Raw genomic sequence first — 236,002 nt, 5'->3', positions numbered from 1 at the left:
CGACCGAAGAAGACATGGATGGAGTGTGTGAATCACGATATGAGAGAGAGAGAGAGGAGTGAGTGTTGACATGACGGCTGATTGAAGAGAATGGAATAGAAAAATTCGCTGTGCTGACCCCACCTAGTGGGATAAGGTGAAGAAAAATAAGAAGAAGAATAGTTTATTTTATTTTATTGCTGGGCTGGCTATATTAGCCGGAGAACCGATAACCGTTGAGGTAAGCGTGTTCTTGAGTGGAGACCGCGAATTCGCAAACGTAGTGCAGACACCTTCAGACCCGGTGGAGTGATGATCTTTTTTTTATTGCTTAGATGGGTGGACGAGCTCACAGCCCACCTGGTGTTAAGTGGTTACTGGAGCACATAGACATGTACAACGTAAATGCGCTACCCACCTTGAGATATAAGTTCTTAGGTCTCAAGTATAATTACAACGGCTCCCCACCCTTCAAACCGAAACGCATTACTGCTTCACGGCAGAAATAGACAGGGCGGTGGTACCTACCCGTGCGAACTCCCAGGAGGCCCTACCACCAGTAAATATCTGCAGGCTGGCGAGTGCTCTCATCCACCAGAAGCCGAGAATTGTGCTCAGTTGCGTGCAATTGAAGAGGCCTATCTCCAACAGTGGACTGCTATACGAGGGTGGCACTGAAAATTTCGGGAATTAACGAAGTGACACAACATTACTATTTAAAAATGTATTTATTGCTTTTCGAAGTATTCTCCGCGAAATTTGACACATTTTTGTGTGAGAACTCGCATTGTCGTGATGGAGGATGATGCGGCGGTTGCAGTTCTCTTTACGGAGTTCAGAAACGACCTGTGGCAAACAAATGCTAGCATACCATTCTGCATTAACCGTTCTTTGTCTCTCAAGAGGAATAGTCGTAACATGGCCGGTTTTGGAGACAAACGTGGCCACCTTTTTTTTTGCAACACTCCGTGAACGAACAATTTTTGTTGGCTTTAACTCATTTTCGAACACCCAAACTCGTGACTGGTTTTTTGTTTCGGGTTCGTACGCGTATATACAGGATTCGTCACCTGATACAATGTTGTATACAGCATTTGAGGATCCTGCGTGGAATCTGTCGAGAGTTCTGACGCACCAAGTAACGCGAGCCGCTTTTTGCTCTTCACAGAGCGAATGCGGTATCCATCGGGAAAACAACTTTTTTACACCTAATTGTTCATGCAAGATTATTTGTATTTGACTCATGCCAATGTCTAAAGTTGCCTGAATTTCGCGGTATGTCACATGTCGATCTTCCTCAATCAGCTTACGCACAGCATCAACGTTTTCTTGGGTGACTGCAGTTTTTGGACGACCTTGACGGGGATCATCACTGAGCTTGACACATCCACGTTGAAACTCAGCAAACCAGCGATAAATTGTGGTTTTGGATGGGGCTTCATCACCAAATGCAGAAATCATCCGGTCAACACACTGTTTTTGTGTTAAACCACTTCGAAAGTCGTAATAAATCATCGCTCTTGAATTTTCTCGAGTCAATTCCATTTTCTCAACGACTAAACAAGTTTGACAAAACCTCGTGACAAGACCGAGAATCTTTTTTTAAATAAATAAATGGTACTTATTCGATTTTTAAAACCAAGGAGTTTTCAATTAAAAAGATTTTAATATGACAGGAACAGTGGAAATATTCCATTCCCGATACTTTTAGTGCAGCCTAGTAGGCTGATGATAATGATATTATTGCTGTGACGGACGCACGTGCTTACGACCCACCCGAAGTAGTTACCGAAATTCGTGGAACGCTACATGAAGGTCTTAACACTTGAAGTCTATGTGTCAGTTTTATAATAATTCCTGTAGTAAAATTTTTGCATGTTTGACTTTTATTACACTATGTTATACCTTCATCGCGGAAGACGTTTCTGAACAAGAGCTAAATACGCATTTCATTACAAAAATTGGTACCTGCCGGCGGGATTCGAACACTGGCACTGTTGCATCGCTCGATACGCGTACACCGGGCGGCGTCTTATCCACGACTCTACTTCATTTAACTTGTCAATTAGGCTATTCATAAATAAAGCCTTACGCATTTAGCATTAACAGTCAGTTTCGAATACAATCGTAAAATAGCTGTACGATTCATACTAAGATTGTTATCAGACCAATAGTTCAAAGTTTCTAGCGCAAAAACACTTTTCCTTATCACACGAAGTGTCACTGTGATACTACGTAACATCTTCCGCGACACGTAAATACATTTATAACAAATCAATTAATGTTTAAATAATCTGTTCAAAGAGCAAACTAATTATATTAAAACTACGTAATCAAAAGTCGTTATTGCTTGACCTAAATCAACTGTGAGCCGAGAATAGGGCCGTTCTAAGACGGAGACGCTTAATGATATTGACAATAAATGTATTTGTGATAATTACATTTGCTTATTGGGGTAAACTGCAGTAAGTAAATTAAAGGAAATTTTAAGGGCTTTTGCTTGTTGTGGGTAGCCGCTGGGCTGTGCCCCTAGCCTTACTGATGTCCATGAGCAGCAGCAATTACTCACCATCAGGTGGACCAGTGGCTCGTTTGCTTATAAAAGCAATCAAAACCTCATATTTCTGTTGACCTAATAAAATTTTATGTCAGGAAATTCTTACCCAAACTCCCGGCTCGACAGTGACAGCTTGGTGCGGTGAAGTTGGTCCTTAACGATAATATACCCTAAATTCCCATCTATTATTAATAGATGCTCTACCGGTGGTAGGACCTCTTGTGAGTCTGCAAGGATAGGTACCACCGCCCTGCCTATTTCTGCCGTGAAGCAGTAATGCGTTTCGGTTTGAAGGGTGGGGCAGCCGTTGTAACTATGCTGAGACCTTAGAACTTATATCTCAAAGTGGGTGGCGCAGTTACTTTATAGGTGTCTATGGGCTCCAGTAACCGCTTAACACCAGGTGGGCCATGAGCTCGTTCACACAGCTAAGCAATAAAAAAATAAAAAACATATCAACAAATACTAAGTTTTTGATTTAAATGATTTTTGATGTTCCTGTCTTAGAACTCTCTTTTCTCTCTGTGTTTTTCATTCAGAGACCTATAACCTCATCTGAGTGGACGGTTCGAAGGAATTTCAGTTATTTATTTATTTTTTATTGTTTAGATGGGCGGACGAGCAGCCCACCCGGTATTAAGTAGTTACTGAAGCTCATAGACATCTACAACGTAAATGCGCCACTCAACCTTGAGATATAAGTTCTAAGGCCTCAAGTATAGTTACAAAGGCTGCCCCGCCCTTCAAACCGAAGCGCATTACCGGCAGAAATAGGCAGGATGGTGGTACCTACCCGTGCGGACTCACAAGACGTCCTACCACCTTTTTGTATATCGTTCCCTCAGTGTTGAGGATCGCCACCACATATGACGTTCTTCCACTGTGTTCGATCATGGGTGGCATGGACCGCATGGTACAGACTACCACCAAGTGCTTCTCTTACTAGATCTGACCATCTGACTGTTGTTCTGCCCACGGCGCGCTTTCCCTTTATGCGACCCGCAATTATGAGCTTCTCTAATTCATGTCTGGGAGACCGCATGATGTGTTCGAAGAAGCTCATAACACGTCCCCGGCAGATGGAAGAGAGCCTTTTTCGGATATTCAGCTCCCTTAGAATGGACTTGTTTGTTCTCTACCACCAGTAAATCTGAATTTTAGTTTTAAAACGCAATGCATACATCGTTTATACCGATGTAATGTATAGATCAATTGAAAGCGAGGTAACAATGCGTTGCTATTAAGCGATATATTGTAGGTAGGTCTGGGGCTCTTGTGAGTCACAATCGCATTTATTGACAGAGCTCCGACATCTGGCTCCCGTCGGATCAGTCCAATTAAGTATACGGACTGGCGCGGATTCTGTAGCGGACTTTGGGGCATAAAAAAATCGGTAACGTCTAAACTTGTGCTGAACTTGTACCCGGTTTTTTTTAATGAGGACTTCAAAATAATAGACAATTATGATGTTCAATAATCTCTTAAATGAAGTGAATTATCATATACATAGTTATATTGTTACGCGCTGGGGTACGGGATAAATAAAATTTCACCAAAGCACAACTAAAAACTGTATTCAACACTTAGAACACTTAAACACTCAACAAACACTTTAAAACTCTAATTCGCTTGTTCCGCTTCGCTTCAGGTGATCCGTTCGATGTTCCGATTACTGAATGACTGCGTGCCATTTTTACAACGCTTATAAAGTCGATACATCATCCCTAGAATTATCGAGAATATTTCACACACCTCTAGTAGTAGTTTCCGCTATCTGTCAATAGATGACGTTTGATTCTCGAGCATTCTGGATCCTTCTATATTCGTTCGACTATTCGACGATAGATGGCGTTACTCTTACCGGCGTAACTCAAATCATCAATTATGTACCACGAGAACGATGAATGGTATGAGGTTCTACCTTGGGTACTTCTTGAAATACGTTCGGGATGGAAGGAAGATATTGGTTCGTCATCTGCAGAGTTGGTGTATGGAGAGCCCCTTCGATTACCGGGTACATTTTTCAACACCTCGCCCACAGAAGTCGTAGTCCACAATGATATTCACGATATTATGTAATTTGCATATATTTTGGTGGGAACAAGTAGTATCTAGGCATTATACTATAAGCTATCTTTATGTGTTGTACAAAATAATATTAAAAAAAAAACCAACAATAGACGAATTTAATAAATACAAATAAAAATAACTATTTTTTTAATTTAAATTCAGAATATTAAGCGAGGCCTACGAGCTGACATTTCAAAAAGCGAACACGAAGCACATAAACGCAACGTGAACTCTAAATATTAATTAGAGACGGCCCATTAAACTTCATCTAAATACGCCTCTGTATCATTTACAATTTTATCCCGAAAGATAATCAATCGAAAATCAACTTTATCTTCCGGGATTATGGGATACATCCACAGCAAACATTAGGAATTATACGGTCCGCTCTCGTCCCTCATTTCGATGCCAATTTGCAATATGAAAATGTTACTGTAACTATTTTGTTTGTCTCCGTGAATTAAAATGTATGAAATGCCTGTTTGTTATTGTTCTTCGATACGATTTTGGTTTCCATCCGATTCACTGACACTGTCATTAGACACCTGGAGCTCTAGCATTAGGAGCAAGCATAGGGAACCTGATAACTGTACTCCCTTATAGCGGAGGCTTAAGCTGTGGTTTTTTTTGGCGTCAGAAAGATAGCTAGTCTAAATATTCTTGATGCCCAACAGGCCACGTCCAAGACTCGGATGCGCGTCCAAGACGAAGGTACATGTTTCACCTTGAGTGCATATCTTCATACCCCTTCAATTCATAGAACCGACAATTCTCGGCCACACCACCACCGGATCCTTCGTTCGGGGAGCTAACCTGCTTAGACGGTGCTGCTAACTTGAATCCTGACATACTCCCTTAGCGTAGAGCCTGTGAAAGTCGAAAGGTGCGGTCGCTTGACGCCCGGCATAAGCAAAGGTTAGATTACTTCCCATTGTTACCAACCCTTACTTTCTTTGACTCTTAATGCTGCATTGATGGGCGAACGAGCTGATAGCCCTGAAAGTAGTCTTAAATTGTTATTTAAGACCACAAACAAAGCAAATATGCCCCATAAAAATAAAGTTTCGATGTCTTCTTAGATTCATCAGACAAAATACATTTCAATAACGCGATCTGGGATATGGACGCGATTGTTGAACTTCGAGTTTTATCATTCAAACGTCAGAGGTCACTAAAGCGCGTCGTGCCATTCATTGATGATAAAGTACGCGGAATTTTGAATCATAAATCATCGTAGTTATTGTAAACATATTACAACTCAAAGATTGTAGGGCGTACCGTACCTGCCAGCTTTAGCATCGACCTATTTCTGCCGCGAGCATTCGTTCCGGTTCGCTGTTTAGGTCAACCTTTGTGCCATTGTGACTTACATAATATCACAATTACGAATTTTTTAACGTTCTCGATAGCGTAAAAGTTAATCCAATTTTGTATGCAGTTGGAACAGCGCCTCTAGCGGCAAACGATCCCATTCCATACAGCTATGAGCTAACTTTTACGCTATCGAAAACGTTAAAACACTCGCACTAAGCACACTGATCTTGTTTGTCCACTTACAGCAAATATAGTATATATTTTCTTCGATTTTCGTGAATCACGTACATTATAATAAAACTGGTTTTTACTTGTTCTTACTTATTATTATTTCTGAGGACTATAAAAAGAAGAAATTATACAAAAAAAAATTTTGAAACATAGAGGGTAGTTTGCAAATTATACAAACGTTGACGAATAAAAGTCGTCCACGACCACGAAAACTGTAAACTAATCGAAACTTCGGAAGCAATTTCAATACAGGACGCAGTATATACCTTAATGTCGTGCCTCATTTACAATTAGAATACAAGCCCATGATATTTTCATTTGCGATATTCATATGCACTTCTAATTTAAAGCACAATCTCTCCTCCTCCTCGCGTCGTTTTCCTCAATACTGAGGGTCGTGACTCCCCCGCTGCATCAATTTCTCCCGTACGATTTCCCTCCATCTGCTGCGATCCTTAGCTTCATGAAGGGCATTGTAAACAGCGGCTTGGCTCTGCCCCTGGCATTGCTGAAGTCCATGGGTGACGGTAACCACTCACCATCAGGTGGGCCGTATGCTCTTCTGCCTACAAGGGCAATAAAAAAAAAGTTGATGTTTAGAGAAGATCGTGTTTGGTCCGACCATCTCATGGGACTGCGTCCTCTGGGACGTTGGCCATCTACCTTTCCTGTCACCATCAGCTGTTCTGGATTGTGACCCTCTTTACGAGCAATATGTCCGAAGAATTCCAGCACCCTACGAAGGCGTATAGTGGAAAGTCTAGTTTTGATATGAAGCTCTCTCAGAATGGACACGTTTTACGACAGTTTTCGCTGAAATAAAAACGGTATTTGATTCTCCATGGTCTGTTCCCGCTTAAATTCTTTAATTTTTTGGACAAACGTGAAACTGCATGACGCGGCTCATAAAAATTCACTCCCCTATATCCATATGTCCGTACCGACAATCGGAACGTAATCAGAACCCAGAAGCGATTTCCGCTGACTACACCACATCTGGCGGTTCACATACGTGATCCCATGTCTAATATTGGTCCAATGTCATCCAATCTCAACGAACGATAATTGGTGTTTGATATTGTAACAATGAAAGATTTACTGATACTCTTTGTTGAAGATTACATTACTTAGGATATCTATATAGATAAAAATGAATTGCTGTTCGTTAGTCTCGCTAAAACTCGAGAACGGCTGAATCGATTTGGCTAATTTTGGTCTTGAATTATTTGTGGAAGTCCAGAGAAAAGGTTTAAATTAAATAAAAATAACAATTTTATTTTCCCATTGATGTCCCCCCCGTCGGACGGATTCCTTTTGTTTGTTTTAAGTTTATTTTGATACAAAAGTTTAGGTCTTTTCTTTCTCGATTAAGGCACTACGAAGTCTGCCGGGTCAGCTAGTTAAGGAATAAAAAATAATAAATGAGAAAGAAATAAGTAAACAATATGAATATTCGCATTTACACGTATGACATTTAATTTATGAATCTACAGGTTACAATTAAACAGTTTTTAGGGATTGAGCCTGCATTTATTTTCATTGTCACGGACGACTAAAGTTTTATCGTCGATTGAATTTTTAAATTTTTCTCCTTTTTTTACGTTCAGCATTTACTGTTAATAAAACGTCATATTCAAATCTGAATTCAATTTACTAACTACGAATATGGATATAAGTGTTTTAACATTTGCAAAAAAAATTATAATAGTACATGGTTTTTTCTTTGTCTGTCTTTTGTGCTGGTTTCCAATAAACTGAAACAGCCCACCGATTTTGACAAAACCTTCAATAGCAGGTAGAGAATTTCTCAAATTATAGTCCCAGCTATTTTGCATCCTGAAATATTAATGATATTATTTTGTTTTGTTTAATTATTAAATATACTATAAATTGCGAATTGCAGATTTTCATTTGGTTGGCGGCCAGATTTTTTTTCAAAGAACTTTATTTAACGTTTATCTCCAATATACACGGCTACCTGATTCTCATTTTTAAAACGCTTTTATTAGCTTCAGACGTATGTATCTTAGTATGTAACGGAATCTTTGAACATGATTTTGACCCCCTTCAAAACGTCAGATTAACTCGAAATTTGGTATACTTATTAAGGACCGATGACAATTAAATATTTAAAAAAAATTTAAAAAATAGAAATTCAAAAATAAAAAATGAAAAATAAATAATGGTTTAAAAAAACAAAACAATACGCTTTTATAGAAAATCTAACTACAAAATTGAAAAAAAATAAAAAAAATAAAAATTCCTCGCTTTTTTTCCAATAAAATCATTTTTTCTTACACTACTTTTCAAATTCAATTAATTCAAATTTATTAAAAGTATTTTTTTATTTTTAACTTGGATTTTCTGTAAAAGCTTATTCTTTTTTGTTTTTTAAACCGTTATTTATTTATTATATTTTTGTTTTATTAACGCACGGCACATCTAGTTACAAATAAATCCAACTAAACGCCAATTTCATCTATTAAGTTTTAACAGATAATATTTAATCAATTCTGTAATGACGTACACAAACAGCCAGCAGCGCTATTATCATTAACGATTCCTAACAATTACTACGTAGTCTATAGGTTCGAGAGTTCCGTCAGATAATTAGTTGATAAAATTATTTACTTTGACCCCTCTCTGCGACCCCACGATAAATACTTATGTTATTCGACGTTCAGTGGGCGAAACGTTTGGACATGGATATGATTGTGTGATAGAAGTGACGATAATGTATTCGTGTGTGATTATCTGGTGTCTGTGCTACATTGGAGTCGTCTATGGTTCAGCAAGTATGTTTATTTTATTTTATTGCGACCTTTGTCATGGCTCCTGTTGTCTTTTTCTTGCTTAAGCCTTTCCTGTAAGTAAGCAGCTCACATAGTAAATGGACGTCTTATTGTCGTTGACTTGTATCAGTTGTATGACAGTAAAGAATATCGCTTCCTTAAGCAAGCGCTTGATTGCTTCCGGCAAGAATGTGGAACCGGGCACATGTATATACAAAATTTAGCAGTACAATATTTAAATATGTTTTCAATGGCTTTCGCGAGTCATAAACATAATTTAAAACAAATTTTACGGTTTGATCACGCGTTTTTTAAAAATTATCATTACATTATTTTCAATGTTTCGAATATTTAACAGTTTTCGTGGTCACACGTGGTATCTTCTTCTTAGTCGAATACTTCATTGCTGAAGGTCGTGTCCTTGAAAGCCCTTCGTGGCTCTTTGTACCCTCAGCTTCCATTTGCTTCGGTTTTCGGCTTCTCTCAGGGCGCTCGCAACAGAGAGTCCAGTGAGCGCAGTTATCAGATCCGACCAACGGTTTGGTGGGCGGCCGGCGGCGGCGGGTCTTTTCCCTTCTACCTTGCCCACCACAATCAATCTTTCAAGGTTGTCCTGTGGCCGCCGAGCAATAAGACCAAAGTAACCAAGAACCTTCTGGTAGCAAAACGTCGACAGTCTCATTTCTATACGAAGTTGCTCGAGGACAGATTTGTGTGTAGCACAAATTTAATTTGTACACGTGGTATACAATCTTTAAAAAAAACCATTGTCGTTTCAATGAATTAACGGCCCTCTGGTGTAGTGGTAAGTGACATGGTCACTACACAAGGGGGTCGCGGGTTCGAATCCCGCCAAGGGAAGGTATTTGTATGATAAATACAAATGTCTTTTCCAGGGTTATGGATGTATTTTAAATATATGTATGTGTATAATAAAAATCTTACATTTATTTCCGTTATCTGGTACCTGTAACACAAGTTCTTTACGAACTTATCACGGGACCAGTCAACGTGGTGTGATTGTTAGTAAATATTTATTTATTATTTATTTATTTATTAATGAAATATGTTTAATGTGTATATATATCAAAGTTTGTATTGCTTTTCGTTAATTTGACTAAAACCTGTTAAATGAACTCAGCGGAAAACAAATGAAATTCCAATTAAAGATTTAAGACATTCTAAAAGCAAATGTGACATTATTGACAACGGTAGGCAGCGGCTTGGCTCTGCCCCTGGCATTGCTGACGTCCATGAGCGACGGTAACCACTCACCATCAGGTGGGCCGTAAGCTCATCTGCCTATACGGCAATAAAAAAAGAAAAAAAAAATTTACATTCTTATATATTTTTATTAAAAAAAACGTCAAATTATTGCAAACACTGAAATTCGGTGACCCTTAACGTCTTTAACATGATCCAGTTCATTATGCTCAGTCCTTTTAGACCAATCAATGTATCTTCCATAAAAATACAAATTAAAAAAAAACTATGTAAACCTTATTAAGTAATATAGACAAAATAAAGCGATGGTAAAAATTGTTGGAAACCCAACAAAATTGGTATAAAACCTTTTTTATTGTTGTGATTGTGGTTTCTGACATTACATTTGAATTTTGATTTTTGGAATGTCTTAGGTTTTGTAATTCTCTTTTCATCCGTGCTATTGTACGCGATTTATAAAATTTCTAAAATATAAAAATTTTATACGTGCAATCCTCGCGAGTTTATTTATCAAGTTCCTTGCCCATCCTAATCATACAGTCCACTACAAGAATTACTGTTACACCCTAAAATGAGATAAAGAAAGTTGTTTTTTTAATCTAATGCCATAAATACCATAAACGGGTGGAGACCCTTTTTATTGTCTATAAAAAGGAATTTACGGGCCGTCTGATGGTGAGATATCACGGTCGCATACATATCCTCAATGGGAGATGCAAAGCCATACAATGGCCTAGCCTTTTGCTTTGCAAGATTTTCCAGTGTAGTGGACTATGTAGATCGTTCTGTATCAGCAGTATTTAAGGGTTAAGTCAGTCAAGGTCCGCCGCCATGTTTTCTACTAACAAGATTTTCGGCGTCGCTACCTTAGAATTTCCAAACATAATAATGTCGATTTTGGAAATCAAAAAATATTTAATTCAAAATATCAAATATTCAATATCCAATATATCATGGGGTATAGTCGACCAAGTAGGAACGCAGCTCGGCCGCGTATTGGCTTAATGTGGGGCCGAAATGTCATCCCCCTGTCGAGAGTCACGCCTAAGTACTTAACCTTCGAAGCCCACTGTATGGGCTGATCAAAGATTTTTATGGCGAGCATGAAGCTACCGCGTCTAATTAGTGACGAGACACTAACTGCTAGTGTCTCGTCACTAGTGTCGGGAGAGCGACCCCTTAAAGGAAGGAGCATGGCTGAGCTTTCCGTGGGGTTGATGTCATTTTTTTATAGCACAGCTATTTGACGGTATTGAGATATAATCCGAGGAGGGTTGACGTTAGACAGGTGACAGGTCCTAAAATTAAACTCCTGCCCAATCCCTGTGCAGCATGATACTAGGACATGCTGCTCCGATACCATTAAATACCGGATAAGGACAAGACGAAGAAGGGTATCGCATTGACGGCTTATTCCCCAAAACGCGCATCGCTCATCGGATGGCAAATTATTACCACTCCGAGGAATTAGCAATGGCCGGAACACAGCTTAGCTGCTGAATACTTTTCCGAGTCTCATTGAAAGGACAAGCTCATTGCGCTCGAGGAACATCGTGAAGGGTATTTCATTTCATAAACAGCACGTTGCAAAATTGCTGGTATAAGCTCGAAAGGCGGATTGTGTGATGATCAAAACGTAATCGTCTCAAACAATTCATCAAACAGATCTAGCTCCCCTATTTGCCTACCGTCCTTCCATAATAATAGTACCATTTCCTAGTTAAATTCCAAATGGTGAGCCCTCTAATTCCTATTTTAAGTACTGGAATGATTTTAGATCGTGTTGCGGTTGTAGGTATGCTAACAACGTTCCTATTTCAACCGACCAAGATTTTTGGTTTTCAAGGCAAAAATAAGATGCTTTGCTATTGTATTTAAGAGTTTATGTAGCTTAGAGGACAGAAATGAAGCTTAAGAGCACGTTCGATCAATCTTCTGCTAATTGAGGCCGTCAGCGCAAAAGTGGCATAACCCACAATTTTTCATAATCATGCTTATATATTATGTATATTTCAATTTATTTAAAATATAATAAATTTTGGGGCAAAACCGGCCTATCCATAGTTTCACCCATAGATTACAGATGGCTTTGTTAACATTGGGTACTTTTGTGCGTATTGATTTTTTAAAATTCAAATTCATGAAAACTTAAACCTCATTGCTCCATAATAACTATGGTAAGATTAGGCCACTTTTGCGCTGACAGCCTCAATTATCGTATTAAAAGAAGATAAAGATGCTTACCAAACAACCAGGACAGCATGAACCTAGGCTAAATTGTAATTTAAAAATGACCTTTGAGAAAATTAGTCGAATCATGGAACGGTTTCCTCTTAAAATAAAGTAGGTACCTACTTCATTAACTTATTATATCTAATTAATCATAACCACTTAAAAACAAGTACTTAATCTTAATGTAGGTATAAGACACAACAGCATTTCGCTCGTGTAACTTTGACCTATCAAGCTTAGTATAGATTGATAAGATTCGAAATATTTGCATCATTTCGTATGAATCATACGACTATGGATAAACAACGTAATGATATTACGGTGTAAACAGAGCAATGATTTAAAAAAAAAGAGGAAACATTACAATAATTCAATTTGTTATGTTGAGTTTCCTCACTAATAATAGACAACCGGATAACAATAACATATTTAATATTAACAGTAGTTCTAGTTAAAAAACTAAATTAATCACTTTTTAAAACGAGTTTTGTTAAAGTTTTTAAATTAAATAAAACTAATTTTACGGATCGTCCAAGACCAAGAAAACTTTAAAGCATTCGAAACATAGGAAATAATAATTATAATGACAATAAAACACCAAGTAAATTATGGCGCATTAATAAATCGTCACGGTCGTACAGTCACCGAGATTTAGTGCAAAATTACTACAAATTGAGAACGATTTACATATTATTGTCTCGTTTACAACATTAAATTTATTTTCTTGACAAACTCAACGTCACGTCGAAGCTGTACAAGTCTTACCAATCAGGATATGCCAGAAAAAACTATCTATCACCGGCATAACGGGAAGCCTGTTATAACTTTAATGCCCCTAATGTTTAACGGTAAGCAGCGGCTTGGCTCTGCCCCTGGTATTACTGAAGTCCATGGGCGACAGTAACCACTCACCATCAGATCAGATCAGGTGGGCCGTATACTCGTCTGCCTACAGGGGCAATAAAAAAAAACTTGATTTATCATAAAATTAAGATGAGTGCCGCTACACACTTTGTCGTGGATTGAGCGTCTTAGCCCACGAGTTTCTCGCCGGATCTTCTCAGTGAATTGCGATTCCGATCCGATAGTAAATTTTGAAAAGCACTGCTCTTGTTAGGGTGTTGTGTTAGCAAATTCTCTCAGGTTGAGCCCGTGAGCTCACCTAACTGTAGCGTAGTGGAATAGCCCTCTAATCTACCAACGAATAGGTAGGGAAAAATTCAGTCTCAACATTATTGCAATAACAGCTGTCTTTATCTTTGAGCCCGAACCAATGGTAGTGTTATGGCATAACGCGCGGCTTGAGGTCGAAAACCCATGGAACTTGATATACCCAGATTTACTTCGCTGAAATGACATCTAATATAATCATAAATCTTTTTTTTTTTAATATTAGATTTTTTTTTTTTTAATATTCATTTTTACAATAAGTATTATATCGTAACAATTATTACAATATTTAAATGCCCGGAGCGAGCAACTCATTCCCACTTTGTGCAATATTCTAGATAATCATTGACTTTATAGTAAGCTTTATTGCACAGATGTTCTTTAATAGTTTTCTTATACCTATGTATATGTAGGTTCTGATCTTGTCTGTCTGTCTTCCGTTATCTTGTGGGATTTTGTTCTACAGGCGCACAGACAAACACCCGAATGAATTTCGTATCTTATGTAACCTACTCATCGGCACAACAAGCTTGTGTTTGTTCCTAGTATTTCTATTATGTATGTCCGACTTTTTAAGAAACTCCTCAATATGTTTACGAACATACATCAAATTTTCAAAAATGTACTGGGATGGCATAGTGAGAACTTTAATTTCTTTAAATTTTTCCCTCAGGGATTCCCTTGAGTGCATGTTATAAATAGCATGTATAGCTCTTTTCTGCAGAATAAATATCATTTCTACATCGGCCGCATTGCCCCATAGCAAAATGCCATAGGACATGACACTGTGGGAGTAACTAAAGTAAGCTAAGCGAGCCGTGTCCGCGTTTGTTAACATTCTAATTTTTTTACTGCGTATGCTGTAGAGCTGAGCTTACTCGCCAATTTATGAATATGAGGTCCCCACTGCAGTTTGGAGTCCACTGTTATACCAAGAAATACGGTTGACTCAACAAGCTCCAATGATTCCTCAGAAACAATTACATTACTTACAAAGATCTAAATAATGGTAAATGAACATAATTTAATTAATAAAAGAATTGAATTCATCAGCAGCATTCACGTACAGGTCTTCTTAGGTCAATGGTTGGCAACCTTATCTTTCAAAAGAGCCAAATATAGATAATACACAATTTGAAGTTTATTCAAGGAGCTTTTTTTTTACATATACCTAGTCAGGTCATAAATTCTGTCACATGTTTAATGTAAAATAATTGAAACAAGTTTATTCATTATGTAACCATTCATATACCAAAATGAACTTAACAAAACATAGATTCTTATGACATTAAAGTTTATTCAAAATGACCTCCGTGATTTTGAATACAAGCCTTCAATCTGCGCGGCCAGTCGTCTATCGCAGCACGAACGAGGTCCATGTCAATATCGGCGGCTGCCTTAATCAAGGATGTCTTGAGTGACTCCAAATTGGGATGAGGCTTTGAGCACGCCTTTTCCTCCAAGTGTTGCCATATCTTGTAATCTAACGGATTCAAATCTGGACTGGAGGAGGGCCAGTCTTCGTGCCGGATGAAGTCGATTTCACGCGCCGCCAGCCAGTCTTGTGTGCTCTTCGCTCTATGAGCTGGCGCCAAATCTTGTTGGAATACCCAGTGCCTGTTATTGAACATGGTATGAGAAACAGGTTCCACAAGGTTCGTCAGGACTGTATTTTGATACACAACTGCATTCGTTTTTACACCTTTCTCACAAAAATGTACCTCTGTTAAACCCCAATAAGAAACTCCCAACCATACCATGAGCGAGGATGGAAAATGACCTCGTTGGACACGCGGAATACGGTTGCTCGCTTCTTTACTACTGTGTGCGTACACCTTATCATTTGGTTTGTTGTAGCTCTTTTCTACGGTAAAAAATTTTTCATCCGAAAAAAGAATTTCCCGATATTTTTTTCCCGCGTACTGCTTCAACAAAGCGCGGCATCTCTTCAGTCTCAGCTCCATTAGACGAGCATTCAAACGATGTCCTGTTTTTCTTCGATATGCCCGAAGCCCTAAGTCTTCATTTAACACCCTTTTCACCGTGGTTCTGCTTAATCCTATCTGAAGGGCCAACAGTTTCCGCTTACGTTTGGGATTTCTTTGAATTCGCGCCTTCACAGCTTTTATCACTGCTGGAGTCCTAACAGACCGAGGGCGACCACTTCTTGACCTGTCATCTACACTAGAGTCTTCATTGTATCGTTTGATGGTACGATAAACGAATCTTTTAGTAATATTCAAATTTTTCAGTATGTTTAAAATTTGAATTGGCGCGTAACCGCAACGATACAACGCAATAACTGCAACACGGTCTTCTTTAAGCATCCACTCCATATTTAAAAATGAGTAAAATTCTAAAAGTATACATTTTTATTTTCATGAACAATTCGAAATTCGAATTCAACAAACTTTTTTGTGGCCAGCATTGTAAAAGAAAAGTTTTTACTGTGTGACAATACATATGACCTGACTAGGTATATAACTTTATAGCCTTGTGTTTCAAAAACGTTTACACGTCTCTTACAAGGCAAAAATAAGCAAACTAGCCCATGCCTGAACTAAACATTTCGCGGTAAAGCCAAAGGAGTCAAAGAGCCGCATACACCTCCCGAGCCGTGGTCTTCCGACTCCTGTCTTGTACAATGGAACGTATCTGTCAAGTTTCAATGTCATGTGTTTGCTTGTAAACAAAGTCCTAAAACTGAAATAGATGAAGGTTTTCGAATAGTGTTGCGAATATACTAATATTGACAATTATTTTCAGATTCACTAAAAGATCCGTACATTTGTGGACCACCATCATGTGCACGTAAGTAATAAATACAATATCATGTAAACTACACTACAGTACCGCTTCATTTCAATGCAAAACATTGTAGTGAATTACCTTAAAGTTGGAACCAGTATATAATTTAGTTTTAATTATTGAGCCGTCTTAAAAAATGTCGTTTACGATTAATTAGTTATAAATATATTTTAAGCTACATCTTCTGTAATTAATCTTTTTGTTACTGAGCCCGAACAAACTACACAAACAATTAAATTACAATGATACTGATTATCTATCTATAAAATTGCTACAGTAAGTATTTGTAGTAAGTAGTAGCATCTTAAGTATTACAGTAAGTACATAATTATGTTCTTATGTTGTACATAATTATGTTCTTACTGTAATACTTAAGATGCATATAAATTAAGTATGCAATTACTACTGTACTTACTACAAATACTTACTGTAGCAATTTTATAGATAGATAATTTTTTCAATTTTGTAATGACTATTAAATTTAATAGTAACTAAGTACATAAGTACATAATTATGTACTTACTGTAATACTTAAGATGCATATTAATTAAGTATGCAATTACTACTGTAGTTACTACAATTTTATAGATAGATAACTTTTTCAATTTTGTAACGACTATTAAATTTAATAGTCATTACAAAATTGCTAAGATTTAACTAATGATGACCATTTTGCTGGAAGAGTCCCAGGCAAATTATTTTTAGTAGCTTTTTTGTATGGAATGATTTTGAAAGAAATAAAGGTTTAACTAAAGAAAGTTTTTGTAAATAATATGTATAATATTGATGAAACATATAGCTATTGAGTAGTATCTGGCATGTCAATACTGCTAGAAAATGGTTAATGAGACTAAAGCTTTGGTTTGTAGGAAAAGAACATGAGACTAAGAATAAAGTAATAACGAAAATTATTTATGTCCTCCAAAATTATACATTTTGAAAATTTAACTAAACAAGGCAAATATAAATTTGCTCAAAGGACTTTAATTTTTTATTTGTCTATGATTGAAAGTTAATTTTAATCTGTTATTGAAATTTGTCAAATATGTTTTTATTATATATGGCTAATATGTTGTCCGTTCCCTTATTTCATCATCCTTAGTGGCCTTTCTAATTACGTAATTACACATGTATTTTAAATATTATTAATAGGATAATAATTCTATTTACAGAATCCGAGAAATTCAAATACCTGCCTGATATTGTTTATAACTATGAATACAGAGTTAATGTTGAAACATTATTTGCTGGCTCGAGCAACAACAGGTCTACACTTGATATTAAAGCACAGGTAAACATAGCTAAATACTTTCATAAATCTCTATTAATAATTGCATCTACTTTCGCCATTTAATCTTGTGTTTATTATTGCTATAATATTGTTTCTGATATTTTAAATACTTTACAGCTTTCATGGTCATGGACCCTCAGTTTCAAAAATAATTAACATACTCGCGGTATCACTAATAAACATTTGTGACATATTTAAAGTCCACAAAATATCTTTACAGACCTCAATACTTTTTATAACACCATGCGAAGGATTGCTTCAGCTCAAAGACGTAACTCTGATTGATCAAGACGAGTATTACCCTGTCGATCGTGCGGAAAAATTCATAGGCGCCGTCTCCTCGTATGACCTAAGGTAATTCGCATTTGAACTAAACTAACTTAACAGACTACTTTCAGACATTTTGCGGGATCGTGGTACTAAATCGTGTTCATTTTGAGATTTTGTGTTTGTTCAGGTTTAAACGTCTAATAATGTTGCTTTATTATTTAATAATATTATTTATGATTTTTATAATATTACTAGCTTTTGCCCACGACTTCGTCCGCGTGGAATAGTTCACAAATAAATATGCAAAATTAAATGTATATTTTTCAATATTTCTGAGAGATTTTCTTAATATTTGTTTCCGTAAGAACCTTGTACAGAGTATTAGAAAACTACAAAAAAAAATAAGCCAAATCGGTCAAGCCGTTTTCATGTTATGTCGTGACAACGGAAAACGGGTTTCATTTTTATATATATAGATTTAATAAAGCACTGCTATTAGACGTTTAAACCTTCTTTTTAATATTTAATTTTAATAATCAATAATATTTAATAATTTTCTAATATTTATTCAGCATCTGTAAAAATGCACAAATATGGAAAAATGAAAGAAAGCCGCTGAACGGAAATTCTCGGACTGACCATAAAGTTTCAGTAAAATGATATTTACTGAGACCTTATCTTATTTCACCTCACCTCGTTTCATTTAATTTCATTCCGATTGATTAAAGCTTCAAATTAAGACTTAAACTACATATCTCAAGGTGGCATACACATATTGATCATCATTCTGGAAATCACAACACAAGATGGGAGTTCACCGATGAACATTTGAAATTTTTGTAATAAAATACGTACTTAAGAAATATTCACAATTGACTTCCACGGTGAAGGAATAACATCAAATAATAAAAATAAAATCCGCAAAATTATAATTTGGGTAATTACTGGTGTAGGACCTCTTATGAATCCGCATGGGTAGTTACCACCATCTACCTATTTCTGCCGTGAAGCAGTAATGCGTTTCGGTTTGAAGGGTGGGGCAGCCGTTGTACTGTTAAAAGTGAAAACTCATATCTCAAGATGGGTGGCGGCATTTATGTTTTTGATGTCTATGGGCTCCAGTAACCACTTAACACCAGGTGGGCTGTGAGCTCGTCCACCAATCTATGCAATAAATAAATAAAACCATTTGATTGTTAATTTCAGGTTTGCCTTCCACGATGGTCTTATCACGGAGATTTGTCCGGACGAAAAGGAAGAAGACTGGGTGCTCAACTTCAAGAGAGCCATATTGGCGTTGCTACAAAACACCATGAAGAGGTTCGATATCGACTTCAAGGGCGTCGAGGTAAATTGCAGTCGGTCAAATTGTAAATGATCACTTGATTTAAGTCTACTAAGCAAAGAAGAATCTTTTGACTGGTACTTTGTTAGCGCGCTCTTCTTTCATTTATTATCGTACCCCATCCCAGCTTAGCTTAATTACCTTTTTTTTTCTTCCTACCTAAGCTGAGGGCCTTGAGAGGCTATATCAGCGTAACCTTAACTGGTAGGTGAGCTCACGGGGCTCAAACCTGACGACGTTGCTAACACGAACCCTAGCAAGAGCTTCGCGGATCTACCACCGGATCGGAAACGCGACCCACTGAGAAGATCTGGCGAGAAACTCAGTGGGCTGTGTCTGAGGGTTAATTTACTCGTCGAGCCCTTCGTCGCAAGCGACGGGTTCGACGAGAACGGTGACCAGTGCTCTTAATTACTCTCACTCGGTCCATTCAATTACCTTACTCTATTAGTTTGAGGTCTCTTCTACTGGTGAAGTTGGAAAGGCCTTCCTTCAGAACAAAGAAAGTGATCTATGCTGTGCCCAATCCATTTGCACAATTCGGTCAGCAAACCCTACCCCTGCTTTTGTCCGTTGGGTGATATCCCTTGAAACTTTCGAGGTTTCATAGCAACGGTCAGCATGTAATAATGCCTGCTGGGTCACTTCCTTACGGATCCCTCAGATCTAATAACCTTTGCCTTAGACGCATTCAGCTCTAACACTAGGAGCAGGCTTGGGGACCCCGGTAACCGTGCTCGTCGAACTCGACAAAGAGTTCGACGTGCAACCTAACCAATGCAACAGCCCGCAGAGTTTCTCGCCGGATCTTCTCAGCGGGTCGCGATTTCGATCCGGTAGTAGATTCATTCGCGAAGTAGCTGTTCTTGAGTTAATAGGTCTCCTTCGGAGGCGCTCGGGCAGCTGTTAGCTAATCCCACCCCTCCTGGCAGAGCCTTTACTCGCCCATCTGTCCTAGTGAAACTGGAAAGGGCTCCGGGCCACCAGTAATCCTTCAATCCTAAAAAAAAAAGAAAAAATACTGCCTGCTGCGAATATGTGTTGTGTATTATTTCAATTTACGGATTAGTTTCGATAGATTTGTAAATATATTTACCTACACAGCCATAGTATTACTTGTGTTGCGTTAACACCTCTGAATGTTCACAGCGCTTATTCTTCTTTAGCCAATAGACTGACTATTAATCTTGAATAGTTTGCACGTATACCAATGGAAGCAAAACTAAAACTTTAATCTGACACCTGCGCAATTCGTTGTTTATTTTTATTGCCAAGCAGGCAGACGAACATGCGGCCCATCTGATGGTAAACGGTTACCGTCGCTCATGGACTTCAGCAATGCCAGGGGCAGAGCCAAGCCGCTGTCTGCCAGCAGTTTTGTTAATTTTGTTTCACGATTGAAGTGAATTGAAGTTTCACGGTTTGAAGGGTGGGGCAGCCGTTGTAACTATACTGATACCTTAGAACTTATATCTCAAGGTGGGTGGCGCATTTACGTCGTAGATGACTATGGGCTCCAATAACCACTTAACACCAGGTGGGCTGTGAGCTCGTCCACCAATCTAAGCCAAAAAAAAAACGATATCCAGTGCCTATTTCATGGCCTATTTGACGCCGACTGTGCCCTATCAGCTACGATAGTGGATTCGATAACGGAACCATTGTTCACAGCAAGACATACACGGAACTTGCAACGTCGACTACTCCGTCCGGGGCCAAGAAGACACCAGCCTCATTCTGGTGAAGAGACGGGATCTATCAGAGTGCACGAACCGATATAAATACATGTCAATACTGCAGACAGTCAGATACGACTTTCAGAGCGTAAGTTTTTATCGTAAGGCTTCGTTGAAGATGTCAGGATAAACTTGTTTATAAATACCTAGCGTTTTGCACTATTACTAGTGTTCCAATAAGTTTCTTTAGTAGCAAATTATAAAATACGATGTATTAGTAGATTTTTTAATCCTTTACTAAGGGATAAGTCTAAAGTATGTTCTAACTTCGGAAACTTTAGAAACTACACGTATGGGGTCGACTTTAAGGCAAGACCATATAAGGTTCAAATTCACAACTCCAAATATATTTGACATTAGTCAAAGGCGAGCCTTGAAGTGATTTAAAAAAAATCCTTGCTAATACGAGGAGTTTGTTAACACTTGTTGTGTTAATTACAAAAGCTCAACGTTTATATATAACACAAAATCTAAGTTTCTTTAAGTGCTTCCGTGCCCACTAGATGGGTCGTGAGCTCTTTCAGCAATAGACACACACGCACATGCACACGCACACGCACACGCACGCACGCAAGCACGCACAACCACACGAAATTCCAAATCAATCGAATCAAAGATGCACGAAGACAGACCATCAAAACACACAAAAACATTCATTTTGGTAAGTATAATGCGTTTCGTGATGTTATTTCATGTGATGCCATCCCAATTTTAGCGCAAACATTAACACACTACCTAGAACCGCCGAGTTCGATCACAGAGCGTTTTCAGAGATCTCATTTGCAACATACCAGCCGGCTTTGAAATGAGCTTTTTTTCACTGTGCTTCCTGAACGTACCACAAGTCCTTCAAAGGAGAGTTGCAAACCGTACTCAACTGTAGACCACCACTTGGCTGTGCCTCACTGACATCCTTGAGCGACAGTAACGACTCAACATCAAGTGGGCCACATGCTCATCTTCCTATTGGATAAATATATACAATAAAGATACAATAAAGAAATCAGTCCTTGAAATACCTACAATCGACACATAACAAACGGGTCTTTGTCACGATTTTGTTCCAGAAATTTCAAACATGGCCCGTTTTGAAATCTGAAAGCAAATGTCGCATATCGATCGACCATCACGTTTACAAAGCGGTGAATTGTCGGGAGAGGCACCTCTTCGAACCGTTCTCGGGCAAGAACTCGGGAGCTATGACCACAGTGATACAGGACTTGGTGCTTATTAGTGAGATAAATAAGAGCGACTTCCAAATAATCGCTGCTGAGCCTAAGAGTGAGTGTTTTTTTTGTTTTATATGTAGTAGATGTGGGTCATCATCATCAGCCTGTATCTCTCCACTGCTGGATGTAGGCCTCTCCCATAGTCCGCCACAATGAATATATAATAGATGTGGATATTATAAGCCGCGCCAATAAAGAAACGAATCGAAAATGGCGTCTATGTACCTGCACTGACAGATGGTAGAGTCAACAAATAAAAAGAAAGTTTGTTTATTGTAAAAAAATATAAAAAAACAAATGAGAATGTACTTTACTTTACTTTATGCCCCGGCAGAAGGGGAGGTGTCTCATCTGGGACGCAACTTGCGTAGACACTTTTGCTGCCAATCATCTAAGTCGCATAACTCAAAAGTGAAAAAACTCGAACTCAACAACAAAGTCAGAACTGATATTTTTTCGCATGCAGTACGCGCCGTGTGCGACTAAAGACAGCAATAGTTTAGAGAGAGAACGCATGATCGCCGCCGCCATTTTAGATTCGTTTCTTTATTGGCGCGGCTTATACCTTTAAATCACCTAATTTTACTTTTGGACTATGTTGTAAAGAAAATTAGAAGCTACTTTGCTAGCTACGATGTTATTTGAAAATAAATAAAAATTACGGTTAATTGGTTGATGCTTAGAAGAGCATTTCACGCCCCTCACTGGTTGATAAATGAATTTTCAATAACATTTCTTGTTCAATAAATGATTTTTCCATGCCTAGAGTGCAATAAAGTTTTTTTTGTTTGTTATTAAAACATCACCCTGTGTTTATTTATAGCTTGGGACGAGATACAGAAGCGTTCTAATTTGCTACACCACCACACTACGTATATAGGAGACGACAGCATAGGTCTAAGGAATGCCAGGGAATTACTGAAGCTATTATGCTTGTGAGTATAGATAAAATAATTCGATTTAATAATAATCAAATATTTAGGCTTCATTCAGAAAAATGTAAGTTTAATTTAAAATATTTATTTTATCGACAATATGCGTATATTTAGATTAGCATGAAAAAAATTACGACTTTATTTAGGGTCCTATAAATTGTCGACAATCAATCACAACCCTATTCCAAGACTAACTACAGAAGTATGGAGGGTAGAGGTAAGGAGAAGCTTCTCATGGGAGAAACTTGAAAAAGTATCTCACTTTCAGCACTAAATAATAGTTCAAAAATCCTCCAGAATGGCGCTAGCATAGGCACAGGGTATGATATGAATTGAGCAGTTGTTAACTGAAGTATGCTGAGTTCGAAAATTTAATATATTTAATGACTAGGGTAGTTAGCGACAGTGTAATATACAAGACCTCACATGTTTACGTAGCCCAAACTAATTTCGTCAATATAACCTAAAATTATTGTTGCGGTAAAACGTGGAGACATCGACTGCATTTTTTTATCAGCTTTAAATAACATACTTTTTGTGATTTTGTAGTGCTTACAGTTCTTTCGTCCTTTTTTATTTCTCTATCTTATTCCAATAACTTTCAGCGCCTTTTTTTAAATTTACCCGGTTGCTACTGTAGCGCCACCATTATTTAGCAGATTTTAACGGACACTTTTTCACACACAGATACGGTTCTCCTTACCTCTACCTTCCATACACAGAAAACACTAAAGTTTTTTTTTTTAAAGTTTACATGTTTAAGTATCCTTTTTTAATTCGTATAGAGTGAAAGAGACGGGCGACGAGAACTCGCAGCCGAGCGTGGATGTGAACATGGACAGCAGCTCGACTGTGGGGCTGTGGGGTCGGTTCGTGCGCGCCGCCCGACCTTTGGACTTCCCCTCGCTCTCGCAGCTGCTGGCTCGAGCTCCCACCATGTGTGAGATAGCAACGTACGTATCACCATACCCTTCTCCCAGTCACCTGGGGTCGGCACAATATGTTTTCTCCTTCCATACTCCTCTATCATATACAATTTCTTCGCTCACTCCCCTCTTACACATAAAATAATAAGAAAATATGTGTGGTGTCGTGGGACACCGGATAAGAACGAAGTTCCTTATTATAAAAATATTAATTTTAAGTTCTATTCGAGGTATAAAGAAAATAATTATTCAGTTGTGGCGGGTAGCCATCATACAACGCAAGATAATTGACAGATGCCTGAATCTCGCTTACGACATTTTCAAGATAAAGCGCATATATACAAGTTCCGAACAACAACATTCGGACCGTCGGTCTACCGAGCAATGTCACCGCTCGGTGGAAGATCTTCCCTTTGTCGTATATATCTCCCCAAACAGTTATACATTTTTTATTATGATTTTTTTTTTGATAAAAAAAAAAGTACATTACAAAGTTATCAACTTTATTTTATTTACAATGATTTATAAAAAATATATAATAATAATATACAAAGAAACAGCTATTTATATGAATAATAATAATAACCGTCATCACGTAGACTATACATTAGACACTGTATAGCCATCATACTAAGACTATACATTAAAAATAATGCTTTCATAGATTAGTAATATATTTATTTGAGACCATAGAGTATTAAGCGGTAGGCAGCGGCTTGGCTCTGCCCCTGGCATTGCTGAAGTCCATGGGCGACGGTAACCACTCACCATCAGGTGGGCCGTATGCTCGTCTGCCTACAAAGGCAATAAAAAAAAAAAGATGACAGATCAAACACAGGGTGTAAATAGACTATTATCAGAACGGCAATTCGCTGAGCTCAGATATTGTCTTTTCAACGCGGAGACACAGCTCTTGATTCACAGAAGGACTTATTTCTGTCCCACGAAGAGTGCTCTAAAACCTGGCAAACCTGGAACCGCTGGTCATTCAGGCGGCGTCTATAGATACCATGTCTCCACAGGGCTCCCCGAGGGAACGGATAACACCCTGTATAAATCAATTGTCAGGCGGGTACCAATTTTTCTAATGAAATACGTACTCAACAAATGTTCACGATTGACTTCCACCGTGAAGGAAATAACATTGTGTAATAAAAATGAAACTCGCAAAATTATAATTTGCGTAATTACTGGTGGTAGGACCCCTTGTGAGTCCGCGCAGGTAAGTACCACCGCCCTGCCTATTTCTGCCGTGAAGCAGTAATGCGTTTCGGTTTGAAAGGTGGGGCAGCCGTTGTAACTATATTGAGACCTTAGAACTTATATCTCAAGGTGGGTGGCGCATTTACCTTGTAGATGTCTATGGGCTCCAGTAACCACTAAACACCAGGTGGGCTGTGAGCTCGTCCACCCATCTAAGCAATAAATTAAAAAAAATCTAAGATTTACTTCCGTATCCTTTTACAGAAAACACATGCTGGACGCCCTTCCGTACATCGCCAGCACCGGCTCAGTGGAGCTCATCAAGAACATGATAACAGAAGCCGCTATCGACACCGAGACCAGACACGAGTGGCTAATGTCCATGGCAATGATACCGAGGTACGTTGTGATAAACAGATTATGTTCTTACTAATATTATGTGTATTGGAGTGATGTAGTCATGACGTCTTACGTAGCATGGGTGAATAAACTCCTCAGCATTGGACTCCAACTGACTCCTAGCTGCCCACCTCGGACCCGTACAATTTATCTCCCGGCGCCCTGCATATCCTCTCATCATAAGGGTGGAGCATTCTCCCAGCTCCCGGCAGCAACACCCTTTTTCTGTCTTCTTCTATTCTCATCGCTTCATCCAAATCAATCTTCTGTGAGGGTTTTTTTTTTCATCTTCTGTAATGATTTGAAAATCTTCTTTTCTCTTATTTCTCGTCTTCACAAACTTCTATTCTTCATAATTGTATTTCTTCATAATTGATTCAGCTACTCTCGTATTTTACGTAATTTGCAAAATTTTAACTGCTCTCTAAGGGTCGCCATGTATTGGAGTGATGTAGGTCATGACGTCTTATATGAATATGATAGTATATCTGTTAGGTTGTCACGGAAAAATCCCTAAATCAATGTTAACGAAATTCAGTATGGAAATAGATTGAGATATGGTCAGAATATAGGCTACTTTTCATTTCGCTTCGGACCGCGATTCTTCGATCACGACATAGTAGTACGGCCAGGTAACTAATACCACGAAATTTTATTGGCCTGGCCATTAGATTTATAATTGGTCGTGTAATGTATAAATACACAAAGGCACATATTATGATGTTTCGTCGAATAATACACCGTATGATTTTGACTAGAGGCAAATTACTGGTGTTAGGACCTCTTGTGATTCCGCACGGGTAGGCACCACCACCCTGCCCATATCTGCCGTGAAGCAGTACTGCGTTTCGGTTTGAAGGTTAGGGCAGCCGTTGTAACTATACTGAGACCTTAGAACTTATATTTCAAGGTGAGTGTCGCATTTACGTTGTAGATGTCTATGGGCTCCAGTAACCACTTAACACCAGATGGGCTGTGAGCTCGTCCACCCACTAAGCAATAAAAAAAAATAATGCCAGATGCGGTCGTCAATTCGAATCGGATATAACGTAGTACAGATTGATGCCAATGGTCTCTAAAGTACACCCTTCATTTCTTTCTTTGCCGTATAACTCTTGGCAGAGCGGTCGTGGTCTTCAGTCAGTATCATTGCTGATAGCAGATGTTATGTGCCTCACGAGCAATCACCACTTTCCCGGTTTTGCCGACTTGACTTTATCGGTCCATCGCATGGGCAACTTTCTACGTAGTCTGGTGTCTTCTACCTTGCTGTGAACGTATACCCTTTATAGACGCTTTCAATTTTTATTTTTTATTGCTTAGCTGGGTGGTCAGCTCACAGCCCACCTGGTGTTAAATGGTTACCGGAGCCCATAGACATCTAAAACGTAAATGCCGTCACTTACCTTAATTTCTAAGGTCTCAGTATAGTTACAACGGCTGCCTCAGCCTTCAAACTGAAACGCATTACTGCTTCAAGGCAGAAATAGGCAGGGTGGTGGTACCCACCCGTGCGGACTCACAAGAGGTCCCAGCACCAGTAATTACGCAAATTATAATTTTGCGGGTTTTTACTACACGATATTATTCCTTCACCGTGGAAATCAATCCTGAACATTTGTTAAGTACGTATTTCATTAGAAAAATGAGTACTTGCCAGCGGGATTCGAACACCGGTGCATCGCTATACACGAATGCACCGGACGTCTTATCCTTTAGGCCACAACGATAAAGCTGTAGTCACCCACCAATATACAAAGCTTTTTAAGTAAATACGTATTTATTTAACGGGGCTACGTTTTTTTGAAAATGAGAACTTCTTTTTCAGACCGAAGCTATCGATGTTGGAGAGTATGTTGGAATTGATCAAAACATACAAGAATGATAAGGTGGTCAGTTTCACGGTCTCATCTATGGTCCACTCCTACTGCAAGCACAGCGGAAAGTCGTGTGAGTTTCCCATCCTCATACCAAGCATAAGCTTTTTTTTATTGCTCTTGTAGGCAGACGAGCATACGGCCCACCTGATATTGAGTGGTTACCGTCGCCTGTGGACTTCAGCAATGCCAGGGGCAAAGCCAAGCTGCTGCCTACCGCTTAATACTCTCCGCAAGCCTCGCTTGAAGAAGGACATGTCATAGCGCTCGGGAAACACCGTGGAGGGGAGCTCATTCCATAGCCGGATGGTGCGTGGCATAAAACCTATGGTGAATTTAACTCAAATTTGTATCGGTATTTGGAACAGCGCCCCTAGCGGCAAACGTAGGGACGCTGTTTCAACTCCAATTCAAATTTGAGTTAACTCTTACGCGATCGAGAAGTTAAAAAACTCGCATTAAGCACACTGCATATCTGATATGCGACAAAATACATATCAGTTAGTGCTCGAGTGAATTGGTAATTGTAATATATTTCTTTCAGACTGGTTCATATTCTATTATTTACCTAACATGAATTCGCTGTGAATGAATGAATATACTTCACTATTCAGTCCAGATTTATAAAAAGTAGGAATTATTATCGATAACATGAATAATAATATAATAGAGATGTACCAACCATATAATAACAAGGAAATTGCATCTTATAAAAAAAAATTCTTTGATTTGGGTAATTATTGGTCATAATTGGTGTTCTGGGACCACAAAGGTTGTTAACGCTATTTCGACTACGACCTCATGTCTCAAGGTGGGTGGTGGAATTCACGCGATATGTATGTGCCTGGCAACTATATAACAGCAAACCTTGGATGAGGAACATTACGACTTACTACTCCCATACAAAAGGTCTAAAATAATTTGTGATCTTTGAGAATGCTACACACAAGCTACCCACAGACAGCCCACTGAGTTTCTCGCCGGATCTTCTCAGTGGGTCGCGTTTTCGTTCCGGCGGTAGATTCTGCGAAGCACTGCTCTTGATGTGACTAGTATTAGCAACACACCCGGTTTGAGCCCCGCCTACACGTTAGGGCGAAGCTAATGTAACCTCTCAAGGCTATCTATCAGCATAGGTAGGGGAAAAAAACAAGTATCTCCGTCTGTAAAGGCAATAGGAAAGCTTAACCTAAATAAATTTACAGTGCGCGAATGCTGCGAGGAGGAAACGCCGAATAAGATTCTAGAAATATTCCAAAATATAGTGAAGGAGATATCTAAAAAAGGTGCGATCAAGACCCGACAAGATAGGGATAATGTAAGTATAATATATTGAACGAACAATGTATTGGGTCGTAAAAGATTACCGCCTCTCTCAGTTGGTGACTCTGTGGACACGGCGTGACTAAGGTTACCGCCTCTCTCTGTTGGTAACTCTGTGGACACGGCCTGACTAAGGTTACCGCCTCTCTCTGTTGGTGACTCTGTGGATACAGCGTCTCTAAGGTTACCGCCTCTCTCTGTTGGTGACTCTGTGGGCACGGCGTGACTAAGGTTACCGCCTCTCTCTGTTGGTGACTCTGTGGATACAGCGTCTCTAAGGTTACCGCCTCTCTCTGTTGGTGACTCTGTGGACACGGCGTGACTAAGGTTACCGCCTCTCTCTGTTGGTGACTCTGTGGATACAGCGTCTCTAAGGTTACCGCCTCTCTCTGTTGGTGACTCTGTGGATACTGGTGGTATATATTCACTGGTGGTAGGACCTCTTGTGAGTCCGCACGGGTAGGTACCACCACCCCACCTATTTCCGCCGTGAAGCAGTAATGCGTTTCGGTTTGAAGGGTGGGGTAGCCGTTGTAACTATACTGAGACCTTAGAACTTTATATCTCGAGGTGGGTGGCGCATTTACGTTGTAGATGTCTATGGGCTCCAGTAACCACTTAACACCAGGTGGGCTGTGAGCTCGTCCATCCATCTAAGCAATAAAAAAAAAATAAAAAAAAATACAGCGTGTCTAAGGTTACCGCCTCTCTCTGTTGGTGACTCTGTGGATACAGCGTGTCTAAGGTTACCGCCTCTCTCTGTTGGTGACTCTGTGAATACAGCGTGTCTAAGGTGACCGCCTCTCTCAGTTGGTGACTCTGTGGACATGGCGTGACTAAGGTTACCGCCTCTCTCTGTTGGTGACTCTGTGGACACGGCGTGACTAAGGTTACCGCCTCTCTCTGTTGGTGACTCTGTGGATACAACGTGTCTAAGGTTACCGCCTCTCTCTGTTAGTGACTCTGTGGATACAGCGTGTCTAAGGTTACCGCCTCTCTCAGTTGGTGACTCTGTGGACATGGCGTGACTAAGGTTACCGCCTCTCTCTGTTGGTGACTCTGTGGATACAGCGTGTCTAAGGTTACCGCTTCCCTCAGTTGGTGACTCTGCGGACACGGCGTGTCTATAGTTACCGCCTCTCTCAGTTGGTGACTCTGTGGACATGACGTGACTAAGGTTACCGCCTCTCTCTGTTAGTGACTCTGTGGACACGGCGTGACTAAGGTTACCGCCTCTCTCTGTTGGTGACTCTGTGGATACAACGTGTCTAAGGTTACCGCCTCTCTCTGTTGGTGACTCTGTGGATACAGCGTGTCTAAGGTTACCGCCTCTCTCAGTTGGTGACTCTGTGGACATGGCGTGACTAAGGTTACCGCCTCTCTCTGTTGGTGACTCTGTGGATACAGCGTGTCTAAGGTTACCGCTTCCCTCAGTTGGTGACTCTGCGGACACGGCGTGTCTATAGTTACCGCCTCTCTCAGTTGGTGACTCTGTGGACATGACGTGACTAAGGTTACCGCCTCTCTCTGTTAGTGACTCTGTGGACACGGCGTGACTAAGGTTACCGCCTCTCTCTGTTGGTGATTCTGTGGACACGGCGTGACTAAGGTTACCGCCTCTCTCTGTTGGTGACTGTGGATACAGCGTGTCTAAGGATTTCTTTTTTCTATAGCATTAGGGTGTATTTGAGGCCGTCAGCGCAAAAGTGGCCTAACCCACAATTCATATTCATGCTTATGCATTGCAATTTATTTAAAACATAATAAATTTTGATGCAAAATCGGCCTATCCCTAGTTTCAATCCATAGACAACAGATGACTTTGTAAACATCATTTTAGCGCGTATTTTTTTGCTTACGAAGTATTGTAAAGGTAAATTCCTACCTCATTATCTCCATACTAACTATGGTAAGCTTAGACCACTTTTTCGTTGACGGCCTCAAATACACCCTAATGCTATAGAAAAAGAAAATAGAATGACATAACATGAATAATATATTTTTATACGTCTTGAACGTGTTATAAATTGATGAACACGGGCTGCACGCACGAAAAAGTGTCACGTTCCGCCTTAGCCTGAACGCGCAAACGAGACCGCAGAACAAACGATGGAGAGGCAAAATCGGCCCAAGAATTAATTTATCGAAAAAATTTTTAATTTTCATTCATTTTAATTAACTCCTTCTTTGCCATTAACTTCCGCAGATCGTGATAGCAATAAAGGCTCTCGGTAACATCGGTGGTTTCAAACTAGAATTCGCCGATGTATTGATGAGTATCATTGGCGACTCCTATCTGCCTGTACCCATACGATTGACGGCCATTGACGCGTTCAGGAGGACGCCTTGTGCGGAAACACGGTAATGTACATGAAAGTCATTAAAAATATTGTCTTTATCATTAATATTACTAGGCCGGGGTTTGTGGGTTCGATTCCCATATCGGTAAAACCATTCGTGTGATTAACAGGTTTCTTTGCTTTTATTTGGATGGTTAATATCTATATATGGGTGTATATAAAGTATATGTATTGTTTTCCGGTTCCCATAGTAGTGGGAATCTTCATTTGGGGTCGGATGACCGTGCGTCACTTGTTCACGGTCTTTATTATTGTTACGCCGGTAAGCGTAACGCCATCTATCGCCGAATAGTCTAACGAATATCGAAGGATCAAGTAGCATCTAGAACGCTCGCGAAGTACAACGCCATCTATTGTCATAGCGGAAACACACATTACTAGACGTTTGTGGAATATTCTCGACGATTCTAGGGATTTCGTCTCGACTATAAAAGCATTGCAGAGACGGCACGCAGTCAGTTAGTAATCGGAACTATTCGAAGCAAAACAGCGAACGAAACCTGATATCTGAAGCGAAGCGGAACAAGTGAATTGAGAGTTTTAAAGTGTTTGTGCAGTATTTTAAGTGCTCTAAGTGCTAAAGTGGAATTTTATTTATCCCGAACCCCAGCGCGTAACATTGTCGCGTAAAATTTAATAAAATAAAATAAAAACTGTACAACTATTCCATTAAAAAAACTGTACAACTTTACTGTTCCCTTCTAAATTTTATGTATACTATATTATTTGTTATTACCTTACAAAATTAATTCGTTTTTAATACGCTTTTACGCGTATTAGCTTCAGACGTATGTATGTATGTAACGGAATCTTTGAACATGATTTTGACCCCCTTCAAAACATCGGATTACCTCAAAATTCGGTATACTTATTAAGGACCGATGACAATTCAATATTTAAAAAATTGAAATTCAACTAAAAAATGAAAAATAAATAATAGTTTAAAAAAAAAACTAACAAAATACGCTTTTATAGAAAATCCAATTAATAAATTTTATAGCATGCACATCCCTATTTTGTTCTACTCGTGGGTCTTGGAGGGGTATGCATGCGGGCGGGGCGGCAGAGACGTCGCCTGCCAACCACACGAAGCTTCGGAAAACGAGTCACTGTCAGTCGATATAGCACCAACGAACCATACCTCACATCGATATCATTAAAATTATACACCTTAAACTGGGATAGTTTTAATAATTCGTTATAATTTTAATTGAAAATAGTGTAAGAAAAAACGATTTTATTTTTTTGTTTGTTTGTCACAGCGAATATTTCTTGGAGACGTACCGCGAGGACTTCGTGAACATCGAGGTCCGTATAGCTTCTTACATCCAGGTGATGCGCTGCCCGGACCTGACCACCGTGAGGACGATATTCCACGCGCTACGCCACGAGCCGGTTAACCAGGGTATGCGAAACGAATTTGTTCATCTAGAACAGGGGTCCGCAATTAAAATCAAACCCGCAAAATTATATTTTGCGTAATTACTGGTGGTAGGACCTCTTGTGAGTCCGCGCGGGTAGGTAGAACCATACCACCTATTTCTGCCGTGAAGCAGTAATGCGTTTCGGTTTGAAGGGCGGGGCAGCCGTTGTAACTGTACTGAGACCTTAGAACTTATATTTCAAGGTGGGTGGCATTTACGTTGTAGATGTCTATGGGCTCCAGTAACCACTTAACACCAGGTGGGCTGTGAGCTCGTCCACCCATCTAAACAATAAAAAAAAAATCTTTGAATCCACTAAACTTCAATAATCCTAAAGGCGTGATAATACGCACACAAACGAATGCTATTACTACATAATTAACGATTGAAAGTTTCCCTCCAGCGGCCACATTCGTGTGGAGTCACCTGAAGAACCTGGGCCAGTCGTCACTCCCGTCCAGGGTGGAGATCCAGGGTCTGCTGTCCGGGAACACCATGCCGCAGCTGGAGGACAGCCCCGACTTCAGAATGTTCTCGAAGAACTACGAGCAGAGCGTTTTCTTCGACCAATACAACGCTGGTAAGTCCAGGCTGCTATATCAATCTGCTCCATAGATTTCCTCAGAGTTCGAAAGACTACCTACCACCAATAACATGAATCCTGTCGAGACTAAATTATCTGTACTAATAATATTATAAAGAGGAAAGATTTGTTTGTTTGTATTGAATAGGCTCCGAAACTACTGAACCGATTTGAAAAATTATTTCACTGTTTGGAAGCTACACTATTCCCGAGTGACAAAGGCAATAATTTTTTTTTAAAAAAATTAGGGATCCTTACTAAAACTCCAATAATGTAACCAAAGGTGTAAAAAAATTACCTAAAATATTCTTAACATCGCGTACCCTGCGAAAACTATTGATGATAAAATAAAACAATGTACTACGATTTTGTAGAACACATTATTATTTACAAAAAGTGTCGCGACAACATATGTGTAACTGTTATAGTTACGTCGCAATAAGTGTTATTTTATTTAAAAAAAATGAAACAACGTCAAATATCGTTGAAATTTTTGTTAAAGACCCGAGCGAGCCGGAGCGGGCCGCTAGTGTATAATAATCATCATCATCTTACTTGTTTGAAAGCAGCGAAGCAGTTATGATCATTGAGACTACGACCTCATGTCTCAAGGTCGTAGGCGCTATTCACATTCTAATTATGCTTAAGCTCAAGTGGCTCCATCGTATAACTTCCAATTTATAATTGAAAACGCTGACAACCAAACTAAAGGAACAACAATAATTGTAACTATAGAGACCTTAGAACTTATATCTCAAGGTGGGTGGCGCATTTACGTTGTACATGTCAATGGGCTCCAGTAACTACTTAACACCAGGTGGGCTGTGAGCTCGTCCACCCATCGATGCAATAAAAAAAGAAAAAAAAACTTATCAAACGTGCCAACGTTGCAGATATAAGAGCGAATAGACACGGCACGAGCTCGAAATCTAACTATCTAAATAATTTGCTCCATTCAGGTGGAAACTACGAAGCCAATGTGGTGTTCTCACCGGACTCTTACATCCCAAGGTCGCTGTCGCTCAATCTGACTGTGGATATGTTTGGCGAGTCGATCAACGTTCTCGAGGTGAGTTATAAGCTTGCATCAAAATGTGACATGCCCTTCGACTAACTTTACCTATTGGTGAAAAGTGTGTTCTTAAAGACACTTTTTATGCGAGCAAGATCGGTCTCAGTCGGACCCGGTGAGATTTTGCCGTGGGCAGCGGCTTGGCTCTGCCCCTGGCATTGCTGAGGCCCGTGGGCGACAATAACCACTCACCATCAGGCCGTATGATCGTCTGCCTACAAGGGCAATAAAAAAAAATTGCTAACATCTGCCCGAGCGCCTTCAAAGGAGACAGCTAGAAGGCAGCTGCTTCGCGAATGAATCTACTACCGGATCGGAATCGCGATCCGCTGAGAAGATCCGTCGAGAAACTCAAAGGGCTTTTAAAAACCATTCTCGTGTGTACGGTGACCAAATATATGAAAAATTATTTGAATACTTACAACTTTGTTGTTAAAAGTGACAACCCTTGAGCTCATGTTTCAAGGTGGGGGCGGCATTTACTTTGTAGATACCTTTGGGCTCCGGTAACCACTTAACACCAGGTGGGCTATGAGTTCGTCCACCTATAAAATCAATAAAAAACCATAAATCTTCGAGCGTATCTCGAAGATTTATGGTTTTTATTTATTCAGTGACTTCAAATTTAGGATTACTATGTTATTATCGGGTATTTCAATTAACTGTTGAAATCAAAATCCTTAATGAAAAGTAAAATATGATATAAAAGGCCATGTTATTCCATCCCTCAGCCACAAAGTGATTTTTGTATTACTATTCATATGACCGGTGAGAACAATGACGTCACTGTACAATACGCTATGTTTGAATCGATCTGAACGCATCGAAATTTTTCTAGATGAAGGCCCGCGCCGAAGGCTTCGAATCGTACTTCGAGAACTACTTCAGCCGAAACGGACCGTTCAGCAAGAGCAATATCATGGAAAAGATCAACAGCATGCGTTTCGCGCGTTCGCTAAACGACACTGAGGACGTGAGAAGCAAGATCGACGACTTGGGCTACGAGAACGAAGCTCTCAAACACAGGCTCCCCCTGGCGGAGCTCGGGATCAAGGTCTTCGGTAATGAGATATCGTACTGGAGCGCCGAGGGCGACGACGAGATACGCAAGTCTCTGGCCAGGCTGAACCCGGAGTTGAGGATCATGGAGATCTTGTCTGGAAAGGTAACTTGGTGTGATCTGTTTTTTTTTACCTATATTGATAGCCTTGAGCTAAAAATCGCAGCAGATGGAGGGAAATCGTACGGGAGAAACTGATGCAGCGGGAGAGTCACGACCCTCAGTATTGAGGAAAACGACGCGAGGAGGAGGATAGCCTTGAGAGACTATTTCAGCTTCGCCCTAACGCTTAGGTGAACTCACGGGAGGCAACAAGAGCAACAAAAAAGTGTCATGTTCCGCCTGAGCTTGCAAGCGAGAGCGCAGAACAAGCGATGGAAAGGCACGATCGGCCCAAGCGTTGACTTGTGACACATTCATCTCTCTTCTCACGTGACGTCAGAGCTAGCAATACGAATAGTTCTGCTACTGAGGCTATCAAGTAAAACTATTGTCTGTAAACCGACCTTACAGACCAATTTTTTTTTGTTTTTTGTTTTTAGTAACTACTGAGGAGCTTTAGTGTTATCAATACACAATCAAAAGACAAAATGTGATTTAATTAAATGAATATAAGCCTTTTAGTGTCAGGCATTACGGTCGAATTTCGTTTGCTGATCGTTCGTACACTCATATACGAAATCGATTGTTATCTTTCAGGAAATTTCGTACAACAAAGCGTCGTTGTTCTTAGACACGACCTACTCGGTGCCGACCGGGTGCGGTCTGCCTCTGAACATGAATTTAATGGGAACGAGCTACGTCAATACCAGGATGTCGGGTACAGTCGAGTACAAAAATTCGCGATCCGGTAACTTGGACTTCGAGGGGAAACTGAGGCCGAGGTAAGTTAACGCTTTTGTGATTGATAGTACTATGAGCACGCAAGGGTTGGTATCTCCGTTAACTGCCACAGCGTACTAATATATTTGTTTTCAATGACTAGATTAGATCTGTTGAGGCGTCTTATTGCTTATGTGGGTGGACGAGCTCACGGCCCAACTGGTGTTAAGTGGTTACTTGGTGCTGGTCGTTCTCTTTACAGATAAACATCTCTGAGGAACTGTTGGAGATGATACCATCATCTCGTTTTTACCATCGCACCGCCCAACACAGAAGTAGAGTTCATACTATCTGGAGCCACTGTGTTCATCCACAGTGCGTTTCCAGAGATCTTTTTTGCCACGTACCATCCGGCTTTGGAATGAGCTCCCCTCCACGGTGTTTCCTGAGCGCTATGATATGTCCTTCTTCAAACGAGGCTTGTGGAGAGTACTTAACGATAGGCAGCGGCTTGGCTCTGCCCCTGGCATTGCTGACGTCCATGAGCGACAGTAACCACTCACCATCAGGTGGGCCGTATGCTCGTTTACCTACAAGGGCAAGAAAAAAAAAACATACCAATTTTATTGCCCATGGACATCTACAACGTAAATGCGCCACCCACCTTGAGATATAAGTTCTAAGATCTCAGTATAGTTACAACGGCTGCCCCACCCTTCAAACCGAAACGCATTACTGCTTCACGGCAGAAATAGGCAGGGTGGTGGTACCCACCCGTGCGGACTCACAAGAGGTCGCACCACCAGTAATTACGCAAATTATAATTTTGCAGGTTTCATTTTTATTACACGATGCTATTCCTTCACCGTGGAAGTCAATCGTGAACATTTTAACAATTCATTAGAAAAATTAGTACCCACCTGAGATTCAAACACCGATTCATCGCTCAACACGAATGCACCGGACGTCTTATCCTTTAGGCCACGACGACTTCAATTTAATAAAAGCGTGTTAAAAAACAGTATACGATTCTAACAGTGTGGCGGTAAACGTGGCTGCCACCATGAGCGTCGTGGCTGGAGGGCTCAGCTCGAGCGGGATCCGCGTCAACTGGCGCCTGTACACCGCCACCGCGGTCGAGGCACGGCTCTCCGTGCGCGGCCTGGGGCTGCTCAGACTGCACCTCTCCCTGCCTATCGACAAGCAAGAGATCTTTGCTGCCAAGTGAGTATAAGTGGGAATGGGAGTAAACGAAATGCGGTAGGCCGCGGCTTGACTCTGCCCCTAGCATTGCTGAAGTCCATGGGCGACGGTAACCACTCACCATCACGTGGGCCGTATGCTCGTCTGCCTAGAGGCAAGCAAGGGCAATAAAAAGAAAAAAACGACAAAAGAAAAATCTTCCAATGAGTCAGTGAAGCTCTCTCCGATTTATTTTTTTAAAAATAGGGTGATCGTCTTGAGGGACCATTTCAGCGTAACCTTAACAAGTAGGTGAGCTTACGGGGCTCAAACCTGCCGTTGTTAGCCCGAATGTTGTTATTTGGAACTTGTTTATATTATATGCAAGCTTCTCGTGAAAATTTCAAACGTCTTTTTGTTTTATCATGACTATAACCACACATTTTTTTATACTAAGTGTGATTTTGTATGCCTCATTTGGTGCAGTAATCTGGGCATAAATTGAATATCAAAGTTCACAATCGACGGATATGTTGGGATTAATAATATTACCACACAACACGTTAAATGATTTTACCATTGTACCGTACACATAATTAAAATAATTTACAGTCAACTAAGACTCTTCTCTTAATGGTCAGTAGCCACGAAAACTCTTAAAGTATTCAAAACGTCCTAAATAATAAAAAAAATAAGATAAAAGATATATGATAATAAGAAACGCGAAATTAAGCTGTAAAAGTAGTTTTGATTACATACAGAATTCCACCCGAAACAGAAAGTAACTAAATACGTTTGTATTTCATTACATAGACAATGGAAACGTCGCCCATACAGCCAAATCTTATAAATAACATTTCCACAGATAATCTTGTAATGTTTTCAATTTATTGATTGACACAAGATAGAATATAGCCTGTGTATGCAAAAATCAAGATACATATGGAATCTAAAGAACAAAATTTGCTAAATTAGAGATGTATAATTGATATAAATGCTTACTAACCATCACGCCACGTTAACTGGTGCCGTGCTAAGTTCGTAAAGAACTTGTATTACGGGTACCAGATAACGGAAATAAATGTAAGATTTTTATTATACACATACATATATTTAATATACATCCATAACCCTGGAAAAGACATTTATATTTATCATACAAATATCTTCCCTTGGCGGGATTCGAACCCGCGACCCCCTTGTGTAGTGACTCATGTCACTTACCACTACACCAGACGGCCGTTATATATTCGAAATCGATCCTTAAACCTTTGTAATACAGGTCGGAATTGATCATACTACACGGCGACAAAGAAATACAGCAAGGCGGATTGAACAAGAACAGAATAGAACAGAACACTTGCAGTTGGTCAACTTTTGACAACGCTGTAGGGATCAAAGTATGCGCATCCTATCAGGTATGTTTTTTTTTCTTCAATATAAAAATATTGTCTTTAGATTTTCAGCAAATATATTAATAAAACGTGTACTAAAAACAATAATAGATGTCGGCTCGCATGGCTATGAGATATATTTGTCGCGAGTTTATTGATATTCAACATTAATCACACGCTACTTGAACGGTGACGTCATTGTGCAAAAGAATGCTATCTCTGTCTACAATAAAATTAAAACGCTTATAAATTATTGATTTCCGATTAGCGATGAGCTTTTTATGTGATTTAAAAAATTCATAAAAATATGTATATAGACCGTCATATATGAGGAATTTTAACATATAACTACACTGATAATAATTAATACTTTAGCGAAATGATAGCGAAACTTAATACGCCTAAGTTCAAGAGTCATCACTATCAAGATAGACAAAGTTCATCGTCATCACCATCGACCAGGGTCGTCGACTTACCCTTCCCTAATTTATGCCACTAATCAGGTCATCCTAAGTTAAAAGTTATTTAAATATGTCCGGTCGTAATAACATACCGATCCAATAGTATCCAATACGTTAATTGTTACATAATAGTAATTATATCTTGTTATTTGTATGAAGTATATTTTGCTTTAATTGACAAGGTTACTTTACAAATATATTGGCAACATTAACAATCGAACTAAAATTATAAAGTCAATTTTTATTACGTTTTTTTTATTTTATCAAATGAAATACTATACAAATACTAATAAAAAAATAGTAAACGTGTGCTTCAAAAAAATCAGACGAAATCTAATGATGTTTTGCAAACTATGGGATATTCTAATAGTTTTTTTTTTACAGTTCCCAAACATGACAAATTTAAGAGACGCACCATACTTCCTAATGAGTGGACCGGCCAAATACATTCTGTCCTTAGAAAAAGCCGATCCGTCAGCTAAAACATACGCCCTTGAGTACAAGTGGGATAGGAATAGTACAAATGACGTCATAAGTTTCTCATTCGATACTCCCGATAGTCAAGTAAGTTACAATTTTGATTTATTTTATTTAAAAGAAACTGCCTAAAAAAATAAAAGATAATATTTGCGTTAACAATTATACTTAATATAATAGTTATTAATAATAGTTTTATTTTTTAGTCTGCGAAATGAATGTTTTGGTTAAACGCTTCCTTCAAAACTATTCAATTTTTTCATATTCTTGTCTAAATTTGCATCCGTATACCTACTAAACGAAAAAAATTATTGCAAAAAAGTTTTCCGAACATTCTTGGGACACGTGCAATAAAACATCTATACTAATATATAAATCTACAGTGGTTTTTATGGATGTTCCGTTATAACTACTGAACCGTGCATCCGATTGACTTGAAACTTGGTATCCATGTAGAAAATACATGTACTTAATGGATAGGCTAATATTTATATGAGTGTTGGACTCCCTATACCAGAAAATCTTTGTGAGGGTGAGAATTAACAATGTTAATTTTAAATGCCCAGCGAAGCGGATGGGTACAGCCAGTATTCAATAATTATTTAATTTCAACAGGAAAAACGAATGATTAATGCAGCTTTAAGCTTATCGAACACGTCGAGTACGGCGGTGCTGTCGTTCCAGTCGGCCAAAAGCACATTAAAAGCTCAGGCCCTGTACAGGAACCAGCAATACGATAAGTCGTTGGAGGCGAGCTTAGACGTGGACGGACGGAAACAGTTCGACACTAAAATGTCGGTGAAGCGTTACAACATCAAGAACGGCTACGTTTGGATACCGAACGCGTACTGGGTCGTCGACAACGATCGCGTCGCTGAACTTTCTGGTAATATATATATATTAATACGTGAAGCAAAAACTTTGTACCCCTTTTTACGGAAATTGCGCGGACGGAGGAGTATGAAATTTTCCACACTTATAGAGAATATAGAGAAGAAGTGCACAATGCTAATATTTTTTTTTAAATAATGCATAAAAGATACATTAAATCAATAAAGAAAACATTACACACACTACATACCATGTATTTGACGCACACACGCATGCATACTATTTATTGTCAAACTTTTGTTCTTGACGTCTGTTGTCAAATTGAGAATAGATTAAATATTGTTTGTCTTTGTTAATGTTTTTTATAGTGTAGTCTTGACGAAATTTGTGATTATAGAAGTATAAAATACAATCATAATAGTGTACAAACTTACAATTCCAATTAATTATAGTCAAATTTCGACTACTGCGGGACCTTTAGTATATATTATTAAACTAGCTGACCCGGCAGACTTTTGCCTCAATCGATAAATAAAAGACTTTAGTATAAAATAAATTTAAAAAAACAAAAGGAATACCATATATATATATATATATATATATATATATATAGATTAAACGACCAGAAAACTTAAGACTCACCTCTTCAGAATCAATCAAAGACAACGTACCTTGTATTGAACGTAACAAAAATAAAAAAAAAGATTTATTGCAAACCAATCAAATCATCGTGGCCTAAAGGTACCACCACCCTGCCTATTTCTGCCGTGAAGCAGTAATGCCTTTCGGTTTAAAATGCGGGGCAGTCGTTGTACTATACTAAGACCTTAGAACTCATATCTCAAGGTAGGTATTGGCATTTACGTTGTAGATGTCTATGGGCTCCAGTAATCACTTAACGCTTGGTGGGTCGTAAACTCGTCCAACCACCAAAGCAATAAAATAAAAAAAGTAATTTGAACAGGATTGACAGCAAATTAAACATATAAATAAATTAGTAACATAATAATAAATATATCAGTGTTCTTAGTGCGAGTTTTTTAACGTTCTCCATAGCGTAAAAGTTAACTCTAACTAACTAAGTGTGTTAAGTATGGTGTTGGAACATTTCGCCTCGACGACCCGTCGGTCGGGCGTCCTCGGGGTGGCGCCGCGTGTCTGGTTGTAGTGTTGACCGCGGGAACCCCCCTACTCTGACCGGGTTTTGACCCCGGACGGAGATCGGACGTCGGGTGTAAGAGTGCAGGGGAGTCGTTTAGTGCGGTAGGACCCTAAAATTCTCTGGGCCCGCGGTCTGCTCCCAATACCTTGCAGATCGTCAAGTCCCACATACCCCGCGCGCCTGCTGGGCATGGACCTCGTAGGAGGTTCGGCCCCTGGCCCTACAAAAAAAAAAGGTGCGTGTACTTATGTACCCACTAAGAAGTTATACTTTATTTTTATTAAATTTATTTCTTTTTTTTATTTCAATTTTAATAAATTGGAAAAAAAAATTGATTAAACAACATCCTCAAACACGCATATTGGATATCCCTTTTCTTGACATCGTATAAATTCGGCAATTCTCGGTACGGTTCGGAAAGTTCACCTGCGGCTATATTCAGACTCGCCAAGTTACGTCGGTCGTATTGTAATGAGCGATTTAGTGGGCAACTTCATTCTGTTAATTTTGTGTCACGGTGCGCGCGCATCGTATAATTTCACTCTCATCAATTTTTCATAACGCGCCTAAAGAAGTATAACTTCAAAAAGGTGTCGGAAAGTTTGCCTACGTTTGCCGCCAGGGGCGCTGTTCCAACTGCATACAAATTTTAATTAACTTTCACGCTATCGAGAAAGTAAAAAAACTCGCACTACGGCCACTATTGTTGTCACGTAACACGGGTATTTCCTTATAGGCGTCTTCAAAGTCAAATCTAAAGGCGGCGTGTCCCAGTGCGACATAACAGTTGACTTCCAAACGAAACAGCTGGCCAGTCGCCTCACGGGCTACTACATACTGAACGGCCCCACGCACGGCGCCAACCTCAGACTTGACTACCGGTTCAACAAGAACTCGAACCAGACCATCAAAATGGAGGGCCTCTTCACGGAAAAAGCGGCCGGTTACAGACACGACATTTACGCGGAAGTCGAAATGCAATTCACCGCCTATCCCGTATACAATTTTTATTCGGTGTTCAAGAACGTTGTAAGTACATATTTAATACGCTTCTTTTTTTATTAGCTTCAGACGTATGTATGTAACGGAATCTTTGAACGTGATTTTGACCCCCTTCAAAACGTCGGATTAACTCGAAATTTAGTATACTTATTAAGGACCGACGACAATTCGAGATTTAAAAAAAAATGAAAAAATTGAAATTCAACTAAAAAATTAAAAATAAATAATAGTTTAAAAAAACTAACAAAATACACTTTTATAGAAAATGTAACTAAAAAATATAATATTTTTTTAATAAATTTGAATTAAAAATAGTGCAAGAAAAATTTATTTTATTGTAAAAAAGAGTAACCTAAATAACCCTTCTACTCATATCTGTTAAAAAAAATGTAATAGGTAATAAATAAATAAACAATTGAACTTTTAGAAGTTTATATTGTACCTGTCTAATTATATTGTCATTAATAGTAAAATAAACTAAAAACAAATTAAGTACATATATGAAATTATTCTGACTTATTTTAATAATATAAGAAATTATGTAATTAATAATATACTTATATGAAATTACTCTGACATATCCTCTGAATCATTTGATTCAGAACTCTCTGAACTGGATTCAGCATCATTTTGTAAGTTTATAATAATTTCGCCCATCATTGTATTAAATCTCATATCAGTAATGAGAGCAAGCGTCCCCGCCCCTCCGTCCCCCCGCTCATAAACCTAAGGCGCGGCCAACTAGTTCTGCGCGCACAATAATCTAACAACGATTTGCGAAGATTTGATCGAAACAAAATGATCTTTAAGTTTAACAGCATAAGATTTATTTTAGCTCGTTTTGTATTTCGAAAAAAAAAATCGTTTCAGAAAACTCAAAGTCACGTCGACATTGGCTTCAACGTGAGCTCGTCGAAGAAAGAGAAGGAAGATCCATCCTTCGTACTGAAGTTCATTCGAGTGGATAAGCCCAATGGGGTTAAAATCGACACTGGACTCAATTTACGCCGACCGAAGACTATCGATGTTAAATTTCAATTCGAAGGGGTAAGACAGTGATGCCATGTTTGGCAGGACCTCTTGTGAGTCCGTACGGGTAGGTACCACCGCCCTGCCTATTTCTGCCGGGAAGCAGTAATGCGTTTCGGCTTGAAGGGTGGGGCAGCCGTTGTAACTATACTTGAGACCTTAGAACTTATCTCAAGGTGGGCGGCGCATTTACGTACATGTAGATGTCTATGTGCTCCAGTAACCACTTAGCACCAGGTGGGCCGTGAGCTCGTCCACCCATCTAAGCAATAAAAAAAGCTCTTCTCCTTGTTTCAGTGTCAGCTTCTTTAAATGTCATTATTGCCAGAGTTGAGCTTTTAATAAACTTCAATCTTTATTTACACACGTGTTCTGTTAATTGCATTACAAAACGGAATGAGATAATATTGTTTTGTTTCGAATATCAATCTATTGATTATGTTGTAATTAAAGTCTATAAGTCAAAACGAACGTATTTAAAAAAAAAAACACGGAAGACAATACATTGTTACTTAAAAACTTAGAAACTAATTTTACGAAAAACGAGGCTGTAAGGACTCAGTCCATTGCCTGCTTGCAAGAGCAACAAAACATTAAAAAAAAAAAACATTAAAAATCAAATTAAAACCAGATGAGATTTAATTAAATAATGTCCTACTAATATAGTAAAAAGTTGCTGAGACTTCAGTTACATATTTTGGGAGAACCCGAGAAGCTACGAATCCTTATCTAAATTGGGCTACTTTCAACAGATCGGGCCAAAGTATACGACTTTAGCGCTTTTGAACTTCAATCCCAAATCAAGAGAGATACTCGTATCGGGATACCTGTTCCTACCCCCCGGGGCTCAACTGTATTTGGACTCTGAATTGAACATGACCCTGCCCACATTGCATCCTTGCAACATCAAAACGAAAGTTCACGAGAAACAACCTAATGAATACCAGGTAAGGTCCGTTTTTCTCTGGCGATCCTTAAGTCGGTAGATCCCGAATTTTAACAGTATATTTGTGGGCTCTTTAACATAATACTACCCTATATTTAAGGCAAATAAGGTCAATTTTACTCTAACAACTATTTAGCGTTTGTTCGACTTTTGACATAAACCATATGACGCTACATGAAGACAATTACTTTTTACGTTTACTGGTGGTAGGACGTCTTGTGAGTCCGCACGGGTAGGTACCACCACCCTGCCTAATGCGTCTCGGTTTGAAGGGTGGGGCAGCCGTTTTACTGTTAAAAAGTGAGACCTTACAACTCATGTCTCAAGGTGGATGGCGGCATTTACTTAGTAGATATCTATGGGCTCCGATAATCACTTAAAGCAATAAAAAAAAAACTGTTTGTACCAGGTGAATTCTGTTGGCATATGGTTCACGGGCGTGGACTTCAACGTAGACGCCTTGTACCAGGACCAGTCCAAGACCAACATGGCGTCGCATCGTCTGAAAGCGATGATAAACAGCAACCACTTCAAGAACATAGCCGTCGACGGGCGATTCACTCAGGACAACCGACAAGTCACTTTTATAGGAGTGGTGAGTACTCCAATCTTACCGACAGAGGGCGGCCGTGGAGCACGCACGCGCTCCGGCCGGTCATTGACCCTTAAGGGGGGCACTACACGGGGAAGTACCGCCGGTTTCTGCGGATTGTCAAAATACAGTAGATTGGGGGAATAGAGACTAGAGTTAGAATAGGAACAAATCTGGGATGTTTAGTCCTTAGATTTAACTTTGTTGAACTGAAAATGACTTTTATTTAGTGTATGAGAATATAAAAAAAAAAATTAATTTAGTCATCAAAGTTTTGTAACTCATTAAAGATATTAAAAAGTTATTACCTAATGTTAGATACCTACCTAACAACTAAATAGTGCCAGCCCTATCGAAAAACTCTATTGTCCCCATGCGCAGATTCACCCCAAAAGCCAACGTGAATCGGGTCAAGCCAGTTTTTATCAGTTTTATGTATATTTTGTAATGAACTACGCATCGTATATAAAAGTGTAAGACTCCAGAACCATTTTAATCTCAATTTTATTGGTATTACCCTAAGAAAACCATTGATAATTTGTGTTAGTTTTGGAAAGGGTCCCGATTCCCCCCAATCGACGGTACAAAGAAAATATTAAAAAAAAAGAAAACGTGACAGGTACGATAGGAATATAGGAATGTGACTTCGATCTTTTGTCTCGATATTGGTAGCGACAACTTTAATTTCAATAACAACTTAAAGACAAGTCACTGAAATAGCTGTGGCCTAATTTATTAAGATCGCGTTGATGTTGGCCAGGACCACTTAGTTAGGTCAATTATCTGAGGTAAAAAAATAAATATAAACAAACATGTAAACTATTAAAATTTCCATAGGGTGAATACAACGGGGACATCTACAGAACCCTAATACGTCACGTCGTGCTGTCGGAACAGAATTTCACGACGTACGCCGAATTGGACGTTAATGAGAAGGCATACAGTTTCGATTTGAATGCGGATTTGAACAACAACACAAGCGTCAATCTGGACATACACATCGACGAGTGAGTGTTTTGAATTGAACTAACGGAACATATATTTATTAATTATGGGACGATGTGGAGGGGTACCCTAACCGGGAAAAAACGTCCGTAACGTAAGATTTTTATTAGTAATGCACACAGTGTACGATTTAACTTTGTAATAACGTACAAAATAACATATTTTTTTATCATTCATTGACCACGATCTCAGAGCGTTCGTTTGCGCAATACACTAACTCTTAAGCAAACAACCGTGAACGAAGTGTACCACAATAAGTTCGCACGTTACCGAATGACCGTGGGTTGTTGCGAAGCCTCCAGTTTTATTTGCTTTATACCTCGAATAAAACTTAAAATTAATGTTTTTATAATAAGGAACTTCGTTCCTATCCGGTGTCCCACGACACCACATATCTTTTTTTATACAACGGCTCTACTAGTCTCTGTATAAAAATGAACGTAAGTGTACACGCGTACTTTTTGTCGAAAAATATAATTTTTAACCGACTTCAAAAAGGAAGTTTTCAATTCGACCGGTTTTTTTTGGTGATTGAACCAATTTTGATGATTTTTTATTATTGGAAAACCAATGCGATTCGTGTTACATTTAAATCTTATCAAAATCTGACGAATATTTTTTAATTATGTCTTATAAATGCATATTTAAGTGAATTCGAAGACATCGATCATATTCTCAATTTATTTTGTTTAAGTCGATTTTTTATTTTGTAAAATGTTTGGTTCTATATCTGATTAACTTGTAACTTTGTACAATTTGTTGATCCTTGAGAGGCAGTGGACAGCACCAGCAATGTGGGACAGATGGCTCTCAAGCAGTTGTAACAGCTCTCCTCAGGACATACTCGATTAGAACCATGCACAAAAACCGTAAACTAACTAAGATTTTGCGCTGGTCCCTGGTCTCTACGTTGGTCCGATCAAATTAAGTTGACATTGGATTCCAGCATCAATGTTGCTATCCCCTGCGCAGAGGACACGAATGAATGGAGTAACAGAGTCCAAATAAAAGTGCTCCGTAATGGTCGCGACCTTCAGCACTGAGGACCACGACGCAAATATTACTGGTGGTAAGACCTCTTGTGAGTCTGCGCGGGTAGGTACCACCACCCTGCCAGTTTCTGCCGTGAAGCAGTAATGTGTTTCGGTCTGAAGGGTGGGGCAGCCGCTGTAACTATACTGAGATCTTAGAACTTATATCTCAAGGTGGGTGGGGCATTTACGTTGTAGATGTCTATGGGCTACCATAACCAACCTAAGCAATAAAAAAAAAAAAAAACGCACGGAAGAGGAACTAAGATTTGAATTATTGTAGTTTAAGGGACGTCCAGATCTCATACCACCGCTGGCTGTACGATCACCAGAAGCGACTGAGCGTGGCTGTGAACTGGGACGCGAACCGGAACCCGTCCCAGAAGGTCAGCATCGACGTGCAGCTCGACAACAAGGGACCGTGGCACCACGCCGCCCACCTGTCCTTGTACTACCCGGGCAGGATGGTCACCGGCGAACTCGAGGTCCTGCTCAGAGGTTGGTTTGAGTTGCTTCAGAAGTTCAACTTCTCTAATGCTAGGGCGCTTTCTAGGCACGCACAAACAATCGCCACCATTTCAGTCTATTTCTGCTGTGAACCTGTAGCGCGTTCGGGTTTACCGGGTAGAGCAGTCGTAGGATGGTCACCGGCGAACTCGAAGTCCTGCTCAGAGGTCGGTTTGAGTACTAGTTGTTTCAGAAGTTAAACTTCTCTAATGATAGAGCGTTTTGTGGGCACGCACAAACAATCACCACCATCCTATTTCTGCTAAAAAGCCCTGATGTGTTCCGATATACAGGGTGGGGCAGCCGCTGTACCATAGAACTAAGATTTAGATCTCATGTCGCAAGATGAGTAGTGGTATTGCTGGGGTCTATGCCGCTGTCCAGTGGTAGCCATTTAAGCACAGGGGGACTAAGCAAAATAAGTTAAAGTCCTTGATGGTCCCAGGTCAAAATATCGAGGAGAGAAAAATTATTTGATTTAAGTGGCATTTCAGTTAATACTTGACATTTATGTTCATAATTAAAGCTGCTTTTTATTTGGTATTAGCATCAACAGTTCGATGTTTTCAATTGAACTTCAATTATGTTTACCATGTTCAAATAGCTAAAGTTTTTTCTCGTGATATTTTTTCCAACTTTACATTTTAAATGGCTCGCCTGTAATGTCGCAGGAATGTCGCTTAAACCAAACACCCTTTCACCCCTCCATATTATGTTTTTAATAATCCCAAAGACACCACCGCTCCAAACATTGTATCACGTCTTTACGGATCCATCAGATCCAATAACTCTTGCATTAGACGCCTTCAGCTCTAACGCTAAGAGCAGGCTTCGGGATCCCGGTAACCGTGCTCGTAGAACTCGACAAACAGTTCGACGTGCAACCTAACCTAAGCATCAGCCCGCTGAGTTTCTCGCCGGATCTTTTCAGCGGGTCGCGACTCCGAACCTGTAGTAGATTCGTTCGTGAAGCTCTTGAATTGTTGGATCTTCTTCGGAGGCGGTCGGATAGCTGTTAGCAAATCCCACCCCTCTTGACTGAGCCTTTGCTCGCCCACTTATCCTGGTGAAACTGAAAAGGCCGTCAGGAATAAAAAAAGACATTATGTTTAACCATTAGATTGGTTCTGTCAATGGCACGTCCGCATGGGCTGGGCTCACGACGCCAACATCCTGTGGAGGGTGAAGATGTACTCCGAAGCGAAGAATGAGACTGTCTACGCGCTGCTGTCCAGCCTGAGCACGCCCTTCAACGGCTGGAGGGACACCAGCTTCAACGTTATGTAAGCACCAGTACTCGCCAGTGACCGACTTAATTACATAATTACATTTAGTACAACCATTCGTCCCACTTCGATAAAGCGGCACGACACGAGAACCTTCTCATCTCGGCCGCCGGTAACTACATTCCCGATCCTGCGGACAGAATGGAAAGCAGTCGACGTCGCCCAAAACACGTCTTTTCGGATCCTCCCGAGCGACTAACGGTGCTTTTAGGTACCTCAAGCACCGGTCACCGTTCTCGTCGAACCCGTCGCTAGCGACGAAGAACCGGCGTCTAAATTAACCCTCAGACACAGCCCACTGAGTTTCTCGCCGGATCTTCTCAGTGGGTCGCGTTTCCGATCCGGTGGTAGATTCTGTGAAGCGCGGCTCTTGCTAGGGTTCGTATTAACAACGTCGCCAGGTTTGAGCCCCGTGAGCTCACCTACTAGTTAAGGTTACGCTGAAATAGCCTCTCAAGGCTCTCAGCTTAAGAAGGAAAAAAAAGGGATTCATACAACATAATTAAAACTACCCTCACAAGTCATAATCCCGCGTTTTCCATTAAGTCATTACTATTTATATGGATGGACGAGTTTACGATAAAGTGGCTACCGTAGTCCATAGACGACGACAACGTAAATGCCACCACCCACCTGGAGATATCAGTTCTAAAGGTCTCAAGTATAGTTACAACGGCTGCCCCACCCTTCAAACCGAAACGCATTACTGCTTCACGGCAGAAATAGGCAGGGCGGTGGTACCTACCCGCGCGGACTCACAAGAGGTCCTACCACCAGTAAGCTTCACGGCTTTGGACCTCTGAAGGTCTCTCGTATCCAAGTCGTGAGCGAGAACCGAACTGCGGCCCCTGGATCTTCCGTGCTCTGCCGACAGGTGGCGCTACCACGACAACCTCCAGGCCATCAACGGTAGCATGAACTGGCAGGAAGATTACCTATCCTTCAACCTGCTGGCCGACTATCTGTTCAAAACGAACGAATTTTACGGGGAAATAAACGCGGTCGTGAACTCGACTATACCGACCCTACCCAAAGCGGCCGCCATCGCCAAGCACAGAGTTATCTGGAAGAAGAGTGCCGACACGTTGTTAAGTTTTCAGGTTAGTTCACACCTGCTTAACACCTCCTGCTTCTTGTATTAAAGTGATTTTATAAAAGACAATTAACCTTCCTGAAAAAGAAGAAAACCTTCAAGAAAAAGATTAAAATAAACTTGAATGCGAATCTGTAAAAGGCATATTAGCAAAAGACTACATTCATGAGTTATGTCTTTGCGATACGATAAATAATCTGTTATTTAATAAATATTAATCAACACATTGCTTTACAACGCCCACATTTCCCCTCTGCATACACTTGTGGCTACACCATCACAAAACACAAGATCTTTGACAGATGCCTGAATCTCGCTTACATTTTCAAGATAAGCTTACATATACTACAAGTTCCGAACAATAACATTCTCCGATCCGGTGGTAGATTCTGTGAAGCACTGCTCTTGCAAGCGACGTCCTCAGGATAGAGCCCCGTGAGCTCATCTACTCGCCCGATGAATCTAGTATGACTAACGTGACCATTTATTTTTCGTATCAAAGCGGGACGCCTACGGAATTTCGTATATAAATAAATACATATATAGGGTACGTCGGGGTAAGATGTAATATTCTAGTGCAAAATAAGAAATATGGTTTAAAAATGACTTGAAATAATTTATTTTGGTATCTTACCCTCACCAACATTTTAATTCTTACACCAACTCGCCCTTAAAATAATATTTATAAATAATTTCGTAACCAAAAACTACTTTTCTACAGCAAAATTAGAGTCACTTTAGTATATATTTCGTATTACAATAAGGATTTGGGATAAGTAAGCTACAGCAAAATTAGAGTCACTTTAGTATATATTTCGTATTACAATAAGGATTTGGGATAAGTAAGCTACAGCAAAATTAGAGTCACTTTAGTATATATTTCGTATTACAATAAGGATTTGGGATAAGTAAGCTACAGCAAAATTAGAGTCACTTTAGTATATATTTTGTAATACAATAAGGATTTGGGATAAGTAAGTATGCGGTAAGTTTCTAATAAACACATGCACAACAGATAAATGAAAGCGGGACATTTTTGTTGTCGTTCGGGACAGCGGGACGGACAGCCTGAAAACGGGACAATCCCGCCCAAAGCGGGACGTATGGTCACGTTAAGTATGACCCCTCGAGGTCCCTAGAATGGGTAGGAAAAAAAAGCAACATTCGGAGCATGGATCTAGCGAGCAATTTCACCCGCTCGGTGGAAGATCTTCCGTTTGTCGTAAAATCTCCCAAATGCGCAAACCTGCGGCAAAAATTCCATTCATAGTGCAATTTCATTTTCAGTATAACGAAGAAGGTAAACTTATGATCAATTCGTCGTGGACCTTGGACAAGGGAGAGAAGCAGACCAACGTCACCGGTCGGGTCACACTGCTCACGCCCTTCCAAGTGAGTGTAACTATTCATTACAAATTTGTTCAGTACTTCTATTTTCTTTGTTGATTCTAACATAAATAGGCTTAGAGGAAATACTGAAGGCCCATTTTCGTTTGTTTTTTTTTTCTGCTATAGACATTGAGGAGCGTTAGTGTTATCAAATATACAGGGTGTCTTGAAACTCAACGTTAAGCGAATCCGAGGTTACGGGCTAACTAGTACTAGTTCAGAGAAAGATAAAAACAAAATTCCATTTCACTCGGCTAAGTGATAATATGTCATTGTATATTTAGAAAAATGTCAAAAATTAACGCCCTATGTCACATTTAGACACTGTGATCATAAATTTCATATTTTTTCAGAAATATATATTTTATTGTTACCCAATAATTAATTTAGTACAAAAATTAAAAAGTTTTATAAATATATAATATGGCGAAGAGGCTGTTTCCATGGTGTTCTTAAAATAATGACGACAGCGGCCATTCTTTTCATCATTATCAATGCCTTCCACAGTGCCAGTAATTGACTCACTTTTCCAATGAATTCCATTTATTGCATTTCAAGTGTACAGCGATAAAAACAGAGAGCTCCGCCTCGGTCGGCTGCTCAAGTCGGAATGTGTTGCGATGTGTATTATCTATGGTGTTGTGCGACAAAAGTAATTCGTATTTATAGTAGAATAGTGGGTTAGTTTGTTAATTAATTTTCCTGAATACCGTGATAGACAATTGCTTAATTGAGGAAACAGTTAACTCTAACTTGGTCAATAAATTGCGTTTTCCGAAACAGGGCTACACAAAGGGCTTCCTCCGCACCGAATTCCTAATTGGACACAAACGCGATATCCACGGAATCACGTACCTGGACTTAGAGGAGAAAGTCCTGAAAATATACGTAAACGGTCACATGAGGAGGATCACGAACTGCATGCTGGTGGTCAACGTGACCAGCCCCACCACGGAGCTGTCCCAGACGACGGCCAGGTTCGGCTTTGTTGAGGCGGACAGGCATTTGGTCGCTATCGTGGTCACACCGAATAGTACCACCGGTGAGGATTCTATCAAATACTCACACAAGTTCACCTAGCCCCCCGAACTGGGTTTCCCTCTATTGTGGGAACCGGAGAATCATATACATTACAAATACATAATATACATTTGAAATATACACATAGATTTTAAGTAACTTAATTACTTTAAACCTTAAGTTATGAGCTCTAAGGCTTAAAGTATTAAAATCGAACCTGAACAATTACAATTCAATTCAATAATATTTCTTGCGTTTACCAAAAAACAAGAATTTCGGATTAAGCCACTTCAATTCTAAAGGTTCGATATAACGTTAGTAAAAAATCATCGCCATTGAAATTTGATGTTTCTGTACGGTAGACAGACTTACTGTTGAGAACATTGTGTGACTATAAGATTAATTAAAGTTATCGTTAGTATTTTGTGGGGGATGGTAATGGACATTGCGCGTCCTCACGTGTGGCATCGTTGTACCCATCAATGCCGCAAGTGGACAGCACAATACGTTAATAATGCCTCAACCAAGTCAACATTGAGTTGTACCTACCCGCACGGTGTAATAAATAAATTCAATCGAGACATTTATTGATTTATTAAACAGGTATCGAAGTTTTCTTGAAACTCCTGTCGCTGCAAGATTTCCACGTGTTTGGGCACGTCGCACTCCCTATACAGTACTTAAACAGAGCCATGATCACCGCAAAGAGAGCCCCGCAAGAGGTAAGTGCAGTCTTTTAACAACATTTCTATTTTCATATATAATAAAATCATACCAAGATTTGCATCGTGTAATAAAAATCAAACCCGCAAAATTAAAATTTGCGTGATTACTGGTGGTAGGACCACGTAATACGTTTCGGTTTGAAGGGTGGGGCAGCCGTTGTAACTATACTGAGACCTTAGAACTTATCTAGAAGAAAAAAATACAAACACACACACACACACACACACACACACACACACTCACACACACACTCACACTCACACGCTCACACATTAACACTCACACACTAACACACTAACACGCTCACACATTAACACACTCACACGCTCACACACTCAGACACCCACTCGCTCACACACTAACACACTCACACACTAACACACTCACACACTAACACACTCACACACTAACACACTCACACACTAACACACTCACACACTAACACACTCACACACTAACACACTCACACACTCACACACTCAAACACAAACACACTCACACCCTCACACACTCACACTTACACTTACACTTAAAATTACAATTACACTTATACACTTTCAGTTATAAACTTACATACAGCTTCAGTATTTGGCTAAAGTGCTATGTCAACAGTGCATTTGATACCAATAATTGGTTTTATTCACACAGGTCGATTTCAGAGTGGGATGGAACAAGATGGACTTTGGTTTCACGGCAATATGGCACTGGAGGGCGATCGTCGATTTTGTATATCTGTACAAACTTTACACACCGTTGGAGGGTTTCGAAGAGAACGGATTGGTATTCAAGAACATATACGGCAACGGACTGGATACAGAACTATCGATTCGTCTGTCGAAACACAAGGTACCAAAAGTATCGAATTTTTTTGAAGTTATACTTCTTTAGGCGCGTTATGAAAAATTGATGAGAGTGAAATTTTACGATGCGCGCGCACCGTGATAGAAAATTAACGAAGTGGCCCACTAAATCGCTCATTACAATACGACCGACGTAACTTGGCGAGTCTGAATATAGCCGTAGGCGAACTTTCCGAACCGTACCGAGAATTACCGAATTTATACGATGTCAAGAAAAGGGATGTCCAATATGCGTGTTTGAGGATGTTGCTTAATCGATTTATTTTTCAAATTGATTAAAATTTAAATAAAAAAGAAAAAAAAAATATAAAAATAAAGTATAACTTCTTACGCGCGTACATAAGTACACGCACCCTTTGTTTATTAATAGCTTCTCCTGTTTCCTTTTCAGTTCGGCATAGCGATCCTGCTGAAGGACAACGGCAAGGGCTTAGTGGACGTCCTAAAGGACAAGATTCAAAACAAATTCGACATGAACTCCGACGTGTTCTTGGAAGACTTCGACACGACCGCTAGGGTGGTGGTCGACACTCTGTACTATCCAACGATAACATTCCACTCGCACATCACTAAGGTATAATAGTTATATTTTTTCAACTGGAGAGACATATTTTTTGTACCGTATGTCTCTGAGGAATTGTTTGAGATGATCCCCTCATCTCCTTTTTGTCATCGCACCTCCCGCCATTGGAGCACAGTTCATCCATATCATCTGGAACCGCTGCGTTCATCGACAATGCGTTTCCAGAGATCTTTTTTGCCACGTACCATCCGGCTATGGAATGAGCTCCCCTCCACGGTGTTTCCCGAGCGCTATGACATGTCTTTCTTTAAAAGATGCTTGTGGAGAGTATTAAGCGGTAGGCAGCGGCTTGGCTCTGCCACTGGCATTGCTGAAGTCCATGGGCGACGGTAACCACGTTGTGATTTCAAACTCGATGAAACGAAAAAATTAGTCCATAGAGACACAAACACATCTCGGTCTCCCCTTTGTGCGACTCTTCGTAGCATCCCCACTATCGTCTACTAAACATTGTCCATATGTATGTTCCTGTGTAGTGCGATAGTCAGTATATCTATATCTTATTTATAAGTTCCACTTCTACCGTGTGTGACTTGCACACACACACACACACTTTTTTTTTAAATATTCATTTTTACAATAGGTGTTTTACCGTAATAATTATTGCAATATCGAAATGCCTGGAGCGAGCAACTCATCACCACTTATGTTTGGTCCGCAGTTTGTGGGGCCGGAGGAGGAGGAGATCGTCCAGGCAAACGCCACGCTTCATCTACCGGATAAACCGCCCATCGTCTTAACCGACGTATTCGTACTAGAGGTCAGTTGTTCCATTACGATATTTATTTCAAGAACATTAAGATTCAAAATAAAAATAAAAAATGTTAATAATAGTAAATCGAATTAACGATAAATAGGAATTCATTAGCTAAAAACTATTTTCGAATACTTTTAAAGTGTTCGTGACTTGTGTGTTATTTTATCTATCGACATTTATATTTCGTGATAAATTCTATCAATTTTTTTAAGAATATTTACTAAAGTCAGTAAAGTTAAAACGGCAAGCGTGAAGCCCGAGATTTAACTGCGTACAAACAGTAGGTACGAGTGTTTCTTGAATAATTAGAGATCGATAAAAGAAATCCGATTTGCTCTTGTTTTTTTTAACGGCCCGCTAACGAGACCTTTAAGCCATTTGCTCCTGTCAAGAATAACAAAAAAAAATTCATGCACGTGAATGAAGTGACACTTCTTTTTCGATGTGTAGTATTGTGGTTTTCTTCATTTTTCATCCTTAAATCAGATTGCTCTTGTAATAGGGAATGCTGTGTATAAGAGATGCGACATTTTCAACATTTATATTATATATATTTTAGATAGAAAAATATATATATATTTTTTAAATACTTCCTTAAAATATTGGAGCTACTCGTTGCTAACGCTCGCGCTGGCCCGTAACAGGTAGACTACGCGCGTGCGTTCGAGTAGCACGCATTCACTCTCGATCTGTCTCTTTCTAATATGGTAGCGTTAAACGTTTAACGCAACCTTGTTGGAAGTCGCATTAGAAGTTTCACTTCGAAAAACAATTAAATATTAAACATCCTTCGCAGACGTACACGACAATGAGGAATACGCTCAACCTGATAACTCCGTTCGAGGCCGTCAGAGAACTGAAGTCTCTGTACACGGTGGACATCATCCTGGGCGAGAGGTTCAACGTCACTTGCCTGGTCCTGCTCTACAACGGAACATACTGGCACGAGGTAAGGGCCCGGGGACAGCAGCACGGACAACCGACTAAGATCGAAACCTCTTTACAAAGCAACGTACCAATTTAATAATGCACGAAGAGGACGCCTAATCCAAACAGAACAGTCTCCTTTCAATTTATTAGTGTTATTTTGTTCGCAGACAATCATACTATTTTTGTTTTGAAATCTTCAATTGTTGATATACTTTTTTGTGACATCACACATCAGGGTGTTTTCTCGATCATAAATTGAAAGACAAAATAATACTTACGTTATACATATGTTTGGATAAAAGCAAGCTCTATGTTGATTGCCTATTCATCGTAACTTTCCCGCGGCCTCGCATACGTGATATTATTATTATCTTTTATCGCTTAGATTGGGTGGACGAGCTCACAGCCCACCTGGTGCTAAGTAGTTACTGAAGCCCATAGATATCTAGAACGTAAATGCGCCACCCACCTTGAGATATAAGTTCTAAGGTCTCAGTATAGTTACAACGGCTGCGCCGCCCTTCAAACCGAAATGCATGTTTCACGGCAGAAATAGGCAGGGTGGTGGTACTTACCCGAGGGGACTCACAAGAGGTCCTACTACCAGTAATTACGCAAATTATAATTTTTTTTATTACACGATGTTATTCCTTCACCGTGTAGGTCAATCGTGAACATTTGTTGAGTACGTATTTCATTTGAAAAATTGGTACCCGCCTGCGGGATTCGAACACCGGTGCATCGCTCAACACGAATGCACTTAAGGTCACGACGACTACTAACTACTACTACTACTACTACTACCCGCGCGGACTCACAAGAGATCCTACCACCAGTAAACCTTTTCCATCCGTGTTTCAGATATCATACAAGATATATTACGAGTTCGAGGAAGGCGAGGACGCGACGTACCGCTCGTACGTGGCGTCGGTCGGTATAGCGACGCCGCTAGCCGTGCTGCCGGCGCTCGAGAGCCGCGTGTCTGCCAGGCTCGAGGACGCGCTGTGGAAGATGTCCGCGGACATATCCATGCCCTCGTTCACCATCAACGCGCTGGCGAACCTTGAGGTATCATCCGCACACATTGCATCTGTGCAGACCAATTTCCACCTTAACGCATGAACGTTATAGCATTAATTAGAGCATTAACGCATTAAAATTTGGGGCAAATTTAAAATTTGCACCTCCTTCACCATCAACGCGCCGGCGAACCTTGAGGTATCATCCGCTGCCTAAACACATTGCATCCGTGCAAACCAATTTCCACTTTAAGGCATTAACATTAGAGCTTAAATTTGCATATCGGAATTTATTAACTCTGAGCTCTGTGAAGAACTTAGATAATTCTAGCATTAATATTTATTTAAACTAGTGGTCGCTCAGTAGTGGAAATTCGACTATAATTAATTTCAATTATAAGTTATAACATTATTAAGAGTCTATTGTGAAAGACTATCATAGACATCTATCTATATATTAATACGTGAAGCAAAAACTTTGTATCCCTTTTTACGAAAATCGCACGGACGGAGGAGTATGAAATTTTTCACACTTAAAGAGAATATAGAGAAGAAGTGCACAATGCTAATATTTTTTTAAAATAATGCATAAAAGTTACATTAGATCAATAAAGAAAACATTACACACACTACATACCATGTATTTGACGCACACACGCATGTATACTATTCATTGTCAAACTTTTGTTATTGACGTCTATTGTCAAATTGAGAATAGATTAAATATTGTTTGTCTTTGTTAATATTTTTTATAGTGTAGTCTTGGCGAAATTTGTGATTATAGAAGTATAAAATACAATCATAATAGTGTACAAACTTACAATTCCAATTAACTATAGTCGAATTTCGACTACTGCTGGACCTCTAGTAATAACAAATTTCGTCTATAGGTAAATAATATTAATTAAAGACAAACAATATTAATCTATTCTCAATTTGACCACAAACTTTAACAATAAACAAAAGAGTATATGTGCGTGTGTATATCAAACACATGGTAGTGTGTGTCATATTTTTTATAATTGATTTTATGTATTTTTACACATTATACATATAAAAAAATTAACATTCTGGACTCCTTCTCTAATATTCTCTATAAGTGTGGGAAATTTCATACTGCTCCGTCCGTTTTGTAAAAAGTGATACAAAGTTTTTGCTTCACGTATTAATATATAGATAATACTGTGTCCGGTTACCGTGTGCTCGGCCCGGTAACCGGTTCGACTATCACCGTATAGCTCTGTATACGCTTTCAGCTGGACGACCCCTTCGTGGAGACTTCGGGAAGTTTGAATTTAACATCCGTCTACTTAGAGGACTACTTCATCAAAATGGAATTCAAGAAGGATTTGTCTGACGTCGAGAACATGATCGCTGGTGGGATACAGATCCAGCAGGGCGATCAGAATAATTACGTGAGTCCTGTTTTATATCGTTTAATTGTCTCAATAGGCAGGCTGGTGGTAAGACCTCTTGTGAGTCCGCACGGGTAGGTACCACCGCGCTGCCTATTTCTGCCGTGAAGCAGTAATGCGTTTCGGTTTGAATGGTGCGGCAGCCGCTGTAACTATACTGAGATCTTAGAATTTGTATCTCAAGATGGGTGGCGCATTTACGTTGTAGATGTATATGGGCTCCGGTAACCACATAACACCAGGTGGGCTGTGAGCTCGTCTACCCTTCTAAACTGGTCTTAAGTGGTTATTGAAGCCCATATACATCTACAACGTAAATGCGCCACCCACCTTGAGATATAAGTTCTAAGATCTCAGTATAGTCACAACAGCTGCCCCACCCTTCAAACCGAAACGCATTACTGCTTCACGGCGGAAATAGGCGGGTTGGTGGTACCTACCCGTGCGGACTCACAAGAGGTCCTACCACCAGTTGTAACCAGATGATGACTCAAAACGCATTGCCCCTCAGCTATTCGCAGACGCGATATGGGGTCCGCCCCCCCAACGTCACGTCCGCTTCAAGTCCCGTTTCGCGCTGCCCCCGGTGCTGGCGCCGTCCGAGCTGAGCTTCCTGTACGGCGAGGCGCAGACCGGCCGCTCGCTGACCGTGGACTTCAGCATCGAGAATGCCACGTACTCGCTGAAGGGAGACCAGCGCCCCACGTCCTTGAGCGTGGCGATGAGCACGCCTCACAGAGGCTTCAGGTATACACAACAACTTTTTATTTTTGTGTTGCCTAGTCTAGTCTAGTTAGTCTAATCTAGTCTAGTATAATCTAGTCTAGTATAATCTAGTCTGATCTAGTCTAGTCTAGACTTTTTATTGACCTTGTGATCAGACGAGAATACGGCCCAGGTGATGGTGAGTGGTTACCGTCGCCCATGGACCTCAGTAGTGCCAGCGGCAGAGCCAAGCCGCTGCCTACCACTTAATACTCTCCACAAGCCTCTTTTAAAGAAGGACATGTCATAGCGCTTATCTTCTATTAACCTAACCTAATCTATCTTAAAAAGGAAGGAGCCTGGAGATCAGTAATACAGGTCTTTGAACCTAGTACAGATTTCAGCTCTTCCGAAGGCTTAAAACGTAAATTATAAGGTTAATTTCCATTTGTATTTAAGGGAGAAATAAATAAATTATTATTATAAAAAAAATATTGTGAACCGATGTTGATGATTCTATTTTTGTTTGAAATTCTGTCAATCTGAATTCTTGGTGCTTTTAAAGTTAATCAAGATCTGACTTGTTATCCTGAATAATACATATTTATGTGATTAAAAACTATACATTTAATACCTATTCTCATTTCATATTTTAGAAGTCTGTTTTTTTTAAACTCGGTGTTTTATATTATTGTTATTACGCCGATACGAATATCAAATAAACTCGTTACTTCGAGAAAAATCGACAAGTACAACGCCATCTATTGTCAGATAACGGAAACACACATTGAAGCTACTCGACTTGCCCAGAATGTTCTCGATAAATCTAGGGATGTCGTCTCGACTATAAAAGCGTTGCAGAGATGGCACGAAGTCAGCTAGTAATCGAAATTACTCGAAGCGAAACAGCGAACGAATCACCTGAAGCGAAGCGGAAGAAGTGAATTCAGAATTTTAAAATTTTCGATAAGTGTTTTAAGTGTTAGAACAGGTCTAATTAATACTTCGGTAGAATTTTTATTTATCCCGAACCCCACTGCGTAACGTTATTACCAGTTTACGTTATGTACCTTATGTTTTAAATGATAAAACGTAATATCGTATGACAATTTTTCAGGGCCATGAAAGTGATAGGAGAGTTCCAGGACGATGACGTAGTTGGCTCAATTGTGACCGACGCCAAGGAATACAGCATCACAGGGAAAGTGCTGAGTCGAAATCCTTTAGATGTGAGTACGAATGAATAGCATCCCTAAGTTAAGGATCTCGTCATGACAGACGAGGCATCGGTAAAATGCAACTGTTGTCAATAGCATTGTTAACTTTCATTTATGTTGAATAAAACTTATTTGATTTGATTTGATTTGATATAACAAACTACCCACACTTTTTACTGGTGGTAGAACCTCTTGTGAGTTCGCACGGGTAGGTACCACCACCCTGCCTATTTCTGCCGTTTAGCAGTAATGCGTTTCGGTTTGAAGGGCGGGGCAGCCGTTGTCGCTATACTGAGACCTTAGAACTTATATCTCAAAGTGGGTGTCGCATTTACGTTGTAGGCGTCTGTGGGCTCCTGTAACCACTTAACACCAGGTGGGCTATGAGCTCGTTCACCCACCTAAGCAATAAAAAAAACAGAATACTTTTAAAGAAAATAGATAAAGAATGTAGCAGAGAACACGTTAATATATTTCGTTTTAATTAAAAATACATGTCTGACAAATACTAGTGTAGTATTTTGTTCAGTTACCGCGTGTCGGACGCACAGTTATACCTATAATAAAAATTACCTAATTTAAGAGTTTGATTTCGCAGTTTTTTTTTCCTATTACCTAGTCAGTTCATAAGTTCTGTCACATGTTTAATGTAAAATAATTGAAACAAGTTTATTCATTATGTAACCATTCATATACCAAAATGAACTTAACAATACATAGATTCTTATGACACTAAAGTTTATTCAAAATGACCTCCGTGATTTTGAATACAGGCATTCAATCTGCGCGGCCAGTCGTCTATCGCAGCACGAACGAGGTCCATGTCAATATCGGCGGCTGCCTTAATCAAGGATGTCTTGAGTGACTCCAAATTGGGATGAGGCTTTGAGCACGCCTTTTCCTCCAAGTGTTGCCATATCTTGTAATCTAACGGATTCAAATCTGGACTGGAGGAGGGCCAGTCTTCGTGCCGGATGAAGTCGATTTCACGCGCCGCCAGCCAGTCTTGTGTGCTCTTCGCTCTATGAGCTGGCGCCGAATCTTGTTGGAATACCCAGTGCCTTTTATTGAACATGGTATGAGAAACAGGTTCCACAAGGTTCGTCAGGACTGTATTTTGATACACAACTGCATTCGTTTTTACACCTTTCTCACAAAAATGTACCTCTGTTAAGCCCCAATAAGAAACTCCCAACCATACCATGAGCGAGGATGGAAAATGACCTCGTTGGACACGCGGAATACGGTTGCTCGCTTCTTCACTACTGTGTGCGTACACCTTATCATTTTGTTTGTTGTAGCTCTCTTCTACGGTAAAAATTTTTTCATACGAAAAAAGAATTTCCCGATATTTTTTTCCCGCGTACCGCATCAACAAAGTGCGGCATCTCTTCAGTCTCAGGTCCATTAGACGATCATTCAAACGATGTCCTGTTTTTCCTCGATATGCCCGAAGCCCTAAGTCTTCATTTAACACCCTTTTCACCGTGGTTCTGCTTAACCCCATCTGAAGGGCCAACAGTTTCTGCTTACGTTTGGGATTTCCTTGAATTCGCGCCTTCACAGCTTTTATCACTGCTGGAGTCCTAACAGACCGAGCGCGATCACTTCTTGACCTGTCATCTACACTAGAGTCTTCATTGTATCGTTTGATGGTACGATAAACGAATCTTTTGGTTATATTAAAATTTTTCAGTATGTTAAAAATTTGAATTGGCGCGTAACCGCAACGATGCAACGCAATAACTGCAACACGGTCTTCTTTAAGCGCCCACTCCATATTTAAAAATGAGTAAAATTCTAAAAGTATACATTTTTATTTTCATGAACAATTCGAAATTCGAATTCAATAAACTTTTTTGTGGCCAGCATTCTAAAAGAAAAGTTTTTACTGTGTGACAATACTTATGACCTGACTAGTTATATCCGACGTTTCAAAGTTTTTGTGGTCAGTCGTCTATGTCTACCATGAAAGCTGTAAAATATAAACAAAACAATTAAAAAAAGAATTAAAAAAAAATCTTTGCGAAACGGTACACTTGGATCTCGTACGTGTTGAATAGATACAAGAGTTCAGTTTATAATCGCTTTTTCTTAACGAAACAAACTAACCCCTAACATCCAAGCAACAAAGCTAATTTTCCCGACTCACTCTTTTTTAATTTTTAGCTATCTTTGTCACTCGTGCCGAAAGGACAAGGCGACAAGATCAATGCCCGTATCAAATTGGAATCCACAAACACGGCTCGGACTATAACGGCGCATATCAACGGTCCTGTAGTCTGCACGGTGTTCGCCAGAGCTGAAATAGTGGACGCTTACAGCGATATCAACTTTAAGGTAAGCACGCTTAAGGTTCAAATTTAAATAAAACTTGTTGCGTTTCTGATTTGTGTTGTACTTCTCGTATTAGCGGGTAACTTTCCTCGGAACGAATTAGTCAAACACATAAATGCTTATAATGTTTTGGATGTGTACAATTTTATAATATTACCAAAAAGGAGAAAACGACACAAGGCACTAGACCGGTGTTTCCTAACGTGGGCCCCACGCCCCATAAGGGGCAATTTGATAATATTAAGGGGGGTAATCGCACTAAATTAGTATAGAAAATCTGTATTAAAATTATTTTGCGACGAAAGGCTTGGCGAGTAAATTAACCCACAGACACAGCTCACTGAGTTTCTCGTCGGATGTTCTCAATGGGTCTCTGCTCTTGCCAGGGTTAGTGTTAGCAGCGTCGTCAGTCTTGAGCCCCGTGAGCTCACCTACTTGTTAGGTTACGCTGACATAGCCTCTCAAGGCTATGAGCATAGTTAGGAAAAAAATTCCACGAAGGTAAGACCCCAATAGATCGTGGGACCCATCACCAATAATATTAGGATCGTATGGCGTTGGGCCTATTTCCAAGTGTAGGCTGATTGATGATGGTTGGAACACGCTCGTAGTTAACTTATACTTGTCACAGGTCAGCCTCCCAAAAAATAAGAACAAAGAGATATACTTCAAGTCCCGGGTGGATCACTACCCTGGATTGCGGAAGGTGGTAAGCGTGCAGGCGGCTACGCCCCTCGAGAAACTCAGTTTTCTGAAGGCAGACACGGATTTCGTGTAAGTATCATTCATTATTGTAGTTTTTACGTCGCCTTAAACATAATTAAAATAACTTTTACGATTTTTAATTGTCACTTGGATATTGATACTACTGACCCGGCCGACTTCGTAATGCCTCAATCGATAAATAAAAGACCTAAATTTTTTGTATAAAATAAACTTAAAACAAACAAAAGGAATTCGTCCGACACATCAAAGGGAAAACAAAATTGTAATTTTTATTTAATTCCGAGCATTTTCATATTTATCTACCTTTTAAACCTTCTCTGGACTTCCACAAATAATTCAAGACCAAAATTAGCCAAATCGGTCCATCCGTTCTCGAGTTTCAGCGAGACTAACGAACAGCAATTAATTTTTATATATATAGATAGATTATGATTTAGTGATATTGTTCACGGTATTCTAATGTCGATGAATAACCAACACCCTAGTCGTCTATGTTACCACGAAAACTGTAAAGTATTCCAAACGTCGGTAATAATGTAAAGATAAATTAAAAAAACTCGAGGGAATATCGTAAAACTTGTTTTAATGGTAAAAAAAATTTGTGCTGATTGTGATTGACGCCAGAGCTAAACATCAATATTTAGTATAAGTATTAGTGTAATTTTCCGCGACATTTAGATGTTTTTTTTCTGTTTTAAATGCCTGTGTCACTCTCCTGACAATGTTACCAGTCATCGTCCTCGTCGAATTCGTCGATTCAAAAAGCGAACTAACCCACAGACACAGCCCACTGAGTTTCTCGCCGGATCTCCTCAGTGGATCGCAATTCCGATCCGGTGGTAGAATCTGCGAAGCACTGCTCTTGCTAGGGCTAATCTTAACAATTATTTCAAGTTGAGCCCCGTGAGCTCATCTACCAGACACAGCGTAGGTGTAGACCCTTAGCCTACCAAAAAATAGGTAGAGAAAAAATAAGTGTAATTTATTTTATTTATTGGGTACCAACATGTTATAAATTAGCAAAAAACATTACAGGTATCATATACATTGATTTCACACTAAATTCTAACACAATTACTGGTACCGACTGCATGCATTGATAGAAAAACCGGCTCGTTGTATAAAAAAAAACTATATATAACATTACATGAAAACCTTACATTATTACACATTTACTACCATATACGCTATTACTTAATTGAAAAAGCTCATTGAACAAGTTTGTAGACTTCTCGTCTAAAACTGTCAACAGTGCCGGCAAAAAAGTCCAGAGAATACTTGCGAGGCAATTTGATTAATTCCCCAACTAGTCTGCTGAGAGGCCCGTTCTTACCGAGTTTGGTGACTACACCAAACTAATTTGGGAACCCAGATACTAATCTGGGAACCCTGAACACCATCAACTTAAAAATATCATGTCAACCCGTTGCTTTGTTTCTACGTGAAAGAGCGACAAAAAACAAACAAATTTACTTTCACATTAAAAATAATACTATGGATATTTCTCTGCTAATTAAGACCATCACGTTTTCAACAGTTTTGGCCCTAAAACTGGATACTTGATTTGTAAGTTCGACTTCCCCGACATGAAGGGCGCGGGAGACTTGAAATGGAGCTTCCTACTAAACGATTTGTTTATCAAGGTACCGTAAAAGAACTTTTATATTTAACCAACAAACTTCTATAGTGAATTTGCTCTTTCACGAATATAGCTGCATTTTTGTTGAAGGCCTACCTTTGTGCGTGACGCGATTTTCTTAATCTTCTCTATAGCGTAAAAGTTAACTCAAATTTGTATGGAATTGGAACAGTGCCCCTAGCGGCAAATGTAGGCAAACATTCCAACTCCATACAAATTTGAGTAAACTAACTAATACTGACTCAACTGAGTAAACTAAACTAATGGCACGTGATCGCCGCGGCCTTCTGACATGAGGTTGAAGTCTCAATGATACTGTCTCAATGATAAAATTACGCTACAGCTGTAGTCTTCAAACTGAAAGGCACAGCTTCCTCGCAGTAGTAATAATCAGAAAAGTGGTTATACGAATACTTTAATTTCCTTGGGCCAGATAGAATTACAAACATTAGGCTTTTTATAACGATTTCCTCAAATGAATTTCGTCGCTCGCGTCTTCGACCTCTTGGACTATAATATTTTAAATTCGAATATTTATGGAAAGGCTAACCCTTAAACCGGCCGAGTGCAAATCTATCCAGTATGATTTTTTTATTGCTTAAATGGGTGGACGAGCCACGGCCCACCTGCTGTTAAGTGTTTATTGAACCCATAGACAACTATAAAGTAAATGCCGCCGTCCACCTCGAGACATGACTTGTAAGGTCTCAGTTTTAACAGTAAAACGGCTGCTCTACCCTTAAAACCGAAACGCATTACTGCTTCACGGCAGAAATAGGCAGCGCGGTGATACCTACCCGTGCGGACTCACAAGACGTCCTACCGCCAGTAAACGTTCGAAACCAATCCAGAAATAATATCTGTGAACAGAAAGTAGAGAATGTTACAAACGTATGCACTTTTCCCAGGGGCTAGGACATCAGAACGTACAGGATATACAGAAGAGCGTTGACCTGGATATCTACTACGGCAACCGGACCGGTGCCGATCACCTGCCCAGAACCGACGCTGGCTTCAGAATGGACCTGGATCACATATGGCAGTAAGTCTGATCTATACTGAGTCCTTAGAACTCATATCTCAAGGTGGGTGGCGGCATTTACGTTGTACATGTCTATGGGTTCCGGTAACCACTTAATACTAGATGGGCTGTGAGCTCGTACACCATCTCAGCAAATTAAATAAAACAAGCACCCAGTACTCTTAGCTCTGCGGTATTTATTGCCTTAGAATATCATGATGTCATATTTGTCTAATTGTTGTTAATCGGTCATTTGTTGTTCTCTAAATGACATCACACGGTTGAAAGAAGAGGGCCTTTTATGAAGGAAGGATTACTGGTGGCTTCGAAGCCGTTCTAGTTTCACCAGGACAGGTGGGCGAGCAAAGGCTCAGCCAGGAGGGGTGGGACTTGGTAACAACTGCCCGAGCGCCTCCGAAGGAGACCTAACTACTTAAGAGCAGCAGAAGAAATAGTGTCGCCCATATTATCATATATTTTTTTATTACTTAGATGGGTGGACGAGCTCACGGCCCACCTAGAGTTAAACGGTTACTGGATCCCATAGACCTTTATAATTTAAATGCCATCCACCTTGAGATATCAGCTCTAAGATCTCAATATAGTACAACGGCTGCCGCACACTTCAGATCGAAACGCATTACTGCTTCACGGCAAAAATAGGCAGGGTGGTGGTACCCACCCGTGCGGACTCACAAGAGGTCCTACCACTAGTAAACTAAAAAAGTAATTGTGTTCATGTAGCGTCGTATGGTTTATGTCAAAAGTCGAACAAACGCTAAATAGTTGTTAGAGTAAAATTGACCTTATTTACCTTTAATATAGGGCAGTATTATGTTCGATAAAGAATCCTTAGATATACTGTACTTGTAACATAAGTTCTTTACGAACTTAGCACGGGACCAGTTAACGTGGCGTGATTGTTAGTAAATATTTATATTTATATTATATTTATATTTATATTATATATACTGTTAAAATTCCGGATCTACCGACTTAAGGATCGGTGCTTTTAGGTACCTCAAGCACCGGTCATCGTTCTTGTCGAACCCGTCCCTTGCGACGAAGGGCTCGACGAGTAAATTACCCTTCAGACACAGTCCACTGAGTTTCTCGCCGGGTCTTCTCAGTGGGTCGCGTTTCCGATCCGGTGGTAGATTCTGCGAAGCACGGCTCTTGCTAGGGTTCGTGTTAGCAACATCATCAGGTTTGAGCCCTGTGAGCTCACCTACTAGTTAAGACGACGCTGATATAGCCTCTCAAGGCTATCAGTTTAGGTAGGAGAAAAAAAATAATCTTAAGGATCGTCAGAGAAAAACGGACCTTACCTGGTATTCATTAGGTTACAGATCGCTTTGACGGTTACGTTTTCAGAATCGGCGCTAACGCGTCCGTCGGCTTCGTGATGAACAAACGCATCAGCGTGGTGCTGAACGTCATACTTCCGAAGCCGAACGTGGATGTGCACACGCTGTGTGTCGACGGCGACCTGGGCGGCGACCAGAGCCCGATCAAGACTATAGACGCCAAGTACAAGACTGACGTCACCAAGATCCTGACCGCCATAAAAGGAAACGTGAGTTGCCAGCTCTACCGTTGTCTTAACAGTATTGAACGAATGCTTCTCTTTCTACCTATTCTAGTGACCTCGAAGGGTCATGCTAGATTCACCGGGCGAGTAGATGAGCTCACGGGGCTCTAACTTGAGGACGTTTCTAACATTCGCCCTAGAAAAGCTTCTATATGAGTTCTATGGTCTCAGTGTATAGTTACAACGGCTGCCCCACTCTTCAAACCAAAACGCATTACTGTTTCACGGCAGAAATAGGCAAGGCAGTGGTACCTACCCGTACGGACTCACAAGAGGTCTTACGACCATTAAAAATTCTGGCGAGAAACTCTGTCTGTGGGGTCTCTGTCTCTGTCTGTGGGTTAATTGACTCGCTGAGCCCTTCGTCGCAAGCGACGGGTTCGGCGAAGACGGTGACCGGTGCTTGAAATACCTAAAAGCACCGTTAGTGGACAGAGAAGATCCGAAATGTTGTATGAACGAATGCAGCTTTTTATATTGCTTATATACATAGGCGGACAAGCACGGTCTACCTGGTGTTGAATGGTTATAGGAGCCTATGGACATCAACAAAACAAATACAGTCCCCCATTTTGAGATACGAGTTCTAAGTCTCAGTGAAGTCAACTCAACAGAAAGCTGAAGTTTATTTTAGAATGGACACTACATTCTTTGATTGTTAAGACTAGCGTACTTCTTCTTCTTTGTCGTTTCCTCATTACTGAGAGTCGTGACCACCTTGGTACAGTTTTTGCACCAACTTCCACCAATGTTGCCTGCATTCGCCCTGCTTAATGGCGTACTAAGATCGGCATTTGGTTGTGCTATAGCTGTTTTGTGGGTTTGAACGAGTAAACTTCTTCTAGTTTGAAGGTCGACAGAGGGACTTCCATCCCACGTCTCCAGATGGATAGTGGTGGGATCTTTATGTGCTGCGATAATTGAGTCTTAAGATCAGCGTACTGAGATAGGCCGCGATAACGACCCAGCACTGTATCGTTAGCTCGTACAACGAACAAAAGCATTATTTTTATCAACACGCAATGTATGTTAAATTCAAATAAACGAATGTGAGGGTATTTTTATAATACGCGATTCCAGCTCATACAACTACCGGAAAGCTTCGAATCGAATTCGACTGTGACTTGGACGTCGGGCGCCGAGTACAAGAACATAGAAAACTACATAGACCACAAGTGGGACATTAACGGTTCCCACTTCATAGACTACACTCTAGTGACGCCGCTCTACGAGAACGACTCTACGTTCAAGGTCAAGGGATCCTATCAGAGGGATTTGGTGCACAAATTGGAGATTGTCAAGTGAGTTTTACTAAATTCTGAACTTTATACGCAATATAAATTGTATACTAACATTCGTATTGTCGGAAAGAGATAGAGCTAGATAGAAAATAAGCTAAATCGTTTTGCGGAATCACTGACAATAATACATTTTAGTCTCGTTTTACGTAAGCACACATTTGATATTGGAGCATTAAGCGAATATGTTGATTTAAAATTATTTGTGAAGTGAAACTTCTGTGGGCGCGTTGAGAGTAAAATTTAACTCGCGACAGATTCGTTACGGTTAAGGAGAAAAGATACAATTTAGTAAGAACGATAGCGAGAAAATAGACAGCGCGTCTCGCGAACCGCTCGAGCCTGGAGAGAGTTTGGCTACCTTGGCTACCTTTAGCCACTGCGGTCATCCACAGTGCGTTTCCAGAGGTCTTTTTTGCCACGTACCATCCGGCTTTGGAATAAGCTCCCCTCCACGGTTCTTCCCGAGCACAATTACATATTCTTCTTCAAACGAGGCTTGTGGAGAGTATTAAGCGGTAGGCAGCGGCTTGGCTCTGCCCCTGGCATTGCTGAAGTCCATGGGCGACGGTAACCACTCACCATTAGGTGGGCCATCTGACTACAAGGCAATAAAAAGAAGAAAAAAAAGCTTCTCTTATATACAGCATTCCCTGTTACAAGAGAAATTTAATTTAAGGATGGAAAATAAAGAAAACTACAATACTACCTCAAAAGAAGTTTCACTTCTTTCACGTTCGCGCACCGTTTTTTTATTTTTATTTTCAGAGGCCACATGCACAAACCTGGTGCATCCCAGATCGGCGAGGTGGACGTGCGTTATGGCGGCGTGAAACACACGGACGGTTACTTCAACTTCACGACGCCCTTCCAGAAACTGAAATGGCTCAAATCTATATTTGACGTAAGGCTTTTTTTTAAGTCGTCGTGGCCTAACGGATAAGACGTCCGGTGCATTCGTGTTGAGCGATGTGTGTTCGAATCTCTGGCGGGTACCAATTTATCTAATGAAATACGTACTCAACAAATGTTCACGATTGACTTCCACGGTGAAGGAATAACATCGTGTAATAAAAATGAAACCCGCAAAATTATAATTTGCGTAATTACTGGTGGTAGGACCTCTTGTGAGTCCGCGCGGGTAGGTACCACCACTCTGCCTATTTCTGCCGTGAAGCAGTACTGCGTTTCGGTTTGAAGGGCGGGGCAGCCGTTGTAACTATACTTGAGACCTTAGAAGCACACGGTCTTTGTCGAAGGATAGAACGACATTGGATCCCCCACGCTGAGACTACAGTAGCGTTCCATTAATACCCTTTTATTATTGCTAAAATGGGTACACGAACTTACAACCTTGAGATATGGGTTCTAAGTCTCCGTTTTAACTTTACATCCTCCAAACGCATTACTGCTTCACGGAAGAACAACAACACGCCCCAATCTTCTAACCTCGCAACATCAATTGCAACAATTTCGTTCACAGATCAACAATATAGAGGAACATTCGGACAACAAAGTGAACTTGTATTGGCCGAACAAGACAGCGTCCGTGAACACGACCCACCAGTACTCCAAGGACGCGGGCGGGTTCAAGCAGACCGGACAAATAGCTCTGTCTGTTCCGCTCAGCACCCAGCACTTGGTCAACACCGAGTATTATTATCTGCAAGGTACGTACGGACTTGAAACGCCTCAAAGTCAATGATAAATGTATCCATTTCGTGTCTCCTTATAGATTACAGATCTTATACTATTGCATTGTATTGTTTACAGTTCTCGTACCCTAAATCATAAGAATTATTTTTTTACGAAAATTAGTTCTTTTTGTTCTTTTCTTACATAACTGTGCGTTTTTAAGTCTCTACTTTTAAGGCAGTGTCTTATCATTTTCTTGGCTTAGTACACCAATAGAATGTTAGATGATAGTTACATTTGATAGTATTACATTAATTGTGTGTTCAGGTTCGACATATATTATAACAGACTAGTCTGTACAATGACGCGGAGTTAATCTGTACTTAATAAAATATTTCAAATCGAATTGACTTTTTGGCGGGAACGCGAGGAGTGAAGTTTTGTGATTTGTTTTATTTTGTCTATTTAGTGTTTCTTGTGTTATTTGTAATAACGGTGGTTTATTAACTGTTTAATATCTGTGAAAGTGCACAAATTAGGGAAAATGAAACAAAGCCGCTGGACGTAACTTGCCGGGATCCTCCAAAAAGTCCACTGAAAAAATCTCAATAAATGACGATCATTTTACTGAAATTATATTTCATCCCATATCATTTCATTTCATCCCAGTTGATTAATGTCTCAAATTAATCATCTTCATTTCATTTTATTTCACTTCATATTATAATTTTTCATAAAAATAAGAATATAGATTAAGATTAAGATAAGACATGACTTAAAGGTCTTAGTTACCAGGTCATAAAATCCTTTAAAAAAATCAAATCACATTATTGCCAGGTTCTTAGTACATTAATGAATATTTACAGGAGACAAGTCTAGTAACGGTAACGCGACCGTCGATCTGGACGGGGATCGGTTCGTGAAGGGCTCCTTCAAACAAATCCTCAGTAAAAGCGAAAGGAATTTGGACCTTGCCACAACGGACATAGAGGTCGAAAACGTACACACGCCGGTCGGCGTTAAGTACATACACGAATACGACGAAACCGGGAAAGTTGTAAGCTATTTATAATTATTACAAAGCTGTTAAACTCGTGCTTCTTGGTATTGTATTTAGTTTAAAGGCAAAAAAATAAATAAATAATATATATATATGTCTCAAACGAATCCTAGAGTATTTGGGACGCCTGCAAAGAAAGACCGAACGAACAACCTTGAAGAAATTGACTGGTAGGTTCACAGGCTCACAGCCCACCTGGTGTTAAGTGGTTACTGGAACCCATAGACATCTACAACGTAAATGCGCCACCCACCCGTGGTGCGTGGTGGTACCTACCCGCGTGGACTCACAAGAGGCCCTATCACCCGAGCTACGATGTATTCCAGTAACTCCTTAACATCAGATGGACCGTGAGCTCGTCCACCTATCTTAGCAATAAAAAATAAATAAAATAAAAAAGCACAGCCGAATCTCTCTCCTAAACTTAACTGCCGAAGCTACCATAACTCAACTTAACCCGCAGGACGTGAAGCAAGCGACCGTGTTCCACCTGCACAACGCGACCAAGTTCAACGTGACCGGGAAGCTGGACGTGCTCACGTACGACACTGGCAAGGACCTGAGGCTCACCGCTGTCCACGGCGCCCGCACCTGGACCTTCGACAACCACTACGAGGCCTTCGACAAGGAGCTCAAGCAGGGCAGCAAGATTAAATGGATCGAAGACTACTGGATCAACTATGACATCCACGTCACTAATATGACGACGGTACGTGACGTTTTCATTTATCCGTATAATAATACGTGAAGGAAAAACTTTGTATCCCTTTTTACGAAAATTGCGCGGACGGAGGAGTATGAACTTTTCCACACTTATAGAGAATTTAGAGAAGGAGTGCAGAATGTTAATATTTTTTTAAAATTATGCCTAAAAAATACATTAAATCAATAAAAAAACATTACATACACTACATACCATGTTTTTGACACACACCAGCATGAATACTATTTATTTATTGCCAAACTTTTGTTCTTGACGTCTGTAGTCAAATTGAGAATAGATTAAATATTGTTTAACTTTATGAATATTTTTCTATAATGTAGTCTTGGCGAAATTTGTGATTATAGAAGTATAATATTCTTTGTACATTGAATCATAATAATGTACAAATTTACAATTTCAATTAATTATAGTCGAATTTCGACTACTGGGGGACCACTAACTAGTCCGTATAATAATGCCTATAGAAGTTTCAGCTGTCAACGGTACTTCATGGGTAAAAATTTCATAGTACTTTCAAACTCCGATAGATGGCGCTAGTGGTTTTGTCAAATAGATTATTTTCTTATTTAGCGATAGATTAATGAGTAGTTAAGGTTAGCCGAAATGGAACGAACCTTTACACTAGATATTGTTATATCAGAATCTTTTTTTATTTTTTTTTATTGCTTTAGATGGGTGGAGGAGCTCACAGCCAACCTGGTGTTAAGTGGTTATATGAGCCGATAGACATCTACGACGTAAATACGCCACCCACCTTGACAACAGCTGCTCCGCCCTTCAAACCGAAACGCATTACTGCTTCACGGCAGAAATAGGTAGCACCTACCCGTGCGGACTCACAAGAGGTCCTACCTACTACCTACCTATGGCGAAAGTTTGTCACGTGTAATGAACTCATGACATAGAAGTAAATAGTATTAGAGTCGTCCTAGCCTAAAGGATAAGATGCCCGGTGAAATCTTATCGTACGATGCGACGATACCGGCGTTCGAACCCTGCATACAGGTAATAGCTGTAAAAATTAAAACTGCAATAAATATATTTGTGTAATGACTGGTGGTAGGGCATCTTAGACCCCACAAGGGTGGATACCACCAGCCTTTTTATTTATCAATAGCATAACTGCTTCACCATGGAAGGCATTTGTAAACATTCGTTAAGTACGTATTTCATTACAAAAATCGGTATCTGTCTGCGGGATTCGAACTCCGGCGCAGTTGCGTTGTTCCACACGAATGCACCAGACGTCTTATCCTTTAGTAGACTAGTCAACAAGCCAATTGGACCAACTTTTTTCAATTGCCAATTGCCAATATCTCAAAAAGTAATAAAGATTTTTCAAATTTGAAAAAAAATTCAAAAAGAGGAGGAAATTTCCTAAAAAAGTCTTTATTCCCGAAACTGTAAGCTCAATATTTACAATTTTCCCAGAGGGATGAAAATACGGCCGAAAACGGGTACTCTGGCTTGGACAAGCCACGCCCACTTTGGGCACTTTAATAATAAAAAAATGTTAAACATACATAATATAAAAGCGCAAGTGAATTTCAACAAAGCGCAGCAATTCGTAGTGAAATTTATTTGCTCCAACAACAACCATTAATATTATTACCTCATCGAAACACCAAAGAGAAGAGGCCACAAAAAAAAACATGTGTGCAATTCACACGTGGTAGAAGTGAAACCTTCAAAAATTTTGGCTTCAAGATAATGAGACGAATGTAAAATTTCGTGAAAAGGATAATTGAGTCGACTATTATCAAAGCCGGCAATGTGACTTTTGGACAATTATTGGTAAATCAGAAAAACGAATTATTGACTTTGTATTCCATTGGCAGTCACAAAACTCTTCTGAACGACATCTTAGATAAATAACAGGTTAAGTATTAACCTTCATTTAATGCAGGTTTTGAACCGTATTCTTTGAAGGAGACGATTATATTCAAATCAATCTGTATTGATATATCAATAACATTTTTTTGTCCAAATGCACAGATTGCCACCTTTGATAATAGACGACTCAATTGTAGCTTTTAGTAATGATCATAGTGATACAAAGTTTGTTAATTATTTTACATTTTATTCGTATATATTAAATAGATTTATTCAGAATGTATTAAGTACGAATCTTAGGTACGAAGCAGAACACAAAGAGAGCCACGAATATAAGAAACACTGTACAATGCTTCCTATCTCATTTTCTCCCACGTTAAATCTTATGTCTGTCTCTTTTTACTGTCGCTTTTTCGTTTCATCATTATAAGGCTAAATAAGTTTTTACTTCAACAATATTTCAATTACAAATTTTGTTTGATTTTTTAGGCGGACACCGAATCGCAACAACTCGTGATGAATGTTTACTATCCATTGCGGACCTTCAATCTGGTGGCGGTATACAACTTACAAGACACCCTGCTCGATGGTAAAGCACAACTGAACTGGGACGTGAAAGCCGAGAACAAAACAGCCGAATTGAGAGGCAGGTGGGAGAACCCCCCCATAAAAGAGGGGAACATGCATAACATCGATTTGATACTGTCGCATCCTTCGTTCAGGAAGGTAAGCTCTTCTCTTTCATTTATTTATTATTTATTTGGAAAACCAAACATATAATGAATTTAAAAAAAACGGTGCGCGTGCAACTTGGTGCAGGTGAATGAAGTGAAACTTCTTTTTCGATGTGTAGTATTGTGGTTTTCTTAATTTTTCATTCTTAAATCAGATTGCTCTTGTAGTAGAGATGACATTCATATTGTATATATTTTAAATTATAGATAGAAAAACAAATAAACATATTTTTTAAAACACTTCATTTAGATATTGGAGCTACTCGTTGCTAACGCTCGCGCTGGCCTGTAGCAGGTAGACTACGCGCGTGCGTTCGAGTGCGACGCATTCACTCTCGCTCTGTCTCTTTCTAGTATGGTAGCGTTAAACGTTTAACGCAACCTTGTTGGAAGTCGCATTAGAAGTTTCACTTCCAAAAATCAAAAAAGTTTCCACCATCAAAATCACATATAAGTAGAAAGTGAACAAAAAAAATTAAAATTTATCAATTTAAGTTTACAAAAACAAAAAAAAGGATGGTATTTTATATTCTAGCAGTACCATCTATTCCAGTCACGAAACAGACCTACGTTATTTCATAACGTTTATTGGCTCTATCACACCGATTACAAACAAATAGTATAAATGAGCTTTTTTCTTCCACAGGACGTGAACTTGAAAGCTCAGTACTCGAGCACGCCGGCGGTGATGTCGAACGTGTCGCTAGAGCTGCAATACTCGGACATAGAGAGCGAATATCTAAAATTAAAATCGATTCTAACCGATAACTCGAATGGTCCGATACGCGATTACTCATTCGCGCTGACCTGCACGCACCCCTCCACGTACCTAGACCTGGACATGAAGTCCGACGTGAACATACACAGCAAGTGGTATTACTTCTACAACTACTACAGGTTCCAGAAGTCGCTGTATTACGAGAAGATAAGGCAGAGCAAGCTCGTGGTGGACACCACGAAGAGCTTCGTCAATTGGGAGGTTCGTAAAGTATTTCTGGAGATTGGAGGCGCTCGGCCGCGGCTCAGGCGTTGCTGATGTCTATGAGCATCAATGAGGTGCTATCTGAGTCGTATACCCTTTAACGCATTAAAAAGGGGCGGGCAGCTCTTATTCGAGTCTCAAATCATAAACAAATATTCAAATCACAGCGATAAATTATAATTAATTCAACTAGCTCTATTTGTCTACATAAAGGTAGGTTCACATAACACATATATCGTATATAGAATATTAGGATATTATTAGGAAATTATGTCTTGTTATTGAGAAAACTATTTTAGTTTGATTGATTCCAAACTGAACAATGAATAACAGTCCAACTAAAGTATCTGATTTAATTCTCATTTAGACTGCGAAGTTGTTATAAAGACTAACGTAGGTGCTGAAAAATAATGGATTTTTATATTAATCGTTTATTTTTTGTTATAATCGATTTTCATAATCTATCCTCTAAATATTAAAAATCGATTTGTAATAAATTGCTTATATTAGTTATTCTTTTTTTAGGTGTTCCTTAAACTTCAAGGAAGTTTTCTGTTTTTTTAGTTATGAGACTAATAGGTAGTCATGTCGTTCTTAACATTTTGATAAAATGTGTAATAATACTAAAATTAGTAGAAAAAGTTAGTTAGAAATGTCGATTTTTGTTTGTTAATCAATTTTTTACAAATCTATTTATTTTAAACATCGAAAAATCGATTGTTTAATAATCGATTTTTTCCCTTCGAAGTCACAACCCTAAGATAAACGATATTTAACTTTATTGCAGCGTACCAACGAGACGTACTTCTACAGAGTGAACGGCACTTGGGACCTCACGTATCCGGACTACACGATAAAGTCATTCATACATCGCACCACCGGCAATGACACCGGTCTGGCCGTGCTCTCAATGAAAGACAAGTCCTTGGTCGCCCATCTGAATAGTACTGACGGTAAGATTACAGGCCTATGTTTTTTTTTATGGCTTAGATGGGTGGACGAGCTCACAGCCCACCCATAGTGTTAAGTGGTTGCCGGAGCCCATAGACATCTACCTAAATCTGCAACCCACCCTGAGATATGAGTTCTCAGGTCTCAGTATAGTTACAACGGCTGCCCCAACCTTCAAACCGAAACGCATTACTGCTTCACGGCAGAAATAAGCAGGGTGGTGATACCTGCCCGTGCAGACTCACAAGAAATCCAACCACCAATAAAATGTCTATGTCATTGACAATGTCCAAACAAAGAAGCAGCTATCAAACCTATTAATGTCTAACCAAAAAAAAGTTCAATTTTGTCCTACCTACTTATGACGTCACGACGATGGTGCGTCTTGCGATCTCGTCTCAAAATTGCGACTTCGGAATATGGGGCACAGATTATATCAGAAACATATCACGCTGATAATCCGTCCAAAATGATTTCATCTATATATATAAAAATGAATTGCTGTTCGTTAGTCTCGCTAAAACTCGAGAAAGGCTGGACCGATTTGACTAATTTTGGTCTTGAATTATTTGTGAAAGTCCAGAGAAGGTTTAAAAGGTAGATAAATATGAAAATCCTCTGAATTAATTAAAAATAACAGTTTTGTTTTCCCTTTGATTTGTCCCCCGTCGGACGGATTCCTTTTGTTTATTTTATACAAAAGCTTAGGTCTTTTATTTCTCGATTGAGGCACTACGGAGTCTGTCGGGTCAGCTAGTTAATAATAAAATTAAATTTTTGTTAAATATTAAATGTGTTCTCAATATAAAATCGTAAAGATACTATAAATTTTAAAGTACAGTAGCAAGTGATAAAAATCAACCTGTGGAAAGAGCACGGTGCGCTAACAGTCCGACCGCACGCTGTCACACTTGAACGTAACATCGGCAGTGTGCGACAGAGACAGCGCTCTACGAAGCCGATATTAACCGATCGCCTCTACTCAAATATCGATGTGCAATATTTATTGCCGGGCACTGTAGCAAATGTTGAAAATAGGCCGATTGTCTCACCGGAGCCCATAGACATCTAGAACGTAAATGCGCCACCCACCTTGAGATATGAGTTCTAAGGTCTCAGTATAGTTACGAGGGCTGCTCCACTCTTCAAACTGAAACGCATTACTGCTTTACAGCAGAAACAGGCAGGGTGGTGGTATCTACCCGTGCAGACTCAGATGAGGTTCTACCACCAGTAGCTACGCAAATTATAAGTTTGCGGGTTTTATTTTTATTACACGATGCTATTCCTTCACCGTGGAAGTCAATCCACATTTGTTGAGTACGTATTTCATTATAAAAATTGGCACCCGCCTACGCGATTCGAACATCATTGCATCGCCACATACGAATGCACCAGACGTCTTATCCTTTAGGCCACGACGACTTCAATGACAAATGAACTTCATTTAAAAATATCTTTTCCAGACATATCGTACCATCTAGTTGGTAACATTGTTAACACGAGATCAGCGAAACTAGACGCGTGGCGCGACTTCGATGACGTCACAACCGTAGACCTGGCTTCGTACATCCGCCTCAACCACTCCCGCCTACTGACCAGCTCGCTGGTGTGGCGGCCGCAGATCTTCAGCGAAGTCAAAGCTCAAGCGGTCTCCACGCTGAAGCTTTTATACGGCCAAATAAATGACAGTCTGGTCATACTGAAAGAAGCGCCCATGGAAGCTCACTTGGCGCTCAAAGCGATATGGGCAGACGCTAGACCTAGGATCGGTGATTTCTTGCACGACTTAGACGACCTGCAAGTGATCAAAGACGATTTAGACGACTTTGAAACATTCTTAAACGAATCCTATAGTAAAAATGATTTTTACGTGAAAGACATAGTCGAGTTTACTTACTACGTGCTAGACGAAATGGCCATAAGGAATCATTTGGAGAGTCTGCCCGGCATAGTTAACGACATGTGGGGGATGATGGGCAACACCAGTCAGTCCATCAAGCAGAGTCTGACATACGTGGTCGACACTATAAAACACGCCTACGCGAATTTCTTGGAGTCCGTGAACAAGGCTCTGGAGGCAGATTTTATGGAACTGGTGTCGGAGCGCCTCGAAGCCATGATATTACAGTACGATAACTTCATCAGGGACCTCCACATGAAATTGTTGGAGTATTGGGAGGAGACTTGGGTGAACGCGACCAATCGTTTGACCAAATATTGGCACGAGCTACTCAAGTCTATTGAGCCGCTGTTCTTCAAGATCCTGCATTACAGCGAGTCGTTCGTTTTCACGGTGTGGAAGAGTTTGATGGACTTCTTTTACAATCGCACCCAGGAGTTGACGGATTCGCCGTATTTCAACTACGTTTCGACGTTTGGTCATGAAATGGACAAGTAAGTTATACTAATTTTTTTTAAAGAGATTTTATGACCTGGTAACTAGGACCTTTAAGTCATGTCTTTTTTTTTATTTACGCGCAAATATAATTTTTACAACAAGCAATTAATTTTGCACGTTTATTGCCATTAATTAATTTTATTATAGTTGTATATATATATTTTTTTTAATCTATTCTCATATTTAATTTTATAATATAACAAATCAAAATAATTTAACATAAATCAATTAATTTTTAACTTTTTTTAATTTATATTCTTTTTTTTAATGAAAAATGTAAATATGGAGTGAAATGAAATGAAGATGATTTGATTAATTTGAAATATTAATCAACCGGGATGTAATTAAATGAGATGAGATGATATGGGATGGAATATAATCTCAGTAAAATGGTAATTTGCTGAGATTTTTTCAGTGGACTTTTTGGAGGATCCCGAGAAGTTACGCGCTAGTTAAGTAGTTAAGTAAATGCGCCCTGCTGAAAGTCTGGTCAAAGAGTTAGTTGCACTGTTGGCAATCTATGAATATGCATAAACATGGTCGTGGACGACAACTTCTTATAAGACTTCTATTTTTGCAAGCTTGACTTCCAAATAGAATATTATGCTGTTTCACAAAACTCCACCTGGATGAACAAGTCAGTGGATCACCCCATGTTAACTGGTTATCGCCTTGAAGCCTTGGTCTCAATTGTATAACAACTCTACAAACCTTCAAACTGGAACGTAAGGCTGCGTAGTGGCATAACAATCAGTGTCGTGGCACTCACCCGAGCGGGCTCAAAATGCTTTCCAACAACAGTAAAATACGCTAATATCATCTTTCAGAATCTACAAGGACCTGGTGAATAACGACTTGATAACTAACATAAAGAAGTACAGCAAGAAACTGTGGGATGCTGTCTGGACCAAGATAGAGAAATACATCCCGTTCAAAGACGAGATAGTGCAGCTTTACAACGAATTCAAGGACAGCTGGCAGGACTTCCTCAAGACTCCGCAGGTCGTCTACGTCAGGGAGAAGGTGAGCCCGATCAATATCGAACTTTTAAAAGCTCAGCTGTTGTGAAGCGACTTTTTGACCAAACTCGACGTACATTTCGCCTTTTGTTCTTGTTTTGTTTATTAATACATAAATAAAATAAAAATAAAATAATATTTCATACAAATTACCTATAAAAACAAAATTAAATCTTTGTGATTAGTGAACTAACAAATATGTTTGCTGACTAATATCAGGTATTGTTTCCACTTGCAAGAACCCTTCCTCGCGTAAAAGCATTCTCTAAGGATTCTCTATATTAGGCAATTCTAACCCAATTGATAGTTACTTCTTTCTTTCTTGCTTGCTTGCTTGTGTTAGCGCGCAATGAATGCGTACAAAATTTATGGTTCGTAAACTAGTTGGCTGATTTTTTATTATGTACCATTGCATTATGTTAAGTACTATGAGCATTCAGAACTTATTGCATAAACCTATGAACTAGCTCACGGCCCACCAATTGGTTAGCGGGGCCTTTAGACATCACGTGAAATCCACCGTCGATCTTGAAACGTTAAGTCTAAATCTCAATTGTATACTAATAACCACTGCCTCACCCTTCCAACTGACGCCACCTTCGTACCAGTAACGACCTACCCGGGCATTCTCATTAAACACCGCTTTAACTTTTATCAAACGATGCTAATCTTTCATCGTCCTACTGGTGGTAGGACCTCTTGCGAGTCTGCGCGGGCAGGTACCACCACCCTGCATATTTCTGCCGTGAAGCAGTAATGCGTTTCGGTTTGAAGGCAGCCGTTGTAACTATACCTGAGACCTTAGAACTTATATCTCAAGGTGGGTGGCGCATTTACGTTGTAGATGTATATGGGTTCCAGTAACCACTTAACACCAGGTGGGCTGTGAGGTCGTCCACCCATCTATTAGATGATGATGATGAAACAACGTGGAAATCAATCGTGAATCAGTAATCAGTACTAGTTTCTTTAGAGATTTCGGTACCTGCCTTCTGGATTCGAGCACCGACCCATTCGCGTCACTGGTCGACCTATATTTTCATATTTGTGGGACTTTTGGGCGAGAACGCGAGGAGTCAAGTTGTGGGATTTGTTTTCTTTGGTCTATTTAGTATTTCTTCAGGTTTAAATGTGTAATAACGGTGGTTTATTAAATGTAGTATCCATGAAAGTGCACAAATGTGGGAAAATGAAACAAAACCGTTGAACGTAACTTCTCGGGATCCTCCAAATTCATTTCATTTCATGTCATATTTCATATTCATTAACTTCATAATATCATTTTTCATATAAAAAAGTTTTCATTTAAATTAAAATAAGATTTGACCTAAAGGTCTTAGTTACCACGTCATATAACGCCTTTAAAAATATATATATTTGTACATATTCTTGTACAGTACCAAGAAGCCTACGTCCGTCTGAAGTGGTGGTACGACTACTTCCTGATCGGCGAGGCCTTGAACACAATCGGCGAAATCATCTACGTGAAGCTCACGGACTTGGCGAAGACTGCACTGCAGTACGAAGAACTGTGAGTACATCAGTATATACAATTAAAAATAGCTGCTATATCGTCACTATTAAAGTCTAGTACGTGGTGTTCATATGTCTTATAGACAGACAGACAATGTGATGAAAGAAATTGAACCGCGCTTCGCCGTGATGCTTTAGTTTCATTAGGTCTGTATCAGCTTTGACTATCTATGACACTATGATACTAGACAAAGGCAGACTGATATGCTACAACATCTTGAAGATGGAAGTCACGATCCTCACACATGAGAACACTATTAGGGAAGAAGGACTGAGGATAGGCAGGCGGGTATACCGTCCCACCAGATAATGAGTGGTTACCGCCGCTTATGAATGTCGATCATGTGTCCATGTTCATGCATAGATTGTGGCAAACGTCCCACATGATTACCATCAATTGTCTTTTTTTTTTTTCTTACCTAAGCTGAGAGCCTTGAGAGGCTATTTCAGCGTAACCTTAACTAGTAGGTGAGCTCACGGGGCTCAAACCTGACGACGTTGCTAACACGAACCCTAGCAAGAGTCGTACTTTGCAGAATCTACCACCACTGAGAAGATTCGTCGAGAAACTCAGTGGGCTGGGTTAATTTACTCGTCGAGACCTTCGTCGCAAGCGACGGGTTCGACGAGAACGATGACCGGTGCTTGAGGTACCTAAAAGCACCTTTAGTGGATCGGGAGGATCCGAAATGACGTATTTGGGGCGACGTCGACTGTTTACCATTCGGTCCGCAGGATCGGGAACGTAGTTACCGGCGGCCATGATGAGAGGGTTCTCGTGTCGTGCCGCTTTATCGAACTGGCGCATCGACGTCGACTGTAGATATTTACTACTCTAAGTCCAGGTCGTCATGGAGGTCGACGTTCCTCAATCTTTACCGTCGATCATATGTTCACGCACACAACATTCGTTACAGGCACCGCACGCCTAAAACAAACTTCATATTCGATCCCCGAGTGGGGGAGATCGTCCTCGAGCAGAAGCTGCCGATGTCCTGGCACGCCTTCAACAGCTCGCCGGACTTCACCGAGATATCCGAGTACAAGACCGTCCGCGACTTCTTCGACGAGTGGCTCACCACCAACAAGAGCATCTGGTCCTACTACTACGAGATAAGGCCGTACATGGACCTCAACAACTTGATGCCGCCTTTCCCTGGTCAGTGTGGAGTTTTTTTTTTTATTCGGCCCACCTGATGATGTGTGGTTACCGTCGCCCATGGACTTCAGCAATGTCAGGGCCAGAGTTAAGCCGCTGCCTACCGCTTAATACTCTCCACAAGGCTCGTTTGAAGAAGGACATGTCATAGCGCTCGGGAACACCGTGGAGGGGAACTCATTCCACAGCCGGATGGTACGTGGTAAGAAAGACCTCTGGAAACACACTGTGGATGAACGCAGCGATTCCAGATGATATGGATGAACTCACAGCCCACCTGGTGTTAAGTGGTTACTGGAGCCCATAGACATCCACAACGTTAATGCGCCACCCACCTTGTTAGTAATATAAGTTCTAAGGTCTCAGTATAGTTAGAACGGCTGCCCCACCCTTCAAGTGGTTCTACCACCAGTAATAATTGCCCGAGCGCTATGTCATGTCCTTCTTCAAACGAGGCTTGTAGAGAGCACTTAACGGTAGGCAGCGGCGTGGCTCTACCCCTGACATTGCTGAAGTCCACTGGCGGCGGTAAGCACTCACCATCAGGTGGGCCGTATGCTCGTCTGCCTACATATATACCTAAATAACTAGCCGTACTCACCCGCTTCGCTGGGCATTTATAAGTAACATTATTATTTATTGTCATTATTATTAGGGAGTCCAACACTCATATAAATATTAGCCTATCCATTAAGTACATGTATTTTCTGCATGGATACCAAGTTTCAAGTCAATCGGATGCACGGTTCAGTAGTTATAACGGAACATCCATAAAAACCACTGTAGATTTATATGTTAGTATAGATATAAATAAACACCCAGATAAAGCGCAAATAAATCTGTTCATCACAAAAATGTTTCCCCGATGCGGGAATGGAACCCGCGACCCTCAGTGCAACAGTCAAAGCCGCTAACTACTGCACTAGCGAATCAATTTATCTCTTTCATTTTGTAATTATTATTTTTTCTTGCAAATATGTAAAAGCGGTTGTTGACAAACATTTAAATATTAGTTGCCACTTAGTACCTGGGTAAAGTTTAATAATTACTAGTAATCACTGTTTGCCGCAAACGTCTACACTACTTTTTTACTGATATTTATCAAAACAACATTTTATCATTTAAAATAATAATCAAATCAATTTTTTAATATTATTTAAGTCATTATCGACGCCAACTACTTATGTTTTATGTCAGACCATTTTGAACGCAGGCATAGCTATGATGACGGAACAAGGCGCCCTGGTCACTTACGACAAGCAAGTGTTCACGGTGTCCGAGCGCGGCGTGTTCCTGCTCACGAAGGACTACAGGCGCGACAACTTCACCGTGCTCATGGCTTCCAACGACAGAGGCACATACGACCTCGTGCTCGTTACCAGAACGAAACTGGTCTACATTGATCTTTCTAAAGAGGTAGAAGAAGCCACGTTTTGTAATTTATACGAACATCGAAACAATAATACATGGTGCACCACGCGGGATGAGATGTCCTAGTTTTCTCCCGCGGTGCACATACTATTTTTTCTCCTACCAGGCTGAAAGTTCGTGGAGTACCGAGCCGGGGTCCAGGGGCGAAGCCCTGGCAGGGAGTAGGGGGGGCGGATCCTCCCATTCTCATAAAAAAACAATTTAACTGTTTTTTAATTTTTGAATAAACTACTACTAATTGAATAAGAACTGTCTGATGAACTCATCTTTGTTTAATACTTCACTATTAAATTTTATTGTCTTTGTTTATTTCACTTTTAAACTAAACACAATATTGCAAATTACCCGAGCACAACAATGGCGGAGAATTTTAGATGTGTGAGAGCAGACGTAGACACTAACGCGCATGCGCACCTGTCAGTACCCAGGGAGGAAAAGTTACACTTTCTTCCCTGTACAGGGAGGGAGGGAAACCGAACTTTCGGCGTAGGTAGGAGAAAAACAGTATTTTCGATTGATTTATTAAAAGCAAGGTCACTTTCACGTTTTAATGTCCGAGCTCAGGTAACGGAGCAACAAAAAAAAACATATTTTTTCCTTCCACTAACATTACAGAATTATTCGAAATACCCTCTGTTTTATTAAAAACGTAATTTCTCTTTTTTTTTTTGGGTTTTTATGACCTGGTAACTAAGACTTTTAGGTCAAGTCTTATTTTAATTTTAATGAAAACTTTTTTATATGAAAAATGATATTATCAATTGAAATGAAGTTGATTAATATGAAACATCGCATTAAATGATATGAGATGAGATGATATGGGATGAAATATAATCTCAGTAAAATGGTGGTCATTTCCTGAAAAATTTTCAGTGGGCTTTTTGGAGTATCCCGAGAAGTTACGTTCAGTGGCTTTGTTTCATTTTCCCACATTTGTGCGCTTTCACAGATACTAAACAGTTAATAAATCACCGTTATTACACATTTAACCCTGAAGAAACGCGAGAAAATCACACGACTTCACTCCTCGCGCGTTCCCGCCAAAAAGTCCTCGTATTTTCCACTGTCCACAATCGGCACTGTACTTTGTTTCCCCTGCAGCAAGTGTCGGTGAGCGACACGGTTCTGAGTCTGCCGGCCTCCGTCGAGGGTCTAGTGATAGACCGGCAGATGGAGACCTTGAGTGTGCGCGGAGACAGCGGCCTCGACGTGCAGTGCAACCTGCGCTTCAAGTCCTGCAAGCTGGGTGTCGAAGGTGGGTTGTGTGAGCGCACCAGTCAGCTGGCTACAAATGATTATTCAAATGTCCAAATAAGTATTCAAATGTATAAATGAGTATTCTAATGTACAAATAAAATGTCTTATGTATAAATTAGTGCTCTTATGTCTAAATGAGCTATGTACTACCACAGGTTGGTTCTACGCGACCCTGGGCGGGTTGCTGGGAACGTACAACAACGAGCAGTACGACGACCTGCAACTGCCAAACAACAGCTTCGCGACCAGTATCGGCGCGCTGGCGACGGCGTGGCGCCTCGGGCCCGCGCCCTCCGCCCCCGCGCCGCTCCCCGCACCCCCCACCCCGCACAACGAAACGCAGTGCGAGAAGTTCTTCCAGAATAAAGTTTCGCCTTTCCATCCCTGTTTCTCGGTGGTGAGCTAATTACTAGATCTAATTACTAGCTAATTATAGATAATGACTAGATTAATATTAAATCACAGCATAAATAAAAAAAAACATTTTTTTATTTCTAAGAAATAATAAAAAAAATTATGGTGATATTTTCATAAGTACCGTCGTGGTGTTGTGGTCGCTTTTTCGACGATGAGACGGCTATACATTATTATAGGTTTCAAGGTCGCGTCTCGAGGGGCGTGCCCGCATTCACGATTCGGCTGGTCTGTGGATTGAACCCAGAAAAAAATGCCTTATGTACGCACTTGAGAAGTTGTACTTCTTTGGCATGTAGGAATAATCTATTAACTAAACAATCACGAAATGCTCGGGATACCGCACCTTGAAGATGTCGTAGCCTAAGGGATAAGACGTACATTCGTATCGAGCGATGCAACTGTGCCAGTACTCGAATACCACAGACAAGTACCGAAATACGTACTTAACCCACGTTGACGAATCACTTTACCATGATTAAGGAACAACCTCATATAATCAAAGTCAAACACGCGAAAAAAATTGTATAGGCATTTTTATTAAATAATTGAGTCATAGACCTCAATGTATACAAGTTGCGATGTCTATGCGCTCCGGTAACCGCTTTCCACAATGCGGCTCGTAATATCATTCACTTGGTACCGCTATTAATACGAAAGAAGTATAACTTCAGGAATGATTTTACGAAAGAAGTATGACTTCAGGAATGTTTTGTAAGGGTCGTTTTGACGCATGTGTTGGCAGATCAAAGCGGCGCCGTTCTACTCGGAGTGCCAGGCGGGCGTGGAGGCGTGCGCGCTCGCCAGTGCGTACCTGGAACTGTGCACGCAGCAACACGTGCCCACGCACATGCCGGACCACTGCAACCAGTACGTACAATGTGCAGCATCATCGGCCCACAGAGGTCGGCTCCCCTCCTTTGTCGGCCATTTTTTTTCATGCTTAGATGGGTGGACGAGCTCACAACCCACCTAGTGTTAAGTGGTTACTGGAGCCCATAGACATCTACAGCGTAAATCTGCCACCCCCCTTGAGATATAAGTTCTAAGGTCTCTCAGTATAATTACAACTTCTGCCACACCCTTCGAACCAAAGGCATTACTGCTTCAGGGCAGAGACAGGCAGGGCGGTGGTACCTACCCGCGCTGACTCCCAAGAGGTCCTACCACCAGTAATTACGCAGATTATGATTTTGTTGTTGAATTCGAGATCATTGATATCCGACTTTACGTCTCGCAAACGCAACGACTCATGACGTCACAACTTTGCGCTTCGAAGGTGCACGACCCCGCACGGTGACGTCATAGACGAAGGGTCCTTCTACACGCTGGAAAACGTGCCGGAATCGACGGACGTGGTGTTCATAATCGAAGCGCAGGTCTGCAACAAGAACGTTAGGAAAACGAAGAATCTGGATCTCTTCCTGGAGACCTTCGACATACAACTGCAGGCCGGCGGCCTCACTGACAACCGGTGAGCGATCAAACGTCAAACTCCTTTTTCTTTTCTTACCTAACCTGACGGTCTAGAGCAGGCCTGGGCAAATGGCGGCCCGCGGTTGAATTTTGTCTGGCCCGTGAAGCATTGCATATATTATTATTAATAACACAAATATTAGTTTTTGTCTAACATAAATGCCGGTGAGAGCAAAAATTTTCTTCCGTATAACCGCTCTTTTCAGCGCCTCCTATTCGAAAACATAATTATGATAATTGAACAATTACAGTATGTATAATAGTCGCACAATTTTATTAATTATTATCTATATATTAATACGTGAAGCAAAAACTTTGTATCCCTTTTTACGAAAACTGCGCGGACGGAGGAGTATAAAATTTTCCACACTTATAGAGAATATAGAGAAGAAGTGCACAATGCTAATATTTTTTTAAAATAATGCATAAAAGATACATTAAATCAATAAAGAAAACATTACACACACTACATACCATGTATTTGACGCACACACGCATGCATACTATTTACTGTCAAACTTTTGTTCTTGACGTCTGTTGTCAAATTGAGAATAGATTAAATATTGTTTGTCTTTGTTAATATTTTTTATAGTGTAGTCTTGGCGAAATTTGTGATTATAGAAGTATAAAATACAATCATAATAGTGTACAAACTTACAATTCCAATTAATTATAGTCGAATTTCGACTACTGCGGGACCTCTAGTACTTATTATATCACACTATTGCATGAATAAACAAAATCGCAGTAGAACGCAAGTTATTTTATATTAATTTTAATTTGGAGAAATATCTTTCCGCAATAAGTTCGCGGAAAATTAAACGAAATAAAAGCAGATATAGATATACCGAGGGTGCATGCATCTTAAAACACTAAATAAATAATGAAACCGAAACTGATGTATTTGCTTAACATACTTTTCAATTCGAAGAGTCTGAACTGATTTTCTCAAAATTTATAAAAAAAATCAGTAATTGACATCCTTAGCAAAAACTATACTTAAAATTAGAAAAAAATGGTTTGGCCCGAGGCCACCGAGGAGAGGTCAAATTTTCATTTGCAATGTGGCCCGACTATCAAAATATTTGCCCACCCCTGGCCTAGAGAGACCATATCAGCGTAACCTTAACTAGTAGGTGAGCTCACGGGGCTTAAACCTGACGATTTTGCTAACACGAACTCTAGCAAGAGCTTCGCAGAATCTACCACCGGATCGGAAACGCGACCCACTGAGAAGATCCGCCTAGAAACTCAGTGGGCTGTGTCTGGGTTAATTTTTCTCGTCGAGCCCTTTGACGCAAGCGACAGGTTCGACGAGGACGGTGACCAGTGCTTGGAGTACAAAGATAAATGTTGATATCTCATGTCTATTATTGATATCTCAGGGGATACCGGAGTCATTTAATCAGCTGTTTTATGTAATAATTACAATTGCAGGTACGCGGTGGTCGGGTTCGGCGGGCGCGGCGTGTACAGACAGCCGAGGGCGGTGTACGTCAACAACAAAGTGTTTACTGACCCAATAGAAATATCGTCGCACTTCGACACTTTCCAAATCGGTGAGCCTGCACTGGTTTTTTGAAGTTCTACTTCGAAGACGTTCTTCAAATTATTTATCACATTTTTTTTGGCTATGTACGTTAGGTTAAGTTAGGTCAGGAGTCAAATTTTCATTACTGGAGGTAGGAACATCTAAGCAATAAAAATAAAAACGGCTGCCTCGCCCGTCAAACCGAAGCGCATTACTCTTCAAACAAAGCATTGGTTGGCGTTACGCCATTTGGTGACCCCAATTTTTTTAGGGCCGCGCTCACAGCCCACCTGGGGTTAAGTGGTTACTGGAGCCCATAGACATCCACAACGTATATGCGCCACACACCTTGAGATATAAGTTGTAAGGTCTCAGTATAGTTACAACGGCTGCCCCACCCTTCAAACCGAAACGCATTACTGCTTCACGGCAGAAATAGGCAGACCCACCCGCGCGGACTCACAAGAGGTCCTACCACCAGTAATTACGCAAATTATAGTTTTACGGGTTTGATTTTTATTACACGATGTTATTCCTTCACCGTGGAAGTCAATCGTGAACATTTGTTGAGTACGTATTTCATTAGAAAAATTGGTACCCGCCTGAGATTCGAACACCGGTGCGTCGCTCAACACGAATGCACCGGACGTCTTATCCGATAGGCCACGACGACTTACAAACTGACTTGTAACTATACTGATACCTTAGATCTTATATCTCAAAGTGGGTGGCGCATTCACGTTGTAGATTACTATAGGCTCCACTTAACACTAGGTGGGCTGTTAGCTCTTCCGCCCATCTATGCAATAAATAAATAAAATATCGTTTTCGTTAATCTCTCGTGTACAGATAAGTTAGATTTGGCGCGCCCGAACAAGACCGTCAAGGCGGATATGTTCAGCGCCTTGAACTTCGCAACGAAGCTGCCGTTCCGGCCCGGCGTTCCCCGCACCTTCCTGTTGATGCCCTGCACCAGATGTGACTCGCAGTTCATGAGGGTAAGCAGAAAAAATGTTTGAAGTGGAACTTCTAATGTGACTTCAACGTTGCGTTAAACGTTTAACGCTACCATACTAGAAAGAGACAGAGCGAGAGTGAATGCGTCGCACTCGAACGCACGCGCGCAGTATACCTGTTACTAGCTAGCGCGAGCGTTAGCAACGAGTAGCTCCAATATTCTAATTAAGTATTTAAATTTATTTATTTATTTTTCTATCTATAATTTAAAATATATAAAACTGCAGTGGTTTTTACGGATGTTCCGTTATAACTACTGAACCATGCACCCGATTGACTTGAAACTTGGTATCCATGTGGAAAATACATGTACTTAATGGATAGGCTAATATTTATATGAGTGTTGGACTCCCTATACCAGTTGCGAGGGCGTTAATGATGAGAATCTTTGTGGGGGTGAGAAATAATAATGTTAATTTTAAATGCCCAGCGAAGCGGGCGAGTATAATATAAATGTTGAAGATGTCGCATCTCTTATACACAGCATTCCCTATTACAAGAGCAATTTGATTAAAGAATTAAAAATGAAGAAAACCACAATGCTACACATCGAAAAAGAAGTTTCACTTCATTCACGTGCACCACGTTGCACGCGCACTTTTAGTTTACTATCGCGTATATAATTACGTCCCCGTAAAGCTTAAGCCTAAATGAAGTTACATGATGATCAAAAGGACACTGTTCCAACTCCATACAAGTTTGAATTAACTTTTACGCGATCGAGAAGTTAAAACACTCACACTAGTCTTATCCGGTCCGGTTTTCTAATACAATCAGGGCTTATAGCTGTCCGGTTCCCACATTCGAAGCAACAGTTAGTCGTATTAGATTATTAATAGACAATTAAATTGCGATAAACAAATATACGTATATACTTTTTATAATACACAAACTGTAATTAGTGTTGCCACTCTCTCTCTCTCTCTTAAAAAAAATAACATGTTATTGATAGGCCGTTATCTTTCTCAAAGCTATTCTGAAATTTTGTATTATTTTCAGTTGGACTACTCATCGATGTATCAAAGTTTGATGGAGAATTCAGTGACGCTTCATATTTTAATGGATGACGACTTCACACTATCGAAGAAAAGGGCATCCAAATATTTGTTCGGTGAGTTTAGTCGATTCGATCGATAATATATATGGCAAAACAACGTTTGTCGGGTCAGCTAGTTTGCTAATAATAACTTAATAATAATTTGCTAATAATAACAAAAAAATCAAATGGAATTCCTATAAATAGAGGGAAAATTTTTTTTGGGTGCACCTCCCTTCACATTTAAGGGTATGAAAAACAGATGTTTACCGATTCTCTGACCTACCCGATGTGCACACAAAATTTCATTAGAACCGGTTGAGCCGTTTCGGAGCAATTTGGCAACAAACACCGCGACACGATAATTATATATATATTAGATTTTATTTTAAAGTTTGTTTATCGTATACATACCTATATATATATATTAATATTTTTATTTACATCACATTGTAACATGTTTCCTTACAATTAATATTTTAAATACCAATTAGATTAAGTTAAATTATTATATTGTTTATTCATATCAGAAATAAATGTGTCTATGATTAGTTGAATAGCGATTATAGACGGTATTTTAATATTGTCGGATGACATTGAGTAGGAGAAGGGGTTCATTCCGGAGACAGATAATAAATTTCAAAAAACTATTTGTCGAGGTTTTGATATTTATGTGTATATTTGTGTATACCAGGTGTGGACAGCACGCTGGCTTATACGAACAAGGACTACGAGAGGCTGGTCGGAGACGCGGCTCTCAGGAAACAAGTCAAATTGCCGAAAGATAAACTGGGACTGTGCATCTCCCTTGCCATGGAAACGAATGGTGAGACTAAAATGTTTTTTTAAGTGATTGCTTTATTATGGGCGTGTAACCGTTACGTGACGTGTTACGGCGCCAGTTTGTCCGACTTCTCTTTCTCTCAGGCATAAGGCAACGGTACTAAGAACGTATGTAACTCCTAACTATCGATGTCGTCGTGGCCTAAAGGCTAAGACGTACGGTGCATTCGTATGTAGCGATGCAGCGGTGTTCGAATCCCGCTGGCGGGTACCAATTTTTCTAATGAAATACGTACCAGATGTTCACAATTGACTTCCACGGTGAAAGAATAACATCGTGTAATAAAAATCAAACCCGTAAAACTATATTTTGTGTAATTACTGGTGGCAGGACCTCTTGTGAGTGCGCGCGGGTGGGTACCACCACCCCGTCTATTTCTGCCGTGAAGCAGTAATGCGTTTCAGTTTGATGGGTGGGGCAGCCGTTGTAACTATATTGAGACCTTAGAACTTATATCTCAAGGTGGGTGGCGCATTTACAACGTAAATGTCTATGGGCTCCAGTAACCACTTAACACCAGGTGGGCTGTGAGCTCGTCCACCCATCTAAGCAATAAAAAAAACCTTTTAAACACTCTCCTGTAAAATTAGTAAGTTTTGAGATTATACCGTTTTAATGCGAAAAGACGATATATACATAGATGTTTTATGTAATTCGTGATTTGCAGGTACGATCCTGGCGGGCACGAAGCTGAGCGCGGAGCGTCGCTCGGCGCGCCGGTTCTCGTCCGTGGCGGGAGCGCGGGCGGCGCGCGGGGCGGCGCGGTGCGCGCGCACACGCTGCGAGTGCCGCGCCGGCGCCACGCACTGCCGCCCCTGCGCCGACACGCTCAGAATGGTATAGTAGCTTGCTTCTATATTTTAAAGCTATTGCATAGCTTGTAGGCATTAGTAGGCAGCGGCTTGGCTCTGCCCCTGGCATTGCTGACGTCCATGAGCGACGGTAACCACTCACCATCAGGTGGGCCGTATGATCGTCTGCCTATACGGCAATAAAAAAAAAAAAACTTATTGCGGCGACCGAATCAAGAAATTCCGTAACGAAAATAAAAACTTTTTTTTTTTTACTTATTACTGAACCAGTTTAGTATGTGATAAAGTAGATTTCTGAAATTGGTATCAACTTCAATTGTATATGTTTCAAAGGTATTATATTTTAAGTATGTTTTATATGTAAATTGCTTATTCTTAATTATGTGTAAAGAACCATTTTTTTAATAATTATTATTATATTACATTGTGTATTAATTGTATGTATATTTACGGATATATGTGTGTATGTATGTATGTGTATATGTGTGTGTACATATATGTAGATATATGTATGTATGTGTATATATACATATTTCACTGGATTGGTACACCGCGCGTAGTTAGTTTCCAAATGATTATTGTCCACCTGTTGGTTGTCTGTCTGGAAGATATCGCTCTTAGCGATAAGATCGCCAATTGTACTTTTTTGTATTTAATGTATCTCACTGTTTATTTGTTTTTTGGTGTACAATAAAGAATACTCTCTCTCTCAAAACCTAACACCCCCACTCCGCCTGCTATGTAGCTCGCGTTCAACACATTCACACGTTGGGCTTGTGTAGTGTTTGTGAATAAGCGCGCGACATGACGTCGCACTGCATGCGCATCATGAAAAGTCTGCCCATCTCTCTCTTTCTCGCGTGGTCTAGCTTATGAGTGTGAAGGGGATAGATAATGTTTTGCTTTTGTCAATGTTTACAAATATAGCGTGGTCTTATTTTATGATTGTTTTAGATAGAGAGAAACAACCAATATAAATATAACAATTTTATTTTCAGTGGGAATTAGCATTCTTCAGCACAGACGACATTGACGACTTAATTGACATGGCGATGGAGCCCCCCACCATACCGTCGCTTAGTTGATAATTTTTATATTAATTTTGTGTAAATATACATAATATATACCATTGTGTAAAATAGCTTTGTGTAGTTGATAAATGTTTTTAGTGATTTTGATTTTTATTGTTTTTTTTAATTGGTATTAAAACGGTACCAGACAACAAAAATGCATCAACTTGAAACATGAGATTGAAGCCTCATTTTTATTATCTAATGGCTACCCTACCCTTTAAAAGGGAACGCATGTACGCACCTACTCGTGTGGATCATTTAAATGCGGGTTCGTGATCACAATATGCCGATATGATACTCTGAGAATGTTTCTGCCTATAAATATGCCTATATTTATACGAGACGAGATATGAAGAGTTGTTTTGGCAGGCCGGTATCTTTCTGCGGTGTACGCATAGGTTTTTGTTTACGTAAAAATAATAAACTAGAGGTCCCGCAGTAGTCGATATTCGACTATAATTAATTGGAATTGTAAGTTTGTACATTATTATGATTGTATTTTATACTTCTATAATCACAAATTTCGCCAAGACCACACTATAGAAAAATATTAATAAAGACAAACAATATTTAATCTATTCTTAATTTGACCACAGACGTCAAGAACAAAAGTTTGACAATAAATAGTATGCATGCGTGTGTGGGTCAAATACATGGTATGTAGTGTGTGTAATGTTTTCTTTATTGATTTAATGTATCTTGTATGCATTATTTAAAAAAAATATTAGCATTGTGCACTTCTTCTCTATATTCTCTATAAGTGTGCAAAATTTCATACTCCTCCGTCCGCGCAATTTTCGTAAAAAGGGATACAAAGTTTTTGCTTCACTTATTATAATAATAAATTAATTAAATGGTGCACGTGAAAGAAGTGAAACTTCTTTTGTGGTGTGTACTATTGTGGTTTTATTCATTTCTCATTCTTAAATCAAATTTCTCTTGTAATTCGGAATGTTGTGTATAAGAAAAGCGGCCTAGCTAGCGGAAAATTTAACTCAAATTTGTATGGAGTTGGAACGTTTGCCGCTAGGGGCGCTGTTTCAGGTACATACAAATTTGAATCAAATTTTACGCTATCGAGACAAGAGAGATCTGTGACAAGTATAAAGCCTTCGTCAAACAGAACGCGTACTTAGCGCCGCGTACTTAACGTCGCACTTTTCAAATTGACTAGATTACGCTCCTTGACGCAACGCATTTATGGTGCCTTTCGATAGCAGTGTGAAAGTTTAAAAGTATTTAGAAATCGAGTGATTCAGATGTGGCATTGTATAAGCATGGGTATTTTCTAACTATTTATATCATTTTTTCGGGCATTATCTAGTATTTTAATACACATAAACTCGGACACTAAAATAAAATTTGTAAAAAATTACAACGCCTGACGTCAAAGCGTCCTAACGCCGCGACAGAGCGCTGCGTACTTATAGCGCTGGGGCTCTGTTTGACGGTATGTTACCATAGTAGTACAACACATCCCGGCGTCATAGCGCGGCGTCAGTTTAGCGCTCTGACAGTCGCTAATTACGCGTTCTGTTTGACGAAGGCTTTAGTTAACTACGAGCGTATCCCAACTAGCATCAGTCAGCAATTGCCTACACTTGGAGGTAGACCCCAAGCGTTATGATCCTATTATTATTGGTGATGGGTCACACGATCTATTGGGGTCTCACCTCCGTGTAATTTTAAAAAATTTTATGCTCATAGCTTTGAGAGGCTATGTCAGCGTAACCTAACAAGTAGGTGAGCTCACGGGGCTCAAACCGGAGTGATGCTAACACTATCCCTAGCAAGAGCAATGCTTCGCAGAATGTTACGCCGGATCGGAAACGCGACCCACTGAGAAGATCCGGCGAGAACTCAGTGGGTTGTGTCTGTGAGTTACACTGTTAAGCAACGCAAGGCATTCTACGAGTATAATAACTTCGACACTCTGGCGATCGTTCAGTTCATGCAGCACTCACATATGAAGTTTTGTTACCTTGCCAACTAGACGCAAGTGGACCGATATTGTTATGATGAGTAACGCCACTATCGCCATGAATGGGGTTATTTTTGTTTAATTAAAATTTCCATCTTTTTTTATGATTGAAGGATTACTGGTGGCCCGGAGGCCTTTCCAGTTTCACCAGGACAGGTGGGCGAGCAAAGGCTCAGCCAAGAGGGGTGGGATTTGCTAACAGCTACCCGAGCGCCTCCGAAGGAGACCTAACAGCTCAAGAGTAGCTGCTTCGCGATTGAATCTACTACCGGATCGGAATCGCGACCCGCCGAGAAGATCCGGCGAGAAACTCGGCGAGCTGATTCATGGGTTAGGTTGCGCGGCGAACTCTTTGTCGAGTTCGACGAGTACGGTTACCGAGGTCCCTAAGCCTGCTCCTAGTGTTAGAGCTGAAGGCATCTAATGCAAAGCTTATTGGATCTGATGGATCCGTAAGGACGTGATTTCCATCTCTGATGCCTTCAAACCTATAACGAGTTGTGCATTCATTTATAGTGTTCAAAAAAAAAACAATAATAATGATGTGTACGTAACACATCATTATTATTGTTTTTTTTTTATTGCTTAGATGTGTGGACGAGCTTACAGCCCACCTGGTCTTAAGTGGTTACTGGAGCTCATAGACATCTACAACGTAAATGCGCCACACACCTTGAGATATAGTTCTAAGGTCTCAGTATTGTCACAACGGCTGCCCCACCCTTCAAACCGAAACGCATTACTGCTTCACGGCAGAAATAGGCGGGGCGGTGGTACCTACCCGTGCGGACTCTCAAGAGGTCCTACCACCAGTAAGAAAGAACTGAAGTGAGTCATCTGTGTACTCGTATTTTATCGTGTCCATATTGATGAAAGAGATACTAATGTAGTAAAAACAATTCACTAATCAATAAACAAATGACACGATTTGAAAATAAAATACATTTTTCAAATAAAATTTGAATTTTTATTTGACTGCTGGCCATCTATAAATTACAGGTGGCAGAAAGCCTTGTGAGTCCGCATGGGTGGGTACCACCGCCCTGCCTATTTCTGCCGTGAAGCAGTAGTGCGTTTCGGTCTGAAGAGTAGTGCAGCGGTCGTACTGTTACAAATGAGACTTTCGAACTCTTGTCTCAAGGTAGATGCCGACATTTATCTGTAGATGTCAATGGGCCCCGGTAATCACTTAACACGTGGTAAGCCGTGAGCTCGTCCATCCATCTAAAGAATGAAAATTTAAAAATAAATGAGGTTTCAAAAGGCATTGTCAAATGACAACCTCATAGGTAAAGAAAAATAATCTATCATAGTAATATATCACAGGATAAGCATTGGGCATTAATTAAATTACACCATTAAAAAAAGGATAAAATATAATTCAATTATAAATCAGTCTCTTCTAACTATAATCAAACAGTGTTCATTTTCACTTAAAAACAAAACTTATAAAACTATCTACATTATATAAGCACAGAAGTAAATTCAACCAGTCCAATAATAAATCGATGTAACCATACTTTAAAAAAAAATCGAATTATGCATATTTGAATTATAGTAGAATTATTTTGTCCGTGCAGTTCGGGTCATAAAACACAGCCCGGCTAGGGCGGTGAGCATGTTGCGCGGGCGCAACGTCATTATCGATAAAAACAAATGAGTCATCGAAGGCAGGTACACGGCGGCGGGGCGGTATACGAAGGGTGGTGAGACATTGTTATGTTACGAGTCTTTTGTTGTACCTACCTGCAAATTATAGTACATATGTCGAAGAGAAATGTGATTTTGTGCATTCGCTATCTGAATTTCTTTAGTGTCACAATGGCTACTCCTTTGTTTTGTACCAAAACGGCAGAATTTATTCAAATACTTTGCTTGTTGGCAAAAATATACCAGCACAAGCACGTGTTAAAAATTTTCACTGAAATGAGAATAGATCCCGAAAAGTTAAAAAGTGTTAATTTCTGCCGTTCTCGTTAACTTGCTGCGGCGATATGTGGTGTAAGTGTTCGATTACTGATTTCTTCTTTCATTTTTATCACTAACCCACAAAATGACGAAACTAAATACACTATCGATAACGCTTATCGACAAAAATAATGCGCATCACTATGCCGGTCCATAAGGCTCGTGAGTGGAAGAGAGAGCGAAATACTCGCTTCACCGCTCCGATTTTTTATGACCCAAACTGCACGGACAAAATAATTCTACTATAGTCAACATAACAGTAGTTTATTTTTGACAAGTTAATCTTTCGAAACACATCAAAATTAATTACAATTTAATCAGGAATCTGTATGTTTTGTTACTCACAACCTGTCAAATGTGTAAAGCAAGTGATAATTACATCTTTGTCATATCATATTAAGAACAACAAGTAAGTAAGCTCAAGTGATACTTTAAAATATTACAAATAAAATATTTTCAAAACCAACTTCATAGCTGAAATTATCCTCTGTGTAACTTATATGCAAACAATAAACTTGCAACAACAAAAACTACAGCTGAGGCTTTGCACAACAAGCCATATAGAACCTTATTCTGTCCCTCAACAGAATTCACTATCAGATTGTTCATAATGAACACCTGATTGCTCTCCTCTATGAATGTCGCTTGCTCCTCTGAAGACATTGTCGTCGCTATTTGGTTCATTGCTTCACGGAACTCATTTTTCAATTTATTTATGTCTACAGCAGCAAAATCAGTTACTTTGTCTACATATGTGTTTGGTTGTTCGTTTTCTGAAAATATAATGGTGACATTAATAGGTGTATCATATTACATTGAGAGGTGAACCTTGAGTTCTACAGTTGATATAATATTTTCTCCATCTTTCGCAAATCATAGACATAATTAAAAGTAATTGAAATGTAAAAGTTCTAATATTGATTTTAATACAAGCACTGTTATTTCTATACCTAGATTCAACACAACCAGTTTGATGTGAAATCTATGATATAATTCAGGAGAGACAAGATAGGGATAGATTGTAGTTCACCCAATATTGCAGCAAGAATACGAACTGTGTACTCATTTTAGTACACTACATGATATGTAACCCCACATATTGCCTCCCCCAAGGTTTCAATGCCCACAATTTGTAAAAGTTGTCACAATATATCCCAATATCCCATGCATTAACTCTACACTTACTTTCACCAAATACCCTCCTCTTCTTGGATAAAATCTGTCCACCGCTCAGGAGTCCTAAATACAAATGATAGACATAGGCCATTAAGAGCTTGGGATTGTCTCTTTCCAGGTCTTGTAGATGTTGTAGATAGTTCTCTAGAGCTAAGGATTTAGGTATTGACCTCCAGTTGTCACCAAGGTAGTGTTGCAGATCTTGCTCAAATGCCTTCTTTCTGAAAAAGTATTCATTTTACACATTATACATATATGGTATTTGTTAAGCAGCTCGTGTCGTGATGATTAGTGATTTTTATCCAAAAATAGAGTTAACATATAACAGCTACAACAGACATCCCAACTTTTTGTTGGATTTGTAAGCAGCAGCAGTCAACCCACATGATGGTAAGTAATCACCTTCACACATGGACACGAGCCATGCAAGGAGAACAGTAAAACTACCTTCTATACTAAGCCCTCGTAACCTTAATTTTTAGTGAGTGGACCAACTCAATTAACTGCCACGATGACTTCCTTTTTTTTTGAGGGTCAACATGCCAAATACATGTTGATTTTTAGTTAAACAATGCAATTATTAAATTGCATGTGTAATGTGAAATATCAATCTATTATACAACACTGTACAATTTAGATATTTAATGGTTTCATTGTACATGTTTTAGTTTTGGTGAGATTTCTGTTTTTTGACCACAGACTATAAATCTGTAATTCGTCACATATTGTTTTAAATCAAGTCTTAATCAAACATTTCTATAATCTTTACTACACAATCTCATTATCAAACACTTATTACACAAATAAAAGTACGATGGTAACTTAAAATGTACCAAAAACTCTATACAATGTGTCTAAATCGTACCTGTAAAGAATTTCATGCACAAACAGCTTATTAAATTCTGACATATTTAATCTCTCTTTTGCATCTTCAAGATATGCAAAAATATGGTAGAAGACAAACAGGCCTCCACCCCATACTGTATGGTCTCTCAACGCTGTAATAAAATATTTTAATTCAATAGCAGAAATAACTTTTTCGCAAAAAATTCAAATTCAAAGAGATTTATTCTCATAAACTCGTATGAGAATGAAAGGTAATTTCCAAATTTTTCCTACTACTTTTTAGTTGTTGATTATAATCTGCGCAATGAATTGTTTAATAGTATTATTTGCTCACATATCGCAAATTTCGCATTGACCAAGGCATCGCTGACAGAATGTATTTTCCGAGTCGCTTTTCTCATGCGTGTCGTAAATAGATCTTGTTCAGACATTTTCTTTTAGGATGAACAATTTAATCTTATATTCAACACAACAACAAACAAAGAAATACAGAATACAGATATTAAGTACTTTACTAAATATATTAAGTGTATAATCTATGATTCAGACAATAACAATCTAATGAAAGGGGATGGCCCATTTTCGGCCCAAAGCGGACAATAGATTATAGAAAAAATACTTAGTGCATTAATTTTGTCATAAATAAATATGCATTTACTTTCTTGCAAATAAGCGCCACTATAGTTTACAATAAGTAGTTTAAAAAAAGTAACTCTATTGAAAAAACAAGGATTTTTATTTTTGCGGGAAAAATATTGCCAGCTTCAAATCCTTTTACGTATGAAGTAAATATTTTGAGTATATAAATAAAACATATAAATAAATCATTTTAAGTATTATCATTAATCAAACGATTTTAATGGATTTTATGCACATAAAATAACATCGAAGACATACCCATTGGACTTTAACTTGTAACTATACTTGAGACCTTAGAACTTATATCTCAAGGTGGGTGGCGCATTTACGTTGTAGATATATGTGGGCTCGAGTAACCACTTAGCAACACCAGGGTGGCTGTGAGCTCGCCCACCCATCTAAGCAATAAAAAAAACTTTACTAGTATTGTTATTTAAATATGTACAACTAAAACAAAAACATAAAAAATAATGTGTACTCGTAAAAAAAAGATTAAGATATAAATCAATTATCGGTTATTTAAAAAAATAATCGATATATGAATTTCATGTAATTATTTTTCTTTATACTGACAACACTGAATTTAATCTGACTGACTGACACTTCGCTTGCTGCTTGTGGAAGTGTATAATCTATGGCTTGTGGTGTTGTGCTTGCGTACAAAATGGATGTGATTTGATTTTTCTTCGATTTATTTTACTTTTATCAATAACGTTTCATACTACGACTAAAAAACATTGTGTGAATTGTGGTTTTACCCTGACCGAGATTTAAAACCGTGTATATGCTCTCCTTTGCTATTTTTAGATGATACTAATTGTGTATGAAGATGAAGAAAATATAGATATTTAAAGAATTAAGTGTGTTTTTAAACCCTATTGGAGAAAAATAAATTAGGAACATCTTAAACATTAAGAAAAGAAAAGTTCTTGAAGTATCTCACAATCCGACACTTATTTATATAGAAAATTAACCTCAAAACGAGTTTTTATTTTTATTATATTTTTTATAATAGTGGCGTCAATTTCAATATATTTTTTAGATATCCAATACATTTAAGAATTTGAATCAGTACATTTTTATAGTAATATTTGATGTCCATCTTGGGCCTAGCACACTATGGAGAGTGGGCAATCCCCTTTCATAATATCATTCTGATTTGTCATTTACCAGCTGATTTATTTTTTATTTTTTAAGTGATTTTATGACCTGGTAACTAAGACCATTAAGTCATGTCTTATTTTAATTTATATTCTTATTTTTATGAAAAATGATAATATGGAGTGAAATGAAATGAAGAGGATTAATTTGATACATTAATCAACTGGAATCAAATGAAATGAAATGAAATGATATGGGATGAAATATAATCTCAGCAAAATGGTAGTCATTTACTGAAATTTTTTCAGTTGACTTTTTGGAGGAACCCGAGAAGTTACGTCCAGCGGCTTTGTTTCATTTTCCCCTATTTGTGCACTATCACAGATATTAAACAGTTAATAAGCCACCGTTATTAATATACATAATACTCAGCAGTAAGAACCCACAGTAAGCTAGTGTTGTAATCTTTCTGACCAGCAAGACAATAAGTACAGCGGGCTTGTGAAATAGTGTACTGAACTACTGAGTAGTAGCAGTGTATCGACCGTTATGAAAATCTGTAATTTGCTCGAAAAGAAATATTCCAATTTGTTGTACTCACTATTATGGATGCACGGCTGTTCGAAAAACGTTTGTCCAAATATAATGTATCGATTGAACAGAACGAGTTTTAACATTTGAAATTATAACAGGTTCTTACGAAAAATCCGTTCAAGTTTCAGCAAAATCAATCAATACATATAATAAAATCGTAACTGGTCGCTGTCTGTACATGGAAAATATCTCAGGAAAACTGTTACAGGGGGCTTTATGAACGCAATAGAACCCAAAAAAATGATTTTTAGAATTTTTGTCTGTTTATCTGTTTGTCTGTTTGTCTGTGCCTTTGTGCACGCTAATCTCAGAAACAGCTCTGCCGATGCTTAATTATGGTTAAATGTGGTTAATAATTAAAAAACTGTAAACTGTATAATAATCTGTAAGTATTTATAATTTAATTTTATGATAAGTACGTGTTTACCAAACAACGTTGTGTTAGTAGGTACTACTTATTGTAGGAATACCTCGAAAATGATCCAACCTCTCCCAGTGTATCAGCAATGCTAAAAGGATGAAATTAGTTCGATCGCAGGAATCTGAAGCAGGTCATGAGGCAATACTCATTACATCTCAGGAACGTCAGGCGAGGTTTCGTGTTAGAGAAACTTCGGCTCAGCGAGAATCTCGATTGAGTTCGCATTGTTCTCAAAAAAATACCACTCGAATTAGGGTGAACAGGGAACAGCGTGACGCTAGTTTGTCCATCGATCGTGAATCTTATACACAATCGCGTGAGTCTGAGACTTTCACTGATAGGGGATCCCGCCTGAGCTCTCAGAGGGTTCGGACAGCAAATGCCCAGTCTCAGGAGAGACTTGCAGAATGAGAAGCACGTCTCACTGCCGATCGCGAGGCCCATGCACTATCGCTTAAGTCTGAGACCTTTAATAGGGAAATACGTCTGAGCTCTCAGAGGGTTCGGACTGCAAAAGCTCGCCCAGCTTCGGGAGACACTAATACAATAAGAAACACAACTTACTACCGATCGCGTTTCCAGCAAGCCTATGCTTCGTGATGATAATTTATAAAGCCCAAGGTCAGACGCTAAAAGTTGTGGGTGTAGATATAAGTGTTAACTGCTTTTCACACAGTCAACTCGGTCACACGGTTAATGTAGCTCTGTCACATGTTAGCAATCCTAGCAACTTGTATGCTTTGATCCCCGATGGCTATACGTCTATGTTGTGTATAGAGAAGCATTACTTTAAATTAGATTTTTCTAAATACCCAAATGACGGTGCTTATGAACCAAAAGATATGTCCTAAAACTGCTGCCCAAAGTCGCTATTCCACGCGGACGGAGTCGCGGGCACAGTTAGTCCTACTATATAGCTTATAAATAGTTTCGTTTTACTTTATTCAATTTCAACCCATACTATATCAACTACACCCGCACTGTCTTACTTTTCAGTTATCATAATATACAGACAATTTTTTTTGCTAAAGGACTAGAATCTAAGCCAATAAATATTAGTAAAAAAATATAAACTTCCGGTCAGTTCCCGATTCTCACAATTCGAGGCAAAGAGTTTGACTTTAATTAATCTGAAGTTCCGGTGCTTAATTAGATAAATTATAAAAGTAAACACATAATATAAGCTGTTACTTATTTAACTGAAATAGGAAACGTCTTGTATCGGTGTGTATAGTGTTGAACAGTTCTGTCGATATGGGCGATGTAAGAAAAATAAAGGTAAAAAACTAAATTATTATGTTTTTAAAAGCTAATTTCAATTACTATACATGTTATAAGTCTGTGTCATATAAACATTTTCAATCCAAATTCTTCTTTAGTTATATTTGTAATTACTACAAAATAATGTTGGTCTTATTTCATTTATTTTATGAAAAGAGTAGGTGTACTGCTTTGTTTATAAACTGATAAAGCTTATCTATTTGACATTTCATGTGTTACCTAACCCTAACCTTTCAAGTTAAGGTCTCGTGAAATCGTTTAAATAATAAATCAAAATGGCTTATGACTTAAAAAAAGAAGATGAAGTTAAAGATTATATAGAAAACATTGGAATAGAGTATCGCTTCGGTTGTTATAAGGAGCAAAAACCGGAAGTTTGTCATCTGCTAGCCGATTATCTAGAAGCTATCAAAAAAGACTTCGAAAAGGCCGCTAAAGTGTACAAAAGTAATTGTTTAGAATATAAATTCGGAAAGTCATGCCTGAAAATAGGAAACTATACATTAATAGGGAGGGGAAGGGAAAAGGGTGACCCGGCCGAAGCTCTAATTTATTTCGAAAAAGGTTGCGAATTAAATGACCCTGGTGCTTGTCTACATGCCGGGATGCTGCTAACGGCTACTGGACCGGGCGTTAACATACAAAGAGATGTCCCTAAAGGTAAATCAATATTAATTATTCATGATATTACTGTAATGTTTTCATAAGCACGGATAACAATTTTAATTTAGGAATAAATGTCTTAACGTTAACTCAGGTTTTTTTTAATGTATTGCTTATATGAATGGACGAGCTCACAGCCCATCTGGTGTTAAGTGGTTACTGGAGCCCATCGACATCTACAACGTAAATGCCCACCCACCTCGAGATACAAGTTCTAAGGTCTCAAGTATAGTTACCTACCCGCGTGGACTCCCAAGAGGTCCTACCATCAGTGATTACGCAAATTATAATTATGTACGTATCATGCTTCTAATGTATATAGCTGCTACTTCAGAGTCTTATTTTCATGTTAGGTTCGTGGCATGTCACCATCCATGAGAGAATTAGACATATTATGTTGAAATATTGTGATGGTTGTGTTGATTCTGCTGTATGTACCTTATTACTAATACCAACCTTGACAAGTTTTTGTATATAGCCATACTATGTACTTTACTAGGACCAATTTATTATTATGAACAGGCCTATTGTTGGTAATAAATCTGATATTAGGATTATAGATTCGTCTGTGCGTCGAGTAGTATTGGTTAATATCAACATTCCCCACAACGAGAACCTCATGAAGGCAAAAAAGGATAAATTAGTACAGGTTTCTCCCATATGACATGTTAATTCAAGAGTCATTGATCCAATAGTTGTGTTAATGGACATAGTGACAGCAATAGCACTGAAGCTCTAAACTGCTGGCTTGTGTTATAAAAACTGCCATCAACGCCAATTTATTTTTCTATACTGTTATTTTATTTGTGTTTTTTGTCCTGGGAAAATAGTTAGAGTTAAGATTTTCCAAAAATATATTTAAAAAAATATGGTATTTTTGTCAACAATAATACAACACTGTTCATTAATAGAATCATTCCATTTCAGGATACAACTGCCTCAAGAAGAGCTGCGATCAAAATGATGATATGGCGTGCCACTACCTCTCCGGAATGTATCTGACTGGTGTACCTAAAAACGTTCAGGATTTCAACCCCCATAATCCTGAAAAAAATAAAAACATAGATTATCTAATAAAACCAGACAAAAAAGAGGCGTTCCGTTTTGCGAAAAGAGCTTGTGAGTTAGGTAATATGTTTGCTTGTGCCAATGTCAGTTTAATGTACAAAAAAGGTGACGGAGTTGAGAAAAACCAGGATGAATCGAAACGATTCTTTGAAATTGCACAGAGCTTGCAAAAGGCGCATGAAACTACGAAAGAGATTAAATTTCAACAAGGCTTAGATGGAAAATAGTATTATATACTTATTAAAAATCAAATAGAATATTCGTTTGTGTATTGTTTAAAAATAAATTATTATAAAGATTTTGTTGTTTTATTTAATATGAACATTTTGTCGTAATTATCTGAACACATTTGAATTCGAATGTATCTAATTGGTTGAAGAGGTCTTGGAATGTTTCCGTTATATTTACGTTATGTTTTCGTTATTATTTTTAAGTGTCTTCTAGATTTTGCATGCATCCTAATTTTTTTTCCTACTTAAGCTGATAGCCTTGAGAGACTATTTCAGCGTAACCTTAACTAGTAGGTGAGCTCACGGGGCTCAAACCGGAGTGATGCTAACACTGACCCTAGCAAGAGCAGTGCTTCGCAGAATCTACCACCGGATCGGAAACGCGGCTCACTGAGAAGATCCGGCGGGAAACTCAGTGGGCTGTGTCTGTTAATTTACTTGCCGAACCCTTGACCGATGGCGGATCGACGAGAACGATGACCGGATAGTTTGTTTTTATTTGATGACTGGCATCTTGTTAGCGTTTTTTATATCTGTCCTTAACATTATTCTTGTTGTTTCTAATTAAATCATACGGTGAACGATACTCACCTCTCGAGTGCAAAGGGTTAACACCATATTTTGATACCTATAAGCGCATTGCAGGATTTGCAGCTTAAGTGTTTTTCTTTTTCGTTTTCTCAAACAGATCGGAATTATCGGAGGTTCGGGCTTCGATGATCCGACGCTTTTCGAGAATCAAATCGAAAAGGAGGTGGTCACACCGTTTGGGAGACCCTCGGACGTACTGATAGAGGGTCAAATCAAACGGGTCCAATGCGTTCTGCTGGCACGACACGGCAGAAAACATCAACTTCAACCTAGGTTGGTTATAAACTTTAGTTAATATATCGCGATTTCATTGGCGCTGAGCATACATACTCTCGCCTCGTCTTATTTCAATTGTCGGAGTATAATATATTATAGCACGAGCAATCAATATTTTTCAATTACCAACCGTTAATAATTAAATTACAATTTGTAGAATTACGCATATTATGTACATCTCTAAAAATTTTAACCCACCTAAACGTAATCTAAACGTAATACTGGTGGTAGGACCTCTTATGATTCTGCGCGAGTAGGTACCACCACCCTACCTATTTCAGCCATGAAGCAGTAATGCGTTTCGGTTTGAAGGGTGGGGCAGCCGTTGTAACTATACTTGAAGCCTTAGAACTTATATCTCAAGGTGGGTGGCGCATTTACGCTGTAGAAGTCTATGGGCTCCAGTAACCACTTAACACCAGGTGGGCTGTGAGCTCGTCCACCCATCTAAGCAATAAAAAAAATCGAATATAGGTACAATATAATACTATCGTCGATATCCACAATTCGTATAGATACGTGATTAAAACTAATTTTGTGGTACCAGTCGTCCGACATCACTGACGAAATAATAAATAAATGATATAATATTATAATGACACTAAAAATAACTAGATTAAACCATAAAATTTGTTTTAATTTTAATCTATATACTATAATATCTCTAAATACTTTTAATTTTAGCGATGTTAACTATCGAGCTAATATTTGGGCACTGAAGCAAGTCGGATGCACTCACATCCTCGCCACGACCGCCACTGGGTCTCTAGTTGAAGAATACAGGCCTGGGGATCTGGTCATATTGGACGATTTCATTGATAGGTTTGTTTATACCTTTTTTTTTATTGCCCTTGTAGGCAGACGAGCACACCGCCCACCTGATGGTGAGTGGTTACCGTCGCCTATGGACTTCAGCAATGCCAGGGGCAGAGCCAAGCCGTTGCCTAGCTTATCTGTCTTTGACCTGTTACATGCAAGTTCAAAAGAAGGCAGTGTGTGGTTTGTGTAGGCTTAGAATAGCATCCCCCATATCTACTCCTGGGTATCATAGAGGGCGTCTAAGGGATAAACTAGAGAATGGACATGAGCCCTGTTCAGCATAGTACGTTCGCGAACCAGAATTTACCGGTGGACAAGCCGATCACATCTACCCGCGATCCTCTATTCAAATTTGAACACTGACGCTAATCCTTATGGCTTTTAATTGAGCAAGTAAACCGTTTGCGATAATCTACACGAGTTTAAAAAAAATTAATAGTGCTTAGTGCGAGTTTTTTAACGTTCTCGATAGCGTAAAAGTTAACTCAAATTTGTATGCAGTTGGAAGAGCGCTCCTAGCGACAAACTTAGGCGAACGTTCCAACTCCATAGAAATTTGAGTTAACGTTTACACTATCGAGAACCTTAAAAGCTAGTTTTTTTTTACTAGCCTTGAGAGGATATATCAACGTAATCTAACAAGTAGGTAAGCTCACGTGGCCCTAACCGGGAGTCTTGCTAACACTGGCCCTAGCAAGAGCATTGCTTCGCAGAATCTACCACCGGATCGGAAACGCGATCCACTGAGAAGATCCGTCGAAAAACTCAGTGGGCTGTGTCTGAGCGTTAAGCTGTCGCACTAAGCACAACTGCATACAAAATTGGGTTAACTTTTACGCTATCGAGAACGTTAAGAAACTCGCACTAAGCACACCGGTTTCGGTATTTTCCATTGTGAAACTATTTCAAGGACTTGGGGTCGGAAGTGCACGTTTTACGACAACACGGAGGGGGGTCCGCGCGGCGTGTGCCACTTGCCCATGCGGCCGGCGTATTGTGAGAGGGCGCGCGCCGCACTGTACAGCGCGGCCAAGTCCAGAGGGTACTCGTGCCATGAAACCGGCACTGCGGTTGTCATACAGGGACCCAGGTGATTATATATCATTCATTTACACATACTGTTACGCGCTGGGGTTCGGGATATATAAAATTTCACCAAAGTACAACTAAAAACTGTATTCAACACTAAGAACACTTAAACACTCAACAAACACTTTAAAACTCTCAATGACGTAGATATATTTTGGAAAAATAAACACTTAACTATCAATATTTATAAAACTTTAGTATTTGTAAGTGATTCGAATGTTTTTTTTAAAAAGTCGATTGAAAAATGGAACAATTGGCTAAAATATCGAGCAACTAATGGCCGTAATCGGTAAGAGAGATGAATTAAAATAAAATCCTAGTAAAATTATGGGAATTCAGTATTATTTCGATGGATTTTTTGGAAGTACGCGAGAAGCCATGCCCTGGCTGGATGTGGCCTTTTTTCTTACGTATCGTTGGTAGATTAAGAGGCTATTCCAACTTCACGTGGACCGGTAGGTGAGATCACGGGCTCAACCGGAGAGAATTTGCTAACACTAGCTCTGGCGAGAGCAGTAGGTACTTCCCAGAATCAATTAAATAAGTGGAATCGCGACCCACTGAAAAGATCCGGCGTAAAACTCAGTGAGTTGCGTCTATGAGCTAATTCACACGTCGAACTCTTCGTCGGAGTAGACTTTCTTTCATTTACGCATACCGATGCACATTCACAGATTGTTATACGGTTAATAAGCCATAATTATTACGAGTTAAAACTTAAAGAAACCCTTTAAGTATGAACAAAACAAATGAGTGACTTTTTATTTAACTGTATATTAACTATGCTCTTCATTTTGTTCTGAATTTAGATTCTCAAGTCGCGCCGAAAGCTTGGTCCATAGACAATGGGGTGGCCATCTTGTAAACATGACAACTGTCCCTGAGGTAAGTATTGACGTATTTAAACTTTTTAAGCTTAAACTTGCGTAGATTATTTTCTATTTATGATTTCCTGTATTTCGAATATTTCACAGTTTTCGTGGCCACAAACGACTAAGAACTTCGGTAATCTACCAATAATTGTACTTGTCTTCTTAAAAACCAAGCAAAACTCAATAATATTCATTTTTAAAATTCGAATTACCATTTCGATACCTAGCTATCATTAATGAAAAAATACAGGACACACTCTTGATGACGTCACAGCTAATCTAATCGCTTTGAATATTCGTGAGCTCCTCACATATGATAATTATATTAAAACCTTTTAAAAAAAAAGGCTGCGTGTACTTACGTTCGCGCGTAAGAAGTTATAATTTATTTTTATTAATTTTTTTTATTTATTTTTTTATTTAAATTTTAATAAATTTTAAAAAAGTCGATTAAACAACATCCTCAAACACGCATATTGGACATCCCTTTTCTTGACATCGTATAAATTCGGTAATTCTCGGTACGGTTCGGAAAGTTCACCTGCGGCTATATTCCGAATTTTTCCTAACGCACCTAAAGAAGTATAACTTCAAAACCTTCCACTTGTTATTGTCGCGCTACCTTAATTTGCTCACTTTTAGCGGACACTTTTAGTACACTGAGATGGTGCTCCTTACCCGCCATGGTTCTGTGTTGTATTCACTTTCATTTTGACATTGACAGGTTGTGTTAGCTAAAGAAGCCGGCTTGAGTTACGCTGCCGTGGCACTAGTCACAGATTACGATTGTTGGAGGGAAAATGAAAAATCCGTAAGTATAGCTTTAAAAAATATACAAAAATATAACTCTGAATCGACGTTTACATTCATCGTAAAATTAATAAGTACACTGACTATCAAGATTTATTCGTACCCCTAATTACCAGTGAACTTAGAAATTTACAATTTGCAACCCAATAAGTACTCTTCGGGAACCCTAAATTCTAATTCTCGAAATTTCTAATTTTTCTATGTCTGGTATGCTTGTGTGTGACGCACGCAACCTACAATCAACCTATTAACCAGTGATGTTTTGAAATTCCACGTCTAAAAAAGTATGTAAACTTTACAACAGTGTGCTTAGTGCGAGTTTTTTAACGTTCTCGATAGCGTAAAAGTTAGCTCATATTCGTATGGAATAGGATCGTTTGCCTACGTTTGCCGCTAGGGGCGCTGTTCCAACTGCATACCTACAAAATTGGCTTAACTTTTACGCTATCGAGAACGTTAAAAAACTCGCACTAAGCACACAGATACATTAACAGTGCAAGTTTTTGGAGTTTACTCCTTTAGAATCGATTTACATATATAGGCCCGGGGTATGAAAATTATGGGGACCAAAATCGTACTAGCATGTCACACGAAATGCGTTATGCGCCTAGCATGTCACACGAAATGCTTTATGCGCCTGATTGGCTCCTGATTGCGTGATGCGTGCGCGCGCCAATCAGGAGCCAACGCGCGGCCGCGTTATCGCAGGTGACGCCGGGCTGCTGCGCCGGCAGTCCGCCACAAAGCCTCGTACTGATCGCACGTTTCTCTCATTATTGTATTTTCATATATTTGTTAGTCGTTTGTTTTGTGTCTCGTTAATTTGTTAATAATCTGTTGTGTATCGTGTTGTCGTAATATAGAACTATTTCTCGTATTGTTTCGTTTAATTTTTTATATCCAGTAAACTCCAGTCGTGCGTCGGAGCGGACACACACACTTTTTTTTTATTGCGTCGTAACACAGGTCTCGGTGAGCGAAGTTCTGGCAACATTCTCGAAGAACGTTAAGAAGGCTGCGGATGTTATCGTAGACGCAGTTCAGATATTAGGAGCCGATACCGACCTTCAATACCTGGACGATCACCAGGTACATAGTATATATTTGTTCTACATAAATATATAGGTAAATAGTCGTAATTGAAGTCGTCGTGGCCTAAAGGATAAGACGTCCGGTACATTCGTGTTGAGCGATGCACCGGTGTTCGAATCCCAGGCGGGTGCCGATTTATCTCATGAAATACGTACTTAAGAAACTTTCACGATGGACTTCCACGGTGAAGGAATATCGTGTAATAAAAATCAAACCCGCAAAATTATAATTTGCGTAATTACTGGTGGTAGGACCTCTTGTGGGTCCGCGCGGGTAGGTATCACCACCCTACCTATTTCTGCCGTGAAGTAGTAATGCGTTTCGATTTGAAGGGTGGACAGCCGTTGTAACTATACTAAGACCTTAGAACTCATATCTCAAGCTGGGTGGCGCATTTACGCTGTAGATGTCTATGGTCTCCGATAACCATTTAACACCAGGTGGGCCATGAGCTCGTCCACCTATCTTAGCAATAAATATCTATTTAAAATATATACTATATACCATTCTTGTCAAAGTATGGATGCTTCTCAAATTGTTTTTAACTAAAATCTATAAAACTAATTACCTTTTCAGGAACTCGTCAAATCGGCCATAATGCTCAAGGACTGACGGACCGCCCGCACCACCTTTTTATACGTATACATAAAAATAAAACGCATTTAATTTTCACAAATCTCTTTTATTTACCTAATACTAAATAAAAATCATACAAAAATCATTTCTCGACTTTCACGCGTACGGACAAACGAACAGTGCTGTTTACGTTAGTGGTACGTCGGACCGGGCGCGGTGAGCTCGCAGCGCGATCGATAATAAGCTGTTACCTCACTAATCTTATATCTTTAAACGAACAATTCTTGTATATAAATATATATAATCTGGATCTCGGAAACGGCTCCAACGATTTTCATAAAATTTAGTATACAGGGGATTTCGGGAGCGATAAGTCGGATCTAGCTACGATCTATTTTCAGGAAATGTTTTTCGTGTGAAATGAAAATTATTCGTGTTTTCAATAATCAACTTTATCGATAATCAACTTTATGACTCTTCCCGACATCTATTGGCGAATAATAATACTATTTTTCTTAATTGAGAGCAACTAACTGCTTTAAAGACACAATAACACTAAAGCTACTTCAGCAGATGGCGTTGTTAAGCCACCCGAAGCCAATGAGTGTTTGTTTTAAGGTTGAGAGGTTGGTAAGATGTTCACTTAAAAATGCCTAAACGATCTTGGAATATTTCATCATTTTATCAATATGTAATTCGTATTTAAATATAATTTCTAAAAAAACACAATTTATAAAAAAAAAAAACCGGGCAATTCATCATCTAGTATTATAATTACCGAAATCAAGTTTCCCCGTTTTCGCTAAAATTAAACATTTCTACTATAGAGCACACGTGCGATAATTCACAGTACACCCGATGCTAAGTGTCCATCGGAAAGTGACATCGGCTTTATGTTCAATTAGCTGAATCCCGCGATGTTAACCGCGGTTATTATCGAACCGCGTGTGACACCGCGGTACGAAGCTAGTCTAAAAAGCAGTAGCCTAAGTTACTCCTTATATCATCAGCTACCTATCAGTGAAAGTCCCGTAAAAATCGGTCCAGCCGTTCCAGAGATTAGCCGGAACAAACAGACAAAATTAAAATAAATGTTATTTTGATGGTTTTATAAAAAAAAATCGAATATTAATTTTAATAATTTTTTGTCTACGAATTAGCTGCGAGCTCACTTTCTACCGGATATTAAATGGTCACCGGTCCATGGACATCACAACGTGAATACCGTCACCCGCCTTGAGGTCCGAAGTCATGACTAATATGCAAGGGTAGCCCTGCCCTACAAGTGTAAAGTGTTTCGCTGCATGATCCGTATCCTTGTTGAAGAGCTTGAATGTAAAATATTTTTTGAAATGTTTAAAAAGAAAAACATTACGCACCTTTACAATTGATGTGGCTTATCCAAAAAAAATATTTTTTTGGTAAACACCAAAAATAATTAAAGTTTTATTTTTTTTTATTTTAGTTTTTCAATTATAATACTTTGGTAAGCGCTTCATTTAATGCGTCTTAGCGTTCTTTTCTAAACTAAAAGAGGCTGTTTGATTTTAATAAACTCATAGACATGTTTAACGGCCATTCAAAGTATAAAACTCATTTTCTTAAAAATTTTAGTTAAGCCACTTTCATTCTAGAGGTGCAATTATAGAATCAACGGTTACATTGTAAACGAATCTGTCCAAATTCACAAACACTCATGGATTACATATCGATAATGTTTAAAACATCGATTTTTTTTCGAACAGAACATAAACATCGATATAATATCGATTTTTTTTTTCAACACTCCTCTTTATTAATAAATACGTACAGCGTATTTATTTTCCAAACCCAAATGATTTTCATGAGTAAAGATGAAAGCTCTCAATTAGGGCTGACGCGTCTTAGTTCATTTTTTTTTAATACAGCACTGTCAACCGATAACTTATCTAAGCATTACTTACGTATTTAATTGTTTTTATTCTTATTTTGTGCAAAACATTGATTAGAAAAACATTCGAAAATTCTTCGTCTTAACCTAAGAGTTATCTTAAAATTAAGATATATATTTTATATTGTTAAAATGCATCCGCTTTTTGACTCCGATGAACTGAAAAGAACAAAGTTTAGAATGAGAGACATGATTGTAACTACTATTATTCGATGCCTCCAATGAATACTACGCTAACTCCAAATTCGTAGCTTTACAGGAGGAGCGTTTAAACGGAAAAAGTTGATAAAATCTTTATTATTGCAGATATATTTATGGTTTTTTTTTTGTAACTAGCTGATTTACTTTTGCTCCGAACCCCATCAATAATGATTAATTATAATACTTTTAACATAATGAAGCGATTTGCGTGAGAAATGAAAATTTCAAAATTTTGAGTTAAGAGTAGTGTTCATTGGAGGCATCGATTTATTCACGGCTCATCTAGTATTAAGTGGCTAGCGCATTCCAGAGAAATCGTTAAGTGAATTTGCCGATGATCTTGAGACATGAGTTTCAATAATTTGAAATATAAAATTTGTTGATTTTTCTTTATTGGTTAGACGGGTGGATCAGCTCACGGTCCACCTGGTGTTAAACGGTTACCGGATCTACAACGTAAATGCCGCCAACTTCTAGACAAAAGTTTTAAGGTTTTATTTATAACAGAACAACGGCTGCCCAGCTCTTCAAACCGAAACGCATTACTGCTTCACGGCATAAATAGGCGGGGTGGTGGTACCTACCCGCGCGGACCCAGAAGACGTCCTACCACCAGTAATCAACTTCCAAACTGCTACATGACAGAAAGAGGAAGGTTGGTGGCACCTACTCGTGTGGGCTTATAATTCGACGCCAATAACCGGTCTATAGTGGTTTTTACTAAAAAAAATCGGTCACCGTCCTCGCAAATAACCTCGTAAATTAACCCTCAGACACAACCCACTGAGTTTCTCGCCGGATCTTCTCAGTGTGTCGCATTTCCGATCCGGTGGTAGATTCTGCGAAGTACTGCTCTTGTTAGGGTCAGTGTTAGCGATACTTCCGGTTTGAGCTCCGTGAGCTCACCTACACTCTAGGGTAATGCTGATTAGGTAGGAAAAAATGTTTACATGGGTGGAGAGAAGTTTATTGAATAGGCAGAATGGGGTCAGAATGTTACTGGTGTTAGGACGTGTTGCGAGTCCGTTGTGAGTGCCTATTTCTGCCGTGAAGCAGTAATGCGTTTCGGTTGAAGAGTGGGGCAGCCGTTGTACTGTTACAACTGATACCTTAGAACTTATATCTCAAGGTGGGTGGCGCATTTACGTTGTAGATGTCTATGGGCTCCAGTAACCACTTAACACCAGGTGGGCTGTGAGCTCGTCCACCGATCTAGGCAATAAAGAAAAATTAAAGAAAAACATGTCTCTACATTTGTACTATATAGTCATGTATAGTACAGGGCACGCGCGCATTCACATCAGCACTTTTACATCGCTTTACTCAAACCGTAGTATAAAGCGTCAGTACACATTCAACACTCATATACAGCGGTACTCGCCATATCAACATACATAGGTAGGCAGCGGCTTGGCTCTGCCCCTGGCATTGCTGAAGTCCATGGGCGACGGTAACCACTCACCTTCAGGTGGGCCGTATGCTCGTCTGCCTACAGAGGCAATAAAAAAATAAAAAAAATCTTGTTAGCGAAGTATATAACAAACGGATATCCTTTGACTATCGATGATTTCTCCCTATATAAATCTCAAGTTGTGTACGCTACACTCAGCAGCGCATACAAGGCCTCGTTGAGAGCGTCGGTCTACCGAGCAACTCTTAGTTAATTTGCAAAACTGTACAGCATTAATACTTTCAGCGGTAGGCAGCGGCTTGGCTCTGCCCCTGGCATTGCTGATGTCCATGGGCGACGGTGACCACTCACCATCAGGTGGGCCGTTTGCTGCAGGTAGTTTTTTTTTTGCATGGGTGGAGAAAGGTTTAGGCAGAATAGGGTCAGGAGCACCTATCGATTCATTGGACATGTGAGAGGGAGGTCGTGTTCTCGTGCATCAGCTGCTCCGTTACCGTTCAGTTCTTGGTCCAGGGGTTGCGCGCGTGCTGTCCCGGGATCAGGTCGAGCAGGTACTGGCGCTGCGCCTCGGCCACGCGCTGCATCTCGGCGGCCATGGCGGCGTTACTGCCGCCCGACGAGCTGCCCTTGCCCGCTGCAACAAACAAACAAACACTCCGTACATACGATATATTACATTTAAAAAAAAAAACACGTTCGTTAAACTACACCACTGAGAAATAAATACTTTTTAATACGCTTTTATTAGCTTCAGACGTGTATGTATGTAACGGAATTTATGAACATGATTATGACTCCCTTCAAAACGTCGGATTAACTCGAAATTTGGCATACTTATTAAGGACCGATGACAAATCAATATTTAAAAAAAATAAAAAAAAATTGTAATTCAACTAAAAAGTTGAAAATAAAGTTGAATTAAAAATAGTGTAAGAAAAAATTATTTTATTGTATTACTAGCTGACCCGGCAGACTGCGTAGTGGCTCAATCGATAAATAAAAGACGTAAAAGGAATCCGTCCGACGGGGGACACATCAAAGGGAAAACAAAATTGTTATTTTCATTTAATTCCGAGCATTTTTATATTTATTTACCTTTTAAACCTTCTCTGGACTTCCACAAATAATTCAAGACCAAAATTAGCCAAATCGGTCCAGCCGTTCTCGAGTTTTAAGGTTTAAAGGGTTAAGACTGGTAGTGATCACCGGCTGGTACGCGGCCCCCTAAATATCGACATTAAGCTGGAGAGATCGCGTATGGTAAAGTCTGGCTTGCGACCAACTAGGCAACAAATCTCGGAGCCCCCAGAAAACTTCCAATTGGAAGTCAAAAACAGGTTTGACATGTTGGAAACTGACTGCCATGTGGAGATAGCGTACTAACGAAATGGTGAAAATTTTAAGAGAAGTGGGCATTAGTGGGCAATAAATACTTTCAGCGTAGCAGAAAAGGCCAAGACACTAAACTCTCCAACGAGACCCTGCTATTGATGAAACAGCGAAGGGAAACTGCAGATGCTGCTCCGTCAGATGGAAAAACTATAAACACTAAAATCAGAAAGCTGATTAGGCGTGACCTTCGCCTATTCAACACAACAAAGATAAAAGAGGCAATAGAACAAAACAAAGGCACCAAAGTGTTTATACGGCAGCAACAACTAGGCCGAAGCTCAAAACTGCCGATGGAAGAATTGTTGACTCAAGATCAGAAGTCCTCACTGAAGTGGAGAGCTACTACCGTAGTATCTATGCCTCACATGCTCCCAAACCCTTTGCCCGCCCAGAGAATGATCACCGAGCCGTTTTAGTCCGCCACTATACGGAAGACTTGCCCGACGTCAGTATAGAGGAGATAAGGGCTGCTTTGGAACAGCTTAGAAAATATAACAGAGCTACAGGGGATGACGGAATCAGTACAGAATTGTTGAAAGCAAGTGGTACACCAGTTCTCAACCAATTATGCACAACGTTCAACACCGTCATCCAAAAAACTACTACACCGGAAGAATGGAGCAAGGGTATTGTCATTATTTTCTTTAAGAAGGGAGACCGTGCTCTGCTCAAGAACTACAGGCCTATTTCACTTCTTAGCCATATTTATAAGCTGTTCTCGAGAGTCCTTACAAATCGCTTGGCCTCTAGACTTGACGAGTTCCAACCTCCGGAGCAGGCTGGGTTTCGCAAAGGCTACAGTACGGTAGACCACATCCACACGCTGAGACAGGTTATTCAGAAGACAAGAATACAATCGTCCTGTGTCTCTCGTTTGTGTACTACGAAAAAGCCTTCGACTCCGTCGGAACTTGGGCTGTTATCCTTACAGCGATGCCTAGTCGATTATCGGTACGTTGAGGTGTTGAAGAGTTTATATAAAGCCGCCAAAATGACAGTTCAGATCCAAAACCAGCAGACAAACCCGATTGAGCTTCACAGAGGGGTGCGACAGGGTGACGTTATATCGCCGAAGCTGTTCACTGCTGCTCTCGAGGATGTCTTCAAGACTCTGGACTGGAGTAAGCTGGGCATCAATGTCAATGGCGAGTATCTTTCACACCTCCGATTTGCGTACGATATCGTTATAATGGCAGAGTCGCTAGAGGATCTCAGCTGTATGCTAGGTGAGCTCAATGCCGCGTCACGACGTGTTGGTCTGGGAATGAATCTGGACAAAATTAAGGTCATGTTCAACGACCATATCATTCCTGGACCGGTAATAGTCGAATCTGCGGTACTCGAAGTTGTGTCTGAATACACCTATCTAGGCCAAATTATTCAGCTGGGCAGGGCCAACTTTGAGAAGGAAGCTGATAGGCGCATACGGTTGGGCTGGGCTGCGTATGGAAAACTCCGTCACGTCTTGAACTCAGCAATCCCGCAATGCTTAAAGACAAAAGTTTTCAACACTTGCGTGCTGCCGGTCATGACATATGGCGCTGAAACGTGGACATTGCCGTAGGTTTGGTCCGTAAGCTCAAAGTCGCTCAGCGTGCTATGGAAAGGTGCTATGGAAAGGCTATGCTCGGAGTTTCTTTGATGGATCGAGTCAGAAATGATGAAATTTGTCAAAGAACCAAAGTAGCCGACATAGCCCTAAAGATTAGCAAGCTGAAGTGGCAATGGGCCGGACATACGTGTCGCAGAACCGATCGCCGATGGAGCAGACGTATTCTGTAGGCTTAGTGCGAGTTTCAAAAATCGAATCGAATGACTCGCATCGAGTGTACGCTCTTCACGGTGAAACGTGCGGAGGTCTGAGTGCGAGTTATTCGATTTGTAGGACGTTTATTCATCTTGAGAAGCGATAATTGTTTCTCTTCTTATATTGGTAGCACGCAAGGTTTTCTTTAAGGCGTTTAATTGAAATGCCAAGCTTTCTAACGATATTTATAGTTAGTCGGGTAATGGGTAATGTACCTGTGCTTAGTTCGAGTTTTTTTAATTACTCAGTCGATGTTAATGTTATGTTTAATTTGTGTGAGGTTGTATCAGTGCCACCTAGTGGTAAACTTATGAATCCCATTTTGTGGGATAGAGAAGGTTTGTTTATGTTGCTGTCTCATGTATCGAATAGCTTTACTGAAGTTAGCCTCTCAATTATTGTATGTGCGAGTGCGAGTTACAAATTAATTGATTTTGTGAGTATTTCTTCACTTTCAAGCAAATTACGTAGTCACTAAAAATTTTGCCGTGAAACCAATACAATATCAAGATTTTTTCTTTCGTTTTTAATAATAATATTGTTTTTTAAGCTTTTATCTATTCTAATGGTTTATACCTACACATATATTTTTTCGGTTAGAAAATTTTATCGACGTCTAGCTAGTTGTAAATATTAATCATTGCTTTTTTTTAAAGAGTTGTTTGATGAGAGAAGGAGTGGGATAGAGTATTCTTTATTGTACACAAAATGAATAAATATTGCGAAACAATATTAACAACAAAAAAAAGAGTACAAATCTTGGTCTTATTGCTAACAGCGATCTCTTCCAGACAACCATTAGAGAATTAGATTAGAGATGGGCAAGAATAATTTCGAAATGAATTGCACACGGTGTACCTATCTACTGAAATATATACACACACATGTACATACCTATATATATTATGTACATACACATATAGACATGCTTATACATATTTACACATACATACATACATACCCAAATAACATACATACAGATATATATTTATAAATAACTAGCGACCCGCCCTCGCTTCGCTTCGGAAACATTAAATTTTATTATTGACCAGGTGAGCTGTGAGTTCGAACACACATGAAACCAAAAAAAATAAAAAAATAAAAAAAAAGTAGCCTATGTTCATCAGGGACAATGTCGGCTTCTAATGGAAAAAGAATTTTTCAAATCGGTCCAGTAGTTTCGGAGCCTATTCGAAACAAACAAACAAACAAAACTTTCCTCTTTATAATATTAAGTATAGATATAGATATAGAAATTTGAACAATGTAAAATTTTATAATTTTGCTTCTTTAATTAAGGTTGGATGCTCGTAATAATTTTAGTATATTTGGACCACCTAATGAAGATCATCAACACTATTACCGTAAATACAATCATTTTATAAACGTTTAACGGGTAAATGATTAAACCTATTTCTCTTTATAAAACATAATTTCTTTCATTAAAAAAAAGCTGAAATAATTACCTATTTCAAGGTTAATTATGTTAAGTATGTCTAAATATGTCATTACAATTAAATTAAATTTTATAATAAATCTCTAATTCTAATACTTATATTAAAGTTACTAAAAAATCAAATTTATGCTGGGCAGTTTTCGTGTATTTTAAATGTTACGCCATTACGGCAAAGTTTGTTTACGAAATAGCAGAACCTTAGAATTAAAGTGGTATAACTAAAACAATTAAGATAATTAGTTTTATATTTTAAAACACTTATGTATTATTATTAAGAAACTATATTTTAAGTAATACGTGAAGCAAAAATTTTGTACCCCTTTTTACGAAAATTGCGCTGACGGTGAAGTATGAAATTTACCAGACTTAGAGTGGATTCGACCAAACTTAAATTTATACTCGAGTACGAGGAATAACCTATTCCATGATTTTAATCTCGAGTAAATCCATAGTCGTTTTTCCACGTAAACGATAGTATACTTGCGCTAGGAATAGCAATACGCGAATAGCAGAGTGAATGGTGAACGAAAATAAAATCCAGCAAATAAATGTTGTTATACAACGGCATAGTGTAAGAGCATACAAGGAGTCAACTCGATTTTACCGTATTTTAGTGTGAAAAAGTAACTGTAGTGTAAGATATCTAGCTGTCAAACGTGTTATTTATAATCATAGACCTATATAGTAGGGACACGACACATTGTTCTATACGTACAATTGCTTATATAAATAGCACCCATTTTGAAGGCACACACATAAACATATATCTATCTCGTTCTTACTCAGCACTTTAACTCGCAGGAAAACAATATAACAGTATTTCAGTGCGTACATAAAATGAAACATGAATATACGTAAATGTCTCCGTCTCCGTCTAATGAGGCCGAAAATCCGCCATGTTTAGCGCGCCAAATGTCATTGTCACGTCAGTTCGGCCGTCTGTTTTGGGTTGTACATTATTTATTGACTTTGATATCGATTTAATATGATTGCTTATATAAAATTTCTAATTTTATCATGCTTAAAACATACAAAAATAATAATTAAAACATATTTTATAGGATCTCAAGAAAGTCGATGCCCCAAAACTATTATCTATATATATTTAAATTCATTATGGAGCCCTCATCCGAAACATAGATTATACACTTAATATATTTGAATCCGAAATATCGGACACCATTTATCGGTCGGAATCTATTCATCATGACACTAATCATAAATACCTCTTTAAAATATGTCATCAAAACATATTTAGACATTCTGTTTAGATATTTCGGGAAAAAGGCTACCGACAAAATCTCTTCGGAACTATTTAAATAAAATAGTTTTATTCCGCAATGAGTAAAACACTATTGTAAATTCGTTAAATATTTATTAATTAAGTGATTTTAGAGAAGAAGTCACAAGGAATGACGTTTGTAATTTCATTAACGAATAAATGTTCTGTAGGTGTTTTTTTTTTATCAGGCGGTCCCTTGATAAGTTTAAAATTTGCATGTGGTGCGGTAGTGCGGTGCGCCTTCCTTGAGGTGCGCTGCGGTAGTGTGTTATGGACTTAAGAGTCAGCAAAACAATTAAAATAGATTGTAATAGTCTAAGAAAAACACGTACTCAAAATACGATAACATTCAGCATGCTAGAAATGGGCTGATGGCACTGTACTATGCCATATCTTTATGTTTTGCGGCAAACGACAACTTTATAAAATCAGTGTAGCAAATTTTAAAAATCGTCATATCGTTTACTTGGAAAATTTGAAACACGAACTCGTCTTAGATTTCACATAATATCTAAATCACATCATCTTTGCACATAACAATATACTTACTTCCTATTAAAGTATAAATTCTACAAATACATTCATACCTCCTCAACAATATTTAAAATAAAATGAGCCAAGAACGTTTATCGATAAAACCTACTAACATTAAAATTTTCTGGGCAGCACTAAAACCGCCATGTTTTGTGGCCAGATGACGTCACAGTGGCACGAATTTTTTGTTGACGTTTCATTTCCATATGTTTCCTACTTCAGTGTTTATAATTGTTGTTTGTTTGAGGGAATTGTCAAGTTTTGTCGTGTGGTTTTATCTTTTTTCGTTAGCAATTGAAAATGAGTGAGGATAAGCGTAAACGCAGTCCTAATTGGCTATCGTCTGAAAAGGAACTTCTGTTGAGCCTAGTTGAATTTAATTTTAATTTTATAGAAAATAAAAAGACTGATAGAGTTACTGTAAAATCAAAATTAGCTCAGTGGCAAATTATTGCAGACCAATACAATAGTAGAACAAGCCACTGCTTTCGCACAGCAGGAAACCTAAAAGCCCAGTGGGAGAGTATGAAAAAGGTAGCTAGAAAAGATGCAGCAAATAATAGGAGACATATGATTCAAACAGGTTAGTATAATATTATAGGTACCTATTATCCAAAAATATGTGTAAAATAGTAGGCAACTTATAGGTTAAATGTGTAATTTTTTTTATCATTTCAGGAGGTGGATCCCCTATACCTCCTAAAAAGGAAGATCCCTTTCTTCAGCGGATCTTATGCCTAATATCCACCAGTGCTGTTGGGTTATTTAACCCTTATGATAGTGATTATAGTATTCCTGCAGTGCAAGATCAAACTGCAATACCTTCTCTAGAGACTGAGGATCTCCCAGAACCACCCCCAGCACAATATAAAGGTTAGCATAACCTTTTTTGCAGTAGGTCATCATAGTATACAGTTGTCATCATAGTATACGAGGGCGGCACTGAAAATTTCGGGAATTAACGAAGTGACACAACATTACTATTTAAAAATGTATTTATCACTTTTCGAAGTATTCTCCGCGAAATTTGACATTTTTCCATAGGATGGAACCAATCATTTAAGCAACCATTCCATTCGGAAGTTGGGGTCTCCAAAATGGCCGTTTTGTAGGCGTCCACAGCTTCTTCAGGTGATGAAAATCTCTGTCCACGCAATTTATTCTTTATTTTAGGGAAAGTATAGAAATCATTAGGGCTTAGGTCGGGGCTGTACTGAAGAAGGGGAGAAGAGAAGGGGAGGTGAAGGACCTCGGCCCTTCTCTTCTCCCCTTCTTCCTCTCAGGAGGCGCCGGAGTCCGACATAACCCGGTCCGTTACCCCCCTCGACCGGGTATCCGTAAATGGATTCCCCAGCGTTAAAAAAAAAAAGGTCGGGTCTGTACGGCGGATGGTCTAATAATTCTATGTTTTCTTGTTCTAAAAACTCTTTTGTTCTGTGCGCGGTGTGAGAACTCGCATTGTCGTAATCGAGGATGATGCGGCGGTTGCAGTTCTCTTTACGGAGTTCAGAAACGACCTGTGGCAAATAAATGCTAGCATACCATTCTGCATTAACCGTTCTTTGTATCTCAAGAGGAATAGTCGTAACATGGCCGGTTTTGGAGACAAACGTGGCCACAATTTTTTTTTGCAACACTCCGTGAACGAACAATTTTTGTTGGCTTTAACTCATTTTCGAACACGCAAACTCGTGACTGGTTTTTTGTTTCGGGTTCGTACGCGTATATCCAGGATTCGTCACCTGATACAATGTTGTATACAGCATTTGAGGATCCTGCGTGGAATCTTTCGAAAGTTCTGACGCACCAAGTAACGCGAGCCGCTTTTTGCTCTTCACAGAGCGAATGCGGTATCCATCGGGAAAACAACTTTTTTACACCTAATTGTTCATGCAAGATTATTTGTATTTGACTCATGCCAATGTCTAAAGTTGCCTGAATTTCGCGGTATGTCACATGTCGATTTTCCTCAATCAGCTTACGCACAGCATCAACGTTTTCTTGGGTGACTGCAGTTTTTGGACGACCTTGACGGGGATCATCACTGAGCTTGACACGTCCACGTTGAAACTCAGCAAACCAGCGATAAATTGTGGTTTTGGATGGGGCTTCCGAATGCAGAAATCATCCGGTCAACACACTGTTTTTGTGTTAAACCACTTCGAAAGTCATAATAAATCATCGCTCTTGAATTTTCTAGAGTCAATTCCATTTTCTCAACGACTAAACAAGTTTGACAAAACCTCGTGACAAGACCGAGAATATTTTTTTAAATAAATAAATGGTATTCGATTTTTAAAACCAAGGAGTTTTCAATTAAAAAGATTTTAATATGACAGGAACAGTGGAAATATTCCATTCCCGATACTTTTAGTGCAGCCTATGTACAGGTATATTACACAAATGAATTACAAGTAATCCCAGGCTTCTTCTTTTATATCCATCATCATGTTGACAATGATTGTGCCAGCATCAAGGTATCAAAGAAAAAACAGAATCTTTTACTTTTATTTTAAGCCTATATACATATCGTCGGCTTATTGCAAGAAGTCATTATGTGACATATTCAATATTTTGGGAAAACGGCATTTTAGTTGGAATTAGTTAGTGGTTATGTTGATTAGCCCATATTATCCTTCATACATAATTACTGTGAGAAAAATTGAATGTTTTGGATTGCTTAATATGTATATTAATTAAAACAAGTGAGAGTCGGTAGTTATATAACATTATATATTATTTATAAACTAAAACTAAAAGTTAATGACTTCTTGCTACTGTAAGTCAGTTTGATATGTGAATTAATTATTTCTTAAATTAAAATAAAACAACAAAATACTTATCAAACCTTATTGAAATAAACAAAAACGAATAATAACATAATAATCAAAAACATTTTTTTCATAACAGTTGACGTAAGAACTTGCAATAGCTAATATTGCCAAGTACTCACGACAACTTCGCAGTCTCAAAAGTTTTACATAATATTATTTTTATTTTATTGCTCAGATGGGTGTACGAGTTCACAGCCCACCTGGTGTTAAGTGGTCACTGGAGCCCATAGACATCTACAACGTAAATGCGCCACCCACCTTGAGATATAAGTTCTAAGGTATCAGTATGGTCACAACGGCTGCCCCACCCTTGAAGCCGAAACGTATTACTGCTTCTCGGCCGAAATAGGCGGGGTTGTGGTACCCACCCGTACGGACTCACTAGAGATGTTACCACCAGTAATTACGCAAATTATAATTATGCGAGTTTGATTTTTATTACACGATATTATTCCTTCACCGTGGAAGTAGATCGTAAACATATTTTGTTAAGTACGTATTTCATCAGAAAAATTGGTACCCGCCTGCTGGATTCGAACACCGATGCATCGCTAGATACGAATGCATCGGACGTCTTATCTTTTAGGCCAGGACGACTTCAATAATAAACTAAAAATTATTTTCTTCTCCCTGTTAGTCAATCACTCATGTATTCATTCAACCATGTATTTTTTTATGAAAATTAGGAACTGAGCTTAAACACCATACAAAAACATAAAACAAATAAAAAAAGAGTTAGGTTAAAAAAACTGTATCAGAGGTTTCTTCTTCATTAAGATAATTTGGACCTTCTTTATCAGGTATATTATTATACCAATGCTGTAGCTCTGCAGGCTAGGTCCTTAAAATTGGAAACGTAGTCATACCTATATTGAACAATGTTAGGCCGGTTTGATTTATTATACATTAATTTGTTTCTCAACTCTTTTAGGTTCAAGATATCAGAGCGGCTCATAGGTTCATACGGCTTCTTTGCTGTTTTTTTCTTGTTTAGCTTTCTGTTCGATCTAGTCAATCTTAAAACATTACAGAGGTCTATCATAGAAAAAATTGGCATAAGACGCATTTGATTCTCGATAGAACTATGCATATTATCGACCTCCATATTATTATTTGTGTATGGCCCAATTCTAAATACTTATGTTCAATCACCTCAAGGTGGGTAACTTGAACTAAGTATAGCATTAAGCATAACAGAAACTGATTACGTTTTTGCATCAGCTCGCTGAGTTTCTCGCCGGATCTTCTCAGCGGGTCGCGATTCCGATCCGGTAGTAGATTCATTCGCGAAGCAGCTGTTCTTGAGTTGTTAGGTCTTTTTCGGAGGCGCACGGACAGTTGTTAGCAAATCCCACCCCTCTTGGCTGGGCCTTTGATAGCCCACATGTCCTGGTGAATCTGGAAAAGCCTCCGGGCCACCAGTAATCCTTCAATCCTAAAAAAATATAAAAAAGCCTGTCTGGTGTTACAGTGATGACTGCAGCTCATAGAGATCTCAACGTGAATGCCACCACCCATATTGAGACCCGAAATCTAAATCTAAATTGTTCCGTATGCTGTTTCGCTTCGATGGTGGTACCAACTTGTACGGGCTTTCCATACGCCATACCAACCATCCTATCAGTAAATACAAGTTGGCAATCGTAGTCCACTGGTATGATTCTCAGATAACGATGTTGCCCGTTCTCCAGTGTATCATTTAACGTCTTCTACACTCGTGGAAAGAATGATGCTATTGTAGGTCAGGTGTTTGCTTGCTAGGTTTTTTAATCATTGCTTAGATGTGTGGATGGCCTTGCAGCCCACCTGGTGTTAAGTGGTTACTGGAGCCCATAGACATCTACAACATAAATGCGCCACACACCTTGAGATACAAGTTCTAAGGTCTCAGTATAGTCACAACGGCTGCCCCACCCTTCAAACCGAAACGCATTACTGCTTCACGGCAGAAATAGGCGGGGCGGTGGTACCTACCCGTGCGGACTCACAAGAGGTCCTACCACCAGTAATAGGTTGTTCGGAACTTCAATTGCTCCAACATCTTGCTTCCTCGTCCTTGTTTGAAACATTTATTTCGTTGCATTTTGTCAGAAATCATTAACTTCTATAACAGGTGTGGTAATCAACGTATCTCGCCGCAAACTGAGCGAGCGAAGCAGTACTCTTTCGTCCTGCGCAAACCCACCCTCACCCGCGTTCGTCGGGTTCGTCTTATGCCCCGTGTTCCCTAGACAAGCTGTTTTGTCGCATTTCACCAAACCCTAAATTATAACTCACTAAACTACAACCGAGGCACCACGTAGCCTGCAAGAAGTTACTATGTTCTTTTAATCGATGTTAACTTATTAAAATCATGCCATCAACAAAATGGAAAAAATAATGAAAAAGAATAAATGATTTTATGGAAATCTTAATATTATGATTTATGTTATATTAATATCGATAAAAATCATTAAGATTACTTATTGTGCATTTCTGATGAAATGATTCATTACAGAAACTAACTAAATGTAAATAATGAATTTTATCGAAATACAATTTTAAGTTATATTATACTACATTGTTTTGATAAAATTAATTAGATGCTGAAAATGAGTTCTGTAATGTAATGTATGCTGTTTTCAAATAATTATCCATTTAATAAAAATAACTAGTGCTGCTTAGTGAATCTTTGTAAATGCCTGACTTCCAAAGTTGCAATTATCAATTTTCTACCAAAGACGTAACGGCTAAAATTGGCCAGCTAGAAATTAGCGTGTTTTTGCATTTTGTAGAATATGCAAAAATGAGCCCATTATAGATAAAAACGCATTTAGTGATTTTTTGCAGTTAATGAGTTCTTGCAATAAGCCGACGATATTTATAAAATTATAAACAATAATGTGCTATTTACTGCTACCAGGTTAAGTTATTAATCATATATTTTTTTTGCATATATCTCTTACTGCCTCCAACTCTGGTGATTGTAGACGACCAGACAAGTGAAACAACAGTACAAAATAAGAATAAAGATTTTGTGACAAAGGTAATAATTATTGATATCTACATAAACTGTCTTAATAAAATGTAGTCTACTTTTAAAATATTTGTTAAAAATCATTATGAACATCAATATTATTTAAACTATTTATTAATTGAAACATTTTTGTATTAGGATTGGGGAAATTACCCACCGCAATTGTTGAGGACTCCGGTGTCACAGGCACTCAAAATTGATGGTGCAGTGGAAAAAAATACTCCTGTGACTGACCATATAGAGAACATGATTGAGAAGCAGAAACCAAATCGCGGGACCTGGATTTCTAGGAGGAGGCCAATCCATACAAATATGTCTTCTTTAGAACGGTTACATAAAAAGAAGATAGAAGCCATAGAGCTACAAAAAAAACTTGCGATGGAGGAAATGGAGAGAACAAAGATTTTACATGACCTTGATATTCAAATTAAAAAACAAATATTAAGACAAGAGAAAATAAAAACAAATTTGTTACTGATCAAGCGAAGAAGATTATTAGCTTGCAGAAAAACTACAAAATAACTTCTCAAAATAAATATATTAATTAATTTACAATTTTTATTTCTGTAAGCAAAAGTAGATTCTGTAAGTAAAAGTAAGTGAATATCACTTGTGACAAAGTTACCTTCTTTTTCTTGAAGTTCAAGCAGGTTCATAAGTGCAGTTCTACCTTAGAAAGACAGGCAGTTACTTTCGCATTTATGATAGACGTGTGATTATGTAGCAGTGTAGAGTAGAAATATGATGTGAGTGATGTGTCGTTTAAAGAATCTTTGATCTACAATAACTATCATAAAAGACTATAATATGTACCAACAAAACTTATTTATTCAACAAACTTTGGTAATAATTGGCAATAAGAGCATCACGAGCTCTATGAAGTCGGCCAGGTATTCGCTCACTTTCAGTGCTTTGACTTTGAGGTATTTGACCATCACTTAAAATTTGCTCCCATGGAGCCGGTAAATGCAGTTCTGGGTCATCTGGAGGTAATGTTTCTTCTCTACGGCGTAAAATATTGTGTAAAACTGCTGTGGCCACTATAATTATCAATGCTTTTTTCTAATTTGACACGTATCCCAAATACCAACACAGGAAATCGTCTTTTCCATACACCGTAACTCCTTTCAATGGGATTTCTGGTTCTTATTTGTGACTCATTATAGAGTTGGTCTGCCTGTGTTCTCGGGCTTTCTAATGGAGGCATCATGTAACACGTTGAGGCATATCCACCATCAACTACTAATAGTGCATCGCCGTAACATCCATCTTCAAACTTTACCTTAATTATGCTATTGTTGAATATTGTGCTGTCATGACATGACCCTGGCCATCTTGCCACGATGTCAGTGATTTCTAGGTTGGAGTTGCATATGGTCTGCACATTTATAGAAAAATAACCCTTTCTGTTTCGGTATAATTCTGCTTGTTCACCTCCTACTTGAGATCGGAGAGGGACAAAAGATAACTTAATGTGCGTGCAGTCCATAGCACCAATTACCCTTGGAAATCGAGCAATGTGATAAAAATTGTCTTGTTCTGTCCTTATTTCTAGTTGAGTACTGGGGAACTTTATGTATTCACGATGTAGTGCAGCAATAATTGACACTGACTCTGTGTATTATTTTATTTGTAGTAGGAGTGCTCCAACCACAGGTGTCGCCAATGGTCATTTGAGTCGAATTGGTTGCTTAAAATCGTAAGTTCCTAGCAACTGATTTATAGGTGAAAATGGAGAAGTTGCTGAAATAGAACAAAATTATCATTAAATTAATTAATTTGGCATAGCTACTAGAAAATGTACTTAGGTAGCTACATGTTATTATAAGAATAATAATGTTAAATAATCTATCTTATCTTTATTTTAACTTTTACCTAGTCATATACTCGACAGACAGGTAATAGCCTATCTACGTAGGCAGGTAAATACAGTAACATCGGCACTATCTACGGTCAGAGTGCACTTAAAAGGGTGCAAAAAAAACTACGCAGGTATAAAGAATGTACACTTACCGGTCGGAAATATATTCCAAGTTACGTTCAATTTTCGATAGCAGAAACAAAGTGGCTTCTTTGCTCAAACGAAACCTCATCGAAAAATCATGGTCATCATAATATTCAAATAAGTCTTTTCTTTCTTTTAACCATCTTGGACGTCTAATAATTTCCTCGTCACTATCACTATCGTCAATCAAATTGTTTAAACGTTGCATATAATTTAGTGCGTTGCGTTGACTTGAAATTAACACACAGAAAAAATAATTATGAAATGACAGAAATCAGATGATTGGACTAACTGACGCCATTACTTTATTCTACGAATAGCTCCGTTATTCCGTGCGAAACGGCGGTATAGTAACAATTCCCGAATAGGCCCACTATTCTTAGAATTGTAGATGGTAAAACGTAAAATTGATTTACTCTCGATTAACTGACGAGTTATTCTAGGAATAAGATTTACTCTTGTTTGGTCGAATCGACCCTTATAGAGAATATAAAGAAGTAGTGCAGATTGATATTTTTTATTATTATGAATAAACAATAAAAATAAACTAAATCAATAAAAAAATCTTACACAATTACCATGTATTTGACACACACACACACACACACACACACACACATGCATTTATACTTTTTTTGTTTATTGATTTATCAATCTGTGGTCAAATTGAGAATTGATTAATATTTTTTGTTTTTAATATTATTTGTCTATAATGTAGCCTTGGCGACATCTGTAATTATAAAGCAATGATTATTATAGAAATGATGATAATAGAAAGGTGACAATAGAGCTATAATAATGTTCAAACTTAAAATTTAAATAAACTATGGTCGAAATTCGACCACTGGACTACCATTAGTAGATAATAATAAAATCATTTATTGCCTTTCACACAGATTTAGATTATTACAGGCAGCCTACAAGGAAACAACAAAAACACAAAGCACTATTATATCATTTCTGGCAAGCAGCTCAACATTCGCGCTTGTATATTATTAATAGGAATTTTATTAAGAATATTGACAAATTATGAGGATTTTGACAAGTACGGATTAATATAGTAATGTAAATTAAATTAGTTTTATAAGTGCAATAAAAAATAATTTAAATGATAAAATGATAAAGCCATACCTTTTTCCAATGTGACGATTAGAGGGTATCCTATTATTCTTTTCTATATTATTTTATCAGCTTATAAAATTAAACAGTATCTTTTAGTCTAGAAAAGGACAAAGTACTCTTTCTGTCTTTTTCAAATAAAATTCATGCCTTAAAGTGTTTAAAGCGAAAAACTAAAAAAATACAATTATTGTATTACAATATTGAAGTTTACCAGAAAATAATAATTTTGGGTTGAGCCACTTTAATTCTAAAGGTACAAAATAGTATTGAACACGTGACATTACCTGAATAATTTTGAAAGTAGTATGTTCCCATTAAAATACTGTTAAAATCCGTTGTATTTCATTTAGACGGTCTAATGCCAAAACACCACGTGCTACCAATATACGAGAAATCATATTATTGCTGCTCTCGGTGAATAAACGACACTCACAATTCTTCATTTTTCACCGTATAGAACGTAAACTCGATTTGATTTTGATTTATTCATTTACAATTGAACAACTATTTGTTTTATTTTGTCTATTTAATGTTTCTTAGTTAATGCGTAGTTAATATTTCTTCGGGTATAAGTGTAATTTTGAGATCATCCTGGCCTAAAAGTTAAGGCGTCCGGTGTATTCGTATCTTGCGATGCACCGGCGTCCTAATCCCGCCGGCGGGTATCAATTTTTCTAATGAAATACGTACCTACTTATCAAATGTTTACGATTGAATTTCACTGTAAAGGAATAGCATCGTGTAATAAAAATCAAACCCGCAAAATTAATTTGCGTAATTACTGGTGGTAGGACGTCTTGTGAGTCCACACGGGTAGGTATCACCACCCTGCCTATTTTTGCCGTGAAGCAGTAATGCTTTTCGGTTTGAAGGGTGGGACAACCGTTGTAACTATACTGAGATCTTAGAACTAATATCTCAAGGTGGGAGGCGGCATTTGCGTTGTATATGTCTATGGGCTCCGGTAACCACTTAACATTAGGTGGGCCGGGAGCTCGTCCACCCATCTATGCAAAAAAAAAACGTTGGTTTATTAACTGTTTAGTATCTGTGAAAGTGCAAAAATGTAAAAAAATGAAACCAAACCGCTGGACGTAACTTCTCGAAGTCTTCGAAAAAGTCCACTGAAAAAATCTCAGTAAAGAATCACTATTTTACTGAGGATTATATTTTATCCCATATTATCTGAACTCATTTCATTTCATTCCATGCCAATTGATTAATGTTTCAAATTAATCAAATCCATTTCACTCCATATTATCATTTTTCATAAAAAAAGATTAGGCTCTATGGCGTGATACTTTTGCCTCTCTAGTTGGAAAAATAGAACTACAAAAGAAATACTCGATCGAAACGTTAAAATCCACTAATTTGTAACACGCACTCGCACAAATGTCATTCGTGGTACTCATTTCGGTAAAATTACTCGGTTACGAGATCACAACGTTAATATGAACTCGCACTCACAAAATAACACCGGGTACGTTTGCCGCTAGGGGCGCTGTTCCAATTGCATACAAATTTGAGCAAACTGGCTCGCTATCGAGAACGTTACAAAACTCGCACTAAGCACACTGGACTAGAGACCGCGTACCGGTAAGCGCAGCGTTGGGCGTCCCCCTGCCCGTTGGACCGATGACTTGCGGCGATATGCTGGGAGAGATTGGATGCGAAAGGCGGAGGATCGTTCATTGTGGCGGACTATGGGAGAGGCCTACATCCAGCAGTGGAGAGATACAGGCTGATGATGATGAAGTCAAGTATGCGCTTTGGTGAAGGGCAAGAGTAGTAGTTTGGATTTTTAAAGACATCAAACGTTTTATCCCAATGAAATGTTTAATTAATAAGAAGTATTTCAGGTATTATCTTGAAAAATCTTGAAAATGTCGTAGTCAAGATTTTTTTTTATTGCTTATATGGGTGGATGAGCTCACAGCCTACCTGGTGTTAAGTGGTCACTGGCGCCCGTAGACATCCACAACGTAGATGCGCCACCCACCTTGAGATATAAGTTCTAAGATCTCAATTATAGTTACAACGGCTGCCACACCCTTCAAACCGAAACGCATTACTGCTTCACGGCAGAAATAGGCAGGGTGGTGGTACCCACCCGCGCGGACTCACAAGAGATTCTACCACCAGTAAAAAGCATTCAAGCATCTGTCAAATATCATGCGTTGTATGATGGCTACCCGCCACAGTATTACCTCCAAAGGCACCTACGACAGGTGCAATTCGGCATAGAATTAATCAGTCTCGCTATGTAATTCTGAGGTGTAATCTTAATCAGTCTCGCTATGTAATTCTGAGGTATAATCTCCCATTCCTCTCCCATGGCAGTTTTCAGCTCTTGCATCGTTTGTGCAAATAATATCGAAAGCAGTCGACGTCGCCCAAAACACGTCATCTCGGATCCTCCCGATCCACTAACGGTGCTTTTAGGTACTTCAAGCACCGGTCACCGTTCTCGTCGAACCCGTCGGTTACGACGAAGGGCTCGACGAGTAAATTAACTCTCAGACACAGCCCACTGAGTTTCTCGCCGGATCTTCTCAGTGGGTCGCGTTTCTGATCCGGTGGTAGATTCTGCGAAGCACGGCTCTTGCTAGGGTTCGTGTTAGCAACGTCATCAGGTTTGAGCCCCGTGAGCTCACCTACTAAAGTTAGGGTTACGCTGACATAGCCCCTAGGGCTATCAGCTTAGGTAGGAACAAAAAAATAAAAGCAAATAGCTGACGAGCCCAAACACGCATCTTTAGCTCGTCCCATAGCGTCTTTTTGCATTAAAAGTGCACAATTTCCAAAAATATTCGAAATTGAGTAAATAGGCGGAATCATTTGGTATCACCTGAATTTTTGTAATAAACACTGTCAAAAGGGCGTAGTTTAGTTTTTGATTTTTTTTGGAACGAAGTTCCTTATGGGACGATGCGGAGGGGTACCCTAATCGGGAAAAAACGTCCGTAACGTAAGATTTTTATTAGTAATGCACACAGAGTACGACTTAACTTTGTAATAACGTACAAAAAAAAACATATTTGTTTATTGACCACGATCTCAGAGCGTTCGTTTGCGCAATACTTACTCTTTTGCAAACAACCGTGAATGAAGTGTACCACAATAAGTTCGCACGTTACCGAATGGCCGTGGGTTGTTGCGAAACCTCCAGTTTTATTTTCCTTATACCTCGAATAGAACTTAAATTTAATATTTTTATACTAAGGAACTTCTCCGGTGTCCCGCGACACCACACATTAGGAGTGGGTAATATCGGTTTTGCCGCGTATCGAATCGTATCTATATATCGAGGATCAATATCGGATATTGAATCTATATATTTTCTGAATCTATATATTGATGGATGCTAGTAGATTTTCTCGATTCATGATATTTGAGATTTGAAACGATACGCTGATATAATATCGTAGTAGATATAGATTTAAGTCAACGTTATACGGTTGGTTTTCTGATATCAATTTATAATATGATCTTAAAGTAATAAAAAGAACATGAAAATAAAAATATCAAAAAAACTTTCCTTCATGCTTTTACCAGGCTTAGGACTGGCTACATTATTTTCAGTTTTTAGTATTTTGTGTCTTAATTTAAAATTACAAAATATACCAAAAGAGTGTAGATTTCAAAAGTTTAATACAAACACAAGAAATAAACTCAATTATTTGGATTCAACTAAAAATAGAAAAATGTGTACTTTAAAAATCAAACACAAAAAACTTTTAAGTATTTATAAACACTTGTCCAAAAATTCTAGTTCAAGGTCAAAGCGCGTGAAATTAAATTCAACGATGCAAATAGGCTATACTGCATTCAAGTTAGGGTCGAAAGTTGAAACTTCTTTCCTTAATTGTATCCTGCTGATACGCTAAGAATAATCTACAGACATATGGACTTAAATATAAGGTTTACAATTGTATGGATAATGCCTGTTTCTGTTTCATTCATCACATGATATCCCTATCGTGCGCTCACTCACTCTGGCCGATTCGATACGAACCAAACGAATATTGCTGATATTAACGAATCGGTACGATATGCCGATGCGCATCATATCGAGCAATATCGTGTATCGGCTGATATCGAAATATAGATTTCGATTCACGAATCGGTCCGATATGGCGATGCGCATCACATCGAGCAATATCGTGTATCGGCTGATATCGAAATATAGATTTCGATTCACGAATCGGTCCGATATGGCGATGCGCATCACATCGAGCAATATCGTGTATCGGCTGATATCGATATATAGATTTCGATTCACGAATCGGTCCGATATGGCGATGCGCATCACATCGAGCAATATCGTGTATCGGCTGATATCGAAATATAGATTTCGATTCACGAATCGGTCCGATATGGCGATGCGCATCACATCGAGCAATATCGTGTATCGGCTGATATCGAAATATAGATTTCGATTCACGAATCGGTCCGATATGGCGATGCGCATCACATCGAGCAATATCGTGTATCGGCTGATATCGAAATATAGATTTCGATTCACGAATCGGTCCGATATGGCGATGCGCATCACATCGAGCAATATCGTGTATCGGCTGATATCGATATATAGATTTCGATTCACGAATCGGTCCGATATGGCGATGCGCATCACATCGAGCAATATCGTGTATCGGCTGATATCGAAATATAGATTTCGATTCACGAATCGGTCCGATATGGCGATGCGCATCACATCGAGCAATATCGTGTATCGGCTGATATCGAAATATAGATTTCGATTCACGAATCGGTCCGATATGGCGATGCGCATCACATCGAGCAATATCGTGTATCGGCTGATATCGAAATATAGATTTCGATTCACGAATCGGTCCGATATGGCGATGCGCATCACATCGAGCAATATCGTGTATCGGCTGATATCGAAATATAGATTTCGATTCACGAATCGGTCCGATATGGCGATGCGCATCACATCGAGCAATATCGTGTATCGGCTGATATCGAAATATAGATTTCGATTCACGAATCGGTCCGATATGGCGATGCGCATCACATCGAGCAATATCGTGTATCGGCTGATATCGATATATAGATTTCGATTCACGAATCGGTCCGATATGGCGATGCGCATCACATCGAGCAATATCGTGTATCGGCTGATATCGAAATATAGATTTCGATTCACGAATCGGTCCGATATGGCGATGCGCATCACATCGAGCAATATCGTGTATCGGCTGATATCGAAATATAGATTTCGATTCACGAATCGGTCCGATATGGCGATGCGCATCACATCGAGCAATATCGTGTATCGGCTGATATCGAAATATAGATTTCGATTCACGAATCGGTCCGATATGGCGATGCGCATCACATCGAGCAATATCGTGTATCGGCTGATATCGAAATATAGATTTCGATTCACGAATCGGTCCGATATGGCGATGCGCATCACATCGAGCAATATCGTGTATCGGCTGATATCGAAATATAGATTTCGATTCACGAATCGGTCCGATATGGCGATGCGCATCACATCGAGCAATATCGTGTATCGGCTGATATCGATATATAGATTTCGTGCGGGGCGATATCGGATTCAACGATATTGCTGCGATATATAGATATTGAATCTATATACGATTTATATCACCCACTCCTACCACACATCTTTTTTTTTAGTTTACCTATGTTTTGACGACTATTAACAAAATTAATACATAATTTTATCTTACTTTAAAAGACAGATTATGTAACTGGTAAAAAAATAAAAAATTAATGTTGCAAAAATGATTAATATTAAAAATATCACATGTTAAACCTTTGAAACACTCTTCTGTAAAATTAGTAAGTTTTGAGATTATAGAGTTTTAATGCGAGAAGACGATAGGTGTTCAATGGGATAGGGCCAGTGTTAGCAACACTCTGGTTTGAGCTCCGTGAGCTCACCTACACGTCAAGGCCAAGCTGAAATAGCCTCTCAAAGCTATCAGCATAGGTAGTTGTGATAACGTGTCTCACATCAAGTTAAGCTAGCGGTAAGTGGTTCGGTACGTACATCTCTTGCCGAGCGCGGAGGCCTGCGCCATGGCGAGCTGGTAGGAGTACAGCAGCGGAGTGAACTGCATCATGGCCGCGGCCGCAGACATGCCGCCCGACCCGCCCGCGCCGCTCAGACCTGCCCGAGGACATCAGGACCATTACACAACCAATACTTCAATAAAGTACGATCATTCATCCAGAGACAAAATTACTGGTGGTAGGACGTCTTGTGAGTCCGCATGGGTGGGTACCAACATCCTGTCTATTTCTACTGTGAAGCAGTAATGCGTTTCGGTTTGAAGGGTGGGGCAGCTGTTGTATTATACTAAGACCTTAGAACTTATATCTGAAAGTGAGTAGCGTATTTAGGTAGTTGTCTATGGGCTCCAGTAACCACTTAACAACTAGGTGGGCTGTGAGATCGTTCACCCATTAAAGCAATAAAAAAAATCGAGGGTGAAAGGCTATCTATCCAGTTTAATTAAAGTAATATTACTTTGTAATTAAAAGTGCGTTTTATTTGGTATTAGTATCAACAGTTCGATGTTTTTAATTGAACTTCAATTATTACTACGTTCGAATAATTCAAGTTTTTTTTCTAAATTTTAAACTACTTTACTTTTTAACTATATTTCTAAATTTTAACCTACCCGCGCGGACTCACAAGAGGTCCTACCACCAGTAAAAACCACCACATTTATTAAAAAAGGTTATCAGAGTCGATGTATCGGTCGAGTCCAGTCGGGACTTGCCTCTGAGCAGCTGATGCTGGAGAGCCTGCATGGCGGCGGCGCTCTGCTGCTCGAAGGCCATCTGCGCGGCGGCCGCGGCTGCCAGTTGCTGGAACCAAAAGGACCCTTAACGAAACCATAAACTTAACAGTGACCATAGACACATTTAGCGGTAGGCAGCGGCTTGGCTCTGTCCCTGGCATTGCTGAAGTCTATGGGCGACGGTAACCACTCACCATCAGGTGGGCTGTATGCTCGTCTGCCTACAAGGGCAATAAAAAATAAAAATAAAAAAAAGAGCGCGGCGATAGTGATCCACCTTGAGCCGTGGCCTACACAAAATAAATAATAGCATAAAAAAAACTAACAAAATACGCTTTTATAAAAAATCCAACTAAAAATAGAAAATAATTTTTAATTTAAAAATAGTGTAGAAAAAATGATTTTATTGTAAAAAAAAGCGTGGAGTGCTTTTCAGGATATTATCAAAATAACCCTTCTACTCATATCTGTTCATAAAATATAACTACTGATACCAAGTTCAAAGATTCCGTTACATACTAACATACATACACGTCTGAAGCTAATAAAAGCGTATTAATATAAATACATCAATTAAATATTTTAAATAAGATCACTTCCAGGGTATAGATTTACAAAAACAAAAAAAATATGAGAAATAAAAGGACAAATCAGTGAACATACATTTATAAAAAAAAAACATCCAGTCGAACATTGAACCTCCTACTTTTTGAAGTCGGTTAAAAATATAATCAATAATAATCATATTGTACCTGATGCTGTTTGCTGGTGCTGCCCTGGGTGGTGCTACTCGAAGACGAACCTGCAACACAAACAAACATGATTTAAACCTTTTTTTTTAATTGTCTGTCTGCATTAATCAATATTTATAAAAACGTATTGCTGTTCGTTAGTCTCGCTAAAACTCGAGAACGGCTGGACCGATTTGGATAATTTTGGTTTTTAATTATTTGTGGAAGTGCACAGAAGGTTTAAAAGGTAGATAAGTATGAAAATGCTCGGAATAAAATAAAAATAACAATTTTGTTTTTCCTTTGATGTGTCCCTCGTCGGACGGATTCCTTTTGTTTGTTATAGGTTTATTTGATACAAAAGTTTAGGTCTTTTATTTATCGATTGAGGCACTACGAAGTCTGCCGGGTCAGCTAGTAATTTAATAATTATTGTTACGCCGGTAAGAGTAACGCCATCTATCGCCGAATAGTCGAACGAATATTGAAGGACCTAGTAGCATCTAGAACGCTCGAGAAGTACAACGCCATCTATTGTCAGATAGCGGAAACTACTACTAGAGATGTGTGGAACATTCTCGATAATTCTAGGTACGAGGTATCGGCTATAAAGGCGTTGTAGAGATGGCACGCAATCAGTCAGTAATCGAAACTACTCGAAGCGAAGCAGCGAAACGATCACCTGAAGCGAAGCGGAACAAGCGAATTGAGAGTTTTAAAGTGTTTGTTGAGTTTTAAGTGTTCTAAGTGTTGAATACAGTTTTTAGCTGTACTTTGGTGGAATATTATCACGAACCCCAGCGCGTAACATTATTACAGTACCCTCATCTTAGTTTGCCAATCGTAATCTCCTGCTAATCCTTAGTTTCACTACATTCCATCGAATCAAACAGTCGGCCCATGTGCAATAACAACTAAAGTAAGCTAATCAAATTTAAAAAAAAATCAAAAATTCAAATTTCACGAGAACCAGTTGAGCTATTTCGGAGCAATTTGGCAACAAACACCGCAACACGAGAATATTATTTATTAGATTTTTGGGTTTTTTTTCGTAACATGTATGTGATAAGAAAGATAAAATTAGCCTAATAACAGATTTCTTTATACTTTTAGGCATAACGAACTTACTTTTACTCTTTTTCGCAGCCACCTCACTAGAGTCGCGGCTGCCGCGTTCTGAGTGGTGGCTGCGTAGCGACTCCGATGACGTCAACGGCCTAAAACAAATACATCATAAAAAACACTTTAACTCTCTAAAATTGGTGCATTTACGTTATAGGACGGCCACCTACGAGATGGACCGACGACCTGGTAAGAACCGCTGGGTCACGTTGGATGCAGGTGGCAACGGACCGGCCGCACGGGAAATCACTTGGAGAGGCCTATGTTCAGCAGTGGACAATGGACAGGCTGAGATGATGATGATGATGATGACGTTGTAGATGTCTATGGGTTCCGGTAACCACTTACATTACATTTTCATGAGTAAGCTCGTCCATATATCGTCTTTTCGCATTAAAAGTGTACAATTTCCAAAAATATTCGAAATTGAGTTAATATTCGGAATCATTTGGTATCCACCAGTATTTTTCTCATAAATACTGTTAAAAGAGCGTAGTTTAGTTTTGATTTTTTTTATATTTTTTTTATAGTTTATCAATATTTTGACTACCATAAACAAAATTAATACATAATTTTATCTTACTTTAAAAGACAGATAAAAACTAGCTGGTAAAAATTAAAAAATAAATGTTGCAAACATGATCAATATAAACAAATCACATGTTAAACTTTTAAAACACTCTCCTGTAAAATTAGTTAGTATTAAGATTATACAGTTTTAATGCGAGAAGACTATAGCACTAAGCAATAAATCAGCATCGGTAGGCAGCGGGTTGGCTCTGCCCCTGGCATTGCTGAAGTCCATGGGCGACGGTAACCACTAACCATCAGGTGGGCCGTGCGCTCGTCTGCACACAAGGGCAATAAAATTTTTTAAAAAAATTTCAAACTTGTCGTGCATATTATTACGGTCGAATTTGGATCGTCGAGGGAGCAGTAGTTAGTATACTTGGTTCGTGGTACCTGGTGGTGGAGGTGACGGGCGGCGGGGCGGGGGAGGGCGGCGCCGGCACGCTGCCGCGGGACGCGCTGCGGGACGCTTGCTGCAATGTACAAAGTCACAACTATCACTCCTCACAGAACATACGAACTGCCTTAATGAGTGTACTGTTATAGCGGGATTCGCCACTTAGATAAAAAAAAATGAAATACTAAGTTATGAAGGTCCAATGGTGGGTCACGCGCACTGATTCAGAGTTGAGAGTCGACCTCTTAGGTCGGAGTTTTTATTTATTTATTACTTAGGTGGGCGGAGGAGCTCACAGCCCCCCTGGTTTTAAGTGGTTATAAGAGTCCATAGACATCTACAACCGTAAATGCGCCAACCACCTTGAGATATAAGTTCTAAGGTCTCAAGTATAGTTACAGCGGCTGCCTTGCCCTTCAAACCGAAACGCATTACTGCTTCACGGCAGAAATAGGCAGGGTGGTGGTACCTACCCGTGCGGACTCACAAGAGGTCCTACCACCAGTAAAGAATAGGAGCAGGAGCTGAGTGCTCATTCGCGGGGCGGACGAAACAAGAGGACTCGGGAATGCTGATCGTGCAGCTTGGTTAGAGCTGTCAACCCAATAGCCTTCATGGTAGGGTTATAACAGTACCGTGCGTGGTCCTTTGTCTCATGACGAAAACTCTGCACAAATAACCCTCGTATAACACGATAGATACGTTCATACAGCTTTCTGTGTTGTGCGAAACCGTGTTACATAAGACTAGAAATTAGTACAAAAAGGCGGGTATTTTTTCTGAGTAATAAATCTCAACTATGCCGGTATTTTTTTAGCGTATATGAGTCGTCTATTATCAAAGGTGGCAATCTGTGCATTTGGACAAAAAAAAATTATTGATATGTCAATACAGATTGATTTGAATATAATCGTCTCCTTCAAAGAATACGGTTCAAAACCTGCATTAAATAAAGGTTAATACTTAACCTGTTATTTATCTAAGATGTCGTTCAGAAGAGTTTTGTGACTGCCAATGGAATACAAAGTCAATAATTCGTTTTTCTGATTTACCAATAATTGTCCAAAAGTCACATTGCCGACTTTGATAATAGTCGACTCATATATAACAAATAATCAGCAAAATGTCGGTTATTCCCAAAAATTAAATCAAATCAAAAAAAAAAAAAATTCAACATAAATGAAAGTACATATTTGTTGAACGTCAAAAGAATTACCGCCAATTCACAAGAACTAGCCTCCGTCCTGAGAAGAACTGGCAAGAAACTCAGCGGGCATGTCTTTTTTTTTAAATAATAGATTTTTTTTAAATATTCATTTTTACAATGTGTATTAGAACGTACAAATTATTGCAATATTGAAATGCCCAGAGCGAGCAACTCATTCCCACTTTGTGCAATCTTCTAGACAATCATGTAACTTTCTAAATAATTTTAAACAAACATCTCGTTATCGTGTTGTAGCGGTACCGTGTTATAGGAGGGTTACCAGTATTCATTGTTGACTTTTAATCTAGTACTTATCGCGTAGATCGAGTCGGGTACCTGCGGCGGGGGGCGCGGGCGGGGCGCGCGCGCGTCGGCGTCGGCGTGCGGGGGCGGCGCGTGGTGCGGGCGCGCGGCGGGCGCGTGCGCGGGCGGGGGCGCGGGCGGCGGCGGGGAGGGGGCCGCCAGCCGCCGCTCGATCTCCTGCTCCTGCTGCAAGGCGCGAACGAATGCAGTCTTTAGCCGCGCCGTGTGCTCCGCCTGCGTACATATATAACACATGTACCAAACGCCACATTCAAGTTATGGGATAATGTGTTAATCTAATAATAATTTAATTCTCAGTGCGATTTCGGTCCGCAAGTGTGCTGTAACTTTCCATATGGCTGTCAGCACAGTCTTGCTGTACTGTGATTGAGTGACTGAATGTGACTGACTGGTTGTAACTGATTGCCTGAATTTGACTGACTGGTTGTAACTGACTGACTAGTTATAACCGACTGACTGACTGTGACTGACTGGCTGTGATTGATTGACTGACTGGCTGTGATTGATTGACTGACTGAATGTGACTGACTGACTGATTGACCGACTGTGATTGACTGACTGGATGTGACTGACTAACTGATTGACCGACTGCGGCTGACTGACTGAATGTGACAGACTGACTGCGACTAGCGCTCACCAGGCCGCCTCGGTTTTTATACCTACACTGCTTGTCTAAGCAAATTAGTGGAGTGACGAAACAATATATAACATGTACTGCTTGTTCATATAACAGACATTGACCTTGAGCGCCCTCTTGACGTTCCCGGAGACGCAGAGCTCGCACAGGCGGCGCGCGTGCGGCGCGGGCGACACGCAGAACGTGGCGTCCTGGCGGCGCGCGGGCGGCCGCTCCCAGCGCCACACCGGCGTGAAGTCGCAGCCGCACTGCGCGCACAGCGCCGGCACGCTCGAGCGCGGCATGCTGCCCCGACACACACGCTCGTATTAACCGATGCAGTACAGTAAAAGCTCTAATATGCGTGGTCATCGTTCTCGTCGAACCCGTCGCTTGTGACGAAGGGCTCGACGAGTGAATTAACCCTCAGACACAGCCTACTGAGTTTCTCGCCGGATCTTCTCAGTGGGTCGCGGATCCGATCCGGTGGTAGATTCTGCGAAGCACGGCTCTTGCTAGGGTCAGTGTTAGCAACGTCGTCAGGTTTGAGCCCCGTGAGCTCACCTACTAGTTAAGGTTGATTGAGGTAACGCTGAAATAGCCTCTCAAGGCTCTCAGCTTAGGTAGGAAAAAAAACTGATATGCCGCGAAGTCGTCGTGGCTTAAAGGATAAGACGTCCGGTACATTCGTGTGTAGCGATGCAACGGTGTTTGTGAAAGAATAACATCGTGTAATAAAAATCAAACCCGCAAAATTATAATTTGCGTAATAACTGGTGGTAGGACCTCTTGTGAGTCCGCACGGGTAGGTACCACCCCCCGTCTATTTCTGCCGTGAAGCAGTAATGGGTTTCGGTTTAAAGAGTGGGGCAGCCGTTGTAACTATACTGAAAACTTAGAACTTATATCTCGAGGTGGGTGGCGCATTTACGTTGTAGATGCCTATGGGCTACAGTGACCACTTAACACCAGGTGGGCTGTGAGCTCGTCCACACATCTCAGCAATAAAAAATAAATGCGACAACTCTCAACTGAAACGTAATGGGAAGAAAAAAATCTGACTGGACATTTACACAGATTTGAAAAAGATAAATGAAGAATACTAAAGAATTGTTTTTTTTGTCTTGAAATATCAAACTAGATATGAAAATGTAAAACTTAAGAATTGGCTGTCCCATTGCGTTTCTCTTCGAGAAAAACCTTAATACTACTAAAACTTTTTTTTTGAGGGATTTTATGACCTGGTAACTAAGACCTTTAAGTCATGTCTTATTATAATTTATATTCTAATTTTTATGATAAGTGATAATATGGAGTGAAATGAAATGAAGATGATTAATTTGAGACATTGATCAACTGGGATGAAATTAAATGAAATGAGATGAGATGATATGGGATGAATTATAATTTCACTAAAATGGTGGTCATTTACTGTGATTTTTTCAGTGGACTTTTTAGAGGATCCTGAGAAGTTACGTCGGCTTTGTTTCATTTTCCCACATTTGTGCACTTTCACAGATATTAAACAGTTAATAAAACACCGTTATTACGCATTTAAACACTAAATAGACAAAATAAAACCAAATCACACAACTTCACCCATCGCGCTCCCGCTAAAAAGTCCCCTACTACTACTACCATTAATACAGTCCACAGATAACAAAAGCTAATAGAGCGGACGGCACTGACCGGTCCTCGTTCGTCAAGTAGTCGACGACGTGCTCGAGCCCCACCAGGTACACGAAGTCCGTGTTGCTCGGGGAGGGGATGAAGTTCATCTCGGGCGGCGGAGGCTTCGGGGGAGGGATCTGGAAACGATTTGTTACGTAACGCACACCAATTTTGTTATTTATTTATTGCCCTTGTAGGCAGACGGGCATACGGCCGACCTGATGGTGAGTGGTATATATTTTTTCCTGCTTTTCCCCGGTCTTGGATATCACCGGGCCCTTTTTATTCTAGTTAACACATTCACTCCAGTTCTCTCTTTCATGCCTCTCGCACTTACATGCTTCATACTGTGTCTTTCTTACATTCACCATCTTTCTTTCTAAGCCGGGTGGGACTCCCACTAGCTTAATCTGCTACTGTGTTTTATTTTCCGGGGTAAATAAAGTTTTGCTCGTTTATTAATAACTCTGTTACAGAATATCGTTTGGAACTTATTTCTATTTTATGGCTTATATTATTCGATGGTGAGTGGTTACCGTCGCCCATGGACTTCAGCAATGCTAGGGGCAGAGTCAAGCCGCTGCCTACCAAACTTACTTGCAATAGCGTCTTCTCTAGTTGCTTCCGTAGGGCCAGTTTAGCGGCCGCCTGCCTCTGCGCCGGCGTCTGGGTGTCTTCGGAACTGCGCGTGCTGGCCTGAGGGGACAACACAAGACATCAATAGGAAGCTAAGACGCTGGGATTAATGGCTATGGTATGGAAACATCTTTTTTTTCTACCTAAGCTGAGAGCCTTGAGAGGCTATTTCAGCGTAACCTTAATTAGTAGGTGAGCTCACGGGGCTCAAACCGGAGTGTTGCTAACACTGGCTCTAGCAAGAGCAATGCTTCGCAGAATCTTACACCGGATAAGAAACGCGACCCACTGAGAAGATCCGGCGAGAAACTCAGTGGGCTGTGTCTATGGGTTTATTCGCTCGCGAGCCCTTCGTCGCAAGCGACGGGTTCGACGAGGACGGTGACCGGTGCTTGTGGTACCTAAAATCACCGTTGATAGATCGGGAGGATCCGTAATGACGTGTTTTGGGCAGCTTCTTTTGATTTGCGTTCAAAAGCAGCGGTTTTTCTTATTTTAATTTCACAGAAAGCGTAACGAAAAAAAATTTTTTTTACGACTGCTACTATATTGCTAGGTGACTACTGGACGTGAGCACTCGTGAACACACTTCGCGTTATTCGCGAACTCAACGAAAAAATAATTTCATAAAGGAACACGCTGTATGCACACGTTTCGCATGAAACAATTCCAGCGGCTTAACTAATTTTGATACTTTATAAAATAAAATAAACTAATATAAACTATCTGCCTTTTTTAGTAATTATTCTCATTTAAAATTGAATGAGGACATCACATTTGCATACTCACTGCATCGCTCGTGCTACTCGTGACGGATGAATTATCCTGAGTCGGCTTGTAATCACAAACATATCTTTCTATATTCTATATATTAGTAATCTATCTATAACCTGTCTATAAATTTTTAAATATATATTTAATCTATCTATAAATTAATACGTGAGCAAAAACTTTGTCCCCCTTTTTGCAAAAATTGCGTGGACGGAGGAGCATGAAATTTCCTACATTTATACAGAATATAGAGAAGAAGTGCAGAATGTGAATATTTTTTTAAATCATGGAATTGGAATTAGAACAGCGCCCCTAGCCGCAAACGTGGGGAAGCACAGTGTTACCTTGGCGGGCTGGTGGTGCGAGGGCGGCGGCGGCGCGGGCGTGATGGTGACGGAGGGCGTGACGGCGGCGGCCTGCGGCGGCGCGCGGTACGAGCCCGGCGTGAGCGTGGCGCCGCCCGGCAGCGCGGCGGGGCGCGCGGCGGGGCGGGGGGCGGGCCGCTTGTTCTGGTGCGCGGGGGGAGGCGCGGGCGTGACCGTCACGCCGGGCGGCACCACGCAGCCGCTGCCCGCCAGCGCCGTGCCCGCGCCGCTCTCCTGCAGACACAGATACGAACGACAACTTATTTTTAAATTTCGATAGGCAGCGGCTTGGCTCTGCCCCTGGCATTACTGAAGTCCATGGGCGACGGTAACCACTCACCATCAGGTGGACCGTATGCTCGTCTGCATACAAGGGCAATAAAAAATAAAAAATAAATTTCTAATAAGGATTATTCCGCCTGTATGGAACGACAACTTACTTTTCAAAAATGGTTTATGGTAATGAGGAATATTCTTCCTGTATGCGTCATTTCTGTTTATATGTTATTCTATAAACAGGCATAAGCCTGCAAGACATTAGGATCAATAGATGTAATTTATTTATTGTTATATTATGTGAATGGATGAGAAACAAAATGAACAATAGCACTCAATCTTGTTCATGTTTCATTCTACACTGAAACTTATAATATACAGTAAACATTTGTACTATACATGTATATTATAACTTGAACTTCAACTTAATATCAATAATATTAAAATAATTGTTGAATAAATAAATTTATAATATATAGTAGATCATAAAAGTATTTGTGAACGTTTTGGTACAGATTATTCAAATTGATGTGTGCTATCTGTGCAACTGTGCTAAGTGACAATTTATTCTGATGTGACTTGAAAGCAAATATAATTCATTGTGTCCTTTATAAGAAATCTGATTAGAGTTTTATTGAAATACTGCCAAATTCCAATAATAATAACAATAGCACTCATGGCAACACTTGTCATCATGAACCGATTAAGGACTTTTTGGCGGGAACGCGAGGAGTGAAGTTGTGTGATTTGTTTTATTTTGTCTCTTTAGTGTTTCTTCAGGTTTAAATGTCTAATAATGGTGGTTTATTAAATGTTTAATATCTGTGAAAGTGCACAAATGTGGGAAAATGAAACAAAGCCGCTGAACGCAACTTCTCGGGATCCTCCAAAAAGTCCACTGAAAAAATCTTAGTAAATGACTACCATTTTACTAAGATTATATTTCATTCCATATCATCTCATTTCATTTAATTTCATCCCAGTTGATTAACGTCTCAAATTAATCATTTTCATTTCATTTCACTCCATATTATCATTTTTCATAAAAATAACAATATAAATTAAAATAAGATATGACTTAAAGGTTACCAGGCCATAAAATCACTTAAAAAAAAAAATGAACCGATTAAGAGCTGGGCATACTTTAGCGGGGGGCAGCCCCGTGGCCTGCTGGGACTGCCTTATCTTCCGCAACAGGACCAGTCGAGTTTCTTCAGCCCGCAGCTTCTCTCTGAGAGCACGTAGACGACGATCGCGCTCCCATATTTCAGCACTCGATAGCTCCTGTACAAAGTTGCATGGCTTGCATTAAATGACTTAGCAGCCTTGACACAATTAAGAGCATAGTTGTGTAAATTATTTTATTTTGTCAATTTAATGTTTCTTCAGATTTATACGTGTTATAACTAGAGGTCGGAGTAGGTAGATTGATTTAAGGTCGTTGACGTCAAACGTAGAGGATAGTATGGATATGCCTCCAAAATACCGGAACTTCATATTTATTGTGATACTAGCTGACCCGGCAGACATCGTAGTGCCTCAATCGATAAATAAAAGACCTAAACTTTTGTATAAAATAAACAAAAAACAAACAAAATGAATCCGTCCGATGCGGGACACATCAAATGAAAAACTAAATTGTTTTTTTTTATTTAATTCCGAGCATTTTCATATTTATTTACCCTTTAAACCTTCTCTGGACTTCCACAAATAATACAAGACCAAAATTAGCTAAATCGGTCCAGCCGTTCTCGAGTTTTAGCGAGACTGACAAACAGCAATTCATTTTTCTATATAACTAGTCAGGTCATAAGTATTGTAACACAGTAAAAACTTTTCTTTTAGAATGCTGGCCACAAAAAAGTTTCTTGAATTCGAATTTCGAATTGTTCATGAAAATAAAAATGTATACTTTTAGAATTTTACTCATTTTTAAATATGGAGTGGACGCTGAAAGAAGACCGTGTTGCAGTTATTGCGTTGCATCGTTGCGGTTACGCGCCAATTCAATTTTTTAACATACTGAAAAATTTGAATATAACCAAAATATTCGTTTATCGTACCATCAAACGATACAATGAAGACTCTAGTGTAGATGACAGGTCAAGAAGTGGTCGCCCTCGGTCTGTTAGGACTCCAGCAGTGATAAAAGCTGTGAAGGCGCGAATTCATAGAAATCCCAAACGTAAGCAGAAACTGTTGGCCCTTCAGATGGGGTTAAGCAGAACCACGGTGAAAAGGGTGTTAAATGAAGACTTAGGGCTTCGGGCATATCGAAGAAAAACAGGACATCGTTTGAATGCTCGTCTAATGGACCTGAGACTGAAGAGATGCCGCGCTATGTTGAAGCGGTACGCGGGAAAAACATATCGGGAAATTATTTTTTCGGATGAAAAAATTTTTACCGTAGAAGAGAGCTACAACAAACAAAATGGTAAGGTGTACGCACACAGTAGTGAAGAAGCGAGCGACCGTATTCCGCGTGTCCAACGAGGTCATTTTTCATCCTCGCTCATGGTATGGTAGGGAGTTTCTTATTGGGGCTTAACAGAGGTACATTTTTGTGAGAAAGGTGTAAAAACGAATGCAGTTGTGTATCAAATTACAGTCCTGACGAACCTTGTGGAACCTGTTTCTCATACCATGTTCAATAACAGGCACTGGGTATTCCAACAAGATTCGGCGCCAGCTCATAGAGCAAAGAGCACACAAGACTGACTGGCGGCGCGTGAAATCGACTTCATCCGGCACGAAGACTGGCCCTCCTCCAGTCCAGATTTGAATCCGTTAGATTACAAGATATGGCAACACTTGGAGGAAAAGGCGTGCTCAAAGCCTCATCCCAATTTGGAGTCACTCAAGACATCCTTGATTAAGGCAGCCGCCGATATTGACATGGACCTCGTTCGTGCTGCGATAGACGACTGGCCGCGCAGATTGAAGGCCTGTATTCAAAATCACGGAGGTCATTTTGAATAAACTTTAGTGTCATAAGAATCTATGTTTTGTTAAGTTCATTTTGGTATATGAATGGTTACATAATGAATAAACTTGTTTCAATTATTTTACATTAAACATGTAACAGAATTTATGACCTGACTAGGTATATAGATAGAAGATAGATTTGTTTCGGAATTTTGAAATTAGCATGAATCTGTGTTTAAGGTGAAAAACGTATTAATAATATTAATCTACGCTACCATTGCTAGCTAATAGTGAAAGAAATCAGTAATTTATTTTATACAAAAATAACTTGGAATAGTTACACCGTGATATTAAAATAGAGTGGGGTGATAAAGAGAACCGAATCGCTGTGATTGCATTACACATATAGGTATGGAGCCAAATGCAATTTTTATAACTCTCCATACGCTTGGTATTAGTAAAATGTTTGTGTACCGGGCTATTAATAGGTGCAATGAGACCTCCTCTGTTTGTAACAGAAAAAGATCTGGCCGTCCACGTAGTGTTCGTACGAAAAAGGTGGTCAAAGCAGTAAGGGAAAGAATTCGAAGAAATCCTGTCCGAAAGCAAAAGATTTTATCTCGGGAGATGAAGATAGCACCTAAAACCACGTCGCGTATTTTAAAAGATGACTTAGGACTTGCTGCCTATATGAGACGTACTGGTCATTTCTTAACTGATAATTTAAAAGAGAATAGGGTGGTAAAATCGAAACAACTACTGAAGCGGTACGCAAAGGGAGGTCATAGAAAAATTTTGTTTACGGATGAGAAATTTTTTACAATTGTTCAACATTTTAACAAACAAAATGACCGTATTTATGCTCGAAGCTCTAAGGAAGCTTCCCAATTAGTCGACAGAGTGCAACGTGGGCACTATTCGACTTCAGTGATGGTTTGGTGGGGTATTAGCTATGAAGGAGTGACTGGGCCATACTTTTGTGAAAAGGGTCTCAAAACATCGGCACAAGTGTATCAAGATACCATTCTTGAGGAGGTAGTGAAGCCCCTTAACAACACCATGTTCAATAATCAAGAATGGTCCTTCCAGCAAGACTCGGCGCCAGGTCATAAAGCTCGGTCTACGCAGTCTTGGTTGGAAACGAACGTTTCGGACTTCATCAGAGCTGAAGACTGGCCGTCGTCTAGTCCCGATCTTAATCCGCTGTATTATGATTTATGGTCAGTTTTAGAGAGTACGGCTTGCTCTCAACGCCATGATAACTTGGAGTCCCTTAAACAATCCGTACGATTGGCAGTGAAAAATTTTCCCATGGAAGGAGTGCGTATATTTATGTATTAAACTAACACACTGTAAAAGTAATAAATGTTATTTGCCATACTTTTTTTTTTGTTTTCCTTTGTAACAGTATTTATGGCCAGACTAAGTATCCACTGAAAAGTCTCAAAAAATAAACACCACTTTACTGAGATTATATTTCAGCTCATTAAAATTTCGCTTCATATCATTTGTCATATTATAACAGAATGTCAGAAGAAAATATAAGACTTGCCTTAAAGGTCTCGTTACTAGACTATAAAATTAAAAAAACAGTTCTCAGACAGAGCACACATTGGACACATAAGTTCGCTCTGATGGTAAATCTCAATGACCGAATAAGACCATTACCTGATCTCATAAAATCTAAGTTGTCTAAACTGAATGCATGACGATAAATGTGAGCTCCTGTAAAGCATAATACAAAATCAGATCAAGAATTGTGGAGGTGTAGTACATACATGTCCTGGATTAAAAATTTATACCAGCAGTACAAGAGCATCCTTCTTTTCAGTGCTGCACAGACCTAAGTGAAAATATATCAATGCTTGCTCACATCTGATAGGTATTATAATAGGAAAAATGAGAATATAAAACTCACTCTGTGTCCGGGGATGGCCAAAGGCGGTTCGTTCTCATCGTCTTCAGACTCTTCGTCATCGCGAGGGTCACGTGGCGATTCGGGTGCTGGTATGGATACGCTCGGTGTTATTGACACGTTCACTGATGAGTTCAATTTGCTGCTTACATCTATCCCATAAAAACAATATGAACTCAGACATAACTAGGCTCTGACGAACACCAGTCAATATCAGTCTCAAATTTTATGTTTAAGATTGTTTTAAAAGAATTAGGGATTTAGAATAGAAAACTTTATTTACTGAGATAATAAAATTATATATGTATAGTGTTCATAATATTCTTTCTTTTTTATTTCAGACTTATTTTTATAAATAAATAAAAAATTCTAATTATATTAGATTATTATTTCTAATATTTATATTAGATCGATCAATTATCAATTATTCCATTTGCTATTAAGCATTTGAAGATTGAAATCATCATTATTCTAAACATCTATTAATTTGACATGTTTCTCTGTCACTTTAACCCTGTGGTATTAGAGTAGTAACTACTTAATATAAGATTAATCTCATAAGCCCTCAAACAAATAAACAAGGCCAACATTAAAAATGTTTCAGGCAAAGAAAACATTTCAGTACATGTATAATCTTGAATCAGGGACTGTCTAAACCGTAAATTGCAGAATGTATTTTGCTTTCGCTGATGATTTGGATATTTAGAAACTACTAAATACCAGTAAAAGGGGCAGGTGTTGTAGGTATTGTAGGTTTCCTGTGTGGTGGAGCGGCTGGGAGCAGTACAATGTCGGGACTCTCTGCATAGCTGCGCTGTTCTGAACGTGGGCGCAGCACCCGCTTGCCGCCGGCGCCCTAAAGTTGTATTAAAAATTATCAAATAGTCCCAAGACATAGAGATCATGACTACTGTAATCAAATAAGATCAGATACTTGCTTAGAGGTCATAATCTCAATATTAACATATTGGAGAAGTGTGATTTTGATGTATGGTTTATCAATGAAGTTATGATTACTGAGGTTTGTTTAGGAATCAACATTGTTCCATTGATTCATTCACTCACTTATTGATGAATTAAATTACTGTTTTATTGATTCATCTACTTTATTAATTTACTTATTATATGATTTTGTCAGGAAACACCTTCATCAATAATGCCTTTATTGTCTACTATTTACAGTAATAATAAAATTGAAATTTTTTTTAAATCTTAAAATCAATGCAGCAATTTACAACAAACCAAAGTAGGAAATGATTATTTTAATTAATATTTTATAATCATAAATTTTTTATAAGAATTTAGTCTAAATACAATATTCATAAGGCTTTTTTTATGCAATCTAGACGAAAAACTCCTAATATGCATAACATGTATTAAAATATATTCACATTTAAAAAAACTTTTGAACACCTACCTTATCAATCTTCCCACATATTGCAGTCAAAAACAAAAAATAATAATTAGAATATGATAGTAAATTAATACATAAGCATATTTGTGGTAGAGAAGCTGCACACTGAATGGGAAATTACACTAGGATTCTTGTATGGTGTTTTTTTCATGGTTTAGGAAATATACTATATTTTGAGATGCATACTATGTGAGATAGCAGTCTGAATTTCTCTAGAATAGTGGTCCAAATTCAATTACTTTGTGGAATATCATACATACAAGTTTTTTTTTAATTATTATGTGTGCATACCACCCTTTATTATCATCAGAAAGTACAGGCATAAAAATAAGTATTTTAATATGACCCCGACATTTGAAGATACTATCCTAGTAGCAGTAATATAACTCTATTTAACATGTTCAAGACTATTTGAGGCATTTTTAGCCCGTGCTTATGAGGTCTTTCCAAGGCAAGACTGGACTTGTTCACGTGATGAGACCTTATAGGCCTGAAAAATGTTTTCGAACATACCCATACTTATAGAAATGTGGACTTGTTGCCTTATGCACCAGTTTTGACTGCGGCATCAGGAAATAGTTGTGTGTGGGGCTTTTAAGTCGCATAATGCAGTCAACGTGTTAATGCTCCCACTAAAATGCATACTGACTTGTCCAAGCAAGGCCTGGCAGTCTCAAGGGCTACCATCAGGCAAGATACAAGTCAAAAAACCAAACACCCAATCCAACTATAGCTTGACTACAATGACTTTGTTCTATGTGTAATAACGAGCATAAAGAAATGTTCGTGTACATTATTATTTTTTTGCATCAAGTTATTTATACATACATGTGGTGGAGGCTGCGCTGGGGTTATTGTTAAACCACTTGCCGTTAATGCTTTTAGCTCACTTAGTTCTGGCGGTAAGGACCTGAAAAAAATAATATAAATTACTTTGATTTTCAAGTGTTTTATGTTATTACACTATCATGCAAATGGTAGTAGTGGATTTTTGTATTTACATGTATATCAACAATAATATAGTATTTTTTTCTGGGTTTGTTATTTGCAAACTTATTTAAAATTACTTTTACAGTTTAATCTTGCATTTATTATTTTTATTTTACTATTTTACATAATATATTTTCGGCCTAGTTCTGAGAACTATTTGTAAAAAGATATAATATTGACATTACATTTTATATCAATAATGAAATTTAGTACATATATAACAAGGACACATATTGGATGAGAACAGCTGAGAGACTATATCTAAAGCATAAAACAGATTCTAGGCCAATAGTTCCCTATTAAATAATTTAATATAAAATTTATGACATTTTCTGTCCATGGTGTTAAAGACTTGTCGTTACTGTAAATTAATACAAGTGCTAACATGAAAAGTGATTTTATTTAGTATTTTTCAATATTTTTTCCTGTCACGTTTTTCTAAGGTAAAACTGCAAATGTGAATATTGATATTTATTTAGTAGTCCTTCTATTTATAACATACCTTATGGATGATTAAATAAATTAAAATTAAAATTTTCTCTAATTGTAGATTTTGATTAAATGAATTGTTGTAATAGACAAATTAATAAATAAAAATATATGTACATGTGAGTAGTTCACACATTTATTTAGAAATGCTGTTATAGAAAAATATATAAATAAGTTGTTAAATAATACCACCTGACACTCAGATCAACCGCCGAATCGTCAACGTCCATTTTTCAATCCTGTAACAATTAGGCAAATATCTATTTAAATCGATAAGGCGATTATCACATAGTTACTGACGAATTACATAAAATAAACATTGAACTTTTTATTTTAATTCACTCAGAACACTGTAGTATAGTTTTATTATTCAACCATAATGATAGTTATTATAGTAATTAATATATTCAATCATCGATTATCGTAATGCACACGCACGCATTCACCAAAATGACAATTTAACCAAATCAAGATTCGTTTGGTTTGTGGATGTTTAAGCGATTTCGAAATATTAAATTGCTTCCGAATCAATTAGCGTAAAAAATATCATTTTGTAATATTTTAGATAATAAGTTGTTACTGCATCATTAATTTCATATCAAAATATAATCACCGCATCCAAAGAAACACTCACAATCAATAACACAGAACAATAAATATGGCAACTCGCCGCCATTGAAGTAATTTTTGTCATTTGGCTTTGACAGCCAGCTTTTTTTTATACGTCAAATTTTAGACAAATGGTTTTATGGACCAGTCTAGTCTATTCAATCTAGCTTACTCTAGTCTATTCAGTCTAGTCTAGTCCAGTCCAGTCCAATCTAGTCTAGTCTATTCAGTGTTTTTAATGGTTAAAAAACCCGTAAAATAAAGGTGCTTATACCGAGTTCCTACTAAAATTTCTAAGTATTTCTGTTCCTGTTGGACGTTTATATTTGAAAGGACTAGGTTCTGGAGCTGAAACACTGTGCTTCATAGTTAATATAATTCAGTCATAACATTTCAGCTTATTCAATTTCATTTTATTCATTCCACTTTATTTTTGTTACAACTGGCATTGTCTTTATCTTTTCTAGTTATTATTTTTTTACTGTAGATTTTTATTTATTTAATCTACGTTCCTTTACCTGTAAAATACAATATGTATACATGAGATCAGATTGTATGGTGCGAAAGCTTCACCTTTCCAGTTGGAAAAATTGAATTACTACGAAAACCTTCTTTAAAATCTATTCATAAGAACTTTTTGGCGGGAACGCGAGGGGTGAAGTTGTATGATTTGTTTTATTTTGTCTATTTAGTGTTTCTTCAGGTTTAAGTGTGTAATAACGGTGGTTTATTAACTGTTTAGTATCTGTGAAAGTGCACAAATGTGGGAAAATGAAACAAAGCTGCTGAGCGTAGCTTCTCGGGATCCTCAAAAAAGTTCACTGAGAAATTCATCGCATATCATCTTATTTCATTTCATTTCATTTCATTTCATTTCACTCCATATTATCATTTTGCATAAAAATAATAATATAAATTAAAATAAGAAATGACTTAAAGGTCTTAGGTACCAGGTCATACTACCCTGAAAAAAAAAACACGATAACATAACCTACAAAATAAAGTTTAACAAATAATTGGACGAAAATAATAATTTATTAGTCTTTATTCTTTAATAACCATAACCAATCTCATGAATTATTAGAATCACCGTGAATATTAAAAACTGAATCGACTATGATAATATAACATAGTAAAAAGCAAATATTTTTAACAAAACAACTCAACATATTTAACAATTCATTGTTAATGTGTTTTTGTTAGAAGTTAAATAATGCCCGCTGCCGATCTACTCTCAAGTCAAGGACTACGTCTTGACGGGCGGAGACCAAATGAATTACGTCGGATAAGATGTAAACTTGGTGTATTCACCCAGCCCGATGGAAGTGCGTATCTCGAACAAGGAAACACGAAAGTGCTTGCAGCCGTGTATGGACCCCATCAGGTATATGATACAAACAATTTACAAATACTGATAGATTAGTTTACCGTGGCAAAACGTCTGTAAGTCTTCCGGAGTAAATAGTAATCACTATCCCGCTACTTCTGCTTCAAAATTGCACTATTTCTGCTACAAAAGTGTAATGCCTTCTGGCTTGAAGAATAAGACAGCTATTTTACAATATTGAGGTATCGACCCATGTGCCAAGGTCGCATTCACGTCTTGGTGTGTTTCAACTTTAGTAACCAAATTCTTACCAAGTAGCTCGTAACAAATATGTATTTACACATTTTAGGTACTTCATTTTCGGACACGTTCTTCATAAATGAAAAACCTTCATTATAATTTAAAATGTTTTTCAGGCTTCAAAATCGAAGATGTCCACAGAAGCTGTAGTTGTCAACTGCCAATACAGCATGGCTACATTCTCAACAGGTACCTATTGAGAGTTCAACATATTTTCAAAAGCCTCTGCAAATAAATGAGATTATATATAGAGAAAAAAATCTGTATGAGCTTAATCGCATATTAAAAATACACAAGTTAATAACATCCGTGGATTTCCAATCAATCTTAGAATTAATTTCGGTGTGTACATTTATTTGTTCCTGCACATCATCAGACCTACTGAACCAGATACGTTTACTACGTACGTGTAGTTTTTTATGGTGGACAAAAATTAGTTTGTAACAGAATAAAGGTTGTTTTATTTTAATCAAAAGATGAAAAAAGTTTCATCATTTAAAGTTTTATGGAATTTACTTTGTGCCATTACATGTTAGAAAATATACAGCAAATAATAACAAGAAAATGAAAGAAACTCTACCATGGGAAATTAAATTAGATGCATTTTATCCTAGTGTTAAACACAGTCAGCGGTAGGCATTAGCTCTGCCCCTGACATTGCTGAAGTCAATGGGCGACATTACTGTGTGGTTACCCACTCACCATCAAGTGGGCCGTATGCTCGTCTGTCTACAAGGGAACAAAAAAAATTCTCCACCCACATAATATAATATGTAATTTAGGTAAGCATATAGCTGGCAGATAGGCAGTTATGTTATAAATGTTATACATTTGAAAACAATACAATTATGTATGTGATAAGCCTGCAGAAGTAGGTACTGTTATATGTTTACAACGAAGCAGACATGCTCTGCAGTTTGATAATAGTAATACATTTGAGATTTTGACTGCCTCTCAAAATCGGTGACACCGTGATGTCTATGTATTCTACCCTCTAAAAGCTAAAACTAAGATGTTCCCTCATCAGCACAAAAGAAAAAAACTCCTAAGACAGACCTAAAAATAAGAATATTCTACTGCCTACATAACTTATTAATGAACATTTCGCATCTAGGTGAACGAAAGAACCGACCTCGTGGGGATCGCAAGTCACAAGAAATGTCAATGCATCTCCGTCAAGCTCTAACTGCTGCTATTAAAACTGAAATGTATCCAAGGTCGCAAATAGATATTTACATAGAAGTATTACAGGTAAAACATATTAACAATTTTTTTAAATCTTATCAATGGCTTATATGCTATTTGGGTTATGCGACTATTTCATTTACTATGTGATATTTATCTTTCTAATTAAAGGTCGGTTTTATTTAGTATTAGTATCAACAATCCAATGTTTTTTCAAGTTTACCGCATTCAAATAGCTGAAGAAGTTTTTTTGTTGTCATATTATTTCAAATTTTAAACTCTCAATGGCTCTCCTGTAAAGTAGCAAAAATGTCGCTTAAACCAAATGGCCTTTCATCCATCCTTATGATAGCTGAGAGTCAGAACCAGGTGACCTCACAGCTTGCTTGATGTTCACAAATGGTCTCAAATTTCATAATATTCACTGATTTAACATACAATCAACTAAGCGTTTATGGTTTTTTCCCCCAATATTTTTTTCCATTTTTGTTCTATATGACTTATTCTGAGCACTGTAATTCTAATCAAACTATATAAATAAAAATGAATGGTTGAATATTTTCTCTTTGTACCAATGCAAGTTTCTCAGTTCCTAACATCAGCATTAGTAAAGGGATAGACAGTTTCAATAGATAGTGGGATTATACACAAAAAAGTGTGCAACTGTAGTTTGCCTAGCGAGAAGCATATGATATCCACCCAGACCAGATTTGTTTTAACAGGCCGATGGTGGTACGTATTGTGCCAGCGTGAATGCAGCCAGTCTAGCGCTGATAGACGCTGGTATACCTCTGAGAGCGTACGTGACCGCCTGCTCGGCGTCCCTGGGCCGACGAAGCGCCACCCACGAGCCCCTGGTGGACGTTAGTCACATCGAAGAAGCAGCCGATGGAGTATGTTTGACCGTAGCCAGCTTACCCAGCACCGGTTAGTGTAATTACCATGTCACTGCAACTTCAGATGTTAATTGTCTTAAAGTAGACTAATGCTAGGCACACAAAAAAATACCCTGGGCAAAGTTCCACTCAAGAGACCTTGATCGCAATGTTCAAGTTTGAACGGAATCAAACTAGATTTAATTATGTACGTACTAAAGAAGTGTAATTACTGAAGGAAATGACATGTGTCCACACAGATCTGTACGTTGTCCTTTCCCTGTCTGCCACAAAAAAAGCAATCATGTGCAAATTTTTTAGTGTAGTCCTAATTGCAATGCTTTTTATAACTGAAATATCATGGCGGAGTGGATTTATAACTTTTATAAATACAATCTTATGTCATTCAGGTAAACTTCTTATAGTAAACTTATAGAAACTTATAGAAATATATGTCTTTAAGTTTGTTTATTATAAGTTTTGTTGTAGGAAGCATAGCACTATTGGAGATGTCAAATCGTCTCCATATGGACCATTTCAACATTGTATTGACCAGAGCTATGCAGGGCTGCAGAGATATAGAGGTGAAGACATAATTTAAACTCATCTTTTGATAAATTATACTTTGACATGAATGAGGTATTAAAATGATGATGAATTTTTAATGATTCCACATTGAATAATAAAGCAAAACAAATGGTACAAACAATTGTGTAGTTTTATATCTTTGATTGGTCTTAAACCTTTGTTAAAAAAACTCCCATTTCCTAATTCTTAATTAAAATTATATAACGAACATTCAATTCGTAAAATAAGTCTTTAACAGATTATAGAAAAAGGACGTAAAATTTATGTTAATTCTTAACTGGATAGAGCGATTTTAAATTGTGAAAAAAAGATTTAAAATATGAACACTTAAAAATTATTTAAAAAAAATTTCTGCTTAGAATGTTACTTCAAAAGCGATAGAATGGTTGTATTGCCGTCGGTCCTTGACGGGTGTGCAATTTTAAAGCGAATCGGATGCCTTAAAAATGGTGAAAATTGAAACCTTTAAAGCACAGAATTTTCTTCGGTTTTCACAAGTCGTAGACATCAAGTTTGAGAGCAAGTTGTTTTTATTTTTCAGGTGATCCTAGACGGAGCTGTGAGACAACATTTGGCAGAGGGATGGACGAAACAAGATGTAATAACGATATGAAACAAACTATATTACGATTTATAATTAATTTCTTAAAGAAATTTGTTTTATTTTAATGAAGAACAAAGTGCCCACTAAAAAAGATTGGAACAGAATAACATTAGAGCGCTTAGGGTTCCGAAAAGTTGACTGTCTTAGAATAGTTGCTTGAAAATACATTATAGTATTATTTAGTAGTCATGACCTGAAAGTTAAAATACCCAGTGTAATTGTATCGAGTAATGAGACAAATCCCGCAGGCAGGCGCTTTTTTGTCTAAAGTACCTACATACATACATTTAACCAATTATACAAATACCAACGGCAATATTTAAAGTATAATTATATTGAAAATTCATTTTTATTGCCTTTGTAGGCAGTCGAGCGTACGGCCCACCTGATGGTTAGTGGTTACCGTCGCCCATGGACTTCAGCAGTGCCAGGAGCAGAGCCAAGCCGCTGCCTACCAAACTGAAAAACTGAAAAATCTTTGACATTAGATCAGTCTCTTGTTTGTTTGTATTAAGGGGGATCAATCACTCAAGCCAGAATGTGTTAATATGTACTTCAGGGAGAAATCGGACGTTACAAACTTACTTATGCAAACGTGCAAATAAAAATTAAGAGAGGATTTCAAAATAATGCACAACAATTTTATAGACTTACATATTTATTAGAGATCTGAACAAAATAAGAAATTAAATTATATGTACAGTCTATGTTAAAAACTAACTAAAATTAACAGTTAAAAAGGTACACACTGCTTTATTACTCAGTGGTAAGAAACTAATATTTCCTCTATGGTAGTTTGAAAGAAAAACAGTCAGCAAAATGTTACCAGCGATTAGCGTAAAAAACAAAAAGAAGGAAAAGGTGTAAATAAAAAAATATAATCTTTTTTTAAATACATTTCGGGTTTCGAATATCAGTCAATCCGTTGCTGTGATTGCACATTTTATTATTAATACATAATAAAAAAATAAATAAACAGGCGTTATTAAGAGCCCGAAATCAATATTGCTCCCTCTAAGCCTTTTTTAATTTAAAAAACCTTTTTTCAAACTACATGTTACAAGTAACATTAAATATATAAAAAACTGTATAATGCAAAAAACAACATACAGTCACATAACTGTTTACACCAAAAAATATTATGACATACAAATATCTTATGACAAATGAGTTGCTAAGGCACTCAACTACATTATTATTTATATCTATATATAAATATTAAAAAACGCGAAAAGCCAAGGGATCAGTGTGAAAATTACAATTTAGTGTTTTTTTTTTTTCATTAATCTCGTATAGACGACATGCATTATAAAAATGTTTCAATTCCAAAAATGATACTTATGCTAAAATAACGTACTGTTTATTATGCAAAAACGTTTTAAATTTGAGTCTTCGTACGCGCATGTTGCGATGAATCAAACGTTAGTTGGCCGCAATCGGCTCTTGTACTTTTAAACTGTTATCTCCCGCCGCTATATCTGAAAACAATAATATAACATTACTAGCTGACCTGGAAAACGTTGTTTTGCCATATATAAGAATTCTAGAGAACTTGTAGTGTAGAAAAAAAAAAAAAATTATTGTAAGTGTGTAAGGATGTGGTAAATGAGTGTAAAGGCATGTAGCGCTGTGAACGATGATGGAATATAAAAATAATAAAGCCTCATTAACCACATAATGCCTCATTATAACAAAAAAATTAATGTTAGAGGTGGACAACCCTTATCACTTAGGGGTATGAAAAATTGATAGTAGCCGATTTTCAGACCTACTGAACATGCATATAAAACTTCGTAAAAATCGGTCGAACCGTTTCATGGGAGTATGGTAACTAACATAGTGACACGAGAATTTTATATATAAGATTAAAAGTCATATAAAATTAAAATAATTACATAATTAACATTGTTTTTGACAACTACCGGATGTAAAGGCGGACATGGAGGAGAATAGCCTTATCCAGAAGTATGCCAAAGACCAGCCTAAGTGGAGGAGTTTAAGTCTTTTTTTTTATTGCCCTTGTAGGCAGACGAGCATACGGCCCACCTGATGGTGAGTGGTTACCGTCACCCATGGACTTCAGCAATGCCAGGGGCAAAGCCAAGCCGCTGCTTACCGCAAAAGCAGATCCTGGCACTAGACCGGAAAAACGTTAGGAAGAAAAAGCAGTACTGATTCCCAAATCACAAACAGCATGCTTTTAACAAGGTTTCAAATAAGATAAAATGATGTTTGTTGGTGTGATGAAACCATTTTACATTAAGTTATGAAAGTTTCGACATAGTATTCTGACGGTAGAGCCTCTTGTGAGTCCACACGGTAGGTACCACCACCCTGTCTATTTCTGCCGTGAGGCAGTAATGCGTTTCGGTTTGAAGAGTGGGGCAGCCGTTGTAACTATACTGAGACCTTAGAACTTATATCTTAAGGTGGGTGGCTTACGCTGTAGATGTCTATGGGCTCCAGTAACCATTTAACAACCAGGTGGGCCGTGAGCTCATCCACTCATCTAATAAAAATAAAAAAAAAGATATTTTTTCAAATGATTCAAAATGATTACTACATACCATTAGTTTTGTTGGGCGAGTTTTGCGATGAACTATTCTGCGAATCACTGGTGCTCCCTTCAGCGTCTCCACTTATATTGTTAGTATTGGCGGTCGATCGAGGCTGCGGAAAAAGTTGCACTATAAAACATTTTCAGGCAAAGCTTGATATGACTTACTTGAAGCTTAGTTATAAAATAATATTCAATTATATTAGAATTTTATTGTAAATAAATAATAGTTTAAAAAAACCAACAAAATACGCTATTATAGAAAATTGAATTAAAAATGGTGTCTTTTTTTGTAAAATTTCATTTTTTCAATATTTTTTTTAAGTTAATATTGAATTGTCATTGATCCTTAATAGGTATACCAAATTTCGAGTTAATCTGACGTTTTGAAGGGGTCAAAATCATGTTCAAAGATTCCGTTACAAACATACATAGGTCTGAAGCTAAAAGCGTATTAAAATCAGATAACTGAGCAACACAGCTTCGCGCCCTTTTAGGTTAGGTTCGTAATTTTTACTTTACAAATATCATTATCAAGCATAAATATCTACTAAAAGATGCAAATTATACAAAATAATATTACTATAGTAGGAAGGTAAGGTTTATTTTTTGCTACCTATTGCTAGTTACTTCGAGGGGTTATCTTAGCATCACTGAATGTGGATTATTTTGTTATGCAATCTCGGATAGTGTGTCAAATAAGATCTTTCAAATACGACATAGATAGATTTGAAAAAACAAAACTTGATTTAAATCATAGTTGTTTCAGAGGCACAAAATATATCTACTAGACACATACATATATTAAAAAAATATATTTCGTTTAAAGATACAAAAAATATAGACAGGTTTTAGTGTTATTTTACTGCCCATCACATGTTCCAAAATTACAGAAGGTAATTATGCTTCGGTGCAAAACCTATCCAGCATCAATTTCAATTTTTTTTATTGCGCAAATGGGTTGACGAACTCACGGCCCAGATCGAGACATGAATTCTGAGTTTCAGTTTTACAGTGCAACAGTCTTGCCTCACTCTTTGAACAGAATCGCAGTATTTCTTTTGGGCAGAAATAGGCAGGGTGGTGGTACCCGCGGGGGCTCACGATACGCCCTCCCTACCCACAAGTAATTACACAAATTACAGTTCAATCAAAATAAATGTTCTCTCAACACCATTGATATTAAACCCATATCCATATTATACACAATGCTCTCATATAAATGTGAGAGTCAATTAAATCCCTATATTCTCCTATGTGTTTTGTTAATAAAAAAACTCACTCTTACGGTAGGCTGTCTTGGTTTAGGTCCTTTCGGTTCTTTGGCAGGATCGAAATGACTGTCCAGTATTTCAATCAACTCTTTGATGTCTTCCTCTTTAGCAGATACTGACAAAGCTGATAATTGTTTCTCTAAACCTAAAGTAAACAGAAACAAAATTAATTTACTATTGTATTTATTGTTAATTGAGTTATAAAACATTGAATAAGTACTGAACTTCTGAATTTCCTAGAAGAATATGAATTAAATGAAGTATAATGATTTTAAATATTCATATAATTGGTTTTGAATTTTTTTTGTTTGTGTTAAGGTAAAATATCTTGCTGTGATTTATCTAAAATGTGATATTTGAGTCGACTATTATCAAAGCCGGCAATGTGACTTTTGGACAATTATTGGTAAATCAGAAAAACGAATTATTGACTTTGTATTCCATTGGCAGTCACAAAACTCTTCTGAACGACATCTTAGATAAATAACAGGTTAAGTATTAACCTTTATTTAATGCAGGTTTTGAACCGTATTCTTTGAAGGAGACGATTATATTCAAATCAATCTGTATTGACATATCAATATATTTTTTTTGTCCAAATGCACAGATTGCCACCCTTGATAATAGACGACTCATTTATGTATAAATTGACTTCGTATATTGTGTGAAATAGTAATTTTATCATTATAGTATCGGTATAATTGATATTATTATAACTATTGTACATATTTTTTCTAATCGATAAATACAGCACTGTTAATTATTTCCTTACATGTTTTATTGTCCATCTGATGGTTGTCTGAAAGAGACCGCTCTTAATAATAAGACTGCCCATTGTACTTTTGTATTTAATGTTTTGTCATTGTGTTTATTTTATATCAGTGTATAATAAATATACCGCCAATTGTACTTTTTTGTATTTAATGTATCGCACTGTTTATTTGTTTTTTGGTGTACAATAAAGAATACTCTCTCTCTCTTTCTCTCTCTCTAATAAAACCTAGTCTACTCTACTCTGTGATTAGTTTTTTTTTATTACTTAGATGGGTGGACGAGCTCACAGCCCACCTGGTAAGTGGTAACTAGAGCCCATAGAAATCTACAACGTAAATGCGGCACCCACCTTGAGATATAAGTTCTAAGGTCTCAGTATAGTTACCACGGCTACCCCACCCTTCAAACCGAAACGCATTACTGCGTCACGGCACGAATAATGACGTTTGTCGGTATATATCGACGCTTGGAAGGCATACATGACTGAGCGACAATGCGTGAACTTTACAGTAGACTAATTTAAAGTTGAAATACTTGAAAAAAAATCTATTTTAACGAATCTAGCTGTAGGATTGAAATGATTTTAATAGACCTAGAAATATATATTTTTTTGCGCATCGAATACGGTTATTGCCTATCATTTATGTACAAAGCAGTTATTGTCGCTTAGTCAGGTTTGCCTTTCAAGCGTCGATATAAAATCAGGAAGGTACCTGCGAGTTGTTGTTTCTCCCAGGCGTCGTGTAGCTGCTGATAGAGCAGGCCGTGGTCGGCGAGCAGGCGCCGCAGCTGCGTCACGCGCCGCCGCTCGCCGCGAGCGCCGCGCAGTAGGGGCGCGAACACTGGACGGAACGTGTTCTGTCTGTGCACACAACAATAAATCAAATCAATTTTTTTTTATTCAACATAAATGAAAGTACATACTTGTTGAACATCAAAAGAACTATACCGCCAATTCACAAAAACTCGCCTCCGTTCTGAGAAGAACTCGCAAGAAACTCAGCAGACATGTCTCTTTTTTGAATATACATTTTTACAAGAGGTATTATAACGTAACAATTATTGCGATATTGAAATGCCCGGATGCTTCTAGATAATCATTGACTTTATAGTAAGCTTTATTGCACAGATGTTCTTTAATAGTTTTCTTGAACCTATGTATATGTAGGTTCTGAACATCTTGTGGGATTTTGTGGTACAGGCGCACAGACAAACACCCGAATAAATTTCGTATCTTATGTAAACTACTCTTCGGCACAACAAGCTTCCTAGTATTTCTATTATGTACGGCACTCTTTGGAAACTCCTCAATATGTTTAGAAACATACATCAAATCAAAAATGTACTGGGATGGCATAGTGAGAACTTTAATTTCTTTAAATATTTCCTTCAGGGATTCCCTTGAGTGCATGTGCATTTGAGTGCATTTGTCGTAGCGTGCAACCTCTTTGACAAGACATAAGACCTTTTTTATTATCGCTAGGGAATCCGTTTACGGATACCCGGCCGACAGAGCAGACAGGGTTATGACGGACTACGGTGCCTCCAGAGAGGAAGAGGAAGACTGAAGTCCTCTTCTTCCAGGCATCCTAATGGGAGACTACGCTTTAAGAAAGGCGCGGCGTCAGCCACGCAAGACCGACTACCGACTAAGGACATAAGACTTACAACAACTAGACACATACTAAGACAGAGACTTGACAAGAATTCGAAAAGAAATGGAACGACGGCGCACATGACTAGTAGTGTAGTACTAGGCAGGCAGTACTTTTAATGACTTCCTAAAAGACAGACACCAACCAGACAACAAGAAACGAATTGACCGGTTCTCGTGTGTCCATAAAATAGACGACGAAAGAACGAACCGACCGTTCAAGTGGTCCTTCGAACTGTTACGAGGATTTATTAGAAAAGCTTTTTTAAAAAAAGAAGTTTATGTAATTCTTAATAATTAAAACATTTGAAACTGACAATTACTGACATCAATAAAAATTTCAAAGGTAACAATATCTAACTGTACTCACTCACAAAAAATCCTACTACTAGAAATTAGCCAAACTATGATTTCCACAGATGTTTCTATTATGTGTTCTTATTCAACATGCCCAAACTATTACCTTTCAAGGATCTTCTTTAGATTGGCGAGCGCTTCTAGTTCTGTGTGTACAGGCCTTGCCCACACCCTTGCCGTTTCCACCATGTCTTTACTGGCTGAGAGACTCTCACCTGAGGCACTTACTTCTTGCTGTTCACCTGAAGTATAATTTAATATAATTGCTTGATGTTGTGTTTATTTAAATGTATAATACATAGAACTTTACAGTACTTAGCAAACTAGCTGTGCTATGGGATGGCTCTGCCTTTAAAAGGATGCATTAAGCACTTACTATCGAGTGGGCACTAACATATTTGCTTTCTAGCAATAAACAGCTTAATTAATTATTATATAATAAAGTCCATGATATGATGAGCCTTTCAGTTTTTTAAAAGTTCTCTGTGACTATGAAGTGCTTTGCACTAGATTATAATAATATATGTAAACTAGCGACCCGCCCTCGCCACGCTTCGGAAACTGAAATTTATTATTGATTTCCCCACTATTTAATGAATGTTATTATACATATAAACCTTCCTCTTCAATCACTATCTATTAAAAAAAAAAACCGCATCAAAATCCGTTGCGTAATTTTAAAGATTTAAGCATACATAGGGATATAGGGACAGAGAAAGCGACTTTGTTTTATACTATGTAGCGATGTAGAGTACGCACCTTGTGCGAGATGTTCGACAATCTTATAGGCAGCTGTTGCCCGTTCGATGGCGCTGTCCACTGACAGAGAGTCCGCGTCCAGTAGCACACGAGCCAACACTCGCAGCGAAACTGACTTCACTGTTGCCTTGCATTTATCTGCAGCCAGGGCATAGCTGTCAGTGAATCCTGCGACTATTGAATTAAAACGATCCAACAGGTCGTACCTAGAAATGAATAGGAACAATATATATAATTGTTTTCTGACTTTGCTGTTTGGCTCTTAACCATAAAATATGTCATCTAAAGTTAATAATTTAAATCAATAATATCCAAGTTTATTTTTGGATAAATTTAATGATCTTTACATAATTTCCAAATGATTGTAAATTTATATTCTACAATTGGAAGTTAATAAGCCACTAGTCTACTTAGTGAGTAATTTATGGACATTTAAGAAACATAGAAATTCCATTTTCTAACTTATTCACTTAAAAATCACAATAAGCAGCCAACCTTGTCAAAGCCTCAAGAAGCATTGTAGGACTGAACCTCCTGGGTTCGTGGTATATAAGAATGACACTACCATCTCCTTTCTCTTTCTCTAACCAATCAAGGAAGTCTGTTAAAGCTGATATCTCTGATTTTGTCTTAAGAATCTGTAACAAATGTGAAAAACAGCCTCTATTAGTGGTATTAAGCCCTAATATAATGTTAGTTATTATATTGAAGAATATTCAGAATGTAACTTTAATTTAGCTATCCACTACTGAGTAGCATCGAAACGCCTCATTTGAAGAATGGTATGTCAATTATACGCCTTCATAGGGTGCTGGCATTCTTCGGACATATTGCTCGTAAAGAGGGTCACAATCTAGTACAGCTGATGGTGACAGGAAAGGTAGATGGCAAACGAGGATGCAGTCCCACAAGATGGTCGGACCAAACACGATCTTCTATAAACATCAACTTCCACAATGCCCTTCATGACGCTAAGGATCGCAGCAGATGGAGGGAAATCGTACGGGAGAAACTGATGCAGCGGGGGAGTCACGACCCTCAGTAATGAGGAAAACGACGCGAGGAGGATGTCAATTATATAATTTTAATCATCTTCATCTTATTACCTTATGAGAAACCATATCTTTTAGCATTCTGTAACGTCCAACGGTGACAACGCGTACATTGTGACGGCGTCTCGCTCCAGGATTAAGGTCACCATACGGCATAATATACTGAGAATAAGTCTGTTTCGGAGTATATGCTGCTATTTGACATATCTGTAACAAGGATAGTATACAATAAAAAATGTTTTGTTAATTTCATAGAGCGCTGTGAATATTACTTTTTTTTTTAATTTCTTGGAAGATGGATCTGTCATTTACAAGGCACAAGTCAGCAAAATCACATGCCCCGGGCAGCATGTCTAGAGGATAGTTTCAAAGTAGATGCTAATTAAAATAGCTCTTCCAGTACAGGTATTAAATAGCTCCTAACTTTTGAAATGAAAGCAATAGCAAAAAGGGCATCATTAAATTATGCATTAAACAACAAGCATTAGCTGATTACATATTACTTTTTATTTTATTACTTAGACAGGTAAACAAGCTCACTAGAAGTTATGTGCTTAATGCGAGTTTTTTTTTATATTGCTTTGGATAGGTGGACGAGCTCACAGCCCACCTGATGTTAAGTGGTTACCGGAGCACATAGACATCTACAATGTAAATGCCGCCACCCACCTTGAGACAGAGTTGTAAGGTCTCACTTTTAACAGTAGAACGGCTGCCCCACTCTTCAAGCCGAAACGCATTACTGCTTCACGGCAGAAAATAGGCAGGGTGATTGTACCTACCCGTGCGAACTCACAAGACACCCTGCAACCTGTAATTACGCAAATTATAATTTTGCAGGTTTGATCTTTATTACACGATGTTATTACCTCATCTATTAGTCTACGTCCTGTTGTATCCATGTCCCAGCCAATAAGAGAGTACTTTCCTGGTGGGAGACCGACTGGCTTCTCAGCCAGTGCGGGAGGCACTTCAGTATTCGCTTCCATTTCGCTTCCATTCACTTTCACTTCAGTCACCATGGCCATTAATGCCTAACTGAAACAACACAATTTTTTTTCTAACCACGACCGTGAATACGCAAGTCTGCATGATGTACGAAAATGTAAACTAAATATAACAATAACACTGGACTTTGAATAAACTCAAGCCTTTTGGGAGTCTCTGAATACGTACTTCCAGGTTTAATTGAAATAAAAAATAATTATTGTAATTATTGTAATAATATGCGGTAGGCAGCGGCTTGGCTGTGCCCCTGGCATTGCTGAAGTCCATGGGCGACGGTAACCACTCACCATCAGGTTGGCCGTATGCTCGTCTACCTACAAGGGCAATAAAAAATTTTTTTTTTCCATGAATAAACACAAGACTGCATTGTATTTAAGGAAACTCCCCTCTTACCATGAAATCAAGGTTCCAAGCCAATGAAACCTCATGATATTTATTTCGGTGTATACAGAGAACATAAAAGTCAAAAGCTTTAGTTTCATTCAATGTTCTATTGGTGACATTGTAAGCTCCAGCAAGCAGGTAGGCAATACTTAATATAGTATCCTGCTTATTTCTGTGAGTCATTAAACTCTGACCTTACGTTGTAAGGTTGCAACATTACTTTCTGATGTCTATATGTTTCAGTAATTACTTAACATCCTCAAACTAGATTTTTTATAGTTGAACAAGCTGTTTATCATATTGTGAAATGTACATGATTTAATAAACACAAATTAAAATGTGAAGTAACTAGACAGTTTTCAATGCAATACCAGAAAAAAAAAACCCAGATTGAGATGTCCAGTTATAGAAAGCAGCTCCTTTATCTAGAATCTAATTAGCACTGTAAAAGTTTCTACCTAGTATATACATACATTTACTTGTAAAACTTTTACGTACATACTAGTCTCATTTGTTCTGTCTTGTGTATGAGTTCTAACGTTTAAGCTTCAATAGATTCTAGCCCACACATAATAATGATCGGCATTCTTTTACTAGTCAACTCAATTCAATATTTTTACAAAATGTTTTAGGATGTCAACTCTTAGAAAGTATGCAAGTAGAATGTAATTATATAGATTTTTATAATCTTCTTCAGATTGAGTTCTGCGGCATTAAAACATTTCATCGACGAAGAATGTAGTTTAAAAGAAAATGGGCTACAACAGCATAATATACAAACTGAGGTTTTTATAGGTCTATATTTTTTAATATTAGCAGTAACCATATCCATACTGCCTTCATAGAACCGTTATCCTGGAGTAAATTGATTATTTGTTTAAGTTAATTGTTATTTATTTATCCTCTTACCCTACCGAGTTGATTTCTACAATTTGGTTTCAATGATAATGTATTCTAATCATAAGCATGAACTGAATAAACTTCCAAGATTATCTCCAGATAGACGACCATTCAATGGTTTACAGCGCATACAAATTATTATGTATTTTTTATTACGACAGCCAGTATAAACATTGTCCTCTTTTTTGCTACATTCAGGTTTTTAAAACCTTAGTGGAGCAAAAATGAACCTGATTAAGGAGCTATTCAATAATTAGCAGCGTAATATTTGTATTTTACTATGATAGTACTACTAAGTATTCTAAAATTTGCTTTTATTAGGAATTTATTTAAGAATTTGGTTTTCTTTTATTACTTTTAAGTTGCAGTTAATTAAGTAGGTAGGTGGGTAGGTTAATATGTAGTAGTAATTTTGTAATTTTACAATATTTATTTCACCTATTCTCAATTTTTCTTATATTCGTTTCGTTTTATTTACTGTTAATCCGGAATTACTCTAATTTTTCGTAGTTCTCTCAATAATTCACAACTACCCTCCAAATTTAAATTAAGGTTCGCTAATTTTTAAAATACCGGTTTGAGATATTAAAAAACCGTCGTTCCCTATCGTATTTGTTGCATTTATATTAACCAATTTATTACAATAGATATTTTAACGCTGCATAATTCTGATTATAACCATGAAACGTTACAGGTACCCGGCGCCTAAAAATAGTCGACCATTTATAAATAAAATATTATTTGAATAAATCAGAGGGACGGAAATTAAAGTATATCCTAAAAGCTTATATAAGCGTAAAACAAACAAAACCATAGAAAACCTATAATTTAGGACACGTGGCGGTCCCTTCTTACAGACATTTTGCCCCACCCCGAGTGTCAAAATAATTTAGAAAACCAACTCACTTTGCAAACTCGTTGATGAACAGATGTTGGTAAACAAAATATGAGCCGCGTAGACCGGTATGATGCACGACGAATGTTTTAAAGTTATTTTATTGTTGTAAAATATCACAATATCTCAGCACGTGTGCGGCTATTGGCAACCGCAATAGTGATTGACTCAATTGTCGAAAAAGTAAAATCGATTCGGTTTTCAACAATCAATTTTTCAAAATTTGAGCGATTTAAATTTATTATTTAATCTAATTTTTCAGGTCCCTGATTCATCGTAAGACAAAATAAGGAGCTCACAGTAAGCAGTTGTCGAAATAACAATTATTTATTTTTATCTCTTTTTATGTTTGTCTATTATTATTAGGGTTTTAGTTGTGTACAACACTAGACAAGGTTTTAAAATCTTGTTTTTATCACTAAAGTATGAAACCTGGTTTTTATCCAAATTTTGTAAATTTTTTGGATTACATTTTTTATAACATGCAATTGCCATGCAACAACAACCATGATATCCTAAAAGTCATATCTCAAAATACTTCGTGCTTCAAACAAGGTTTGATGAAAGGGCTTTGGTTAAACAATGGTTTGGTGATGACTTTTACCATCAGGTATGCTTCTTTGATATTAATTGTAAAGTCGCGAAATAAACGCGCGTAAACTTTTGTAAAGTCACGTAAAAATCCATAAAATGTACCAACATTTAAGACCATCTAACAGGAATATTTGAATTGCTAGTTTTCTCTATATTCAGTTACGGAGCGGAAACCTGGACACAGAAAAAGTTCGACAGAGACTGCATAGACGACTTCGAAATGTGGTGCTGGAGGAAATTGTTGCAGATTTCATGGACTGGATTTCGCACCAATGTGTCAATACTAAAGGAACTTAATATTAGAAACTAGACTTTCCACAATATGCATTCGTAGAGAATTGAAGTTCTTTGGACGCATTGCTCGAAAGGAGAGTCACAATCTTGAGCAGCTTATGATAACAGGCAATGCTGCCTTTCCAACTATACCAAGACGAGTACACTTACTTACATATTTATAATTTTTTTTATTTTTTTTTTATTGCTTTGATGGCTGGACGAGCTCACAGCCCACCTGGTGTTAAGTGGTTACTGGAGCCCATAGACATCTACAACGTAAATGCGCCACCCACCTTGAGATATAAGTTCTAAGGTCTCAGTATAGTTACAACGGCTACCCCACCCTTCAAACCGAAACGCATTACTGCTTCACGGCAGAAATAGGCAGGGCGGTGGTACCTACCCGTGCGGACTCACAATAGGTCCTACCACCAGTGATTACGCAAATTATAATTTTGCGGGTTTGATTTTTATTACACGATGTTATTCCTTCACCGTGGAAGTCAATCGTGAACATTTGTTAAGTACGTATTTCATTCGAAAAATTGGTACCCGCCTGCGGGATTCGAACACCGGTGCATCGCAACAACGAATGCACCGGACGTCTTATCCTGTAGGCCACGACGACTTCATATAATATTTATAATATTTATTATTGAAGTGAAAACTTCTTTAGAATCGTTGTGATTTCAAACCGGATGCAACGGAAAAAACGACAGGTAAGAGACAAATGAGAGACTACAAAAATGTGTAGGATGAAGCCAGCAAAGAATGAGACAGAAATATACATACTATTTAATACAGCACCATCTGTGAGATTTTTTAATACTAACGTGTGTATGAAAGCTCTTGTAGTGAATTTTAATTTAGGATTATACGTGAAATTAAAATATCAATTCACAGAGGGCGCTACCTTACAATTATTTACTAATGACAAAATTTTACATATACTTAAGACGTTTAGGATAATTGTATTTTAATTTTGGAAGGTTTCACTTCTACCACGTGTGAATTGCACACATTTTGTTTTTTTAGTTAAGATTCTTTTTTTTTCATCTCTAAGCTGATGACCTTGAGAGACCATTTCAGCGTAACCTGAACTCCTGTGAGGTGTCCTCCTAGAGGTAAGCTCACGGGGCTCAAACCTGATTAAGTTGCTAACACCAAACCTAGCAAGAGCAGTGTTTCGCAGAATCTACCACCGGATCGGAAACGCGACCCACTGAGAAGGTCCGGTGAGAAACTCAGTGGACTGTGTCTGTGGGTTAATTTACTCGCCGAGCCTTTCGTCGCAAGCGACGGATTCAACGAGAAAGCATGATTCGTGATGGCCCCAAGACATTTCCATTTTCACCAGGATAGTTGGGCAAGCAAAAGTTCAGTCTAGAGGGTTGGGATTTGATAACAGATACCAGAGTGCCTCCAAAGGTGACCTTACAGCGCAAGGGCTGCTTTGGATCGGAATTGCGACCGGTTGAGAAGATCCGGCGAAGCTCAACGGGCCTATGTATGGGTTAGGTTGCTCTCGGTAAAAAGATCGACGAGTACAGTTACCAGATTCCCTAACCTTGTTCTTGGTGTTAGAGCTGAAGTCGTCTAATACAAGAGTAATTGCATCTGATTTGTATATCAATGACATGCTGTTTATTGACGGCATGCATTGTTAAGCGGATGACAGCACGAGGGATGCGCGATATATCGGCCATCAGAGTCTCTCTCGGAGCGTGGTGCAAGAGAGACGACCAACACCTGTGTCTGAAGTGGAGAACTCTCTGGGGCGAGTCTCCGAATGGGGTTGAAGCAAGTTCAATTTAACCCGTTAACTCCATACAGCGGAGGGTCGTTCGGATTGTCGATAGTCCCATTTTCACGGATCGTTTGGAACCTCTGGGTCTGCGGAGGGACTTCGGTTCCCTCTGTATTTTGTACCGTATGTTCTATGGGGAGTGCTCTGAGGAATTGTTCGAGATGATACCGGCATCTCGTTTTTACCACCACACCGCCCGCAACCGGAGTAGAGTTTATCCATAATACCTGGAGCCACTGCGGTCATCCACAGTGCGTTTCTAGAGGTCTTTTTTGCCACGAACCATCCGGCTATGGAATGAGCTCCCTTCCACGGTGTTTCCGGAGCGCTATGACATGTCCTTCTTCAAACAAGGCTTGTGGAGATTATTAAGCGATAGGCAGTGGCTTGGCCCTGCCCCTGGAATTGCTGAAGTCCATGGGCGACGGTAACCACTCACCATCAGGTGGGCCGTATGCTCGTCTGCCTACAAGGGCAATAAAAAAAAACCCGATGGATTCGTAAGGACGTGTCTGAGGAATTATTCAACTTCATTATTTTGGACGGTATGAGTTATGTTCCTTTTGCCTAATCAAATAGATAAATCTATTTATAAGTTTACAAAAAATAGTAAATTGATAAATAGCTAACCAAAAATTTTTATGCTTGGTTTTAATACATTTCGTATAACTTAAATATCGGTCATACCCAAGAACAATATTCTAAAAGCTTAGATTAAACACGAAATGGCCGATCATTCTGAATATTATAAGAATCAAATAGCTTTAGCTCGTACAGAAATAAAAAATCTCAGGTGATATCAATGATAACAGTAATTTTTAATAAAATTTGATTTTACATTTAACATAACGTAACCAATGTACTTGTAAAGTATTACGAGTTAAATAATTATTATTCTCAGGCAACAATTGACGTCTCTGAAGCACGAACACCAGAAGGAGATAAAACTAATTAAAGCAGCTCTTAACAGTCTCCGTTGTTCCGACTGTGCTGAAGCCGGTAATAATGTCTCAGCTTTAAAAAAACAACTTTCGACATTAAGGTTATAAGAGTGGAGAGTTGGATACCCATTGTTTATATATAATATCAAAATATTATGTGAAAAGTATACCTTTTCCTATGCTTGGCTTTGTTCAAAACTTCACACTATTTAAAATAAGCAGTGATGTTAATATCTTTACAGCCACAACAGCTTTGGTTAATAATGTAGAGGCAGAACGGTCTGATGATGACATACATTATCAGCCTATTGGATCAATAGAAACATCATTTCAAAACAAACGAGGTGTTCCTCGGCAACCTTCTGTTATGAAGAATGCAAGGGGAACTGTGGTAATTGATACTTCAGTATTTAATAACCCTGAGCATGCTTTGAGCGGACTAGAGGAGTTTTCACATATGTGGTTAGTACAATTCTCTAAAAAAATTAAGTACAGTAATCCCCCCTATAGTATGGTACATTTATAATGCACTTTCGTATTACGCAACTTCAATCCCCCGTATAACACAGGCATTACCCCAAATAATGCAGGGATTTCTTACATACATATTTCTGTACTGTGAAATTTATAATGATTTATATAGTTCATAATTAGCTTACATTTGCACGTGTGTCAATTGTGTTCTTACAAAACTAAATTATCTTATTAAATTTTTGTATTAAAAGGTGTAGGTTAAATTTTACTTTAAAATGCATGCAAAATCATTTCTGACAGTGGCCACCAGTGGCAGTATGCTTATCGGCCTACAGTGGCCATAAAAAATAACAAACAATGAGAATGACATGTCAATAAGCACTTTTAATGTTTCAGGATAATATTCCACTTCCACATGACAGAAAGTACAAATGCACCAGCTAAAGTTGCCCCACCAAGATTGTGTGGAGGAAGGCAAGGTGTATTCTCCACGCGTTCACCCCACAGACCTTGTCCGATTGGGTTGTCACTTGTGAAGATTCATTCTATTGAAGGTATTATTGTACTGACATAAAGCATGACATCAATGATTTTAAGGATTGGTCAGTAGGAGTAGTCGAGGAGTATTAGAAATAAGTAATTTATTATTCAAAGTTTTATTCATATTCATGATTGTTCAATAGGTAACAAAATACACTTTTTGGGCGTTGACATGGTTAATGGCACACCCGTTCTGGACATAAAACCTTATATTCCACAATACGACTACCCATATGAAGCAACAAGCTCTGTTCGACCACGGACAGAGGGAATAAGCGATGTGGTCGATGACATGGTGAATGTTAATATTGGTGACCATAGATTAGACATTGGAAGGTATGTTGATGTAATTCAAATATAAATTTAACTTGTTAGTAAACGAATTAAACAGCGATGACAAGACAGAAAATAAAACTCATTAGGTTTAATTCAAATGTAGGCAGTCTCTTTTTTTTTTGTTACATTTCATAATTTCTTTAATTTTAATTTCTTTCAAAAACGATAAAGTGTATGCTGCAATTTTTTATTATGAAATGGCATTAAATAGGGCATGAAACTTGAGTATTTATATACCAAGATTTTTTAAGGTGCTAACAGTTCTGTACGATATTAAGCTTTATTGCAATATTTCTGTATGTTGTAAATTACTACACTTTTCATACGCTTTACAGCTTAAGTTCCAGAATTGCGACACCAATCGATATCGATTCTCCTTGTAGAAGTCCATTTGAAGATATACCTTCACCAGAGTCAAGACTCAGCAACATGCAAGCCCCACTATCAGAAGTTCCGGACTCCCCATCTAGTGTCGACCTCGTTGATGGGAATCCAAGGTCGCCTTTACGTAGGCCGGATGCTGAACGCGGAGATCCGGATGGTCAAGAAAGATTCACTCCACCGCAGTCGGCAAATCAAAGTATAAGGCACGACGGCATAAGAGTGGCCGCTTGGATAAACAACCCTGCTTCACAGAGATACGACGTTAGATTCACTGATGATGCACTGACCCGTCTTCATGACTTAATTGGGGATAGAGCGGATGCCTTCAAAAGTAACATTGAAAGTCTTTTGTCTGAAGATCCAAGGTCGAATTACGTCAGAGGCAGGTATCCGGATCACGAATACAGTTGTGTGTTAGAAGACCTGTCTATTAGCTGCGTTTTCGATAGAAATTCGCATGTTTGTAATATAATCGCTGTGAGAAATGCCGAAGAACTTCAGGAAAATTAAATACCTATATAGTTAAGAATGTAATGAAATAATATATATATTTAATAAATGTTTTTGTTCGTTTACAATGTTCTTTAATTTCCAATTATGAATAAAACCTGATAGATTCGCCCGAACCGAATCCACCTATCGACTTCAAAATGTGTATTTGAATGTATCTAAATTTGTCGCCACTTAGTGCAATAGTCTTGACTTTATTATCTAAATCCCATTTTATAGGATCGGAATCTTTAGTCCAATGTTCCCCATCAGTAGAACATTTGTACTGCAATAGCAGTATTGTTCCGTTGCCGGCGTCTTTGCGCGGTGTGTATTCTATTAATTTGATTGGGTAAATATCCCCTAAATCGAAAGTCAGCCTAATGACGCCGCCTGTTTCTCGGTAAGCTTGGTGTTGTTTGGACCAACATGTGTGCCATATGCTCTTTTTACCGTTGGTAAGATTATGTACCTCCTGGCCACCCTCACAGGGTATATTGCATGAAACCTGTACGTCTTTTAGGGCATTTTCATACAAACTTTGGGCTGTTTCGACCGTAATCAAATAACTCCACTTTGATACGCCAACGGGGCTTACAGCTCTAATTCTAAATGAATATGCGCTGTGGCATTTCAGATCGTTGAATGTGAATATATCACCGACTATATAGCTATAAATAAAGCTGTCTTTTTCTATTTCGTAGTAATCTGCGTTTTCTATTTCATTCCATTTTAAAGTAATACTGTTTTCAGTAATTTTGTTTTCCTCAACTGTAAACGAAGCGGGTATTTTTATATTTTTGTCAATATTTACAACGTTACCCAATATAGGCGTTTCATTTGCGAATCCGTTCACTTTTATTATTATATCTTCTATTGTAATATCGACCTTTTGTATTTTGATTAATACACATTTTTGCTTAATTGCCTCGCCACCACAATCCGCAAGATACGGGTTCGCGTAAAAATCTTTTTTGTAATAATAAATGTTCTCTTTCTTTTCGAACGATTCATCAGTTTCAACTTTGTTAATTTTAATGGATTCTCCTTTGACCAAAACTTCTATAAGCTCAACGTCTTTAGATACGATGATTTGTAAAATTGTTGATCGATTTACAACCATATTTCTATAGAACCCTTTTGTTTTGTGGATGTGTATGTATAAGTCGCCGCGCTCATTAGAAGGTGGACCTTCTACATTAACACGCGTTGTAGCCGATATTCTATCTAAATAATCAGTAGTTATGCCATCATCTTCGTAAATATCGAAGGTGGTTTCATTGTTCGGATATATTCTAATTATTCTTTTATCCTTTTGTACTTCAGTTAGATTATTATTAGGGTTGACCAACGGTATGATTGCACCATCTTTAACAAAAACGGGAATCTTCCACAGCGGGCAGTTAAAGTTGTTATAGATTTTACCGCCAATATATTTTTCACCCGTAAACAAATCAATCCATATCTGTTTTGGATTTGGAAGATAAATTCCATGTCTAATTGAATCACCATCCGAAGACTTATTGTTACAGTAGATAGGGGCTACTAACAGACTTGGACCCCACATGTATTGGTATTGCGATTCCAACGTGTAGGCAGGTATTTCGTCCGGAAATTCCAAGAACATACCCCTTATCATTGGCAGACCTTTAGTCGATTCGTGACCGATAGTGTAATTATAAGGTAGTAACATAGATTTCAATTTCAAGTAAGCTCTGTTTATGTTCGTTGCTTCAACGTCAAAGCTGAATGGGGTTTTCGGTGTATTACCCCAGCCGTCCATATTTAGTTGCAATGGTGTAAAAGTTTTCCACTGATAATCACGAATATTAATTTCTCTATGCCCACCGCCGTAAATTCCGTCCATATCTGAACCAACGACAGGCTGGCCAGATAAACCGGTACCGATGTAAGTTGGGATGTGGAAACGTATGTATTCCCATTCGCCCCCAGATTGATCTCCACTCCAAACGCCTGCGTATCTCTGAGTTCCAGCCCAACCGTCAACCATGATTATAAGGGGCCTAGCCTTATTTCTAGTGCTAGCAATAAATTTATTCGTGCTCTTTTCGACTGCGTTCAGCCCGAAAGAGTAGCCGCTGCCTATCCAAGCCACATCACATTTCAAAGCGACGACCCCTGCTACGCTAATTTCCTTGCAAAGATCTCGTTCGCCTTTCTTAGGATTTTTTGGATCCTTGGGTTCGAGGTTAGACTCGGTCCAAAGTGCAACTTGTACCCCTTTATTGTTTGAATATCGCACGAATTCCCTTAAGTTTTCGATATCGCCGTCCAACGTGTCCGTTTGGCCGTAACCCGAGCCGTATCCATCGTTTGGTATGAACCAACCTAGTGGCATATCGTGTTTTCGATATCTATCTACCATAGCTCTCGCGGAAAATTGGTAATTATTATTTTCTCCGTTCAATGATTCTAATATACCTTTTTTGTTACCGATCTCGCTGGGCTGAAAACTTTTGTAAAATTCGCCGTCTTCAAACAAGATCGCGCCTTTCGTTTCCGGCGTAACCTTTACCCAGTAATCGCGATTGAAGGTGTTCAAATGGGCTTCATAAAACGCGTATTCTGGCATAAATATAGGGAATCCAGTTAGCTCGAAATAATCGTTTAGAATATCCTTTGGTTTCTTATTTATAAAGTAAAATGCATCGAAATCTTCACCATAATGCATAATTTCGATTTTGTCTTTGTTTTCCGAACCGAAATCATAATTTCCTGGTTGCCAAGTGTTACGGAGCACGCCGTACCCACGCGTGGACCAAAAGAATGGACAAGGAGAGGCAATACCACCATCATCCCACTCGTTGTTGTTTACAATTTCAATGACCTCACTTTTATGACTGAAGCGACCATTTTGCATGCCCCCTCCGAAGAAATATTCATTGTTGTGTTGTTTCAACTCTTGAACGATGACGCCATAGTCATAGAATATTGGTTGGTATTCTTTGAGAACCACTTCGTCGGTTCTCCGATCGACTATCGACATAACACTATTCGTTTTATCAAACTGTATTCTTATCTCGTTAGTATCGATGATGTGAAATTCGTTGTCTTCTTCGAGCAGGGAGAGTTTGAACGGTTCAGTCTCGTATTCACTGACCCTTTTGTGATTTATTCTGGCTTCATCATCGTTGTTGTTAGGCGTAGGGTAATCAGGGAAGTTCCCGGTCGGCGACATGTGATATCTGAATACGTGTCGGTTGAGAATGCTCAATTTCGCCGATTCTCCTGTTTCATATTCTATTAAAAAATCAGTTTTCGTCTTTATAAAGGATTTAATTTTTCCTAACCTGTTTTTCTCGTCTCTTGTCTCCATGTTTACGTTTCAAATGAAAAATATCTGTAACACATAAATTAAATATTAGACGCATGAATTGTTAATAAACTATGTCAAGGCGACCACGATGGTCAAACGAAGGATTGTCTAATTCTTATACTGTATTTAACACTATCTGGTTGACAATTTGGTTTTAATGAGCGTAAATCAATAATAGAAAGAATTTAACTTTGGTTTTGTTTCATTATGTATGAAATACGTACTTGACAAATAAAGTAAAGGTCAATCAAATCAATAAATATTGAAAATTTATACAAACAGGATAAAATATGGGAGAAGGAAGAACAGAAGTCAAAAAAATTAGAGGCCAAGGAAAAAAAGGAACTTGAAAAAGATAACAAAAAGAAACAAACGAAATGGGGCAAGAAAAACCAAAAGAAAGAAGCTAATGTGGATATTGACATAGACCAGGATTCTAATGAATTCTTGAATGTCGATATTATTGTTGAAAAAATCTACAATAGCTACGGTTTGACTGATTTAAAAACTGACTTGGAAAAGAAAGTTGCTGTACAAAAATTCCTTGAGGTAGAGTTAGGAATTAGTGCAAAAAGTACAACCGAAGAGCGTAATCAAGCCATTTTTGAAGTCGTCGTGGCCTAACGGAAAAGACGTCCGGTGCATTCGTGATGAGCGATGCACCGGTGTTCGAATCTCAGGCGGGTACCAATTTTTCTAATGAAATTCGTACTCAACAAACGTTCACGGTTGACTTCCACGGTGAAAGAATAACATCGTGTAATATAAATCAAACCCGCAAAATTATAATTTCCGTAATTACTGGTGGTAGGACCTCTTGTGAGTCCGCGCGGGTAGGTACCACCACCCTGCCTATTTCTGCCGTGAAGCAGTAATGCGTTTCGGTTTGAAGGGTGGGGCAGCCGTTGTAACTATACTTAAGACTTTAGAACTTATATCTCAGGGTGGGTGGCGCATTTGCGTTGTGGATGTCTATGGGCTCCAGTAACCACTTAACACCAGGTGGACTGCGAGTTCGTCCACCCATCTAAGCAATAAAAAAAGAAATTTAGATTTTGTACAGATTCAAATTTTGTAACAATAATTAACAACAAAAAATATCACGATTGACTTCTACGGTGAAGGAATAACATCGTGCAATAAAAATCAAACCCGCAAAATTATAATTTGCATAATTACTGGTGGTAGGACCTCTTGAGTCCGCACGGGTAGGTACCAACGCTCTGCCTATTTCTGCCGGGAAGCAGTAACGCGTTTCGGGCTGAAGGGTGGGGCAGTGTAACTATACTGAGATCCTAGAACTTATATCTCAATATGGGTGTATAACTGATATCTCAGTATAAGTTGGATATTTTACTTATTTTAAAACATAAATAAAAACATTTTTAAGTCACATTTATGTCTAAGTATTAAATTCACGAAGCTTACTTTGACTTGCACGACGTAACTCACCAGCTCTATTACTTCTAAACTTCTAAGGTACTGCCGAGTGCGGATATCTCTAAAGTTTCTAAGCGTGCATTTTGGCGCGCAAACACAGCTGTACTGACGATTTGACGAAAGAATTATTATAATTTTGTAATACAACCTAAGGACGATGACCTATTTTCGTTGTGTAATTATTGGTTTTATTGAAACAAAGAGTGATAAATGAATTCTAATAAATAATAAATACATACGTCTTTAATTTAATTCTTATTTTATGTTTTTTATTGCCCTTATAGGCAGACGAGCATACGACCCACCTGATGGTGACTGGTTACCGTCGCCCATTGACTTCAGCAATGCCAGGGGCAGAGCCAAGCCGCTGACCACCGAAAGCCAAGCCGCTGCCTACCGTTTTTTTTTCCTACCTAAGCTGAGAGCTTTGAGAGGCTATATCAGCGTAGCCTTAACTAGTAGGTGAGCTCACGGGGCTCAAACCTGATGACGTTGCTAACACGAACCCTAGCAAGAGCCGTGCTTCGCAGAATCTACCATCGGATCGGAAACGCGACCCACTGAGAAGATCTGGCGAGAAACTCAGTGGGCTGTGTCTGAGGGTTAATTTACCAATTTGATTGAGGTACCTAGAAGCACCGTTAGTGGATCGGGAGGATCCGAAATGACGTGCTTAGGGCGACGTCGACTGCTTTCCATTCTGTCCGCAGGATCGGGAGTGGCCTACCGTATTTTTATGTCTGTGTTAACAACATTCCAACATTATCCAAAAATGATATTAAACCAGCCACAATGATTTGGTTTTAACAAACGGTAACAAAAAAAAAAAAAAAAGTGTTAATCCTAATTTCTAGATTTACTTCGATCAATAAAATGTGTTTTAAAAATACGTTGTCTTCATCTAATACGTATTTAATAATAATAATAAATTACTACCTAGTTAAATATTTACGAATTTCGATCGTAATAACTAATTACTTCGCAGTACCTAGCTTAAAATAAATACACAAATGCGCAAGCACTAGTTTCTGGTATTTAATTAATTATATACGTAAAATATAGAGATGTAGATACATAAACATTATAACGTTTTTTAAGCATCACTAGATAATGTGTTCATTTTCATCATCAGGGTAATCGAAAAGGTAAGTACCACATACGTATGTGTACATTAATACAATAAGTTAATAATGGATGAATGTCTGTTGTAAATAATGATAGGTACCTATGTATAATAGCCGGCAAACTTCTTGAGCATTTGTTGACGTAGTGGGGGTAAGTTTGCGCATGGTACACTCACGTGCAAAAATATTATTTACTCTGCGTCATAATGCAATTAAATTATTAAAATCAACATATGTATTTATTTATATATTTATTAGAACATCAACAAAAAATATAGGTTAATAATTGTAATAATTTAATCTTGGGGTAAAATAGATATTCCTTCTATTAAGTCAAAACTAGAGCTGTTGCCAGGTCTTCGTTCAGTTGAAGCGAAGCTGGTATTTGTAATTTTTTTTTCGTTATCATAATCTTGACCATTATCATCATCACTGTTTTCATCACCCGAGTCGCCATCATCGTGTTAAGTCGACATAGGGCTCATCGGTGTAGTTTACGACTCGGTCGGTTCGATCTTCTTTTTTGTCTATAATTAATTATTTTTTGAAGATATTCGATTCGTAGTAATCGAATGTTACTTTTTTTAATTACCAGCTTCCGATTATTTTCTGTTTTTTTTTTCCATCTGAAGCCTAGCTCTTTCATAATTCGTCGTAAACTTCATTCCGAGCCATTAAAATGTATATCTTCTTTAAAATTTTCGAAGCCTTTTTATTACAGATTGAACGAAACTATCCATTCCGGTAACTTTCTTCTTCCCTGATCTTTTCTTACCCGGAGTCCCAAGCACGATGAGCAAGCCAGAGCCTTTAGCTTCGTTAATAATGCACCTAACAGTACTCACTGATGTTTTTGTTGCTTCCGAAGTCTGTTTTACTTTTTCCATAATATCATTCTTCCCCTGTTTTATAATGAAGCAATATACGTCGTACACAATTTTTCTACCCTTTCTTTTGAATACTCCACCAGTTTGTCGCGGCATAGTGTATTTTTTATAAAAAATCAACAAACACTCAACAAATAGCAATGGCAACAAAGTCAACAAGCAATTATAATAAAATATAACTTAACGATTAATAACGATAGATTTTTCACTGTACGCAAGCGTACTTTACGCAAGGTTCGACTGATCTACCAATAACGCGCTCGATACGATTTCCCCTGCCGTCGCGCCTCACCCTCACCACCAAAGTGATCTAAAATTCGGTTCTGCGCAGCCAAGGTCATTTGCTCACGATGTTTGCCGGTTACTATACATCGTACACTGACCTGATAAGAACCTTTGCTGATTGCTTTGTTAAAGTTGTGATAACATAGGGCTAGTTGATACTGTTATGGGCTAGCTTGCGACTTGCAAATAGTAACCATGGAATAAGCTGTTAAGCAAAGCTACAGTAGTAGTAACAAGGTACTGTATAGAAACGATCATCTATAGATTGATCGGCTAGTAACGTGTTGGTATGGCAAGCAGTGTAAATCGATCTCTGAAACTATCCCCTTTACCTTACTATTGAACTTAAACTTGAGTCTAAGTAAAAGTTCCTTGATAATTGACCAATAGAGTTACTTTGTCACCACCTACTACGAGACATAGATTATACACTTAATATATTAGAGATACGAGACCCATAGATAATATAGATACTTACCCATAGACCTATATAGTAGGGACACGACATATTGTTCTCTAACTCTCAGACACAGCCCACTGAGTTTCTCGCCGGATCTTCTCAGTGGGTCGCGTTTCCGATCCGGTGGTAGATTCTGCGAAGCACGACTCTTGCTAGGGTTCGTGTTAGCAACATCGTCAGGTTTGAGCCCCGTGAGCTCACCTACTAAAGTTAGGGTTACGCTGACATAGCCTCTCAAGGCTATCAGCTTAGGTAGGAAAAAAAAAAAAAAAAAAATGTTCTATACGTACAATTGCTTATATAAATAGCACCCATTTTGAAGGCACATACATAAACATATATCTATCTCGTTCTTACTCAGCACTTTAACTCGCAGGAAAACAATATAACAGTATTTCAGTGCGTACATAAAATGAAACATGAATATACGTAAATATCTCCGTCTCCGTCTAATGAGGCCGAAAATCCGCCATGTTTAGCGCGCCAAATGTCATTGTCACGTCAGTTCGGCCGTCTGTTTTGGGTTGTACACACTGAAGTAGGAAACCTATGGAAATGAAACGTCAACAAAAAATTCGTGCCACTGTGACGTCATCTGGCCACAAAACATGGCGGTTTTAGTGCTGCCCAGAAGATTTTAATGTTAGTAGGTTTTATCGATAAATGTTCATGGCTCATTTTATTTTAAATATTGTTGAGTATGAATGTATTTGTAGAATTTATACTTTAATAGGAAGTAAGTATATTGTTATGTGCAAAGATGATGTGATTTAGATATTATGTGAAATCTAAGACGAGTTCGTGCTTCAAATTTGCCAAGTAAACGATATGACGATTTTTAAAATTTGCTACACTGATTTTAGAAAGTTGTCGTTTGCCGCAAAACATAAAGATATGGCGTAGTACAGTGCCATCTGCCCATTTCTAGCATGTTGAATATTATCGTATTTTGAGTACGTGTTTTCTTAGACTATTACAATCTATTTTAATTGTTTTGCTAAAGTCCGTAACACACTACCGCAGCGCACCTCAAGGAAGGTGCGCCGCACCATTTGAATCACTCTCGCTTGAGAGTGATTCAAATTTTAAACTTATCAAGGGACCACCTGATAAAAAAAACACTTAAAGAACATTTATTCGTTAATAAAATTACAAACGTTATTCCTTGTGACTTTCTCTCTAAAATCACTTAATTAATAAATATTTAACGAATTTACAATAGTGTTTTACTCACTGCGGAATAAAACTATTATAATTAAATAGTTCCGAAGAGATTTGTAGGTAGCTTTTTTCCCGAAATATCTAAACAGAATGTCTAAATATGTTTTGATGACATATTTTAAAGAGGTATTTATGATTAGTGTCATGATCAATAGATTCCGACCGAAAAATGGTGTCCGATTTTTCGGATGAGGGCACCATAATGAATTTAAATATATATAGATAATAGTTTTCGGGCATCGACTTTCTTGAGATCCTATAAAATATGTTTTAATTATTATTTTTGTATGTTTTAAGCATGATAAAATAAGAAATTTTATATAAGCAATCATATTAAATCGATATCAAAGTCATTAAATAATGTACAACCCAAAACAGACGGCCGAACTGACGTGACAATGACATTTGGTGCGCTAAGCATGGCGGATTTTCGGCCTCATTAGACGGAGACGGAGACACTTACGTATATTCATGTTTCATTTTATGTACGCACTGAAATACTGTTATATTGTTTTCCTGCGAGTTAAAGTGCTGAGTAAGAACGAGATAGATATATGTTTATGTATGTGCCTTCAAAATGGGTGCTATTTATATAAGCAATTGTACGTATAGAACAATATGTCGTGTCCCTACTATATAGGTCTATGGTTGTACATTATTTATTGACTTTGATATCGATTTAATATGATTAATTATATAAAATTTCATAATTTATCATGCTTAAAACATACATAAAATAATAATTAAAACGTATTTTATAGGAATAGGAAAGGAAAATATTTTATAGGATCTCAAGAAAGTCGATGCCCTAAAACTATTATCTATATGTATTTAAATTCATTATGGAGCCCTCATCCGAAAAATCCATTTTTCGGTCGGAATCTATTGATCATGACACTAATCATAAATACCACTTTAAAATATGTCATCAAAACATATTTAGACATTCTGTTTATATTTCGGGAAAAAGGCTACCGACAAAATCTCTTCGGAACTATTTAAATAAAATAGTTTTATTCCGCAGTGAGTAAAACACTATTGTAAATTTGTTAAATATTTAATAATTAAGTGATTTTAGAGCGGAAGTCACAAGGAATGACGTTTGTAATTAATGAATAAATGTTCTGTAGGTGTTTTTTTTTTCACGCGGTCCCTTGATAAGTTTAAAATTTGAATCACTCTCAAGCGAAAGTGATTCAAATTTGGGGTGCGCTGCGGTAGTATGTTACGGACTTTAAAGTCAGCAAAACAATTAAAATAGATTGTTATAGTCTAAGAAAAATACGTACTCAAAATACGATAACATTTAGCATACTAGAAATGGGCTTATGGCTTTGAACTACGCCATATCTTTATGTTTTGCGACAAACGACAACTTTATAAAATCAGTGTAGCAACTTTTAAAAATCATCATATCGTTTACTTGGCAAATTCGAAGGACGAACTTGTCTTAGATTTCACCCATCTAAATCATATCATATTTGCACATAACAATATACCTACTTACTTCCCATTAAAGTATAAATTCTACAAATAAATAATACTCAACAATATTTAAAATAAAATGAGCCAAGAACGTTTATCGATAAAACCTGATAACATTGAAATCTTTTGTACAGCACTAAAGCCACCATGTTTTGTGGCCAGATGACGTCACAGTGGCACGAAATTTTGGTTGACGTTTCATTTCCATAGGTTTCCTACTTCATTGTACTTACCAGATATTTTAGTTTGGTTCCTTCAATAGACAGGCAAGGGAATTTTATCTCATACAGTCACATCTCACTATTTACAAAAGGCCGAAGCGACAGGCGCCTGCTCTTAAAAAGGGGTATTTTTTATTAGATTGGTGAACGAACTCGCGGACCATCTGGTGTTAAGTGATTACTGGAGCCTGCAGACTTTTACAACGTAAATGCCGCAACCCACCTTAAGACATGAGTTCAAAGGGATGTTTTTACGGAACAACGGCTGCTCCACCTTCGCTCAAACCGAGGTGCATTACTTCGTTACAGCAGAAATAGGCAGGGTGGCACAGTTGCCAGGTGGTTCTCGGGTTCTTGCAGTCACACTTTTTTACTGGTGGTAGGACCTCTTGTGAGTCCGCACGGGTAGGTACCACCACCCTGCCTATTTCTGCCGTGAAGCAGTAATGCGTTTCGGTTTGAAGGGTGGGGCAGCCGTTGTAACTATAATTGAGACCTTCGAACTTATATCTCAAGGTGGGTGGCGCATTTACGTTATATATGTCTATGGGCTCCAGTAACCACTTAACACCAGGTGGGCTGTGGGCTCGTCCACTCATCTAAGCAATAAAAAATAAAATAAAAAAAACACTTTTACAATTTCACATATTGTAATCGATTAATATTAACTTTTATAAAGTGCGCGTGTTATGATTATTAAACGCTGGATCATGTACTCTGACACCTCGTTTTCACTTATGCATGCAATAAAAGTATTTAAAACTTATTGAATGCAAAATAAACTCTAACGCAAACTCTATTGGCTGCAAAGTTACACTATAATTTAAACAAGAAGCTTTCACAAATGTGGAATATACAAATTCAAGATTCATTTTTAAAACAAAAATTTATTGAGTTTTCAATTTACCGTAGAAAATATAAAAAAATCGAAGAAAAACAAATTGACAAGAATCATGTTGACTTTTTTGGCCTAAACGTGAGGTGATATATTATCTCAATAGTTTGGGTTTATATTTTGAGTAGTTTTTTCATCTCATTTTATCCTTGTCACATTCCATTTCACCCTTTGCGCAAAAGAAAAAGCTTTGGCTTGGGTAAGTTAAGATTCGGCTGTATAGGCTGCTTTTTCATTGCTTGTTCAATGGACGTTTCAAACAAATTTGACACAGTGTTTTGTAGAAGTTGGTTTTTATTTTCTATGTTTCCAATTTTCTCTGAATATAAATTAAATTAAAATAAGATAAAACCTGGACTAATAATTCTCATTATTAGAGTCGTGGTGTCATCTAGAGTACCCTAATAGTAAAGTATGTTTTAGATCATTCATTTTTAATGAAAATTCGTAATATGAACAAAATCGCTTTGTCACGACTTCGGCTAACCTTTCAACCGGTGGTTTTTTCACAATTTTCCCAGATGTTTCTCACACGTTCCGAGTATGATCGCGGCGTCAACACATTCAGCCCTGAAGGAAGGCTGTTCCAAGTGGAATACGCCATAGAAGCTATCAAACTTGGCTCCACTGCAATTGGCATTTGTACTTCGGAGGGAGTTGTTTTGGCCGTGGAGAAGAGGATAACTTCAACTTTGATGGAACCCACGACCATCGAAAAGATTGTTGAAGTAGATCGACACATCGCTTGCGCCGTTTCGGGTCTAATGGCCGACTCCAGGTAGGTCTCGTAATACTGAAAATGTATTATGATTATATGAAGGTATATGACGGTAGGCAGCGGCTTGGCTCGGCCCCTGGCATTGCTGCAGTCCATGGGCGACGGTAACCACTCACCATCAGGTGGGTCGTATGCTCGTCTGCCTACAAGGGCAATAAAAAAAAATGAATATTAAAAAAAAATGCAACACTAATTTTTTAATATAATTCTGCAGGACCTTAGTTGAAAGGGCCCGAGTTGAATGTCAGAACCACTGGTTTGTGTACAATGAGCGTATGAGTGTAGAATCATGTGCTCAGGCCGTTTCCAACTTAGCTATACAGTTTGGAGACAGTGACGATGATAGCGGAACAGCCATGTCACGGCCATTTGGTGTTGCTGTTATGTTTGCAGGTATGTGTAATTTAGAGCTGTTTGTTTTTTAGAATCATACATCAGAAGATTGATTATATTTCTTTCATATATAATTCTTGCTCAAATAACACCCATAAAAAATTGTAGGTGTTTGTATAGCTAAATAAATAAGAATTTAGGAGTAAATGCTTGTTTATAAAACATAAATAAAAGTACTAATATTAATGTAAATGCAAATTAAAAAATACATCTATCGCATTTCATCAGAGTAATAGTTCTATAAATAATTATGATGTATATTTCATATCCAATTACAGGCATTGATGAGAAAGGCCCTCAACTGTTTCATATGGACCCGAGTGGTACATTTGTGCAGTATGATGCCAAGGCCATTGGTTCTGGCAGTGAAGGTGCCCAGCAGAGTTTGAAGGTAAGTGGATGTTCCATAATATCGTCTTCTCGCATTAAAACTGTATAATCTTAAAACTTACTAATTTTACAGGAGAGTGTTGTAAAGGTTTATCAAGTGATATTTTTAATATTAATCACCTTTGCAACATTAATTTTTTATTTTTTACCAGATACATTAACTGTCTTTTAAAGTAAGATAAAATTATGTATTAATTTTGTTAATAGTAGTCAAAATATAGGTAAACTAAAAAAAAAACAAAAAAAAAAAACTAAACTATGCTCTTTTGACAGTATTTATGAGAAAAATACTGGAATATTTTTGGAAATTGTACACTTTTAAGGCAAAAAGACAATATGTCAACTAAAAGATTATTATACTAACATTTTTCTGATGATGTTAGGTAATCTTGAGACTTTTAGACTAAGACTTTTCAATTAAGAGCTAATCAGGAATAGGTCTAGTTACTGGTCTTTCAACTATCATTACATGCACTGCTTGCATTTATTTGAGTTTAAAAAAATTTTATAAATGTGAGTAGTATGTAGTGCTCTTGGTTTTATTATTTAAACCTATTTGAAAAAACTATGGGATAAGACTAATCATAATTTCTCATACCAGGAGATTTATCACAAGTCAATGACCCTCAAAGAGGCCATCAAGTCTGCACTCACCATACTGAAGCAGGTCATGGAGGAAAAGCTCTCAGAGAACAATGTTGAAGTAGTGACAATGACTCCTGGATCATTGTTCCACATGTTCACAAGGGAACAACTTGCTGAGGTTATCAAAGACATACCTTAAAATGTAGTTTGGTGTGCAGTTTTTGAAGGGAGATTAGACATATGGCACTAAATAACTAATCATATCTTATTATAAATCTCACATTTATTTGGAATTTCCAGAAACACCACCCTTTAAAATAAGATAGTGGAATTGGGATTCTAAAGCTGTAAAGTATTTTGGCTCATAAGTAGGTAGGGCGTTTATCTCAAATAATAAAGAGATCAACTCTGTTAGAAGGCCAAACCTTGTGAGATGTTCTGTATTACTCTTAACTTATAAATAGATATTGATTTACAGATGTAGTTTTTTTTATAAGGATAATGAATTCATGTTTATCATGTCAAAATAATAATTCAGAACACATGAATAAAACTGTTGAGTCAGACAGTGTTACTTTTCATATAAACTTTTAGAACCATCGTAATTAATGTCTACACTTCCTTCATTAACTGTTTAGTTATTAATAAAAACTTATTTTTTTGTATATCGAGTAATATTTTGAGAAAATTGTGTAAAGATATTGTATTTATACTATTATATTATTATCCTTTTATTATTATCCTTTTTTATATATAATATTAGTATTTTTTGAATTGTAACTTTTGTCATTCTCGGACTTTTCATTAAACAGATACACATTTTGTCAGTTCGTAAAGTAAATAATTTTACAATTTCTATCGTTCACACTCAAATAGTCTCAAAAATTATTATTCTGTAGAATTGAAAATTGAGATAAAGTTATAAACTGTTTTATATGTACTGTTTATTTTCATCAATCTGAGATTGACAGCCTTGTATGTGTTTGATTTATATCATGTAGTTAAACTGAGTATTTCATTGGTAATGTTTCGTGAATATTTTACTTTAGTATTGTATTTAGACACAGTTTTTTTAAAATATCATTCAAGCATGAGGGCGTTGAACAGTGAGTATTACTGTTTATTAATAAAAATATGTAACATATTTAAAATTTTTGTAATTATTTCATTACCGTCATCATCTCACCGGAGATCTAATTATTTTTGCGGAGAGCGGTTGTTGACAACGCGTGCGATCGAATATAATAGAATCTGGTATCCGTGATATGGTAGTCAGTGACTGACTACTCAACCTTAGTCATATTACCTGTATCAGTTCCGACCTTTCCCATTTGATTTCCTTACTAAACTTAGCTCCTATAGTGGGTTGTACAGTGAATCCGGAGTCCACATTTATTGTGCTCGTTCAGTCTAATTTTGTTTGTTGTTGTTTTTTTATATTTATTGCTTAGATTAGTGGACGAGTTCACGGCCCACCTGGTGTTAACTGATACCGGGCTCCATAGACATTTACAGTGTAAATATCGCTAGCTACCTTGAGACATGAGTTCTAAGGTCTGAGTTTTTACAGTAAAACGAATGCCCGATCCTCCAAACGCAGTACGTTTCACGGCAGAAATAGGCAGGGTGGTGGTACCTACCCGCGCAGACACGCAAAACGTCCTGCCACTCGTTTAGGGGATCCGTTACATTGCTTTTTTTCTTACCTATGCTGATAGCCTTGAGAGGCTATTTCAGCTTCGCCCTAACGTGTGTAGGTGAGCTCACGGGGCTCAAACCGGAGTCTTGCTAACACTGACCCTAGCAAGAGCAGTGCTTCGCAGAGTGTACCACCGGATCGGAAACGCGACCCCCTGAGAAGATCCGGCGGGAAACTCAGTGGGCTGTGTCTATGGGTTAATCACATTGCGAAGTGCCTTCAATGTATTGTTTCGAACAGATGATAGCCGGGATGCCAGAGCTACAGTGCAGCGAGACGAGTTCGCGTAATACCATACAGGAACTTTCGCGTTTGAGACTTGGAAGCCGCGAACAGACCGTCTAAAGTGTTATCGTGTCGGTATCGTAAACGAACTAGACTTACGCTTTTAGGAGGGTTAATTTGTTTTTTCTAGCCAACAAAGAATTGATTTCAAAAACAGTCTTTCAAGAGTAAATAAAGTCAATGTTACACGAATGTTAAAAAAAAGAAAACTAATAAAGTTTAAGTTTTTGTGGTTTAGTATTTTATTTGATTTTACATTTTCGTTTAAAAGATCGAAGTATTTATTCGTTATTGTTTTTGTTAGAAATCCTATTGTTAAATGTTATTTTAGGCAAGGAGTGTCATCTCTGTGTATTAAAGTGTTCACTGAAAGGGAACCAATTAAGGTGGCGCCACAGTCGCAAGTGGAAAGATATTAAGAACAGCGCCATAGATTATTAGAGTAGGATATTAAATTAAGAAGGAAAGAAATACTTCTTACGTAAATTACTATATCGGTTTCGGTTTGAAGGGTGAGGCAGCCGTTGTAACTATACTTGAGACCTTAGAACTTGTATCTCAAGGTGGGTGGCGCGTTTACGTTGTGGATGTCTATGGGTTCCAGTAACCACTAAACACCAGGTGGGCTGCGAGCACGTCCACCCATCTAAGCAATAAAATAAAAAAAGAAGTCTATAGTTCCTATAGAAGATGGTATTCCTTAGTTCTGTCCTCCATGGATACAAGTCTTAATATGTTGGTCGTGTAATATCTATGGCTCGGTTAGAGATGTGCCGCTTTTATTTTTTATGTAGTTAAGTTTTGTAAAAACTTTTTAGGAAGAAATATTGTGTTATTACGGAAATATTTAGGGACTTGTAAGGTCAGGTTGGTTATTGGGTACTTAAATATAACCAACAGGTTGAACTGCCTTTGTCCATGGAATCCTTTCTCAAAAGTAGAATAAATAAATGGGCTTATGTTTTCTAAAAGTGCAACACAGATCACGCATTTTATTAAAATGTTTTTTTATAATAGTGGTTCTGCTGGGAATGGTGCATCTTCATTTTTACTGATTTCGAGATTGAGGATTTTTTCGGGATACTATTTTTATTTGCCAACTTCAAAAAGGGGAAGATTCTTATGTTTTCAATTAAACTCCATATTGTTATGAACTATTAAAGTTTATTTAAAATTGCATTAATGTGATTGTATCTTTATGCTATTATAATAATAAATGTTACTTATTTATAATTGCTTTTCTCTACTTAGTCCTATAAACTAAAATGTTAATTGCAAAAATGCAGTTTTAAGTTCATTGATAATTCTTGATTTTCTTTATAAACACAGCCCTCCCAACACGATAATTACATCGTGTTACAGTCGTAATGAATAATAAATCTAACACAAGATTAGATCGAAAATAATATCAAAGTTTTGTCAATAATCAAACCATGAAGACAATCTTCGAAGCATACATGTTTCTGAGCAGACATTACAGACTACCTTTTGTTTGAAAATCAAACAGTTTCTGTGTATCAATAACAATAACATATATTTAAGATTGTATTAAATTTTGTTTTTTTTTTGGTACTTTATTAACATTTACAAGAAAAAACATGTTAATCCTGAAAAAAATGTCAATAACAGTAAAGTCGTTAATAGTTGGCTAAAAAAATTACGATAAAACATTAATTTCTACCCAAAAATAACTATAATGCTTGCTTTATTCACGTACATAAACTATCCCTGTGCCTATGCTTAATACCATTAAGTATTGGTTCAAACTAAGACTAGACAAGATGTGTTACCGGCTTTACATTTATTTCCCATTGACACATACACCATTATTCTTTATTAAAAACACAATTGTATATATTTAAATAAGACTCAAAATGTTTGACACAAAATTTAAGGTAACAAGTACAACAACTCAAGAGAGAAAAAGCAATAAAATAAAAATAAATTGTATATAACAAAAACCTTAAAAGCACGTGTATACTATTTTTACTATCATCATTATGATAACGATCTAAATTCGAATATACTATTAAGTAAAAAAAAGCCTGCACAAACACATACGTCCTTAATGATGCATTTTTGAGAAAAAAACTCATTTTACCCTTATCATATAGATACTATACATATATATAACGGCCGTCTCGTGTAGTGGTAAGTGACATGGTCACTACATACGGGGGTCGCGGGTTCGAATCCCGCCAAGGGAAGATATTTGTATGATAAATATAAATGTCTTTTCCAGGGTTATGGATGTATATTAAATTTATGTAGGTGTATAATAAAAATCTTACTTTTATTTCCGTTATCTGGTACCTGTAACACAAGTTCTTTACGAACTTATCACGGGACCAGTTAACGTGGAGTGATTGTTAGTAAATATATATAATAATTTATTATATTGTTTAACAGGTCAATAACCTCTCAGTTTAAAGCAAAATATTTTAACAAAATTTTGATTACTGTTATATGTAATCTTTATTTGTAATTGTTATCCTTAATTAATACTAATAAGTATAACTTATAATTGGTTCACTCTATAAATACATACTGAGCAATTCTTACACAAAACATGAACATGTCAAATGAATGTGTGTCATATGGCATTATGGGGTATTCGGATCCCTATAGGTAGTCCGGTAGAATTACAGATGACATTAGTTCCTTTTTGGGATATATTTGTTGATTTAATATATTACGTTTACTAGCTTTTAAGCTGTCATGAACTCGATCACAAAAATATATTAGATAATGTTTGGCACATATGTATTAAAATTTTATATGTCCAACGACATTAGTATTACAAATATTTGGCCAAATCCTTTTCCAGATCCAGTGGATTGACATGCGGCGCGTATCTCTCGACGGGCACGCCGTTTCTGTCGACTAAGAACTTACTAAAGTTCCACTTGATGAAATCACCAATTGTCCCGCTCTGTGCCTTCTTCAAAAACTTCCAAAGCGGATGCGCGTTGTCACCGTTCACATCCACTTTTTCGAACAGATCAAATTTAACGCCTCTGTCTTTTGTGAAGTCTAGAATGTCCTTAGCTGTACCTGGTTCTTGGCCGTTGAACTGGTTGCACGGGAAGGCCAGTATACGTAGACCTTTCTGGTGGTACTTTTCGTGTAGCTCGTTGAGTTGTTGATAGTTGGTGGTCGTAAGGCCGCACTGAGAAGCTACATTGACTATGAGGAGCACATTCCCTTTGTAATCTGACAGCTTGACGTCGCGTCCGTTTATTGATTTAACTGTGAATTCGTATACTGTTCTCGCGGTCTCGTGGAGAGGCGGCGTTTCGTTAGATTCTTGTCTGGAATTTCAAAAGTAAATATATTTCAGTTTAAAGTAAAAAAAAACTCAAAAGCTAAAGGAATCAGAAATGAATTGCTCCTTAGTAGTTTATAAACATTCTCCTTTTATTCTAATAAATAAATTTATTTTGCCAAAAATCATATAAACGAACGAACGAGTCCCGGATTACCTGATATTGTCCCAGTGTGTACAGAGTGTGCACACAACGAGGAAGCCGCCATCCGCCTTGAAATATGAGGTTTAAGCCTCATACGGACGTACGCCTGCTTCGTTATAAAAACAGGCAGTATGCTTGCAGAAATGAATAGACAGAGGCTTGGTTATGCTCCTTGCATTGCTAATGTACATGACCTGCCTGACTGATCGGTTAGTCGCGTCCAGCGCGATGCGATCCGTATACAACCGTTAGGAGGACCAACCCAGGTGACGTTTTACAAAACGTATAATCTATATATATAAAAATGAATTGCTGTTCGTTAGTCTCGCTAAAACTCGAGAAAGGCTGGATCGATTTGGCTAATTTTGGTGTTGAATTATTTGTGGAAGTCCAGAGGTTTAAATGGTAGATAAATATGAAAATGCTCGGAATTAAATAAAAATAACATATTTTTTTTGTTTGTTTTAAGTTTATTTTATACAAAAGTTTAGGTCTTTTATTTATCGATTGAGGCACTACGAAGTCTGCCGGGTCAGCTAGTTATTATTAAAAAAGACAATAATTTAAACACTCACTTTTCGAACTTCCAAAATTTTTGAAATTTAATCACAGCTTGTGTGATGTCTTTGGCCATCAGTTCAGGATATTCCATGGCAGCGAAGTGACCACCGTCCTCCACCACAGTGCTCTGCAAGTACTTCTTGTATTTGAAACTTAATGCTGTGTCCGGTTGGTACATCAGTTCATACTTGAATTTTATACCCCATGTCGGAACATTTGTTGGTATCCTAAAATTAAAATTATTACAATATTATTAATACAAACGCATGTTTTTCATTTAAACCAAACTATTGTGATGTAGTGACTTACTGAAGACATACAATGTAATCTTGATAAATAATGAATATTAACGAACTACAAAACATTATTAACAAATCTGTAACCGAAGTGTGAATAGTATATTAATATTCGACTTATGGATTTCAAATATTTAAGTTAAGAACATGTAACAATAATTTTGGGTAATGAGTTTTGCTGTAAGAAATTGATATTTAGGATAAAAGTTATCTTCATCAATCAATATTAAGGTAAGCAGGAAATTTCAATATACCAGAAATCAAACAATACTGGATGCAAAATAAGTCCTCTAATTGATTCAACCTGACTTTGTTTATTCATGGTGATCTTCAGAATCACTCAATCAATTGAAACACATAAATAGGCTTGGGCAAACATAAAATTTAATTAGAACTATTCTATTACAAGGGTCTGTGTGTTGTTTGTGCCTTGGATTTATGATGTAATGTTTTTTTGTTATTATATGAGTATTACTTTTATTTTTTGCTTAGGTGGGTGGACGATCTCACGGCCCGGTTAAGTGGTTACCGGGCCCATTAGACACTTACAAACTTAAGGTACTTAAGACCCAATCTGGTGTTAAGTCAATAACCCTAGAGACATGATTGCTTCCCTCAATTGCTTAACATTTGACATGTTAATATGTAAAGAGCATATCATATTACAGTATCCAGGTCATCACAAAATATAAAAAAATGGTGATTCCATATAAAAACGAATTTAAAAAGAAGTTTAAGAAAAGTACACTTACCTGTCGAAAATAAGAAAGTTTTGTTTTTCATTAAATGATTCAGCATACACCCTCATGCTGGTTGTGACAGTGTTAGTGGCCCAGTATATCATCAGATTGTCCAATAGCTGATTCAAAGAGAACTTCTTTAAGAGGTTTCCGTCACCGGCCTTCTTGTTATCAGGGTTTGTCCAAGTTGAAAACTTTTCTAGAATGTAAGCTGCTAGGCCTGCAGGCGAGTCTGATAGTCCCACACCTGTCATCAGATGATATGGAATATAGGATAGCTCTTCAGAAACAGATGAGTACTATATTTAAGAATTAGATACTTCACTGGTTGTAGGACCTCTTGTGAGTCCGCACAGGTAGGTGTCACCACCCTGCCTATTTCTGCAGTGAAGCAGTAATGCGTTTCGGTTTGAAGGGTGGGGCAGCCGTTGTAACTATACTGCGACCTTAGAACTTATATCTCAAGGTGGGTGGCGCATTTACGTTGTAGATGTCTATGGGCTCCAGTAACCACTTAACACCAGGTGGGCTGTGAGCTCGTCCACCCATCTAAGCAATAAAAAAAAAACTTCGAGAGTTTCGTAAATTAGAGTACAATACGACCGACGTAACTTGGCGAGTCCGAACTTCGCGCAGAAGGCTGCGCACAAACGTTTTTAGGAACCAAATGGTGGTATGAGCAACGTGCGCGGGGCGGAGGTCTAGGCTAGGGATTGACTCTATGTAAACACAATCGTCCCTTTATTCAATCAAATATCACAATCGATTTTTATCGGTTTGGAATTTATTGATTTTTGTTTATATGAGATAATGAATGAAAGAGATTTACAAACATATTGAATGTTGTCGTTAGTAAACGAGACTTCATCTTTAATAAAAAAAAAAACTAATAACACTTTATTTTCTTGGTTGAAAGACATGATTTAGTTGAATATCAGTTATTTATCAACAACTACTACAATAGGGACTGTTCGTGAATATTTTAAACCTCCTATAAAATGGAATATAAATATATATTTTTATATAAATTTTAATCAATTTGAAAAAAAATCGATTAAACAACATCCTCAAACACGCATATTGGACATCCCTTTTCTTGACATCGTATAAATTCGGTAATTCTCGGTATGCGGTAATGTGTCTCACTCACACGCTAGCATTAGTGTCGTGTTCGTGTCGCTATCTCTGTCTTGAGTACGGGCGGCTACAAAAGTTTTCATTGATTTGTTATTATTATACTGTTTTTGTTTAGTGCTCAGTTTTTTGTTTAGTTTTAAGATTGTTTGTGTTTAAATTTGTTTTAGTATTGAGTGTCCCTTGGCATTTATACTATTCGTTAACAAAGATGCCACCAAAGCATAATAGTGTTTTAAATCGACGGCCGACAAACATAATTTTTGATTTTTTTTTAAAAAGAAAAAGAAGAAGGCGTAAAAGATGTTGACAGTTTTATTTAGAGTTGCTAACGATCTGGTGTATCGCAACGCACAGTACAGCGGATCGCAACTGAAGGCAGTGTTGGGCTTACTTTCGAATTAATTTAATTACGTTATTTTTACCGCTTTCTGTCTTAATTTATTATTTTTTTATTACCTCTCTTTAATTTATTACGTTATTTTTATAGCTTTCTCTCTCATAGTGTTTTGATATTCATTTTATTTGTACTTGGTCCCTGTATATGGAAATTTTAATTCGTATTTTGATTTAAAAAAATGAATGCTAATAACACTTTTTTTTACAAGTGTACATGCGCGAAAGTTGACCTGCGGCTATATTCAGACTCGCCAAGTTACGTCGGTCGTACTGTACATTTTGTGAGATTATTAAATGTACTTACCGACAGTCTCGGGTTTTGTGGCTTGAATGTGCATGTACCCTGACTCCTCAATGAGTCTAGACCAGTGCTCGGATAGCGGGTACAGGCGGGGTTGCAATTCTTTCGTTTCAATTAGAGATGGAATCAAAGAGCCTGAAAGAATTTTAAGTTTGGTAATCCATATCAATAATCATCTAGGACAATGCATGTTATTCTAAGGAAGGTGATGTCGGGCAAGACGGTTTTTTTTTGTTTTTTTTTTATTGCCCTTGTAGGCAGACGAGCATACGGCCCACCTGATGGTGAGTGGTTACCGTCGCCCATGGACTTCAGCAATGTCAGGGGCAGAGCCAAGCCGCTTCCTACCGCGAAAGCAAAGATTTCAAAATTGTCAGCCAAAACATACAACAGGGGTATTCATTTTAAAAATCTTAAACTTTATTATTATCATGACGATCTGCAGATGTTGGGGGCAGACCGCGGGCCTAAGGAAATTTTTAGAGTCCTACCGCACTAAACAACTCCCCTACGCTCTTACACCCGACATCCGATCTCCGTCCGGAGTCAGAGCCCGGTCAGAGTAGGGGGGTTCCCGCGGTCAACACTACAACCAGACACGCGGCGCCACCCCGAGGACGCCCGACCGACGGGTCGTCGAGGCGATAGTCGACGACCAACGACGTCGGTCTCTGCGGTACGGTGGCCCTACCATGTCGCCGGGCGATGCCGCTGATGTTCTTGGACACTCAAGCGGACTTAATCGAGGTACTACCATTAGTAAACAAGCCAATTTATAAAAAAAAATTAACACATAACAACGATACAGTTAATAGTCGTTTTGCATTTGACACTGTTTCCATCTTTCAAGGTGATTCAGTAAGTATTTCAGCTTCATGTAGAACAATTTTTCGGCGTCAATATGAAAAGACTTAATAATATAATTAATCTCACCACAAGTTATATATAAGAGAGCAGCTCTATGAGATAGAAGCACCGGGAAATTTGTATGAAATCCTAATACGTTTTCAGGGAATGCAGTAGCAATGATGGAGCCAACAGTGTGCCCTAGGTCTCCACCTTGTATGTAATATTTATCATGACCAATCCTCTTCATGAGATTGTTGATGATCACCGCCATTTCAGCTGGACCCAAGCCTGGTCTCACCGAGGCCTGAAATTAGCAAGTAATGTGTTACAATTTTATATTCATTTCAATCATTATTTTTTTCTGATAAAAGGTCTGAATTAAGGCTGGTTACGGAGGGAGATTTTTGATCTTGAGTCTTACAGAGTGTTGTAGTGAAACACACCTTTTTACTGGTAATTAGTGGTCTTAATAACTACGTACATGAGTTCAGCTTTGATAACCTGTTGATTTTTATTGAAAATACTCAGTACGTATACTCAGTACGCAGGGTCTAGGAATACTTGTTTTTTACTTTTAGAAATATGAAAAATTTTCTCTCGTGTGGCTTTTGAATGTGTAACGTTAAAGGTGATGTTACTTATCAACCCTATCTCTAACTGCTATATGATTCTCGACATGTTTTCCTAAAATATTTTTTCCCAAAATGCGGTTTATATTTTGATTTTAAATGCTTTAACTTGTGCCCTTATAAATCACTGTATTGATTATTCTTTACCTGTGAGTAACCAAAACCCGGTAAGCTTGGCACAATGATTTCAAAAGCGATTTTTTGTTCTGGCTGTTCTGCTGTTAAATATGGGATGACATCATAGAATTCTCTGAATGAACCAGGCCATCCATGCAGCATGATTAGAGGAACCACCTGAAAGAAATTATTAAAGTTGCTTAACCACCCCCAGTGTCATGTCAAATTTCAAATAAATTGTGGCAAAATTTGGGGTGTTCACACAAGTGTAATTTCTCTTAAATTGAGTAGCTCTTTCAACTATTCTGTTTACGTGATTGAGGTCAAATTTAGTTATTCTTTGCCTCCACCTTATCCCACTAGGTGGGGCCGGCACTATGAATTTTTCCATTCCATTCTCTTCTATCAGCAGTCATCTCAATACTCACTTCTCTCTCTCTCTCTCTCTTTCTCATATCATCATTCACACACTCCATCCATGTCTTCTTCAGTCAATCTCTTACTCCTCTACCTTGCACTACCATTTCTATACATCTCCTAGTCACATGCATCTCCTCTCTACGTCAATACCACGCTAACCATCTGCTCTTTAATCTGTCAATCACCGGTGTTACTTTCACAATTCCTCTGAATATGCTTATTACTTGAGTTTAAATATAATTATTCATGAAAACATTTATTAACATTACTCACTGTTTACTCATGTGTTGTGATAACAGTACAAACTTGTTAGTTTTTGAAAGTTTTTGTTTATCTATCAATAGTATACTATTTGATAGTATTGGACAGTTTGTTTCCCAAATAAATAAATAAGAATATTAAAGAAGCTGAACATGAAATCAAATGTGTCAATTGTTTTAAAAAGAAAATATAGGGTCACATGCATTACAACCACTGCACTATTTAGGTATTTTGAACATTGTTCGAGCAATATTGATACTTTAACTTTATATATGAAGGTAATGTTCATGCCATATTGTCTATGAGATTTGTTTTCCAGAAAATAAAAATTTTACATGTCACAATTTAGATTATGGATGGCTGTTTAAATGTCACAAGATACCATTAAAAAAAAAGGTCTATGTAACATCTTATATTCACAATCTTACTTTTCAACCGCTGGGTTTCTTACCTCAAGACCAGCAATGTTCTTAGGTTTTATATGCATGAAATGTATGTCCAAACCCTGGATATTGGTTACAAAGTGATCATATTGGTTCAAAAACTGTTCCCTCTCTTTAAAGTTGTATTTGTTATGCCAATATTCCATTATTTGGTTTAAATATCTTGGGTTGAAGCCGTATGTGAATCCAACATTTTCTAAGGGTGACTGTAGGGGTCTTCGGTGGAGAAGTCGCTCGCGAAGATCGTTTATCATCACATCAGAAAATTCTATCGTTAGCGGTCTTATTGATTTATCGTGGTCCAAGTCCATAGGGTACGGGCCCCACCAATGTTCAGTGTCAAGTGCTGGCATATCAGGTGGTATGAAGAAAAAGCGATACAGATAATATGCGCTTAGCACTTGTATGACAGTGATGAGAATAAATGATTTGAATGACTGAAATTAAACAGAATTAATTAGGTTTTTATTTATTTGCAAAATCGTTTTGATTAGTTAACTAAATATTTGTATGGATATGGTTTATTTCTACCTAAGTTTTTTTTAAACTATTTCTATCATACCTATTAAACTAGATTACATTTAGAGATGGTGCAATTACTTCTTTTAAAATTTATTTATTTACTATTTTCAAATATTTTTATACAATTAGATTATTAAAAGGTAGTGGTAAGTATAAAGTGGTGTTCTGTATCTTAGTGGTATATTATACCTAGGCTAAAAATAATAATTCAAATTCAATTATTTTACGATGAATTAGAAAATTTAACAATCCAATTAATTTATAAATTTAGGTAAGCATTTAATTTTGTTGTCTTTAACAATTTATGTAACAATCCAATTTTAATTTTTAAATTTAAGTTGACATTTAATTTTATTGTCTTCAGTATAGAAATAGTGTTTTTAATGTTTTTAGCAGATATAACAAAGCAACTTAAGTAAAAATAAAATGACGAATTCAAGAAAGAAGAAAAAACTATACCTTAATAGAATTAGACTTTATTCAATTTAAGAATAATACTTTTTTTTTGTAAATTGAGCCATTAATACGGAATCACTTCATATAAATAAAATCGACCATAATACACAGACGCTCACCTTATTTTTTTCGTTGGAATTCATTTTCGCAACATTTATTAGTAAATCGGGATATAAAAAATAAGATATACTCTTTTCTACTTTACTTGGAAAATCAATTTAAAAATTTAGAACGGCGAGTTATCTCTAAGCATTGTCTATGGTCATATATTTTATGGTTTAAGGATGGATATGTCTGTGGCCTAGACCATAGATAGTAGTAGTAGTTTTATTTGTCCAACTGGAAAGGCAAAGGTGTCGTAATATACAGCATAATCTTTTATTTAATTATATTTTTTTGTGAATGCAGCCATCGATTTAGAATGAGACCGATGCCTCAATAACTGTTTTTTTTCTAAAGATTATCTTACCCCCCTTAATACTGTTACGCGCTGGGGCTTGGGATAAATAAATGTTCCACCAAAGTACAACTTAAAACTGTATTAATCACTTAGAACACACACAGAACACTTTAAAATTCTCAATCGCTTCATCCGCTCCGCTTCAGGTAATCCGTTCGCTGTTTCGCTTCGAGTATTTCCGATTAGTGACTGACTGCGTGCCATCTCTGCAATCCTTTTATAGCCGATACCACATCCCTAGAATTGTTGAGAACATTCCTCACAAGTCGAGTATTTTCGACGTGTTTCCGCTATCTGGCAATAGATGGCGTTGTACTTATCGAACGTTCTAGATCCTTCGATGTTCGTTCGGCTATTTGCCGATAGATGGCGTTACTCTTACCGGCGTAACAATACTTTAACCCTTTGAGCGCAAACTGTGGATGGATAGACTCTCTTTTAATGTGTATAAAGTGCAGGTGAATGAAGTTAGCCCCTGAAAAAAATTTTTTTTTCCTATTTTATACTTATTTTCTATTAATTCGTTTGTTCATCATTTGTTCATGATTGTTCACTGTTAATAATTGTTTGTTCTGCATTTATTTATTTTAAAAAAATATTTAAAAATATACCTACAAGTTAGCCCCTCTAATGCAATTTTTAATATTTTTTCATCCTTAATGACTCGTAAATATTTATTTTCGATTGTTCTTATATAAAACACGTTTGTTCTCTTTCGAAATTACTCGTTTTTTGTTTAATTTACTATTTTTATTAGTTGAATAAATGTATGCAAAATATGTGTACTGCGCATGCGTCAACTATAATGCCTAAACTTTCTACGCGGTTGTAATCGTGAAAAAAAAACCAAATATAAATCCTGAAGGAGCAATTAATTGGTATACAGTTTAATTTAAAAAATTAAAAAATAAATAAATGAAATAATGTGCATTGGCGTTAAGTTAGACCAAATACATTTTTTCCATCCTCCTACTTATCGTTATGAAGGTATAAAAAAGATAGGGAGTTCACATAGGTAATATAAACAAATAAGTAAATATGTTCATTATTTATCTTTCAAGAGATAATATAGGTATACAATATAATAACTTTTTTACACAGTCGAAATTATATTCCTAACATTAGTAAAATAACATTTTAATACGATAGGTAAGAGGATGGAAAAAATGTATTTGGTCTAACTTAACGCCAATGCACATTATTTCATTTATTTATTTTTTAATTAAACTGTATACCAATTAATTGCTCCTTCAGAATTTATATTTGGTTTTTTTTTCACGATTAAAACCGCGTAGAAAGTTTAGGCATTATAGTTGACGCATGCGCAGTACACATATTTTGCATACATTTTTCAACTAATAAAAATAGTAAATTAAACAAAAAACGAGTAATTTCGAAAGAGAACAAACGTGTTTTATATAAGAACAATCGAAAATAAATATTTACGAGTCATTAAGGATGAAAAAATATTAAAAATTGCATTAGAGGGGCTAACTTGTAGGTATATTTTTAAATATTTTTTTAAAATAAATAAATGCAGAACAAACAATTATTAACAGTGAACAATCATGAACAAATGATGAACAAACGAATTAATAGAAAATAAGTATAAAATAGGAAAAAAAAAATTTTTTGAGGGGCTAACTTCATTCACCTATAAAGTGCGGAACGTCAGAATACCGACTATTGTCCAGTTTGATTATCGGCTTGTATGTAGGTACGTGTCTTAGTGCGCGCATGTATAACGTTCTTAATTAGTTAAAAACATTTCTAATAACCATTTAAAATTGTTTTGCTGTGAATTTAGCATTGATTTTAAATATTTTTCAAGTGAAGGTTTTTTTTTAATTTTCAGCAGCATCTGCAAAATTGTGAAAATCAGCCCAGCACTAAAAGGATTAATTAAAGATATATTGCTCGGTTGGTGTAGATTTACCTTGGAAGCTTGCGGATTCTGAGGTCGAAACCTATAAAAATTAAGGCTTTCTATAATTGTATTCTCTCTCTCTTTTTAGTATTGATGGCTGAAAGGCATAGCCTATCTGAAGGTGAGTTGTTGGTATCGTCCATGGACATCAACAATGTGGGACAAAGCTGAGCTGTTGCCTAAATCGATAATAATCGGTTATCAGTTGTTATTGTTTATTACTTAGATGGGTGAACGAGCTCACCGTCCACCTGGTGTTAAGTGGTTGGTGGACCCCATAAACATCTACAACGTAAATGCCACTACCCACCTCAAGACCTGTGTTCTAAAGTTTCAATTTTTACAGTAAACGGCTGCCCCACCCTTCGAACCGAAACGCATTACTGCTTCACGGCAGAAATAGGCAGGGTGGTGATACCTACCCATGCCGTCTCAAAAGACGTGCTACCACTAGTTGGGCATTTAGCACAGCGGTCAATGGAAAACACGAATCTGACCTTAGACTTAGCTTTGGTTGGCCGCAATCTTTGTTCGTGTTACTACCATTAGAAAGTCATGTTGATCAAGAACCTTCTTTTTTATTCTCTGCCTATTGCTGGTAGCCTAATAAGGGTAGGTGAGCTCCCGGGCTCAACTTGAGAGAATTAGCTAACACTAGCCCTAGCAAGAGTAGTGCTTCGCAGTCTACCACCGGATCGGAATCGCGACGCACTGAGAAGATCCGGCGAGAAACTCAGCGGGCTATCTAGAACCTTCTTGGTCTGTTCGAAACAAATGATGTCTAAGGTTTGAGGTATCACATAAGTGAGGCCGTCAGCGCAAAAGTGACCTAAGCTTACCACAGTTAGTATGGAGATAATGAGGTTCGAATTTACCTTTATTTATTTCATAGGCTGGAAAAGCTCACAAAAATATGGAAAGATCGCCGCATAACTAAAAACACCAAAGTTCGTTTGATGAGGTGCTAAATTTTTCCTATTTTCCTATATGGAGCAGAAACGTGGACGATCCATCAAAAATGTCGTAAAAAGTTTGACGTCCTTGAGATGTGGTGCTGGAGACGCTTGCTGAGGGTAAAATGGACTGCTCACCGCACTAATGTATCCATCCTCAAAGAGCTCCAAATCAAACAAAGGCTTTCGTCGATTGTGCAATTGCGAATCCTTAATATGTGTGGACATATCATTCGTAATGAAAGCTCATTGGAACGTTTAGTGGTTCAAGGAAGAGTAGACGGTCAACGCTCTCACGGCCGATCATCCACAAGGTGGACAGACTTGGTTAAGTTATCTACGAGCTGTTCCCTTACTGAGTGTACACGTACCGCCACAAATAGAGAAAGATGGAGAAGTCTCTCAAAAGCCGCAACCAAACATTAAGACTTACGTAACCACGACCACTCCGCCAGGAGTGAACGACTGAGAAGAAGAATTTCATAGGCAAAAAAATACGTGCTAAAATGATGTTTATAAGGGCATCTATTATCTATGGATGAAACTAGGGATAGGCCGATTTTGCATCAAAATTTATTATGTTTTAAATAAATTAATACATAAGCGCGAATATGAATTGTGGAATAAGCAACTTTTGCGCTGACGACCTCAATTATGGGAGGTAATGACATTTCTGAGTACAAATTTGCAGTGCACAAAACTACAACACACGTCCGAAATTGAGAGTCTCCTCCGTTCTAATTAAAGTGTGTTAAAAACAAAAAAAAACGTTCTAAAGTCACGTGCAGAAGGCCATCGAAATATCTCGGTGGATAAACGTTTGCAATAACATATATTTAAATCAAAACGAAACGAGATGTGGACACGAATTATCGGTGTGAAACGCGTGTTCGAAAATGAATTGACTGAATGGAAAACTGTCACAATAGGATGCCGCAATAGGCCGGCTTAATTGAACTTACGGGTCCAATGGCGTTCGGTTTCAATTATATTCGCTCTTTTAATACTTTTTTCCTCGTGTCGGTTGGGTCGTAGGGTTGAGCGGTAATTGTTTTTGAAGGAAAACATCTTTACGCGCGCTTGCCTTGGAGAATAAGTTGGTGAGTGCGTGACGTGGGCGTTACGAAAAGTGTGATCGGGCGAAGCGAACGGAAATTGAGAGAGAGATATGAGTTAGTGAAGATAGAAAGAGAGAAACTAGCTTTCATATATCTCAGACACAGTGCAGGTCTATTCTATCTATCACACTGTAGGAGAGAGAGAGCAATGCGCACCTGTTTCCTGCTTCAAACCGTAATGCGTTACTGCTTCCCGGCAGACAGTCTGGTAGTAAGGGGCCCGATGCACAATCAAAAATATAGCGACCTCCATGAGCTGAGAGCTGTATGTACCAGTTCTTTATCGTTCACGTGTAATATTAAATCTAAAGTAATAAAACCCTCTACTAAAACTAACCTAACTTCTTTTATCCCCACTTAATTCGAATCGAAGCCCAGGTCGTCGTGTAAGTCGACGTTCCTCACGAACCAGTGTGATTGGTGATTAGCCCACTGAGTCTCTCGCCGGATCTTCTCAGTGGGTCGCGTTTCCGATCCGGTGGTAGATTCTGCGAAGCACGGCTCTTGCTAGGGTTCGTGCTAGCAACAACGTCAGGTTTGAGCCCGGTGAGCTCACCTACTAGCCCGGTGACGCTGATATGGTCTCTCTACACTATCAGCTTAGGTAGAAAAATAAAAGTGCTTAGTGCGAGTTTTTTAACGTTCTCGATAACGTAAAAGTTAATTTAAATTTGTATGCACTTGGAACAACGCCTCTAGCGGCGTAAGGACACGTTCCAACTCCATACAAATTTGAGTTAACTTTTACGCTATCGAGAACGTTAAAAAACTCGCACTAAGCACACAGGTCCGTCGGTCGGGCTTGTGAATCCTATTTAAGTGAAAACCTTTTCGTCTTGATTTTGAATTAATTACGGTGTTCGATACAATAATATTTTTTTTATTGTTTTACTACTATATTAAAATATAATTGTATAAACGCAGAATTTTGAAAATACTATGGTCTAAAAATTTTAAAGAAATATAAAGGCAACCCTAAAGTATTCGCGTTCGCATCATCGTTTCACCGCCATCACGGCTTTCCGAATCGTCACCATTTTTCCCTCAACCCTATTTTAATCCATTTCATTCAAGCCAACAGCAGCTTTATGCTAAGCCAATTCCTATGTAGCTTCGAGTATTTTCGCATAACAACAGTTCACAGATACGACGTTTATAAACTGGTCGTGGATTACGGATGTGGTTTTTCATATTAAATCCTCTTTTGTGAAAATCGACAAGTGAGTTTTACTAAATAAATACGTATTATAACGTATGGGCGAGTTTGCGGTTACTGTTTAAACACGATAATGAAATAGTTCTGTACTTTAATGGAGCTTATACACAGTGATGGATTTAAGCCCAGGCCCGTGAGGTCCGGCCGTAAGGTGGCATGATATGAAGGGCAGCAAAACTTTTTCATATGGCAACATTTTAAACGAAAAAAGTAAAGACTCCTTTGAAAATGAGTTCAGATTGATTCTAATTTTTGTATACAAAAGTTTTTTTAAATTAAAAAATATAAATTTTTGATCAAAATTAATAAAATTTATTCTAGCATCAAGGGCGGCGTGATAAGCAGGGCCTAGGGCGGCATCAAGCCTAATACATACTTATTTAGTGGGTTTATTTTTAGGCAAATAACTTAAGAGTGACATCCTTACGGCCCAATAACTGTTTATTGTTGTTATAGTCCTAGAACATCCCGCTGGTACATAGAGACCTCTCAAGTTGTCTCCACTTCACTCTGTCTTGCTCCTTACCAAACTCCAGGTCGGGTCGGCAGTCCTCATTTCACTCTTCACGCAAAGATGTACAAGTGATCAGGTCTTCTCCTGCCACGCATTTGCAAGCCCAATAACTGATTAAAAGTTACTCAGTTTACAGACAGCTAAGGGAGGTCCTATCAAACCTGCCGTGAAGCAGTAATGCCTTTCGGCTTGAAGAGTGGTGCAGCCGTTGTACTGAGACTCAAAATTCATGTTTTAAGGTTATACTTACATTGTTGATGCGGCCGTGAGGTCGTCCTATAAGCAATTGAAAAAAATTTCTAAGGTCCTACTGGAATGCTGTGACGTTGTAGAATACACGGCGGAATGCCTTGACATCTCGAGGTCGCTCTCCGAGCTGGTTGAACTTTGATCGATTTCTTGAAGAATCTGAGGCGACAAGAGTGAAATTTCCATAAAGATACTCCCCACTTTTCCTTTCCTCGGAATTCCCGCTGAAAATAATTGGGGTAAGTGGAGAGTATATTCTTTCGTCAAGAATTAAAAAAAAAAATTGTTAGGGCACGTGTCTCTTTTATCATAGGTTTTATCTTCGTACGTCGAAAGTATTTATTTGCAAAATTACGGTGTTGTTAAAAAAATAAAAAAATAAAATTAAGATTATTTTTGCGGAATCCATTTTCATAATATACATTTGTATTGTAATAGCATTACAAAACACACTTGTAATTGTAAACAAATACGATATAGTGCAAATAAATAAAATAAGGCATTTTTACATATTTTTTAAATATAAATTAAACTGTCTTAAAAAATTTAAACTGGGCGATAGAAAAACTCAGAAGATTCAAACATCAGTTCAAACGCAAACCGTATAGATCCGAAAGGTAAGTATTCCGAGAAATAATAAATATTAAATGCGAAAAAAGTAATTCAACGCCGGCTATTATGATATCATAAGAAGCATGTTGCCATAATAAAAATTTAAACAAGAATTAAATTCTTGTAAACAAATACAATTTTTGTTCAAAAGAGCGTTCATCTGTTTTGTCCTTTTGTCAACTCGGCTAAACCGTGGTAAGACGGCCGGCGTGCTACTCAGAGATAAGTCAAACAACATCTTGCACCATCAAGCTCAGACCAGTCCCAGGGGAACGCTTTTGACGACTCCGCTTAATATTAAGCGCATTTGTAAATTGTAACAGCACTATTTGCTGTTTATATGAACGAATGCTATTTAAAAATAAATAATAGTTTAAAAAAACTAACAAAATACGCTTTTATAGAAAATCCAAATAAAAAATAGAAAATAAATTTCAATTAAAAATAGTGTAAGAAAAAAATGATTTTATTGTAAAAAAAAAAAAAGTTGATTTTTTCCCTTTTTTTATAATTATTGATTGTCATCGATCCATAATAAGTATACCAAATTTCGAGTTAATCCGACGTTTTGAAGGGGGTCAAAATCATGTTCAAAGATTCCGTTACAAACATACACATGTCTGAAGCTAATAAAAGCGTATTAATAAGCACGTTGCTTTTTATTAATTTTATGAGTTATGTGTGTTATTACAATTCTGCTAGCTGTATTAAATTTTTTATGTAGCATATTAAGCGTTCCGTATAGTTTCATTAATTGTATATCTAAACTCAAATTTGTCTGCGTATTAATAAAATCTAGAAAATTCCGTTACAGACTTAATTTAGAATAGAGTTGAGTACTGTTTTCGTTTATAACAACATAAGGTAAACATTATATCGTTTAATTAAAAGAAGTTGGATAGATAATTAAACGTTGCAAGTACTTTTAGGTTACATTTTATTATTATCGTTTCAGCCAACGCTCCAGTAAGCCGGCACCTTAAGGTCTACCAGGTTTGATAACGTCACAGAATGGCTTAGCGGTTACGAGTCGCTTGACGCTTCGCTTGCCGAGATGGGGATTTGCTATTGGCTCTCTGCTTAGGGTTGGCGGTTTGCTGTTCAAAATATTAATATAAAAAAGATGTGTGGTGTCGTGGGACACCGGATAGGATCGTAGTACTTTATTATAAAAATATTAATTTTAAGTTCCATTCGAGGTATAAAGAAAATAATTATTCGGGTATATATTTTTTTATTATGATTTTTTTATTGATAAAAAAAAAGGACTTTACAAAGTTAACAACTTTATTTTATTCACAATGATTTATAAAAAAACATATAATAATAATATACAAAGAAACATCTATTTATATGAATAATAATAATAACCGGCATCACGTAGACTATACATTAGAGTCTAATGGCCATCATACTAAGACTATACATAAATAATAAAAATCTTACGTTACGGACGTTTTTTCTCGGTTAGGGTACCCCTCTGTATCGTCCCATAAGGAACTTGGTTCCAATATTTTAGATATGTACGTTTTGTATTTAATTAACTATAGCAGATTAAATACGTTGATTTTTGAATGTATTAAAAATATATGATTTAAGCTGCTTTCAGATTACACTATACTATAGTGCCATATAGTATAGCAGCGCATACTTAACCAATAATTTAAAGTACACTGTACTTTAAGTACTGTAAGTACACTGTGAACGAGTCCATAACAATGTATGGTGCGCGATTTTATTGCACTAAGAGCTATATACTATTATATTATAGCGTAGTCTGTAGGCAGCTTTAGTGTTTTTATATATTTTTAAAATTGGTAGATTGGAGAGTAGATCGAATTTTATTTACTAACATTAAAATATTTTTATTTATACTTTAAAGACGGGTCTAACACAGACTGTGTGTCAGTCGCATCATTAAAATCAACTCGTAATATTAATAAGTAAAACGTGAATTTATGAATGTTTTTCTTCTCAATCGTGTCACTCTTGACAGAGTGGTTGTGATCGTCATGTAGTGTTGGAAGGGGCAGACTTGATGCATCTCATGATGTCCCACCATCTATCTCTCCCTGCTCGAGGCCATTCTACTGCACTCATTTAGGGGACTTCCCACTGCACTTTTAATTTGGTCGGTCCACCGCATTGGTGACCTCCTGCGCGGTCTTGTACCGTCAACCCTTCCCTGTACAACGAGGCGTTCTATGGACCGGCCATCTCGTCGCGAAACATGTCCGAAGAAATCCACCATTCGAGACTTAGAATAGACGCTGCTTGATGCCGAGTTCCTGAAATATCGAGACATCTGTACGAAAGTCGGTCCACGAAACCCCAGGCATTCTTCTCAATAGAAATTTGTGCGTAATATAAATTAATTTCTTATGTGTTTAAAGTCAGTCTGTTAGCGGTTCTAGGAGAAGCGCAAACTATAATGAGTTTCTAAAGTTCGCGTTCGGAGATAAACAACGCTATTTAGTTAGGAGATTCATAATTCGGAATTAAGACATTCTTGTTTACGTCATCATAAGTCTAGAAGCAGATAAGCGTTTAATAGAAGCTACGCGAAGAAGCTTGCTGCTGAGTTTTTTTTTATTGCCCTTGTAGGCAGACGAGCATACGGCCCACCTGATGGTGAGTGGTTACCGTCGCCCATGGACTTCAGCAATGCCAGGGGCAGAGCCAAGCTGCTGCCTACCGCTATTCCGAGTTTCCCGACGGATGTTTTCGGGGGTTGCGATTTCGATCCGCTGGTAGATTTAGCGACGCACCGCTTTCGCTACGGGAGATGTTAGCAAATTCGTTCAGGTTGAGTTCGTCCAAGAGTTAAGGTTCTAGAGGTAACTGGCAGTAAAATAGGAAAAAGTGGCTTAAGTATACTTTCTTTTTTATTGCTTAGATGGGTGGACGAGCTCACAGCCCACCTGGTGTTAAGTGGCTACTGGAGCCCATAGACATCTACAACGTAAATGCGCCACCCATCTTGAGATATAAGTTCTAAGGTCTCAGTATAGTTACAACGGCTGCCCCACCCTTCAAACCGAAACGCATTACTGCTTCGCGGCAGAAATAGGCAGGGTAACGATACCTACTCGCGTGGACTCACAAGAGGTCCTACCACCAGTAATAGTAATAACTAGTACGATCGTTGACAGCCAACTTCACTCAGAGCACATTTAATTGGTCATCAGTAGGTTTAATGACTTTAGTAGTAAAATACCAATCTTCTTCATAGTGAAAACCCTAGCCGTCACGATCGACCCGCCCCCTGACGTCATCAGATAAGGACGGCCGAAGTTTAATTGAATTTCCTCGCAAAGTTTCCCGCTGCCTCCCCCGGCTTTACCCTGATTGGTTGCCGTCCCGGAAAAGACATTGTTATGATCTATATTAACGTATACACTATGTATACTTGCTTTATATAATAATATTAGGTATCTTCTTTGTGTGTTTTGTCTATCTGCCGCCAGTTTTGTTCTTAAACACGGAGTTGGAGTAAATTGTTGTGATGTTTTTAACGATTGGTGTTTTTATGTATTTATACATCAATTATTGCTTTGATGTGGTTCATGTTGTCGGTAATAGGGGGCGTTTGCTCATAATTTTAAGGCAGACTCTTCTGGGAGGTGGTGGATCCAGTGATGGTTTTATGCTTAGGCCCGTAAAGTTGGAGCCTAGGGCGACATGATTTGAGGTGCGGCAACATTTTTGAAATGCCAAAATTTTAGACCCGAAAAAAAGTAGACAGTTTCCTTTGAAAATTTTACAAAAAATTATATAAAATTATTTTAAATTTAAACTAAAAATATTGAATGAAAATTAATAAAATTTATTCTAACATTAAGGGCGGTGCGATAAACAGGGCCTAAGGTGGCATCAAGCCTAAATCCGTCACTGGGTGGACCCAAACGTCGAGTATGAGTAATGCGTCTTGAGAAAGGGAGTAATAAGCATAGAAATATTAGCAGCTTAGAAACATTTTTCCACATGTTATAAATACACAAGTTCAAAGAAACTATTTGCATCAAATTAGGTGAGAAAGAAAATTCCGGTCACACAAGGAACAAAATGGTGGATTATAAAGACTGTGGGAGTCGCACCACTACGCACTGCTATGTTTGTTTCTTCGTGTGGCTTTTTGATATTTGTATTAATTATCGTGATTCTCAGCTAACAACAAAACACTACTGCAATTTCTTTTGTAATTAAAAGGTTACGATTTTTTCTATATATAGGGCCACAAACCTTGTAGGTCCAGGGCGTTGAATCATAAAATAGGCCACTGCGTGCGACCGCCTTGCCTATTTCTACCACAGTTGACGCTATACAAATGAGACTTCGAATTCGTGGTGGGTAGCGGCTTACATTGTGACAGTCGCTGTGGTAGTCGTTTAGTGGGTAGGGTCCTAAAATCCATCCTTTGGGCCCGCGGTCTGCTCCCAACATCAGCGGACCATCCAGTCCCGCATACCCCGCGCGCCCCCTAAGCGGGGGGACCTCGTAGGAGGTTCGGTCCCCAGTCCGAAAAAGTGCTTTGGCAACCATAATATGGTTGTCAGGTCATTGACCTCGCTACCAAGATGAATGAAGTCATAAGTAATATATTTTGGTCTTTTGACATACCTAATGTTTTTAAATAAACAATGAAACACCATCAATTCAAGAGAGCCACGCGATATTTGCTTTCACGTAATACGAATAACTTCACGCTGCTGTTTTTGTTAGAGGATTTTCTACTTTATGCCACTAACAATGAAGCTCAAGATATTCTTAACATGAATCATTCAAAGTTCTTTTTATTTACAAATTGTAATGAAAATAATTGAGAAACTACTGTTTTAAACGTGTCTCAATTGAGCACCTTAAGTTGTACGCAATAAGGGTTATGTGTTTTGTAAAGCGTGCAAGGATTTCAATTGTTTTTGTTGCCTTCTCGAATTAGTTCCAGTGTCAGAAACTGGTACGGAAGCGCGATTAGGTGTTGCACGTTAGGACCATTAACGCGTTTTAATATTTTGTAAGTGTTTATCTCTGTTATAATATCTTGTGCTTGTTCTGAAGATGAAGAGGGACTTATTTTTCGCTAGCTTCTTTTTTTTTTTGTATTAAACTATTATTGGCATGAGATAGCCATAGTAGCACATATTCATTTTTGTAAAATGTCACATTTGTATGGATTTGTTGTCAGAGGGCCATCTTGTATTAACACTAAAATAAAATTTATAAATATTATTTTAATTGTTTTGAGGATATTTTAATATTGATTATTTTTTAAATAAATAAAAGAATACGATAAAGGTGTGTATATATAACTTGGGGTACGGAGGGCTTTCTAGCTCAGGGGTGGGTTTCCAGGTGAGGTTGGGTAGTGCTAACAGCTGCCCGAGCGCCTCCCAACGAAACATAAAAGTACAAGGGCAACTGCTGAATATTTAAAATAAATGAAATAACATAGTTCACACACACATTCTTGTATGTTTTTTTTTTAAGAAGGAAAATTGCCTAAGGTTATTATGTCCGATAAAAATTTATGGACATTTTATTCTGATATCTCGACAGCTATTCTTATATATTGATACTTATTCTTATATCGCACTTAAGGTAGCTTTAAATGAAAACATTTGTTAAATGCCTTCGTAGGCAGATAATTATACGCTGTACATGACGGTGAGTGCTCATCGTCGCTCATGGACGTTAAGTTCTGTCATGGGTGCCGTCAAACCCCTGATACTGCTAAGTAATCTCTACAAGTCTCGTTGAAGAAGGACAGATTACAGCGCTCGGGAAACAGTGTGAAGGGGAGTTCCTTCCAGAACAATATGGAATGTGGTACAAAATATATCTGGAAACGCACTATGGATTAATGCAACGTGGAACTAGTCTCCATACAGTCCTAACGGTTATGTAAAAAAAACAGAATCGATTATGCAGCTAACCAACGAACCGCGTACTTATCTATCCAATTCGCCAATTAAACCGTGAATCAAAGCGAATATCTTTTTAATGGGCGTATTGTAATTAGATAATATTATTACAAAACAACAACGTAACTTGCAGATCAGGAATTAAGTTAATATTTCGTAATTACGTAGACTTTTGTATTAGGGTTATCCTTCTTGTAGTCTGGAGGTAGCATAATCCTTATAGCGCTGGGGGCGGTAGGCGGGGCATGTCAATGATGAACAACTAAAATCTGTCACTAAAAAAGACATAGACTCAATCGAGGTAGGCGGAGGGAAAGGTGACGATTCTGGCGGATTTCTACCCGACACTCTACTCCCATGGGATAGTGAAAAACCTTGTCAATGCTACAAGCATAGGGTCTCTCGATAAACGTCACGAAGTCGTACCTCCGGGATTCAGCACTGATCCAGAAAAATCATGGACTAGGCAGTAGCTGTCATTAACCTGTTGTTCTTTCATAAGACGCCTATAGGGTGTAAACGTACATATTTTGCGTTTCCTTCCTCAGTGTCTTTCGCCTTCTCAGATTGGCATATGAAAAGGACTCGTTTTTCGCCGGTTTCCTAATAGGTATACAAAAGGGACTCCGGTGAGATTCAAAGAAAAGTGCTGTCTATCACGCAGCGTCGCCTGCTTCTGGTGTACTTGCACCAGTTAGGCATCGCCACATCGACGCTCGGTACCGACAGCTCAGTAACAATCTGCGCTACAATCTAACGGGGTCGTCGAGCATCACCAATGTAAATTCCACCACCCACCGGAGACACGAGGTCTATGTCTGAGTTGTATATCGAGGATCGCGCCCTTCAAACTGACACGTCTGATCGCTTCGTATTCGTTAATAGCCTGTGTGCTTAGTGCGTGTTTTTTAACGTCCTCGATAGCGTAAAAGTTAACTCAAATTTGTATGGAGTTGGAAAGTTTGCCTACGTTTGCCGCTAGAGGCGCTGTTCCAACTGCATACAAATTGCTATCGAGAACGTTATTAAACTCGCACTAAGCACAATGGTCGATTACGTTTTCATAATGTCAATATAAAAAAGAAGCTTACAGATTTTTATACACTAAACACCAGTGTCATATTCAACTGGTGCACGCGTATATATATACAGTCAAAATCTATTATAACGACATCGAAGGGACTGCTCATATTCAGTCGTAAAAACCGATAGTCGTAACAACCGGTGATGTTTAATGTGTATCGTGCAAGTACAAACAAATCGATAGGGAATTAATGGAATAATATATTTACATAATACGCATTTTTCTTCAATATTAATTTGTTTTCTTTATCTTTGCGAGATTTTGAAAGTTTCACGAATAACTCCACAAAGTTTTGGTGCGTCTTGTGTATAGATAAGTAACAAACTAACTGAAGAGATATGAAGAAGTGGGTTTTGACTACCGCATGCACGTGTCTTGTTTCTAAGAATTAGAAAAGACCCTACACTAAACTAAATCCTATTGTTTTCTTTCCTGATTTTAAAAGCCATTGAAGGCAAATGTGGATACCTATTCAAATTGTTTACAATACAGCTTAGCCGGTCGTTCTAACAGATCTAATTCTCCGAAATATTAGTTAAATGTGGTCGTTTTATGAGGTATGTCGTTATTACCAATGTCGTAGAAAGCAATATTTTTAATAAGGCGGTCATATGGCATTCAGCCGGGACCTTTGTTCTTGGTTATTATAACCGGCATGTTGTATTAAACGATGTCGCAGTAAACGGTTTTGACTGTATATGCATATGTACATACATACATGCATACAGAAACACACGCGACTTGTCATTTTTTTGAAACTGTCAAATTTGTTTCACCTTTTGACGTACTGTTTTTAAATGAGTCAACTAGTGTGTCACAATATGACTGTATTGATGTTGTAACCATGATGTATGAAAAAAAAAAAAAAATTAATTTCGTTGTATGTAGATACAGCGAAAGCATAAAAGACTATGGAATGGCTCCTATGGAATGGAAGCTATGGAATGGAAGCTATGGAATGAGCTCCCCTCCACGGTGTTTCCCGAGCGCTATGACACGTCCTTCTTCAAACGAGGCTTGTGGAGAGTATTAAGCGGTAGGCAGCGGCTTGGCTCTGCCCCTGGCGTTGCTGAAGTCCATGGGCGACGGTAACCACTCACCATCAGGTGGGCCGTATGCTCGTCTGCCTACAAGGGCAATAAAAAAAAAAGACATTTAATTTGTTTTTGATTCTTCTGTTGATCGTTCATTTGGGAATACCTTTTGTTCATAACCCCGTTCCTAACTAAATAAATAAAAAATGTCGCTGTTCGGGATTAAATTAGACGTAGTATTATGTGTAAAAGTTATTGAGACTTTCGAGCTTTTGTCTCAAGAGAAATACGGAAATTAGTAAACAATAGATGAAATGTGAACTCATATGTTTTATTTTTATTTTTTATGCTTGGCTAGGTGGACGAGCTCGCGGCCCTCTTAGTGTTAAGTGGTTATCGGAGCCCATATACATCTACAACGTAAATGCCACCATCTACCTCGATTTCTATAGTCTCCGTTTTTCCAGTACAACGGCTTCACGGCAGAAATAGGCAGGGTGGTGGTACCCACCCGCGCGGACTCACCACCACCCTGCCTATTTCTGCCGTGAAGCAGTAAGCGTTTCGGTTTGAAGGGTGGAACAGCCGTTGTAACTATACTGAGACCTTGGAATTTATATATCAAAGTGGGTCGCGCATTTATGTTGTGGATGTCTATGGGCTCCAGTAACCACTTAACACCAGGTGGGCTGTGAGATCGTCCACCCATCTAAGCAATAAAAAAAAAAACGTCCTATGACCAACATATGTGTTGATAGATACGTTTTGCAATCCAGTAAAATCACTTACCATGAGGTTGGCGCTCTGACACTACCAACATTTCATATAGAACAAATAGTAAATGAATAATATGGAAAATATACAGATAAGGGGAAAATATGGAATATTTAAATAAAATGTCTTCGACAAAGCTAAACTGATGGTCGCCCTAATCTATAATAAACTTAGATAACTACAATTGTTAATTGAAGTCGCCGTAAAATCGAAATAAAAGGCTGGTCGTTGCAAAACGTATTGTGACGAAATCGCTTCAGTACTTGCACGTAATATTATCGTAAAGTTGCCCGTGAAAGGTTGTACATATTAATGCAACAATGAACTGAAGTAAATTCTAATCCAATTACCCCCTCACTACCAGGGAAGTCTTAAACTAGGATTTCTGATTACTGATTTGTGAAAAAAGTGTAATGTGCCCGACAAAAATGTTTTGAGAATAAGCGTGTGAGAGAAATTGTCGGTCTTTCGGGGCCCCCTGAGAATGAGGGCCCTGGGCACGGACCCCGTGTGCCCTTATGGTAAAGACGGTATTGCTCACTACCCCTTCCAAGAAGTATTTGTTTATTGAATTCTAAAAAGAAAATACAAGTCGAAGAAAACTACCGCACTTCCCTTGTACGAATTAATACAAAATTGAATACATATTTTGTCTTTTTAAGGCAAGGAAAACTTGTGAAAAGGTCATTCTTCATCGCGAACCGTCGTATGAATTCGCGTGGTAATACCGTACTACGGCAAAAGCATTAACGGAAACATCTTAATAACAACTGTAGTGACTACATTTTGAATTTGGTCTGATAGTCATAGCACAACATTAGTCACTCTTAATTGCTGTCTTTTGTTATAGTCAATCTTTGATTCAGAAAATCTAATGAGTCAAATTATTATAGTAGCAATGTTTGTTTTTTAAACCTTTGGCCAATTTTGAACATTATTTGATTAAAAAAGGATTCTTCATTACTCGAATCATCTAATCATCATTAATCTTAATCTATCTTCATTAGACTTATATACGTTGACTTAGTTTTTATTGCCGTTTAAACTATTTTGGGATGGTATGGACATGTGATGAGACGAAATGAAAATGAGGTTGTTAAGAGAGTGTTAACTATGAATGTGGAAGGATTTAGAGGAAGAGGTAGACCTAAGAAGAAATGGATGGATTGTGTGAAAGACGATATGGTCAGGAGGGGAGTGAGCGAAGAAATGGTATATGATAGAAGAGTATGGAAGGAGCAAACATGTTGCGCCGACCCCAGGTGACTGGAAGAAGGGCAGGATAATGATGATGATGAATATACTTGGACTATAATAAGTTATAATAACACATATTTAACAAAACAAGTTTACATTATTTTTCTCAATAAATTACTATATAAAACTTAAATACCTGTTTTTAGTGCACGAATGTATGATTCGAAAACTAATCACTATAATTTTGCACGTTATAATTCTTTAATAATCGACAAAACGCGTAAGAACCATTTATTATGGTCATTCATGTGCATATAGCTGAAAGTAATCAATACGAGCTAGTTTGTTACGTAATTATTAGCATAATCAATGTTACCGCGTCAATGAGTTTGTAACTTACAGAGGTACAGTAGCGGTAGCTATCACAGAGCAGACGATATTTGATAGATGACGAAACCATCTTGCTAACGTAATTTTCAAGATAAAAGTTTGTATACAAGTTCGGAATATTTGGACCGTGGGTCTACCGAGAAAGATTACCAGCTCGGTTTAGGATCTGCCTCTCATTGTCGATAGCCCCAGAGGTACTATAATTTTTATTAATTAATTAATTAAAACTAATGGTGACAGGACGTATTGTGAGTCCGCACGGGTAGGCACCACCAACCTGTCTATATTTGGCGCGAAGCAGTAATGAGTATCGGTTGTATTGTAAAAACGGAGACCTTCAAACTATTATCTGAAGGTAGGTGGCGGCACGTTGTAGATATCTATGACCTCCGGTAACCACTTAACAGCAGGTGGGCCGTGAGATCGTCCACGTGATCTGGACAGACCAAATCGACATCCAGTGATTAGATTAAACTAATGAATTTGCTATGGGAATGAGAGGGATTGTATAGACTTTGCGAGTACTATTTCAATAGTTCCGAAGTGATTTCATAACCGACCCATTTTAGAGTTAATTTCTTTATGAGATTGTGGCGGTAGCCATCACAGAACACAAAATATTTGATAAATGCCTGAAACTCGCTTACGATATTTTCAAGATAAAAGCTTGCATAAATACAAGTTCCGAACAACAGCATTCGGACCGTCGGTCTACCGAGCAATATCACTCGCTCGGTGGGAGATCTTTCCTTTCGTCGCAAACCCACAAGATAATAAAAATGTCAACTTGCTTAATATGTACAAATATATTACAGAGACGAGTTTGATCCGAACCGGTTCTCTGTAACATTTTCAGTCAATGAATTGAATACTCGAGTGAAATAAAGTTGATACTACGCGATTTTAATGATAATGTAATCAGTAAATAATGTTATTCTAATATGGCATCTAGTTTATTGTGTTCGATAGTACCTAGAATCGATGTCTTTAAATTTCGCTCATGGATATTTGCTCAATTTCTGAACGTCAAGTGTCAGCGACGTCCGCGATGACACTATTGCTCTTGCAAATCAAGCCGCAAAGAGCGTCGCGTCGCATCGATTTTATATTTATTTTATATAGCGGCCCGCTCCGGCTCCGCACGGGACTTTAACAAAAATTTCAACGATATTTGACGTCGTTTTATTTTTTTAATTAAAAAAACACTTATTGCGGCATAAATATAATAGTTAGACATATGCTGTCGTGACACTTTTTGTAAATAATAATGTGTTCTACAAAGTCGTAGTATATTATTTTATCCTATCATCAATAGTTTTCGCAGCGATGTAAAGAATATTTTAGGTATTTTTTTTACACCTTGGGTTACTTTATTGGAGTTTTAGTAAGGATCCCTAATTTTTTTCAAAAAAGATTATAGCCTATGCTACTCGGGAATAGTGTAGCTTCTTAACAGTGAAAGAATTTTTCAAATCGGTTCAGTAGTTTCGGAGCCTATTCCATACAAACAATCAAACAAATCTTTCCTCTTTATAATATTATTAGTATAGATACAGTCTTTAATTTGTCATATAAGGACAAATAAACATCTCAAAAACAATAAATACAGTCCACGCTCATTTACCACAACGCAACAATATTGGCAATGGACGGGACAAAGCCAAATCGCTGTCTATATCTGTCAAGCCTAGTTTTTTTTATGATTAAGCGATTTAATGTAGTATATTATATATAACTAGCGACCCGCCCTCGCTTCGCTTCGGAAACATTAAAACACACATGAAAAAAAAAAAAAAAAAAATTAAAAAAAAAAAAAGTAGCCTATGTTCATCAGGGACAATGTCGGCTTCTAATGGAAAAAGAATTTTTCAAATCGGTCCAGTAGTTTCGGAGCCTATTCGAAACAAACAAACAAACAAATCTTTCCTCTTTATAATATTATATTATTAGTATTATAATATTAGTATAGATTGGATTACTATACTCGAGCAGCTATTGATAATATGGAGGAATTTTTTTTCAGAAAATAAAACTAATTGTATGGCTTAATTATTGCGAGTTAACACTTTTTATTTTTGACTGATTCCGGTGGTGCAATTGACTGTTGCATCGTTTCGATTCCCACATCGGGCAAACATTTGTGAGATAAACAGATTTGTTTGCTCCTCGTTTTGTTTATTATTTATATATGTATATTTAAAAAAACGTATATCGGTGTGTACATATGTCAGTGTCTAGTACCTATAACACAGAGAATCCTAATTTGGGGTCTGATGACCGTGCGTGATTTGCTATTGAAGTTCCACCGTTTGACTGAGGCTAAATAAATTACTGATTACTTAAGATAAGAGTGAGTAGGAATTGATAAAAGTTCGAGTTACCAATGGCCGTATATAAATTGATAAGAAAAAAAAGTAGTGGCTGTACGCTCCTATACCTACTCCGAATATAGTTTTTTATTTTTATTTTTATTAAACAATTACTAAAAATATCGGTCAAGGCTCTTCCTCATATAAAAGAATGCACGTAATGTCGTATGTTCTACTTGTAACAACAAAATGTTTCATTAAGCAATCGGTGTAGTGCAACGAGAGCGGACTGGTATTAATACGACCAGTGAAAGTTATGAAATAACTTACGAATTAAACTTTAGTTTTTTTTTATTGCCCTTGTAGGCAGACGAGCATACGGCCCACCTGATGGTGAGTGGTTACCGTCGCCCATGGACTTCAGCAATGCCAGGGACAGAGCCAAGCCGCTGCCTACCAACCTAGTATTCTCCGATTGGATTTTCGATGAGTTGGAGCGATGATCTATGCAGGGTGGCTGGCAAGAGCTGGATAAGAGAAGCCGAGGATCGTGCTTAGTGGCGTGCGATTGGAGAAGCTTGCTTTAGGCTGATGATGATGATAATGATTCTCCGATGCGTTCAAAACTAAATATCACATTTTTTTTCCTACCTAAGCTGATGGTCTAGAGAGACCATGTCAGCGTCGCCGGGCTAATAGGTGAGCTCACGGGGCTCAAACCTGACGATTTTGCTAACATGAATCCTAGCAAGAGCCGTGCTTCGCAGAATCGGAATCGCGACCCATTGAGAAGATTCGGCGAGAAACTCAGTGGGCTGTGTATGTGGGTTAATTAACTCGATGAGCCCTTCGTCGCAAGCGACGGGTTCGACGAGAATGATGACCAAATATCGCATATATACGTAGATTCAATTAAAATACCTTTTTTACAATATCTTCCATAACCACGTGAACTGTAAAGGATTCGAAATGTTGTACATACTGTTATTAACCCGATGTTAAGTGGTTACCGGAGCCCATAGACATCTACAACGTTAATGCGGCCACATAACTTGAGATATGAGTTCTAAAGTTTCAGTATAGTTATGCTTATTGTATAGTTATGTTATACTAGAGGTCCCGCAGTAGTCGAAATTCGACTATATTAATTGGAATTGTAAGTTTGTACACTATTATGATTATATTTTATACTTCTATAATCACAAATTTCGCCAAGACTACACTATAAAAAATATTAACAAAGACAAACAATATTTAATCTATTCTCAATTTGACAACAGACGTCAAGAACAAATGTTTGACAATAAATAGTATGCATGCGTGTGTGTGTCAAATACATGGTATGTAGTGTGTGTAATGTTCTTTATTGATTTAATGTATCTTTTATGCATTATTTGAAAAAAATATTAGCATTGTGCACTTCTTCTCTATATTCTCTATAAGTGTGGAAAACATACTTCTCCGTCCGCGCAAAGGACAATGCCCAAAAGTGGGCCAACTTCATGACAAAACTATTTGTACTTGAAAAACTATGCCTTATTTTTTCATGTTATTTAGTTTATGTATCAACATTTTTTTCACCCTGGCATTGTTTTACAAAAATATAAATTACTTATTTGATAACATCTCAAAACTGAGTGCCATAGTTTTTAAATTCGCCAATAGACAAAGGGAAAATTAGCCCATACAGCCTTATATATGCTTATATGCTGACAAACGAAAGAGTTGTCTGTGACTTGAACAACAAATTAAAAAAATTGCTAATGGTTATAATTCACAGACTTTTTAGTTTATTGTTGTTCAATTCAATATTTATGTATTGTAATAATAATTATTACTTAAAACCATGAATTATTTAATATTTTTAGATATTAATGATTCCATTTGTAAAAATCTCAATGGCCTACCATTACTCTATTCTTATTATATATGATCAGAGAGTTTTGGCAGCAACCCGAGTGAAGCGTCACTTGAAGTTTTATTTTATGTTTTTTTAATAGCTTATTGTGATGTATAATATACAAATTGGGTGTTGTTTTGTGTATTAAATGTCAATAATCGTTGTTCACGATTATTGAGGCATTGGAATAAAACTGTGGCTAACATAGCAGTGACTGTTTTTTTTTTTCAAGATAAAAGGTCTGCGGAAATTCACGCTCACTCAATGTGCTATTCATCAAGTTGACGTCAAAACTCCCAAAAAGCAATAAAAAGAAATACACCGGATTTTTATTAACATAAAAAATATAACTATGACAGACTAGGCTGTATAGGCTACGCTCTTTGCCTGCTTGTTGGCGAATTTAAAAACAACAACAACAATATCGTTGCCGGCTTCCGGATTTCATTTCATTTTATTATTATTATGAGGATATAATAATAATAAAATGTACGTAAGGGCTTATTTCTAGCAACATTAACCACAATTAACTTATTTAATACTGTAAATAATGATGAGAGCGATTATTGATTTCGAAGAAAACAATTAACAACTTAATTTTAGCTGCAGAAAAAAACAGATTTCTCTTAAACCTGGGTGAGAATATAAAAATCGTTTTCTGAATATGAAACGATATTTCTTTGTCTATCAAATTAAGTTAAAATCATCATCACCCGACAACTTTTTTTAGGGGCCCAAACGCCCATAGAAAATGGGCATTGTCCTTTCGTAAAAAGGGACACAAAGTTTTTGCTTCACGTATTAATATATAGATACTATTATAGTGTATTAAACCTAAGTCGTCAAAGTCCAAGCATTTAGTTTTTGACCGTGTGGGACAAGGACGGTTTTGAAAGAACACTGTCGAAGAATCTCAGACAGTGCATTTCTTTTTTATGTACGATCCCGTCACTTGGTCTTTCTCAATATAAAATTAAACAAGTGCTATTGCGTTTGCTTGGGACGTTTTTTTTTCCTACCTAAGCTATAGAGAGACCATATCAGTGTAACTTTAACTAGTAGGTGAGCTCACAGGGCTCAAACCTGACGACGTCGGTAACACGAAACCTAGCAAGAGCCGTGCTTCGCAGAATCTACCACTGGATCGGAAACGCGACCCTCTGATTGGGACGCGAATCGGTTAATAAAACTACTAAAATCGCTTCAAAGTTCTGCGCTCCTGGTAGAAACCAAAGACAAAGATACACACATACAATGGTCTCATCCCGTATTCACACACACACACATTCGGACACACATTCACGGCCTCACCACTATTACTGATATGTATCTTTTTTATGATTGAAGGATTACTGGTGGCCCAGAGGCCTTTCCAGTTTCACCAGGACAGGTGGTCGAGCATAGACCCAGCCAGGAGGGGTGGGATCAGCTAAGAGTTACCCGAGCGGCTCCAAAGGAGACCTAACAACTCGAGAGCAGCTGGTTCGCGAATGATGAGCTTTAAAGGCACTTTCGCACCATTCGCGAACCAGTTGCTCTTGAGTTGTTAGGTGTCCTTCGGAGGCGCTCGAGCAGCTATTAGCAAATCTCACCCCTCCTGGCTGAGCCTTTGCTCGCTCACCTGTCCTGCTGAAACTGGAAAATCCTCCGGGCCACCAGTAATCTTTAACATCGAGCAACATCATCCGCTCGCTGGAAGATCCTTCTTACGTCGTTTAAGCCTCCCACAAACGGGGCTAGGTATATTGCGCGCGATGCAATCCTTTCTATGACATTGACTTTTGATGAAGGCGTTCGGGTCGTAACTGCAGCTTATGTGTGCTAAAGCATTTTTTTCGGATGATATATAATCTGACGGTTGCCCTATTCGAGCCGGTTGTGATGTGCTTGAACGTTTATATGTCGCGACCTTATTGTTGCGAAATTGTTAATAGATAGATGACTGAATGATGGAATTATAATTTACAATTTTCAAATTGTTTATTATTACATTAAAACTTAGAAATATGTAGTTACAAACCGGGTTGGGAATCTTCATTTAATGTATGCTTGTATGTACGGAGACATCGATTTTTAAGAACGATATTAATGTTTTTATCTATACTAGATGTTAGCCGCGGCTTCGTTTGCGATGTCAAGGAAAAGAGCACGTGTAGTTGAACCAGTGGGAATGTTCTTTCGAGGTAAAATAGTACCATATGACATTCTCCTGATCTTATCTAAAGCTATCACTTAAAAAATCATGTTCATCTGTTGATTCGTTTGGACATGACAGAACAAACAAACATCTTGTAAAATGTATAATATTTTAACTATGAATCTGTATTGTATCTAGCAGTAACAGATTGACCAGTAATTAAGAAGTTCCTATCAAGGAACTAAAAATCGAAATTTCTAGGTCTCTCTTATGTGTGTGTGTGCGTGTGACTGTGCGCGCGTGTGTGTGTGTGTAAGATAATATTAATTTTTAATAATTTCTTTTTTTATAAGTTTCCTTCCTCCCACTATATTTTTTTTTAAGTTAGCTTGGTTCCCGTTACTTTTCGTAGGGCGTCTTGTGAGTCCGCACGGGTAGTTGGCCTTGCCGATTTCTGCTGTGAATCAGTAATGCGTTTCGGTTTGAAGGGCGGGGCTGTAAAACTGAGAACTCGTGTCTCAAGGTTGGTTTCGGAATTTATATTGTTCACGTGTATGGGCTCCGGTAACCACTTAACATTCGTTAAATAAGGTAACATAATAACGTTATCTTATACCTTTAAACGAGCAATTCTTGTATATTAATTTATACCTATATAATCTGAATCTCGGTAACGGCTCCAACGATTTTCATAAAGTTTAGTATACAGGGGATTTCGGGGGCGATAAATCGATCTAGCTACGATTTATTTTCAGAAAATGTTGTTTTATTCGTGTTTTCAATAATCAACTCTTCCCGACATCTATTGGCGAATAATAATACTATTTTTCTTAATTGAGGGCAACTAACCGTTTTGAAGACACCACAAGATGGCGCTATCAAAAAAAACAAACCGAGCAAAGCTTGGTCATCATCTAGTAACGCTAAAACTTTATAACGCGTTCATTCTATTCGTTCCTTTCATAACATTTTTGAATGCGTAACGCAAGGCAAGTGCGAATATAATTGAAAGTACCTAGTAATTTTAGTGTAATCACAGCAAGAACGAGAGCAGAACATTAAACAAAACTAATACGAACATTCCGATACAATTTGATACACACACAAGGTGTTTATGTAACTATGCCACGGTGGTCTGGTAACACTGAACTGTGCAATGCGACGATAAAAGATAACTTTATAATATTGATACGTAAAGCAAAAACTTTGTACCATATTTCATGAAAATTGCGCGGATGAGATGAGTATGAAATTTCCCACAATTATAGAGAATATAGAGGAGTGCAGAATGTTATTATTTTTTTTAACTATGCATAAAAAATATCGATAAAAAAACATTACACACACTACCGTGTATTCGACACACACAACTATTTGTTTATTGTCAAACTTTTCTTATTGCTTATAGTCTATCGTCAAATTGAGAATAGATTAAATATTGTTTGTCTTTAGGTATTAATATTTGTCTAAAGTGTAGTATATTTAAATTAAATTCTTACTATTTCACTATAAAAGAGCTTTAGAAAATTTGAAAATATCATCGCGCGGTATCGCTTGACATTGCGCAGCTAGGCCACAGAACTATGAAAGACGTAATAAGGCGAGAGTCGAGACGCGTGCGTAGGTACTTAAAAAGAGAAAAAAAAACTCAAATTCTAACAGTGTTACATAAAACAATACTCAATTAAAAGGTTCAAATCGCTATAGCTGAGTTCTTTTCTCGTTAATGTGACGACAAAATTTTGATTACTGGTGGTAGGACCTCTTGTGAGTCCGCGCGGGTAGGTACCACCACCTCGCCTATTTCTGCCGTGAAGCAGTAATGCATTTCGGCTTGAATGGTGGGGCAGCCGTTGTAACTATACTGAGACCTTAGAACTTATATGTCAAGGTGGGTGGCGAATTTACGTTGTAAATGTGTATGTAAATGGCCTCCAGTAACCACTTAACACCAGGTGGGCTGTGAGCTCGTCCACTCATCTAATAATTCTTACCACCAGTAATTACGCAAGTTATAATTTTGCGGGTTCGATTTGTTGTAAGGTGTACAATATCGAGGGGTGAAAAGTTATTTTTTATGATCTTTTTTCCTGATGTTTCCTGGTCTCATTTGGTCATTCACTATTTTTCCCTCCAGTTTGTCATAGAGCTCTTCAGATACCAGAACTCGAATTTTCAAAATATTGTGTCACACCCTTCAGACCGAATCACACTTCCCGGCGGAAACAATCACGAAAAGCCAAGCACGGCGACCGTCTTTAAGAAAGCCGACGTATTATCGGTTGGACTTATGCGCATTTAGATGAACGAAAGTGTACAATTTCGTGTTTTTTACTCTCTTAAAGAATTACTATCGAATTAATGTGAATATTTCTGTGTTTTGTGTACTAATGGGTGTTTTGATACTGATCACGTTTAGAGAGGACTATCGCATAGCTGAATGTATTCTCAGTGGTCCTTGTCAAAATGCTTGCAGGCAATCTCTTATGCGATCATATTGGCCTAAAGACAACCTTATACTAGGGTACTTAAATGTCAAATCAGCGTTAATAAGCTCTTGTTTGAAGTGACTGCGTTTAGATCTGTTGGTTTTAGACGATAAATTGGATGACAATTTAAGCGTGCCTTTTGATATAGACATGGTATCTTTGCGGTTTACGGTTTAATCTCACGTGATTTTACTGTCGTATTGTCATTTTCAACGTTTCAAATACTTTATAGTTTTCGCGGTCAATGACCGTAAAAGTGGTTTTAATTTGAGGGACGTAATATAAAAGCTATGTGCTCATTTAGCTTTAATTAAAACTACTTTTACAGTTTAATCTCGAGGTTTTTTTGTTATCACATTATTTCCGTCGTTTTGAATACTTTACAGTTTTCGCGATTAATGACCGTAAAAGTGGTTTTAATTTGAGGGGCGTAATATAAAAGCTGTATACTCATATAGCTTTAATTAAAACTACTTTTACGGTTTAATCTCACGTGTTTTTATTGTCATATTATTATTTCCGTCGTTTGGAATACTTTACAGTTTTCGTGGTCACTGACCGTAAAAGTGGTTTTAATTTGAGGGACGTAATATAAAAGCTGTATACTCATATAGTTTTAATTAAAACTACTTTTACAGTTTAATCTAGAGTTTTTTATTGTCATTGGTTACCAATTCGCCTTCGCCGCAATACTCATATCCTTTCATTACTATACTGTACTCTCTTTAACCCCCATGCCCCCTACATATCACAAAGAACGTTTCGAGTTCCTAGGTGATACACATAATTTTTCCCTGAGATCATCGGATTGCCTGAGACTGAAAATGCCGGCACATTCATTATCATTCTTTGATCATTCATTCACCGTCCAGGCGGTTCGATTGTGGAATGCTCTGCCGGATGCAGTGAGAAGTGCTCAAACTATAAACTGTTTTAAAAGAATGGTGAAAGAACACTACTTATCTGCTTAGTGCTGTTTGTTTGCATCATAATGTATTATTTCCATACTGTTGATGTATTATGTGTATGTAAGTATATTAGTATGTATTGTATTTAAGTATATAAATATTGGTATATAAATATTGATATGGATATATATTCCATATTATATGTAAACGGTATATATTTTGTTTATTGTATGTACATATTTTCTATAATAATGTATTATCTATAGTACACCGCAACATACCTGCTATATTATTATTTTCCAGAATTTCTGTAAATTAAACGGTGTCTGAAAAAGATCGCTTTTAGTGATAAGACCGCCTATTGTACAAATGTATCTGCTTTTTTTTGATTGTTTTTGAATGTAAATTGTGTTTTGGTGTGCAATAAAATGTATTCTCTCTCTCTCTCATTACGTTATTTCCGTCGTATCGAATACTTTACAGTTTTCGTGGTCACTGACCGTAAAAGTGGTTTTAATTTGAGGGACGTAATATAAAAGCTGTATACTCATGTAGTTTTAATTAAAACTACTTTTACGGTTTAATCTCACGTGTTTTTATTGTCATATTATTATTTCCGTCGTTTGGAATACTTTACAGTTTTCGTGGTCACTAACCGTAAAAGTTATTTTAATTTGATGTACGTAAAATACAGAGCCAGATATTCATGTAGCTTTAAATAAAACAAATACGGTCAGTCTTCCGTAGTGCAGGAGTACTGCTGTTTCGTTGTATCTTAGATCGGCGCAAGGATATCGAATGCAATATATTTTCGTAACCGCGCCAAGCATTTACGTAAGCGCATTAGTATCGGCACGCACCACGCGCTCACTTGCCGTACAATAATCAAACGACAGCGTGGGAACAAAATAGTGAAACAATAATAATAAATAATAGTTTAAAAAAAAACTAACAAAATACGCTTTTAGAAAAAATCCAATTAAAAAATAGAAAATAAAGTTTCTACAATAAAATCATTTTTTCTTAAACTATTTTTAATTCAAATTCATTAAAATTTCTTTTCTATATTTTAGTTGGAGTTTCTATAAAAGCGTATTTTTTTAGTTTTTTTAAACTATTATTTATTTTTCATTTTGTAGTTAAATTTCAATTTCAATATATTTTTTTAAATATTGAATTGTCATCGGTCCTTAATAAGTATGCCAAATTTCGAGTTAATCCGACGTTTTGAAGGGGGTCAAAATCATGTTCAAAGATAAAAGCTTATTAATAAAAAAGATACGTTCAAAAATAATTGAAAAATAATTAAGTAAATAATCACTGCCGGTAGGAATGTTGTTTCAATTTTCTAAATAGTTTATTCATTTCAATTTTAAAGTCCAATTTTGGATTCGAATCAGAGTCGGAACTGTGCGACAAAAATCAGAATCAAATTCATCGGTTTCGTTTAGGTTCATAACTAAAAAGACGCATGCAATAAAATATATATACAGTCTCAATTGAGAACTTGATTTTTTTAAATCGCTTTATAAGGGTATAATCTATATATATAAAAATGAATTGCTGTTCGTTAGTCTCGCTAAAACTCGAGAACGTCTTAACCGATTTAGCTAATTTTGGTCTTGGTTATTTAATTATTTAATTTTGGTTATTTGTGGAAGTCCAGAGAAGGTTTAAAAGGTAGATAAATATGAAAATGCTCGGAATTAAATAAAAATAACAATTTTGTTTTTCCTTTGATGTCCCTCCCCGTCGGACGAATTCCTTTTGTTTGTTTTAAGTTTATTTTATACAAAAGTTTAGGACTTTTATTTATCGATTGAGGCACTACAAAGTCTGCCGGGTCAGCTAGTTTATTATAATTGTGCAAAGAAATAAAACATTATTATTATACTACAGAGTATGACATTAATACGCTTCAATATTTTTACGTAAGACAAATTGTAACGAAATACTTGAATTGTGAGATCAAAAAAAAAAAATTGTAATAAAACCGAATCCTTCATTGTCGATCACTTTTACCACTAGTGTACTTGTGTTACTGAAATTGACCTCAATATCTTATCTCGATTGTGTTAACGTTCGATTATAAGTCTTATTTTTCGAGCAGTAGAGCTTACGAGTAAAGCTCAAGAGTTTTTTTTGAAATGAAATGAGTTTTTAAAAGAACTGTAATAATAAACTAAATACAATATACTTGGTATTAGCATTTAATTAATACGTGTGCGGTTTATTAATTTTTTTACTGTTCTTAAGTGAACTGGGTCAAGTTCAACTTTATCTTAAGTGGTTCTTGAAACCGATCATCATTACAGAACCCACCTTGAAATACTAAGTCCTAGTATTGAAACCGGAACGAATGATTCTAATGAAAACAGGTAAGATACTACCTAACCCGTACTCTATATCTAGGAGCTAAGTAAATATTTTACAGCACTACTCATTACTTATATATACAAATTTTTAGATTTACTGGTTCTGGAAGGTGAAGTCGTTAGTGGTTTTTTTATTTTTTTTTTATTGCCTAGATGTGTGGACGAGCTCACAGCCCACCTGGTGTTAAGTGGTTACTGGAACCCATAGACATCTACAACGTAAATGCGCCACACACCTTGAGATAGAAGTTCTAAGGTCTCAGAATAGTTACAACGGCTGCCCCATCCTTCAAACCGAAACGCATTACTGCTTCACGGCAGAAATAGGCGGGGCGGTGGTGGTACCTACCAGTGCGGACTCACAAGAGGTCCTACCACCAGTAATTACGCAAATTATAATTTTGCGGGTTTGATTTTTATTACACGATGTTATTCCTTCACCGTGGAAGTCAATCGTGAACAATTGTGAAGTACGTATTTCATTAGAAAAATTGGTACCCGCCTGCGGGATTCGAACACCGTTGCATCGCTATGAATGCACCGGACGTCTTATCCCTTAGGCCACGACGACTTCAATAGGCAACGCGGACCATGGTATTACCTAATTCAATCTAAAGTTTATAGATAGAGGGGAACATGTAACAGATATAATAATAACAGTTAATATAAATAATAAGGGTTTAATTCATTTTCAAATTCAGTTTCAAATATTTTATAGTTTTTGAGATCACCGATAACATGTTTCGGTGTTATTCGAATTTGAATTATGTGCTGACTAAATGTTAAATTTAATTTATATTTTAAACTAGCTGAGTTCCACGATGTCACTAGTCTAAAAAAAGTAGCCTAAGCCACTCCTTATATCATCAGCTTTGGTACAATTTTGGTATATGTACTTTGGTATACATACTTACGCATTTAGTAAAAGGTGTTTATTATATTATTACAAACAGATTTTATTTATTTGTATAGATGTTACATTTAATTTTTTTTGTGCGTACTAAAGTCCATAGGGGTCTCCATAGCCCACTGAGTTTCTCGCCGAATCATCTCAGTGGGTCGCGATTGCGATCGTGGGGTAGATTCAGCGAAGTACAGCTCTTGCTAGGGCTAGTGTTAGCAAATTCTCTTAGGTTAAGCCCGTAAGCTCACCTACCCGTCCGGACGTAGCTGAGATAGCCCAAGAGGCTACCAGCGAATAGGTAGACAGTAAAGGGTCGCAATGTGAATGTTTTTTTTCAACGGAAAATATGAGGCATAAATTGGTACGAAATAAACAGAGAGAACCCACGGAGTTTCTCGCCGGATCTTCTCAGTGGGTCGCGATTCCGATCTAGCGGTAGATTCTGCGAAGCACTGCTCTTGCTAGGGCTAGTGTTAGCAAATTTGCTCAGGTTGAGCCCTGTGAGATCGCTTACCAGTACGTGCGTACTTTGAATAGTCCCATAAGCTAACGATTAGCCAGGGAAAAAAAGATACTTTTATCGATAATCAAAGCGCCTCTAAATTAGTCCACCTATTGAAAAAGAGTGCATGCGTACTTAACAGACAACTGCGAAAATGACATGAAATAACTTGTTAAAATCACACAGTGCTGATTTCTCACTGGCACAGCGCGAATTGAGTTCAATTTCACGTCGAAGTCACAATTTTTTTTTATTGCTTAGATTAGATAGTGTTAAGCGGTTACTGGAGCCCATAGACATCTACGACTTAAATGCGCCACCCACCTTGAGATATAAGTTTTAAGGTCTCAAGTATAGTTACAACGGCTGCCCCACCCTTCAAACCGAAACGCATTACTGCTTCACGGCAGAAATAGGCAGGGTGGTGGTACCCACCCGCGCGGACTCACAAGAAGTCCTACCACCAGTAATTACGCAAATTATAATTTTGCGGGTTTCATTTTTATTACACGATGTTATTCCTTCACCGTGGAAGTCAATCGTGAACATTTTTCGAGTACGTATTTCATTAGAAAAATTGGTACCCGCCTGAGATTCGAACACCGGGGCATCGCTCAACACGAATGCATCGGACGTCTTATCGTTTAGGCCACGAAGACTTCAATGGATAGGCTAATATTTTTTTCATTTTTTTTATTATAATTAAATTTATTTATTATAAAAAAAAAGAACACAATATTCCTAACCTAAAAGTACATGTTATTATCCGCAACATGCTTCGTCAGATTACAGAAATAAAGTTATCAGCAACATGCTTCGTCAAAAAGTACAATACTTACTTTCAGCTGCAAGCGTCGTCATATGTAACATAAAGATTATATAAGCTAATATTTATATGACTGTTGGACTCCCTACATCAGTTGCGGGAGCGTTCATGATGAGAATCTTTGTCATCATTGTTCATGTTCGACGGACCTATAATAGTCCACACAAGGGCTCTAAGACTATTTTTATTGTAGACGTAATAATAATCATTATGGTGGTCGTATTATCGCAACAGTCTTGTGCAACAATGAATTAGCTAAATTAAATTTTCGTGCCCTGTAATGATTTGGACATGTTTTTGAAACAATTAGTATTGCTTATTCACATTCAAAGTTGGTCAAGATACCCAATCGAATCAGTCTATCTGAAGTTATATAATTGGTATTGTTGTATGGTGCCATAGGCGGGAGGGAGACCTAGTTTCCACTCAAAATAAAAGGCATTCTTTTCGATATTTTTAAGTGACTTCGAGGATATAGAAAGTT

General features: G+C 38.1%; 13 protein-coding genes across 29 annotated transcripts; 7 read left to right on the top strand and 6 right to left on the bottom strand.

The window, feature by feature from the left end:
- The first annotated feature begins 8,813 nt into the window (after window positions 1–8,813).
- Window positions 8,814–94,490, top strand: Apoltp (Apolipoprotein lipid transfer particle). The gene is made up of 69 exons (XM_089738975.1): window positions 8,814–8,946; window positions 16,336–16,380; window positions 17,550–17,668; window positions 17,889–18,022; window positions 19,145–19,286; window positions 20,955–21,107; window positions 22,087–22,300; window positions 23,072–23,183; window positions 23,969–24,136; window positions 25,577–25,711; window positions 27,540–27,661; window positions 28,794–28,906; window positions 31,118–31,272; window positions 32,534–32,676; window positions 33,099–33,275; window positions 34,238–34,347; window positions 35,189–35,515; window positions 36,110–36,294; window positions 37,271–37,456; window positions 38,697–38,832; window positions 39,654–39,833; window positions 40,362–40,632; window positions 42,476–42,768; window positions 43,612–43,788; window positions 44,523–44,717; window positions 45,126–45,311; window positions 46,146–46,315; window positions 47,628–47,842; window positions 48,972–49,134; window positions 50,012–50,237; window positions 51,518–51,622; window positions 52,403–52,661; window positions 53,243–53,361; window positions 54,014–54,211; window positions 54,617–54,799; window positions 55,470–55,568; window positions 56,362–56,514; window positions 57,357–57,563; window positions 58,771–58,929; window positions 59,441–59,676; window positions 60,752–60,863; window positions 63,021–63,191; window positions 63,820–63,962; window positions 65,452–65,557; window positions 66,462–66,595; window positions 67,949–68,150; window positions 69,246–69,466; window positions 70,232–70,367; window positions 70,947–71,133; window positions 71,965–72,155; window positions 72,622–72,867; window positions 75,205–75,441; window positions 76,096–76,428; window positions 77,219–77,384; window positions 78,849–79,779; window positions 80,611–80,806; window positions 82,200–82,333; window positions 83,253–83,494; window positions 84,708–84,910; window positions 86,027–86,180; window positions 86,338–86,579; window positions 87,342–87,466; window positions 87,876–88,070; window positions 89,510–89,631; window positions 90,453–90,601; window positions 91,620–91,731; window positions 92,351–92,482; window positions 93,168–93,337; window positions 94,311–94,490. The coding sequence occupies exons 1-69, from the start codon at window positions 8,886–8,888 to the stop codon at window positions 94,395–94,397; spliced, it is 12,510 nt and encodes a 4,169-aa protein (XP_089595101.1). The 5' UTR covers window positions 8,814–8,885; the 3' UTR covers window positions 94,398–94,490.
- A 3,234-nt stretch (window positions 94,491–97,724) lies between these two features.
- Ho (Heme oxygenase) lies at window positions 97,725–101,106 on the bottom strand. The gene is made up of 4 exons (XM_089738974.1): window positions 100,691–101,106; window positions 100,376–100,508; window positions 99,520–99,731; window positions 97,725–99,107 (listed from the first exon to the last, which is right to left on the bottom strand). The coding sequence occupies exons 1-4, from the start codon at window positions 100,785–100,787 to the stop codon at window positions 98,815–98,817; spliced, it is 735 nt and encodes a 244-aa protein (XP_089595100.1). The 5' UTR covers window positions 100,788–101,106; the 3' UTR covers window positions 97,725–98,814.
- A 3,141-nt stretch (window positions 101,107–104,247) lies between these two features.
- Mtap (methylthioadenosine phosphorylase) lies at window positions 104,248–113,359 on the top strand. Its single transcript, XM_028174828.2, has 8 exons — window positions 104,248–104,389; window positions 107,042–107,217; window positions 107,905–108,042; window positions 108,950–109,129; window positions 109,938–110,013; window positions 110,725–110,811; window positions 111,777–111,899; window positions 112,479–113,359. The coding sequence occupies exons 1-8, from the start codon at window positions 104,366–104,368 to the stop codon at window positions 112,512–112,514; spliced, it is 840 nt and encodes a 279-aa protein (XP_028030629.2). The 5' UTR covers window positions 104,248–104,365; the 3' UTR covers window positions 112,515–113,359.
- Window positions 104,469–106,421, top strand: Coa7 (Cytochrome c oxidase assembly factor 7). Its single transcript, XM_028174829.2, has 2 exons — window positions 104,469–105,052; window positions 105,983–106,421. Exons 1-2 carry the CDS (start codon window positions 104,668–104,670, stop codon window positions 106,348–106,350), a joined length of 753 nt encoding a protein of 250 aa, XP_028030630.1. The 5' UTR covers window positions 104,469–104,667; the 3' UTR covers window positions 106,351–106,421.
- On the bottom strand, window positions 112,569–155,411 carry LOC114243346 (transcriptional repressor p66-beta simjang). 9 transcript variants are annotated; one of them, XR_016325531.1, is made up of 20 exons: window positions 155,328–155,411; window positions 154,886–154,932; window positions 154,043–154,124; window positions 153,218–153,244; window positions 152,521–152,656; window positions 151,804–151,952; window positions 148,104–148,244; window positions 146,664–146,918; window positions 146,338–146,382; window positions 145,510–145,608; window positions 144,931–145,049; window positions 143,367–143,547; window positions 142,638–142,838; window positions 141,091–141,170; window positions 140,134–140,222; window positions 139,027–139,076; window positions 138,254–138,341; window positions 137,518–137,637; window positions 116,453–116,654; window positions 112,569–114,567 (listed from the first exon to the last, which is right to left on the bottom strand). XR_016325531.1 is itself a non-coding variant. In XM_089738963.1 (20 exons), exons 2-19 carry the CDS (start codon window positions 154,921–154,923, stop codon window positions 116,518–116,520), a joined length of 2,037 nt encoding a protein of 678 aa, XP_089595089.1. In that variant the 5' UTR covers window positions 154,924–154,932; window positions 155,328–155,411; the 3' UTR covers window positions 112,569–114,567; window positions 116,515–116,517. The 9 variants fall into 9 exon arrangements, 8 of the variants coding, with proteins under 8 accessions (XP_089595089.1, XP_089595096.1, XP_089595090.1 ...); XM_089738963.1 differs by having other exon boundaries at window positions 116,515–116,654; XM_089738970.1 differs by having other exon boundaries at window positions 116,515–116,654; window positions 151,804–151,889.
- On the top strand, window positions 122,775–128,869 carry LOC149499690 (uncharacterized). The gene is made up of 4 exons (XM_089738972.1): window positions 122,775–123,074; window positions 123,170–123,364; window positions 128,295–128,350; window positions 128,480–128,869. Exons 1-4 carry the CDS (start codon window positions 122,792–122,794, stop codon window positions 128,861–128,863), a joined length of 918 nt encoding a protein of 305 aa, XP_089595098.1. The 5' UTR covers window positions 122,775–122,791; the 3' UTR covers window positions 128,864–128,869.
- LOC114243345 (uncharacterized) lies at window positions 128,971–137,505 on the bottom strand. Its single transcript, XM_028174801.2, has 2 exons — window positions 130,355–137,505; window positions 128,971–130,084 (listed from the first exon to the last, which is right to left on the bottom strand). The coding sequence occupies exon 1, from the start codon at window positions 136,990–136,992 to the stop codon at window positions 135,424–135,426; it is 1,569 nt and encodes a 522-aa protein (XP_028030602.2). The 5' UTR covers window positions 136,993–137,505; the 3' UTR covers window positions 128,971–130,084; window positions 130,355–135,423.
- An 843-nt stretch (window positions 155,412–156,254) lies between the features above and the next one.
- Ski6 (exosome complex component Ski6) lies at window positions 156,255–160,231 on the top strand. The gene is made up of 6 exons (XM_028174851.2): window positions 156,255–156,686; window positions 157,046–157,118; window positions 158,044–158,180; window positions 158,837–159,041; window positions 159,479–159,573; window positions 160,119–160,231. Exons 1-6 carry the CDS (start codon window positions 156,516–156,518, stop codon window positions 160,188–160,190), a joined length of 753 nt encoding a protein of 250 aa, XP_028030652.1. The 5' UTR covers window positions 156,255–156,515; the 3' UTR covers window positions 160,191–160,231.
- A 590-nt stretch (window positions 160,232–160,821) lies between these two features.
- exu (maternal protein exuperantia) lies at window positions 160,822–172,319 on the bottom strand. 4 transcript variants are annotated; one of them, XM_028174847.2, is made up of 10 exons: window positions 171,807–172,319; window positions 169,478–169,646; window positions 168,663–168,815; window positions 168,052–168,194; window positions 167,557–167,762; window positions 166,904–167,039; window positions 165,500–165,648; window positions 164,021–164,157; window positions 162,749–162,851; window positions 160,822–161,659 (listed from the first exon to the last, which is right to left on the bottom strand). In XM_028174847.2, exons 2-10 carry the CDS (start codon window positions 169,634–169,636, stop codon window positions 161,604–161,606), a joined length of 1,242 nt encoding a protein of 413 aa, XP_028030648.2. In that variant the 5' UTR covers window positions 169,637–169,646; window positions 171,807–172,319; the 3' UTR covers window positions 160,822–161,603. The 4 variants fall into 4 exon arrangements, with proteins under 4 accessions (XP_028030648.2, XP_028030650.2, XP_028030649.2 ...); XM_028174849.2 differs by having other exon boundaries at window positions 164,027–164,157; XM_028174848.2 differs by having other exon boundaries at window positions 169,478–169,642; window positions 171,807–171,968.
- A 2,728-nt stretch (window positions 172,320–175,047) lies between these two features.
- On the top strand, window positions 175,048–177,725 carry LOC114243358 (tRNA (adenine(37)-N6)-methyltransferase). The gene is made up of 6 exons (XM_089738960.1): window positions 175,048–175,265; window positions 175,374–175,471; window positions 175,656–175,875; window positions 176,284–176,441; window positions 176,571–176,763; window positions 177,099–177,725. Exons 1-6 carry the CDS (start codon window positions 175,198–175,200, stop codon window positions 177,655–177,657), a joined length of 1,296 nt encoding a protein of 431 aa, XP_089595086.1. The 5' UTR covers window positions 175,048–175,197; the 3' UTR covers window positions 177,658–177,725.
- On the bottom strand, window positions 176,528–185,128 carry LOC114243357 (uncharacterized). 6 transcript variants are annotated; one of them, XM_028174816.2, is made up of 3 exons: window positions 184,808–185,021; window positions 182,426–182,518; window positions 176,528–180,997 (listed from the first exon to the last, which is right to left on the bottom strand). In XM_028174816.2, exon 3 carries the CDS (start codon window positions 180,971–180,973, stop codon window positions 177,743–177,745), a length of 3,231 nt encoding a protein of 1,076 aa, XP_028030617.2. In that variant the 5' UTR covers window positions 180,974–180,997; window positions 182,426–182,518; window positions 184,808–185,021; the 3' UTR covers window positions 176,528–177,742. The 6 variants fall into 6 exon arrangements, with proteins under 6 accessions (XP_028030617.2, XP_028030618.2, XP_028030616.2 ...); XM_028174817.2 differs by having other exon boundaries at window positions 182,426–182,513; XM_028174815.2 differs by lacking the exons at window positions 182,426–182,518; window positions 184,808–185,021 and adding an exon at window positions 185,042–185,128.
- A 4,120-nt stretch (window positions 185,129–189,248) lies between these two features.
- On the top strand, window positions 189,249–192,288 carry Prosalpha5 (proteasome alpha5 subunit). The gene is made up of 5 exons (XM_028174889.2): window positions 189,249–189,403; window positions 189,513–189,769; window positions 189,984–190,162; window positions 190,441–190,553; window positions 191,154–192,288. The coding sequence occupies exons 2-5, from the start codon at window positions 189,513–189,515 to the stop codon at window positions 191,334–191,336; spliced, it is 732 nt and encodes a 243-aa protein (XP_028030690.1). The 5' UTR covers window positions 189,249–189,403; the 3' UTR covers window positions 191,337–192,288.
- A 1,977-nt stretch (window positions 192,289–194,265) lies between these two features.
- On the bottom strand, window positions 194,266–203,998 carry Jheh-lp3 (juvenile hormone epoxide hydrolase-like protein 3). Its single transcript, XM_028174888.2, has 8 exons — window positions 203,839–203,998; window positions 202,750–203,178; window positions 201,648–201,794; window positions 200,956–201,175; window positions 200,026–200,157; window positions 198,201–198,435; window positions 197,167–197,379; window positions 194,266–196,432 (listed from the first exon to the last, which is right to left on the bottom strand). Exons 1-8 carry the CDS (start codon window positions 203,860–203,862, stop codon window positions 195,919–195,921), a joined length of 1,914 nt encoding a protein of 637 aa, XP_028030689.2. The 5' UTR covers window positions 203,863–203,998; the 3' UTR covers window positions 194,266–195,918.
- Between the last annotated feature and the right edge of the window lie 32,004 nt (window positions 203,999–236,002).

Source organism: Bombyx mandarina, chromosome 28 (assembly GCF_030267445.1).
Source record: "Bombyx mandarina strain Sakado chromosome 28, ASM3026744v2".
NCBI lineage: Eukaryota > Metazoa > Arthropoda > Insecta > Lepidoptera > Bombycidae > Bombyx > Bombyx mandarina.
The sequence above is the reverse complement of the archived record's forward strand: the minus strand, read 5'-3'. Positions and strand labels throughout refer to the sequence as shown.

Excerpts from the sequence above, each read along its gene's own strand:
- Apoltp (XM_089738975.1), top strand. The coding sequence starts at position 8,886 with ATGTATTCGTGTGTGATTATCTGGTGTCTGTGCTACATTGGAGTCGTC. Across the intron at positions 8,947-16,335 it reads AGTCGTCTATGGTTCAGCAA|ATTCACTAAAAGATCCGTAC; the intron begins GTATGTTTATTT and ends AATTATTTTCAG. Across the intron at positions 93,338-94,310 it reads GCGCCGACACGCTCAGAATG|TGGGAATTAGCATTCTTCAG; the intron begins GTATAGTAGCTT and ends TTTTATTTTCAG.
- Ho (XM_089738974.1), bottom strand. The coding sequence starts at position 100,787 with ATGTCTGAACAAGATCTATTTACGACACGCATGAGAAAAGCGACTCGG. Across the intron at positions 100,509-100,690 it reads CAATGCGAAATTTGCGATAT|CGTTGAGAGACCATACAGTA; the intron begins GTGAGCAAATAA and ends ATTTTATTACAG. Across the intron at positions 99,108-99,519 it reads GAGGAGGGTATTTGGTGAAA|AAAACGAACAACCAAACACA; the intron begins GTAAGTGTAGAG and ends TTATATTTTCAG.
- Mtap (XM_028174828.2), top strand. The coding sequence starts at position 104,366 with ATGGGCGATGTAAGAAAAATAAAG. Across the intron at positions 109,130-109,937 it reads GTTGTCATACAGGGACCCAG|ATTCTCAAGTCGCGCCGAAA; the intron begins GTGATTATATAT and ends TTCTGAATTTAG. Across the intron at positions 111,900-112,478 it reads AATACCTGGACGATCACCAG|GAACTCGTCAAATCGGCCAT; the intron begins GTACATAGTATA and ends TTACCTTTTCAG.
- Coa7 (XM_028174829.2), top strand. The coding sequence starts at position 104,668 with ATGGCTTATGACTTAAAAAAAGAAGATGAAGTTAAAGATTATATAGAA. Across the intron at positions 105,053-105,982 it reads ACAAAGAGATGTCCCTAAAG|GATACAACTGCCTCAAGAAG; the intron begins GTAAATCAATAT and ends ATTCCATTTCAG.
- LOC149499690 (XM_089738972.1), top strand. The coding sequence starts at position 122,792 with ATGAGTGAGGATAAGCGTAAACGCAGTCCTAATTGGCTATCGTCTGAA. Across the intron at positions 123,075-123,169 it reads GAGACATATGATTCAAACAG|GAGGTGGATCCCCTATACCT; the intron begins GTTAGTATAATA and ends TTATCATTTCAG. Across the intron at positions 128,351-128,479 it reads ATAAAGATTTTGTGACAAAG|GATTGGGGAAATTACCCACC; the intron begins GTAATAATTATT and ends TTTTTGTATTAG.
- LOC114243345 (XM_028174801.2), bottom strand. The coding sequence starts at position 136,992 with ATGCGCATCGCCATATCGGACCGATTCGTGAATCGAAATCTATATTTC.
- LOC114243346 (XM_089738963.1), bottom strand. The coding sequence starts at position 154,923 with ATGGACGTTGACGATTCGGCGGTTGATCTGAGTGTCAG. Across the intron at positions 154,125-154,885 it reads GCGGTTGATCTGAGTGTCAG|GTCCTTACCGCCAGAACTAA; the intron begins GTGGTATTATTT and ends TATTTTTTTCAG. Across the intron at positions 143,548-144,930 it reads TACTTGACGAACGAGGACCG|CATGCCGCGCTCGAGCGTGC; the intron begins GTCAGTGCCGTC and ends GTGTCGGGGCAG.
- Ski6 (XM_028174851.2), top strand. The coding sequence starts at position 156,516 with ATGCCCGCTGCCGATCTACTCTCAAGTCAAGGACTACGTCTTGACGGG. Across the intron at positions 157,119-158,043 it reads CATGGCTACATTCTCAACAG|GTGAACGAAAGAACCGACCT; the intron begins GTACCTATTGAG and ends TTTCGCATCTAG. Across the intron at positions 159,042-159,478 it reads AGCCAGCTTACCCAGCACCG|GAAGCATAGCACTATTGGAG; the intron begins GTTAGTGTAATT and ends GTTTTGTTGTAG.
- exu (XM_028174847.2), bottom strand. The coding sequence starts at position 169,636 with ATGGCCATGGTGACTGAAGTGAAAGTGAATGGAAGCGAAATGGAAGCG. Across the intron at positions 167,763-168,051 it reads CTTCTTGAGGCTTTGACAAG|GTACGACCTGTTGGATCGTT; the intron begins GTTGGCTGCTTA and ends ATTCATTTCTAG. Across the intron at positions 162,852-164,020 it reads CAAGACAGCCTACCGTAAGA|CCTCGATCGACCGCCAATAC; the intron begins GTGAGTTTTTTT and ends CTTTTTCCGCAG.
- LOC114243358 (XM_089738960.1), top strand. The coding sequence starts at position 175,198 with ATGGCCGATCATTCTGAATATTATAAGAATCAAATAGCTTTAGCTCGT. Across the intron at positions 175,266-175,373 it reads ACAGAAATAAAAAATCTCAG|GCAACAATTGACGTCTCTGA; the intron begins GTGATATCAATG and ends TATTATTCTCAG. Across the intron at positions 175,876-176,283 it reads GAGGAGTTTTCACATATGTG|GATAATATTCCACTTCCACA; the intron begins GTTAGTACAATT and ends TTAATGTTTCAG.
- LOC114243357 (XM_028174815.2), bottom strand. The coding sequence starts at position 180,973 with ATGGAGACAAGAGACGAGAAAAACAGGTTAGGAAAAATTAAATCCTTT.
- Prosalpha5 (XM_028174889.2), top strand. The coding sequence starts at position 189,513 with ATGTTTCTCACACGTTCCGAGTATGATCGCGGCGTCAACACATTCAGC. Across the intron at positions 189,770-189,983 it reads GGTCTAATGGCCGACTCCAG|GACCTTAGTTGAAAGGGCCC; the intron begins GTAGGTCTCGTA and ends ATAATTCTGCAG. Across the intron at positions 190,163-190,440 it reads TGTTGCTGTTATGTTTGCAG|GCATTGATGAGAAAGGCCCT; the intron begins GTATGTGTAATT and ends ATCCAATTACAG.
- Jheh-lp3 (XM_028174888.2), bottom strand. The coding sequence starts at position 203,862 with ATGAATTCCAACGAAAAAAATAAG. Across the intron at positions 198,436-200,025 it reads CACAAAACCCGAGACTGTCG|GTGTGGGACTATCAGACTCG; the intron begins GTAAGTACATTT and ends ATCTGATGACAG. Across the intron at positions 196,433-197,166 it reads AAATTTTGGAAGTTCGAAAA|ACAAGAATCTAACGAAACGC; the intron begins GTGAGTGTTTAA and ends TTGAAATTCCAG.